The sequence below is a fragment of the Saimiri boliviensis genome, chromosome 3 (genome assembly GCF_048565385.1).
Source record: "Saimiri boliviensis isolate mSaiBol1 chromosome 3, mSaiBol1.pri, whole genome shotgun sequence".
NCBI classification, from domain to species: domain Eukaryota; kingdom Metazoa; phylum Chordata; class Mammalia; order Primates; family Cebidae; genus Saimiri; species Saimiri boliviensis.
This window is the reverse complement of record NC_133451.1, coordinates 70,191,467-70,466,554: the sequence shown is the minus strand read 5'-3', so window position 1 is coordinate 70,466,554 and position 275,088 is coordinate 70,191,467. Positions and strand designations below refer to the sequence as shown.

The following is a 275,088-nucleotide window of genomic DNA, read 5'->3' as shown; positions in this document are numbered from 1 at the left end:
AAAAGCACTGGCCATGGATGAAAATGGCTTTGTGTCCCAGCTTTCCTACTCCTTAGAGATGGTGCCTTGAATACCTTGAATAATTCCCATTTTCTTGAACCTCAGCTTTCTTTCTTTCTTTTTTTTTTTTTTAAGAGACGGGCTTTCACCATCTTGGCCAGGCTGAGTCTTGAACTCCTGACCTCGTGATCCACCCGCCTCGGCCTCCCGAAGTGCTGGGATTACAGGCATGAGCCACCTCACCCGGCCAAGCCTCAGCTTTCTAACCTAGGAAAACAGAAAACCAAACGTAGTTGTGTCTGCTTCATATGTGATGACAGAATACAAATATCTGTGAAAGCAATTAGCTATTTATTTCCAGGCTGTTGGAATTTTTCACCAGGTTGTAACTTCATGAACGGAAAGGAAGGGATCATCCTAATCTCATCCAAGAAGTCTGGTGGAAAGCAGCCCCAAAAGGAAAGAACCTGAGGATAAGGATATGTAAAGCTGATATGAGGCCATACTCCCTGTCCCTATCTAGTCACTATTGCTGGCTCCCTGCCTGGGCTGTTTTCTGTCATTAAGCTGAGCATGGTGGTTCACATCTGGAATCCCAGCACTTTGGGAGACTGAAATGGGAGGATCACTTGAGCCCAGGGGTTCAAGACTAGCCTGGGCAACATAGTGAGACTTTGTCTTTACAAAAAATTTTTAAAAATTAGCTGGGCGTGGTAGCATACACCTGTAGTCCCAGCTACATGGGAGGTGGAGGCAAGAAGATTGCTTGAACCTGAGAGGTTTAAGCTATAGTAAGCCTTGATCATGTCACTGCACTCCAGCCTGGGAAACAGAGCAAAAGCCTGTCTCAAAAAAAAAAAAAAAAAAAAAAAATGTGGTTTGCAGCTGCAAGCTTCCTACTTAGATAAGCCCTGCTTCGCAGAACCTACAATGGAGACAGGAATGCCTCTCCAAGGGAGAGGAACAAGGAAGGTATAACATATCATAGGGTGCCATCTTGAAGTGATGCAGATTTTCCAACCAAGAACTCATTTTAAAATCAGAACCTGGAAGAATGAGATGATTTATATAGCAGATGATTAATCTCTTTCTTTAAGCAATCAGAATAAATTAGTGTGGCATCTCATATATTATCCTTTCTGATTTTCCCATAAAAAAGATAGTCTCAAATTTGAAATCAACATTTTATAATCCATTTACTACATAGATATTTTGTTGCTTTTGTTGTTAATGCTAGAAGCATGCCCTGTGTTTTTGGAAGAGTGTTTATCTATGCAAGCATTGGCCATATTCACAACACAGTCAACTCCCAGATATTGGCATGCCCAGCTTTGGAACTGTGGAAATTATCCACACTTTAGAGACCATCTGAAAGACTACAGCAAGCGGACCAATATTTCCAGCCTGCCAGTTTAGCCCCTCGCAGTTCAACTAGCCTGCAAGAAAGTTAGCCTTCTGCAAACTACCTCTGCAACCTGAGAACACAATGCTCATTTGACTCTGAGGGTTCAAGAGATTCTCCTGCCTCAGCCTCCCAAGGAGCTGGGATTACAGCCATGCACACCACGCCCAGCTAATTTTTGCCATGTTGGCCAGGCTGGTCTTGAACTCCTGACCTCAGGTAATCTGCCCGCCTCAGCCTCCCAAAGTGCTGGGATTACCAGGCGTGAGCCACCGCCCCCAAGCCACGTATATTAAAATTGGAATGTTACACAGAAGTTTAGCATGGCCACCATGCAAGGATGACAGACACATTTGTGAAGTGTTCCTTTTTTTTTTTTTTTTTTTTAAGACGGGGTTTCACCATGTTGGTCAGGCTGGTCTTGAACTCCCGACCTCAGGTGATCCTGATCCTGATCTGCCCGCCTTGGCCTCCAAAGTGCTTGGATTACAGGCGTGAGCCACTACGCCTGCCCCCCAACCTTTTTTTTTTTTTTTTCAGACGGAGTCTCACTGTGTCTCCCAAGCTGAAGTGCAGTAGCTCAATGTTGGCTCACTGCAACCTCTGCCTCCCGGGTTCTTGCAATTCTCCTGCCTCAGCCTCCCAAGTAGCTGGGATTATAGGCGCATGCTGCCACACCCAGCTAATTTTTTGTATTTTGGTAGAGACAGGGTTTTACCATGTTGCCCAGGCTGATCTCAAACTCCTGAGCTCAGGCAATCCACCCACCTCAGCCTCCCAAAGTGCTGGGATTACAGGCGTGAGCCACCAGGCCCAGCCAAAGGGTTCCATATATATATATATTTTAACAACTGGTAATCAATTTATTAAAATAACTGACTTAAGCATCTGCAATGGTGACTTCCACCTCAACTCCTGGCTCAATACTGATGAAAGTAATCTGCTTAACAATCTCAGAAGGACTGTGCAGGTCAATGAGTCGCTTGTGGATTCTCATCTGGAAACGATCCCATGTTTTAGAACCTTCACCACAAGGTGTTTTTCTTGTAGTGATTCTCAAAGTCTTTGTAGGCATTCGAACTGGTCCTTTCACTTTCAGATTCTTTTCCTTTGCTCCTCTGATCAAGTCAGCACACACTACAGGAAAATAAAAAGACCTCTCAGTTTAACAAAAACAATTAAAACCCGCTTATGACCTCCACTTTTGCTAGCTCAGGGTTCCATATTTTTAAGAAAAAGAAAAGTTTGGACATGGTGGCTCACGCCTGTAATTCCTGAACTTTGGGAGACCGAGGTGGGAGGATTGCCTGAGCCCAGGAGTTCTAGACCAGCCTGGGCAACATGGCAAGACACTACCTCTACAGAAGTTTTAAAAATTAGCCAGGCATGGTGGCATGCACCTGTAGTCTCAGCTACTTGGGAGGCTGAGGTGGGAGGATCACTTGAGCCCAGGTCAAGTTTGCAGTGAGCTGTGTTCATGCCACTGCACTCTAGCCTCGGTGACAGAGAAAGACCCTGTCTCAAAGAAGAAGAAGAAGAAGAAAAAGACAAATGGTCAGCAGATTTGCAACCTTAATTCCATCTTGCTATATTACATAACATATTTACAGGTGGTGAGGAATGGGATGTGGACTTTTTTTTTTTTTCCTTGAAACAGTCTTACTCTGTCACCCAGGCTGGAGTGCAGGGGCACCAACTCGGCTCACTGCAACCTCTGCCTCCTGGGTTCAACTGATTCTCCTGCCTCAGCCTCCTGAGTAGCTGGGATTACAGGCTCACACCATCACGCCTGGCTAATCTTTGTATTTTTAGTAGAGATGGGGTTTCACTCCTGGCCTCAAGTGATCTACCCACCTCAGCCTCCCAAAGTGCTGGGATTACAGGCGTGAGCCACTGCACCCAGCAGGTTGTGGACATTTTTGAGGGACCTTTATTCTGTCAACTACAACATTCTTTCAGCCACAGTCACATCTGCTCAGGTTCAAAGAGAGGGAACATAGATTCCACCTCTCAATGAGAGATGTGTCAATGACCTTGTAACAAGAGCATGTGGGATAGGAGATGCTGTGATGACCATCTCTGAAAAATAAAAAAGTATTCTATATTCACAAACATCAAAAATCTGGAAAATGCCATAATATTTTTTATTAACTGCCTGACATATATGGCTATACAACTTTTTGCCAATAATTTTGGCTATACACTCTCTGATCACCTCTTCATATGATAATATAGTATAATTTTATATAGATAACTTTTTTAAATTTAGTTTTTTTAACATGGCTAATTAAATTTTGTTTTTAAAAATTGTTGCTGTTTTAAAATGTTTATTTCCATTTTTTAATTCATTATTAATACCATGGTATATTTTGTGGTTGATACTGGATTTGGGAAAATCTTTACCAAGCTTTTTCTGTGTATGAGCTATAAAAACTTCAGGATACCAGTGAAAACTGACAGACTCATTATTTAGTTTGTCATCTGTTTCCTTATTACAGAAGCATATTTTGAGTTTTATATCATCTTTGTCAACATCAGTATTTTGCATCAACCAGCAAGAAATTTCTATATTTTTATATGATTTTATGATTCCTTCCTCTTATTAGAGTATCAAACAATCCAAGATCTTATCCATTACTTCTACTAAAAATTTCTGTTTTCCCCCTAAGGATGTACTGGTTTTGGAATGATCTGGAAAAACGTGTTATACATAGTTTGCTTCTTGGTATCTGAACAAGAAGCAAATATTGATTTCATCATGCATTTTTATCACTTCTATTTCCTATCTCATTAACTTTTTATGTAAATTTTCTTAGTTCTTTAATAAAAGCACATATAGATAACCAAACAGAGCACCTTTCTTTTATATCCAAACTAGGTTTTTATGATTTCTCAGTTGTTCTATTGGAACAATCGAAAATGTGTTCTTAAATTTTAGTTAAATGATATGTTCTCAACTCAACTTCCCCTTAGTCAGATCCCCAAAATGCTGGTAGACACTCAAGCACCTCTAAATTCAAGTGAAAATGATACAGTGAAATTTGACATAGAGATAGCAGCCTTAACTGATTGTAATTAAAATCACTTATTTCACAAAACTCAAAAATACACATGTGGCTATATCAGTCTGGGTTCCTCAGAGAAACAAAACCAATAGGATATATATAGATAGAGTAATGAACAGCAAAATGATGTTTCAATCAATAACACACCATATATACAACAGTGTTTCCATGATATTACAATATTGTATTTTACTGTAACTTTCATCTGTTTAGACACGTTTAAATACACAAATATTTACTATTGTGTTAGAGTATCTACAGTATTTGGTACAGTAACATGCTGCACAGATTTGTTGCCTAGCAATAACAGGTTATACCATATAGCTTAAGTGTGTAGTAAGCAATACTACCAAAATTTGTGTAAGTATACTCTATGATGTTTATACAATGATAAAATTGCCTAATGATGCATTTCTAAAGACTTAGCTTCATCATTAAGCAATGCACGACAGTATATAGAAGGAGATTTATAATGACGGATTGGGTTATGCAATTATGGAGGCCGAGAAATCCCACAATCTGCTGTCTGCAGGCTGGAGGCCCAAGAAAACAGGTGGTGTTGTTCTAGTCCAAGTCCAAAGGCCTGAGAATCAGGAGCACTGATATCCAAGGCAGGAGAAGATCAATGTCCCAGCTCAAGCAGCAAGGGCGAATTCACCCTTCTCCTCTGCCGTTTTGTTCTATTCAAGCCTTCGGCATAGTGGATAATGCCCTCCCACATCGGTGAAGTGGTCTTCTTTACTAGTCTACTGATCCAAATACCCTACTCTTCTGGGTTGGGTATTTTATTATGAAGTTTAATCACTGATCACCTGCGTGTGTGTGTGTGTGTGTGTGTGTGTCATTTTTTTTTTTTAATTTCACAGACACACCCCAAATAATGTGTTTTACCAGCTACCTGGGCATCACTTAGTTCAGTCAATTTGACATAAAATTAACCATCCCATGAACACTCTGCTAGGGCCCCTCCTGAGAACTTGGAGAGGGTCTGTGCAAGTGAGGGCCTGTGAAGCTAAATTACATTAGCTTTATAATAATCTACATGTAGTAACCAATGAAGTGTCAAGCACCGTATTCAGTGATTTATATGTCCTGACATAATTCTAATGCCTGTAACACACACAAGTGGTACCATCACACAAACACAGAAATAGAGGCCCAGAGAGTTTATGTAACTTGATCCCACAGCTAGACAGTGGTGGAATCAGTGTTCAAAACTAGATTCCAATCTGACTCTAGCATCCACGCTCTTAACCACAATTTTACATAGTGACGTAGTGACTATGTTACATAGAGCAAGCCTATATTCAAGTTGTTTTATTTTCCTTCTTCTCGAATACCAGGAAGAAGATCTATTTGGCTGTGTTTCCTATTAAGTTCACTCAAAATGGCTGCATCAGTAGTTTAGGTTAGTTTAAGCACAGGCAATTTGGATTAAGTATTTTATTATAAAATTTAATCACTGATCACCTTTGTGTGTGTGTGTGTGTGTGTGTGTGTGTGTGTGTGTGTTTCCTTTTTTAATTTTCTTCTTTGATAGAAAGCAAATATACTTTTGGGAAATCTTATCTCTGCCAAACTAATCTGAAAATAAATTGTAAGGACAGATCAGTGTTGCCAGAATCGACTACCCGGACCCTAGAGTTTTGGATTACCATGGGTTTTTTTTGTTTTTTTGTTTTGTTTTTTTGAGACAGAGTTTCGCTCTTGTTGCCCAGGCTGGAGTGCAATGGCGCGATCTTGGCTCACCGCAACCTCCGCCTCCTGGGCTGAGGCAATTCTCCTGCCTCAGCCTCCTGAGTAGCTGGGATTACAGGCACGTGCCACCACGCCCAGCTAATTTTTTGTATTTTTAGTAGAGACGGAGTTTCACTATGTTGACCAGGATGGTCTCGATCTCTTGACCTCGTGATCCACCCGCCTCAGCCTCCCAAAGTGCTGGGATTACAGGCTTGAGCCACCGTGCCTGGCTTACCATGTTTCTTTTAAAAAGTCAGCCAATTGTTTCAACACAGTCCCACCACTCAAATCTCAGGAAAGCCAGCAGGGGAAGAAAAATGAGCCTCTCTTTTCTGCCTGGGGGAGATGTCTAAAGATTTGAGACATCATGTGACTGTGTCATGTATCAGTAGTTTGTAAATGTTTCAAGGCCAGAAAGAAATTGTGCTGTGTTCCTATTTTTCCTGATAAAGACTATTTTGCAGACATGTGGGCTCTTTTCCACCTTATGACAAGGAAGTGTTTTTAAAGTCTTTGTAACAGAGATGGCAATCAGCAAATGCTCTGACAACTCTACCATGATTAGCTCTGCTATTATAGTCTCGGAAGCTGCATACCACCATTCTAAGAGGAAGTCAAGGTCCTCTGATAACTCACTGCTAAAAATAGCAGGTTTGAGGTTTACAGCCTGTACTGGATTATAGGAGGTAGAGATTGTAAGGGGTGGACAAAAAGAGTATATAGAAAAGAAACTTCTTTCGAAAAGTGCCAGAAGTTACCAATTTATTGTGCTTATTGTGTTGTGCAATATTTGTTAAGTTTTTATGATGGGCATAAATAATATACTATCTCAAGACCTTATATTTAAACAGGGCAGAAACATTGACTCATTCTGCATGAAGTTTAGCTTCCGAGAATATTCAGGTTTCTGTAGCCATGTGTCTTACAAATGCAGCATTTAAAAATCCTTGTGGCTTCTTTTGTTCAGTTTAATAAAAGTTGTCTGGGCAGCTGGTCTATTCCAGGCACAGTGGAGGAAACAGGAGATACAAAAAGACTATAGCTTTAGATCCTACCCTCAGAGAGCTCAGAGCCTAATGGGAGAGAACAGAGTTGACAAATCACAATACAGTTACGCAATTTGTGCAACAATAGCAGTGTGTAGAAAGGACAGCAGCAGAGTTGGGAGAGAATAGCTATCTCAGGAGGGAGAGAGAGATTAGGTAAATCGTTACCAGGGAGGAGATTGCTTCCTCTGTGTGACTGTCTTTTCCTTTCAACTCGGAATGTTACATACATTTTTAAGAATGAGCAGCTCTGCACAAGAACAGAGTAACAACATCTGAGCAATTTAAGAGTACATGTGGGTAGAACTTCCACCTTAGGATTTCCTTTTGACACTGTTGCTTCCAGTATATTTGTGAAACCCATTATCTGAACGAAAACTACTTCAAGTTATACTTTTGACTTATTTAGGCTGAGTGAGAATATTGCCATTTTCCTATAAGGACCACTTAGTTTGCTTTATTTATTTATTTAGAGACAGATCTTTCCTCTTGTCGCCCAGGCTGGAGTGCAAGGGCACAGTCTCAGCTCACTGAAACCTCTGCCTCCTAGGTTCAAGTGATTCTCTATCTTCAGCCTTCTGAGTGGCTGGGATTACAGGTGCCCGCCACCATGCCCAGCTAGTTTTTGTATTTTTAGTAGAGACAGCGTTTCGCCTTGTTGACGAGGCTGATCTCAAATTTTTGACCTCAGGTGATCTGCCCACCTCGGCCTCCCAAAGTGCTGGGATTACCAGGCGTGAGCTATTATGCCTGGCCAGGGTACTTATTTTAATCATAAAAGTAATAAAGGCATATTATAGAAAATGTGAAAAAAGAAAAACAAAATCATCTGTAACCAAACAATCTAATACAATTAATGTTAATGTGGTAATGTAAATTCTTCTGGTCTCTTTTCTGATATGTATTTTTTAAATTGTATTGTAAAATACACAAACAAGAGAGTATATATATGTTCAATGTAAAGACCATCAGTAAAGGCTGGGCATGGTAGCTCATGCCTGTAATCCCAGTACTTTGGGGGGCCAAGGAGGGAGGATCACTTGAGGCCAGGAGTTCAAGACCAGCCTGAGCAATACATAGAGCCTTCACCTCTACAAAATTTTTTAAAAATTTGCCAGGCATGGTGGTGCATGCCTGTAATCCTAGCTACTCAGGAGGCTGAGGCAGGAGTTGAAGGCTGTAGTAAGCTATGTCCAGCCACTGCACTCTGGCCTGGACAACAAAGCAGGACTCTCTCTCTAAAAATATAAATAAATACCATCAATAAAACAAGTAATTGTGTATGCACTACCCAAGTTAGTAAACAGACTATAATCTGAAACCTCTAGATGCTCTTCCTGAATCATATCCCCTACCCTTTCTCTCTGAAAGTATCCCTAGTACCAAATATTCAGTTAATCATTTCCTTCCTTTTAAAAATAGATTCTATGTATCCCTAAATAATATATTGTTTAGTTTTTAAACTTTATATAAGTGAAATCACACTGAGTATATTTTCCTGTGACTTTTTTTTCCAACTTTGTTTTTGAGCTTCATCCATGTTTGCCTATAGCCATAGCAATTTTATTGCCATATAATTCCATTGTATAAAAATACTATGGTCTTGCTAGTTGCAATGACTCATGGCCGTAATTCCCGCCCTTTGGAAGTCTGAGGCAGGAGGATCCCTTGGGGCTAGGAGTTCAAGACCAGCCTAGGCAAAATAGTGAGGCCCCCATCTCTAAAAAACTTGTTTTTAACATTTTGTATGCTTCACTGGCAACATTTTATTCATATTCTTAATGTCTTTTAAAAAAATAGCTCACATTTATTTTAATGTTTAATATTGGAAGCGCTTGAGATCTTTTTTGGAAGTTTGGTGATTTTTTTTTTTTTTTTGAGATGGAGTTTCATTCTTGTTACCCAGGCTGGAGTGCAATGGTGCGATCTCGGCTCACGGCAACCTCCGCCTCCTGGGTCCAGGCAATTCTCCTGCCTCAGCCTCCTGAGTAACTGGGATTACAGGCACGTGCCACCATGCCCAGCTAATTTTTTGTATTTTTAGTAGAGACAGGTTTCACCATGTTGCCCAGGATGCTCTCGATCTCTCGACTTCGTGATACACCCGCCTCGGCCTCCCAAAGTGCTGGGATTACAGGTTTGAGCCACCGTGCCCGGCGGTGATGTTTTTATGACAAGAAATATGCCATAGAAACTTAACTCTTGTTTATATCAATTAGCCTATGGTAAAACTCATTTTATTTTACATCATTTCCCTTAAAGTTGAAGTTTCCAAGAATCTATCAATGACATTAAATAAGAACTTATCATATAGCTAAAATATAAACATTAAAACAGAAAAAGGAGGCCAGGCGCGGTGGCTCAAGCCTGTAATCCCAGCACTTTGGGAGACCGAGGCGGGTGGATCACAAGGTTGAGAGATCGAGACCAACCTGGTCAACATGGTGAAACCCCGTCTCTACTAAAAATACGAAAAATTAGCTGGGCATGGTGGCGCGTGCCTATAATCCCAGCTACTCAGGAGGCTGAGGCAGGAGAATTGCCTGAACCCAGGAGGCAGAGGTTGCGGTGAGCCAAGATTGCGCCATTGCACTCCAGCCTGGGTAACAAGAGCGAAATTCCATCTCAAAAAATAAATAAAAATAAAAAAATAAAAAAACAGAAAAAAGAAAATGCATTCCATGTAATCTTTTTTTTTTTTTTTTGCAATCTAAATATGGGTATGCCTATAATTGTCCTTAATAATGAAGATATAAAAGAAAATGAGAGAAAAGAATAACAAACAAGGAGCCAACCAAGATTTCGTTTAAACTTCTAAGTTGATATGATGTGGTACTGATAAGAGTATATATTTTGTATATTTAAAGTGGAGAGTTCTATAAATGTTAATTACATTTACTTGTTCCAGATCTGAGTTCAAGTCCTGGATATAGTTGTTAATTTTCTGTCTCACTGATTTGTCTAATATTAATGTTGAAGTCTCCCACTATTATTATGTGGGAGTCTAAGTCTCTTTATAAGTCTTGTATGTCTGCGTATTCCTATATTGGGTGCGTATATATTTAGGATCTTTAGCTCTTCTTGTTGTTGCATTGATCCTTTTATCATTATATAATGCCCTTCTTTGCTTCTTTTAATCTTTGTTGCTTAATTGTAACTTCTGCTTTTTATTTATTTATTTTAGCTCTCTGTTTGATTGGTAAATCCTTCTCCATCCCTTGTTTTGAGTCTTTGTGTATCCTTGAATGTGAGATATATCCTTGAATGTGAGATGCAGCATACTGATGGGTTTTAGTTTTTTATTCAAATTGCCTGTCTGTCTTTGGATTGGGGGATTTAGTCAATTTAAATTTAGAATTAATAATAATATATGTGAGTATAATACTGCCATTTAATATTAGCTGGCTATTTTGCCCATTAGTTGATGTAAATTCTTCATTATATTGATGCTCTTTTTGGTATTTTTTAGAAAGGCTGATATTGTTTGTTCCTTTCTATGTGTAGTGGTTCTTTCAGAAGCTCTTGCAAAGCAGGCCTGGTGGTGATGAAATCTCTGAGTGCTTGCTTATTCACAAAAAAACTTTATTTTTCCTTCACTTGTGAAGCTTAGTTTGGCTGGATGTGAAATTCTGGGTTGAAAGTTCTTTTCTTTAAGGATGTTGAATATTGGCCCCCACTCTCTTCTGGCTTGTAGGGTTTCTGCTGAGAGATCTGCTGTAAGTCTGATAGGCTTCCCTTTGTGGGTAACCTGACCTTTCTCTCTGGCTGCCCTTAGTATTTTCTCCTTCATTTCAACCCTGGTGAATCTGACGATTATGTGCCTTGGAGTTGCTCTTCTTCAGGAATATCTCTGTGGTGTTCTCTGTATTACCTGGAGTTGAATATTATCCTGCCTTACTAGGTTGGGAAAATTTTCCTGAATAATGTCCTGAAGCATATTTTCCAGCTTGGATTCATTCTCTTTGTCACATTCAGGTACACCTATCAAGCGTAGATTAGGTCTTTTCACATAGTCCCATATTTCTTGGAGACTTTGCTCGTTCCTTTTTATCCTTTTTTCTCTAATCTTGTCTTCTTGTTTTATTTCATTGAGTTGGTCTTCGACCTCTGATATCCTTTCTTCTGCTTGATCAATTCGGCTGTTAAAACTTGTGCATACTTCACGAAGTTCTCATATTGTGTTTTTCAGCTCCATCAATTCATTTATATTCCTCTATAAATTGTGTGTTCTTGTTAACATTTCGTCAAATCTTTTTTCAAAGTTCTTAATTACTTTAGACTGGGTTAAAACAAGTTCTTTTAATTCACAGAAATTTCTCATTATCCACATTTCGAAGCCTGCTTCTGTAATTGGAACACACTCGTTCTCCATCAGGCCTTGTTCCGCTGCTGATGAGGAACTGTGATCCCCTGCTGAGGGAGAGCGTTCTGATCTTGGGCATTCTCAGCCTTTTTTGGCTGTTTTCTTCCCTTTGTTATAAATTTATCCATCTGTGGTCTCTGTATTTACTGTCCTTGTAATTGGGTTTCCGAGGGGACGTCCAACTTATTGATTCTCAGCGCCGAAATCTGAGCAACCCACTGCACCGACTAAATCAGCGGCGTTAAGATTAATGGTGCTTTTCTGACTCTGCACCAAGAACCGTCGCTCCAAGGCACCGGCAAAACCGCCTCGCCGGTCACGAGAGTCGCGCTGGTGACCCGTGGGGCTCCTCCGCTGGGAATCTCCTGGTGCGTGAGCAACAAGAATTCATGGGAAGGTGTGGCGTCCTCTCGTTCTTTGCGCTTTTACTGGGAGCTACAATTTCGAGCTGCTAGTGATCAGCCATCTTCGCATTCCATGTAATCTTAATCAGTTAACTACACAAGTTCTACAGTGGGTAAAAATATGAAGTTATTTTTTTATTTTTGTGTCTTTTTAACATCTGTATAAATATATGAGATACAAGTGTAATTTTGTTACATGCATAGATTGTGTAATGATGAAATCAGGGCTTTTGGGGTATCCATCACCTAAGTAGTAAACGTTGTACCCATTAAATAACTTCTCATTATTCACCCCCTCCCACCCACTCCCCCTCTCCAGTTATGTTGTTAATTTCATTAAACAAAACGGAAGTGGCTGCACCCTGTAAAGCCTGAATAATCTAGATAATTATGAAATCTACATTTCATTTTGTACTACAGACTTTAACTTCACGATAAATACACATATCCAGGACCTCAGCTGTCCAATAGTTAAAAGAGCTTGAGACCTGGAATCAGCACACTTGGCTTTTTGTACTGGCCCTGACATCTGCTAGCTGAGTGACTTCTGAAAGCCCTGCTCCCACATTTGTAAAAATAGGATTATAACTACAGACTATCTCACAAAACTGTCTGGGAAGATTAAGGGAAAGAATGTATGTAAACACAATTAGTAACCCATAAAATGCTAAGCAAATATCAATTATCCTGGGTTCAAATTTCAGCTTTACTATTTCATATCTATATGGCAAGCTGCTTAATTTTTCAAAGCCCATTTCCTTACCTGAAAATGACAGTTTCATAAGGATTAAATGAGACAATACAGAGAGAGAGCTTAAGTGCAATATAGGTTGTGATAAGGCCTGGGTAAGGATAACTAGTATTTCTTATTGTCACTTGTTTGCTTCCAATATTAAGAGAAAACATTGCTTTGAGTTGTTCTTCCAATGATTGTAATAGCTTATTCCAGACTATTCACATAGTCAATAACCCATGCTTGGAAGATACCCGAATTGGATAGCATACAAGCTACAGCAAAGGAGCAGAGCTTTTCTCTGTACAGAGCTAACTGGCCAATATGAAAACTGAACCTTGTCCTTATTAGGTAACTGGATGAACCAACCTAGGCCAAAACTATATAAACAAATTTCACATGCCAAGAATGTTGTTGCCAAGCCCAAGGATCAGCATCAATAGAATCTGATGAATAGGACATTCATACAATGTTTGGATAAGAATTAATATTGCCTGTTTATTTCTTACAAGGGCGTTTCAGTGATGACCTATTTCTTTCTCTTTGCTTTTTTTTTTTTTTTTTTAAGTTTTGTTTTGTTTTGATTTTTTGTTTTTTTTTTTTGTTTTTTTTTTTTTTTTTTTTTGAGATGGAGTCTCGTTCTGTTGCCAGGCTGGAGTGCAGTGGCGTGATCTCGGCTCACTGCAACCTCCACCTACTGGGTTCAAGCTGTTCTTGTGCTTCAGTCTCCCAAGTAGCTGGGATTACAGGCGTGTGCCCCTACACCCAGCTCATTTTTGTATTTTTAGTGGAGACAAGATTTCACCACGTTGGCCAAGACGGTCTCGATCTTCTGGACCTTGTTATCTGCTCACCTCAGCCTGCCAAAGTGCTAGGATTACAGGCGTGAGCCACCGCGCCTGGCCTGCTTTTGTTTTTATGTCACCCTGTCCTTGCAAATCTGTACTCTGTGCCCATTTCTACAACCAGATGGCTTTAGCTGTTGCCACCCAGCTGTCTTTTCCCTTTTTGTTCTGAGAGGTGAACGAAGTGGGTCACCATGGAGGAAAGCTATGTGCTATGTCTCACAGGCTTAATTCAAGTTCCCTCACAGCGCTTGAGGTCAGAAATCTCCAAGCTGTTTATGACCCAAATTCAAATCTGCAAACCTGACAGCTGTGTGGGGTAATTCTGGCTCCAAATTATTCTAACCTTCCTGTGATTCCATTTCAAACAAAATGAAACAAAACAAAAACCTCCAGTGATACTCAACTGAAAAGTATGAAAATTTTTTGGTGAATTATATGTAGCATATTGAGGAATAATAATGTAAATCAAGCAGTTATTGTTTTATTTCCTTATACGTGTATAGTGCTGTATGTTCTCAGAAGCCACTGAATCATGGTAACTTCTGATCTTATCCCAACCAGTTGCACAAGTACTGGGTATCAAACACCTGTTTATTTGTTAATGCAACTGAAGGAACTTGATCATTAGGTTTTAATGACTCTAAAATATACATATATATTCTATTTCAGACCAAATAATCAATTTCCTATTTAAAAGAAACAGTATGATTCATATACTTTGCTTACTGGGTTTTGTGTGTGTGTGTGTGTGTATGTGTGTGTGTCTGTGTGTGTGTGTGTGTGTGTGTGTGTGTGTGTGTGTGTGTTTGAGATGGGGTTTCACTTTGTCACCCAGGCTGGAGTGCCGTGGCATGGTCTCAGTTCACTGCAACCTCCACCTCCTGGGTTCAAGCAATTCTCCTGCCTCAGCCTCCTGCATAGCTGAGATTGCAGGCGCCTGCCACCATGCCCAGCTAATTTTTTGTATTTTTAGTAGAGATGGGGTTTTGCCTTGTTGGCCAGGCTGGTGTCAAGCTCCTGATCTCAGCTGATCCGCCTGCATCACCCTCCCAAAGTGCTGGGATTACAGGCATGAGCTACTGTGCCCGGCCTACTTTGCCTTACTGTTGATAATTCATTGTTTTTATTCTCAGGAAACAATGTAAACTCTGTATGAATACTGTCAGTCGATTTTTGAGTTTTAGGAATTGCATGTGGTGTCAATAAATGACTTAGCATTCTTTTGGGGTGCAAGACAATCAATTAAATGCATGTCCATTGCATCATATCCTAATACAGGACATATAATATTAGCAAACACAGTATACATTAATTATAGACTCCGACCACTCCAACTTTCCCTGGGGAGAGTATTTTCCCCACTGCCCAAAGGTAGCTGGATTTGCTTTGCACAGGGCCAGTGTCCAAATGCAGCTGATGTTCTCTTGGTTATATATCAGCTGCTACTATACCATTTCTGGAAGAGTTTCTAAAACAGCACAAGAATATTGGTGAGGAGAAAAACATTCACTTCACTTAATGAGCAACTATTGTGTGCCAGGTCCCAGAATAGGCACTTGAAAAAAATAAGATACTGCCCCTTTTCCACTCTGGTCAAAAGCCAAGCACATAAATAGGTCATTCAAGAAAAGCATAGTAAATGCTGTGACAGAGCTAAGCACAGAGCCATGGAAATATAGAGGAAGAGCTAGAACCCTCTTTCCTCACTTTCAGACTCACTAATCCAACAGTCTACTAGACGTCATTAACTTCTCAACATGTTAAAAGTAGAACTCAGAAACAGCCCCATCCAAATAACTGCAGCAGATGCTGCAGGTACCCTGCTCAGTTTCTCTCTGGCTTCCAGAGCATATTCCTCCTGCATGTGAGGACAGCCCTCAGCTAGTAATTGAGTGGGTGGATACATAACGCAGCTCTCTCCTTACTCATGTGGGATAACTCAGATGTAGGAGAATTCTGTTGTATGTTCTGCAATGGTCCCATTGAATCTTTACCCATTAAGGACCATTATGGTAAAAATGGGTCAAGTGGATGCCCCTGCAAATTCCTGCCCTTATCAGGATTGCAAACCAAAAGTCATACCTGTCCCTGATGGAACTTCAGAGATTAGCTTCACCATTAAAGATGTGACAAAAAGCAAGGGTAGTGATACCTATCACACCCTCATTCAATTTGCCTATTTAGCCTATACAGAGGATGGAGGGATCCTGGAGAATAATCACGTTATCATAAACTTAATTAGGTGACTCCATTGCAGTTGATATTTAGACATCGTCTCATTTCTGGAACAAATCAAGATCCCCTGGCACTTAGTACGCTGTTATTGACTTAAAAATATTTCTATTTCCATACTAATCTGCAAGGACCACCAGAAACAGTTTGTTTTTACTCGAAGTCCCCTAAGAACTATGCCAACTCTCCCGCGTTCTGCCATAATATGATCAGCAGAGATTGTGATAATCTTGACAGTCCATATAAAATCATACTAATCCACTGCATTGATGCCATTATGTTAATTGGATCTGATCAGGACCTGAACAGGAAGTGGCAAATATTTTAGATGATTTAATAAGACCCTCGTGAACTAGAGAATAGGAAATAAACCCCCATGAAAATTCAGAAGCCCATTACCTAGGTGAAATTCCTGGGGGTCACATGATATGGAACGTCTCAAGATATTGCCACCAAAGTGAAAGATAAGTTGCTGCACTTTACACAGTCCCCGACTAAAGAAAAAAAACACTAGGTAGACCCATTTGGATTTTAGAGGGAATATATCCTATATTAGAGTGAGCTACTTCGATTCCCATTTACAAGTAACCTTATTAAATCAATAAAGCCACCAGTTCTCAGGGGGACCAGAGCAAGTATAGACTGAAGTGTAAACTGCTCTTTTTTTATAACCTAGTAGACACAATGATAGTTGGCATGTCTATGGCAAATAGGATGCTGCATGAAGTCTCTGCCAAACAGCAATTGGAGAACCGTAATGCAGAACTCAGGGTTTTGGAGCCAATCTATGCCTCTTATGAGGATAACCATTCTCCCTTCGAGAAACAGCTCTGGCTCGATACTGCTACAAAATGCCTTACATGTAGCTTGAGTTTTCCATTATGAACTGCATGCCCCTCCTAGCCATAAAGTTGAGTGTGCACAGAAGCAATCTACCACCAAGTGGAAATAGTATAAAAGAGAGCTCAGACACATCGAGGAGACCCAACTATGTTACCTAAGTACATGGGCTTTACTCCTTCAACATCAACTCCTGGCCCTTCTCCTTCAATCCATACCTATGGCCTCATTAGCGAGTGTCTTATTACCAGTTGAATGAGGAGGAAGTTCAGGCTGTATTTACAGATGGTAAGACAGTATTCTGGGGCAAACTGGAGTGGACAGTGCAGTAGCACCGTTCCACTCAGGAGCGTCTCTGGATGGTGGTAATGTAAAATACACCTAAGCCCAGAACTTCAAGTAATACACTTGGTTACCCACTTTGAACTCAGAAATAGCTGTAAGTATGGACTTACTCTGATTCATAAGCAGTTTCTTAGAGTTTGGCTGGATGTTCAGGGACTTGATAAGAATAAGATTTGAATACTGGTAAGAAGAGTTCTGGGAAAGAAGTGTGTGGATACATCTCTCATAATGGGCACAGTATGAAGACACTTATATTTCATGTAAATGCCCTCCAAAAAGCATCTGCTGCAGAGGAAGCTCTCAATAATAAGGTAGAAAGAAGTGTCATATTCTTATATATATTCTTATATATCAATCCCAGCTTCTGTCACCAGCCATCATACAGCTTGCTTAAAGGGTCCGTGTAAAGTAGTCACAGTGTCAAGAATGGAGCTCATTCACAGGCTTAACAACACAGGCTGACCTGGCTACTGTTACTGATGAGTGTTGGCCAACAGCAGAGAATAACAACACTGAGCCCCCAGTATAGCACTATGCCCTAGAAAAACAGCCAGCTACCATGAACAGACTGATGACAGTGGATCCCTGTATTATAGAGGAGGCAGAGATTTGTCCCTACTGGAATAGAATAGACCTGTGTTTTGGATATAAATTTGCTTACCTTGTTTGTGGTGCTTTTGCAAATACAACCATTTGTGGACTTTCACAATGCTTTATTTACCATCGTGGCATTCCAACATTGTTCCCAACCAAATAATTCATTTCACAGCCAAAGAAGTGCAGCAATAGGCTCATTCCCATATTGATCTTACCACAGACCCCCACCACACAGAAGCAGATAGCTTAATTGAATGGTGGAATTGCCTCTTGAACTCTCTTGCAATGCCAGTTAAGGAATGGAGTTCTATTCAATTGAAATATGCTTTGAATCAGCAACCGATAGATGATGCTGTCTCTTCTATAACCAAAATACAATGTTCCAAGAGTCAAGGGGGTAGGGGGAATGGATATCTTCAAATACTCTACCTTGTGACTACTCACAGAAGTTTTGCCTCGCATACTTGCAATTTTCATTTCTGCTGGTTTTTTGGAGGTCTTTGTTCCCAGTGGCAGAATATTTTTGCCGGGAAACACAACGTCTGCACTGAATTGAAAGTTGAGACTGATACCCTTTTAAGCTTTTTTTATTTTTATTTTTTTTGGGGGGAGACAGAATCTTGCTCTGTCATCAGGCAACAGGCTGGAGTGCAGTGGTGCGATCTCAGCTCACAGCAACCTCTGCCTCCCAGTTCAAGCAATTCTCCTGCCTCAGCCTCCCGAGTAGCTGGGACTACAGGCAAGCGCCACCATGGCCAGCTAAGTTTTGTATTTCTTAGTAGAGATGGGGTTTCACCATGTTGGCCAGGATGGTCTTGATCTCTTGAACTCATGATCCACTCGCCTCAGCCTCCCAAAGTGCTGGGATTACAGGTGTGAGCCACTGAGCCCAGCCTTAAGCTTTTTTTTTTTTTTTTTACCATTAGCTAGGCTGATTGCCTCCAAATTACTGAGAAAGAATTGAGTTGCTGCTACACAATGAGGGTACAGAGGACTATGCCTGGGACCAGGGAGAAACTATGTCTGGGATTTTCTGAGGAACCTCTTAGTATTTCCATGTACAATAATGAAATTTAATGTAAAACTACAGCAATTTTAAAATGTTAGGGACAACTGAATATTCATATGCTCCAGTATTGAAAGTTTGGATCACACTACTAAGCAAAGAATTCTAATAAGCCGAGGGGCTACCTGAGGACAAATGAATCATAGAAATTATAAATATCAACTATGGTCTTGCGGTCAGTTATAAAAAAAACTTTGTACATTTTCATCCTTGCTTACTATGTATGTAGTGCGTGTGTGTGCGTGTGTGTGTGTGTGTGCGTGTATCTAGAAAGAGAAAGAAAGAGAAACTATTTCCCTCTCTCTCCTTCTTTCTCTTATTATTTTATACAAGTTTGTCTAGAGGTTAACTGTACAAATTAGTCTTTAGTAGAAGAACATTCAGGTGAGACTGTGACTGAATTTGAGGAGTAACTGACACGCTATGGAGATGGGTGGTATGACTGTATCCCAGAAATTGATTCAATGAATATTAGCACTTTGGTCTTTTCATTTGCGGAGAAGGTAAAAATGTCTTCATTCATATATAGGATAGTCGAATCTTGGGTGGAAACGTGGAGTTCTGATTGCTGGTGGTTAGAAGATTGAATATATATAGTTGGGTAAATATGGATGCTGAATAGCTGAGAGGTAGACTGCAAATGTACCCTTCTGAACTCTGCTTAATAATGCTGATTCAGGAACTCTTCAACCCATATTTCTGCTTTGCCAGCTGGCTTCCTGTTAGGCATTGCTATTAGAGTGTTCTAGAAGGATACTGAAGCCAGGGAGGAGGTGGAAAAGACTAGCAAGTTTTTTCTCTCTCTGCTTTTTATGCCTGTGAGCTTTTCCCTAGCATTATTTCTCCACACTAGTAGACACATTATTTTCTCTCATAGCAGCAGCTTAACTCAGTTTGCAGTTTTTCCTGTACTTGTAGAACCATCCTCATTTTGTCCCACCTCAGAGACAGTAGTGCCAGTTGAGCAGTGTCTCATCTTCCGATACCTGAATTTCAGCTCCATGGAACTGTACTCAAGCTTCTAAGTTTCGGTAATTCCAACGTCTTTATTCCACCAGCCTCAGAGTGGCAGTTGCTTCCTGCAGTTCCTACTTCCAATAATAACTTCGAGTGTTTTCCTTTGTCTTTTTGGTTACCTGGTTAACAACTTTATACCCGGTTAACAATTTCTTCTTTTAAATTCTCTTAGTGTGATTTCTGCCTCCTGATTGGATGCTAACTGATACAGACACCCTCCTAGGATTCCCTCATTGGTTCCCATGCCTTGGTCTAGGTTGGAAATTTCTCTCCTATTATACTACCATTGACAACTTCTAGCACGATTATCACATATCCCTGCTAAACAAAGAACTCTATAATGACAAATAGATTCCTAAATTATTCATCTTGTCATCTCCATTTCCCAGCATAATGCCTAGAAAATAGAGACATTCAATGAATATTTATTGAAAAAAGAAAAGAATGATTCAAGAAGTTTCCCATGGGTAGGGGACAGAGGAGAGAAATAGAGGTAGGCAATAGACCAGTGTTTCACCAACATTTTGGTTTCAGGATTCTTTTGCAGAATGACATACTGGTCTATGTTTAATAAATCATTTTTTCAAAAGCTCTGATTCGTAGCATTTGCTATTTTCTGCTTTGTCAATACATCCCTGTGGCCAATTTCAAGGCACCAATATGACATCATTGAATGCAGAGTTGGAAAGAGATGCACATGACTGGTTCTTGTGCGCGGGGCCAGGCAGCTCCAGCACACCACTGCCTCACCTCTTAAATACCATTGAAGACCTCAAAGAACTTTTAGATTATATAAATTATAAACTTACAGTGTTTAAAATTAGAACTGAGAAATTCTTTAAAATTTTAAAATTAGTTTTATTAAAATAATAATAACCTACTACTTGTTAACACAAATAACTTTTTTTTATAAAACATAACTAACTGTATTTTCCAAGACAAAAAAAAAATAGATGAGAAACGTTGTTTTATACTTTGGTAAATCTCTTTAATATCTGCATTAACATAACACAACTGGGCTAGGTGGGTGGCTCGTCCAGTGCTTTGGGAGGCCAAGGTGGGAGGACTTGAGGCCAGGGGCTCAAGATCAGCTTGGGCAACACAGTGATATCCCTATGTCTACAAAAAAATTATTTTTAATTAGCCAGGCATGGTGGCATGCCCCTGTAGTCCCAACTACTCAGGAGGCTGATGTGGAAGGACAGCTTGAGCCCGGGAGGTCAAGGCTGCAGTGAGCCATGTTCACACCACTGCCCTCCAGCCCAGGTGACAGAGTGAGGCCTTGTCTCAAAAAATGAAAAAAGATAACTGGATTCTCATATCTACTTCTGCATTTATACTGTTGTGATATGTGTTTTTATTTCAATATATGAAGAAAATCTGGCCCCCTACAGATAATGTTAGAAAATGATGGAGTGGCCCTTTTCCTTTTTTTTTTTTTTTTTTTTTTTTTTTGAGACGGAGTTTCGCCCTTGTTAACCAGGCTGGAGTGCAATGGCGCGATCTCGGCTCACCGCAACCTCCGCCTCCTGGGCTCAGGCAATTCTCCTGCCTCAGCCTCCTGAGTAGCTGGGATTACAGGCACGTGCCACCATGCCCAGCTAATTTTTTGTATTTTTAGTAGAGACGGGGTTTCACCATGTTGACCAGGATGGTCTCGATCTCTCGACCTCGTGATCCACCCACCTCGGCCTCCCAAAGTGCTGGGATTACAGGCTTGAGCCACCGCGCCCGGCGCGGAGTGGCCCTTTTCACAAGATGTCACTGAAGGTGAAAAAGGAAGCTCCTGCCCCTCCTAAAGCCAAAGCCAAAGCAAAGGTTTTGAAGGCCAAGACGGCAGTGCTGGGAGGCGTCCACAACCGCAAAAAAAAGATGCGCGCATCACCCTCCTGACAGCCCAAGTCACTGCAACTTCAGAGGCAGTCCAAATATCCCTGGCAGAGCACCCTCGGGAGAAACGAGCTTGACCACTCTGCCATCATCAAGTTCCCACTGACCACTGAGTCCACCCTGGGGAAGCCAGAGGACAACAACACACTTGTGTTCATTGTGAAAGCCAACACGCACCGCCTCAAACAGGCTGTGAAGAAGCTCTGTGACGCTGAGGTGGCCAAAGTCAGTACCCTGATCACGCCCAAGGTCAGGAAGAAGGCGTATATTCAGCTGGCTCCTGACTGCAGTGCAATCGGGATGATTTAGTGGGTAATTGTGGACATTTTTCTTTGACAAATTAAAGCTCAGAAAGTGGTAGTTACTTAAAGGTGAGTTACAATGTGGAATCTGAAACCATACATTAAACTTTTATAACCCTGTTAAAATGAGATCTACTGGTCTACCTTGCACTGCATTTTGAGTGGACCTTTTACTCATGCATTGTTTTACAACATGACTTTACAAAGTCATCTGCAATGTATTGGTTCACTGAGCTGTACAGATCTTCCAAACGTTGATGTACTTCCTTAGATAATATCAAAAATTATATCCACTAGTATCACCGCTGATCTCAACAGTGTTAAAGGTATTGAGAAACTATCAAGCTCATAGTGGTGGGTACAAGTTTTCCAAAATTCTAATTTTCACTCAAATGTTAAAATTGGCAATAAATACTGTATTATTTCAAGTTTTTCCTCCTTGAAGTGACAGGCTCACTTCATGTACTTTTGAGATGATGTCTGCCAAATACTTAAGTCTCAACAGCCAGTTTTTCTGTCAGCCATTCTCCCAAATAAAAATAATATTCCATAAAAGCAGCAGCTAGTTCAGTTTGCATCTCAAATAATTGCAAAAATGCTTTTCCTTGAGACAAATATTGCTTGACTGTATGCAGCAAAGGTGTGTTTTGTAGACTCCCCCCCGCCCCACACCACCACTTTTTTTTTTTTTTGAGACCGAGTTTTGCTCTTGTTGCCCAGGCTGGAGTGTAGTGATGTTAGCTCACTGCAACCTCCGCCTCCCGGGTTCAAACAATTTTCCTGCCTCAGCCTCCTGAGTAGCTGGGATTACAGATGCGTGCCACCATGCCCAGCCAGTTTTTTGTATTTTTAGTAGAGACGGGGCTTCATCATGTTGGCCAGGCTGGTCTCAAACTCCTGACCTCAGGTGATCCATCCACCTCAGCCTCCCCAGACTTCCCATTTTTTTTTACATAGAATATTTTTAAATGTGTAACCAAAGTCAAGATTTATAAAAGCAATAACTTTATGACTCAATCATGGATATTGTCTTTTTTTCTTTCTGCTTAAAAAACCATTTTTTGCCTTAGGTGAGATCACCTGAGGTCAGGAGTTTGAGACCAGCCTGGCCAACGTGTGGAAATCCTGTCTCTACTAAAACTATAAAAAATTAGCCAGGCATGGTGATGCATACCTGTAATCCTAGCTACTTGGGAGGCTGAGGCAGGAGAATCACGTGAACCTGGGAGGTGGAGGTTGCAGTGAGTTAAGTTCACACTGCACTCCAGCCTGGGTGACAGAGCCAGGATCTGTCTTTAAAAAAGGTTTTATTTGGCTTACATTTATTTATTTTTTGATTTGCTCTTCTTATATGACCTTTCTTCTGCTTAGAAATCAAGGATGTTCAGCCAGGCGTGGTGGCTCACACCTGTAATCCTAGCACTTTGGGAGGCCAAAGCAAGCAGATCACAAGGTCAGGAGATGGGGACCATCCTGGCCAACACAGTGAAACCCCATCTCTACTAAAAATACAAAAGTTAGCTAGGCATGGTGGCACATGCCTGTAATCTCAGCTACTTGGGAGGCTGAGGCAGGAGAATTGCTTGAACCAGGGAGTTGGAGGTTGCAGTGAGCCAACATTGTGCCACTGCACTCCAGCCTGGTGACAGAGGGAGACTCCGTCTAAAAAAAAGAAAAGAAAAGAAATCAGGGACATACTTCTTGTGTGCATGAGACAGAGTTTCACTCTGTCATCCAGGTTGGAGTGCAGTGGCATGATTTCAGCTCACTGCGACCTCTGCCTCCTGGGTTCAAGCAATTCTCGTGCCTCAACCTCCTAATCGCTGGGATTACAGGCCCAAGCCACCACACTCGGCTAATTTTTGTTTTTTAGTAGAGACAGGATTTTGCCATGTCAGCCAGGCTGGTCTCGAACTCTTTACCTCAGGTGATCTGCCCACCTCAGCCTCCCAAAGTGCTGGAATTACAGACGTGAGTCACCATGCCTTGCCAAGGACATTTTTAAAATTTTGTTTTTACTGCTACTGCACTAGTGACAAAACACAGTGACTTTTAGTATGGTCTGGTGCCACTTCCTTGAGTTGTACTCAGATGACAGCAATTTTTTTTTTCCTTTTAAGAGACAGGGTCAGTCTCACTGTCTTGAACAGGCTGATCCCAAACTACTGGCCTCCAGTGATCCCCCCACCTCAGCCTCCCAAAGTGCCAGGATTACAGGTGTGAGTCACGATACCTGGCCAATGCCAGCAATTTTAACCACCAATTCTTTACACCATTAGTACAAATGTCAATGAAGTCAAACAGTGAAAGATCATAGCATCTTAGCAATACAGTAAAAATAATTTTGACCCCACAGACTCCAGAAAGGATCTCCCCAGACTCTCATAGACCACTCAAAACTGCTGCACATGACAAATGAAAAAAAATACCAGGCCACAGTGGTCTTCTGAAGAGTTTGCATGTGAGTCAGGACCACATAAATGTGAAAGATTGAACCTTTCTCTCCTCTTCTAGAAAGAGATTTCCCCAGATCACTATGCTGGATACAAAAAGGGAACTAAGAAAGGAAGGGAAGGAAGAAAGGAGGATTTGTTGAACATTGTATTAAACAAGACACTCACGTCGATGGTCCCTGCTGGGGAGGCAGCATCCAGCTGCTACGGTCTACCGTGAGACCACACGGACTCTCCATAGCACCCACCATCCTCATCATCACCTAGCCATGACTTTGGACTGAAGACATCCAATATCACGGCTCAAAGAAACCAGGATACTATGATGACATGAATGCGAGAGCTCTTCTAAAACACATATTATCTAGAGAAATCAGACTCTTTCTCTTCAAAATTTAAAAGAGCAACTATTAAAAAGAACCAGCTAGATGTAGATGACACACAAGCTGAGAGGGGGAAAAACAGAGAAAGAAAATGAGGGTAGTCAGAGCTATGATGGGTCGTGAGCACACAAAAGTTATAATAAGATGAAACTATAAGAAGGAGACATAGCTGCATAGTAGTTCATGTCTGTAATCCCTGGCGACTTGGAAGACCAAGATAATGGCCTGAACCCAGAAGTCTTAAGACCAGTCTGGGCAACATGGCAAAACCTTGTCTCACTAAAAACAACAATAACAACAACAAATACAAAAAAAAGAGAGACACGCAGTGATTAAGAAAGGAAAAACAAATGAGGTAGAGAAAAGAGACTGAATAGAGGGTGGCCAGGATGGACAGAAGCAATAGAGATGGAGACAAAGAGGAACCAATGCACTGTAATTGCGGAGGGCCAGCAAATTTTGCTACTGAACGGCTAGCTAGAAAATTCAGGGCTTACAGGCTGGGCGCCATGGCTCACCTGTAATCCCAGTGCTTTGGGAGGCCAAGGCTGGAGGATGGCTTGAAGTTGAAATCAGGAGTTTGAGACCAGCTAATATACATATATATGTATGTGTGTGTGTGTGTGTGTATACATATACATATATATACACACACACATGCATATACATATATACGTATACATATACATTGAGCTGGGCATAGTGGCATGCACCTGTAGTTCCAGCCACTGAAGAAGCTGAGGTAGGAGGATTGCTTGAGCCCAGGATCGGAGGCTGCATTGAGCTATCATTGGGCCACTGCACTCCAGCCTGGGCAACATTTCCTCAAACAAACAAACAAACAAACAAACAAACAAATAGGGCTTAGAATTGCAATGCCGGGCCTTAGCTTGTAAGGCTATGATACATAACACATTTTGCTTGAGTGAAAGGAAAGGAACATTTCCTTTCACTTTTTGTCTATGTATATCTTCCTAAAAACGCACTATTAAGAAAACAAACAAAAACAACAAAAAACCTGAGTGAGCCTCTCTTCTTGGTATCCAATAGCAGCTAAATCATATTTACTGGGAAAGGCAACCTGCCAGATGTTTTCACATCACTATCTCAGTTTGAAACTGTTATTTTTCAATTTAAGCATATGTACCGATAATGGCTGCAAACATCAGGCTCGATGGGAGATAACAAAGTTGACATGGTTTTTATGTTCCACAATCCATACGGAGGCCACAAGCCCAAGGGAACTGTGCAGCTGGAGAATTTGTTGATTTTTCCTCCTCTTTCAAAAAGAGAAAAGCAATTGAACTGCGTAGCATTAGGGTGGTAAAAGGGAGAAAAGGGCATATCTAGTTGGAAGCCTCTTAGTTACAAAAACCAAATCCAGTAGAATTGAGTGAAGCAAACAAAAAACATTTATGATATGACTGCAGGGGTACCTGATGGAAGCCTAAGGAACATGTGGGCCTCAGAAAGAGTCACGCCCTATTTCCTCTGTGCCTCGCATTTGTGTTTCTCTCTATGTAATCATCACATCTTCTGTCCACGCACCCCAGCTTACTCTGTTTCCTTGCCTGCCTGGCAGAATAAGGCCACATGCAGCTCCCAAGTTTGCAGATTACTGGTCTGTTTCATAGGGAAATGGAATCAATCTCCTTCCTTCTCTTTCTTCATCCTTGCTTCTACTCCTTAATCACCTCAATTCCAGATTTGTAGAGTAAGTGCTCAGATTGGTCCAGCATGTGTCAAATAGTCACTCTTGGTACAATGAACTGCAGCTGGGAGGCAAAGTCAAAGAATACTCAATGGAAATGATGAAGCGGTAGCATGCGGTTTGGGAGGAGTTGGTCTTAGCACCATAGATCATCAGGAGCGGGTAGCTGAGTGGAGAAGGAGGGGTCCTTATTAGTTGGCTGATTCCAAGACATGTCTACTACAAACCACAAACAACTTGTCTTCCCACATTAGGCCAAACAACTCTTAAGTAATCCCAAATAGAAGAGGCTTTCTCTCATGGCCTTGGAAAAAACATTCCAGATCTATCCCTTCGGAAGGCTGGCAGGCAGGCAGGTGGGCAGGCAGGCAAAAAGTTAGCTTGCAGGTGCCTGGTAATAATATCAAAATGTGTTTTGAGAAATCTCTTCCTTTTCAGATCTCTCACTGCCCACTGCTTTATGCTTCTCAGAGCCCACTTTTGTCACCCCACCTAGGCCTGCCATACTCCACACAATACCTCATCTCCCAGACCTGTTCCTTTCCTTTCACTCAAGCAAAATGTGTTATGTATCATAGCCTTTTTCTCCATTAACAACGACTAGAAAAAAAAAAAAAAAAAGCTTGTGTTACAGCTTTATGATATTTTTGACCATTTTGGCCTAATATTTTTGACCATTCTAAAGATAAATGTTTACTAGACATAATTTTTTATTTTCAAGAAGTGGTTGTAATGGTAGCAGCAATCTTGAGCCAACTTAAAAAAAAGATAACATTAAGTCAGGTTGTCAATCCCTATAAAATAAAGCACTTGCCCTTTCCTTCTGCTTCTATTCCAGACTGGCAGTCTTATGTTTTCCAGACCTCCTTGGCAACTACTGTCTCTGTTTTTTCACATTTCAGCCATCATACTGTGTTCTCTGCATAATAAATAACATTATAAACCCGATGTAAGACATGGAAAAATGCACACTGAAGAGTCTGCATTTTTGCAACACCTTCCAGTACTCTAGGCGATGAACAAATTCAATTTTTAACAAGCTCTCTGGGAACTTTCAAAGATAAGAGTTTTCTAAAATTTGCTGTTTGTGTTCCCTTAAGATGCAAATGTACAAACACCCAGTAAGAACTGCTTTTTTAAAAGGAAACATTGATATTTACATGTGCTTTACTATGTATTACCCATACTTTCAACTCCCTTTTCATTGAAGAGGTTTGCAAATAATCCTAGAAACTGACCTACTTTTAAAAAAGAAAGAAACTGACCTACTTAGTCTAAAATTCTGTCTGTAATTATAGTACAGTAACTAAGATGAGATTATAAATCATTTTGTCAGACCCTCCAGCTCACTCTTTCAGCCATAAAATTTATACTCAGAAGATCTTAAGTTTTGAGTTTTCTTTATTCCCCACACAAAAATGTAGTATGTCTTAGTGGTTAGGCTATGGACTCTGTAACCAGACTTCCTAGGTTTAAATCCTTCAGTCAATAGTTGGGAGACTTTGGAAAAGGTGCTTAAGCACTTTGTGCCTCAGTTTCCTCATCTGTAATATGAGGTTGATAATATTAGTTATTTATATGGTTACTGTGAACATTAAATAATACGGCAAAGCTCTTAGAATAGCAGCTGGCCATACTAAGTGTTAGTTATTATTCTGCTAACTTGTAACCTCCATTAATTCTTAATTACTGCCCTGTCTTCAACTTTAAATAAGCAATCATCTCTCTTGCAATTTGGGAGAAAAGGCTATTTAGGAGACGGCTCTAATATTTTGATTTTGTCTCTAATCATTTAATCTAATACATTAACATTTAAGATGAAATTGAATATTTATGCCCTAGCTAAAACAGAGTTAAAGGGGAAAATATGATAGCATGGAAAGAGACCAGCTTATGAGAGTAAAGAGAATGGCCAGGAGGAGCCACCACTAGCAAGAAAATTTGCATTGATGTTCTTTATCACGTAGTCACAAACTCATTTGTTGAAGTGTATGAATAAGGAACACAATAACTGAATCACATAACATAATTTTAGAGCTTTACTAAGTATGGTTGCCTATATTATAAGGCTACCAATTTCCTTCTATATAGTTTTGTTTTTCCTTTTCCTTTTTCTCTCTTTTTTTTTTTTTTGAGAGGGTATCTTGCTCTATTGCCCAGGCTGCAGTCCAATGGCACAATCCTGGCTCACTGCAAACTTCGCCTCCAGGGTTCAGGTGATTCTTCTGCCTCAGCCTCCTGAGTAGCTGGGATTACAGGTGCCCACCACCAAACCCAACTAATTTTTGTATTTTTAGTAGAGACCAAGTTTCACCAGGTTGGCCAGGCCGGTCTCAAACTCCTGACCTCAGGTGACCCACCTGCCTTGGCCTTCCAAAGTGCTGGGATTCCACCTGTATATAGTTTTTATTCTATAAATTTGTAGGGACCATGGGGAGATTTTTTTTGACTAAAATGGCTTTCAATGACCACACAATTGTGGAAAAGTGTTATCACACAATCATTCATGTAATTACATATATATTTACCATCTGTTCTGTATCCATTCCTCTAAGAAATATTAACTAAAAGGTCACACTGCAAAACTAGATTGTTCAAGTACTGGAAGTCCTAGCTAAAGCAACCAGTCAAGAAAAAGAAATAAAGAGTATCCAAATTGAAAAGGAAGAAATCAAATTATCTTTGTTTGCAGAGGATATGATCTTATATTAGAAAAAACCTAGAGACTCCACCAAAAAATTATTAGAACTGATAAATTCAGTAAAGATGCAGGATACACAATCAACAGATAAAAAGCAATAGCATTTTTATATGCCAACAATGAACAATCTGAAAAAGAAATGAAAAAAGTAATCCAATTTATATAACAGCCACATATAAAATTCAATACCTAGGAGTTAAGGAAACAAAGAAGTGAAAGTTCTGTGTAATGAAAACTATAAAGTCATGATGAAATAAATGGGAGAGGACACCACAAAAATGGAAAGATATTCCATTTTCATGGATTAAGAGAATCAATGGTGTTAAAATGTTCATAGTAGCCAAAGAATATATAGAGTGAATGTAGTCCCCATCAAAATACCAATGACATTCTTCACAGAAATAGGTAAAATAATCCTACGATTTATATGGAATCACAAAAATCCCAAAATAGCCAAAGGTATCCTGAGCAAAACAAGTAAAACTGGAGGAATCACATTACCTGACTTCAAACTATACCACAGAGCTATAGTAACCAAAATAGCATGGTACTGGCATAAAAACAGATGCATAGACCAATGGAACAGAATAGGGAACCCGGAAGCAAATCCATATGCCCACAGTGAACTCGTTTTCCACAAAGGTACAAAGAACATAGATTAGGGAAAGGAGAGTCTCCAATAAATGGCGCTGGGGAAACTGGATACCTATATACAGAAGAATAAAACTAGACCCCTATCTCTTGCCATATACAAAATCCAAATCAAACTAGATTCAAGACTTAAATCTAGAACTTTAAACTATGAAACTACTAAGAGAAAACATTGCGGAAACTCTCCAATACATTGGTCTGGGCAAATAGCTCTTGAGTAATACCCCATAAGCATAGGCAACTGAAGCAAAAATGGAAAAACAGTATCACACCAAGTTAAAAAGCTTCTGCACAAAAGTGGAAACAATCAACAAAGTGAAGAGACAACCGGCAGAATGGAAGAAAATATCTGCGAACTACCAATCTGACAAGAGACTAATAACCAGAATATATAAGGAACTCAAACGACTCTATAGGAAAAAAAAAAAACCCAATAATGTTATTTTAAAATGAGCAAAGGATCTGAATAGACATCTCTTGAAAGAAGACATACAAATGGCAAACAGGTACTGTTTGTGAAAAGGTGCTCAACATTACTGATCATCAGATAAAAGGGCTTATATACAAAAGACAGACAATAACAAATGCTAGAGAAGACGTGAAGAAAAGGAAACAAACCCTTGTACACTCTTGGTGGGAATATTAATTAGTACAGTCACTATGAAGTGTGGAGGTTTCTCAAAAAACTAAAAATAGAGCTACCCTATTATCCAGCAATCCCACTGCTAGGTATGTACCCAAAAGAAAGGAAGTCAGGATATCGAAGAGATATTTGTACTTTCATGTTTAGTGCAGCACTGTTCACCACAGTCAAGATTTGGAAGCAACCTACGTGTCCATCAACAGACAAATTAACAAAGAAAATGTGGTACATATACACAATGGAGTACTATTCAGCTATGAAAAATGAGATCCTGTCATTTGCAGCAACATGGTTCAAACTGGAAGTCATTATATTAAGTGAAATAAGCCAGACACAGAAAGACAAATTTTGTATATTCCCACTTATTGGTGAGAGCTAAAAATTATAACAATTGAACTCATGGAGGTAGACAGTAGAAGAACGGTTTCCAGAGGCTGGGAAGGCTTAGTTGGGGGGCGGCGGGGGGGAAGCAGGGATAGTTAACGAGTACAAAAAAATAGAAAGAATGAATAAGACCTAGTATTTGATAGCACAACACAGTGACTATAGTCAATAATAATTTAATCATTCAGTTTAAAATAACTAAAGGTATAATTGGATTGTTTGTAATAAAAAATATAAGCGCTTGAGGGTATGGATACTCCATTTACCATGATGTGATTATGCTGCATTGCATGCCTGTATCAAAGTAGCTCATGTACCACATAAATATATAAACTGACTCTATACCCACTGAAAGTAAAAGTAAAAAAAGTTTTAAAAACTGGATTGCTCAGTCTTTACACGATAAGATAGAGAAGATGTGAGATGGTTCAATCATGTTAAATGTCCTTTAGGTAGTAGTGATACAGAACGGCTGAGCTCCTGGCTAAACCCCACCCTCAAGCCTGGAACCTCTACCCTAAGTGAAAGCATCTGACCCTGATACAGAAGGGCTGGGATCCCAGTTAAACCCCACCCTCAAGCCTGGAACTTCTGCCCTAAGTGAAAGCAGCTGACCCTGATACAGAAGGCCTTGGCTCCCGGCTAAACTCCACCCTCAAGCCTGGAACTTCCGCACTAAGTGAAAGCAGCTGAGCCCATTTCTCCACCCAAATGATCACGTTTTTGGCCCACCCCATCCCCTACCCTGTGCCCATAATACCAGACCAGCTGGTGGGAATAAAAGAAGAAAAGAACAACACAAGCTGCTGACCAGCAGGGATACAAGCTGCTGCGAGGTGAGCAGAGAAGCAGCAACTGAGTGTTAAGAGACTACAGATAAATGCGACTAGCTTCGGATGTTGTGATTTCAGAGGAGAACCCAGCCAGAGACAGCTGGGCTTCAGCAAAAGATAAGTTTCTTCCGGCACCATCCCCATTCCAGCTCCTCTTCCACTGAGAGCCACTTCCACTGCTCAATGAAGTTTTCCACATTCATCATCCTTCAAACAGTTCATGTGACCTGATTCTTTCTGGACGCTGAACAAGAACTCAGGTGTCAGAAAGGACAGGTGCAGGAGGCTGTCACCCTGACCCTTCACTGAGCTGTTAACACTTGGATGTTCATGGACTGCAAGCTGAGTGAAACAAGCCACTCCAGTTCCTGCCCACAAAGGGGGTCAAGGAGATCAAGGAAATATCCTGTCTCAATAGGAAATGTTAGGGTATATTAAAACTTTTACAGACCTGTTACAGATCCTTCCCTAGGCAATATGTCTAGGAGACTTCTCTGTGACTTACAGCAACACTTCTTGGGTTTTGTAGAAGCAGAGCCTGAGGAAGGGGTTCTAGTGTTTGTACTTTGAGCAAACACTCTTTAGAAGAAAATCTGTAAGGAAAGGGAAGAGCAAGATAGAAAAGAGCTGAGCAAGGATATGGTTCCAGGAAAAGTCTGGGGTGGGAGGGAAGAGTGTGGGAGAGTAAAAACAAGTTGGTCCGTGGTCACCCTTGGAGAGGAGAGGGGTATAATGTCTAGGAGTCTCCAGTGAGGTGGGTCCATTCAGCCAAAGACAAGCCTCTGGAGAGTCACAGCCATAAGCTGTTAGCTCAGGCACTTGAGCAGCTGAAGGACGAGTGGCTCAGGCTATAAAGAGATCTGGGTTGGGCAACAATAACGTCTACCACACTGTTGTTCACTGTTCTTCTTTTTAATACATGATAGTAGGAACTTCATCTTGCACATTCTTTGTATTCCCAGTACTTATCACAGTGCCTAACACAGGGTAGTTTGTAATAAATTGTTTCATTTAAATTACACATTGAGAGGTACCTTTCGAGTCTACAAAACAATTTCTTGAAAGAGTCATGTAAATTCAGATTGTATTTTGTACTCTTGCTAAATAATATTGTGATGTTTTCCATCATCCTCTGTGTTACCACCCCAGCTGCTTCTATAATACATTCTTTTCTGCATACCAGCTGTAAAAGGGGAAGAAAACGTGATCTTGTGGTCAAAAGAGTAGCTTAAGAACCCCGAGATCCTAGCCTTAACCTCTCTTATTGGATGCCCAAGTGAAGCCACTGGACCTCTCAAAGGTCCTACAGTGTTGGGAAAGGGGAATAATAAATTCTTACGTGATCTGTTTTACTTCAGAATAGCTACATCTTTTATCCTTTTTAGGTTAAATGTTTTTGGCTGGACCTGGTGGCTCATGCCTGTAATCCCAGCATTTTGGGAGGCCAAAGTGGGTAGATCACCTGAGGTCATGAGTTCTAGACCAGCACAGCCAACATGGTGAAACCCCATCTCTACTAAAAACACAAAAGTAACCAGACATGGTGGTGAGCGACTGTAGTCCCAGCTATTTGGGAGGCTGAGGTAGGAGAATTGCTTGAACCCCCTGGAAGTAGAGGTTTCAGTGAGCTTAGATTACACCACTGCACTCCAGCCTGGGTGACAGAGTGAGACTCTGTCTCAAAAAGAAAGAAAGAAAGAAAGAAAGAAAATAAAAGAAAAAACTTCATTACAGCCTTTACTCTCCTGGACTGAAGCAATCCTCCTGCCTCAGCTTCCTGAGTAGCTAGGAATATAGGCATATGCCACAACATCCAGCTTATTGAAAAAAAAAAAATTTTTTTTTTGACTGGGTACTATGGCTCATGACTGTAATCCCAGCACTTTGGGAGGCCGAGGCCAGTGGATCACCTGAGGTCAGGAGTTCAGGACCAGTCTGACAAACATGGGGAAACCCCATCTCTACTAAAAATACCAAAATTAGCCAGGTGTGGCAGCACATGCCTGTAATCCCAGCTACATGGGAGGCTGAGGCAGGAGAATTGCTTGAACCCAGGAGGCGGAGAACATTCCTGTTGGAGATAGAAGTCTGGAAGTTCTGATGTTTATAGAACACATTTCTGAATCTTAGAATACTAAGATGTTGGGCTTGGCACACTCTGCTGTAGATAGGGAAGAGGAGCGAAGAGAAGCTCATTCTTGCATATCGCCTTAATACGCGTGAACAAATTGGCCTCATCCTGTATAGATATACACAGAGGAAAGACAGAAGGGAACTGAAGTTGGAGTCTCATAAGATTACTACCAAAGTAACTATATTGCTTCAGTGAGAAAGCACGAAGCCCTCTGAATGGCTAACACTGTGGGTTTCATCAAACTTTCTCCTAGACCTGGAGAAACTATGTGGAACCGCTTTCTCTCTGTCTATAATCATCAGGGAGTCATGCATGTCCACAGAGTGGGGAGCTGGATTATGTCCAAGGAGCCCTGTGTTTTGGAGAGAGAGGAATAGGTTGCTTAAAATATTATGGTATATTCAAGGTATGAAATCAGAAAATTGGGGAATAGAGACCAATGAGAAAAGCACAAAGGTCTTTTTGCATAGGACATATAAACCCAAACACTCTTAATGAAATTAATAGCCTAACTAAAACATTTGCTCATCAATTACATACAAATTCAGCTTTGATTTAATGCTTTCATAACCATGAATTATACCAGGTGTTTATTTACCTCATGAATAATCATCTGGCTCCATTAGAGCTGAGGAAGTCTGGATTTGATGGAAAAAGTAAAACAATTTAGAAAGTGAGTTTCTGAAGTTGACTCTGCATGTGTGTTTATATTTGCACTCTGAGTGTAAATAACTACATATACGATGTGGGAGAAAAAGGGGGGGTGGGGGAGGTGGAGATAAATAGGTATGAGATACTCTAGAAGCAAGTAAACAATATTCATAGATCTCTAAAGATAAATCTTCCCTGTTTCCAAAAATTCCCTACATTGTTGTTTATTCTCTCAGGGACTAGCTAGAAATCAAATTCCCCTCTTTAGTTATTAAGGCTCAAAAGATAACATTTATTGGCAAGGATGTGGAGAAAAGGGAACCCTTGAACACTGTTGGCAGGAATGTAAATCAGTACAGCTATTATAGACTCTGGAGGTTCCTCAAGAAACTGAAAATGTGACTACCATATGACTGAGCAGTTCTACTTCTGGGTATATATATGCCAAAAAAATGAAATCGCTATCTTGAAGAGATATCAGTAATCCCATGTTCACTGAAGCATTATTCATAATAGCCAAAACATAGAGTCAACCTAAGTGTCCATCAACAGATGAATGAATATATATATTTATATATGAATGCAAATGAATACATATTGGAATACACACTAGTAGAGTATTTTCCGGCCTTAGCAGAGAAGGGAATGCTGCCATTTGCAACAGCATTAATGAACCTAGAGGACATTCTGCTGAGTGAAGCAAGCAAGTCACAAGAAGATAAATATTGTATGATATCACTGTGAACCCAAAAGTATCTAAGACCCATCTCAATCAATTTAGCAGGTTCATTTTGCCAAGGTTCAGGACATACCTGTGACACAGCCTCAGGAGGTCCTGGGAACAGAAGTCCAAAGTGGTCTGGGTACAGCTTGCTTTTATACATTTTAGGGAGATATGAGACATCAATTAATACATGTAAGACATATATATAATTTTTTTTCTTTTTTTTCCCCACGCCCGGCCGTGTAAGACGGATTTTGGTTCAGTTGGGAAAGTTGGGGCAACTTGAAGGCGGGAGGGGTTCTGAGTCATAGGTTGATAAGAAACAAACTGTTGCATTCTTTTGGGATTTTGATCAGCCTTTCAGTGAAAACACAATTTATATATGAGAGGGGGTAGAGGAATTGTTACTAAAGTCTTGGTCTGGCTCAGTGAATCTGCATTTTTATGTAAACAGAGGAGGCAAATCAGATTTGCATTTATCTCCGGTGAGCAGAGGGATGTCTGCTAGTTCTGTCCTTTCTCTTGCACCTTGTAAATTGAAGATAAGCTATCAATTTACATTGCCAAGGTGAAATTCAACAGAACTGCTTTAGGGTAAGGATCTTGTGGCCCACAGATAATTTCCTTGTGGGCAAATTGTGAGGGAAGTATTTTGCTTTTTGTCTTTGAAGCTATCTTACTTAGTAATAAAATGGGAGGCAGATTTGTTTGATACAGTTCCCAGCTTGACTTTTCCCTCTGGCTTAGTGATAAGTCTGCGATTTATTTTCCTTTCACATCACTTACATGTGGAAGCTAAAAAGTTGAATTTATAGAAATAGAGAGTAGATGAGTGGTTACCAGGGGCTGAGGGGTTGGAAAAACAGGTAAGTGTTGGTCAAAGTGTACAAAGTTTCAGTTGTGCAGGATGAGTAAGTTCTAGAGACCTAATAATGTACAGCATGATGACTATGGTTAATAGTAATATCTTATATACTTAAATTTGCTGAGAATCAATCTTGCAGCCTCAGCCCTAAAATTAAAAAGTAATTATGTAAGCTTATGGATATGTCAATTACTTTGTGGTAACTATTTCACAACATGTATGCATATCAAATTATTACATTGTATGTCTTAAATATCTATACAATTTTGTCAGTTATACCTCAGCAAATTTTGGGGGGAATAAGAGATATTGATGCTCATGATCGAGAACTGCTCCACCATCCTCATTACACAGTGGCAGGGCCAGATGGGGGGGCTCTACTACCCACTCTAAGTGTCCACTGCCCGCTGCCTAGACAGAGCCGATGTATCAAGACAGGGAGGCTGGACATGTTGGCTCAAGCCTGTAATCCAAGCACTTTGGGAGGCCGAGAAAGATCACTTGAGGTCAGGAGTTCGAGACCAGCCTAGCCAACAAGGTGAAACCCAGTTTCTACTGAAAATACAAAAATTAGCCAGGTGTGATGGTGCATGCCTGTGGTCCCAGCTACTTGGGAGCCTGAGGCATGAGAATCGCTTGAACCCAGGAGGGAGAGGCGCAGCGAGCTGAGATTATACTACTGCACTCCAGACTGGGCAACAGAGCGAGATTCCATCTCAATAAATAAACAAATAACAGAAATTTATTTAAAAAAAAAAAAAAAAAGGGCCGGGCGCGGTGGCTCACACCTGTAATCCCAGCACTTTGGGAGGCCGAGGTGGGTGGATCAAGAGGTGAACATCTCTACTAAAAATACAAAAATTAGCTGGGCATGGTGGTGTGTGCCTGTAGTCCCAGCTACTCAGGAGGCTGAGGCAGGAGAATTGCTTGAACCCAGGAGGCAGAGGTTTGCGGTGAGCTGAGATCGTGCCACTGCACTCCAGCCTGGGTAACAAGAGTGAAACTCGTCTCAAAAAAAAAAAAAAAAAAAAAAGAAGACAGGGGAATTGCAATGGTAAAAAAAGTAAATTCATGCAGAGCCAGCTGTGTTGGAGACCGGAGTTTTATTATTACTCAAATCAGTCTCCCTGAGCATTTGGGGATCAGAGTTTTTAAAGATAATTTGGCAGATAGGGGCTTGGGAAGTGGTGAGTGATGATTGGTCAAGCTGGAGATGAAAGCATGGTGGGTAGGGACATGGATGAACCTGGAAACCATCATTCTCAGCAAACTGACACAAGAGCAGAAAATCAAACACCTCATGTTCTCACTCATAGGCGGGTGTTGAACAACGGGAACACATGGACACAGGGAGGGGAGCATCACACACTGGGGTCTGTTGGGGGGAAATAGGGGAGGGACAGTGAGGGGTGGGAGTTGGGGAGAGATAGCATGGGGAGAAATGCCAGATACAGGTGAAGGGGAGGAAGGCAGCAAACCACACTGCCATGTGTGTACCTATGCAACAATCTTGCATGTTCTTCACATGTACCCCCAAACCTAAAATGCAATTAAAAAGAAAAAGAAATCACAGTGGGTTGAAGTTACATTTTCTTTTTCTTTATTTTTATTTTATTTTTTTCAGACGGAGTCTTGCTCTGTCACCCAGGCTGGAGTACAGTGGCACAATCTCGGCTCACTGCAACCTCCACCTCCCAGGTACAAGCAATTCTCCTGCCTCAGCTTCCCAAGTAGCTGGGATTACAGGCACATGACACCACACCTGGCTAATTTTTGTATTTTTTGTAGAGGCAAGTTTCACTATGTTGGCTAGGCTGGTCTCAAACTCCTGATCTCAGGTGATCCCTCAACCTCCCACAGTGCTGAGATTATTACAGGTATGAGCCACTGCACCCAGCTGGTTAGGTTTTCTTAATGTCTTTTGTTCCTGGGTGTGTTGGCAGAACTGGTTGGGCCAGATTACCATCTGGGTGGTGTCAGCTGATCCATCAAATGCTGGGTCTGTGAAATATCTCAAGCACTGATCTTAGGTTTTACAATAGGGGTATTATCCCCAGGAGCAATTTTCAGAGGTTCAGACTCTTGGAGCCAGAGGCTGCATTATCCCTAAACTGTAATTTCTAATGTTGTAGTTAATTTGTTAGTCCTGCAAAGCCAGACTGGTCCCTGGTCAAGAAGGGGGTCTTTTCAGGAAAGGGCTGTTATCAATTTTGTTTTGGAGTCAAACCACGAACTAACTGAATTCCTTCCCAAAGTTAGTTCAACCTACGCCCAGGAATGAACAAGGACAGCTTAAGGATTAGAAGCAAGATAGAGTTGGTTAGGTCTGATTTCTTTCACTGTCATAATTTCCTCAGTTATAATTTTGCAAAGGTGGTTTCACCATCTATCACATCATGGCAGGCCAGATGGTAAACAGATCTGGGAAAAGGAAAGTTGGTTTCTGCTGGCTTCTTCCTTCCCTAGCATGGGAATCTTACCAACTGAAAGACTTAGATCTCTTCCGTGTGACATCCTCGCTTTCCAAACCCTCCTTTCTTAGCCTTTCTAACTTGTCTCAGAGAACTTATACTACTACAGAAAGCCTGGGCTCCCAGCTAAACCCCACCCTTAAGCCTGGAACACAGCAGCCCTAAGTGAAAACAGCTGACCCATTTTTTCCACCTAAATTTTGCCTTTTTGGCCTCCCACACCCTTATCCTGTGCCATAAAAAGACTTTCACTGGCAGAACAACACAGGCTGCTGAGAGTCCAGAGTACAAGCGGCTGTGCAGTGAGCACAGCAACAGCAACTGAGCATGGAGTCTAGGGATAGACGAGGCTAACTTAAGACAGCGCAGCTTCTGGGAAAGATCACCTTCTTCCCACATCATCTCCTTTTCAATTCCCCACCCTGCTGAGAGCCAATTTTATCACCCAATAAAATCCTTCACATACATTACCCTTCAGTCCGTTCCTTTGACCTGATTCTTCCTGGATGCTGGACAAGAACCCAGGTGCCGAGGGGGTAGGGGCTTGGATGCTGCTGCGGGTCCGCACAGAGTCTGCTCCAGCCTTTGTTCCCTTTGGTTCCTGCACTTGCTTGCTTGCACGCTCCCTCTTGTGAGGAGTGGCCAGCAGCTGGCTGAGTGAACTAGCCACTCCAGTTCCATGAAGGAAGTCAAGGTCAAGGGAATTATCCTATCTTATTACTGCTAGGGTTAGTCTTCAGGAATGGGTACAGAGATATTCACAAACAAGCTGAAGACCTTGAGGTCATCACTGCATGGGCGAATGGGTGAAGGAACATGAGAAGGAGTGGGATGATGGTAGAAGCTTACTAACGCTCATCATAAGAGGTTTTCCTTTCTTCCCTGGGCACAAAGGAAGATGCCCTAGCACCTCCCTTGAGGTTAAGCTAGGGCCATGTGATGAGCTCTAGCCCCTGAGCTGGGAGTGCAAGTGATGTGTGTCATTTCCAGCCTATGGCAGATAAGAGCATATGTGAGTTCATCCTCTGCTTCAGTGTCCCTGAAAGCCTGTGTTCCATGTACAGTAGCTGTTAAGATGGAAGCAATCTGTATTCCTCCGTTACCACTTGGAAATAAACTTCCCTGAAAAGCTGTGGTCCCTGTAGCAGACTTCACATGACTTACTTGAGTGAGGTTTTATTTATTTATTTATTGAAACAGAGTTTCACTCTTGTTACCCAGGCTGGAGTGCAATGGCCCGATCTCGGCTCATCACAACCTCTGCCTCCCAGGTTCAAGCAATTCTCCTGCCTCATCCTCCTGAGTAGCTGGGATTACAGGCATGTGCCACCATGCCCAGCTAATTTTGTATTTTTAGTAGAGATGGTGTTTCTCCGTGTTGGTCAGGCTGGTCTCGAATTCCCAAATTCAAGTGATCCGCCTGCCTCGGCCTCCCAAAGTGCTGGGATTGCAGGTGTGAGCCACCACACCCAGCCAGTTGAGTGAGGTTTTAATTTGGTCACTGCTACAACACAGCAGCGCCTCTGCCGACGAATGCAGGGAAGAATACAGAAAGAGATGTGTGGCAGTGCCTAGAGCTGGACTTGCTCTCCTCCACACTTTCCAGAACCACAAAGAAAAGGCCTCCAGAGACCGGGCGTGGTGGCTCACGTCTGTAATCCCAGCACTTTGGGAAGCTGAGGCGGGTGGATCACGAGGTCAAGAGATCGAGACCATCCTGGTCAACATGGTGAAACCCCGTCTCTACTAAAAACACAAAACATTAGCTGGGCATGGTGGCACGTGCCTATAATCCCAGCTACTCAGGAGGCTGAGGCAGGAGAATTGCCTGAACCCAGGAGGCGGAGGTTGCGGTGAGCCGAGATCGCGCCATTGCACTCCAGCCTGGGTAACAAGAGCGAAACTCTGTCTCAAAAAAAAAAAAAAAAAAAAAAAATTTAAGGGCTGGGTGTGTGACTCATGCCTGTAATCCAAGCACTTTGGAGGCCAAGGGGACAGATCACTTGAGGTCGGGAGTTCAAGACCAGCCTGACAAACATGATAAAACCCTGTCTTTAAAAAAAAAAATTTAAGTTAGGAAGAAAGTCTTTGGGTAATTTGTAAAGAAGGCCTCCAAATGATGAATTTGAAAATTCCTCCAAATGTTTCCTCCATTTATAGCAAAACTTATCTGGATAAATCCAAATAAAACAGGATTTATCCAAATAAATCTGAATGGATATGAAATAGAATAAACGACATGAATTCCTAAACTTGATTCACCCAAATGCTGGTTGCTGCTACTTGAAGACACCAGGTCTCCATCTGCTTCACTGGGCAGGTTGATGGTATCAAACACCAGCTTAGTCAAGTTGGTCAGCCCTGGCTTTCTGCTCCTTCACAGTGATGAGCAATGAGACCCAAAACTTCAACAAAACAGGACGGTTCATGTTGATGAAGTGTATTCCCTATAAGCAGCCTGAAATGCCCTTTTGAAGGAGGCAGGATACAAAATAAATAAGATAGTACCTAATAAGTGTTGCTGACTTGTAAAGAATGGGTGGGGTGTGACCATTCTTGTGAATAAACTATGAGAGTTTGCATGCCTTCCACAGACGTTCCTAATATCATCATATTGGGGGTTAGGATTTCAACATATTAATTTGGGAGTGGAGAGACAAAAACACACAAACATTCAGCCTATAACCGTGTAAAGGAATACAAGAAGTGTTTAAAAACATGAATTGAGGCTGGGTTCAGTGGCTTACAACCATAATTCCAGCACTTTGGGAGGCTGAGGTGGGTGGATCACCTGAGATTGAGAGTTTGAGACCAGCCTGGTCAACATGGTGAAACCCCAACTCTACTAAAAATACACAAATTAGCTGGGTGTGGTGGTGGGGAGGGGGGCGGCTGTAATCCCAGCTACTTGGGAGGCTGAGGCATGAGAATCACTTGAACCTGGGAGGCAGAGGTTTCAGTGAGCCGAGATCCCGCCTTTGCACTCCAGCCTGGGTGACAGGGCAATACTCTGTCTCAAAAAACAAACAAACAAAAAACAACCATGATCTAGAAGGTAGATCTGAGGAAATTATATAGAATGCAGCACTGTCAAAGTGATGGAGGATATGAAAGAGGTTAAACAAAATGGAGGATAGAGAGAAAGCTTTCATATATACTTATTCAAAGTTCCGAAGAGGAGAGAGTACAAGTGAGTCAGAAGCAATATTTTAAGAGATAAGATCTGATCATTTTTATGAACCAATGGAAAGATACCAATCAACAGTTAAGAATGATCCATGAATTCCCAATTTACAGCAGGATATGTAAGAAGAAATCCACACACATATCATAGTGAAACCGCAACATTCCATAAAGAAAGAAAATATTTTAAAATCTATTCTTTCAAAGAGTGACAATTAGGCTGATAGCAGACTTCTCAAGAAATGTATGGGCCTGGTGTGGTGGCTCACGCCTATAATCCCAGCACTTTGGGAGGCTGAGGCAGGTTGATCACTCAGGCTCTGGAGTTTGAGACCAGCCCGAACAACATGGTGAGAGCCTGACTTTGCAAAAAAAAAAAAAAAAAAAAAAAAAAATGCAAAAATTAGCCAGGTATGATGGTGCACACCTGTAGTCCCAGGTACTAAAGAGGCTGAGTTGAGAAGATCACTTAAGCCCAGGAGGTCAAGGCTGCAGTGAGCTGAGACTGTGCCACTGAACACTAGCCTGAATGGCAGAGAAAGACTCTTTTCCCCTGACACCCCCAAAAATGTATAAAAGCCCTAAGGCCATAGAATAATATCTGTGAAGATGTCAGCCTAGATTTATATATGTGGCAAAACATGTCATTCAATAATGAGGGTAAAATTAAGACATTCTTAGAAACAAGACAAGGCATGCCGGGCACAGTGGCTCAAGCCTGTAATTCCAGCACTTTTGGAGGCCAAGGCAGGTGGATCATTTGAGGTCAGGAGTTTGAAACCAGCCTGGCCAAGATGTTGAAACATCGTCTCTACTAACACTACAAAAATTAGCTGGGTATGGTGGTGGGTGCCTGTAAACCCAGCTACTTGGAAGGCTGAGGCAGGAGAATTGCTTGAGCCTGAGAGGCAGAGGTTGCAGTGAACAGAGATGGTGTCATTGCACTGCAGCCTGGGTAATGGAGTGAGACTCCAACTCAAAAAAAAAAAAAAAAAAAAAAAGGTGGAAAGAGCTTATCACTAATAAATCTCAATAGAGGACATTGTGAAAAATTGAAAGAGGGAAAGATGAAAGATGAAAAGTCTAAGAAGCAAAAATAAATGATGAGTAAATAAAGTTGGCAAATCTACCAGTGACTATATAAAACAACAACAAATAACTTATTAGGTTAAAAATACCCAAGAAAAATTTTTGCATATATCAGAGCAGGGATAATGAGAATAAACATGTTCCAAAGATCCTCCTATTGTTTAGTAGGAAGTTAAAGATAGTATATAATAAATTTCTAAAGTAAACACTAAAATAATAGAAATGGAAAGGAATGAGAAAAATTGCTCAAATAATCAAAAAGCAGTCATGACAGGAGGAGAAAAACAGATAAAGTATAATACCCAAAAAAGATGGTAGAAATATATTAGTAAGGCTGGGCACGGTGGCTCAAGCCTGTAATCCCAGCACTTTGGGAGGCCGAGGCGGGTGGATCACGAGGTCAAGAGATCGAGACCATCCTGGTCAACATGGTGAAACCCCGTCTCTACGAAAAATACAAAAAAAAATTAGCTGGGCATGGTGGCACGTGCCTGTAATCCCAGCTACTCAGGAGGCTGAGGCATGAGAACTGCCTGAACCCAGGAGGCGGAGGTTGCGGTGAGCCGAGATCGCGCCATTGTACTTCAGCCTGGGTAACAGAAGCAAAACTCCATCTAAAAAAAAAAAAAAAAAATATATATATATATATATATATATTAGTAATCTAGGCTGGGCATGGTGGCTCATGCCTATAATCCTAGCACTTTGGAAGCCTGAGGTAGGTGGATCACCAGAAGTTAAGAGTTTGGGACCAGCCTGGCCAACATGGTGAAACCCTGTCTCTACTATAAATACAAAAATTAGCCAGTGTGGTGGCATGTGCCTGTAATCCCAGCTACTTGGCAGTTTGAGGCAGGAGAATCGCTTGAACCTGGCGGGCAGAGGTAGCAGTGAGCTGAGATCACGCCACTTAACTCAAGCCTGGGTGAAAGAGTAAAACTCTGTCTCAAAAAAAACAGAAACATACTAGTAATCTCAATATACGAATGTAAGCAAATGGACTAAATGCTCCATTTAAAATTTTTTAAACGATTAGACTGGATAACAACAAAACTCAGCCATCAGCTGCCTCCCTGTGTGCTGGCTCTTCTCTGCCCTTCTATCTGGCTTTGTGTCCCACTCTGTACTCTGCCTCACCTCAGCTTCTTTGCTCTTTAACTTCTAGTTGGGTTTGGCCAATAGCAGATGTCGTCAGAAGATCACAGGGTGGGAGGAAAGTGAAGCCGAGGTATTAATTCTTCTAATTTCCCTTCCAGCTGGGCCAGAGCTTTTCAGTGGTTATCTCTATGTAAGACCACACCGCCTGCCAGGGGCGTTTCTCCCAGCAACAGCTTTTGCTAAGTTCCAGTAATACTCTCGCGTCTTTGACCATTCAGGACTACATATATAAAGGCTTTTCCTGGTTACTAATGGCTGGGCATTTCACAATCTTTTACTGGTTCCCTTAATGGCTGTTCACAGCTCTCTATAAAGAATTCCTTCATTAAACTCTTCAATTAACATCTTGTGTGCATTGCTGATATGGTTTGGTTCTGTGTCCCCACCCAAATCTCTTCTTGAATTGTACTCTCATAATTCCCACGTGTTGTAGGAAGGACCCAGCAGGAGATAATTTGAATCATGGGGGCAGTTTCCCCCATACTGTTATGGTAGTGAACAAGTCTCACGAGATCTGATGAGTTTATCAGGGGTTTCCACTTTTGCAACTTTCCTCATTTTCTCTTGGCGCCATCATGTAAGAAGTGCCTTTTGCCTCCTGCCATGATCCTGAGGCCTCCCCAGCTATGTGAAACTGTTAAGTCCAGTTAAGCCTCTTTTTTTCCTAGTACTAGTAATCTCAATAAATGTAATTAGACTGGATAACAAGTCTCGGGTATGTCTTTATCAGCAGCGTAAAAACGGACTAATACAATTGTCTGTTTATTTCCTGCAAGGATCCTAATTCTAATTCTTTTTTTTGAGACGGAGTTTCACTCTCGTTGCCCAGGCTGGAGTGCAATGTTGCGATCTTGGCTCACTGCAACCTGCACCTCCTGGGTTCAAGCAATTCTGCTGCCTCAGCCTACCAAATAGCTGTGATTACAGGCAATTGCTACTAATTTTTTTTTTTTTTTTTTTTTTTTTTTTTTTTGTAGAGACAACGTTTCACCATGTTGGCCAGCCTGGTCTTGAACTCCTGACCTCAGGTGATCCACCTACCTCAGCCTCCCAAAGTGCTGGCTGGGATTACAAGCATAAGCCACTGCACCCATCCCTGATTCGTATAACAAAAGACACACCTAGAGCATAAGGATACTGAAAGGTTGAAAATAAAAGGTTAAAGAATGTCTTATCTTGCAAATACCAACCAAAAGAAAACTGGCATCACTATGTTAAAGTAGACTGTAAGGTTAGAAAAACATATAAGAAATAAGAGACTTTGTAATGATAAAAAAAATTCATCTCACTGATATTATAACATTACCACCAGGCCGGGTGCGGTGGCTCACACCTGTAATTCCAGCACTTTGGGAGCCCAAGGCAGGTGGATCACGAGGTCAAGAGATCGAGACCATCCTTGTCAACATGGTGAAACCCCGTCTCTACTAAAAATACAAAAAATTAGCTGTGCATGGTGGGGCGTGCCTGTAATCCCAGCTACTCGGGAGGCTGAGGCAGGAGAATTGCCTGAACCCAAGAGCCGGAGGTTGCGGTGAGACGAGATCACGCATTGCACTCCAGCCTGGGTAACAAGAGCGAAACTCTGTCTCAAAAACAAAAAAAAAAAAACAAAAACAACAACAACAACAAAAAAAAAACATTACCACCAAAGCCTCTAATGATATCAAGTAAAAAAAAAATAGAGAAAATTAAATCTATCAAACTAATAGAAAGGACAAAAGATAATGATGATCTACAAATATCTAATTTTTAAAGTATACTATACATTTAAATGGCTTTATAACAGGCCATTTATTTTCCCAATTTCATGTTTTATTAGAGTAATACTCCATTTAGTGTGAACCTACCTGCAAATTTATTGGCAGAAAAGAAAGGTAAGTGGAAATGTAGGATGATAAATAACCTTTTCTGCCATAAATATGACTAAGTATTAATACTGTTAACATAGCCACCTAAAATATTAAAATCCAAAAATGTAAATGGCCAAAAATAGTTTATAAAAAAGAAGACAAATTAACAAAAATTTTTTTTTTTTTTTTTTTTTTTTTTTTTTTTTGAGACGGAGTTTCGCTCTTGTTACCCAGGCTGGAGTGCAATGGCGTGATCTCGGCTCACCGCAACCTCTGCCTCCTGGGCTCAGGCAATTCTCCTGCCTCAGCCTCCTAAGTAGCTGGGATTACAGGCATGCGCCACCACGCCCAGCTAGTTTTTTTGTATTTTTAGTAGTGACGGGGTTTCACATGTTGACCAGGATGGTCTCGATCTCTCGACCTCGTGATCCACCCGCCTCGGCCTCCCAAAGTGCTGGGATTACAGGCTTGAGCCACCGCGCCCGGCCAAAAAAAATTTTTTTTTTGAGACGGAGTTTCACCCTTGTTACCCAGGCTGGAGTGCAATGGCGCAATCTCGGCTCACCGCAACCTCTGCCTCCTGGGTTCAGGCGATTCTCCTGCCTCAGCCTCCTGAGTAGCTGGGATTACAGGCACGTGCCACCATGCCCAGCTAATTTTTTGTATTTTTAGTAGAGACAGGGTTTCACCATGTTGACCAGGATGGTCTCTATCTCTTGACCTCGTGATCCACCCGCCTCGGCCTCCCAAAGTGCTGGGATTACAGGCGTGAGCCACCGCGCCCGGCCTTTTTTTTCTTTTTTTTTTTTTTAAGATGGGGTTTCATCATGACGGCCAGGTTGGTCTTGAACTCCTGGCCTCAGGTGATCCACCCACCTCGGCCTCCCAAAGTCCTAGGATTACAGGGGTGAGCCACCACGCCCGGCCAAAAATTCTTTTAAAATTAGATAAAATATTGAATACTGTTTAGAATAAAGTAGACAGTGGTGTTACATTGCTGGCAGGAGTAAAAATTAAGACAGGTTTTTTTGGTTTATAACATTTGATCCAGTAATTCAACTTCTGGGAATCTCTCACAGAACAATCTGAATTAAAGACAAAAGTTCAAGTATAATACAAAAAGGGAATGAGATTGATAATATATTTTTAAAATTAGAAATGCTCTTCTTTCCTTCCCTTGCTCTCTTCTATTTAGTTGTTTACTTCCCAAGTAGTTCAATCCAAAACCCATGAGACTGAGGCTCAGCAAGGTATGTGTCCCCACAGTATGAGTAGGAAACCCATAAGGGACGCCAAAACCTCACTGGGGTGAGAAGAGGGTCCCTGCTGGGGAGTGATTCAGCTAAGGCTGAAGAAAAGTGTGTGTGTGTGTGTGTGTGTGTAAAGAAGTGACTGATATGGTTTGGCTCTCCGTCCCCACCTGAATCTCCTGTCAAATTGTAATCCCCATGTGTCAGGGGATGGGCCTGGTGGGAGGCAATTGGCTCATTTCCCCCTCGCTGTTTACGTGATAGTGAGTTCTCACGAGATCTGATAGTTCAAGAGTGTGGCACTTCCTCGTTCGCTCTCTCTACTGCCACGTTGTGACAAAGGTGTTGCTTGCTTCCTCTTCAACTTCCATGATTGTGGGTTTCCTGAGGCCTCCCAGTCATGCCTCCTGTTAAGCCTGCAGAACTGTGAGTCAATTAAACCTTTTTCCCTCAAAATTACCTAGTCTCAGGTAGTTCTTTAATAGCAGGTGAGAACAGACTACTACTGTGGCCCACAGGAGGTAATCATAGCCCAAGCAGGGTAAAAAAGGAACTTTCAGAGTGAGAGGCTGGTGGCAATTAGGGGAACTGGTTGCATACAAGAGGATTGATCAGTTAAGTACAATCACATGCCACATGATGTTTCTGTTAATGACAGACCACGTACAGGAGAGTAGTCCCATAAGATTATGATACCATATATTTACTGTACATTTTATATGTTTAGATACACAGATACTTACATTGTGTGACAATTGCCTACAGTATTCAGTACAGTAACATGATACATAGGTTTGCAGCCTAGAAGCAACAGGCTACATACAATATAGCCTAGGTGTGCAGTAGGCTAAACCATCAAGATTTGTGTAAGTGCACTCTTTGATGTTCACACAACAATAAAATCGCCTAATAATGCATTTCTCAGGATGTATCCCCATCATAAGGTGAAGCGTGACTGTTGGTTTCTAAACCAACCACTGGGCGCTAGTGGGCTCTTTGCTATTGTTGTGACATTCCTCCCAGGGTTTCTCGCTTTCTGTAACTGTAACTTGTTTCTTTGTCATGAGAAACCTGGCTCACTTATCCTCAATATATTTGCAGTCACGCAATTATTGGAGTGAAGCATCACTGCAATATCACCTTCCAATATTATCACTTATCAGAGTATATTATTTTACTTTCCATCTTTGCTTTCCCCTTTAATTGAACTCTTTAAAGTTCAGAGACTGAATTGTACCCATCTTTGTATTCTCAGCCCTTACGTAGGGCCTGACAAATAAAAGTGTTCAATATTTTCTTCTGGGATGAATACATAGCAATTTTACATATAACAGTTAAATAAAAATTCTTTTTTTTTTAACCCTCCATGAATGCCAAAATAAAAATTCAAAGCACTTCATGAGTGAAAGTGAAAATGAATGGGGCAGACAGTATGGTCTTATAGGCGCTAAAACAAACAAACAAACAAAACTATAGCATTTTAGGAAGGCTTTATTCTATTCTGGAGCCATTCCTTAACTCAAAAAGAGACTTTGATCAGATGACAGGAGAAAAAATTTGCAAGTGCAAAAGGAAAGGGAAAGAACTGAAATAAGTATGTCGTGTTTATGGTTCATTAAAAAACTCTCCCTCTGTGTAATGTAGAGAAAAACATAATCTGAGATAGGACTATATGGGGTGGGAAGCAGTTTGTGGAGCACTTTGGAAGTCAGGTAGAGGAATTTATATAGCATAGAAAAAAGATTAAGAGCATGACTTTTCATTTCAAGCTCAGTTTGCATCCCAGTACTACCAGTAACTAGGTGATTCTGGGAGTTTTCTAAGTGTTCTAAAATTCTTCCAAATGTGTGTATAATTGTATATTTATAGAATTCTTATGATTAAAAAAATCCATATAAAAATTGTATAGCAGCCAACATATGGCAAGTATTCTATGAAAATTAGTTGTTGACATCACAATTCATTGGCGCCACATTCTACAGCTGCATGATATCAGCAATATTCTTGAAAAATTAATTCTCATATAGGACTAGAGGGAGTCTGGAATTTGAAAACAAACTAAGTGACTATTAAAATAATATTGGCCTATGGTTTTAAAAAAAAAGACATTGATGAGAACAGCGAGAAAGAAAAGAAAGAACTCTGATAAATGAGTTTAAGAAAAAAATTATGGAATTCAATAAGCAATTGGAGTGGAGAAGCACAGAAAACAAAGGCATTAAAAAATAACCTCAGCTGGGTGTGGTGGCTCACACCTATAATCCCAGCACTTTGGAAAGCCGAGGCGGGCAGATCATGAGGTCAGGAGATCAAGACCAGCCTGGCTAATACAGTGAAACCCCGTCTCTACTAAAAAAACAAAAAAAACCTAGCTGGCACTCCAGCCAGGGTGACACAGTGAGACTCCATCTCATAATAATCATAATCATAATCATAATCATAAAGTTGGCTGGGCATGGTGACTAACACCTGCAAACGCAGCATTTTGGGAGGCTGAGACAGGAAGATCACCTGAGCTCAGGAGTTCAAGGCTTCAGTGAGCTATGATTAAGTCACTGTACTCAGGTGACAGAGGGAGACTCTGTCTCAGAAAAAACAAAAACAGGGGACACCGCTGGGGGAAGGTGGGTGAGAGAAGCAGAGCCCTTCTGAGCCCTGGCCCCAAGTAACTCCACACCCCCCCGAGCGGCCTAGGAGGTCCCCCTCCCCACTAAGTGCCTCTTTGCATAACACCGGTCCCGCCCCCCTCTTGGACCAGAGGGGCAATGGCGGGTAGGGGAGACACAGCACGACCCAATGGGCCAGTCTCTGGGAATAAGATCTGTCAGTTCGAACTGGTTCTGCTGGGGGACTCTGTGGTGGGCAAAGCCAGCCTTTTTCTCAGCTTCGTCAAGGGACAGTTTCAAGTATCAAGAGAGCACAATCGGAGTGGCCTTCCTCACACAGACTGTTTGCCTGGACGACACAACAGTCAAGTTTGAGATCTGGGACACAGCTGGACAGGAACGGTATCACAGCCTGGCCCCCATGTACTATCGGGGGGCCCAGCCTGCCATCGTGGTCTATGACATCACCAACATAGATACATCTGCAGGGGCCAAGAACTGGGTGAAGGAGCTACAGAGGCAGGCCAGCCCCAACATCATCATTGCACTTGGGGGTAACAAGGCAGACCTGGCCAGCAAGAGAGCCGTGGAATTTCAGGAAGCACAAGCCTATGCAGACCACAATAGTTTGCTGTTTACGGAGACATCAGCAAAGACTGCCATGAGCGTGAATGAAATGTTCATGGCAATAGCTAAGAAGCTTCCCAAGAATGAGCCCCAGAATGCAGCTGGTGCTCCAGGCCAAAACCGAGGTGTGGACCTCCAGGAGAGCAACCCAGCCAGCCCGAGCCAGTGCTGCAGCAACGGAGCCCCCCTTGCATGCCCGCTCCCCTATCTCCTCCGCCTGAATGTTCCTACTGGAATCCACACTCAGGCCACCACTGGTCGGGGGGAGAGGGGAGGGGTCCACAATGATTTCTTCATATAATTTTGATCATAGGCTGGGGTGAGGTATTCCACTTGCACCTTTCTGTACAAATACTAATTCAATTTTAAGTCTTAAGTCGCTTTTTAAATATATACGATCTTCTGCTCTTCTCACTTCCTCCTCTTTCTACTGCTCTCTTACTTTCCCTTGCTGGGAGTAGCCACACGCTCCTGTCCCCTCCCCCCACCCTTGTATATGGGGACATCGGGGTCAGAGCAGCTACTCTTCCTTTCCTTCCTGCAGAACAGCAGACCCAGCAAGAGCATCCACATCCTCACCCTGTTCGGAGTGGTCTTGGGTTTGGGCAGTGGGACAGACCTTGGGAAGCGGCTTGGGAAGGGAGCAGCAGCTCTTCCCTCAGCTGGCTGTCATCAGGCTGCAGCCCCCTCCCTGCCCCCGCCTGCCTGCTGGGGAACCACAGTATTATCATAGTATTATTGTGACAGCCACGAACCCATTGCCCACAACCCCTCCACCCTTGGTCACCCCAACCTCTGGCTCTGAGCCCTGTTCTGACCAAATCACTATGATGAGTATTTGGGGGTGGGTGAATAAGCAGGGAGTGGGAGGGTACGGAACCAACTTTTTCTGTATTTTGTATTGTATGTTTTCTTCAACATGTAACCAATCAGTATCTTGTCAATATAGTCAGCGAATCGACCTCAAAACAAAACAAAACAAAAACAAAAATGAAATTTCAATGTTTTTTTTTTTTTTTTTTTTTGAGACGGAGTTTCACTCTTGTTACCCAGGCTGGAGTGCAATGGCGCAATCTCGGCTCACCGCAACCTCCGCCTCCTGGGTTCAGGCAATTCTCCTGCCTCAGCCTCCTGAGGAGCTGGGATTACAGGCACGCACCACCATGCCCAGCTAATTTTTTGTATTTTGAGTAGAGACGGGGTTTCACCATGTTGACCAGGATGGTCTCGATCTCTTGACCTCGTGATCCACCCGCCTCGGCCTCCCAAAGTGCTGGGATTACAGGCTTGAGCCACCGCGCCCGGCTAATTTCAATGTTTTAAACTCTTGAGCCAAAGAGAATATAGGTACCATTGGAAAAAATACATAATGAAAGACATCTAACTGGGGGGAAGATGACAGGAAGGATGAAGTGTTACTGGATTTGAAGAGACAACTGGAAATCCATGTAAAATATGTAGCATCTGGTCGAAGAGATAAAGGACTGGAGTTTAATTAAATGATGAGGACAGCAAGTACACATTTGAAAAATTTTCTGAATAAAAGTAATAGAGCAGTAAAAACTGATAAACCTTCATTTAAAAAAAATTTGTCATGAGAGCAAACCAAGGTTTGAGACTTCGGCAGCATCCAGAGTTAAGGTATGCAAGAGGGAAGAAGAGCTAATGAGGGAAAGATGTCCTGAGAGGTCGGAGGAAATCAGGGTAGTGCCTGCCATGAACAAGCTGCATCCTGTGCTCTAAGAGATCAAGAAGAGAGAGCAGGCCACTATGTAGACTACTTTTTTTTTTTGAGGCAGCGACTCACTCTGTCACCCAGACTGGAGTGCAGTGGTGCAATCTCGGCTCACTGCCACCTCTGCCTCCCAGGCTCGAGCGATTCTCCTGCCTCGACTTCCCCAGTAGTTGGAATTACAGGTGCCCACCATCAGGCCTGGATAATGTTTGTAGTTTTTAGTAGAGACAGGATTTCCCCATGTTGGTCAGGCTGGTCTCGAACTCCTGACCTCAAGTGATTTGCCTGCCTTGGCCTCCCAAAGTGCTGGGATTACAGGTGTTAGCCACTGCACCTGGCCCTACATAGACTACTTTTAGTGAAGTGATGTTGTACAGTGATTTCAGCAAGGCCTCAACCTTCTATGTAAAAATAAAGAATGAGACAAGGTCATTTGCTGACAGTGAATGGACGAAGATGGAGTTAAATGCCGTCTTGTTGGTGAACCCGACAGAAAAGATATGGAACACTTGAATTTGAACAGATTTTGTACAGAACCATAAGCAAGGATTAGGAAGAATATAATAGATGGTGAATTACCCCAGAACAAGTTATAGTAGCTAACTGGTACTATCCCTAAGCCCAAAGAAGCAAGAGGAGGGAACTGTCACTGGGACTCAAGGAAAGCTTTGAAGACTATAGGATCTGTGGACTTTAGGTAAAGGGACATAGCCAATTTGCAGGAAGCTGACAGCGAGGGAGCTACAGGAATAAATAATCCGACCTCTCTCCTCTCACCATAAAGCCAACAGCTGAACCCATCTGGAAGCTAGAGGGCAAGGGAGCCAGGTTGTAGCAATCTGTATGACCAGAAACTTAGGGCACAGAGCAGGCAGGGACGGGGAATGAATCCAGCGTAAATGCTTAATAAGAGTAGAAAAGCTTTGGCAATGCCACTCTGTGAAAAGGGATGAGGAGCCAAGAGATGAAAAAGAATGCTGAGCTTCATTAGGTCTGGTTGGTGCTAATCAGTACTTTAAAAATAAAGATACTGGCTGGGCGCGGTGGCTCAAGCCTGTAATCCCAGCACTTTGGGAGGCTGAGGCAGGTGGATCACGAGGTCGAAAGATAGAGACCATCCTGGTGAACATGGTGAAACCCCGTCTCTACTAAAAATACAAAAAATTAGCTGGGCATGGTGGAACGTGCCTGTAATCCCAGCTACTCAGGAGGCTGAGGCAGGAGAATTGCCTGAACCCAGGAGGCGGAGGTTGCGGTGAGCCGAGATCGCGCCATTGCACTCCAGCCTGGGTAACAAGAGCGAAACTCCATCTCAAAATAAATAAATAAATAAAATAAAATAAAATAAAATAAAATAAAATAAAAATAAAGATACTCTGTCCAGGCCTGTTGACTCACACCTGCAATCCCAGCATTCTGGGGAGACCAAGGCAGGAGGCTTGCTTGAGCCCAGGAGTTTGAGACCAGCCGTGGCAACATAGTGAGACCCACAAAAAATTTTAAAATTAAATTTTACAAAATTAATTTCTTAATTACAAAAAATTTTTAAAACAAATTTTTCAATTTAAATTGGACACATTTACCAAAAAAATAAAAATTAGCTGGGCATGGTGGTACATGCCTGTAGTCCCAACTGCATGGGAGGCAAAGGTGGGAGGATCAGTTAAGCCTGGGAGCTTGAGGCATCCATGAGCTGGGATCACCCCACTCCACTACAGCATGTAACAGAGTTAGCATACTCAAATACATGCATACATACATACATACATACATACATAAAAATAAAGGTACTTTTTTTTTCCAAGTTGGAGTCTTGCTCTGTTGCCCAGGCTGGAGTGCAATGGCATGATCTTGAATCACTGTAACCTCCACCTCCTGGGTTCAAGCAATTCTCCTGCCTCAGCCTCCAGAGTAGCTGGGACTACAGGTATGTGCCACCACACCTGGCTAATTTTTGTAGTTTTAGTGAAGATGGTGTTATACCATGTAGTCTAGGCTGGTCTCAAACTCCTGACCTCAGGTGATCCACCCACCTTATCCTCCCAAAGTGCTGGGATTACAGGCATGAGCCACCATGCCCAGTCTAAAGGTATTTATTTATATCTGATTACAAGAATGATATATGGTTACTGTAGAAAATTCCAGAAGTATTATAACCAAAGAAAATGTATTTACTTTTTAAAAGCAGCTTTATTCAAATTAATACACAAACAAAAAACCAAATACTGCATGTTTTCACTTAGAAATGGGAGCTAGGCCAGGTGTGGTGACACACACCTGAAATCCCAGCACTTTGGGAGGCCGAGGCGGGATCATGAGGTCAAGAGATTGAGACCATCCTGGCCAACATGGTGAAACCCCATCTCTATTTTTAAAAAATTACAAAAATTAGCTGGGCATGGTGGCATGTGCCTATAGTCCCAGCTACTAGGGAGGCTGAGACAGGAGAATTGCTTGAACCCAGGAGGTAGAAGTTGTAGTAAGCCAAGATCACGCCACTGCACTCCAGGCTGGCAACAGAGCAAGACTCCATTAAAAAAAAAAAAGAAGAAGAAGAAATGGGAGCTAAACGTTGAACACACATGGACATGCATGTGGAACCAATAGGCACTGTGTACTACTGGAGGGTGGAGGAAGTAGGAGTGAGTTTAAAACTACCTATTAGAAGCCAGGTGCGGTGGCTCATGTCTGTAATCCCAGCACTTTGGGAGGCTGAGGTGGGTGGATCGTTTGAACCCAGGAGTTCGAGACCAGCCTAGCCAACATAGTGAAACCCCATATCTACTAAAAATAAAAAAACTAGCCGGGCATAGTGGTGTGCACCTGTAAACCCAGCTACTTGGAAGGCTGAGGCACAAGAATCACTTGAACCTGGGAAGCAGAGTTTGCAGTGAGCCGAGATCACACCGCTGCACTCCAGCCTGGGCCATAGAGCAAGACTCCATCTCAAAAAAATAAAATAAAATAAAATAAAAAACAAAAAACTACTCATTAGATACTATGCTTACTACCAGGGTGACTGGAGTCACACTCCAAACCTCAGCATCATGCAATGTTTCTGTGTAACAAATCTGCACATGACCCCCCTGTATCAAAATAAAAGTTGAAAAATAAATTAAAAAACAAATAATTGTGTCTCATCTTTATTGAGATACAATTCACATATCATACAACTCACCCATTTAAAGCATATAATCCAATGGTTTTTAATATTTCACTGAGTTGGACAACCATCACCACAATCCATTTTAGAGCATTTTCATCACCCAAGAAAGAAACTCCATAACCATTAGCAGTTATTTTCATTTTCTCTCCTTCCCAACCCTTGGTCCAGACAATCACTTATCTACTATTTGTCACTATATTTGACTATTCCATTTGCGTATTCTAGACTTTTTTTTTTTTTTTTTTTGAACAGGATCTTGTTCTGTTGACCAGGCTGGAATGCACTGGTGCAATCTCCACTCACTACAACCTCCACCTCTCAGGTTCAAGTGCTCCTCCCACCTCAGCCTCCTGAGTAGCCGGGACTCCAGGCATGCGCCACCACACCTGAATAATTTTTATATTTTTTGTAGAGATGGTGTTCTGCCATGTTGGCCAGCCTGGTCTCAAATTCCTGGACTCAAGCAATCAGCATGCCTCTCATGGTGCTGGGATTACAGGTGTGAGCCACCATGCTTGGTCTCAACTTTCTAACTGTAACTGTACAACATCTCCCCATTCCCTCCCTCCTCTTAACCACTCAAGCCTCTGGTAACCATCATTTGACTCAGTTCTTCTATAAAATTAGCTCTTTTAGGCTGGGTGCAGTGACTCACGCCTGTAATCCCAGCACTTTGGGAGGCTGAGGCGGGCAGATCACAAGGTCAGGAGTTCAAAACCAACCTGACTAACATGGTGAAACCTTGTCTCTACTAAAAATACAAAAATTAGCTGGGTGTGGTGGTGCACACCTGTAGTCCCAGCTACTCTGGAGACTGAGGCAGTAGAATTGCTGGAACCCGGGAAGCAGAGGTTGCAGTGAGCCAAGATTGTGCCACTGCACTCCAGCCTGGGCAACAGAGCAAGACTCCGTCTCAAAAAAAAAAAAAAAAAAAAATAGCTATTTTAGATTGCACATATGAGTGAGATGATGCAATATTCATCTTTCTGTGCCTGCCTTATTTCACTTAACATGTTTTCCAGGCTCATCCATGCTGTCACAAATGACAGGAGTTTACTCTTCTGTATAAATAAATAATATTCCATGGTGTACGTATACCATATTTTCTTTATCCATTCATCCACTGATGGACAACTAGGTTGATTCCATGCCTTGGCTATTGTGAATAATGCTGAAATAAACATGGGTATGCAGAATGTCTCTTCTATATAATTATTTCCTTTCCTTTGAGTAGATTCCCAGTAGTGGGGTTCCTGGATCAGAGCGTAGTTCTACTTGTACTGTTTCGAAGAACCTCCATACTGTACTCCATAGCAGTTGTCTCCTGGTTTACATTCCCACCAAGAGTCCGTAAGTATTCTCTTTTTTCTATATTCTGGCCAACATTTCTTTTTAAATTCAGGGGTACATGTGCAGACACGTGCAGGTTTGTTACATGGGTACATTGCATATTGCTGAGGTTTGGGTGCCTAATGATCCTGTTGCCCAAGTAGTGAACATAATACCTGACAGGTAGTTGTTCAGCCCATCTTCCCTTCCCTTCCTCCCCACTTTTGGATTCCCCAGTGTTTACTGTTCCCATCTTTGTGTCTGTGTGGACTTAATGTTTAGCTCCCACTTATAAGTGAGAACATGCAGTATTTGGTTTTCTGCTCCTGCATTAATGCACTTAGGATAATAGCCTCCAGCTGCATCCATGTTGCTGCAAACAACATGATTTCATTCTTTTGCATGGTTTTGCCAACACTTTTCTTTTGTCTTTTTGATAATGGCCATGCTAACTAGTGTCAGGTGATATCCCATTGTGGTTTTGATTTTCATTTCCCTGATGATTACTGATGTTCAGCGTTTTTTCATATACTTACTGGCAACTTGTATGTCTTCTGTGTCTTTTGCCCATTTTTTAATAGGGTTGCTTGCTTTTTTTTTTTTTTTTTTTGCTATTGAGTTCCTTGTATATTTTGGATATTAACCCTTTATCAGATATATAGTTTACAAATATTTTCTTCCACTCTGTAAGTTATCTCTTCACTCTGTTGTTTCATTTGTTGTACAGAAGCTTTTTGTTCCATGTAATTCCACCCATCTATTTTTGCTGTTGTTGCCTTTGTTTTGTGGTAACATCCAAAACGTTCTGGCACAGACCAAATTCATGGAGTTTCCTCTTATGTTTTCTTCTAGTAGTTTCATTGTTTCAGACCTTACATATAAGTTACTAATACATGTTGAGTTGATTTTTGTATATAATAGGAGATAAGGGTCTAATTCCATTCTTCTGTGTGTGGATATCGAGTTTTCCCAACACAGTTTTTAAGAGACTATCCTTTCCATTGTGTACTCTTGGTGCCTTGGTTGAAAATCAGTTGGCTATAACTGCATGGATTTACTTCTGGGGTCTCTGTTTTGTCCCATTGGTCTGTATGTCTGTTTTCAGGCTGTTTTGGTTACTATAACTTGGCAGCTTATTTTGAAATCACGAGGTCTGGTGCCTACAGCTTTACTCTTCTTGCTCAAGACCGCTTTAGCTATTTGGTGTCTTTTGTAGTTCTATACAAATTTTAGGATTGTATTTTCTATTTCTGTGAAGAATGTCATTGGTATTTTGATAGGAATTGTACTGAACCTATAGTCTGTTTTGGGTAGTAAAGACTTTTTTTTTTTAGACAGAGTCTCACTTTGTCGCCAGGCACCAGGCTGGAGTGCAATGGCACAATCTTGGCTCACTGCAACCTCTGCCTCCCGGGTTCAGGCAATTCTCTTGCCTCAGCCTCCCGAGTAGCTGGGACTACAGGCGCACGCCACCACGCCCAGCTAATTTTTGTATTTTTAGTAGAGACGGGGTTTCACCATGTTGGCCAGGATGGTCTCGATCTCTTGACCTTGTGATCCGCCCGCCTCGGCCTCCCAAAGTGCTGGGATTACAGGCTTGAGCCACCGCGCCCGGCTAGTAAAGACATTTTAATAATCTTCGTTTTTGCAATCTATGAACACAAGGTATTGTTCCATTTATTTGTGTCTTCAGTTTCTTTGATCAATGCTGTATACTTTTTGGTGTAGAGATCTTTCACCTTCTTGGTTAAATTTATTTATTCCTTTTTTTTTTTTTTTTTTTTTTTTTGAGACGGAGTTTCGATCTTGTTACCCAGGCTGGAGTGCAACAGCGCAATCTCGGCTCACCGCAACCTCCCCCTCCTGGGTTCAAGCAATTCTCCTGCCTCAGCCTCCTGAGTAGCTGGGATTACAGGCATGCACCACCATGCCCAGCTAATTTTTTGTATTTTTAGTAGAGATGGGGTTTCACCATGTTGACCAGGATGGTCTCAATCTCTTGACCTCGTGATCCACCCGCCTCAGCCTCCCAAAGTGCTGGGATTACAGGCTTGAGCCACCGTGCCCAGCAAATTTATTTATTCCTAAGTGTTACATTTCTTTTGTAGCTATTTTGTATGAGGTTACTTTCTTGTTTTTCAGACAGTTTGCTATTGGTGTATAGACACGTACTACCAATGTTTCTATGTTGATTTTGTATCCTGCAATTTTACTGAGTTTGTTTATTTAATAGTTTTTTGGTGGAGTCTTCAGGGTTTTTTCAATATAAAATCATTTCATCTGCAAAGAGAAACAATTTAACTTCTCCAACAAAGAAAATTCAAATCACCAATAACACCACTCTCCAGTGATAATCACTTCTGTTTTTTTTGTTTGTTTGTTTGTTTTGTTTTTGAGACAGAGGTTAGCTCTTGTTACCCAGGCTGGAGTGCAATGGCGCGATCTCGGCTCACCGCAACCTCCCCCTCCTGGGCTCAGGCAATTCTCCTGCCTCAGCCTCCTGAGGAGCTGGGATTACAGGCATGCACCACCATGCCCAGCTAATTTTTTGTATTTTTAGTAGAGACGGGGTTTCACCATGTTGACCAGGATGGTCTCGATCTCTTGACCTCATGATCCACCCGCCTCGGCCTCCCAAAGTGCTGGGATTACAGGCTTGAGCCACCGCGCCCGGCTTTTTTTTTTTTTTTAAATATACTTCCAGCCTTTTTTGTTTCCGTTTTTTTGTCTGTTTGTTTTTTGAGACAGAGTGTCACTCTGTTGGCCAGGCTGGAGTGCAATGGCACAATCTTGGCTCATTGCAACCTTCGCCTTCCAGGTTCAAGCAATTCTTCTGCCTCAGCCTCCCAAGTAGCTGGAATTACAGGTGTGTGCCACCACACCTGGCTAATTTTTCATATTTTTAGTTGAGACGGGGTTTCACCATGTTGGCCAGCCTGGTCTCGAACTCCTGATCTCAGGTAATCCACCCACCTTGGCCTCCCAAAGTGCTGGGATTCCAGCCTTTTTTTACAAGCACAAATAATTTTTTGAAACAAAATGGATTATGTTGCACACACTTGAATTATTTATGATTCTTTGAATACAAGCAACTTCAATCAGATTAACTTTTAAGTATTAACTAATTAATTCAATACCTTACAATGTACAAATAATTTCATAGCATTAAAAAAAAAAAAAAAAAAAAACAGATAAGCTGGCCAGGCTCAGTGGCTCATGCTTGTATTTTCAGCACTTTGGGAGGCTGAGGTGGAAGGATCACTTCTTGAGCTCAGGAGTTTGAGACCTGTCTGGGAAACATGTTGAAACTCCATCTCTACTAAAAATGCAAAAAAAAAAAAAAAAAAAAAAAAAAGCTACTGTTCTCAAGATATGGGGATATAAGGTCACTCCCAAGTCTGGGTCTGTTTAGTAAACATTATCAACTGTTCCCTTAACTGTAAACATCTAGAGGCTATGAATACCTAACTTTCTGGGTATGCAGCCCAGCAAGTCCCAGCCTCATTTTCCTAGCCCTTATTCGAGACAGGGTCGCTCTAGTTTGAACACCTGACAGTGGTGTGCACCTGCAGTCCCATCTACTCAGGAGGCTGAGGTGGGAGGATAGACTGAGCCTGCGAGGTTCAGGCTGCAGTGAGCTACAGTTGTACCACTTCACTCCAGCCTGGGTGACACAGCAAGACATTGCCTTGAGAAAAAAAAAAAAAAAAAGAAAGAAAAAAAAGGAACTCACATTTGGAAATTTTTGTTTGATAGCCTGGAATTTAACTTTACAGTAGGATGGTAAGCTGCACAAATGAACACAACCCCACAGTGTACACAGGTTTATTATGTTTTAAATAGACCATCTGTATATGTGCTCAAGTTTGCAACTAAAATTAATAAGGTCGTGTTACAGCTTTAAAATCCATGCAGGAACGTTTTCAGGAAGCAAAGCGCTATGGTATTATCTAATGGTAGGTTCTGAGGCAGGCCTACAGCTGGGCTGCATTTACTTGGCACGATATGCTTTCTGTGTCCCAAGGATTCTCTTGGGACATACTGACTTACCTGGAGAGGTGAACAAACTCACTGGAGAATGCAGCCTACACCCCAGATGTGCATTTACCTTTACACACAACAGCAGGACAGAGAAGCTGTGCTTGGCATAGGGCCAGGCAAGCCGTTGACAGCAGGTTAAGAAGGAGAACTCTGCAAATAGACCACAGAGTCTCAGGACTGGGTCTACTCACTAGCTTCCTAACATTCTGGCAGAGAGTGGCATTCTTTATAAGGTAAGAAAGAAATTTTCCCTGATTTGGATCTAGAAAGTTTTATGCCTAAAATAAATATGATTCATGTCCTGGGAAAGCTTGGTTCTGATGAACTCTGTGTCCTTGGCTGACTTATACCTCCCTCACCCCTTAAAATCTGACTTCTGATTCAGGGGTGAAAACTCTTAACGTTTATTTTCAAGGTCCAGGAAGACCTGGACCCTCAGAAAGTCACTCAAGAGGAACCAGTCTTTGGGACAGAATTATGCAGCTTATGTCCCAAGTTTGTTTGAGCTCCAATGATCAGAAAAGCATAATTCTATGGTTTTCCCCTTTTTACTCTACCACTGGAAGTCCCCTAACTTTACTTACCAGTATTTCCCTGAAGCTATAAAGCCAAGCTATTTTGTTCCCCTTAAGTCAGGAATGTTTTAATATGTAAATACGAATTCCACAGAGATTTTGCTTGACTAGTATAGTTTTAAGCTGTCAAATTAGTTCAGTGAATTAAGTAAACTTCATTAACTGATTTTTTTTTTTTTTTTTTTTTTTTTTTTGAGACGAAGTGTCGCTCTTGTTACCCAGACTGGAGTGCAATGGCTCAATCTCAACTCACCGCAACCTCCGCCTCCTGGGTTCAGGCAATTCTCATGCCTCAGCCTCCCGAGTAGCTGGGATTACAGGCACGCGCCACCATGCCCAGCTAATTTTTTGCATTTTTAGTAGAGACGGGGTTTCACCATGTTGACCAGGATGGTCTCGATCTCTTGACCTCGTGATCCACCCGCCTCGGCCTCCCAAAGTGCTGGGATTAGAGGCTTGAGCCACCGCGCCCGGCCAACTGATTTCTTTTTAACTAAAAAAATTGTTTATTTGAAACAAAAATCTCCCCAGGCATTGCGTATTTAATCTGGACCCCCTACTTTGACAATTTTACTTTAGAGCAAAATAGTGGGTAACAGCATGTCAATCAGAAGCCTGTTTTTTGTTATAAAATATTGAAAAGTAGTAAGATGTTTGTTTATTGAAAGAACAGCAACACAAACTGAAACAAACCTATACAAAAACAATAGACATCATGAAACAGAAAACGAAAGTCAGTGGGGAGAATCAATATTGACTCAGACTCCTGGCAGTTTCTATCTAGGGCACTCCCTCTGTGTGCCAGGTGCCCTTCACGCGCCATATGTGCCATATATCATCTAATAACATCAGTGAAAAATCATCGCTCACATTCTCTTGGTGCAGAATACGTAGACCTGATTATGGAACCCCTGAGAAGTGGTTTCTGGATGTGTTTTCTGGTGGCGTTTTAATGTTTCAGGCCGACCAAAGGCTCTTGGACACTTGGAACATTTATAGGGTTTCTCTCCAGAGTGGATGCGCTTGTGCTGGTTCAGGTTCTTCCTGTAGGTGAAAACTTTATTGCAGTCTTTACATTCATAGGGCTTCTCCCCTGTGTGGCTCCTCTTGTGACATTTCAAGGAGAACATCCTGGTAAACCGCTTGTAGCAGACGTCACACATGTAGGGCTTCTCACCAGTGTGGATTCGCTGGTGAACTCGGAGGTCTGAGAGCTGCATGAAGTGCTTCCCACAGAGATTACATTGAAAGCGTCTCTCTCCTGTGTGTGATCTCTTGTGGATGACTAGCTTGCCGTAATACTTAAACCTTTTATTGCACACATCACATGCAAGGGGTGACAGTGCCATGGCTTCTTGGCCAACGGGCTGACTGACTGCACCTGCAGGGCCTGGGGAATGAACTGGATTTATCCTAGCTTGCCCCGGGCTGTCTGTGTTGCCCACAAGTGAGGCTCCTCCTTGAGGCCCATCTTGGGAAATGGAGGAAGCATCTGGTTTGCTTCTTTTGGGACCTCTCAGATTCAGAGAGTCTCCTCTGCTCTCGCTGTGAGCTGAAGCTTCTCTCTCCACAATGCAAGCACCAGGTATGTCAGCATCCACATTTTCCACAGAGGCTTTTTTTGGTTCCTTCCCTTCCTTTGCTCTCACCACACCTGTGGGACCCTTTGGAAGCTGAGGCTCTGAAGATGTAAGTCCTGTGTTCTCTTCCCTGTCTACATTCAGATCCTTCTCCAAGATCAGCTTGGGTCTCAGAGCCTTTGGGTCACCTTTTATGACAATAGTCTCTGGCAGCGGGAAGTCCTCTTCCTGCCCCCTGGACAGTGCAGGGATCCTGGGAAAGGTCTGTAGCTCTTGGCTGGCCTGGCCTTCACCTGGAGGCATCTCATTCACAGAGGAGGCGCGCTGGCTGGACACGTCTTTTAGATCATCGCTGACACTGGTGGGGGCTTCGGGCATCTCAACATCTGAGTCCTGCGTAAGATACTCCTTGCCAAGCAAGTTGACCACAGACCATTTCTTGGGTTTCCTGTTATTTCGTAGCAGGTCCTCCAGGTCTTTGCAGCTCTGCACACCGTTCATCATGACTAAGACCTGGAGCTCCTGGGGCATGGAGATCATGAACTGCTCCATCACCAGCATGTCCAGGATCTGCTCTTTGGTGTGTAGGTCAGGCCTCAGCCACAGATGGCACAGCTCAGTGAGTCTCCTCAAAGCCTGGATGGGGTCCAACTCTTCCGGGCAGCTGAACATCCTGAAGTTCACGTGACATGTCTCAGGGTCTCGGTCATGATTTTCAAGTTGAGTTTCCTCAGATGCCACAGACCGTGGCAGCTCTGTCCCAGGGCTGTTGCAGGGTTCTTGCTGACCCCAAGAGGGTGTGCAGTTTGCAGCCATATCTAGTGGAGAATATTTTAATCAGTCTCTAAGGAAGCTCTTCCAGTAGCTGGTGTCTAATTGGGACCTATCTACACAGGACTCCTTTGGTTTTCCTCAGTAATAGAGTCACTGTTTGTTCAGAAGTCTCCTTCCTGCTTTCTGCCTCCAACCTCCCTGCATCTGGGATGCACGCTCCTGATTTTTTTTTCTATTGCAAATTAATATGCGGGTCATCCCTTCAGATATGTGTGTTTTAGGCTGGGCACGGTAGCTCACACCTGTAACCCCAGCACTTTGGGAGGCTGAGGCAGGTGGATCATCTGAGGTCAGGAGTTCAAGACTGGCCTGGTTAAAAGAGTGAAACCCTGTCTCTACTAAAAAACACAAAATTTAGCCATGCGTGGTGGCAGGCACCTGTAATCCCAGCTACTTGGGAGGCTGACGCAGGAGAATCTCTCGAACCTGGGAGGCAGAGGTTGCAGTGAGCCGAGATCATGCTACTGCATTCCAGGCTGGGCGACAGAGCAAGGCTGTCTCAAGGAAAAAAAAAAAAAAAAAAGATACGTGTGTTTTAAACTTTATGCATAGTATCAATCAGTTATGTGATAAAACCATTAAATTGCTCAAAAAAAGCATTCTTAACTCATAAGATTAACCAAGTTTCTTTAAACAAGGCCAGTTTTTTTTTTAATAGATTTGACAAAATGTTTGAATAAAAAAATTAAAAATCACTAAAAATAAACAACAGGAGATTCAATTCACAGCAACCAATTAGAAGAGGCCCAGTTTACCTCAGCCAGCATAAGGAAGTCCCCTCTGTTTTAACCCTGTAAGAAAAGTAACTTTGTAACAAACAATTTGCTTTTTGTTCCTTGTTTCTGCTTTCTTTAGCCTTCTACCTATAAAGCCTACCTCCTACTCTCAGCTAATCAGAACACCTTTCTAATTTTAGAAGGGATGCTGTTCCATTCACCAATCGCTAAATAAAAGCTAATTAGATTTAAATGAATGTCAAAAAATTTTGACATACATATATATGCATGATACAAGTATCACAAGCACTTCATAAAACAGATACAGTAGATGTAATAGAACATAGTAATTGTGGCCGGGTGCTATATTTCACACCTGTAATCCCAGCACTTTGGGAAGCTGAGGCAGGTGGATTACCGAGAGTCAGGAGTTCAAGACCAGCCTGGCCAACATGGCAAAACCCTGTCTCTACTAAAAATACAAAAATTAGCTGGGCATGGTGGTGGACGACGGTAATCCTAGCTATTTGGGAGGCTGAGGCAAGAGAATTGCTTGAACCTGGGAGGCAAAGGTTGCAGTGAGCCAAGATCGTACCATTGTACTACAGCCTGGGCAACATGAATGAAACTCCACCTCAACAAAAAAATAAAAAAATAAAAATATATAGAAATTGCAGTATTTGGAGTAATTTTCTGAACAGTAAGCTCATTATCCTTTTTTCTTAAGTTGCATTTAGTATTCATGTTTATTTCTTATGATATGGAAAAATGACATCCATAGGGCATTTTTTTCTTCCAAATAATGAAAATATCCTGTGAAATATTAGGAAATTTATAACTATCTTTTGAGGTTTCTGATTTTCTTTCTGCTTAGTGGCTTATTTCTAGTTATAAAATAGCTAAATAAAAATAGAACTCTGAGAAATTCCACTACTTACATAAACACTTATAACTTCTGTATACACAATTTACATTTCTTCTTTCACACAGTGATAATTGGAATTCCAAGGAAATATACCCCCCAAAAAAAGAGAATCTATTGTTAAAATCATATTCACTACAGTGATTACTTAGTTTATATCAATATGTGGTATTTAGACTTCCTGGGGCTGTGTGCTAACATGCAGATTCCAGGACCTCACCTCATGAATTCTGTTTTCAGTATGTTGGGTGGAACCAGAAATCTGTATTTTAATAACACTGTCATGTTATTTTTATGCCCAATGAAATTAAAAAGCCACATATTTAAGAGACATTTGTTGTATTTTTCTTTTTTTTATTTGTTGTATTTTTCTCATGAATCAATTTCATACCTAATTTTGCCTCGAATATTTAAAATTTTTTTCTTTAAAAAAATTTCCCAAGCTGTATAAGTTTCAAGTACCACAAAAACCTCAATCTACTTCTGCTACAGGTGAGCTTGTAATTAATATTTTTATATTTCTTTTTTTTTTTTTTTGAGACGGAGTTTCACTCTTGTTACCCAGGCTGGAGTGCAATGGCGTGATCTCGGCTCACCGCAACCTCCACCTCCTGGGTTCAGGCAATTCTCCTGCCTCAGCCTCCTGAGTAGCTGGGATTACAGGCACGTGCCACCATGCCCAGCTAATTTTTTTGTATTTTTAGTAGAGACGGGGTTTCACCATGTTGACCAGGATGGTCTCGATCTCTTGACCTCGTGATCCACCCGCCTCGGCCTCCCAAAGTGCTGGGATTACAGGCTTGAGCCACCGAGCCCGCCCCATTTTTTTTTTTTTTTTTTTTGAGACGGAGTTTCACTCTTGTTACCCAGGCTGGAGTGCAATGGCGCGATCTCGGCTCACCGCCACCTCCGCCTCCTGGGTTCAGGCAATTCTCCTGCCTCAGCCTCCTGAGTAGCTGGGATTACAGGCACGTGCCACCATGCCCAGCTAATTTTTGTATTTTTAGTAGAGACGGGGTTTCACTATGTTGACCAGCGGTCTTGATCTCTTGACCTCGTGATCCACCTGCCTCAGCCTCCCAAAGTGCTGGGATTACAGGCTTGAGCCACCGCGCCCGGCTCCGCCCCATATTTTTGTATTTCTAAATGATACCCACAGATCATGTAATTCAAAGAAACATGATGAAAACCTTGGAAAATTTCCAAAGGGGGATGTGAAGAGGCTACATCTAAAATAATGAGGTCTAAATGCAGCATGTTTCCAGAAGTTGCTACCTGTGCAGAAGGGTCCACAGCCATCAGTTCTCAAGCATGAGTGTATGGAAGAGGTGTCAAGTTACATGGTCACGGGAACAGCTGACCTGTAGTGCCCTTTGGAGAACCACTCCTAGTACAAATTAAGGTATTTGATTAGATGGTATTTTGTAACTGACTAGAAGTTTCTCTCTCATACTATTCCAGTACTGACTGCACTCATCCCAAATTTGGACTGAGGTTAAAAATTAGAAAGAAAAAAAAAACAAAACAAAAAGGCTGGTACAGTGGCTCAGCCTGTGATCCCAGCACTTTCAGAGGCTGAGGCAGGTGGATCACTTGAATCAGGAGTTTGAGACCAACCTGGGCAACATGACGAAAACTGGCTCTACTAAAAATACAAAAATTAGCCAGGCATGGTTGTAAATACCTGTAGTCCCAGCTACTCAGGAGAACTGCTTGAACCTGGGAGGTGAAGGCTGAAGTAATTCAAGATCATGCCACTGCAGTCCAGCCTGGGCCATGGAGCAAGACTGTTAAAAAGAAAAAAAGACAAAAGAGGGCCAGGTGCGGTGGCTCACACCTATAATCCCAGCACTTTGGGAGGCCAAGGCAAGTGGATTGCTTGAGCCCAGTTCAATACCAGCCTGGCCAACATGGTGAAATCCTGTCTACTAAAACCACAAAAATTAGCCAGATATGGTGGTGTGTGCCTGTAGTCCCAGTTACTCGGAAGGCTGAGGCAGGAGAATTGCTGGAATCCAGGAAGGAGGCAGAGGTTGCAGTGAGCCGAGGTGGCACCAATGCACATCAGCCTGGGCGGGCGACAGAGCAAGCCTCTGTCAGACAGAAAGAAAGAAAGAGAGAGAGAAAGGAAAGAAAGAAAAAGAAAAAAAAAAAGAGAGAGAGAGAAATATTGCATATGCACTAGATACATCAACCATCATCTTCCCACCCATGACCTACTCAAAGAGAATCTGTCCTCTACCTGCAATCACAGTGGTCATACTTATCTCAGGTGACCCACAAACAACTGATTCAGGGTGAGCCAATTCTATGTTCTCCTTTGAAAAACTGTTCCTATTGTGCAGAGAAGTTCTCATGTGTAGGTGCATTGGGACAAACATGACACCATGACAAATCAAAGCCTTGCGTCAGAGTTATGGGAGAGCAAACCTCGAGAACCTTGCAAAGATCAGAAAGAATGAGATACATGACAGTTTTCACAAAAAGCATTTTTTAAAAAAGAATGAGATAGAGAAGGAACAAATGGACATACCTAGGGAAGCAGAGATGAGAGATCATCTGATCCTAAAAAGGGTATCTGTTGGATGACTACTTCCTATGCAATAGGATTCTGTATTCCGGAATGAGATTATTAGATATGCCTCTGAATCGCCTGAATAAATACCCTTCCTGGCTGGGCGCAGTGGCTCATGACTGTAATCCCAACACTTTGTGAGGCCCAGGTGGGTGGATCACCTGAGGTTGGGAGTTCGAGATCATCCTGACCTACATGGAGAAACCCCGTCTCTACTAAAAATACAAAATTAGCTGGGTGTGTAGCACATGCTTGTAATTCCAGCTACTTGGGAGGCTGAGGTAGGAGAATCACTTGAACCCAGGAGGCAGAGGTTGTGGTGAGCCGAGATCACACCACTGCACTCCAGCCTGGGCAATAAGAGAGAAACTCCATCTCAATCAATCAATCAATCAATCAATCAATGCCCTTTCTGTCTACACCCAAAGCGTTGTGCTGAGGAAGTTTTGGTTCTTATCAGCAGAGATCTCTAGTTAAGACAATGGTGCACTTATCAGCCACAGGTTTCAGAGTAGTTAAGGAAGGAAGTACACATCCTGTGGAATATGAGGCTGCCTGTGGAATGCAAGTAGAGCACTGAAGCTCAGACAGGCGGCATTAAAGGAACAGGCTGCTGAGGACAAGGCATGCAGCTAGGGTAATGAGATCCCTAAACAAGAAGACTCCCTGTCTACAAAGAGTAAAGTGAAGGGCACTCAAAAGTATTGAGATTTTTAGCTACCTAAGAAAGGGGTACATTCAGCTTCCTAGTCTTACTAGCATTAGTTATATTTTTAATATATTATAGTGTAAATGTACATTCAAGATAAGGTGATGAAAAAGTCAAAATCTGGCTATTTGTGATAGTCAAAACACAGGTTGCATTTTTGGCAGGGACAAATGGCATAGGGATCACAGCATAGAGAGAGATTAGATCAAAACTCTTTTTATTTTTCTGGGGCCGGGCGCGGTGGCTCAAGGCTGTAATCCCGGCACTTTGGGAGGCCGAGGCGGGTGGATCACGAGGTCAAGAGATCGAGACCATCCTGGTCAACATGGTGAAACCCCGTCTCTACTAAAAATACAAAACATTAGCTGGGCATGGTGGCGCGTGCCTGTAACCCCAGCTACTCAGGAGGCTGAGGCAGGAGAATTGCCTGAACCCAGGAGGCGGAGGTTGCGGTGAGCTGAGAGCGCAACATTGCACTCCAGCCTGGGTAACAAGAGCGAAACTCCGTCTCAAAAAAAAAAAACAAAACACTTTTTATTTTTCTTACTGCCTCCATCTACCTGCTCTGAATACTAGTGGGAACTCCGCAAGAATTGAATAGTTGAAGCACCAACTGCTAGTTACTGCCTTTTTTTTTTTGAGACAGAGTTTCGCTCTTTTTGCCCAGGCTGGAGTGCAATGGCGCAATCTCAGCTCAGTGCAACCCCTGACTCCTGGGTTTAACTGATTCTCCTGCCTCAGCTTTCCGAGTAGCTGGGATTACAGGCATGTGCCACCATGCCTGGCTAATTTTGTATTTTTAGTAGAGACACGGTTTCTCCATGTGAGTCATGCTGGTCTCAAACTCCCAAACTCAGGTGATCTGCCCACTTCAGCCTCCCAAAGTGCTGGGATTACAGGCGTAAGCCACTGCACCCAGCCAGTTATTGCCTTTTAAAAATTATTATTATTGTTTTTGAGACAAGGTCTCATTTTGTCACTCAGGCTGGAGTACAGTGGGCGCAATCTTGGCTCACGTAGCCTCAACCTCCTAGGTTCTAGCAATCCTCCCACCTCAGCCTCCCCAGTAGTTTGCTTAGGCTAAGACACATGCCACCACACTTGGCTAATTTTTATATTTTCTGCGGAGATGGGGTTTCACCATGTTGCGCGGGCTGGTCTCAAAATCCTGGGCTCAAGTGATCCACCTGTCTTGGCCTCCCAAAGTGCTCATATTACGGGGCATGAGCCCGGTAATATTTGGATGCCCAGCCTCTAAAAAAATGTTTTTAAGGGATCTAGATGACATTACAGCATGTGGGCCTGGCGCAGTGGTTCATACCGGTAATCCCAGCATTTGGGAGGCTGAGGTGGGTGATCACTTGAGGCCAGGAGTTCAAGAGCAGCCTGGCCAGTATGGCAAAACCTTGTCACTACTAAAAATACAAAAATTAGCTGGGTGTGGTGACACATGCCTGGAATCTCAGCCACTCAGAAGTCTGAGGCAGGAGAATCCCTTGAACCCAGGAGGCAGAGGGTTCAGTGAGCCAAGATTATGCCATTACACTCCAGCCTGGGTGACAGAGTGAGACTCTATAAGTAAGAGAAGAGCACAGAAGATGTTCAGAGAGATAATATGTATATCACTGCAGAGAAACCTAGCTCAAGGGAAACAAACAGAGTCCTGGGAGGTGAGATAGATCCACTAGATCTGAATAGGATCTTAGAATAAAGATGAGAGCTAAAAATACTTAGGAAAAGTCACAGGGCATGGTGGCTCACAGCTATAATCCTAGTACTTTGGGAGGCTGAGGCCAGAGGATTACTTGAGGTCAGGAGTTTGAAATCAGCCTGGGTAACATAGTGAGATCCATCTCTAAAAAAAACCCAAAAAATTAGCCAGGCATGGTAGTACACACCTGCAGTCCCAGCTACTTTGGAGGCTGTGGCAGGAGGATCACTTGAGCCCAGGAGGTCTAGGCTGCCGTAAGCTAAGATCACAGCACTGCAATCCACCCTGGGCGACAGAGTGAGACCTTGTCTCAAAAACAAAACAAAATAAAAACCAAAGTGGGAACCTGCTGTAAAATGAGGTACAATTATAAGCAGAGTAAATGTAAGGGGAAATAGGGAAGATAAACGCAGAAAATAATTGACAAGAGCCAAAGTATATCGGTGATAATAGTGTTTTGAATTTTCCCTTGAGGAAGAAATCATTTGGGGATCTCCAAAAACCTTAAACATAGTAAAACCAAAAGGCTAAGATCCTAGTTTGTCTTAGTCAGTTTGGGCTTCTGTAACAAAATCACCACATAATGGGTAGCTTAAGCAACATTTATTTCTCATAGTTTTGGAGACTGAGAAGTCCAAGATCAAAGCCCAAGCAGATATCTGGTGAGGGTCTTTTCCTGGCTTGTAAATAGGTGCCTTTTGCTGTATGTTCACATGGCTGACAGATCATCTCTGTCACATCTCTTCTTTTAAGTGCACTAATCCCATTCACAAGGGCTCCATCCTCTTGACCTAAGTACCTCCTAAAGTTCCCATCTCCAAATACCATACCATGACACTAGGGATTAGGATTCAACATATGAATTTTGGGGGACACAAATATCCAGTCAATAGCAGAGCTGTCAGAAAAACAGTAGGAGGCATTCAACTCTACTATGTCAGAATAATTTCACACCAAAATATTGGAAAATGGTAGACCTGGCTATGAGATTTGGGCATTTACTTCCTTAGCATCTAGTCTAGTTAAATCCTGAAGAATTGTAAGGCACAAACCTAACCCAACATTGGAATAGATCAAAAATGTCCTCTGAATTACATCCTTAAGACTTCATGGGTAATTTTAATCCAGACATATTTTAATTTTTTTTTTTTTGAGATGGAATCTCAGTCTGTCTCCCAGGCTGAAGTGCAGCAGTGCAATCTTGGCTCCTTGCAACTTCTGCCTCTTGGGTTCAAGCGATTCTCCTGCCTCAGCCTCCTGAGTAGCTGGGATTACAGGCACACACTACCACACCCAGCTAATTTTTGTATTTTTAGTAGAGATGGGGTTTCACCATGTTGGCCAGGCTGGTCTTTAACTCCTGATCTCAGGTGATTTGCCTGCCTTGGCCTTCCAAAGTGTTGAGATTATAGGCGTGAGCCACCATGCCCTGTCAGAAAATTTTAATTGTTACACAAAATATTTTCATAATTGTTCCCAATTTCCCCTTAAAATTGTGATCACTACACAATAGGAATACTGTGTTTGTAACATTATCTCCTGGTTTTGTGGTCAGCTTACTATTTTAATTCAGTCCAAGGCCCTATATTGAGAGTTGGTGCTCAATAAATATTTGTATACTTGTTTATTGAATAAGATAGGGTCACATAACTACAGCTTTTACTAGCTAATGGGGCTTGCAAAAATCATCTGATACTAGCATCTGTCTGAACCATATACTGTATTATGTTGTGTTTATTGAAGAATAATTTATTGCACTCTGGATCTTAAAATAAAGTCCCTATATTTCACTTTGAAAAATGTCTAAAAGAAAAATAAATGGAGACTCTACTGAAAAGGCCTAATGTCACCGACTTGGTGGCAAATACAACATGGAATGATGGTCTGGGGAGGATGCTTCATCCTTAGCAAGGAGGATACTATTCCTCCCTGCCACTTCTCTGTGGGTCCTACTCAGAAAAGAGGCTTGAGAAAAAGGCTATTGAATATTTGTAAGTAGCAGTTCATAAAAACCCAGTTAATGCTGAAGAAACAAGTTGGTGGATCTAACTAAATAAAAAGTTGTTTCTGATAAGAAAAATGAAACTTAGAAAATCAAATAATGAAGACCAATTTCAAATGTTGTCTTCAGGCACAATGCTTTTTCCTTATCTCTTTCTTAACCATCGTAAATGAAGACTCTCTATTTAATAGAATTTTATATTTCTACTTCTCTTTTGACAGAAAATGAATTTCTCTCTTAAAAAGTAAAAGTTACATTTAACATATGAGCTTTGCTGCAGTCTAGAAAGTAGAGCAAATTGGAATAGGATGAGAGAGAGAAAAAGGAGAGAAAGAGGAGAATGCCTTGGAATTCACAGTAGTGAGTAGCGTGTTTGTAACATTATCTCCCGGTTTCATGGTCAGCTTGATTTCTTTGGAATGACCTGAACTGGGCAGGGAACTCACTCTGAATAGTTTTGAGTTAAAGTGTCCAGCACGTTCCAGGGGTTGTTGAAGTCATGTCACATTAAATGTTACCTGACCCAGCACCACAGAAGTTGACGGGAGCATAAGAGCTAAGAACTGCAAGAAAATGTGTTGACATAAAATTTAACACTGCTCTTTGGTTTAAAATGTATATCAAACTTATAAAATTCAACATGTACTATTTGACATTCACATTTTATAAATGCAATTTTAATTCAGTGACTAATGAGAACTTGGCGAATAACTACCTGGGTTTTTGAACAATTTGAAGAGCCAAAATAGTAATATATTTAAAGGCAAAGGCAAATAACAATATGCTATACATAAATATTGGCCAGGCACCATGGCTAATGCCTGTAATCACAGCACTTTGGGAGGCTAAGGCAGGTGGATCACCTGAGGTCAGGAGTTCGAGACCAGCTTGACCAACAAGGTAAAATCCCGTCTCTACTAAAAATACAAAAATTAGCCGGGTGTGGTGGCAGGCGCCTGTAGTCCCAGCTACTTGGGAGGCTGAGACAGGAGAATTGCTTTAACCTGAGAGGCAGAGGAGATACATATATATATCAAGGTGACCCTCTTTAGAAACCTATTAAAGGATTGTAACACCAGCAGAGACAGGATTCCACTTCACTTCACTCCCCCATTACCTAGAATGACAGAGATACTGACCTCAAGGGACTCAAACTGGCATCAGCAATGGGGGACTGTGATGATTTGTAAGTACATTCTCTGAGACAGTGACCCCCTAGCGGCATGCCAAAGTCAGCGCATATCTGAGGAGTGTCAGTAAGACAGGTGTACCAGTGACCAGGCACAGAACAAAGAGATAGAGTTCTCTTCATGGCTGTCAAAAAAATCAAACTGTATTCTGAGACCTGCCAAGGGAAGGAGGAACTTTGAGTGCTGGGAGGATTGGAGAACTGGGGTGCCAGTATTTACACAGGTGGGGCTCAGAGCTAGAAATTCCTCTTGCCGTAATACTAACCTCTGAAGCTGCTGTAGAATATGAGGATATACTATATATTGATTACAGTCAACTTTACTGAATTGTTTAATGTAAATTGACTGGCTCAATACAAAAAAGGTCCTCAAAAAAATCTTTTGAAAAGATTTCCTAATGTTAGCCTTTAACTTCTAACATTAGAGATAACATTATCATTATGATAAAGTATCCTCGCTTTATCGATTTAGGTAATTACATTTTATTTTGGATCTTTTGTTTAAAATATATATCAAATTTATAAAATTCAACATGTACTATTTGAGATTCCCAGTATTATAAATGCAATTTTAATTCAGCGACAATGAGAACTTGGTGAATAACTATCTGGCTTTTTGAACAATTTTAAGAGCCAAAATAGTAATATCTTTAAAGGCAAAGGCAAATAACAATACACTACACAGAAATATAAAAGCAATACTATTACTAACATAGTTTTGTTTTTTCATATGAACAAGGTCCAGTTTCTATAACCTTAACTGCAGCTTTCTACAGTAAAGAATATGGTGTATGTATAATAGTGCATGTGGGAATAGCTGTCAAATGAAGTCTGGTCTATGTTCTACTCAACAATTCTCTGGATGAAAAAAAAATGACTTGTCATTCATATCACCCTTTTAACATTTATTGCCTATTTATATGTTTATTATAAATTCTTTTTTTTTTTTCTTTTGAGACAGAGTCTTGCTCTGTCTCCCAGGCTGGATTGCAGTGGTGCAATCTTGGCTCACTGCAACTTCTGCCTCTTGGGTTCAAGTGATTCTCCTGTCTCAGCCTCCCAAGTAGCTGGGATTACAGGTGAACACCACCCCACCCAGCTATTGTTTGTATTTTTAGTAGAGACAGGTTTTCACCATGTTGGCCTCGAACTCCTGACCTCAGGTGATCCACCTACCTTGGTCTCCCAAAGTGCTGCAATTATAGGCGTGAGCCACTGCACCCAGCCTGTATATTGTAAATTCTTGATAGTGGTTAAGAGGCCAAGTTTCAATGAACCTATACAAATTGATCAGTAGCCCCATCTAAAAGGCATGATGGAGAATGTTTGCTATTTGGGGAGGAGGGAAAGATCTCATAGAATATTGCAGTTTCTGCCACATAAAGATTGGTTCCTCTCACCATATTTCTCCCCCATTATTTTTTTTTCTCTTTATCTTACCTTAACCTCAAGTGTTCAGAAGACACTTTAGATTCTGGACTAGAATAGGCTGAGCATGGTGGCTCATGTCTGTAATCATCCTAGCACTTTGGGAGGCCGAGGCAGGCAGATCACTTGAGGCTAGGAGTTAGAGGCCAGCCTGAGCAACATGAGCAAAACCGCATCTCTACTAAAAATATTTTAAAAATTAGCCAGGTGTGGTGGTTCATGTCTATAGTCTCAGGTGCTCAGGAGGCTAAGGCATGAGAATCACTTAAGCCCAGGAGGCAGAGCTTGCAGTGAGCTGAGACCATGCCATTGCACTCCAGCCTGGCTGACAGAGCGAAACTGTCTCAAAAACAAAACAAAAAGATTCTGGAATAGAACTTATCTCATGCTTTAGAGTAGTGAGTTTGGGAATATGATTAATTTATTTCTTCAAAATGCAAGTCGTCATTAGTACGAGCAAGATTTAAGTCAAAATTAGCTGATCATTTTCTACGTGGGTTAATCCAAAGAGTTATTTAGTGTGGTTAGATACTTGAGTCTTAACTTTCTGCTGTCATACAGTTCAAATAAGTAACCTATTAATAATAGCTTCCAGAACACAATTAAAAGAAGAAAATTCCTTTGGAATGTATTACTTAGAGAATTTACAGAATATCACCCCCAACCCCCGGCAATCTTTCAAGGTAAAATAGGAAAAACTATCTTTCCAAGATGGTTTAATTTTATTAAAGACAAAAAGATGAATAAACTTTCAAAATCTTCTCTGAGAAAACTCCCCAAGTGACTGAAAAGACCCCCTTTTGGCCAACATGACTACAGAGAAACCTTAAAACTACGTTCCCAGGGCCATGACACAATGGGAGGTCCCACTTTTTATAGACTGTCCCTTGCTAACCACCATCAGGCTTCCTTCCCTACACGAAAAACAGAAACCAGCCCTTTCAAAACAATGGCTGCACTGCTGATTTTAACTAACCACCTGATGCTCACCTTCCTTTTTGCAGTTTCCACAAAACAACTGACCAGCATTTCTTCCTGATAAGAGACCACCAACCATGGCGTGGTTCTGGCCAGTCAATAGAGAATGTGCAGTGAAGGTTTTTGTGTCTTTTGCTTCAGCTTCTGACATCAGAGGGCCAGAAATGCCACCCTCGGATCATGCTAACACAGCCATTTTTTGAACATGGGACCCATTGGGAGACTTGAAGCTCGACTTCACATGCACATATTTCTCCTTTCATAAATATGCATGACTCCTCCTACAGCTTAATACGCATATTTAGCCTCCCCACTTAGCATAAAACTCTGTCTTACTCTTCCAACTCTCCAAGTGCGTTTCTGGCTTCTGGCTAGAGGCTACGCTTTTCATCCTGACAGAATGACTGTCTGCAAGCTGGTTCTTTATGAGAAATAAAGCTCTCCTTTCCAAGTTTATGAACCTTGTCATTCTTCAGCTGACACCTCTGTATACTAGGCACAGTGGCTCATGCCTGTAATTTCACTTACTCAGGAGGCTGAAGCAGGAGAATCAATTGAGCCCAGGAATTAGAGGCTGCAGTGAGCTATGACTGCACGCCACCCTGGGCAACAGAGACGAACCCTGTCTCCTAAAAACAAAACAAAACAAAAAACCCCAAATCTTCTCCATGTCAGTGATATATTTGTGTTGCTATATTAGAAAATAAATTAGTTTTTGTAAAATTTTATCCCTTGATGAAAAAATATATGTATATATTTTGAGACAGAGTCTCACTCTGTCACCCAGGCTGGAGTGCAGTGGCACACTCTTGGCTCACTGCAATCCCCACCTCCCAGGTTCAAGCAATTCTCATACCTCAGTCTCCTGAGTAGCTAGAACTACAGGCGTGTACCATTACACTTGGCTAATTTTTGTATTTGTAATAGAGGTGGGGTTGCACCACATTGGCCAGGCTGGTCTCGAATGCCTGACCTCAAGTGATCCTCCCGAACTCAAGTGATCCTCCCATCCCAGCCTCCCAAAGTGCTGGGATTATAGGAGTGAACCATTGCACTTGGCTGAGAAAACAATTTTTATCTGAGGAATACAAATCCTTTTAATTATCAGGCCCAGATAGACATTAAAATGAGATTGCAGTCATGCCTGATTCTTGCCTTCGAGCTGTGTGTTCATTTCTTAAAACTGCTTCCTATTGACACAAGTAGCTATAAATTAACCTATTAATGCTACACCAGATACTACACCAGATACATCCTATAGCTTAACAACATCCAGCCAATTACTAATCAATGTTATTTCTGTGAACCAATGCAAATTTCTGGCACATAATTTTGTATTAGTCTACTCCCTGTCTTGCTTTTTTGCCTTTAAAAATCCACCTTTAACTGCTGTTATTCAGAGTTGGGTATTCAGGGCAACTTGAATCTATGCTCTCAGGCTGCAATCCTCAATCTTTGCCCAAATAAACTCTCTATTTACATTAATTTTGCCTCAGCTTCTTCCTTGTAGGTTGACACCCTTCGTGCTATTTATGAAGCCTTTTTTCAATCACACTAAAGATGGAAATCACAATCTTGTAGGATTATCAGGATGGCATGGGGGTTGGGGATGGGGAGGATACCGAGTAGCACTGATGAACTGAAATTTACTTTTTTAGGAAATTAGCATCTCCCTTGAAGGATTCTGATGTCTTTACTCACAAACAAAATCTACTAATCCAACAGAACCCAGGAAATCACCTAGTGGTTTAATACTCATAAATCATATCATGTCGTTCTTAAGAGAGAATGTTAAGGATAGGATATGTCCATAAAACTAGCTCCTGCCGGGCGCAGTGGCTCACGCCTGTAATCCCAGCACTTCGGGAGGCCGAGGCGGGTGGATCGCGAGGTCAAGAGATCGAGACCATCCTGGTCAACATGGTGAAACCCCGTCTCTACTAAAAATACAAAAAATTAGCTGGGCATGGTGGCGCGTGCCTGTAATCCCAGCTACTCAGGAGGCTGAGGCAGGAGAATTGCCTGAACCCAGGAGGCGGAGGTTGCCGTGAGCCGAGATCACGCCATTGCACTCCAGCCTGGGTAACAAGAGCGAAACTCCGTCTCAAAAAAAAAAAAAAAAAAACAAAAAAACTAGCTCACAATCCTCCTATTCTGTTTTATGCTCTATTATGAGGTCTCAGCTTCCATTTACTCTGCAAGTCCAGTTCTGCTTTTTCTTCTAGCTTATTGGACCTTTTGTTCTACTGGTTTTCTAGATTCTGCTTCCTGTTCTCACCTAATAGGGTTTGTGCACAGATTTATAACCCAGATCACTTTTGGGTGGCCTCATAACACTCTCTAGCCCACTCCCAATTATGTGTTTTCTCCTGATGTTTCAAGTGATCCAAAACAGCTGTCTGGGACCAATGTGACTTTAAACTCTGAGGCTCTGAGAAAAATATTAAGGTTTCCTGTTCTATGTTAGCTACAGAGAGAAATCTCTCCAGCATCAAGGTTTAAATAGCTTTTCTTTTATGCACTCCCTGCAAAGAAATGAAGCTCGAACAATATTTATACCTTTTAAATCTCCTAGTCCAGATGGTCTACAAATTGGGTCCTTTAGTTCTCACCTACATTTCTTTCGTCTTTACTAAATTCACATTGCACTTTGGTAGTAGGGATATCTAAAAGTAAGCCCTGAAATTAGGCCTCAAAGAGAAAGAAAAAGTTAAAGTTAAGAAAGAGACTAGGAGAGAATATACAATAAAGATATACATATATATTTTTGAGGCAGAGTCTTGCTTTGTTGCCCAGGCTGGAGTGCAGTGGCACAATCTCCACTTACTGCATCCTCCACCTCCGGGGTTCAAGCAATTCTCCTGCCTCAGCCTCCCAAGTAGCTGGCATTACAGGCGCCTACCGTCACGCCCGGCTAATTTTACATTTTTAGTAGAGACGTGGTTTTGCCATGTTGGCCATACTGGTTTCGAACTCCTGACCTCAGGCAATCCACCTGCCTTCACCTCCCAAAGTTTTGGGATTACAGGCATGAGTCACCGCACCTGGCCAAAGAAAAATATTTTTGAAATCTAAGGCATCATATTGAGACACATGAAATGGCTAGGTGAGGTGGCTCATACCTATAATCCCAATATTTTGGGGGACCAAAGCAGGAGGATCAGTTGAGGCCAAGAGTTCAAGACCAGCCTGGGCAGCACGGCAAGACCCTGTCTCTACAAAAATTAGCAGGGCATGGTGGCTTGTGCCTGTAGTCCCAGCTACTTGGGATGCTGAGGTGGAAGGATCACTTGAGACCAGGAGGTCAGGTTGCAGTGAGCCAAGATTGTGCCACTGATCCTGCCAGGGTGACAAAGAGAGACCCTGTTCCCCACCAAAAGAGAAAACAGAAATATATGAAATGTATAAAAACAAAGATTAATTACTAAAAATATATGGACCAAAAGTATTGAAAGGAAAAAAACATCCAATTTGTCATTTGTCAAAAAAAGGTTGAAAATCAAGCATGATAGGCAAATACTCCAATATCCATTCCCTAAATAAATCAAACTGTTCTTTAGGACACCCACCTCACCTCATTCCTGCTACCAGTATCAGATGATCAAGGTCAAGTCTCTCAGAGAGTCACTGGTTAATTTTCATAAATCCAACAAAATGGCATTCAAAGCGCTTTGCAATCTGAACTGTAAATTGTCATTGTTGTAGAAGGTAGTAAGACAGTTAATTTTATGTGTGAACTTGTCTGAGCCACAGTGCTCAGATATTTGGTAAAATACCATTCTGGAGTTTCTTCATAGATGTTATTTTTTAATGGATGAGATTAACATTTAACTCAATATAATTTAAGTAAAGCATGTTACCCTCCATAAGAGTAGGTGTCATCCAATCAGTTGAAGATCTTAATAGAAGAAACACTGATTTCCCCTAAGCAAGAAGGAATTCAGCCGGGCGCCGTGGCTCAAGCCTGTAATCCTAGCACTTAGGGAGGCCGAGGCAGGTGGATCACGAGGTCAAAAGATCGAGACCATCCTGGTCAACATGGTGAAACCCCATCTCTACTAAAAATACAAAAAATTAGCTGGGCATGGTGGCACATGTCTGTAATCCCAGCTACTCAGGAGGCTGAGGCGGGAGAATTGCCTGAGCCCAGGAGGTGGAGGTTGCGGTGAGCCGAGATCACGCCATTGCACTCCAGCCTGGGTAACAAGAGTGAAACTCCATCTCAAAAAAAAAAAAAAGAAGAAGAAGGAATTCAGCTAGAAGACTGATTATGGCCTTGAAACTGCCACTCTGTCCTGGGTCTCCAGCCTAGCCTGCAGATCTTGAATTTACCAAGCCTCCACAATTGTGTGAGCCAATTCCTTAAATCTCTCTCTCGCTCTCCCTCTACACACACAAACGCACATGTGCATGCACACACGTACCCTATTGACTATGTTTCTCAGGAGAACCCCAATATAGACATAAAATCAAAGATTCTATAATAAGAAATATGAATTCAGGCCCTGGATCTGCCATCTACTAACTGTATATATTGGAAAAGTTACTTTACTTTGGAAGGCCAAGGTGGGTGTCACCTGAGGTCCAGAGTTCAAGACCAGCCTGGCCAACATGGTGAAACCCTGTCTCTACTAAAAATACAAAATTAGCTGGGAATGGTGGTGCATGCCTGTAATCTCAGCTACTCAGGAGGCTGAGGCAGGAGAATAGCTTGAACCAAGGACATGGAGGTTGCAATGAGCCGAGATCGTGCCACGGCACTCCAGCCTGGGCAACAAAAGCAAGACTCCAAATCAAAAAACAAACCAACAAATAAATTACATGGGAGTAAATGAGGCTGAGTGTGGTTGTGCATACTTGCACAACCCAGCACTTTGGGAGGCTGAGGTGGGAGGACTGCCTGAGGTCAGGAGTTTGAGACTAGCCCGGGCAACATAGTAAGACTCTGTCTCTACAAAAGAAATTAGCTGGGCTCCTGCTTGAGCCCAGGAGTTGAGGCTACAGTGAGCCATGATCACACCTCTGCACTCAGGCCCAGGCAACAGAGCAAGACTCTTGTCTCCAAATAATAATGATAACAAAAGTAATAAAATAAAATGGGAAGAAGTAATCCCTTTAGCTCTTTAGCCAGGTTAGATTGTATTCCATGTAATTCTCTTATTATCTCTATTCCTCTGTTCTTGCTACATCCTTTGCCTGTCATAGCTGTTCTTGTCCACTTAGATAACTGTTACTTTTCTTCCTGTACCTGTGACAGTTTTAAAATCAGCTCCATGAATTCTTTGATACTCTTCAAGTTTAATTCCTCTCCCATTCAGTATAGCCAAGACTTAGTGAGTTGCTTCTAATGAACAGAATATGGCAGCAGTTGCAGCTTCCATCTTGTCTCTCTCTGCCCTCCCCATCATCACTCGTTATATGTGAAGCCAGCTGCTTGATCTTGGACAGCCCTATGGAGAGGCCTAGCAGCAAGGAACTGAAGCTTCTGCCCACAGCCACTGACCTGGGAGGCAGATTCTCCAGCCCCTCCATGATTTCAGCCCCAGTCAACAAGTTCACTGAAATGTTACAGTAGATAGCTTGTCAGACATGGGCAGCGCAGAAGAGGGGCCCCCACACAAGGAATGTCAGGCAACCATAAGGTGATTATTTCTTGTTTTTTTTTCTTGTGTCCCTCCCCACAGCTATTTATTTATTTTTTTGAGACAGAGTCTTGCTCTATTGCCCAGGCTGGAGTGCAGTGACACGATCTTGGTTTACTCCAACCTCTGCCTCCCGGGTTCAAGCAGTTCTCTGCCTCAGGCTTCAGAGTAGCTGGAATTACAGACGCACACCACCACACCTGGCTCATTTTTGTATTTTTAGTAGAAACAGGGTTTCACCATGTTGGTCAGGCTGCTCTCAAATTCCTGACCTTGTGATCCACCCTCCTCAGCCTTCCAAAGTCCTAGGACAGGTGTCCCCAAACTACGGCCCGCGGGCTGCATGGGGCCCCCGCTGCACTTCAGGAAGGGGCACCTCTTTCATTGGTGGTCAGTGAGAGGAGCACAGTATGTGGCGGCCCTCCAACGGTCTGAGGGACAATGAACTGGCCCCCTGTGTAAAAAGTTTGGGGACACCTGTCCTAGGACTACAGGCGTGAGCCACCGCACCTGGCCCAGGTGATTATTTCAACGGTCTCGCTAAAATAATAATTGGTTGCAGCCAGTGCCAGGGAAAGAGTTTCCCAATAAACAAAAACACCAGAAAATGGTGATCATCAGCTTCCCAATAAGATCTCAGGAATTGGGCAAGTGGGCTCAAGCATGCACATTAAGAGGCAAAATGGCAGTTTAACTGATACATGACCTTCTAGAAACATTTGACTGGTAAGGGAAGAACGCCTCATGGGAGCATGCATACACCACCAGTAAACACACTGAGCATGCTCCCCTCTCTAGCTCTAGTAGGCCACTGTGCATGCAGACAGCCCAGCCCCAGAGAAGAATTAGGGAAGAAGGGATCCAAGACCCTGGAAGCATGCCATCATACAAAGCCCTAAGTCAAAAAGTCAAACTGCACACTTCATCTCTCAAGTCGCCCACTTGGGCCTCTTCCAAGTGTACTTCCTTTCATTCCTGTAAAAGATTTTTAATGAACTTTAACTCCTGCTCTAAAACTGTCCTCAGTCTCTCCTTTTGCCTTATGCCCCTCAGTCAAATCCTTTCTTCCAATGAGGCAAGAACTGAGGTTGCTGCATACCTATGTATCTTTGCCACAACTAACCATAACCTCATGAAAGATGCTGAGCCAGAACCGCCCAGCTAAAGCTCCTGAGCCTCAGAAACTGTGCGAGAATATATATTTCTTGTTTTAAGCAGCTATATTTTGAGGTAGTTTGTTACACAGCAAATCATTTAATACCTCACATACTCAAGTCTAACACATAAAGATCTCTTATAATAGTTAAGCTAAAAATGAGTGTTTCTTATGTGTTATACATTGTTCTAAACCTTTTGCAAATAATATCCCATTTAATTTTTATAAAGACTCTAGGAGATATATTCTTACCTCCATTTTACAGATGAGGAAACAGGTCAAGTTACAGAAAGCTGAGTAGGCCGTGCAGGGTGGCTCACGCCTATAATCCCAACATTTTGGGAGGCCAAGGTGGGCGGATCCTTGGAGTCCAAGAGTTTGAGATCAGCCTGGACAATGTGGTGAAACACCATCTTTACCAAAAATATAAAAATTATGTGGGCATGGTCGCACACACCTACAGTCCCAGCTACTACAGAGGCTGAGGTGGGAGGATCAATTGAACCTGGGAGTTCAAGACTGCAGTGAGCTGTGATTGTGCCACTGCATTCCAGCCTGGGTGACAGAGTGAGACCCTCTCAAAAAAAAAAAAAAATACTGAGTAACTTGCCTCAAGGTCACAAGGCTAGCAAATGTTGCTGAATTAAAGAATGAATAATCACGTTTCTTATAAGCAGAACTTTATTTCATTCACTTCAGAATCTCTTTTAGTGCCTAACCCAGTATACAACTGGGACTCAAATATTTGTTAAATCACTATCTCATAATAAAGGCAGCTTAGTTTTTCAAGAATGAAGTCTTAGAAACCCTGATTATGGATTATTATTATTTTTTGAGACGAGTCTCACTCTGTCACCCATGCTAGAGTGCAGTGGTGAGATTTCCATTCACTGCAACTTTCACTTCTCAGACTCAAGTGATCTCCCACCTCAGCCACCTCAACCTCCTGGGTAGCTGGGACCACAGGTGTGCACCACCACACCCAGCTAGTTCTTTGTATTTTTGGCAGAGACTAGGTTTCACCATGTTGCCCAGGTTGGTCTCCAACTCCTGAGCTCAAACAATCCTCCTGCCCTGGCCTCCCAAAGTGCTGGGATTACAGGCATGAGCCACTGTTCCTGACCTGATTGTGGATAATTTAAATTGACTCCCAAAACATAATTCTTTTCCTTTACTGAGAAGAAATAAGTGTTATAGTAAACACATGTGTGAGGAGATTAAAAATAAACTTTGGAGGATTTTTTCCTTTCTCTACACATCTTCCCCCGCAGCGGCTTTGCAAGAGTTAAAGTGTGTTGATAGTCTGGTTACTTAATAAAATTCGTTGTTCCCGATTCTGTTAAATAAAAATTACAGGAGACCACTGTTTTAGACTAAACTCCTGCAATAGGTTCCAACAAACTAGACTGAAAATTAAAGCAGTCACCCATGCTGAAGTTTCATGTCACCAAACTAAGTTGTTAACTGAGAAATCAAGAGAGAGGGGCAACAGCCAATCTCCCAAACAGGCCCGTTTTAATCTACATAATAATAAAGTCCTCCCTGGTTTAGTTGTGTTTTTTTCATATTTATTTATTAAGAGATGCGTTTCTTTACCTTCCCCAGACTGACCTTGAGCTCCTGGACTTGAGGAATCCTCCTGCCTCAGCCTCCCAAATAGCTGGGACTACATTGTGTGCATTCTATCGCGCCCAAGAAAGTTTCCTTTCTTGCAATCCTTAACCCCAAATAACTTGATGTTAACCAATCAGTTATTTTTCCATTGTTCTCTCTGTCCCTGCTTTACAAGGAAAGTGACTTTGAAATAACCAGTTCTTAGCCGGGCGCGGTGGCTCAAGCCTGTAATCCCAGCACTTTGGGAGGCCGAGGCGGGTGGATCACGAGGTCGAGAGATCGAGACCATCCTGGTCAACATGGTGAAACCCCGTCTCTACTGAAAATACAAAAAAATCAGCTGGGCATGGTGGTGCGTGCCTGTAATCCCAACTACTCAGGAGGCTGAGGCAGGAGAATTGCCTGAACCCAGGAGGCGGAGGTTGCGGTGAGCCGAGATCGTGCCATTGCACTCCAGCCTGGGTAACAAGAGCGAAACTCCGTCTCAAAAAAAAAAAAAAAAAAAAAGAAAGAAAAGAAATAACCCAGTTCTTTCTTTGTTTCTGCTTCAGTCCTTCTCTGCCTGTAAAGCCAACCTCTTCTGCTCAGCTCACTGCAACATTTAAATTGTATCTTATGGAACAAATAAAAAGTGTTGCCTGATTCTAGAATTGCAATAAAGCCAGCTGAGGTCTTTAAACGAAATCTGCTGTAACTCTGTCCTTTGACAATTCAAAACAGTTCTAGAAAAGAGTAAAATGATATGTTGTTTTAATGATATATTTTTCTCCCAACTAAAAATAAATAAATAAATAAAATGTGAGAACTAAATCTGACCTTTTTTTTCTCTTGCCCAAATTCCTATGTAAGGGGCCTGAGGAGTCATGCCCTGTAAGCCAGAAAGTCTCATTAAAGGGGTTTTATTTAACACCAGATAACATGGACTGCTTTCCAACCTGACTGGCATAACATCACGACAGATAGAGGAAAATCAAAATATTTTAATCCCAAACATGTTTCTTTGCTATATCTAGAAATAGCCCAGCAAAGCTGTCTCTTATGGGAGAAAATCTATGTTCTCTAGAGAATCCCCTTCCCTTTCCAGACCTTTTTCCTAATCCAGGAGAAAATCAATGGAAATCTGATGATAAACACTTGCAGTCTGTTCTCTCTGAAGCCTGCTGCCTGGAGGCTTCCTCTGCATAATGGGAAACTTGGTGTCCACAACCTTTTATCTCAACCCAAATACTCATTCGACTGATGCTCTTTAGACAGTAATTTAACTCTTTCAACTAACTGCCAATTTGAAAATCCTTGAATTGGCTCTGTGGCGGTTCAGGCTTGCAATCCCAGTACTTCGGGAGGCTGGAGCAACCATGCCCAAGAGTTTGAGACCTGCCTGGCCAACATGGTGAAACCCTGTGGCTACTAAAAAAATATGAAAATTAGCTGGGCATGGTGGCATATGTCTGTAATCCCAGCTACTCAGGAGGCTGAGGCAGGAAAATTGAAAAGCACTTGAGCCTGGGAGGTGGAGGTTGCAGTGAGGCTGTCATCGTGCCCCTGTACTCCAGCCTGGGCGACAGAACGAGACTCTGTCTCAAAAAAAAAAAAAAAAGGAAGAGAAAGAAAGAGAGAGAGAGACAAAGAAAATCCAAAACCCTCCCCCCGCCAGCCTCCCTGTTTCCAGTTGTCCCACCTTTCTGGACAGACCAATATACATCACACATGATAAACTGTCTTGTGGAAACATTATCTAAAAATTTCATTTATGATAAAGGAGACTGGAAGCTTCTGTCATTAAATAGAAATAGCCTTGCCTTCTTTACTTTTTTACTTCTTTACTGCTTACGCAGTATTTCTAGAAATACTTAATGATGGGAAACCACTTTCTGGTCATCAATTTGATTCCCTTCCATTGTCCTAGACGTCTGAAAAGATCTCACTTTACACTATTTTGCATTACAGAACACAGTCTTCATGCTTTTTTTTTTTGAGACAAGGTCTTACTTTGTAGCCAAGGCTGGAGTGCAGTGGTGTGATCTCAGCTCATAGCAACCTCTGCCTCCAGGTCAAGCAACTCTCCTGCCTCATCCTCCAGAGCAGCTGGGATTGCAGGCACATACCACCATGCCTGGCTAACTTTTTGCATTTTTAGTAGAGACAGGGTTTTGCCATGTTGGCTAGGCTGGTCTCAAACTCCTGGCCTTAATCCAACCACCTCAGCCTCCCAAAGTGCTGGGATTACAGGCATAAGCCACCACACCCAGCCACTGTCTTTATTCTGATAGCTGTTTCTCACCTGCTTCCTTACTCTGCTCCTCTGTGATATGAAGTCAAGTATGGTTTAATTTCAAGATTCAATATTATAGTCATGAAATAAAACAAGTCTGAAATCCTTTTCCAGTAAAAATCTACTCTTTAGACACACAAATAACAACTGCACACTATACTTTAAAAAATATTTAAGATTAAATGCAAGCCAAAAATCACCAAAAGGTGACTATTTTTGTCCTAAAATGTAGTGCAAGCCAGAAACCTCCAAGGGAGAGACAGTAAGGAATAGTGATTGAAAGCATTCTATGCTTTGGAGACCGTCAAGCTGGGTTTGAATCCTGGCTGTGCCCCTCTAAGCTATGTGGCCAATATTGGGACTTACTTTACCTCTTTACCTTTGGTAAAACAGGAACAACAAAAATACCTACTATAGAGGAGTGCTGTGGGGATAGACACAAAAGAATGCGATAAAAATGCTTAGTACAATGTTTGGTACATACTGAGTGATAAACATGTATTAGTTATTATTACTCTCTCTCTTTTCTTAATTTAAGAGACAGGGTCTTTCTGTGTTGCCCAGGATGGTGTGAACTCCTGGGCTTAAAGATACTCCCACCTTGGCCTCCCAAAGCAGTGGGATTACAAGCATGAACTACCACATCTAGAAAAGCCATGTAGAATGGTAATCTAACTTTACTATTCAGAATTCCTAAATAGAAATTATTTACCTATACATGGATAATAATTTTTTTTAATATATCTCATTTATTTTCTTGGGGAATTTTATAAACTTTTGATTTTTTACAACTACAATTCATTGTAAAAATGATATTAGTCATTAAGAAAAAAAAATGGCCAGGCAAGGTGGCTCAAGCCTGTAATCCCAGCATTTTGGGAAACCAAGGCAGGTGGACCACCTGAGGTTAAGAATTTGAGAACAGCCTGGCCAACATGGCAAAACTCTGTCTCTACTAAAAATACAAAAATTAGCTGAGCATGGTGGCATATGCCTGTAATCCCAGATACTCAGGAGGCTGAGGCAGAAGAATCTCTTCAAGCCGGGAGGCAAAGGTTGCAGTGAGCTGAGATTATGCCATTGCACTACAGCCTGGGCAACAAGACTCTGTCTCAAAAAAAAAAAAAAAAAAAAAAAGTGAATTAAAGTAAGGTCTGACAAATGAATACTGAAAAGCAAGAATGTCCATCTTGGCTATGCACAGTGCCTCATTCCTGTCATGCAACACTTTGGGAGGCTGAGGCAGGTGGATTGCTTGAGCTCTGGCGTTTGTGATCAGCCTGGGCAACATGATGAAACCCTGTCTCTACAAAAAATACAAAAATTAGCTGGGCATGGTGGTGCACACCTGTAGTCCCAGCTACTCAGAAGGGTGAGGTGGGAGGATCGCTTGAAACCAGGAGGTGGAGGCTGCAGTGAGCTGAGATCACACCACTGCACTCCGGCCTGAGTCACAGGGTGAGACCTTGTCTCAAAAAAAAAAAGAATATCCATACTTTTTGTTCAGACAACTGCAACTAGTTACATACCCACCTATTACTTACTTGCAATTATATTTATAGTATTATAGATTAAATTGTCCTGGCAATCTCATAGGCAGTAAGATAGTCTTAAAAAGGATAAGTATATAATTAAATGGGAGCTCTTAAAGACTCCTGGTAACATTTTAATTGGTTTAATCTTCTGCCTAGAAGCTGGCAATTGGTATTTATAAAAGCTATAAAAACGTAGTATTGTTGGGCCTAGAAATAGCCCCAAAGAGGTTATGAATGACACTAATTGAATTTTTTTTCATTTTTTTGGTAGCAGCTTTATTATTATATAACTCAAACACTATAGAAGTAATCCATTTAAAGTATACAATTCAATGGTTTTTAGTACAGGTTGCATGTCCCTAATAGAAAAATATGAAATGCTTCAAAATCCAAAACTTTTTGAGTGTCAACATGACAAAGGAAATGCTCATTTTGGATTTTCAGACTAGGGATGATCAATTAGTAAGTATATAATGTAATGAAAACATTTCCAAATCTGAAAAAAATCTAAAATTCAAAATATTTGTAGTCTCAAATATTTTAGATAATACTCAACCTGAATATTTAGTGTTGTGCAACCATCAACAGAATCAATCTCAGAACATTTTTCCCATCTCAAAAAGAAGCCTTCAAAAATTAGTTGGGCATGGTGGCATGCTCCTGTGCTTCCAGTTATGCAAGAGGCTGAGGCAGGAGGATTGCTTGATCCTGAAGGTCAAGGCTACAGTGAGCCATCTTCATGCCATTGCACTCCAGCCTGCAGCCTGGGTGACAGAGCAAGACCCTCTCTCCAGAGAAAAAAAAAAAGAAAGAAAAGAAAGGAAAAAAAGAAACTGCAACATCATTTAACTATCATTCCCTAACCCCATGCCTGCCCCTAGCCCTAAGCAACCACTTAATTACTTTCTGTCTCTATATATTCGCCTATCCTGGACATTCATATAAATGGAATCATAAAATATGTGGTATTTTGTGACTGGTTTCTTTCATTTAGCATAATGCTTTCAAAGGTTATGTATGTTATAGCACATATTAGTACTTCCTTTTTATGGCCCAATAAGATTCCATTGTATAGGTTGGGTGTGGTAGCTCATGCCTGTAATCCCAGCACTTTGGAGGGGCTGAGGAGGGAGGATTGCTGGAGACCAGGAGTTTGAGACCAGCCTGGACAACATAGTAAGTCTCAGAGCACTCCAAATTGGGCATGGAGCCAGACCCAGTCTCTAAAAGAAAAAAAAAAAAAAATCCACTGTATATAGATTTATCACATTTGATTTACGCATTCACCAGCTGATGAATATTTAGGTTATTTCATCTTTGGCTATTATGAATAATACTAACATTTGTAAACAAGTTTTTGCATGGACAAATATTTTCATTTCTCTCGGGTATATATCTAGGAGTGGAATTTGCATTATTCTTACTGGAGTGAAAATCACATGCAATTTCATAGTCTAACAATGAAATTATGTTACACTCTCAATAGTGTTATGCAGAAATGCTACACTCTCAAGAGTAACACGCAGAAAAATGGTGACTTTGTTGAATGAAGACCATATAATAGGCTACATGAAGTGAAAAAAAAGTAAAAAAAAAGGATACAACCCACTTGAAATCCTCCTGGGGCTTCCAATGGGACTTTCCATTCCCTCTTCTGTTCTATGGCATCTGTCCCCTGCTTTCACATCCTGCCTCAGTTGTCTGAGGGCCAGTCACACTAGCTTTCAGAGATTTTTAGAATGTCTCAGCTTCGGAGCCTTTTCACATTTCCTCCTCTGCCTGTATCATTCTTTGCCCAGTGGTTTCAAGTCTCATCTTAAATGTCACTTCTTCAGAAAAACGTTCTCTGATACCAGGGAAAAAGCAAGTGTTCCAAAGCAGCCGGCGATTTTCCATCTTAATGGTTTTGATGCTAGAACTGTTTACTTGGTCAAATATTGAGAGCCTTTTATATGCAGGGATACAGTGTGAAAACAAAACATGCAAGATCCCTGCCATCTGCAACCTTATATTCTAGGGAAGGGGATACATGTACAAGTGAATAATAAATGTACTTGGTAATTTTAGATAGTGATAATTAGCTCAGTGGTTATCCTCTGTTTGGAATGCAAACTCCATGAAGACAGGAGCTATATCTGCCTTGGCTACTTCTAGTTTGCTAAAAGTCTGGCCACTAAATAAGCTCAATACATATTTTTTCACTGACAGTTAAAATAGGCATATAAAAGAAATGGGGGAAAAAAACGGGACTTCTATAAATGGTTGAGATCTAGCCCTTCTCTTCGTTTAAATTTTAATTATTTAAAAATATGTAATACCACATATTTTTAGATAATTAACAATTAAAATAGCAAAAAGCTACCATTTGTACTAACAGAATCGCAAATAAAACCCATTTACGTCACCACACACTCATTCAGCCCCTGTTAATAAAACCTATTCTGAAATACTCTGACGTGTTGGTTAAGTGGATAAAATGCCCTTGGCGAGGCTGGGCGCACAGTGGCTCATGCCTGCAATCCCAGCACTTTGGGAGGCCTAGGTGGGTGGATCACGAGGTCAGGAATTCAAGAAAAGCCTCGCCAAGATGGTTGAAACCTCGTCTATACTAAAAATACAAAAATCAGCCAGGAGTAGGGGCAGACGCCTGTAATCCCAGCGACTTGGGAGGCTGAGGCAGAGAACTGCTTGAACCTGGGAGTGGAAGGTTGCAGGGATCCGAGATCGCGCCACCGCACTCCAGGAGGGACGACAGTCTCAAGGAAAAAAAAAAAAAAAAAAAAAAAAAGCCTTTGGCGCATTGCCAAGCAGGTTCCACGCCGTCAGCAGCAAAATTTATGGTTTTCGCTGAGGCTTTAAGTATCCGTGATATGATTCTCTCTAATTTTCCGATTTCTAAAACCCTTCAGAATCTCCCTCCACCCACAGGAGGTGGCGGCGAGAAAAACCGCATTCTATTTGCACGTCAACGGTAAGAAGAGAATACGTTTTGCTAAGTCAACAAATCATGCAAGATCTCCACCCGAGACATCAGTAGCCCAGTGAACCCTTCTAAGAGCCTGGAGATGAGTAGGGCTGGATAGAACCAAGCTACGCTAGGCTGGACCAGAGAAGCCGACCGTGAGAACCCTTCCCCCAAGCGCAGCGCTCGGCCGCTTCTTTCTTCCCCGGGCGCCTGCGCAGCGCACTCTCCGGCCACCGCACGCCTCCTCAGCAGAGCCTGGAGACGCTGACGTCACCGCGCAGACTGCAAGCAACCCTTCGCTCCTTCAAGGAAAATGAGTCCACGCACCTTCGGCTTTTCTTAGCCCCCAGAAAATGTCCTCCCTCCTTCCATCCCAGTGCCAACGACTTCCCCAGCCCGTCTTCTTTTGGCGGGACTTCTCCGTACTTTCGTTGGACCCCAAAGGCGGCGGAGAGGAAGCGAAAGGGTGAAAGACCAATTCGCGTTGTTTACAAGGAGTAGGCGAGTCTAGGAATCGATCCGCGAGGGCGGAGCCGAGGAAGCCGGCACTTTTTCCTCTCTTCCCCTCCCTCCCCAGCCTTCCCCGCGGGCGGACGCGGCAGCGCCTCTGCCTCGCTTTTTCTTATTTTTTCCCCCTTTCCCCTTTCTTTTTTTTTTTTTTTTTCCCCTCCCCCCCTTTCACCATTTCCCCTCTGAGGCGCTTTCCCCGGGCAGGGGCAGAGCCGGTCTCACCCCCCGCCTCTCCCCGGCCCCCGCCGCCCTATGGCGAGAGGGAGCCCCCTCCCCACCCGGGCTCGAGCGGCCGCGGCCTCAGGCCGGGGGTCATCATGGAACTAATTCGCTGACGAACCCAGAGGCCGCAGCCGTGCGTCCCGCTCGAGCGCTAGCGCCCGCGTCCCCCGGCTCGCTTCCGCCTCTTCTCCCTCCTCAGTCGGCTCCGTCGTCCCGCGCGCACCGCCGCCGCGCGTCGAGGAGAATGAGGTGGTAACGGGCCCCCGGATGACCCCACGTCACCATTGTGAGGCCTACAGCTCTGCCGGGGAGGAGGAGGAGGAGGAAGAGGAGGAGAAGGTGAGGGGCGGGGGCGGGGGGCTTGACGCGTCTCCGCGGCCGGCGCCGACGCGCTGGGGCCCCGCCGCTCCCCCCGCGCCACCCGAGTGGAAGCACCCGTGGCTGCGCTCTGCTTGCCGGGGACCCGCCCTCCCGCATCTCCCCCGGAACCTGGGGAACCCGGGGAACCCGGGGCCGCCCTCTTAGTCCTCCCGACCCAAACCGCCCCTGCACCTGCCCAGTTGAAAACGGCCCTACTGTGTTCCCTTTAAGGCCAGTTTTTGTGTTAGCGAGTAACTTTTTTTTTTTTTTTTTTTTTTTTTGTGGCAGCAGCAAATTACCTACTCTGTAGAGGCTCAGGGAGCCTGTGTTTATACACAAAGAAGGGGACACACCCCCACCTTCAGGTTGAACGGTCCTGCGTGGACTCCGGGAAGATGCCTAACTTTGCAAAGCGGAGTCAGTGCCAAGTGAATGGGGTGAACCTCCGGTGCTGGGAAATTCGGGGGAGGGCAACATTACCCAGGGCTTGGGGCGGGTAGGTGGGGTAATCCGAAGGAGGTGAGATTTGAGTTGTACCCAAAAAGCTGGATTAAATACCGGAATTTGAAGGAGGGCAAATGAGCCTCTGATGGAGCTGGGGGTTCCGTTGCAGATGGTTTTGGCAAAAGTTGAGAATTGGGTAGCAGTGGGAGGTGTTTCGGGAGGTAGAATGGACTCAAACTCTGAACTAAAATATTTAGGTTTTATTCTGTCAGTGGGGAGCCACTCTGTTTTGAGCAGCAGAGCATTACAATAATGATGTTAAAAAAACAACACTTGAGGCTTAACTGCCAGGCATTCTCCTAAGTGACTTGCAATTCATTTAATTCTCCCAAGGCTGGTAGTAGGAGCCTCATCTCACGGATGAGGAAAACTGAGACCTACAAGATTAACTTTCTCGTTAGGCAACACGGCTGAAACCCGGTAGCCAGAATTAAGTCTTACTCACTGTGTGGTCTCTGACCTGAAAATGGATTTGTTGAAATAACTGCTTCTAGCTTTTCCAGGTCGTTTGTGGCAGATGAAATAGAAAGGATTGGTCAAACAGATTAAGAAATAATGGATGGACTAGATTTAGATTGGTTAATTTGGGACCAGAGAATCTCAGAGAGTTTGAGCCTCTGTACTAGAAATTTCTTAATACTGATGAAGTATCAAGAAATACACAATCAGCATGTGTTAGGGAAGTTCAGTAAAGTTGATCTGCAGTTACAGATACTGAGTTTATGTGGTAATGTGACATCCTCGTAGGTTAGAATGGGTCTTCCAATGTGTCTTGCTCAAGATTGGAAGCTGAGAGTCTTTATTTTGATTGTGTAATACATTAAAAATGAATATTCATCTTCCTGTGTATGTTTCTTCGTCTTTAAAATGGGCTTTATGGCTGAAATGGGGGTGTCGTGAAAAAACTAGATAAAATGGACTTACTAATAACAATTTCATGAAGCTGTGGGAAGATTACATGAGTTAATATGGCATAGCACTTTGAACAATAGGTGGCCAAGTAGTAAGCACTGCGTGCTTTACTTGGTAAGCTTTTTACAAGTGAAGCTGTTGTTTATTAGGCATAATGCTAAATTCTGGAGATGGATATCAAAGAATTCATAATAGGAAAGGCAAGTCTTCCAATAATCACAAAGCAATTAAATGTGAAAGTAGAATTATGTCCAAGTACAGATGAAGGAAGGCAGGGCACAACTGCACAAATTTAGAGTCTTACTCACAGACTGATGGCAACTTTAGGAAGGGAGGTATGAACTAGAGGACACTTAAAGTTGAAAGAACAAGTTTTTGTACATCGTTGGAGATCAGGAAAGAGCATACACTTGGAATTGCAAGTACCTTAGTTTATTGTTTCTAATGCATGAAGTCAAGGAGGGAATGGTAGAACTTCAGGTGTCTTTTATGGTCACATTAATCCCTCCTTTCAGAATGGGAACTAAGATTCAGCACTCGGCACCAGTACATATTAGTGAAGTTGTTTATATTGTATACCCAGCACTGTGCAGCACTTTTCCTCAGAGCAGCAGGGGGCTGTGTATACATATCTGAAGTAGTTATGCTGTACAATAAGCATTACCTATTGCCTCAGACATTTGGTAAGCGTGGAAAAAGGAGAAGCAGCAGCAGTTGAGCAAATGGGAGGAGAAATGTGAAACTGGTTTAAACTTTTGTGTGTAAAATGCCAACCAAAATACAGTCTTCTGTTATTTCTTGCTTTTCTAAAAAGCATGCAGAATTGGATGTGACCAACAATTAGGCTTACAGTAACAAGATAGAACTATACAGTTTTTTAAAACAGTAGAATTGTATTTTAAATGTTCGCATTTTATTTCTTAGCAGAATTTATTAATCTAACTCAATGTGTTTTACACATTAGAAAATAGGCTTTTGTCAGTAAAAGAAAACTGAAGCCCATGATTTCTGTATCGTAGTATGTCTTACTGGTTTTGTCTTTTGTTCTCTTTATGTAGAACCTACATATGACCCTTTATTGCTAAATACTTCACAAGAATAGTAATATTCTCTTACAGAATCACAGCGAATTTTTCATTTTTGGTAAATTTAGCATTTGATACATTGACTTGTGTAATCTGTCCCAATTATGTCATTTGATCCATTAATGACCTTTACACCATTTATCTCCTTCAATGCAGCATCCAGTTGAGGATCAGGTATTGCAGCTTCTTTTCTATATTTGTGTTTATTTTCTTGAGACAGTCTCCCTCTGTTGTCCAGGCTGTAATTCAGTGGCATGATCTCGGCTCACTACAACCTCCACCTCCTGGGTTCAAGCAGTTCTCCTGCCTCAGCCTACTGAGTAGCTGGGACCACAGGCATGCACTGTTATGCCTGCTCATTTTTGTATTTTTATTGGAGACGGTCTTAACATGTTGGCCAGGCTGGTCTCAAACTCCTGGCCTCAAGTAGCCTACCTTGGCCTCTCAAAGTGCTGGCATTACAGGCATGCGCCACCCCTTGCAGCCAATTTTTCTATGGCCTCATTGAATCTGCAGCATCCCCAAAGATATCCCCCATTGTTTTTGTCTTGCAATTATTTGTATCCTGTTTTAGTTTTATCTTTTTTTTTTTTCTTTCTTTCTTAAGAGATTGAGTCTCACTTTGTTGCCCAGTGAGGTGGTGTAATCATAGCTGACTGCAGCCTCAAGCTCCTCAGCTTATGTAGTCCTCTCACCTGAACCTCCTGAGCAGCTGAGTCAACAAGCAGGCGTGCAACATCATGCTTGGCTAATTAAAAAAATTTTTTTGGTAGAGACAGGGGTCTCGCTCTGTTGTCCAGGCTGGTTTCAGACTCCTGTCCTTGAGTGCTCCTCTCATTTCTGCCTCATGAAGTTCTGGGATCACAGGCAAGCACTCACCATGCCCCACCTTTTGTCCCATTTTTTAAAGTTTAAGGAAATTTTAACTTTTTTGTTGTTGTTAACTTTCTCTAGGGTGAACAAAGAGTGATTCCTTTTTTTTTTTTCTATTGATAATGTATTGCATTGATTTCTGAATCTTGAAACAAGCTTGCATTCCTGGAACAAATCCCAGTTGGTTGTGGTATATGATCCTTTGTTTATATTGCTGGATTCAGTTTGCTAGTATTTTGTTGAGAAATTTTACATTTCAGAAGAAACACCAATCTATAGTTTTCTAGTGATGTCTGTCTGGTCTTGGTAGCAGGGTAATAACTGACTTCAAAGAATAAATTGGGAAGCATTTGTAAAGAATTGCTGTCAGTTCTTCTGAAAATGGTTGGTAGAATTAACCAGTGAAGCCATCTGGGCATGGATTTTTCTTTGACAGTGCTTTAAAAAATTACTATTTAAAAAAATTAAAAAAGAAAAATTACCATTTAAATCTTTTGTTATACAACTACTCAGCTTTCTTCTTTTTTTCTTTTGGAATCATCTCACCAGTGCAGGTTTTTATTTCTTAAGTTTTGGGATTTTTTATTTCTGGAAGCTTGACTAATTCATCTAAATTTTCTTGTTTAGTTGCGTATAGTTGTACATAAAAGTTTTTTTAATAATTTTTATTGTTTTTTTCTTTTTTTTTTTTGAGACGGAGTTTTGCTCTTGTTACCCAGGCTGGAGTGCAATGGTGCGATCTCGGCTCACCGCAACCTCCACCTCCTGGGTTCAGGCAATTCTCCTGCCTCAGCCTCCTGAGTAGCTGGGATTACAGGCATGCGCCACCATGCCCAGCTAATTTTTTTTTTTGTATTTTTAGTAGAGACGGGGTTTCACCATGTTGACCAGGATGATCTCGATCTCTTGACCTCGTGATCCACCCGCCTCGGCCTCCCAAAGTGCAGGGATTACAGGAGTGAGCCACCGCGCCCGGCCTTCTTTTTTTAATATATAATTTTTATTTCTGTAAGCTAGGTAATAATGTCCTGTTTTTATTCCTGATTTTAGTAATTTGTCCTCTGCATTTTCTTGGTCAATGTAGCTGGCTAAAGGTTTGTCTATTTTGATCTTTTCAAAGAATCAGCTTCTGGTTTCATTGACTCTTCACTGCAATTTTTGTACTCTCTACTTCATTAGTTTCCATTCTGATATTTAGTAAATCCTTGCTTCTGTCTTGCTTTTGGAACAATTTACTCTTCTTTTTCCATTATCTTAAAGGTGGAAGATTAGGCTGTTTGAGATACTCTTTTTTTAGTAGAGGCATTTTCAGGAATTATTTCTAAGCACTGCTTCAATTGTATCTGATAAGTTTTGGTATGTTGTCTTCATTTTCTCTCATCTCACAGTATTTTCTGATTTCCCTTGTGACTCTTCTTTGACCAAATACCTTTGTTTTAAAAAAATTTGTTATAATTTAAATATTTGAAAGTCATACTGAGGGCTTTAATTGTAGGCAACTGGAGAACACGAATCCTTTGAACCTAATTTACTCCTTTTCGTGTGTGTGTGTGTGTGTGTGTGTGTGTCTGCCTCTCTCTCTCTCTCTCTTTCTCTCTCTCTCTCTCTCTCTCCCCCCCTTCCCCCCTCTCTCCCCCTCCCTCCCTCTCCCCCTCTCCCTCTCCCTCTCCCTCTTCTTCTCCCTCCCACCCGCCCCCCCATGTCTAAACCTCAGTTGGGATATCTTGTAAAGGCGGGTGGATCCACTTGGTTGTAGCTAATGGCGTGAAAGAATTTCCAAAGTTTTAAGGTTTTAAAGGAGTTTGGAAGAAACCTTAGAACCTATGAAGTCTCATCTTAGAACCTATGAAGTCTAAACCCAAATAGCTGTTTCTTCTAAATATCTCTTGACAAATGGTCATCTAGTCCATTTCTTTTATACAGAGACAGGGTTTCACTATGTCGCCCAGGCTGGTCTTGAACTACTGGGCTCCAGTGATCCTCTACCTTGGCCTCCCAAACTGTTGGGATTACAGGCATGAGCCACTGCATCTAGCCTACATTCCATTTATAATGTTAACATGTCTGCATTAGAAGAAATTATAGTGAGCCTGCTCATCAAATTGTGGAAGATCTGAGAAAAATATCAAGGCAACAAAATTGGAATCTCAGAACATCTCAGCAGTATGCAACAGGGATAGAATATAACAAGATGACCTTTTTTGTTTGTTTGTTTAAGGAATATGTTTAAGTATCTAAACAAGGATGTGTCAAAAAAAAAAGAAAGTACTCAAGCCCTGCATACAATGGGTTGGGGCAGGTAGGGGTAGAGCTGGCTTAACAAGGAACCTGAGATAGTCTCTTAAGAGTTTTTGCTGACCGTAAATTATATCTTAATTGATAGTGAGGTGTGGTCTTTAAAAAAAAAAAAAAAATGTTATGAGGGCCAGAGTGGTGGCTCATGCCTGTAATCCCAGCACTTTGGGAGGCCAAGGTGGGCAGATCACTTGAGGTCAGGACTTCAAGACCAACCTGGCCAACATGGTGAAACCCTGTCTCTACTAAAAATAAAAAAATTAGCCATGTGTGGTGGTGCATGCCTGCAATCTCAGTGACTCAGGAGGCTGAGGGAGGAGAATCACTTGAGCCTAGGAGGTGGAAGTTGCAGTGAGCCGAGATCGTACCACTGCACTTCAGCCTGGGCAACAGAGTGAGACTGTTGTCTCAAAGGCAAAAAAAATAAAAATAAAAATAAAGAAAAAAAAGATTTTAGACTGCATTTATGGTAAAACTAAAGCTAATTTAGAAGGGGCAAAATATTGTGAGGTGCTATCAAAGTTTTCAGCTATGAAAAAGATGAATTGGTGAGCATGATAGCAATGGGAAAGATTGCTTCAAAGATGGGAAAGATTGGTGTGAAAGAGATTAGATTTTGGTGGGTTAAGGTTCTGAACAAGGATGTATCAAAAGAAGGTACCAAAACTCCACACACAGTGGGTTGGGGCAGGTGTGGGTAGAGTTTTGGTTTTGGTTGTATGTTTTTGTTTTGGGCCTCAGTAGTTGAAACTAGAACAATTGGTTGGGTCTCTGTTTTGTCAGTACTGTGGTGTGGACGCATTGAGTAACGAAAAGATGATATGGGCAGATGTGACTGCAAAGGAATTTATTTAGACAGGGTCTCATTCTGTTGCTGGGACTGGAGTGCAGTGACGTGATTTTGGCTTACTGCATCCTCAACCTCCCAGGCTCAAGCCATCCTTTTACCTCAGCTTCCCAAGTAGCTTGGACCACAGGCACACACCACCATGCCTGGCTAATTTTTGTATGTTTTATAGAGATGGAGTTTTATCATGTTGCCGAGGCTGGTGTTGAACTCCTGGATCCACCTCAGCCTTCCAAAGTGCTAGGATTACAGGCAAGAGCCACTGCGCCTGGCCAGGAATTTATAATCTAGTTGGGGAATTAGTGGAAAGCTGCTTTATGACCTCATTAAAGAATCAAGAGTTTTTAAAAGAAATCACCTTTGAGATAGGTCTTTTTGGATTAGTATTAGTTCTTTTTCCTCTCATTTACACTTTGTTGTCTTAGTATGAAAATATTTCATGCTAATTTAAGATTTGCAAAAATGCAGGAGTTTAAAGACGCAAAAATAAAAATCATAATTTAGTTAACCAGAGTTAATCTCTAGCAAGTTGGGAAGCAAGTAGGTAGCTTATGTGAAGTGGTACATAGGAAAGAGGATAGTAGCTGGAGGTGGGATAGAATGGAAATTAAAGAACTGGTTTGCTATTTTTGACTTTTTCAAATTTCTAAATTTAAAAAAAATTGGAACTTTTCACATGTTAATTCTGGATATTTAAAAAAAAATTCTAGAGGGCCGGGCGCGGTGGCTCAAGCCTCTAATCCCAGCACTTTGGGAGGCTGAGGCAGGTGGATCACGAGGTCAAGCGATTGAGACCATCCTGGTCAACATAGTGAAACCCCGTCTCTACTAAAAATACAAAAAATTAGCTGGGCATGGTGGCACGTGCCTGTAATCCCAGCTACTCAGGAGGCTGAGGCAGGAGAATTGCCTGAACCCGGGAGGCGGAGGTTGCGGTGAGCCGAGATCACGCCATTGCACTCCAGCCTGGGTAACAAGAGCGAAACTCCGTCTAAAAAAAAAAAAAAAAAAAAAAATTCTTAGAGGCCACAAATCTGAAGCATGTAATATAGGTACGTAGTTGAGAAAGTCAAATCGTTAGTGAAATTTATAATGAAAAATAGCATTCCTCCAACTCTAGGCTTTTCTCACCCTTTTCTTACTCTGCAGAGGTTAGCCACTCCCAACCCTCTCCTGCTTCTCTTGTTATTTAGGATCACATTTTCAAATAACTTGCCCTACTGCTGTTTTTTTGACATTTCAGTTTGAGATACACGGATTTTCTACTATGAAATGTAAAGATGTGGCTTTTATTTTACCCTTTTCCAATATCCATAGTTATGTCTCCACATCCTCCCAATGTAGTTATATTGAGATCCCTATTCAGTGTGTTTACTAGTATTGTTGTATAAATATTGTGATATATTATTTACTTTCTTAAAATCTTTTTTTTGAAGTTAATTACCTTTTTGCTTAGTTTTCAACAAATCTAGCTAAGCCTATTCACATTCTTTAGCAATTTCTTTTTTTTGAGACCGGGTTTCACTGTGTTGGCCAGGATGGTCTCGATCTCTTGACCTTGTGATCCACTGGCCTCGGCCTCCCAAAGTGCTGGGATTACAGGTGTGAGCCACCACACCTGGCTCTTTAGCAATTTCTTAATCCAATTTTCTACACACAGTCAAACCTCAAGTCTGTAATTTGCTTTTTTTTTTTTGTTTAAACCTGGAAACCAGCATGGTGGCTCACGCCTGTCACCCCAGTGCTTTAGGAGGCCAAGCAGGATTGCTTGAGGCTAGGAGTTCAAGACTAACCTGGGCAACATAGCAAAACTGCATCTCTATCAAAAAAAAAAAAAAGCTTAAAAAAAATTACCTGGACTTGGTGGTGTGCATCTGTAGTCCCAGCTATTTGACAGGCTGAGGCAAGAGGATCACTTGAACCCAGGAGTTTGAGGCTACAGTGAGCCACTTCACTGCACTCTAACCTTGGCAACAGAGTAAGTCTCTGTCTCCAAGTACATACGTGCGTATGTACATAAAACCCAGAGACATTTCTCTTGGACTCTGTTGTTCTGCACTGCTAAACTTGCTATTTAGACATGCTCATTTTAGAGTGCTAGTCATTGTACTGTGTGGTGCTTTCTAGGTTAGAACTGTACAGTAGAACTTTCTGCATTAATAGGAATGTTCCTTTTCTGCACTGTCCGATACAGTATCCACTAGCTACATGTTGTTATTGAAGTAGGCATGTTGTTATTGAAGTAGGGCTATTGTGACTGAAGAAATAATTTTTAAATTTTATTTAGCTCATATTTAAATATCCACGTGTGTAGCTAGTCGTTACTGAATTGGATTTTAAGATTATTTCATGCTGGAGGGGATTGTTTCATACTGAAGAAGCAGGAATGGGTAGGATTTAATGTAATTGATATAGTCTCTTTTTAATGAAGAAAAAAAGTGGCCCTTATCTGATCAGGTTTTTAAGAGGAATGTTTGGAGTAACTACTTTTTTTTTTTTTTTTTTTTTTTTTTTGAGAGAGAGTCTTGCTCCATCGCCAGGCTGGAGTGCAGTGGCGCAATCTCAGCTCACTGCAGCCTCTGCCTCCTGGGTTCAAGCGATTCTTCCACCTCACCCTCCCGAGTAGCTGGGACCACAGGCGTGTGCCATCACATCGGCTTATTTTTTTGTAATTTTAGTAGAGACGGGGTTTCACCATGTTGGCTAGGATGGTCTTGATCTCTTGACCTCGTGATCCACCAGCCTTGGCCTTCCAGAGTGCTGGGATTACTGGTGTGAGCCACCGTGCCTGGCCCTGGAGTAACTACTAAGAATTTCTGGTAAAAAAGCCAGTAACAAAGTTTTGACAGTTTGAAACAGTAATAACATGTTTTGATCAGAGTCCAAAGGTTCTATCCATTACATGGCCTTGTTTTTATTCTCTATAACTGAATTTCAGATTTAAAGTGTGAATGTTTTCAATAACTGATTATTTTGGTATTTTAATATGATTTTTAAAGAGCTATAAAATCCTATAGTGCCTCATAACATTCTTATTTTATGAGTTGCTTAATAAGTACTTTATATAATGCTACACTTACTTTATAACTAGTTTAAAAACATTTGTATTTGATTTTGTAGGTAGCTACATCAAGCTGGGTAAAAGGTAGATCCAAAGGATATCATGAAGTTTCCAGGGCCTTTGGAAAACCAGAGATTGTCTTTCCTGTTGGAAAAGGCAATCTCCAGGGAAGCACAGATGTGGAAGGTGAATGTGCGGAAAATACCTTCAAATCAGGTAATGATTTTTCCCTTAAGAGAGATGAATTTTATTAGAAATAAGCATACTACTGCCATATATAGTAATACCTTCACACTGCATTGGAGGCATGTGTACCATTTAAAAATGTGCTGTATTTGAGAGAGATCTCCGTTTCTTTCTTTCTTTCCTTCTTTAAAATGCTACAAGGTCTCACTCTGTCATCCGGGTTGGAGTGCAGAGGCATGATCTCAGCTCAGTGCAGCCCCCGCCTGCCTCCTGGGCTTAAGCGATCCTCTCACCTAAGCCTCCTGCGTAGCTGGGAATGCAGGCACATACTACCACGCTTGGCTAATTTTTTGTATTTTTGGTAGAGATGGGGTTTCACCATGTTGCCCAGCCTGGTCTGAAAGTCCTGAGCTCAAGCAATCCACCAGCCTTTGCCTCCCAAAGTACTGGGATTACAGGCATGAGCCACCATTTCCAGCCTCTTCTTTTTTAAAAAATCCTGCTTCTACTGTAGCCTTTTCTTTCTGAAACAAGAGTTAACTGTTTTTGTTTTTGTTGACCTGTTTTGTTATCTGAGTTACAGCTTCAGGAAGATCAGTTTGTTCTATTTCCTCATAATATACACTAACAGTGGTAAGCCTTCTTTAGATATATAGTTTATAGTTAGCCACAGAGGCTGAACACCTTCATACCATTGTCTTTAGTCAACAAAAAACCTACTCTTTGGTCAATAGTGGTAACGAGTTCAAGTGAACTATTAAGGTAATACCAATGTTGGAAGCTTTTTAGAAGATAGCCAGCTGGTCTCTTAACTGCTGTTGGCTACGTAGTTTTTCTTTTAGAAATTTTATGTCATATATAGTTATTTTTCACTGTGAAGTTTATTCACTCTGAAAAAAGTTTCAGAATTTTTTCAGATATAAGGTATCTTACACATCTTTTTAGTATCTAACATGGTGCTTGGAAAATAGAATAGTGGTCAGATGTTCTTTAATATGCATGAGTGAATGAATGGCAAATATGTAAGTTCCTCCTGTGTTGTTTTCAGTTATCCTTTGCTCATTGTTTTTTAAAGTGTTTATGTCTTTTTAAATTTAATTCTGATTTTTCCTGCTTATTCTTTGCCACAAGCTAAAGAAATACATTCTTCATTTATTGTTACTTGTCATTACACAAACTGATTAGTTAACCTGAATTAGGAGTGTTTATATATGTGATATCTCGTTTAATATCTCATGTAATCCTTTGAAAAAGCAGGCAGTAGTCCCAGTTTCCTCAAGACTTTAGCTAATAAGTAATAGAATTATAATTTGGGCTGGGTGTGGTGGCTTACGCCTGTAATCCCAGCACTTTGGGAGGCTGAGGTAGGCAGATCACCTGAGGTCAGGCATTCAAGACCAGCCATGATCAACATGGCAAAATCCTGTCTCTACTAAAAATTAGCTGATGTGGTTGGCTCATGCCTGTGATTCCAGCTAAGGCTGAGGCATGAGAATTGCTTGAACCCAGGAGACGGAGGTTATAAATTGAACCTTTAAGCTGGGCGTGGTGGCTCAAGCCTGTAATCCCAGCACTTTGGGAGGCCGAGGCAGGTGGATCACGAGGTCAAGAGATCGAGACCATCCTGGTCAACATGGTGAAACCCCGTCTCTACTAAAAATACAAAAAATTAGCTGGGCATGGTGGCATGTGCCTGTAATCCTAGCTACTCAGGAGGCTGAGGCAGGAGAATTGCCTGAACCCAGGAGGCGGAGGTTGCGGTGAGCCGAGATCACACCATTGCACTCCAGCCTGGGTAACAAGAGCGAAACTACGTCTCTAAATAAATAAATAAATAAATAAACTAATAAAATAATAATTTGAACCTTTTCCTAAGGCAGTCCTCTTTTTTGTTGTTGTTGTTGTCTCATATTTTTGTGTGCGTGTGTGATTTTTAGATTAGTTGGGAATTCAAATCATTTAGCAAATGTCTGTTGAGTATCTGCTGTATTCTAGGCACTATTCTAAGCACTATTCTAAGCATTGGAGATATAAAAGGAGAAAATAAATTCCTGCCCTTATGTTGTCACATTCTACTGAGCCTCAAAGCTTTTTTATAGCTGCTTGTAGGACCATTCTTTTCCTCCTGCTATCTGTTTGAGTCAGCATGTAACCAACAATAATATATTTTTACAACATGGTCTTTGAAGGTGATAGTCTACCTAGATTATAGTATATTGTGCTATATTACCACATAATCTGACCTATTTATTTCTTTTCTTTCTTTTCTTTTTTTTTTTTTTTTTTTTTTTAGGCGTTTTTCTCCTGTTGCCCAGGCTAGAGTGCAATGGCACAATCTTGGCTCACTGTAACTTAGGGTGACCAAGGTCTGGTGGGGATAGGAGAAAAGATAGGAATGGGGTAAGGGCTATAGGCGCTTGAGTTTTAGGGTAAATACAGAATGAGATAAAGGGCTATAGAGGCTTGAGTTGTTTGCCAGAGTAACCCCCAGGGACATTTCTCTATCCTAGTTCTAATTCTTTTGTTTTCTTCTAGGGACTGGCATTTTTTTTTTTTTAACCTCCCTTTCTACTGTTGCTGTAACTTTTCTAATTTTATTTGAAGTGTTGGTGAAAATGGAAAAATAAAATATTTTTAAGCTTTCTCTTATGCCTTTTCCTCCAGTTTTCTTCTGACTTCCCCTGCCTCAACTAAACTGTATTTTGAAGTCAGTCTCTTGTTTAATTTGCATCCCCTATCCCCCAATTTAGGACAGCATGGTCGTGAAAGAATATTATACACCTGTCACTCACCATCTATGTGTTTCTGCCACACTCTGCTTCCCTTACGATAGCACAAAGTATTATAATTTTCTGATTATTTGATTGTGAGTTTCCTTGAGGGGTATGGTTGTGTCATTTTTGTTTACTTGCATATAATAGACTCACAGTAAGCACACAAGTCATTTCTTTATGATTCATTCAGGTACCTTACTGTGTTCTTGGCACTTGCAGAAAATTTCTAGTACTTTCAAGTTCATGATAATTTTGTTACATGAATTTGGGGAAAAAATGGAAACTGGTCAAAGTGGCACATACTTTCAGGTGTTCTCTATTTTGCCAAAGTGCTTTTGATTTACAAAGATAAAATGCTGCCACAAATTGTTTATATACAGATGATTTTCAATAGAATTTTATAACTCTATACGAAATCTTAAAAACAGCTTTTCTAGTCTTTCTCAACTGGAGTTTAGGTTTGCTGCTTCCTACTTTGTTAAAGCCAAAAACAGAAATTTAATTTTTTTTTTTTTTTTTTCTGAAATAGGGTCTCGCTCTGTCACCCAGGCTGGGGTGCAGTGGCTCAGTCACAGATCACTGCAGCCTCTCTTTCCCAGGCTCAAGTGATTGTCCCACCTCAGCCTCCCAAGCAGCTGATACCACAGGCATGCACCACCACGCCTGGCTAATTTTTTTATTTGCGGAGATAAAGTCTCACTGTGTTACCTAAGCTGATTTCAAACTCTTGGGCTCAAGCAATTTTCCCATCTTGGCCTCCTAAAGTACTGGGATTACAGGTGTGGACTATGTCCAGAAATTTAATTTTTTAAAAAATGTTGAACATAACAGTTGCAATGAGATGCTGTGGGAGCATAGGAAGGTACTTAGCCCAACTTGAATTATCAGGAAAAGTATCTGGTGGGGAGTAACATCAAAATAGCTTTCAAGATCTTTCTACATAATAAGGCAGGTGAGATAGAGAAGGGAGTGTGTTCCAGTCAGAAGGAACAATATGAACAAAGGAGCAGTGATGTAAAATAGCATAGCAGGGGCAAAGAAGAATCATAAATAGAAGTTACTATTCTTACAGCATGAAGTTTAAGACAAAGTGATGGAAGATATCTGAGGTTAGAGAAGTTATAGATTTGTATGCCATGCTGGGGAATTGTAATTAATCTTTTAGGTAATGATGTACCTTTTAGAGCTTAAAGGTGAGGATGGTGTGTATTACAAGGAAGAGACTAGCAGCATATGGCATATAATATATATGCAGAATATATATTAATAGCAGTCTGTATTTTACCATGTTGAATCAATCTATTATAAATTCTCTTTAGGATTATTTGTTCAACTACTGAATCCTTCTAATCTTATTTGAGCTGTTCATATGAGAAAAAAAGACAGTTCATCTGATGAAATCAGGAAATACTGTTTTGGGCTTTCTCTCTCTCTCTCATTCTTTATTTTAGAGGAATAGGAGTGAAATGAATTACTTAGGCACAGAACATTTTGTAATACTGTCATGATAATATTACTATTCAGTGCATGTTTGAATTGATTTGAAAAAGTGATGTTAGACTCAGTATTATTTTAGTTAAATTGAGTCTTCTTAAACTATCTTTTGGGTTTTAAAAGAAATTGTTACTAGTTTTGGCTAATGATGGTAACGTTGGCCATGCAGGAATGCTTTTCCTGGCCCTATTGTTAAATATTAGTATATGGTATATGGACCAAACACAGTGGCTCACACCTGTAATCCCAACACTTTGGGATGCCAAGGTGAGAGGATTGCTTGAGCCTGGGAGTTCAAGACTAGTCTGGGTAACATAGTGAGACCTCGTCTCTACAAAAAGTAAAATTAGGCTGGGCACATGACTTACAACTGGAATCCCAGCACTTTGGGAGGCTGAGGCAGGTGGATCACTTGAGGTCAGGAGTTTGGACCAGCCTGGCCAACATGGTAAAACCCCCTCTCTACCAAAAATAAATAATTAACCAGGCGTGGCACAATTCTATAATTCCAGCTACTTGGGAGGCTGAGGCACAGAGAATTGCTTGAACCCAGGAGGTGGAGGTTGCAGTGAGCTGAGATGGAGCCACTGCACTCCAGCCTGGGTGACAGAGCAAGACTCTGTCTCAAAAAAAAAAAAAAAAATACTGTGCATGGTGGCACGTTCCTCTGGTCCTGGCTACTCAGGGCACTGAGGTGGGAGGATCACTTGGGCCTGGGAGGTTGAGGCTGCAGTGTACCATGATTGTGCCATTGTATTCCAGCCTGGGTGACAGAGTAAGATCCTGTCTCAAAAAGTATATATATATATATATATATATATATATGGACTATTGAAGTTCACAGATACTGTCATGATCTCTTTCATGACTAATGGTTACAGTATTTGCAGATTTGTTTTTCTGACATTAGAGAATTGGGTAGTTTAGAGATGGGAAAGGAGAACTAATGTTTGAGTGCCATTTGCATTCTATATATGTGCATTACATAAGTTACGTCATTTAGTTATCACTATATGATTATCTCCATATAACTGTATTCTCTTTTTTTTTTGTATGTTTTGTGATTCTTCTTACAATTATATGTTTCTATTATTGTTTAATGCCAGACACCTTTTTTTTTTTTTTTTTTTTTGAGACGGAGTTTCGCTCTTGTTACCCAGGCTGGAGTGCAATGGCGCAATCTCGGCTCACTGCAACCTCCGCCTCCTGGGTTCAGGCAATTCTCCTGCCTCAGCCTCCTGAGTAGCTGGGATTACAGGCACATGCCACCATGCCCAGCTAATTTTTTGTATTTTTAGTAGAGACGGGGTTTCACCATGTTGACCAGGATGGTCTCGATCTCTCGACCTCGTGATCCACCCACCTCGGCCTCCCAAAGTGCTGGGATTACAGGCTTGAGCCACCGCGCCCGGCCTGCCAGACACCATTTAATGTAATCTGTCATTCAGGGATTTTTTTCTCCCTTACCCCACATTGTATCTCTACCTGAAGGTTGGAGTTAATGGTGTTCTTACTTTCATAGCTACTATAAACCATTGTTCCTTTTATCTCCCTAAAAGCCTCTCCAGTTTCATCAGATTATAACATCAGCTACCTCCCCTGGGAATTTATTTCCTTGTTGATGTGTTTGGCTGGCTTACTTAATATTACTTTTCCTTATTTGTTGTGGCATTTTAGCTGAAAGCTCATCTTGATAGGAATTTAATTTCTCTTGAATGCTTGTCTGTTCATCCAGAAGTCTTATGACTGCCTTTACTTGGTTCTTAGGGATTTTTAGAAGTAGATCTTAAAGTAGCCTACATACAAAATTACAACTAGATCCAGGGAATAACTATTAGTGTTCCACACCATTGTAGGCTTACTATGATTAACTTAGGAAATATAAATCGACTATGATTACAGAATGATAGCCCATTTAAATAACTGAAATCAATAGTAATAAATGAAAGATACCAGGGACAACAGGTGAATTATACATTTAGAGATGATGAAAAAATATTGAACAGGAAATTAATCTGAAGTAGATTACTATTTCAAAAGATTTCCATAAACACAAAACATTATTGTTGTTTTAATTTTCCTACATATTATTTGAATATTCTCCTTATAGCTATTTCAAACGGTTTGAAACTACAGTTTGAAATAGCTATTAAGAGGATACTGGATGTTCCCAACATAAGTGACCAGTTTTGTATTTTTAATGGTGACTCCAAAATTCAAGAGTAAAAGTTTTCTAATCACTATTGCTTTAAAGTGTGTCCCTGCTAAAAATTAAACCTCTACTCAGTAGGCTTACAGCAACAATACAAGAAGTAATGTTTTGTGTTTGTGGAAATCTTTTGAAATAGTAATTTACTTCAGGTTAATTTCCTTTTTAATATTTTTCATCATCTCTAAATGTATAATTCATCTGTTTTCCCCAGTATCTTTCATTTATTATTACTGATTTTAGTTTTTTAAATGGGCTGTCATTCTTTTATAGTTCATTTATATTTCCTAAGGTAAGTTGATGGCTATTTGTTGTGAGAGAAATGCACTATATTTTCTTAATCTTAAGAGTTGGGAAAAAATTCCAGAATTACTATCAGTTAATAATAATGTTACTTAAACTTTAAAATGTTATATTCTCTGAACACCTAAATTTAATTTAACTATGGATATTTGGTGAGATGACATAGTGAAAATTTTAATAAAGAGTAGGAGAACATTGGATATGGATATTAAATGTGGAAACTTTACATAGTTTCATATTCATCTATCTTAAGTCTGAAAGCTTTTGAATAACCTTAACATTTTAGAACATATTTTGTAGTATTTCCTAACCTTTTATGAGAGAGAATTCTAAACATACTCTTGATAATAGCTCAAACATTGTCTTCTGTGTTTAAAATTGTTCCCTTCTAGAATGTTTCTCCATCCCAGAGAGATGAAGTAATTCAATGGCTGGCCAAACTCAAGTACCAATTCAACCTTTACCCAGAAACATTTGCTCTGGCTAGCAGTCTTTTGGACAGGTTTTTAGCTACTGTAAAGGTAAGTGTTTTAAGATAAACATACACATAACCTCATTTGCGTGTAGGTATGCTAAACCAGAGCCTATTAGTAAACATTCTGTAAGGTGGAAAGAATTGGAAAACTTTTCTGGAGAACGATGTTTGTACCCATAAGATGACATGGTGGTGTCTTCTGCTATTGTTTATTTTATTTTTTATTTTTTGAGACAGTTTCACTCTGTTGCCCAGGCTGGATTGTAGTGGTACAATCTTGGCTCACTGCAACCTCTGCCTCCCAGGTTCAAGTGATTTTTATGCCTCAGCCTCCCAAGTAGTTGGGACTGCAGGCATGTGCCACCATGCCCAGCTAATTTTTGTATGTTTAGTAGTGATGAGGTTTTGCCATGTTGGCCAGGCTGGTCTCGAACTCCTGACCTCAAGTGATCTGCCCACCTTGGCCTCCCAAAGTGCTGGGATTACAGGCGTGAGCCACCACACCCAGCCTTCTGCTATTGTTTAAATAGCAGAGGTGTTTCTAATTGTATTCTGTAATTTTCTTTTTCTTACAAGTATTCATCACTTTTTTAGCCTATGAAAGTTTTTATCTCTTTATTTTAGTACAAACCATATAGCATCAGCAGAATATTTAATCATTTTAAACATATTGGTGTACTAGAGGTGGACAAGAAATCAGACTAGAAAAGTGTAAGCCTATTATTGCATGTTTTTCTCGGTCACTATTTATTGAATACCCATACTGTTTGGCTTTCTGAAAAACGTTAAGTGCTTTCTATGGGCATACTTTGAAATATAACAAGATTTCATAAAACAACTTCAGTATATTTTTGTTGAATGGCACCATACAAATAATTAGGTTTTATATTGTCCCCATTGGTATGTCATTGGTTGTGTCAAGTTAGTCATAGTAGGCCCTCAACATATTTAAAGCAGAAAATTAGCATTTATTTAATGGCAAGGCATGAAAGAGTAGCAAAGTATTTAAACTGTAGGCATTAGTTTACATAAGAATATGTAAACTGGGGGAACTGTCAGTTAAATGCTTTATTAGGTATACAAAATAGAAGCCAAAGAATTACGGAGTGTAAGCCTGAATAGCCGCTCAGTTTCAAACTTAAACTCTTTTTTTTTTTTTTTTTTGAGACAGAGTTTCGCTCTTGTTACCCAGGCTGGAGTGCAATGGCTCGATCTTGGCTCACCGTAACCTCCACCTCCTGGGTTCAAGCAATTTTCCTGCCTCAGCCTCCCGAGTAGCTGGGACTACAGGCACTCACCACCATGCCCAGCTAATTTTTGTATTTTTAGTAGAGACGGGGTTTCACCATGTTGACCAGGATGGTCTCGATCTCTTGACCTCGTGATCCACCCGCCTCAGCCTCCTAAAGTGCTGGGATTATAGGCGTGAGCCACCGCACCCGGCTTCAAACTTATACTCTTAAAGAGACTTACTAAACATGACAGGACTCAATAAACAAGAAATCTGAAAAAAAAAAAAAAAAAAAAAAAAAGAGAGATATTTGGCAAAATTCTCTAATTGTTCCAGAAATTTCTCCAACTTTGTATAAAATGTTTAATAAACAGGCCGGGCGCGGTGGCTCAAGCCTGTAATCCCAGCACTTTGGGAGGCCGAGGCGGGTGGATCCCAAGGTCAAGAGATCGAGACCATCCTGGTCAACATGGTGAAACCTCGTCTCTACTAAAAATACAAAAAATTAGCTGGGCATGGTGGCACGTGCCTGTAATCCCAGCTACTCAGGAGGCTGAGGCAGGAGAATTGCCTGAACCCAGGAGGCAGAGGTTGCGGTGAGCCGAGATCGTGCCATTGCACTCCAGCCTGGGTAACAAGAGCGAAACTCCGTCTCAACAAAAAAAAAAAAAAAAAAAAATGTTTAATAAACAGTAGGAATCTCATGATAGCATGATAGAAACTACAACAATGTATGTTCACTAATAATTTTTGAAAAATACACTGTCCAAGGAAGGACACTAACCTTAAACTAATCTTTCTGTGGAACTATCTGTGAAAGGTAGTTTAGATGTGGTAGAGAGGGAGGGATTAGTGATGTGGACTTGTTGCTGAGATAAAAGTAGGCATTTTTCAGATATTCCAGATTGCAGACAATTAGCTTTAAAAAATGTTTTTATACACACAAAATATATTTTTTAATTTTGGGAATATTTATTTAAAAACTTGCAAATCAAGCTTTTTCTGCTGGATAGAAATGACCTTTGGTTAATTGGCTTTGATTGAACTCTGAGCAATAGAATGGATATTATTTTTATAGAATATCATACGGCTAGGATTATAATGTTAAAAGTTAGCTCTGGATGCACTTGATCTTAGTGTAGTTTCCGTTCTTTCATTTTACTTCTCTAAAGCTTTTTAATAAACTTTCTTTCCTGCTCTTAAAAAAAAAGCTCTGATCTAAAAAGCAGTGATGAGTGGCAGTCACATTAATTGAATTCCATAGCATTGTGTGTATACCTGTCTCATCTGCATATCTAGGTTTTTAAAACAGTTGTAAAGAGGTAATAAACTGTTTTTGAAAAATCACTAAAGTTGCTTTTTCCCTCTTCAAAATTTTAGGCTCATCCAAAATACTTGAGTTGTATTGCCATCAGCTGTTTTTTCCTAGCTGCCAAGACTGTTGAGGAAGATGAGGTAATAATTCCTTTCAAGATATGTTTCTTTGGTGAAAATTTCTCTCCATTTGTTAACTTGCTTCTTGTTTGCCAAAACAAAAATTGAAAATGAGTTTCTTTCTGTCCTTTTCTCCCTGTCCCTGTTCCCCTTTGCTTTGGATAGAGAATTCCAGTACTGAAAGTATTGGCAAGAGACAGTTTCTGTGGATGTTCCTCATCTGAAATTTTGAGAATGGAGAGAATTATTCTGGATAAGTTGAATTGGGATCTTCACACAGCCACACCATTGGATTTTCTTCATATTGTAAATATACCTGAAGTCTTTTAGTTTCTTATTTGAGTATGTAGTCTTCAGTAACTTAAGAAGTAGATTTCTACTCATTTATTTAGTCCTCATTTTTAGGGAAAAAAATTATTTATATCCAAGGAAATATGACAAATTAGTATATATGTCATATCACTGAAGCTTAAATCAAAAACTTAGAAATAGGTTAGGGTGGGCATGGTGGCTCACACCTGTAATCCCAGCATTTTGAGAGGCCAGGGCGGGCAGATCACTTGAAGTCAGGAGTTTGAGACCAGCCTGGCTCACATGGTGAAACCCTGTCTGTACTAAAAATACCAAAATTAGCTGGGCATGGTGGCAGGTGCCTGTAATTCCAGCTACTCAGGAGGCTGAGGCAGGAGGAATCACTTGAATCTGGGAGATCATGCTACCGCACTCCAGCCTGGGTGACAGTGAAACTCTGTCTCAAAAACAAAAACAAATTGAATAGGTTACATCAATTTTTATATGTAATTTCCTAGATATTTAAATAAAGTTACAATGATGTTTCTTGTGATTTTTCAGTTCCATGCCATTGCAGTGTCAACTAGGCCTCAGTTACTTTTCAGTTTGCCCAAATTGAGCCCATCTCAACATTTGGCAGTCCTTACCAAGCAACTACTTCACTGTATGGCCTGCAACCAACTTCTGCAATTCAGAGGATCCATGCTTGCTCTAGCCATGGTTAGTCTGGAAATGGAGAAACTCATTCCTGATTGGCTTTCTCTTACAATTGAACTACTTCAGAAAGCACAGGTAGGTGTGTTAGTCTAATTAAATTGTGTTTTTTAAAAGTTTTTCTGTTATCGGAATACATAGATTTACCAAACTAAGACATTTCTAATGTTGTAATGGCAAACCATTCTTAAGAGTAGCCGAGAGTAAAGTATACATTTTAAATTTACAGGCTAGATGTTCTGTGTTTTCCTTATAGAATTAGATAGTATTTTTAAGATTCCTTTTCACCATTTCTCTTAGATTATTTATCTTTAAGAATTCTAAAATGTTAGTAAGATTGTCAATACCATATTGTCCTTTAGTTTTGTGTAAAGAAACTTCCTAGCTACATCTGTAGGTTTTACTATAGTACTACTTCACTTCACTTATTTTAAAACAGATGGCAGCAACAAAAATTGGAGTAAGTTGCTACAAGTGAATAATTTATTGTTGGCTAGTAAGCGAAATATTTATACCAGACTGGCGACAGGTAGAAGCTACTTTTCTGAAAGAGGTTTTGCCCTGGCAGTTCTCTTGTTACCTAAGATTAGTTTGTAACCTGTATCTACAGATTGTTGTAAAATGTATAGGTTGATCAATTATCAACCACCTAAGTAAAATGTAAAGGTTCAGTGGAGAAAATTCTCATTCAAATGGAAAGTTGGTGATAGTGCTCTATGTTAGCAACTACTTTGGGAGAAGGCTTACTGGTTCTATTCATGTCACCAAATAGAACTTACCAAGTTTAGATCTGTTGCAAACCATTTTCCTGCCAGCTGAGTCCATAAAAGACTGATGAACCTACTTTCCCTTTATATGGCTATTTATTCTTATTTAACAGTAGTTATTCTGATTTGTTTTATTGGACTTTACTTAGAAGACTGTTAAATTCTAAGCCTAACATTTTGCAATAAATTAATTGTAGCAAAGGACTACAGTTATTGAGCTAAAAATTCAGAATATTATAAAAAACAATAGTTGAATTTTTGTTAAAAGAAAGTTATAATTGATCTTACAGCAAATATTTTAAGAAGTATGTCTGAAGAAAATGAAGCAAGCAAAAAAATTTTTTTTTAAAAAAGATGTGAGTGCTTCCAAGAATTTTATGCTCTAGTTTGTGAGCAGAGGAGGGCTCAGTCTTTTCATAAAAAAGGTTGATGATCAGAGCAGCATGTTAGCTAGAGATCTGTCTATGTAGTGTAACACAGGCTGCTTTACATTTTCAAGGGATATCTTTTAATTGTCTTAGATTGAAATAACTAATAAGTGCTATAATGAGAATAAATCCTAGGAGGTAGTTGCTATTTAGTGAGAATTTTTAGAAATTATGATAAACCTCATTTAAATGAATGACACAGAAAATTTACTTTGCGCACCATGGAGTGTTAGAAAGAAAAGTTGAATATTAATCACTCACATTAGACTGTGAAGTAGAGGAATAGGGTTAATAGAAAACCTCCTATATTACATTATTTTTATTGGAACAAATGCATCTCTCTTAATGCCTTCTGACTTGGTCTCTGTGCTTATTCTCAAGGTAGTACAGAAAAGATTGCTATAGAAAGTGTTAGTGTCAGAGGACAGATTTTGAAGCATAAATAATAATGTTGTAAATAGCATGTGTATTCTGTAGCTTTCAGATCATGTTCTCCTAGTGAAAAACACTAGAAAACCTCCTGATTCTCCTTAGTAAGTTTTCTGGTGCTAGAGGAAGAATATAGGCACTGAAACTTTTTTTTTCTCCTTAGCTGAAGGAGAATTACAGACCTGGGATTTGACAGAATCTTTGGAGAAATTATTCAACTCCTTTATAGGAAACTGGAGACTTTCTTAGAGACTGCGTAGAGCTACTTAGTAGTGATTTAAAAGAACTAGCACTTTTTTTTTCATACCACACAAACCTTAAAAATTCTAGTTCAGTGGTTTTCATAATTGGTTTTAAAAGTGGAACCCTTTCCCAGTCCTCCTTCCCCCAAGAAAATCTTGTACACACACAAATTCCAGAATACAGAATAGAAAAGTGGAGCTATACTTGTGTTTAAGGGCAGAGCACCACTCAACATGGCCTTTTCCCTTCCATAGCTGGAGATCTACCTATGTAGCATAGGTTTAGATTACATTTTTTAGGTAGTGTTTGGACATAATTTGAAAACCACTATTCCAATCCTTTCATATACCTATATTAATAGTTATATTCCGAAAACATTTATTGAGAAATCTTTGTTTACACACTGGAAATAGTGAATTTTTTTTAAAAAGAGATATGCCCCATGTAGTATTCAAGTTGCAGTGGGGAAGACAGTGAACAAAAGGAAAGTCATAAATTTTGGTAGAGACTTTCAGCAGTTATTTTCTAACACCAACCAATGTGCTGCAAATATGGATGGCTCCCAGTTCTTTTTTTTTTTTTTTTTTTTTGAGACGGAGTTTCGCTCTTACCCACGCTGGAGTGCAATGGCGCGATCTCGGCTCACCGCAACCTCCGCCTCCCGGGTTCAGGCAATTCTCCTGCCTCAGCCTCCTGAGTAGCTGGGATTACAGGCACGTGCCACCATGCCCAGCTAATTTTTTGTGTTTATAGTAGAGACGGGGTTTCACCATGTTGACCAGGATGGTCTCGATCTCTCGACCTTGTGATCCACCCACCTCGGCCTCCCAAAGTGCTGGGATTACAAGCTTGAGCCACCGCGCCCAGCCGGCTCCTAGTTCTTTAGGAATCAATTCTGTTTTTGCTAAGTTTCCTGTGTTCAGGTAAGAATACCAGGTCTTAGGTCTTAGGTCTTTGTGATTAGACCATGACAAGGCCACAATATCAGATACTCTTCCTAGTTTTTTGGTTTTAGTATAGGAAACTCTTGCATCAGATTGATGAGATCATGCCAAAATATTTGTGAAATGATTCCAAGCGGCTTGGTTTGAGGAGAGTCTATCACAGACATACCGTGCTGTGTGCAGGCCAGTATCACTAGTTCTGTCTGAGCCCCCTCTTTGAGACAAAGTGTGGTGCGTGTTCCCAGGTTTGAAAGGCAAACTTCTTTTGTCCCTCTTAACCTCCCACAGCTACACTCCCTTAAGCTCTTGCGCACCTGTTGATCACCATTCTGGGATGGCTAAACGTCTTTCTCTCCTTACCCTTCTATGCTTGTTCTGTTGTGTGGTTGCGCTCATGTCTTCCTCTTTCTGATGCGGCCCACCCTGATAGACTGAGGCTGTTAACTTTGCCTAGATTAGTGTGGTGGTCTTTGTAGTTCCTAGCTGGGCAGTAGTCAAAGAACATGCTCTAGTTTAAAACTAGAGTAGGTACAGCTGTAAAACAACAAAATCATGTCCTTTGCAGCAACATGGATGCAGCTGGAGACCATTATCCTAAGTGAATTAACACAGGAAGAGAAAACCAAATATCACACATTCTCACTTGTAAGTGGGAGCTAAACATGGGGTACACACAGACATAAAGATGGCAATAAGATAATGAGATATTTGTGTTATTATAACACAAATGGAAAAGACCTTAAGATAGTAACTTAAAGATGGCAGTAGAAACTGGCGACTACTTGGGGGAAAAGGAGGGAGGGGAGCAAGGGCTGAAAAACTATTGGGTACTGTGCTCACTGCCTGGCTGACAGGATCACTTATACTCCAGACCTCAGCATTATGCAATATATTCACCTAGGTAATAAACCTGCACATGTACCCCCTGAATTTAAAAGTAGGGGAAAAAAAGCAAATTAAAAACTGGCCGGCCGCGGTGGCTCACGCCTGTAATCCCAGCACTTTGAGAGGCTGAGGAAGGCAGATCGCCTGAAGTTGGGATTTTGAGACTAGCTTGATCAACATGGAGAAGCCCTGTCTTTACTAAAAATACAAAATGAGCCAGGCGTGGTGGCATATGCTTGTAATCCCAGCTACTCTGGAGGCTGAGGCAGGAGAATCATTTGAACCTGGGAGGTGGAGGTTGCAGTGAGCCGAGTTAGTGCCCTTGCACTCCAGCCTGGGCAATGAGCAAAACTGTCTCAGAAGAAAAAAACTAGAGTAGGGAGTTAAAGCAGCAGACCCCATGAGTCTCCTGGTTCTTTCTGAAGATGGCTATGGTCAGACTACTCCAGCTGGTTGTTCTTAGTGCTTTGTGCTGTTCACCAAACCTGGATCCATCTGGACCTACCATTTATGTCATTTATTGTTAAACAATAAATATTCTCTTGACACTTCATAGTTAGAAAGAGTTCATTTTAAGTCCTTCATACTAACTCTGTTAGAGGACTTGTCTGTTGTTGAGAGTTTTGGTAGTTCCAGTATATGTGTTTGTTTTGCTTCTTCCACTGGATCTCAAGAAGGAACAAATTATTTTGGCTTTTTATAGAACAAATTCAGATTGTACTAGATTAGTAGGAATTTATTTTTATGTTATTTTGGACAAAAGACTTACTTGGGACTTGGGTGGAAGGGGAGTTAATATAGATGGTTTTGTTTTGAATAATTTCTAATGGCTTTTCTAGCTCTATCATTTCTTGTCAGTCTTCCACCTCTAAAATATAACTCTCTATTTACTTAGGATTTTCATGCAGAAAGATTATAGTGACATAGTCTTCCTCTTACTTAAATAGATCTTTTTTTAGGATTCTACCATGGTATTGATTCTGCCGTGGCATTTATTAGGCCCAGTGACCAAGGCATTAGAGTATTTGTGGTATTTTTACTTTTCTGGCCAATAAATACCATTCATTTGCTAAAGAACATTTCATTAAATGAGGTACAGTTAGCTGTTTGTATCCGTGGGTTTGGCACCTGAATTCAACCAACTGTGAATTGAAAATATGCAGGAAGAAATTTCACAGTTCCAAAAAACAAACCTTGAATTTGTCACATATGAGTATTACACTGAATCCACACAGATGAAGTGATATGAAGGCATTCTATTAGGTATTACAAATAATCTAGGGATTATTTAAAATATACAGGACCATGTGAGTGGGTTATATGCAAATAGTACACTATTTTATAATAAGAGACTTTAGCATGTTTGGGTTTTGTTACCTGTTGGGGGATCCTAGAACCAATCCCCCATTAGTTACTGTAGGATGACTGTACTTATTTTTTAGAAATAATTTCTATACTGTAGTCCCTTTTTCATTTCCCAGTTTCTTTCATTTCTTTTTTGTAGGCTTTAAAAAATATTGGCAGAAGCTCCATCCTTTCTCTATGCTTTGTTCCAATGTTTTTAGCATATTTCAGCTTGTTCTGCATCCCTGGGATACATGATAAGACCTAGCCTAAATATAAGCTTGATAGTTAGGGACAACCTTAAGTGTTATGTAATTCTTTTTCTTTTAAGGGAGGAAAAAAATTTCTAATACTAGTGTGTCTTACCCATCGTGTGTTATCTAGTGGCTTTCAAACTAGGGGAAAAATTCAGTGAACAAAATCGTAGCTGCTAAAATCTGCCATTTTCTTGTGTATTTCTGACAGTTTCAGTCATTTTGCATTTGTATTATACAATGACTAACATCAGCCTTTTACCATTCTTTCCTCTGGTATTTTTCAGTAACAATGAATGTATTTAGAGATAAAAATAATTTTGTAACCAAGTGTGTTCTTATAGTGCTTTATTTTCTTCTGTTTTCTCTGTGGTGTTGCAAACAGTCATGGTGTGTGCTACAGATTGTATGAGGATGAGTAAGACTTGGTCCAGAAATGTCCAAAATACCCAAAACTGGAAAAAAGTGATCCCTGATAGTTAAATGGTTAAGATAGGCTTCCTGAAGGTTATGGTGTTTAGCCAGGCCTGGAAGAATGGGCAGTACAATTTGAACAGGTAGAAATAAGATGATTAACCATAAAGTGAGAAAGGGGAAGATTTGTGCATTATAAAGAGCAGGACTGTTTTGCTAGTAAGAGTGTAGACCACAAGTTGAGGGTACGCTAGGAAATAAGGCTAGAAAAGAAGGTTGGGGTCTGATTATGGAGGTTCTTACTAAACCAAGGAGTTTAGCTTATTTTTGATAGGCATTGGGGTGCCACTGAAGAGAGTTGGGGAGGAATATATGATGCTAACTAAGGTTATTTTGACAGTGCTGTAATTATAGGGAACATGAGGCAGAAAGACACTTTACTACAGGTAATAATTTGAAGGCCTTCAATGTGCAGTCATTGGGCAGTAAACTTAAGGATCAAAAGATGAATATAATACAATGCCTGCATCTTCGGTCTTGTAGTCTATAATGGAAAGGCTAAATGGTTAAATAGATTATTATAGTGAAATGTGGTAAATATGTTAAAAGAGTTTAGTGTCTATGTTTTGAGATAGAATCTTGCTCTGTCTGTTGGCCTGGCTGGAGTGCAATGGCTTGATCTCAACTCACTGCAACCTCCACCTCCTTGTCTCAAGCCATTCTGATGCCTCAGCCTCCTGAGTAGCTGGGATTACAGGCATGCACCACCACGTCCAGCTAATTTTTTGTGTTTGCAGCAGAGAAGGGGTTTCGCCTTGTTGGCCAGGCAGGTCTTGAACTCCTGGCCTCAAGCAATCACCGCCTTGGCCTGCCAAAGTGCTAGGATTATAGACATGAACCACCACACCTGGCCATAAATATGTTAAAAGGTTGATACAGAAACAGATGACCGTGTTATTTAGGTTGTTCGGGGTGTTGAGGGAGTCAGGGATAACTCCAGAAAGGATTAATAATTGTCCTCAAGGGTAAGGAGGAATTAGCAAAACTCCCAAATTAAAACTTTACCCAAACATTTCATCTTAGTGTTGAGTCTATATTTAATATAAAATACTAAATTTTTCATTTACTGCTTTAAAATTCTTAGCTTCCCTCCTCATCCCTGATTTACAATTTTTTTTTTCTGTCTTCTTAAATTCATAATGAATGTGTTTATCAGTACTTTGGACTCCACTGAAAAAAAATTGGAAGAGGCCAAGAGGGCCTCTTCTGAAGGGCCTTCTAGAAAGGGGGAATAGACTGAAAAAAAAAAAAAAATAAAGCAGACATTGGATATATAGCAGTGAAAAAGAAAGTAGTTTCTGCTCTCATGTAAATGTTCAGCATACTGTTGCAAATACAGAACTCAAGTTCCAAAGATATTTATAGTAGAAATACAGATTTGGACCAAATTTCTAAGATCATGATAATGGATGGGTAGGCCAGATAAATAGATGAGTATGAAGTAGAAGATGTGGGGAGAGAAAAGACTCAGCAGGGACAAAAAGCACAGGGAGGAAAAATGGCCAGCAGAGATAACAGAGCAGCCTATGTTAATGATCAGCTGTGGTGTTTTTTTTTCCCCCTGGCCCAGATGGATAGCTCCCAGTTGATCCATTGTCGGGAGCTTGTGGCACATCACCTTTCTACTCTGCAGTCTTCCCTGCCTCTAAATTCCGTTTATGTCTACCGTCCCCTCAAGCACACCCTGGTAACCTGTGACAAAGGAGTGTTCAGATTACATCCCTCCTCTGTCTCAGGCCCAGACTTCTCCAAGGACAACAGCAAGCCAGAAGTGCCAGTCAGAGGTACAGCAGCCTTTTACCATCATCTCCCAGCTGCCAATGGGTGCATGCAGATCTCTGCTAAACGCAAAGTTGAGGAAATGGAAGTGGATGACTTCTATGATGGAATCAAACGGCTCTATAATGAAGATAATGTTTCAGAAAATGTGGGTTCTGTGTGTGGCACTGATATATCAAGACAGGAGGGACATGCTTCTCCTTGTCCACCTTTGCAGCCTGTTTCTGTCATGTAGTTTCAACAAGAGTTACGTTTGAGTGTAAACTAAGACACTCTGGGAATGAGAACGTGGGAAATGAGGAAAGGCTGTAGAAGGAAATATACCTTAACAGGCTGATTTGGAGTAAGCCAGAAAAAAAAAAAAAAAAAAAAAAAACACCTCTCATTATTTGTGTGGCTAATTATAATTCAACATTATTTAAGCACATAAAGACCAAAAAAAAAAAAAAAATTCCAAAAGATCCACACGTTTTTTTAAACTTAAAAAATCACTTAGTAGTATGTCAGTTGCACTTTTTTTCTGCCATAATGTAACGTAGCTTGCCCTGTCAAAAATTCAGTTAAAATTCATAGCCAGCAAACCTGTTCCCCCTCAGCATCCTGATTTAATCTTCCCATTGCTTTTGCTTGCTTCTCCATCTAATAGTTAGTGACCTTTATGCATGGTGATCTGTATTCTGATTTTCACTGAATAGGAAACCCCAAAATTATTTTTTAGCAATTGAATGAACAAATTATTTTGGTGTGACAGCCATGATTCAAGTTCCAATTAGTTTGAAAAGGGTACTTTGGAATTGTCCCATATTAATAAGAGAGAGCAACAGAAAAAGATCACATATTACCAAACTGACTCATTTCAAATTTTAATTTAAAATTATGGTTTTCATTTTTGTTTACCTTAAAGTGATGCTTAAAAGTTGCATGTAATTCAAACACTTAGATTTGTTGAAAGCATTTTTGATATTTGTATAAAAGATTTGCGATAAAGTTAATACATCCTGGTGCTCACCAAAGAAACATGTATGTAACAACTGAAATTAGATTTTTGTAACTGATTAGTTTTCACTCATTTATAATCAGTATGAGAGACTGTCTAGATGTTGGGGCAGCGCTGTGATTTGAGTCTGTAACATGTCATAACTAAATTAGGTACCCTGGTTTTATGTTAAGCTGTTAGAACTTACTCCCCCTACCTCCCCAGCCTACCTATATCTCTTAATGACTTCTGGATCCTGAGCTCCCTTTGCAGTCTGAAAAAGGTATTGCAGTCAGAACTGTGTACTGATGATAAAAGCCTCTGGTAGCAATAAAAAGTTGTCCTTAACTTTTGTTTCTGTGACTTTTCTTCTGGTTGTGAAGAGGTACAGGTTCTTGATTGGCGAGGCACTACTATTTCAACTAGAGAAAGCAATGGAAAGATTAAGAATATACTTACTGAAAATAAAACATGAAGAAAAGGTGATCTGAATGTAATTGAGGAATATAGGTTTTTAGACATAAGAATTTTTCTTTTTTGGTATTCACTGGTACACTGTGAATCTTCCAAATAGTAAATTCTCTTCTTAATGTGACTGCTTGTGAGGGTAGGCTCAGACCTGTATATTTAAAATATGTCATTTTTAATTTTCAGATTTAGCAGAACAAGAGTATTTTCAGGTCAACATCTGATTTGTAAAAAATTTTTGTGGTAGGGTCGACTACCTGTTTTATGACCTTCAAATCCAATTGAATGGGAAGCATTTACACCCATTGGTACAGGGAGTAGGAGGGAAGATGGCAAAAGATTGCCTTCACAGATGCACATTTAAAAAATTTCTCATTCTGATCTTCATCTGTTTAATTCATCTGAATTGTAGGAGCTCTAAGAAGTTTACAACTGCATATATTCATAGTATCTGTATAATGAATGGGACTTAATTCTTTCTCTTCCTCCTGTTTAACAGATGAGGACACAGTTGGGTTATGTAGAAAACTAGGGATAAAATTGAGTGTAGAGTCAGTATTTTATTTGTAGTCCAGTAGCTGCAAATTGAGCAGAATGTTAGAGGACAATAGGATTTTCATTTTTTGGTCTTAAAGTTTTCAGTATTTAAAAATTGCTGGTAAGTCAGTTTGTAACAGCATTCTTTTCATGGGACACCAAATCAAGTCGCATAGTGGGCTGCTAAGCTCTCATGCCTCAAAGCTTATTTAACCCATCTCTCTGTTCAGTAATAGTACTTTGGAGACCCGGCCCTCAAGAGCACTCTGGCACTCTGTTACACTTTCTCAGCCACCGTTTCAGAGGCTTGAGCCTGTTTGCTCACGACCGACTTTGGGCCCTTAGAGAACTGTGGCTTGTGACAGAAAGCATAGTATTCTTGAACAGTGTAGAAGTTCGCATTAAGAATGTTCCTGGGCTGGGCGTGGTGGCTCACGCCTGTAATCCCAGCACTTTGGGAGGCCGAGGCGGGTGGATCATGAGGTCAAGAGATTGAGACCATCCTGGCCAACATGGTGAAACCCTGTCTCTACTAAAAATACAAAATTTAGCTGGGTGTGGTGGTGTGCTCCAGTAGCCCCAGCTACTCGGGGGCGGGGGGGGGGGGGTGCTGAGGCAGGACAGTTGCTTGAACCTGGGAAGCGAAGGTCGTGGTAAGCCAAGATCACACCACTGCACTCCAGCCTGGTGGGTGGCGATGGAGCGAGACTCTGTCTCCAAAAAAATAAAAAGAATATTCCTGCTGCCCTTTTTATCTGAAATGATTCTCAGCCTGTCCCAAGTTACTTGCGTTAAACTTTGGCATCACATCACAAACTCAAGATCTGGAAACTTGAGCATTATGTCATTATGCATCATAATTGTCTGGTGCCTCCTGGTGGTTAAAAAACCTGTCACTCCATGAAGCCTCTGGAAAAGCAAGGGAATATACTTGATGGGCAGACATGTTCTAGCCCTCGCAGATTACAAGCTAAATATTTTACTTCATTCTCTACGAGATAGATATGCAGTAGTTATATGGAGAACTAGAAGTTTTCTTTACAGGTAGATGATGTATTAGTTTGTGGGGGGAGGGAAAGCTGGGAAGGCAGAGTGCCCCCAAATGTCAGTAAAAGGTCAACTATAGGCCGGGTGCTGTGGCTCCCAGCACTTTGGGAAGCCGAGGAGGGCAGATCACAAGGTCAGGAGTTTAAGACCAGCCTGGCCAATATGGTGAAAAATACTAAAAATACAATTAGCCAGGTGTAGTGGCAGGTGCCTGTAGTCCCAGCTCCTAGGGAGGCTGAGGCAAGAGAATCGCTTGAACCCAGGAGGTAGAGATTGCAGTGAGCCAGGATCACGCCACTGCAATCCAGCCTGGTGACAGACAGAGAGTCCATCTAAAAAAAAGAAAAAGGTCGAATATAACCAGTTGGTAATAAATGTTCCTGACGCTGCCTTTGGCTGTGGAGGAAGGTAGAACGTAGTTCCTCAGCCAAGTTGATGAGAATTAAGATGCTGGTGTTTGTGCCCCCAAGAAGTACTACTTATTTTATCCTTTGTTGTTAGAGCCAACCACTTCTGTGTTCTTCACATAAGTGAATTTTCAAGCTTTTAAATTTACTCCTAGATTTCTTTTTTTCTTTTTTTTTTTTTTAAGAGATGGGTTTCACCATGTTGGCCAGGCTGGTCTTGAACTCCTGACCTCAGGTGATCCACCAGCCTTGGCCTCCCAAAGTGCTGGGATTACAGGTGTGAGCCACCATGTCCAGCCCTACTCCTAGGTTTCCTAAAGCAAGTTACACTTGAGCACTAATGCCCAAAGCAGCACGGTGGCCTTTCACTAGAGAAGAAAATGTGGTTAAGCTATTGATGCACAGCCAATATGATGAGGAGCTTCTTTATACAGTGTGCAGATTTTCAACTGGAAAGTGAAGATACCGTATCACGTTCTCACATCATCCTGGCAGATGCATCCCGTTTACATAGCTAAAACGCTTTTAACCAGATTCAACTTCTAACTCATCCCCAAACTTTACCCTTTCTATTTGATATCGTGAAGTTTTGTCTAATGTATAAATGTTAACTTCTAAAGACTCCAAAACTCTTTGTCTTTAAATTATGTTGAGAATGTCTCCTTTATCTGTTATCAGATGTTACGAGCTTTGGCCACTAGATGGTGCTCCTAGAAAAATACAGCATCTTTTTAAATTTCTGGGAAAAACCAAGTTGTTTTGGGTTTAATGTATGGTAGCAAGCAGTTGAATACTCATCTGGTTGCTAAGCCAACTGTGTTGGCTTAGTTACAAGTTCACATTACTTAAGGTACAGGAGGCCTGTGTGTGTGAGACTGAGGGAACCTTGGCAAGATCAGCCAGGCTTAAGGGGCAGATGGTGTCCGGATACCAAGTTTCAGACCAAGAAAAACCAGAACCAGTCTTACAAATCTCAATTTAGTGAATTTTGTAGCTCTGCAAAAGGGCCTAGAAATACAGTTGAGAAGGCTTGAATATAGCCAAGTCCCCAAACCTTGCTGCTTTCTGTTTGAGTTGGATTTGGCTAATCATTAGGAGAAAAGATGAAGCGCACAGCTTGCATCAAGGAATTAAATCACAAGCTTTCCCTCACCATATTTAGTGGCTTTTATGATGTACTAGTATGTAAGACAAATAGAGACATAATTCTCCCTTGTACCACTTCTTACTTGAAAAGATGTAATAAGGTAACCAAGAATGTCTTATCAGAGAAATCTGAGAACTTGCTTTTTTAGTTCCCAGGAGCTTCTGGAGTTAAGGATGAAATGAGAACCTCATAAATCTTAAAGTATAGCCTTCATAGCAGATCATATGCCAGAACTGTTCACCTTATTGTGATATACAACAATAAGGTAGCAGAAGGGCAGTTTGAAGAGCCCTAGGCCTAGTGAACTGGTCTCTCATTTGTGGAAATAGCTTATTTTGTTAGGCAATAGGACACTCTAGAATGAAGGCCAGCTTTAGGAAAGCAGACACTGAAAAGTGATTGGTGGGGAGCAGAGTCCTTTTTGCTTTTGAGGGTATGATCATCTGTCTTCTGCAAACAGCATAGAAAGGGCTTGCCTTTTCTTTCACCCTCAACATTGCTGCACTTATGAGAGTTATTCAAGTTCAGTTCATAGTATATGGCTAAATCCCCAGTACCTAACGTAGGCCTGGTGCAGTACATACAATAAAGTATTTGGAGAGGGAAGGAGAGGTTGGGGGAAGATGGAAAACACACACACACACACACACACACACACACACACGGGAAGCAAGAACTGCAGCTCTCCAGAGTTCTAAACGCACTGTGCACAGTTAAGCCCAGCTCTTTTGTTTATATAACAGACAGGGTCTAGGTCTGTTGGCCAGGGTAGAGAGCAGTGACATCATCCTACCTCACTGCAGCCTTAAACTCCTGGTTCAAGCAATCCTCCTACCTCAGCCTCCTGAGTAGCTAGGACTATAGACATGCACCAACATACCTGGCTAACTTTAAAAAATTTCTTAGAGATGGAGTCTCGCTGTTTCCTAGACTGGTTTCAAACTCCATGCCTCAAGTGATCTTTCTGCTTCTGCCTTCCAAAGTGCTGGGATTACAGATTTTGAGCCACCACACCGGGCCAAGCCCAGGTCTTTATGGAATGTTATTCTGCTCCCCGTTCCCCACCCTCAAACACACATATTTATTTGTTCTTTTGTGGGACAAGGACCAATAAAATCTTGTAATAGCCTCTGCCTCCCCTGATCTAGGTGCCATAACTTTGGAAGAAACTTCCCACAGTGGACTGAAAGACTGTTCATCTCGCATCCCTACAAGTAACTGATCTGAGGCAGATGTGAAATCTTCTTTTGTACCTCATGAGATGTACCACTGGCAACCAAAAGGTCTCATTTATATATAGCTGCTAATCAGGAATAGCAAGGTAGGAAAGGGAGATAAGTAGATACCCAGGCTCCCAATTAGTCTTCTAAAATTAGCATGTGCAAGCTGGGTACAATAGATGATACTTGTAATCTCAGCATTTTGGGGCAGCTGAGGTGGGAGGAATGCTTGAGGTCAGGAGTTTGAGACCAGCTGGGGCAACATGAGACCCCATCTCTACGAAGAAAATTAGCCAGGCATAGTTGCTGGTGCCTATAGTCCTACCTACTCAAGAGGCTGAGGTGGGAGGATTGCCTGAACCAAAGAGGTCGAGGCTGCAGTGAGCCATGATTGTGCTCGTGGACCTCGGCCTAAGCAACAGAGTGAGATGCCACCAAAGAAAAAAAAAGTTACTACAATCATTCCCTTCACCAGCCCTGGGTATGCCAATTGCTTGCTAGAGACTGAAACACAAAACTAGGTATCTTGGTCTTAAAAATTCAAGCACTAGAAACTCTGAAGTGAGGCACACTGCCATGACTGTCAGTCTCCAGGTGGAAAAAGGTTAAGTCAGTTGTGAAACAAAAGCTTTCAAAGGTGGCTTAAAAAAAAATGGTAATAGTCTTTTGTATGTTATTTATTTATTTATTTATTTATTTATTTTTGAGACAGAGTTGTGCTTTGTCACCCAGGCTGGAGTGCAGTGGGGCAATCTTGCCTCACTGCAACCTCTACCTCCTGTGTTCAAGTGATTCTCCTGCCTATTTTCCCGAGTAGCTGGAATTACAGGCACATGCCACCATGCCTAGCTAATTTGTGTATTTTTAGTAGAGACAGGGTTTCACCATGTTGGTCAGGCTGTTTTCCAAATCCTAGCCTTGAAATCCAACGCCTCAGCCTCCCACAGTGCTGGGATCACAGGCAAGAGCCACTGCACCTGGCCATGTATTAGTTTGTTTGTTAGATACCAGAAATATTTACCCATAATCTGGGCCAACAGCAGGCAAATACAAATAAAAATAACCAAAATAACTAAGAAGGAAGTTTCATTTGATAAGTACTGCTGATGGGGAAAAGAAGTTTGGTCAGTCATTGGGGGTGAGGACCTGTTTCTATCTGTCCGGCTCAGTGCATAACGACTGAGAAAACTGGATCTCTCCTTTATACATGTGCTGGGCTAATGTCAAGGAGACCATCTAGACCATGCTTGTATCAAGGCAGAGTCTGTATCTGAAAAGAACTAATATTTAAGATTAAATGAAGAACAAAAAACTATTTTATTACCAGTGGAAATAGGTTTAGATGCCTCGTTTCTCCTTGCTTCGCTTTTCCACAATCTTGAGATAAGCCAATAATTTTTATTGCTAGGCGCCGGGCGCGGTGGCTCATGCCTGTAATCCTAGCACTTTGGGAGGCCAAGGTGGGTGGATCATCTGAGGTCAGGAGTTCAAGACCAGCCTGGCCATCATGGTGAAAACCCATCTTTAAAAAAAAAAAAAAATTAAAAAAATTTTTTTATTATACCCAAGTAAGGGCTTCACACCCCTTACTTGGTCATCCAGGAGAAAAACTACCAGCTTTATCAACACTGGAGAAAAAGAACTGCCTAGGGTAAAATGCCAGATCAACGGCATTCTATCTTAGGGGAAGAGAAACGGCAAGGCACTTGGCTGGCCAGAGGTGTACATGATCAGGTTCCACTAGCTAACTGGACTGAGGCTAACCTACTGATAATACCCTGTTCCCCCCCCCCCCCGCCGCCCCCATTAAGATGGTTATTATACGTCCTCTATTCTGGGAGCTAAAACAAGAACAAAAAAGGAAATAGCAACAATATAGATTCCTTACTTAAAAAAATACTGCCTAATTTGATTATTAAATATTGCTAAAAAAATTTATAGTCTGATGCAGACTTTGTTTTTAAAATGATAGAATAAAGTTAGAATATCAAAATAGGGAGTTTAAGAACAAAGCTCTTTATACTTGGTGATGACAGTGGTCTCACACAACAGGATCTACATGTTTAACTAGCAAAACTGATGTCGTGCTCTGGCATCAGTTGGTAAGGAGCTGCTATTCCTTTCCCACTCCACTGGTCACACTACTAGCAGATTTCTGTCCTTACAGAGTAAAGTGAAGGGGATGGCTTTTGATGCCGATATTTTGATCATTTAATGGCTCACATGATTCTGACTTTATTACTTTTAGTTGGTTTCTTTCCTAAGTAAAGAAAGCAGCTTGCTAACTTGTTCATCCAATTGCTCTAAATAATCTCTTTCCAGGAATCAAGTGATTCAAGAGGCAGGGACTGTTGCTTCATTATTTCACTGTCTAAAGGAACCGTATGTTACCATTCTTATTCAGAGGAGAACACTACTAAGGATCTTGATTAAACGCAACTCATGCCACCAACAGTATTTTTATGGTCTACCTACTATGGAGCTGAAAAGTAAAGATGGAAATAAGCACATCTATAGACAAGTAATGAAACAGAAAGATAACAAAATATATGTCTGTGCTCTACAATACATATGAATTCAAAAATTGTCCCTTGGCTAGAAAACTGCCCCTAAGAAGTCACTGCTAACTAAAGCAATCTAGTCCTGAATCGGATTCATCACAAACAGGTCAGCATTAGAAATCACAGGCTCACTCAACTGGCAGAAGTATGTGTTTGGTTATAGATGTGATTTTAAGTGATCCAGTCTGAATGCTTTCTCAGCAGGTTTTCTGCAGATGTTGTAGAGAAATTCACCTAGGTAACTCTGAGAAGACAATGTGAATCAGAACCATCATTAATGATGCTGTTATCTGGGAGAAGAGGTATGTACTTCTTTGGGGTTCATTTCCCATGGTCCAAGACATGAGTCCTGGTAAAAAACTGTGGACACAAGGTACAGAGCTTCACAACAAATAAAAAGGCAGGGATGGGCCAGTAAGTTATTTTAAGATATCTTTAAATATAAATTGAACCCCAGAGGCAGAAAAGTCATCTACCCAACACCGGCACATTTTAAACATGATTAGGACTTGTAGGTCAAAACCCCATAACAAAAAAAATGAAGTTTTTGGTTGTTTCCAAGATGAGCAAAGCATATTAAACAGAATCTTGACTTAAACTTCACTCAAGTGAGCTTAAAACTGGCATAATTTTGATACCAAAAGTAAGCCGAATAACCAATACAAAAAACAGAAGTGGAATTTTTCTCCCCCAAAATGTAATCCCAAATCCAAAACAACTTATATATAAGGGATGCAAGTAACAGAAAAAGCCAAATAAAACAACAGTGGTTCCTGAATTTAAAGGAAGGATGCCCACTTCTCTCTCTCTCAAGAGGCAGATGGTCAGCTGAAAAATAAAAACATTGTATCAATAGAACACTCCAAAGAAAAAAAAATTGCAGCCATCTCTGTTCATGCAATATCAAATGTTAAAAAAAAAAAAAAAAAAAAATCCCAAACACCAAAACGACCCATAAAACTAACAAAAGGAAAATGTTGCTCGGATCTTATGACCTGATGGTTCAGGATCCTGATCAGGCTGTTCAGAATGTGGCTCACAGGACAGAAAGGACAGGAGTTACCATGAGATAAAGTTTGTGTGCCCCAGAGGTGGTGGTCCCTTCAGGTTAGGGTACATGCTGTCTTCAGTCGATCAGTCCTTGGATCAGCTTCAAGAACATGATAGTTCTAAGCAAGGAGATCCCAGCACAAGACCTTGGGTCTTGGCTCGAGTTTTCTCGAGCCAATTGTTTCACTCAATTGCCTTTTTTCTTTTTAATTAATATTATTGAATATGACTATTTTTTGGTAGTGATAAGTCACTTCAGTATCCACTATGGGCAGACATTGACAAATACAAACAGCAGTGCAATATTTGACCCAGACTTTAAAAGAACAGGAGGCGATGGTGGAAATGAGGTAACTCTTCCCCAACACGTGTGAACAGACAGCTCCTGCTCTTCTAATGCTCTATGTCCATTAGGAGAGAGTAGGGCTTGTCAACAGGATGATTACATAAAGAAGAAGCTACAGAAGAGAAAAAAGAAAGGTTCAGATTCAAATTTGATTCTTAATGGCTTAAGACAAAAAAAAAAAAAAAAAAAGGAGCTTTTCTACAACAAGCTGTGAAAGAACAGCAGTGTGTCAGTTAACAGGGTGACTTCCTCGAGCTGGCGGGAGGGTGAGCAGCAGCAGGGAAGAGGAGGCCAGTGAAGGTGACGATGCCTCAGCTGGACGCCAAGGTAAACGAATTGTCAGGGTGGACAGGGACAGGAATGGGGGAGAAGGGTGATAACATGATATGTGAAGTACAGGACACCACATGGCAAGTATCTTTGAGAAACTGGTGTAACCCAGATGGCAGCCCTTTGAAGTCCACCACACGAGGCAGGAAAGCATGAGACTCTGTTATTTATCCCTGTTTCTTTTATCCAGTAAGCACGTGTACATATGCAAATCAAGCAGCGACTAAAAGAACTCACAAAAAAGGGCACACAAACAATGTTTGGGTAAAAATATATTTTCCCCCGCTTTATGTCTTGGCACTAGTGATATATGCATAGATTACCTGTCCACCACTCTCCTACCTTAACAGATGTCAAATTACCAAGCATGTTGCTAAGTGATTACTTTCATATTTGAAAAAATGATATGCTTCACATCAATACAATTACTTTAGTTTTTTTAAAAAGACAAATGTCTAACATGCAGCTTACATACATGACAATTCTGCATTAACACTGAAAGTAGATTACACAACAATTTTAGAAAACACATTGGTTATTTCCAAACAGCAAAATGACAAGGATCTACAACTACAGTTTAAGGCATATCAGCATATTTTAAAATTAAGAAACAGACAAAGTTCTAATGCTGTTCACAGCTTTTCAACTTATTTTAAAAATACCCTTCATACCTACATACAAACTAGACTTTGTAGGTCATAAATCCCTCTGAAGAATGAGTCCTGGCAGTGGAACCAGGACTTCTGGAAGCTGAGACTTGACAATTCCAGACACTTGCAAATGGCAAAGCAAAGGGGTGGGAATGGACAGTTTTTGTAGGACCACACAGAGACAGTAGGACGTGGGTTGGTAACAGCTGAAAAACCTCACTCAACAGTCTGTATGTGAAACAGTCATGAAAATCTCAAGAAAGCAAGGAAACCAAGTCTTCATTTGAGGTGCACAAGATGTGGAGAGTGTGTGTTACTGCTGGTGAGTCACAAGGCATAGAAGGAAGATAAGTAATCTGTGCCCAGCATTACATTAAATAATTTCCCTTGTTGAAATGCCCTTTTTGGAGAAAACCTTAACCAATTAATAAAGATCCTAAGTTGGGAAAACAGTTTGAATTGCCAATAAATTCTCATCAGTCCTTTTCCATCACATTCTACAGCACATGTGTTATGGAGCTTTAAAGCTCAGAAGAAGCAAAAAAATGGTCATTGTGTTTGAAGAAAAGATGTGGGGAAGGCCAGCTAGAGTCATATAGGCCCCTCTCCCCCCAAAAAAGAGGCAGCCACTGTCAGCAGTTAGCACCAGGAAGAGACCATTAAGCTAAGATTAAAAAAAAAAATTAAGTGGTCATAAAGGCAGCCTGGCATAAAATTTTTTCTCTTGATTTTCTCTAGTAGAAGGTGGTAATTTCTCATTCTGGCTTTATTTGCATTGCCAGAATCAAGGCCCCTCTGAATTATCCAATGATGCCCATGAGGCTATGTACAGCACAGGCAAGGATTAATAATTTCTTTTCTTTTGTTTTTGGAGACAGGGTCTCACTCCATCACCCAGGTTGGAATGCAGTGGTGTGATCTCAGCTCACTGCTACCTCCACCTCCCAGGTTCAAGCAATTCTCCAGCCACAGTCACCCAAGTAGCTGGGACTACAGGCATGTGCCACTACACTTGGCTAATTTTTGTATTTTTTGTAGAGACAGGGTTTCAATATATTGGCCAGGCTGGTCTAAAACTCCTGGCCTCAAGTGATCCACCCACCTCAGCGTTCCAAAGTGCTGGGATTACAGGCATGAGCCACCATGGTCTGGATTATTAATTTCTGATTTCCAAATTTGGGTCAAGAAGTGGAATTTATGTGGTTTTTGTGAAAAAAATATAAATGTGGCCTTTTAACTAATAGTTGACAAGAAACAACAACAAAGGCTACTCAAACCTCAAACATTACCTCCCTGCCCCCCTTGAAAAGAAAAAATATCCATCCATCCCATTTGCTTTCTCTAATTTTGAAAACTCAGAAAGATCTCAAGTTTCTTACTACCGTACTTACATGCAAAGGTGAAAGCGCATCCAATTAGATTTGAGGGTATCATTTATTCCGTGCAGAGCCAAGGACTACTGTGAAAAAAGGCATAGATACAGAAAGAAAAAAGAAGAGCAGCAATAACAAACTAAACAGGGCTGAGGAGCAGTGGCAGAAAAAAGTTCAGAAGCAACACATTAAAAAAAAAAAAAAAAGCTTCTATTTGTTTCTTTTGACTTTTTATTCCCTGACTCGCCATATGATTTATTTTGCTGTGAAAAATTTAACTCAAAAAAGTCAATCCAGTCAATAATCTTGGAATCAAAAAGTCAGCTGGATGCCTTTCATTGTTAAGCTCATTTTTTAAAAATTTAATGATGCAAGAAACAATGTAAAAGTATACTTTCTGTATAAGGCACAAAAAATGCTCACACAAGCAGTGGTTGGAACAAGCATACAACACAAATATTCAAGCTTTTGTCCGCTGCACAGCCTATGAGCAAATCCAGCCCGTGGTTCACATCAACATGCCAGCTACTACTTGGCTGCTCTACGGCTAGCTTTAGACTAGAATCATTTAGAAAAACAAAAGCAAGAACAAGAATGTTGGTCCAGTAGCTCCTAAACCTGTGAAGACTATGCTGCTGCGTCTAGTTTATAGTTTGTATCTCAGCTTCATTTAGGCTTCAATGAAACTGATTTCCTTACTTTGCCTAATTAAGCATAATCAGCTCCTGGAAGACCCTTCCTTCTTTCCTCTAAGTATGGCCGAGGACAAAGAGAAGGAAAAAGTCTTTGCCGAAATCAAACAGAGACTCGTTAAAATTCAAAAAAGAAAGTGTGTGTCAGGGGAGATGCAGCATATTTTATCATTTTTACTTAACCTATAACTAGTGAGGGCCAGAGGAAAATGCAGAGCAGAAGTGGGTTGATGAGAAATGTTATCCTTTCAAGTAAGAACAGGAGACTACATGTAGAGGGAAAGCTGGGAGGATCTTGTTAGGAGAGGGGAAAAAACAATCACAGAGATGAAAGGATAAGCATCGGAAAGGAACAGTATTGAAAAGACTAAACATGCACTTTTCCATGCAAATTAGGCATGTAGTACAGGTTCTGGGATATGGGTCAGTTCTAATCCCTGATAAGGCAAGGGACTTAGACAAAGAGCAGGTGAAGCTAGCCATGGTGAGGAAAATTCCAGACGATGATTTGAGACTTCAGCTGTTTTATTTCTTCTTCTTTTTTTATTGCCAAATACCGGAAGGAGACTAAGCAAGGAAGCTGGATAGGAAATGTCTACCTTCTTGACTTACGGGTCATGTTGTTTTCCTTCCTATTTCCACCTTAAAATTTGCAAGGTCCCCTCAAATTTGTGCTGCCATTGATACAGTTTATAACAAATTTTCTAAGGGAAGCATTTGTGGACATTTTCTCATGAGTAGTGAAAAATTTTATTAGAAATACAACTATCCTGGAATCAGTCATCAGGTCCTCCCTCTAGGCCCACTGGGAACAAACTGAGGTGTGTTTATGAAAGATTCCTTATTGTTAGTGGTAAGTAGGTTGTAGAAAGCCCAACATCCTTAGCAGAAGATTCTTCTACTAAGCAATGTTGTATGATCCAACCTTTAAGATCCCTGTCTGTGAGAGGATCAAGGATGCACCAGCGAATGTGAACATAATCTGTTTTCTCATACCAGTCTACTCCAAATTGGCCAGGATTTGAAAGCAGGCATTCAGATACAGTTTCAAACCATCAGAGGAGACAGTCTGAACAGACCCACAAGCTCAGGCCAAATAATGTTACTGATTAAAATGAAAATGTCATGCAAGTGTAAAAATAAAATATAATGCTTGCCCACCATTCTGTCTATGTACAAATCGACCTTGGCTTGGGACAAGTGTGGAGAAAAGACAGTGATTTCAGGGACTGTGCACTCATGGAGATGAATAATCAAGGAAATGCAAACTCTTGTCATGGCTATTCAGGTTTTTAGTTCAGCTGCTGAGGCGGTGAGAACTTTTCATGTCAGACGTACAGGTAGCATTTTACCCCACTTTCCTCTGTCCAAAGCGACATACAAGTAACAGGCCTGCTTCGTGCTGCCATTCAGAACAGGCATAAAAAGCAAATCATTTACTTTCCGGAAACACAGTCCAGCTGCACAGCGCTTTTGCAGCTAGTCCTTTGTTCTATCATTTTCTACCACTCAACAACATTCAGCAAAACGAGTTAATAATAGTTATTGGTGTTTGAGGAAGGGTAAAAAAACTAAAATAAAACGAAAGAACACACATGGCAGAGATACGATATTACTGCAAAAGCAGGTGAATGCGGGAACATCCTTGGCTTGCCAGGCTTTATGTGAAGCTTGCACTGCAAGTTAAAAAACAAAACAAAAAAGTTAGAAATAATAATAAATTAAAAAGAAAGGAAAATTAGGAGCGACAGCACCAGCATTCAGTGATGGTGAATGCTCATGCAATGATTATGGAACTGACAGAAATTAAAACCAAAAATTTGAGAGGGCTACTCTACATGACAAGCGAAAGCAAAATTTCATACTGAATTAAAGACATACGGTTAGTTTCCATTTGTATGTAATTTAGAATTCACAAGCGACTTCTTGAAACCACTGCATGTTCTAGTGGAAGGCTTACTGTTTGTTTACTGTTTTGTTTTCTCGAATAACACAAAATCATTATCTATTAGGTTTGGGTGTCCCATTAGTAATGAATAGGGAGCGTCATCTTCCACTTCTGAGCTGCTGAGGGAGTCAGAGAATAAATATACAATAAATGCCTTTGTACAACTGTCTTGAAGAAAGGCTCTAAAGCAGTTTAGGGATTGAAATTACATAGTGAATGGAGGACATGCTATTAATCTAGTTGGGTAGGGGAAGAAAGGACAGTCACTGTAATGGTTATAGCTATAGCAATGTCAGGAGCTTTCCCCCTTTTAGGTACAAAGCAATGCCAAACCCACGGTCCACGTGTCTAATTTTACGAAAGTGTAAAACATGCAACCTTATTCCTTAGCAAGAATCAAAAAGCAATTTTTTTTTTTTTTTTTTAAGATGAGTGGATGGCTGGGTAAACTGTAGTTATTAGATGCCAGGTATGGTTTTACAATGACGAATTTTAGAACCGTCTTTTGGAATAGATATATCTTAACCAGCAAATGCCTGCTGGCAATTGTGCAGACAGTTTTCAGAAAAGAGGAACACTGTCCACTGACCAACTTACCCCTGGGCAGTCTCACCACTGTGGTACAGCCGCAAACAAGGAAAGTGACTTGGTGGCCAGAGATGGCAGAAGGTGGGGTCCAGCTAACGGCAGTGCCAGGGTTAGTTCTACTTTGCCTGTTATCTTAGGAAATGTTATACACTCTCATGCCACTACAGGTCAAGGAGAAGTATAAAGCCTTACCTACGTTAAAAAAGGAGCGTGTCATTAGAGTAGGAAAAAGAGAATTTAAAACTATTAGAAAAACTAAGGCTTTAAGGTGGAAGCATAGCAGGTAAATAAGTAAGCGTCTGCCTTTTCATTTTCTACCTACAGTGAAGCCAGCGCCTAAACAGCAGCTCCTGCAACTGCTCCAGCTCTATGCTGGGAGGCATCTTCACAGCTCTTTGCAGAGTGCTGCTCTGGTTAGCCTGGCTACTGTCTTTCTGTAGTCCCCTCTAACCAAAACTCTCCATTGCCAGTGGCAGTAAGAAATGTAATTTTTGTTTTGTTTTTTTTTTTAACTTTGATAATTCAGGTCTCCACTGGCAATTGCTTTCACTATACAAACGGAAAGTGTGGAAAAGGGTAAGGACCTAGAAATAGTTACATGAAGAATATGTGCCATTGTCAGGTACAAAACCCGGTGACTACTCTGAACCAAATTAAGTAAAATATCCTTCAAAATAAATGAGAATATATAAATAAGCTAAAATAGAATCCACGCAGGCTTCATAGAAACTTTGAAAGCAATATTGGTAAGGCCCCAGGAGAGGAAGAAAATAACCTAACATGTTCAAAAGGGCGAGGAAAAACCTCCCTACACTGGGACATTTGTTACTAAATAAACTTTTTTAAAATGGAGGCACAATAATGATCAGCTCTTGGAATTTTTATTGCTTAAAGGCACGTCTAGTATACACGAAATACTCTTTTAACATTGCTGGTCTTTTAGAAACATTCTTAATTTTAAAACTTGAAACTTTATGCACTTTAGTGCTTCAGGGTGAAAAGAAAAACTTTGGGTTTCCTAAGCTATTAAGTCAGCAGCTTTTTGTCTCATTCATACATATAGATGTATGTGTACACACATACACACACACACACACACACACACACACACGCACGCACACCTATATCCTTGGTTAGTTTGGATCAACAAAGGTACAATGCCAAATGGCTTTCATCTGTCTTCACTGGAAGAGTCACTGTAATCTCTTGAGTCTCTTAATGGGGAACATCACCATTAGTGTCAGATGCTCTCCTGACATGCATAGCTACAAAGGGTTTTCTTAAACTGGATTATAACCTATGCAGTTGCTACTCTCAGAATTAATCCAGCATAACTAAACTTTGGGCCCTTGAATACCTTTGGTCACTTAGATCTGTGCCAACTCCAAATAAAATCACAACCACTTCTATTATTGTTCAGAAAATTTGCCTCCTCCCTTGCTCTGGTGATACATTTCCTGCTATCTCAGAGCTCAGAAAGTTAAAGTTTGTAAAGCATGATTTAAAACTCTCTCAGAGTGTCACTGTAGCAGTTCATTTTTATTTTTACTGCAGGCAACATAATGAGATTCCTTGGGGGTGAGCCTACTGCATGTTCACCAAGCCTAAGCGGACAAGAGCACTGTGCTCCCTCTTCCCTATGACACGTCTCAATGATCATGCAGAGACTTGATCCTATGTACTCTATGTTTAAAGAATGTAATTCTTTATGTGCTTAAGTATCAATGTTTTTGTTTACTTACGGTCAGTTTTTTCCCTAGAACCTTGGCATGTAAGGCAAAAGAGCAAGACTTTCTGAAACAAGTTCTGAGTTGCTTTATATTAAATAGCTGCCCTAAAAGCACCACCCATTAGACAAAGGAGGGCAGCATCTGCATATCTGCCATTGAAATACCACAAAGGTTTTCCTCAGTGGTCTCCTTATCATCATGCTTCCTGTCAAAACTGACAGTTACTGACGTCAAACTAGGCTTTATGATGATTCAAAGGAGAGCTTCAAATCACAGGAGAATGTCAGGGCAGGCCTAAATCTCCCACTAGATTCAGGCAGCTGCTACTAGAGTATCATAGGAAGTGACCAACTCAAGAGCAGAATCTGACCCTTTAGCACATGACGTTAAGACCTTACTTAAAAAGCCTTTTATGAGTGGGTTTAGGTTTGGCTTGAGGGTTGGCAGGGGTGTCAACTGGATAGGCATTTTGATCCCATTTCGCAATAAAACAATTCATCATATTGAATTCAGAGGAAACTAGTGGCCACTAGGAGCTCTTCCAAATGTTTCATTTTGGGAACAAGACTTTCAGTGACTGGCTTGACTTTCATTGACTGGCTGACAAAGTCTTACAACACAGAATAGGAAAATATTTTTAACAATCATGATTTTAGGATTCTCTCTATCAAGAGTCATAAGAATTGGCTTCAGAGGGTGCGGAAGAGAAATCAACCTGTCTTCTTCGAGACTCCTAGTGTTGGTGTGGAAGATGCTACTGGAGACAGCAGGTTCCTGCAGGCCTGATTGCTTGGTCAATGTGGTCAAGTTTTATAAATTAATCTTTGTGTACCTTTAAAAATATTTTAAAACCATCATCTTCCCTGCACTGTAGAGAAAATACTTGCTTTTATCTTTCTGGTAAAAGACCAGTTTCCAGTCTGTAAATGGGAAAAGTAGAGACATGCAAGAGGAATAAATTGTTAGAGGTCCCCCATGTGTGGGGGTGACACCTGCTTACTTTTTCTTATCCTTGTCTTTCTTGGTTTGCTGGGCCCCAGATTGCTGGGCCTGGGACTGTAGTAACTGAGCCGCTGCTTTCTTCTTTTGGAAGTTGTTCACCTCCTCCTCAAGCTCCTTCTTCTTGTCTTCCACTTTCTTCTTTTCTTCTTGGTGTGTCCGCTTTAGAAGATCAAACTTCTCGTGAAGCTGGAGAGAAAAAGACAGGCTTGGTGAACAGAATGAAAATTCTTTTGATGTAAAGTTTTTTGGATCTGTTCAAAAGACAAAGCATGTGTCATGCGGCTGCACTGACTTTAACTACAGATGTAAAGTGCCGTTTTGCTGACTTCCTGGAGGAGCCGGGCCATAATGCTAAAGAGCATCCCTCAGAGTCCTAGACTCCCGTGACACTTGAACTCCTTGGGACCAAAAAGTCCTTTGTTCTGTTGCCCAGGCTGGAGTGCAATGACACAATCTCAGCTCACTGCAACCTCCGTCTCCCAGGTTCAAGTAATTCTCCTGCCTCAGCCTCCCAAGTAGCTGGGATTATGGACATGTGCTACCACACCCAGCTAATTTTTTTAACTTTAGTAGAGATGGGGTTTCATCATACTGGCCAGGCTGGTCTCAGACTCCTGACCTCAAGTGATCTGCCTGCCTCGGCCCGCTAAAGTGCTAAGATTACAGGCGTGACCCACCATGGCCGGCTTCAAAACTTGTCTGACATTAAGATACATAGTTATTTTAAAAGGCATATTGAAGAAGATAAGAAATATTTACAATCCTTTTTTTTTTTTTTTGAGATGGAGTCTTGCTCTGCTACCCAGGCTAGAGTGCAGTGGCACAATCTCGACTCACAGCAATTTCTGCCTCCCAGGTTCAAGCAGTTCTCCTGCCTCAGCCTCCTGAGTAGCTGGGATTACAGGAGTGCACTAACACACCTGGCTAATTTTTGTATTTGTAGTAAAGATGAGGTTTCACCATGTTGGCCAGGCCGGTCTTGAACACCTAACCTTGTGATCCTCCTGTCTTGGCCTCCCAAAGTGCTGGGATTACAGATGTGAGCCACCGCACCTGGCCAAAATCATCTATGATCCTAACAAAAAATTCACCCTAGTGGTAAAAGTGGTTCTTTACCTCTGGTCCTTTTTCAAAATGTATAAAAAAAACATTTACTTAGAGAGAGAGAGAGATGCATTATGTATCTGCTACTTAAATAATGTGTTGGGAAATTTCTGGCCCTGAAGGAAGGAAGGGGAAGAAAGAAAGGAAAGGAAGAAGAAACGAAAGGGAAAGGAAGGAATTCTTACTAGGTAATTCTAGACTTTTTTACCCACTATCCCTTTAGTTCTTAAAGCCAACAGCAAATAAGGCTCAACTTTCTCTGCAGTAAAACCATCTTGGGTGCTTAGCTATTTAAATAGCCTCTAAGTTTCAGCCATTTTTAAGCTGAAATAAATTAAATAAATAAAAACAAGAAAATGAGGAAATTACTTAGGTGACTTCACTTACAAATGTACAGAGATATAGGTCAAACACTTCAGATACTCATTATCTAGCAGCAGAAATAGACATTATGTGCACAAGCACTCATGCACACACACTCAAACACAATGAAATGAGTGTCATAGTACTAATCTATGTTAACTTCTAGGAAGCAGTTAATCTGGCCAGGGGAGGGGGACTAAGGTAAGGTTGGAGCAGGGAGTGTGAGCCCTGTGAGGGGAGAAGCACAGGCACGGACATGGAGTACAAGCTTTCGAGAACAAGTGTCAGATCACTGTCCCCAAGGCAGTGCCAAAGATAGACTAAGATGATAATAGTCCCAGAATCCCAAGTCTCGTGTTTTAAGACTTGTAAACTGAAGAAACACAGAGATACACAGGCCAGGTGATCAGATCTGGAGACCTAAGATCTAGTTTTAGTCTCAATTTTGCTGCTAACTAGGTATGTGACTGTAAAAACAGTTTTATAACCTGTTTATCATCTGTAAGATGGGGTTGAGACTATCCGACTCATTTTTCTGGCCTGGTTTGTAGGTCACTCATGACAAAATGCATGTAGAAAGTACTTGGACCATCATGAAGTCCTCTGAAGTGAGAAGTGTTAAGAAAATCTCTCTCTCACAAATATTTCTTGTAAAGTAGGACAGATGGCTTACCTCTTTCTCTGCCTCTTTAAGTTCAGCTTCTTTCTCCTTCACTCTCATAACAAACATTTGTCTCATTTCTTCTTCTTTCTTCTGCAGTTCTCCCAGGAATTCATTCCTTTTTGCTTCATATGTCTCCTGAAGACTATTCAAAATCCACAAACCAAGGACAGCATCATTAAATTGTATACTAAGAAATTTCAGTTCATGTAATTTCTACCCATCTACTTCCAAAACACAGATAAAGCTCCTGCTTGCCATATTAAAGCACAAGTAGAATGGCATCATTCTGCTTTTAGTTGTGCTGTGGTTGGAAAGACAGATGCATCAAGAACTAGAAATCAGTCAGTAAGCACGACACAGCACTAAAGGCGTGTCTCTGACTAGCCAGGTTTTATCTTACATATATTCATACAGGGAAAGCCTGGGCTGAGGAGGTGGTTTAGAATTTGAGAATATGGAGGAGGCCTGGTATAGGGGAAGAAATGAAAAGGCACTGGGGTCCCACAGATCCGGGTTTGAATTCAGGCTGTACAAACTGACCAGCTGTTCTTAGAAAAGCAAGTTGGCTGGATACAGTGCCTCACGCCTATAATCCCAGCACTTTGGAAGGCCGAGGCAGGTGGATCACAAGGTCAGGAGATTGAGACCATCCTGGCCAACATGGTGAAACCCCGTCTCTACTAAAAATACAAAAATTAGGTGGGCATGGTGGTGCGCGCCTGTAATCCCAGCTACTCGGGAGGCTGAGGCAGGAGAATTGCCTGAACCTGGGAGGCAGAGGTTGCGGTGAGCTGAGATCACGCCACTGTACTCCAGCCTGGTGACAGAGTGAGATTCCACCTCATAAAAGAAAAGAAAGAAAGAAAAGAAAAGCACAACCTCCCTCAGCCTCCAAAGTCTAGACATGGATACAGTGACACTTACCTTTTAGGACTACGACCCTGAGAATGAAATGAGGGGAAGGGAGTAAAACAGCGGATATATAATCAGTGCCCACTAAATGGTACCCTCCCCTCTCATCTTCCTCCAGCCCTCAATGTGGAAAATAGACCCAGCAAGCAAACTAAAGAGACAACGTTATCTCTAAAGGTATTGTAGAAAATTGCTACTTTTCAAGTGAGATTATCAGTTGTAAACAGAACAGGGAGAAGTCTAATTTCTGTTTTCAATTCTATCCTCCTCCTGTCTCGGAAGTTAGAGCCCAATATTCTACATTCAATGTTGCAGCTCAGCTTTATCTCTAAGTCAAAACAAATATATTTACAGAGAAATCACTTTGGTAACACAGCTTAAGAAAATACACCCCCACTGCCACCTCCAAATACACACAGAAACATTTGCTGATATTTTATAACGTGTTATTTCTCTTTCTCTCTCTCTCTCTCTCTCTCTCTCTCTCGTAGTTTCCCTACAACAACTATTGTATAGTAACCCTCTGTAGTATATCTGCCTTTCCCATGGACCAAATTCATCCAAAGTGTAGACTACAAACTGGATAGCAACCCTAGATGACCCCTGGCACCATGCAGACCACCCACGTCACTGATATCCGTCCATTTAGACGGAGAAAAAGGAAATTCAGGTGATAGGAACATACGAGCACGTAGATACAGACATCTATAATGAACCACACAACTAGTTTAGTATTAGAAAACTTATTAGGCCAGGCATAGTGGCTCACGCCTTTAATGCCAGCACTCTGGGAGGCCAAGGCAGGCAGATCCCCTGAGGTCAAGAGTTTGAGACCAGCCTGGCCAATATGGTGAAACCCCATCTCTACTAAAAATACAAAAATTAGCTGGGTGTGGTGGTAGGCACCTGTAATCCTAGCTACTTGGGAGGCTGATGCAGGAGGATCACTTGAACCTGGGAGGTGGAGGTTGCAGTGAGCTGAGACCGTGCCATTGCACTCTGTCCTGGGTGACAGAGACTCTGTCTCAAAAAAAGAAAACATTAATTGGGCTGGTTTATACTTACGTAATTAATATGGCTAATAGTTTATTAAAAATAAGTTCTCAGGCCGGGCGCGGTGGCTCAAGCCTGTAATCCCAGCACTTTGGGAGGCTGAGGCGGGTGGATCACGAGGTCAAGAGATCGAGACCATCCTGGTCAACATGGTGAAACCCCGTCTCTACTAAAAATACAAAAAATTAGCTGGGCATGGTGGCGCGTGCCTGTAATCCCAGCTACTCAGGAGGCTGAGGCAGGAGAATCGCCTGAACCCAGGAGGCGGAGGTTGCGGTGAGCTGAGATCGTGCCATTGCACTCCAGCCTGGGTAACAAGAGCGAAACTCCATCTCAAAAAAAAATAAATAAATAAAAATAAAAATAAGTTCTCTTGCCCTCACCACTGTCAATGGTACCTGTTTATGAACAATGAAAGTTACATTTAGCTTTCATATTATCTTACAAGATAAAAACATGTTTGGCCAATGTTAGTGCTGGCTACTATTAATAGCAATAGTTGGATTTCAAGTTTAAGATCTATAGTAATGGAGATAAGTGTTTTGATAACAGAACTATAAAATAATTCATGAATTTTATTTTGTGTATTAGCTTATAATAAACTAATTATCACTATTATCTGGGTCAGAATTACCAAAGGCAGAGGATGACTTATCCCTCCTATGAAATTTTATAGAAAATGCAATTTTTGTTGATTTTAGGGTAATGAATACATCTCCCTCTTCTTTCTAACAAACAATGGAAACTTTGATGGAATCACTACTCAAAATGTATTCCAGAGACCACCGATTTCAAGAAAGGATCTCCAGAAGACGGGCTCCAAAGTCAAACGATGGAAGGGAAAACGCTGCCCCTACTCTCCTTTCAGGAGATCCACAGTGCATGGATCTCAACCCTGGCTGCACAGCAGGGGCACTGGGCACGTTTTGTTGCATGCACTTTCTTAAATACAGAGTCCCTAAGCTCAGTCCTGGAGAGGCTGATTCAGGATGTCTTGTAAAGCAAAATGGTCTAGTTTTAAACGCTTCCCAGGTGATTTGATATAACGAGTTTGCTAACTACTGCTTGTCTTAAATGCTGAGAAGCCCTTCAGTAAAAGAACCTGTTTAATTTGATTGTCTTAGAGCTCTCCAAATTTGTCTGATCACGGAAACTAAGCAATTTACCGACAGAATGTGCTTTGGGTAATGCTACCCTAAATGCTGAGAATTCACTAAATGACTCTGCCTTATCCAGTCCCAACCACGAGCTATCTTATGCTCCAGTTCCTGGATATGTATTTTGAAAGTATGAATCACAACTCAATTGTGGGTCTTAACCAGTATGTTAAAAAGTTTAAGAGTAGGCATTACTACATGAAATGTGTATACTGGATCATAATAGAAAATGCTTTTTATAGTGAAGCTTGCAGTTTAAGGCTGGAAAGCCTAGTCCCAGAGAAAGCCTAAGGAGCAACAGTGCCATTGACAAGATTAGCTTCAGACATGAGTCTGGAAACAATTTTGACACCCTGGCCAGAGCAGGCAAATGGGCTCAACAAATGCCACTTCCTGTATCATTGTGTCCTAGGATGTGAGCCAGCTTGCCGCCAGCTTTTTTATTTTTTGAGATGGAGTCTCGCTCTGTCACCAGGCTGGAGTGCAGTGGCCCGATTTCAGCTCACTGCAACCTCTGCCTCCCCATTTTTTAAGCGATTCTCCTGCCTCAGCCTCCTGAGTAGCTGGGACTACAAGGCGAGTGCCACCACACCCACCTAATTTTTGTACTTTTAGTAGAGACGGGGTTTCACCTTGTTGGCCAGGATGATCCCGATCTCTTGACCTCGTGATCCACCTGCCTCAGCCTCCTAAAGTGCTGGGATTACAGGCATGAGCCACTGCGCCCCATCCCCGTAAGCCAGCTTTTGAACTCTGATACTGTAAACAATGATCAGGAACATATGAAAGAAGCCATCAAACTTTACCCCAAGAAGTCATACCTGTAATTAGTTACCTATAAATAACTTAGAATAACCACAACATCCACAGAATCATATTCCCAGGCACCTCTGCCAGTCGAGTTGTCCACTAGAGATCCCAGAAACCCTCACTAGTATTTCCAGTCACTGAACACCAGCTCAGAAGGAACTGGCTCTACCTAACTAACTGGCTCATATCCAGTAAAGGTATCCAAAGTGATTCTATCTCTTTATACAAAGCCTAAGGAGCCACTCAGGCAGGCATACATATAATTATTTATTTTTTGAGACAGGCTCCTACTGTCTCACTCAGGCTGGAGTGCAGGAGCAGGATCACAGCTCACCGTGCCCTCAAACTCCTCGGCTCAAGTGCTCTTCCTACTTGAGCTTCTCGAGTAGCTGGGACCTACCACAGGAACGCGCCACCAGGCTCAGCTAATTGTTGTTATTGAGATGAAGCCTCCCTATGTTGCCTGGGCCTGGTTTTAAATTCCTGAGCTCAACCAATCCTCCTACCTCAGCCTCCCAGGTTGAGCCACTGTGCCCATCCCTCAAGTGGTATCTTTTGCAACTTTTAGCCCTTCAAACTTAATTTTTAATTACAGTTATTAACAACATTTTCTAAGTGAGAAATCTGTACCTTTTTTCACAAAGTTTTAGGCTGATTTGAAATTGAGGGTTTTATCTTGTAATTTCCTCTTAACAGCCCTTGGGAGAGGCAGGTTTTGCTTGTGGAAGTGAAGGGAAGAGAGATTAAACACAGACACTTCAGTTCATCCTTCATTCTAGTGACTCACACAGCACGATTCTCTCTCTGTTCTCATCTAAAACCATTTAGCAGAGGGCATGCCAGAGTATGATCATCACTACCCGCATTTGTGGAGCAATACACATGTGAATTCATTTAGTCTTTACAATAACCCAATACGGTAGGCATTACCATCACCTCCCACTTTATAGATGGAGAAACCTGGACACACAGGTCATCTGACCAGGTCACATCACAAAGAAGTGACAGAGCTAGGACTGAGCCCGGGCTGCCTTGCTCAGATCAGAACTCTACCCTCTGCACTGCATGGCTGGTGCACGGAGGCCCAGCCACTCCTACAAACAAATGAGTCTCCTGGGCCTGGACCTTGTTGGCCTCAGAGAAAATGGTGGTAACTGAGTGCCTGGTGTGAGATGAACGGGGGCAAAGCAAGGAGATGGTGGCGGTCTGAGGTGAGAAGGGAGCAGCGTGGGCAGGTATTATTAGGAAAAGCACTGTAGCATCTCAGGAGAAAGGAAGCAGGGAGTGGCTCATGGGAGGCACATGTTATCTCCTCTTCTACCCTGTAATGCCAGCCAGAAAGGGGCTGGGGTCTGGTGGAAGGAGAGGCCTGGGTCCAGGGAAGGCATGAGTGCCCTGGGTGCTGGAAGCATGAGTTTCAAGGCTTCCGGGCATGCGCTGGGCATGCGCAGGGGACAGGTAGGAAAAATGGGTTGGGAAAGAGCAGATGAATGCCTGGCTACATACGTATTCTGTCATGAGACAAAAAAGACACAAGTCTGAATGCAGGCGGGTTTAAAGGCAAACCACGGATGGCTCCACCAGCTTTACTGCCACGGTGTGCTGCCAAGGCTTGAATACAGCAACTCTGTGTACGCCCTGCTCCTTCTTTTGCCTCACACTGTGTAACATACACAGTGGCAGCTGCCTCTTATTAGACTTGGCCTTAGAGGTCACTCTCTGCTTTATAAACATGTACTGTAAACACAGTGGGGCCCAGAGGACTAATGGTGAACAAGGGTGCTAACCGGGAAGGATGAACTTCACTGCCCACCATGCAGAAATGCTGTGCTTTGTGCTTTGAGAATATAATAAAGCCTTAAGCCCTTGACTTACACGCCTCCAAGCTCAGCCTAAATTCACATGGAAGAACCATCTTCCAAGCACATCCAGGAATGGTGACTTTGCAGATGAAATTCTGGAAAATCACTTACATCAACTGTGGCTTCTGCTTTTCCTTAATTCTGTCATCCTCCAAACACAGTCACCTCACTCCATCCTTCCCTCAGTGTGGTCTCAGGTGCACAGGAAGTACTGAGGGCACCCAAAATCCTTCAAAGGGAAAGGCTGCAAGCCCTTTGAAAGGTAGTAGTTTCCAAGAAAAGGAAAATCAAATTCATTTCATATCACTATTTACCAAGACGTGTACTTCAAAGCCAACTTTTGCTACCAGGTGATCTTCCCTAAACCAGGAAGGACATCAGGTGGTCTAAGAGGAGAAACTGTTTCCAGTTGAAATGGAAAACCTGGTCCCAGTTATCAAGATGTTAGAAGGCATTTATTTTTAGAAGGTCTACTTTTTTTTAGGAATTTCTTAATATGAAAATAAGTAAAGGCCTTGGTTTTATACACACACACACACACACACACACACACACACACACACACACATTTTCCCTTTCCATCATCAAAAAGTAAAACTCAGGCCAGTGGAAATGGATCCAAATGGGGAGAGGAGATAGGGATAAAGCATGCTCTCTAAGCATCAGGCAGCCTCAGTGACGTCCCCCACCAATCCTGAAGCCCCTGAAGCAGGAATGCCAAAGTAGTAATCTGGCCCAGCTGCTCTCCCTTGCAGAAGCCCTGCTGGGCCTACCCAGCTCCACCTCCTCTTGGTGGGCAGTTACTCTAGGCTTGCAGGGGATGCCTTAATTAAAATGCCAGCTACACAGACAACTTAGTGAGCTGCATGTCTGTGGCAGCAGGAAATCCTCACCATCCCAGAGAACTAAGGGACCCGGTCAAGATGGTGGAAGGACTTGGTCTTGCCTGTCCTGGTAGGCAGACTTAGGTCACTGGGCCCTTCCTGGTGGTTTAGATAGCTAAGGGCAGCATCGCAGACTCTTCAGATTCCACACATTCCTGAGTTAAAAGAAACACAACTATCCAAAGGCTCTTAACATTTTGAGAAGTAAAACATTTTGAAAGGTAAATGACGTCTAACAAACTCAAGAAACAGTAACATGCATTCTAACTTTTGCAGGCGCTTTACAGGCTCCAAGTTATAATCTTGTCTAGGGGTTGGCAAACTACAGCCTGAGGACCAAATCTGGCCCCCCATCTGTTTTTGTAAATGAAGTTTTACTGGAACACAGCCAGGCCCATTCATTTACGTACGGTCTATGACTGCATTCAAACGACAAGGGCAAAACTGAATCATTGTGACGGAGACCACTCGGCCTGCAGAACCTAAAATATTTACTATCTCACCCATTATAGACAAAAATTTTTTTTGTACTAGATCTGATTATTCCCTGATCTGGCTCAGCTCCTCATGTCACAGATGAAGAAACTCAGGCCCAGATGGGTTAAGGATATGTAACGTAGCAGGACCAAGAATGGAACTCAAACTCCTGACTCCTGGCCCAGTACTCTGTCTGGATTTGAATGAAGGTGAGGGGAAAATGAATTCAATTTTATGGCAGTTCCTTTTGTTCCTTATCTCTTTCCATGAACACAAATACTTAATGTAAAACTGAAGACAGCCTGTCCCACACAGAAACCATTTCATCAGGTTTAGCAACCATAAAGTGGACTTGACTTTGTAAGGACTATTTTCTGGTAAATGCATTTCAAGGTTCAATTAGCTAACGCTGTGTACACAAAAAGGTATCCTACACCTTGCCTCAGAAAGTGACTTTCACATAGTTGGAGATGGTCAGTTTTGCAAGCCCCTAGGGCAGAAATGAGTGATGCAGTGTTAGCTAGAAGTTAACTTCTTGGTCAGAAGCCCCTTGTCTGGGTTCTGCATTGGTTCTCACTGCACACACATGTTCCTGGAACTCAGTAGCACAGTGCCAGGTGACCAGCCCAGGCATTCCTAAACTATCCCTAAAGCAATTACAGGAAAATAAACTCCCTCCTACAGACCCACAGAGACAGAATCTGCTGTGCACAGGCTGCCTCGGGTTGCATAGTCAGCCAGCTTCTAGACATCAGAGTGTGTCGCAGGGCTAGCCATCAAAGAGGAGAAAAACAGGTTTTATTTGTAAAGGCACAGAATCCAGACACACCTCACACCACCTCAATTCAAATCCTCATTAAGAAACCGCTCGGGGGGATGGAGGCAGCAAACCACATTGCCATGTGTGTACCTATGCAACAATTCTGCATGACCTGCACATGTACCCCAGAACCTAAAGAACAATTTTTTTTAAAAAAGAAGCTGCTTGGGCACCGTCTGGACAACCCTCTCCTCGACCAGGAGGTGGTGAACCTGACCTGGCAGCATCACCCCCCACCTGTACCCAGAACCATCCCCACGACTCACCACAGTGTGGGCAACAGCACCCTGGCCCTGCCAACCCTACCCCTACCACTGGCTTCTGACAGGGCCGAACTGAATAGCTGTGACAGAGACCATTTGGCCTGCAGAACCTAAAATATTTGATTCTACATCCACTTTTCCCCTTCGCATTTTGCATCTCCATCCATCAGTGATACAAGAAAATACATAAATCTCCTAAAAGCTAGTCCCTTTCCTACTGATTCTTTGTTGTTAGAATTTTATTGAACCACTGAAAGCTATCAGGAAAGGTGCTTGAAAAAGGAAGAGCCTTAGGAGTTAAAGCTGTTTGGCAAAAATGAATGGGGCAAACTGTAATCAGCAGCCACACCTTTGTAAATGCATCGACCAGGCTCTGTATCTCTGCAATAGAACAGGTAGAAACCTGGACTCAGGACCCAGATGGCAAGAGCTCAACACCACAACATCGTTTACTACCTGGAGGACCATGAGTACTTTGTTTACACTTTCAGTGCTTTAGTTTCCTCATCTATAAAATGTGGATGATAATAAATACACCAACTAGATAAGTTAGTTGAGATCATGCAAATAAAGCAGTTATCGCAATGCTATTAATCTTTACCCACTGTATCCTTCCATCATCACCATCTCAATCCAGGAAGCATTTCTGTGATGTACCAACATGCCATTCTCACCACTGTCTGGGAGACACCTGATTGCCAGGAGCCCTCATACCTGAAGGGTTTGCTGTCAGGGTCAGTGTCCTTGAACCCCATCTCTTCAAGCTTACAGCGCCGGTACAGTTCGTAGTGGCGAGTGTGAGTCTGCTCTCGCAAGTCCTCCATGTTCACCCGGATCAGCATCTCTCGAAGTTTCACAAAATCACAATGGTTTTCATTCTCAACTACAAGAGATGGGGGAAATGGAGGAAGTGGGATCAGCAATGATGTCACTGAAATATCTGGAGTGATGCTTCCAAGATGTTATTACCATCACTCCTGAAATCTCTCGGGTTTCAAGGCCATCTGAAAATCCTTTACTGGATTCACCTTACATTCCTGACGAAGACAAGATTTCTGACAACAGTGACCATAACACTGATGACAACGCTGACTGCCGAGTGCCTGCTCAGCGCAGCGCACGGGGAGGAGCTTGAAAACAAGTATCATCTTTACCCCTCATAATAACTCTGCCAAGTAGATGTCATGACTCTCGCTTTGCAGATGCAGAAGCTTGGTGAGCAAGATGACCTCCCAAAGAGAGGTAGCAGAATCTAGATTCAAATGCCAGAACATCTGGCCCAAAGCCAGATGTATTTGTTCCACTCCATGCTGTCTATCACTATGCAGGGGCACTTTTACATAATTTTATCAACACCACCGAGAAGAAAGGAGTTTTCTTACTGTAAAGAAATTGGTAAGAGTAAGAAAAATTGTATTTTTCCCCAGGGATCTCGAAGGTACTCTTTCTTACTGCCTTTATTTAAAACAGAGGAAAAGGAGGACTGGTACAACTTAAACCAATGAAGAACTTTCTGTGCCATCCTGCTTAATCCACAGCACTAGATGTCCTCCTTGACAGCACAAGGGTAGGTCACAGAGTCCTTGCCCTTCAAAGTGACACACCCGACAAGCTTTCAGGTCAGACTGTGGTCACGTCCCAGAGTGCCAAATATAGATCAAATATTCTCCTAAGTCTCAGGTTTACTAAAGTAACGTTTTATTAGAAGACATTTTTTTCATAGTTGATGGGAGAAAAAAGTACCCTCCTGTTCGCAAGAAACTTTTTGCCACTTTTTAATACTTAGCTGGTGAAATGAGTTCCAAGTCCTAGGGAAGAACTATTTTCCGGTCAGGACTTCATATAAATTTTCTACTCAACCCAGCATCCTTGAGCGGCTACCTCAATGGCTTGGCAGCCACTTCTCTCATTTACCCATCTACCTGATTACCTTTCTTTCTTCCTTACCTCCACAATTGCCACGTGTGCCCCACCACTACCTCCCGCTGCCAGCCCACTGTTGAGGACCTCCCTAAACAAGACGGGAAATGAAGAAGCACGACCATTCATACAGGGGCTAAGTGTGAAGACTCCATCTCCCATGCTGTGCACATACCCTGCACCACACCCCAAGGGTACTGCCTGGCCTTTGCCATCTTGTTACCAATCTTCACCTCTTCGGTGCTGCCAACCACTGCAAATGGGAGATGGACCTGCCAAGCAAAAGGACAGAGAACAGTTACCTTCCCCTGCTCTGACAGACTGGTTTCCACCAGCCTCTACTGTCTTCCTCCTTCTGCAGGCCTCTACTTGGTAGCAAGGGAAAAGGTAGGGAGTGCTGGAACAGGCAGGCTGCAGTTTGCGGGGCGAGTGTCACACAGCCCACCCCCACTTGCAACCAAACACTGAGTACGCAATTCAGAGAAAACTATGAGTCTTTGCAACTACAAAGTAAGCTTTAGACTTGTGCTAGCCGATGCAGTAGCTGCTAACTATATGTGGCTGCTGAGCACTTGAAATAGAGCTTACAGGACCAAGAAACTGAAGGTCTAACTTTTAATTAGTTTGCATCTAAATTTAAAATGGAAGCCATATAAAATATTTTTTCACTAAATACAACTTTATTGTTTTGGTAAAACTGTATTCCACTTTGCTTCAAACTCGAATCTTCTGAAAAAGAAGACCAAGGAAGATGGCAAGGTAGGTGGAAAGATTAAAAGATAAAAGTATCTTTTTGATACTTATTTCATATTGAAAAACCTTAAGGTATGTTAGGAGAAACCTGGGTATGCAAATTTACCTTTTTAGCTGTGAACTGTATAAAATGTAAATACAGATAAAGTGGCCAGGCGCAGTGGCTCACGCCTGTAATCTCAGCACTTTGGGAGGCTGAGGCGGGTGGATCATGAGGTCAAGAGATCGAGACCATCCTGGTCAACATGGTGAAACCCCGTCTCTACTAAAAGTACAAAAAATTAGCTGGGCATGGTGGCACGTGCCTATAATCCCAGCTACTCAGGAGGCTGAGGCAGGAGAATTGCCTGAACCCAGGAGGCGGAGGTTGCGGTGAGCCGAGATCGCGCCATTGCACTCCAGCCTGGGTAACAAGAGCGAAACTCCGTCTCAAAAAAAAAAATTAAAAAAAAAAAAAATACAGATAAAGTATTTTTGGTGAAAATTCAGTCCAAAATGAGATATGCTGTCATTGTGTAAAATACAGATTGGATCTCAAAGACCTACTATTAAAATATCTAAAAATTTTTATATTGATTACATGTTGAAATTTTATTTTGAAAAATATTGGGTTAAGTCCTTAAAATTAATTTCACATTTATTTTTACTTTTTTAAGTGGGCTACTAGAAAAATTTTAAATACTTGTATATCTCACATTATAGTTATATTTGAACAGCACTGCTTTAGGCAGTTGACTGCACAAATGCCAAGTCCGAAATGCACTTTAGCGCAAATTATTGGCTCAAGCTAGCACCCAAGACAACTGACTCTTTCACATCGGTTTATTTCACAATTACGGATGCATTCTGATTGGGAGAGGAAATAATAATCCTATCTTTTTACTAATAACATGTAAGAATAAGATTTGAAATAGCTGCTCCAATAATTATTATTTAGAGTTCCTTGATCCAGTGTTCTTCCACAACAGATACAGTGAGAAAGAAGAGAATGTTTTCAAACCAATTCCTCTCCTACAGAGAACTTGACATCATCGTTGGCTCAGGTTGCCCACGTAGCATTTTGTCAGGTATTCAAGATACTGACATCTGCTAGTTCATCTCATCCTCTGGAAGAAGGAAAGAAAGCACATTCTCTTTCTCAAACAAGTCTGAGTTTCAGACTTGAACACTGTTGTGTCCCCTGAAGTCGAGGAGCAACAGGACCTTTCTGGACGATATTTTGGTGTAATGACCAAGGAAATTTTTCCAGGCAAATGTAACAAAAGGGACTGCCAGCAGAATCTGTTTTCCTCATATTTCTACACATCATGTGAAATTTCATCAGCAACAAGTGTTTGTAATGAAGAGCCTAAAACAAAATGTCTTTTAGGAGCAGGATTAATTTGGAACGTCAGAGATTCAGTTCTATGAATCTGAAAAAGAGAGAAAAAAAGCAAAAAGTCTTGGCCATTTTCTTTCCAATAAGTTTAACACAGATATCGTTCCATGACTATAAAATAATGAAAATTATTTAGGAATATAAAGAAAAATTACATAGCATTCATTCATGATACTTCCTGAATCCCACACTAACATCCCAAATTACAGTTCTACAGCAAAATAAAGGAGTGCCATCTCAGTTTGAGATTTTGACCTCTATAAAAAATTATAGACCTCCCACAGTATCCACAGGGTACTGGTTCTAGGACTGTCCATGGACACTGAAATCTATACGTGCTCAAATCTCTGATATAAAATGGTACAGTATTTGCAAATAACCTATGCACATCCTCCTGTATACTTTAAATCATCTCCAGATTACTTATAGTATCTTAGACAACGTAAATGCTATATAAATAGTTATCATACTATATTTTTAATTTTAAAAATAAAAAATAAAAATAGAACTTATTTTTATTTTTTATTTTTCTTGCTATGTTAACCAGGCTGGTCTTGAGCTCCTGATCTCAAGTTATCCTCCCTCCTCAGCCTCCCAAAGTGCTGGGATTATAGGTGTGAGCCACTCCGCCTGGCCTTTTATTTATTTATTTATTGTATTATTGTTTTTATTGTTGTGTGGTTTTTTAAAATTATTTTTTCCCAAATATCTTTGATCCATGGCTGGTGAAATCGATGGATGCAGAGGGCTGACTGCACGTTGCTCTGCGTGGGTGGTAGTATACAGGGTGAGAGTGTAAGCCTGACAGCCAAAGCCTGGGCGCATATCCTACCTCCACTACTGACACCTGTGCAATCTCAGGTGCTGTCCTGCAGTCTCCCCACGTATGAGGAAGGAATAAAAACAGCACCTACCTATGCAACTCTTGTGAGGATTAAATGGAGAGTCTTCAACAGTGGCTGGTGCATAGTAAAAGCTCCAGAAATGTGAAAAATGTCAGGTGGTATTATTATGACATAGCTCTCAATAACCACAACTAGAGAATTTTAGAGGTGGAAGAGATCTTGCCTCTTATACAGTTCAATCCTGCTTAAGAATTCCTGCTACAGTACTCTTCCAAGTGGATTGAAACAGGGTCTGATGTCTACCAACCACTGACAATGGAAACTCACTGCTTCCCAAGAAGTAAGATGTGTCTTTTATCTCAGTGCCTCTCCTAGTTAAACATTCACTTCGTAATGGGACCAAAACCCCGTTGATCTTCTGCCCATTCATTTTGGTTCTTTTGCACAAGTCTAGTCATTCCCCCTTGTGGCAACCTTCCTATCTCATCATGCCCATTTCCTGGGAAGAACCTGCTTTTCAGATTCTTTCAGGGATTCCAGAGCCTTTACTACTTTGAATTCCAACAATCATCACTGGGCATCCACTATATGCAAAGCATGCGGCTTTCATGGATGTTACGCACTCCCAAAAGAAAAAAAAGATGTGTAGAATCACTGCAACTCACAGCTGACCTACGGGCTGTGAGACACACAAAAGAGGGGCCGGGCACAGTGGCTCCTGCCTATAATTCCAGCACATTGGGAGGCAGAGGCGGAGGTGGGTGAATCATGAGGTCAAGAGATCGAGACCATCCTGGTCAACATGGTGAAACCCCATCTCTACTAAAAAATACAAAATTTAGCTGGGCATGGTGGCGTGCACCTGTAGTCTCAGCTACTTGGGAGGCTGAGGCAGGAGGATTACTTGAACCCAAGAGGTGGAGGTTGCAGTAAGCCAAGATGGCGCCACTGCACTCTAGCCTGGGTAACAAGAGTGAAACTCCGTCTCAAAAAAAAAAAAAAGAGACACACAAAAGAGCAGTGAAACAGACTTGAGCAGGATGGAGACTCGCCAGGAGGGATTAGATGACAAACACACAGACAACCACTGTTGCTTTAACCATTTATCTCCTGACTAGCTCCTCTCTGTGATGTGGAAATTGTATCCTCAACTGCCAGTTACCTAATGATTCAGGAAAGGGTAGGAAAAATAGAAAGCAGGGAAGGACAGGATCCAATCACCAAAACAAAATTGGGACAAGCCGACATATTTCTGCCAAGATTGGTGGAAACAAGCACACATCTATTTCCTTTGAGCTGCTTTTTGTGAATTGGTGCTGGGCTGGCATTTCCTTCTCACAAGATTTGCTGTAGAAATCATAATTGTTCGAGTGGGAAGGAAATCTGAGATCATCTTGTCTAACGCTCCCATTTGACAGATAGAGAAACTGGAGAGCGGGCTGGTTAAACGACTTGAAGTGGTGGCAAAGCTGGACTACACCTGAAGTCATCTGGTTCCTAATCAGTCCAGTGCTCCAGCCACTCTACAAAGCTGCTAGTAAGACAGGCATTCATAAAAGTCACTTGTTCCCATTTGACTTGAGGACTTACGCTCATTGTTGCGTTAATCTCGGCCACTGTTTCCTCATCAGTGGGGAACTGATATATCTGGACCCCATTGCTGACTAGTTCACTCATGATCTTGCTCTTGAATTTGTGCAGCTCGTTCTTGGCAATGGTGTCAGCTTTCGCAATTATTGGGATGATGTTCACCTGTAAAACAGATATGTCCATTTTTACACTATTCCAACGGAAGAAAAACAGACAAGTGAATAAAACAGCAAACAAATAAAATGTGCATAACCTCACCATACAAAACAAAGATGTTTCATGCCTGTATCAAAACATCTCATGTACCCCATAAATATACAAACCTACTATGAACCTCCAATTTTTTTTAAAGTAGAGATGATAAGGAAAATCAGACTTTCCACCTAGGTGAAAAATTAAGACCTGAGATAAACTTTTAGTTGCACACTCAAACACTTTTACTTCCTCCCATGCTGCACTGAAAGTATGCTTGTCATTTCCTCTCCTGTGCTGCCTCATTTTTCTTTACAGAATAAAGGAAGTGTTACTGTTCTATGACAAATAGTGATAACAAAGGAGCCTATTCTTTGAATGACGAAACACTCCTTTTAGACCCTCCCATCTACTTTTGGTTCTTGATTTTTGCACACCCTCACAGTGCAATAACAGAGTTTTTGTTAGAGGAGTGGAGTATTCAGTTCTATGCAGTGCAACAGCCTTTCTTTCTTCTGATGACCTGAAAATTGCTAGGAGAGGAGAACCGAAGTATTAACCAAAACAAAATGGTTTCACCCACTGTAAAATTTTTCAAAATCACACCGACTAATTCTTTTGAAAATCAGCTTCTATCAAATTACTCCTTCATGCCAGAAGAAAACCGCCAAAGGCAAGGCTCACTTTCACAGCATCGGTTCCAAAGAACAGGGGAGAACTCGGAATTTCACATGTGTGGCAGAAAGCCCAGAAAGGATACCCCAGAGCGCAAGTTGGGAACATCCAATGTGGACGTTCTTTTCCTGGCTGCCCACAGCCCTGTGCACAGGACACATCTCTTAAACTCACATTTTAAGATTAACTTCCCCCTACTCCCTGTAGAAAAAGAGGTTTCAATAAGACGTTACTGACATCCGATATATAGAACAATGCTCTCCATGCAGCGCAGGTGAGAGAGAACAGCCTTGGCAAGGAAGCTGTCCTAGCCAGTGAACAGAGAGTCTTTAGGGACGTGGTCAGGTCACATCTGCGTGCCTTCACATCTCCTTTTATCCAAAGGCCAAATTACAAATTCTGATAAACCAGAATGAGATGACATGCTGACAAAAAGACCTATTCTTCAACCTATTCCTCAACCTGCTCCTAAGCTCACCATGCTCGGACTTCCTCCAGCAAGCTGCAGACTAAGAAAAACATCATTGATGGTAGGGGCAATGTTTGGATCAGGACTGGAGGAATAAGAAGCTTCCTGTTGATCTTATTGGCTATCTTCTATACACATTTAGTATTTAATTAATGTCAACACAGACAAAATGGCAGAGATTCACTCCTTCTCGGCCAAACTGATCAGAGGAGATAGAGAAATCAAGCAATTTAGTTTTAAAGCCTCTTTTTCCTCATTGGCAGGAGCTTGAAAGTCTTTTCTGAAATGACCATATATTTGCTTAACCCTTCCCTTTAATTGTATAAATAAAACTTTGATATTATCCTTTTTGGATGCTAGCTAGCTCTCCAACTCGTCAACAATATCACTCCTTTGACAGTTTAACCTGCTTTATGGTTGGTTGTTTGCTTTCATTAGTAGTGCCTGTTTTGCCTTTTTCTTTTCCTTTTTCAATGAACTCTACTTAACATAATCATAGTGTTGGATATTACCCAGCTGTGTCTGCATACTCAGCACCCGGTTAGGAATCCTCCTCACTCTACTTCCTTCAGAATGTCTAGGTGGGGTGGGGGGTTGCCCCTGCTTCCAAGGACACAACAGACCCAGAAGCAGCCCTCACTGCCCCCGATCTTGAGAGAACGTGTTCTCTTTCTGAAAGCATAGTTTCAAGGGCAAGAATTTCCCAGCGCCACGCCCCCCTCCCTTCTCTCTCCATTCGGGAGATTTAATGGTTTATGTTTAAATTTCTCGGGTGTGGGAATAAATTAAGAGTCAATCACTCCAGTGGAAGTCCTAAGGAACTCCTTTCATTGGCCCGGCATCTCAGAGGAGGTGGGGGTTCTTCCCAGGCTAAAAGTCCCCTTCTTCCATACCCCTTCAGACTCCATGTTTGGGTCCCCTTCCACAAACACTCCCTTCATGGACGCAGTCTCTCTCCTGGGTTTCCCCTCTGGGGTCCCCTTCCACACTCTCATGGAAGCCTGTCTTCTCCTCCTAAACTCCATGTCTCTCTATTCCCTAACACTCTCGTGGAAGCTGCTTTCCTCTCCTGGATTCCATCTTTCTGGATTCTCTCATTCAGTGTGAGAATTAGCAGTTTCTCTCTCCTTCTCCTGTTTCTCTCTCTCTTTAAATAAATCACTTTCTACAAACACTTTTGAGTCTGGCATTTACTGTGCACTGTGCCATGGTCGCCTCTCTCATTCTTGAGAGGGCAGGGGGCCAAGAACCTGGAGAAGCGTCCTCTCAGGGGAGCTGAGGGCACCCTGAACCCCAATATCATACTCTCTGAACTATCATGGCTAAGGGCACAGCTCCCAGGGGTTGAATTGCAGAGGAATCAAATGGGATGAAGGAGGGTTTCTATTTATTTTCCGAAGAGTCCTCTAGCTGCAAGGATCCTTCCAGGCCATTAGATTTTTCTGTAAACCACTGTGTCTGTGCATGCTGGAAGCTGAAGGAGTCTGGCTTGGCTTCAGCCTCTCCAGCCATTAAAGGCCAGTTCAGACAGAGGCCTTGGGGACAGGCTGATCTTCTGAGCACTCTCTCACTGTTTTGTCCCTCTGGAGAGAAAGCATCTTTATCAGTGTTGTTGTTTAGACAAAACCATAGTAACAACAGCCAGCAAAGCCCTTTAAAGAGCTTTATCATCTGATAAGACTTTTTTGTGAATGCAAAAGGGGGTTCGAATTTAACAGTAAATACTATCCACGGCTTGGTTTTGTCCTTGTTCTTACTGCCATTTGTTAGATCCTTGTTTCAGAATGTAATTATTATTTTAAAATGGAAAGTCTAATTAATTATATAGTAAGGTGCCAAATTTTATCAAACTTACCAGTGTCTTAGCCCTCATGTGTTGTGAAAAAGAGAAGGTATAAATGTGGCAAGCTCAGGGATCACACTGAAATGAAGACTTTGCTTCACTTGAACATGCATGTGCAATTCAGTTTTAAAATCTAAGAAGCTGGACCATTATCATCACAGAGACAAAAATTTAACCTTTTATTCCATTCTAAACTTTGAATTAAAACCAAACCTCTAGAAACCTTTTAGAGAAAGATTTTTTTTTTTTTAAAGAAAATAAACAAACCTGGAAGTTATATTTCCACCTCCCATTTAAGAATTAAAAATATCTCCTGGAAAGTGACTTGATGCTTTTTTGTTTGTTTGTTTGCTAGTTTTGTTGTATTTTATTTTTGTCTAACAGGCAAGAGGTTTTGAAGTATTTTTCTCATGCTGTTAAACACTGTGTTTCTGTAATCCAGCGGAAAAAAACCACACTGAAAGCAGGGAATAAATTGGGGCATTAGAATAAAGAAGATCTGAAAGGAGAGCAGATGATAACCAGAGTGGCAGCAAGTACCTTACTGTCCAGCTTTTTCATGGTGACCAGATCCAGGGACTTTAGTGAATGTCCAGTAGGGGCAATAAAGTAGAGGCAGGCATGGATCCTTGTGTCATGGTAGTTGAACAGAGATCGTTTAATCTTCAGTTCTTCTTGCAGGTAGGCCTCGAACTGGGCGTCAATATATTCTACTATCGGCTTATAGCTAGAATGCAGAAATAGCATGTTTCTAGTCTCAAACCTCTTTCACAGTTTGGTGTAGACAATCCTCCATTCAACGTCACAATGGCTTCCTCTTTCCTGAAGGCTAAAGCCCAAGTCCTTACCTTGGTGTTCAAGGCATCACCTGATCCCTGAATAGCGCTCCGGGCTCACCCTCCTGTCCCGGCCACATAGAACCATTTGTAGCAGCCCCCACGTGTCAAGCCCTTATTTCCTCTGTGTCTTTGCTCACACTGGCCCCTCTGCTGGGACCTGTCTTCTTCCTACTCTTCTCCTGGCTAACATTCATCCTCTAAAACAGAGCTTGTTTTAGTGGAGCAGGCTGCCACTCCCCCAAGAGGCACCCATGGAAGATACTGCTAAGAGACTGTGGCATTCTTTCCTGCTGGGCCAAAACTGGGCCTCAAAAATCCATCTGAGAAAAGTGACTATGACAGCCTCTCCCTACTGATTGGCATTGGTGCACAAAATGAAACTGGGGTGTGGTTCAGGATATGACACTACCACCTACTGGGAGCTACTCCCTGGTCTTCTGCCCTATTTCTCCAGAGACAGGAGCTCTCTGTGCTCCCGTATCCCTGTGCATGATCCATAACTTCATCTAAGAACTGACGTGCCTAGACTATTATATCTTTAAGATTCCTTCCAACTCAAAATCTTCATGATTTAAAGGTAAATGTTGTAACCCTCTCTTCTCACCAAATAATTCAAATCTGTTTTGGCTAATGATGTGTGATTCTATTAACTGACCATAAATACAATGACTAATAGCATATTGGGAATACACATTCCATAAACCACATGTCCAGAAAGTAAGTAGTATGTCATTGTGGGAAACCCCCTAATTCTTTCTGGTCTCCAAAGGGACTACTCAGAAGTTTGTTTTAGCAACAAAGAGACCGTTCTATTAGGAATACAAAGAGTTAATTCTCCCAAACTTACTGCCTTTCTGAAGATTTAAGTTAAAAACCTTTTAACACCCAAATCCCATACCCATAAGTTAAACTGAAACCCCTGAAAGGGAACCACAAAGAAAATGTAATAAAAATGACAGCAGACATGCTAAGAAAAACAAACATCCCCCAAATAAACAATAACAAAAACTTGTGAGCAAACCTGAAAGCAGTCATAAAAAGCTTTTTGATATTTTTCCTTGGTGATTTTATCACAATCTACTGGTTCAATTTGAGTAGACAAAATCTCTAGAGGCTTTAAAAAAAAAAAAAAGGTAGAATGTACCTCAGCAATAATGAAGTTCCAAATCAGAACAGGCAAAATTCCAATAAAAAGAATGAATGAGCAATAAGATTCTTCTATATTTTCTAATCTTGAAATATAGGCATGTATTACATAATAATAATAATATTTAATGAGATAGTTATAGAGGATGGTGGTTAGAAACATGGATTCGATCCAAACTGCCTAAAACCATAACACAGCTGCACAACTTACTAGCTGCTCAAGGTTTACTTAAGCAAGTCAGTAAACCTCTCTGTGTCTCAATTTCCTCACAGGTAAATTGGGGACAAAAATAGTAGTTCTATCAGAGAGCTACTGTGACAAATAGATGAGCCAATACATGTAATATATGTAAAGGGCTGGCATGTAAAAGTGAAATATAACTATTTCATAATAATATAATAAAATAGAATACTATAGTATAGAAGTATACTATACCATAGAAGCAAGCCTGACTTTTTAGAAACCTTTTTAGAACAAACTAAAAAAGAAAAAAAAAAAAAAAAAAAAGGAACTTTACATTCATCCACTTCTCTGCTGGTATCTGTTCTGCTACTGGGCTCACGCCCAGTAGGGAAGTAGAGCAGGCCACTCCAGTGAGATCCACCCATCCCCTTTGCCCTTTCAGTCTGGGGCTGATCCTTCAGTCTCCTGACACTGAGGTAGGTATTTGGGGATTAGGGCTCTTCCATAGCACCCTCTGAACCCCAAGGGTAAGAGAAGCGCTCACAGCAATTGCCCCCCACCTCCCCAGTGTCTGATTTTTAGCTCTTAGCACCGCCTTCTCTCAGTAGTAGTCCAAATCTGGTTCTGCTTTCTATTAATTTCCCTTCTTGCCTCTGGTTTTGATTCTGATCTTCCAAAGATAATGAGAGGCATGACATCGCTCATTTTGCAGTGAGGAATGCTTTCCACACTAGATTCAAGACATCCTTTGTTCTCTAACAACTCAGACCTCCTTCTGCCTGTTCCTATTAGAGAGTCCTGGCCAATCATTCAATCTCCCTGCCTTTCAATCTGTGTTCCCTCTGGAAAATCACACTCATTCCTGTGTTCCACTCATCATCTATCTGATGACAAGTCGTAAATCTCTACCTCTAACCCAGATCTTTCCTCTGAGCTTCAGACCCATCCACCCAATTGCTTATCCTGTATTTTCAATTGCTCTTCCAACTAAACGTCAAAAACGGATCTATTCATCCTGCCCTCAAACCCACTTTCCCCGTATTCCTCAGCATGGTGAATGGGCCACCACCCACACCACTGGCCAAGTCAGAAACCTGGGATTCAACCTGGAGGAATTCTCTCACCTCACACGCATAATCAGTACAAAATCCCATCTACTTTACCTTCCATACCATTATTAATCAATAAAAAGAAAATATATTCCTAGAGAATAATTTACCAAAATGACTATTCACTATGTCAAAGATTGAATTATGCTGATGAAATAGTTTATTCTTGCTGAGACTCAAGCCAGCCAAGTGGTTTTTTTTTTTTCTTTTTTTTTTTTTTTTTTGAGACGGAGTTTCGCTCTTGTTACCCAGGCTGGAGTGCAATGGCGCGATCTCGGCTCACCGCAACCTCCGCCTCCTGGGCTCAGGCAATTCTCCTGCCTCAGCCTCCTAAGTAGCTGGAATTACAGCCACGCGCCACCACACCCAACTACTTTTTTGTATTTTTAGTAGAGACGGGGTTTCACCATGTTGACCAGGATGGTCTCGATCTATCGACCTCTGATCCACCCGCCTCGGCCTCCCAAAGTGCTGGGATTACAGGCTTGAGCCACCGCGCCCGGCCACGCCAAGTGGTTTTATAGTCCTCATCATCATCCTGTAGATGAGATGAACTGTCTGCCTCTCTCTCCAATACCTTTCCACTCTGCATCTAAAGTCAGAAAGATAGGAAGCTTAATCCCATCTTTGCCTTTTGCTAGCTCCATTCCTACTGACACTTATTTATATTCTTTTTGGCCAATTAAAACCTCCCTGGATTGTAGCCATATCAATCAGTGGAAAGACAGGAGGACAGATCCAATCTAGTCCTTATGTTCTCACATAATTTTCTTAAGGCATGGAGATATTCCTTGTTACATAGCTCTCATTTTTTCTCATATACCTCCAGCCATAAAACACACACACACTAAAATGACAGAGACTAACCCTAAAACCGATGGAAAAACATACTTTAGACAATGTTTTTCATCCATCCAACCTACCTATTGGTCATTCTTGCAAAATGGCCAATGCCATCATTGTGGGACTGACTCTCCACTTTATATATGACCAAACATTTACCATGCTTTTTTCTTATCTTGCTGTCTGTTAGCCAACTTTCCTTATCCCTTGACTACCTCCACGGTAAAGTGTGATTAAACTTAACATTTAAAGGCCAAACAGTCCATCTCACTACTGTTTTATAACTCTGATAAAAATTTGGTGAGGTTAAGATTCTGTCTCAGGGGATTTCAATCATCTCTGCCTTTGAGGGCTGACTATCATTACAGCTAGTGATATGCCATGGTCAGCCCACCTCCCGTCTCCCCAATAGTCTGACCCCCAGTGTGGGTCAGACTATCCTATTTACAGTTGAACAACAAAACTTGGTTTCCCTTCTCCAGACCACTTGCTTTCTCCGCTGAAAAGTACAAACAGCCAAAACAAGGAAGCCCTTAAATAACAAAGAGTGAAATGTGCTTTTAAACATAACAGGAAACCTTACTAGATCTCTCTTCCTGCCTCCTTCTAGCTAGCCTGGTCTGAGGCAGATAATAATGCGGGAATGCTGACATGTCCAAAGCCTACGTAAACAAACTGGGACATTCTTGAATTCTTGCCTCTATGGCAGAAAAGCTGGCCTAATCCCCAACGTAGGTAAAAATCAACATGGGTATAGAGAAATAGCACACCCCTTCCCATACGGTTACATAGTGATGCAGAAATGAATATCCCACTTCCAATTTCTTAAGGGAAGCAGAACCTGTTCAAATAATGATTTGTGAACAAGTCACCTGGCTTCACAGTGAACAGTGTCAACAATACGTTCTGAGGTACAGGGTAACAGAGAGTTTTAAGTGCCATTTAAAGAGGTTATGCAACAGCTTTCAAGAAATTTCAGAGGAAAAAAAATATTTGGTATCTAGGTTAGGTTAATATCACACTTCCTCTCTTCTAAAATCTCCTTGGAAACTATTATTTGACCCAAATGAGTCAGATCATTTCTTAAGGAGGGCTCCAGCTGCAAATATGAGGATATGCACTGTCCTAGCTGTTTGCTGCCGAGCGCTGACCAGGGAGTGAAAACCCACCAGCAGCCCGAGGGAAAGTCCCAGCTCAGGGGAGAGGCAAAAATTGAGTGCCAGCACTGAGGCAACAGCGAGCTGGAAGAGCACAGGGAATCTCAGCAAGAGGCTACACCGAGGATGGCTCTCACTCCTGGGGGGAGGGATCCTGAAAAAGTGCAGTTGCCTTCTTCCAATCAAGGAATGCACAAGCAAGATTTTTCCTAACCCCAGGGAGAAAATTCATACCGGTCTGAGAGGTGGAGAACAGGCCTTGCTCTGAGTATTCTGTGACTGTGCAACGATTGGAACCCCCTGGCTCTCTTCCCAGCCCCCACAATGCACCCGTGTCCCTTTCTTTATGACCAGGGCTTTCTCTTCATTTACTGCCCTTGGCATAACAAACAGCCTTCAGGCAGGGGCCTCTCCATCATTCCTTGCCATTGCAGTCATATATTAAGAGCAACTGCTCAGCTGCAGTGCCAGAGCCGAACTTGTCCCCTGCCCCAACACAATGTACAGATAGTCTATTTTGGCCAGATGCAAAGTAAAATCTTTCTCACTCTATCTGACAATTGTTCCTATTATCACATGACGATGTCTACTGAAGAGCATTTGAAGTGCTCTATAGATAAAATAAAGAGCTTGGTGCTCAGCTAACGAATGAATTAAACATTTCTCTATCATTACTGTGGTGCTCCTATTTATATCAGGAATAGTTAAAATGTATCTAGGCAAAATACATTTCTAGAAGCCCCATTCTACAATCACCTTTGGGCCTGGGACAGTTTTATTTTAACTTTCTCAAACTTTTTTTGAGAATGAATGTACTATTTAAAATAGTCATAAGACATCTGAGGTTGAGACTGATAAACAGAATTGGTGCTCTTGAGAAGGAATGTGAACAAAATCTTGACACTAAGACTAATGTGGCTTATATGCCAGGAAATTTTAAGAATTAGAAACTTCCCTCAGATAAGGACAAACAGCAACTCATGGTAAAGACCCAAACTTACTTGGCTTTATAAATGGGGTACATTATAAAAACTCAGTGTACTGTTTTATCATCATATAGCAAGCAAAGGTGAAGGCATTTGGTTACCTGGGGCAGATTTGGTGGAGCTTCTAGAGACCTCCCCTCTAGTGTCCTGGCTCCCCAAGCAGTATGAAGTGGTTGATGGCTGGAGTTTCTGCTAAAACTGTTCTGTGGAGTAGCTGAGTGTTTCTCTATTGCTTTTCCTGGTAGGAAAGCCCCAAACTTGGTTTCATGGCCTTTCTGGAAAAATGCTGTAAGCTAATTTAGTTCCTCTAATAAATCCCTTTTCTGCTCCTACTAGCTGGGATCAATCAATTTTGATACCTGATTCTGACCTCAAGGAAGAACATTCTCAGAAAAATTCTCAGAGGATAATAATGTCACATCTTTTAGGCAATAGAGGACCAAGCCCCACAACTAAAGAACTCCCAAAACATTTGGCCTTCAAATTTACCAGGAATGGATCCTACTATCTCCTTATTCATTTATGTCCCCACAAAATCCCAAGATGTACCTGTCATCTTTATTTATCTGGTCTCCAAATCCCACGGTGTCAACGATGGTTAACTTCAGCCGTACATTGCTTTCCTGAAGCTCGTAACTTCTTGCTTTTAACCGGACACCTGGTTCATTGTGAGTAGCTGGGTCACTTTCAAATTTGGTGTTGAACAAAGTGTCCATTAATGTGGATTTGCCAATGCCTGTCTCACCTACACAACCACAAAAGAAAAGTCAGAGAATGTGTCAATGTCTCTCAAATATCACTTCAATTCCTCAGTATGTTTTTCATTAGTCATGATTATAAAGTTAAAAAAATATGTATCACCAGAAATGCTACTGTGAAGAGACAGTTCTTTCTACGTGTCACCTATGGAATATTTTCCTAAAAATGCCTCAATGAATTTCAGAAACTATTTAGCAGAGAGGATCTTAAGTTTACAGATCAAGAGATTCTTCTTTACCTCTGGATAAAAAAACAGTACTTGCAGGCTGGGCATGGTGGCTCACACCTGTAATCCCAGCACTTTGGGAGGCAAAGGCAGGTGGATCACGAGGTCAGGAGATCAAGACCATCTTGGCAAACATGGTGAAACCCTGTCTCTAATAAAAATACAAAAATTAAACAGGTGTGGTGGCATGCGCCTATAGTCCCAGCTACTCAGGAGGCTGAGGCAGGAGAATCGCTTGAATCCAGGAGGTGGAGGTTGTAGTGAACCAATATTGCACCACTACACTCCAGCCTGGGTGACAGAGTGAGACTCCACCTCCATAAAAAAAAAAGAAAGAAAAGAAAAGAAAAGGAAAATAGTATTATAAGTTTGCCTGTGCTCAATTTGTAGCTTACAAGAACATGAACTTTATCTCTTTCTCTCCTAAATGTTACAAGTATAAAACCATATTACTTAAGAGATGAAAGATTATACTGTTGAATTTCTGTTGCTTGAAACAAGTGATTCCATTTACATTGAATTACCTAAAAGATCAGTTAATTCAACATGAATATGAAACCATGTCATAGAAAAGAATTACATTATTCAAAATAACACTCTTGATGACAATAATAACTAACGTCACTCAGTGCTCACTTTGTGCCGGGCCCTGTGGCAAGAGCTTCTAGTGCATTATCTCCTTTATTTATTTATTAATTTATTTTTGAGACAGAGTCTCGCTCTGTCACCCAGGCTAGAGTTCAGTGGTGAGATCTCAGCTCACTGCAACCTCTGCCTCCCAGATTCAAGCAATTCTCCTGCCTTAGCCTCCCAAGAAGCTGGGATTACAGGCACCTGCCACCACGCCTGGCTAATTTTTGTATTTTTAGTAGAAACGGGGTTTTGCCATGTTAGCCAAGCTGGTCTCGAACTCCTGACCTCAAAGGATCCACCTGCCTCGGTTCCCAAAAGAGCTGGGATTACAGGCATTAGCCACCTTGCCCAGCCACATTACCTCATTTAAACCCTACTACTACTCCCATGACATAGGCCCTACCGTTTCCTCCATGTTCAAGATGGGACACTAGGCTTAGATAAGATTTACTAGGAACTTGCCTAAAGTCATTGCTAAGTGGTGAAACCAGGGTTCTAACCCAAGTCTATATGTGGTTCCAACACCGGCACTCAACCAACACAACAGCCTGACTTTACCATTACAGAGAAAACTGACTGCCCAACATTTTCCAGTTATGGTTATGTTAATCCCTCTATATTGTTTTTTATTCTTCTTTATCCAGCTGGAGTCAAGATGCCAAACATGTTAGTTTTTCCAGCTTCATTCAGAGTGATAGTTTTTCCAGCTTCAGAGTGAAGTCTGTGACAATGAAAGTAAATGTTAAATGATCTGAAACAATAGCCTTATTTACACCGATAATTGTTATTTACACTGATAATTCAAGTCAATAAGTGTTTACTGAGGCCTCATATGTGCAAAGCAGAGTGGCAGGTATCTAGAGCCACTATACCAATCACCTGGTGACACGCAAATGTGGAGCTATGAAGAACTGCAGCCCGACCCTCAAAATAACAGTAGGCAAAATTCTATCTTAATTCCAATTCTTATCTTGAGTCAAAGACAGCTGGCAATGAGAAAAAACTCAGCCTTATGTTTGTGGTGGTGGTGATTGAGCATATGATGATGGAGAAAAGGAAGTAGAAATCCAGAAACATTAGCCCTAGGGATGCCTTTTTTCTTTCTTAATCTGGAAAATTTCTCAGTTAGATTTCTAGCTCAATTTAAACTTGCCAATATAGAACAGACCTTTCAACAACTCCTAATCCCGATGTGTCCCTAGGAGCATCCCCTCCTCTAAGGATTTCCGTGATGACTTTCAGGATGATGGTGTTCTATGGAGAAGAGAAAAGCTCTGGGCAACCTTCTCACTGTAATGACAAAATCTACTTACTAGTTACAAATTCCATATTGTGTACTCACTGCTTTCCAACACAATGCAAAAGTGAAGGAGGATGAAGTTTTTCTGGATTTGAGCTTCCTCTGATTAGAAAATCCTTATATGGCTTGCCTCTAACGATGATGATTCACTTACAGGATAAAAGCTGGTCAAGTACAGTCACCTTACTCTTTAACCTTTCCTGTTATACTCCGAACATCTAAGATTACAGAATTTCCTCTTTAGTCAGCCTTCATTCAGTCAGTATTTTTTCAGTGCCTACTATGTACAAGTTCTGTGCCAAGTTCTGGGAATTCAAGGAACGACCCTGATGTGGTGTTCTCCCACATCTTAGAATCTGGTCTAGAACATGACCGAGTAATACCACTCAGGCTCTACCTTTTTATTATGGGAACAACATTCTGTTTGCCATAATCACTTTCCTCTTATAAGCAAGACCATCCTTTACACCCATGACCCTGCTAGGTGACCATAGACAACTAGACCCTGGCTAGGTCGCTGACCTAAACGTAACCACAGAAGCCCAAGCATTTCGTTATGAGCTGGGGCTCCACATTGGAGAGTGGCCTGTCTATCTAATCACAGTTTTTCTCTTTGGGCATTTGAACGAGATACATGTAATCCCCACACAGGGTGATGGCATGACAAAGAAACAATGTGCACAGAGAGGTAAGCAAGCAGAAGCCATGAGGCAGTAAAGGCTATAAGTAAACAGAAGCCATGCTGCAGACAGAATGTAGGCTGGGAATACAGGAGACAGAGCAGATAGATTGGGTATAGTATTAGAAATCCATTATGAAATTCATGCTTCGGTGCTCACTGTGCGACAAGCATAGGTGCAGTGATGAAGTAATGAATCAAAACAGACAATCGATACTGTTTGCATTCTGTAACATCCTGAATGTCATTCCAGATCTCTATGCGGTCTGCCCGTGCAGCAGTTGAGACTGTTTCCTGCCTTTACTTTGCTGAATAGTCTTACCAAAAAAAAACCCTCCATAAAGGTAATATAAAACCAGTCTCTGCTCCCTAACCTGAAAGAGTGTAATAAGTTCACACTCATCTTTCATGGCTTAACAAATTAACTTTGAGCAAAACAAAGTTACTGTGTAGTGGATACTGAAATAAAACTGAGTTCTCACTGGTAGTCAATACTGAAGGTACTTGGAGTCATTTTAAGTACATGCTGCAAGTGTAACATTCTCAAGCAGGGCCAACTTCTTTTCAGGATTTACCTACTTTTAGAACACAAAAGGCACAAAAGCCGATCTGCCTATAAAAATTTCTCCTTTATGGGAAAGGCTCTGTCAGTAGAAAGTGACCTACTTAACTTTCATCTCCTTCCCTAAGAATAGCAATAAAGACTTCAATTACACGGCAAGGATGCTAGGTTACCTGGACAGGACTGAAATTATCATCTCATTTTACTAGGTTAAAAATTACTTAAGCACCCATGTGAATCAGGAACACCATACTTTTTTTTAAAGGCATGGTAATTTTAATTATCATTTACATTAAGGTAGAAATTACAAACAATTAGCATACCAGGCCCTACTTATAGCAGAAGGTTAATCAATGGGTTGAAAAAAACCACTGTTCTCTAAACTTCGGTGTGCTTTGCTTTCCATTTCTATGCTCTGTGCTTTTAAGAGCTGTAATTAGACAAGGCAACTCCAGCAGCAGTGTGATTCACCAAAAGCAGTTCAGCAAGAAATGACAACTTTTGGAATAAAAGGAACTCTAGAAGATTTTAACAGACAGGGTCTCACTGTGTTCCCCAGGCTGATCTCAGACTCCTGAGCTCAAGCAATTCTCCCACCTTAGCCTCCTGAAGCACTGGGATTAGTTTTTGAGGCTTATCTCAAACCTTTGTAAGCAGGATCTCATCTACACTTTTGAGGACCCATAAGACAAAAATTTCTTTCTGACTAACTAAAAGCCTACTAGGCATAGGTTCCAATTCAAACCCAACAACCATAACTGTATTTTCAGAAAAATCAATGACTAACATTAAAGTATTTCAAAAGTCCCTAGCAGAGTATGTGGCACAAAAGAGACATTTATTAAAAGTTAATTGAGGGCTGGGCATGGTGGCTCATGCCTGTAATACCAGCACTTTGGGAGGCTGAGGAAGACAGATCATCTGAGGTCAGGAGTTCGAGACTGGCCTGGGCAACATGGTGAAACCCATCTCCACTAAAAATACAAAAATTAGGCATGATGGCAGGCACCTGTAGTCCCAGCTACTCAGAAGGCTGAGGCAGGAGAATCATTTGAACCTGGGAGGTGGAGGCTGCAGTGAGCGGGGAGATTGCATCACTGCACTCAAGCCTGGGTGACAGAGTGAGACTCCATCTCAAAAAAAAAAAAAAAATAGTTAATTGACAAAAATGATCACGGTGGTAATTTACACAGAGATCTGCTACTGTGGTAGATTTTTTCAGAGTCTGTTGTTTAGTCTATCATAAATTCATCTGCCTCAACACTCTTATTGTTAGAGTAATTAGAGACTTGATTGAGTGCTTTCTGGGGCTTCTGTTTTTCCTTGTACTGCCAATGCTAGTGAACCTGAGGCCCACATCACAGGGGAAAGCAGTCCTACCTTTTCGATTCTGTTCTCAGGCTTATTTAACCCACGAGATCTAAGGTGAACAAGGTGGGGGCAGGGACAGAAGGACCATATTATTAATTAGAAGGTAACTGTAGATTGAACAAATTGTTGATCTGTCATTCTGCATCTTTTACTCTAATTGCCAAGACTGACTACTTGGGTAAGTAATTGTGCATGGGGATCTGCCTGCCTTCCCTAAATACTCTAGATTTTACTCTTGGATGGAATCAGAGAATCAGAAACCTACATATCTAAGATGTGTTGTTATTGTTCCTCATAGAATCACCTTTGATGAAACATACTCTGTCATAAGATGAGCCAGTGTTTGACGCCTGGCATTTCATTAAACAATTGCACTGACTTAGAGGATGCCCAGGAACCCAGACCACTACATCTACCAAATCTCTTTTCTGAAAATCCATGGAGAAATTTTTCCATGTAAAACTGTGTTTCATCTGGAGCAATCATTTTGTTTTTACTTTATAGATACTATAAATCTGTCATATATTAAACTTTTTACTTGTGTTTAGCATATAACACATACTCAATATCTATTAAATGAATGAGTGAATTAATAAATTTTCTCCATGCTCTGACCACTAAACTGAAAGAAAAATGTAATGCTGCGTCAATTAATTGCTATAGGCAGGCCTGATGGCGGGCTTTGAGTTCTGACTCTATCCCTGGCTTCACCTTTATTTTCTGGGGTTAATTTCATCTTCATTCATTTTACCCTGTAACCCATTTACATCCTTTCCTGGAAAGACAAGTGGGATAAAAATGTTTAAGATTTGATTGTAAAATTCCACAAAACTGTTGACACTATAGCCTTGGCTAAAATGGCCTTCAACTTACCTGTTTTCAATCAATTCCTGTTCTCTCATCCCCTCAAAACAATTAAGGTTGAATTGCGGAAAAATTTTCTATTTCAAAATGTATTATTAATTTACTTTGACTCTACTATCAAACTGGCTCTTCTTCAGAAGCAGAGATGTTACAGTGTCTTATTCACCTTTGTATGTTCACAAGGAACGGATAGACAGCTGGATCAATGTTGATCAGGTTTTTTCATAGAGTTCATATCATTTTGGAAAATGGATGAGAAAGACATACATATTTAAAATTATGGAAAAGGGCTAAATGCTAACTTAGATCTAATTTAGATTCTCTGGAGAAATACAGTATGGGTAAAACATGAAAGGCTTTATTTAAACTAAAATGTAGCTTGACTTTTTTCTGGTCCCGGTGACAGAAGCAGGATGACGAAGGGAACGTCATCGTTTGGGAAGCATCGCAATAAGACGCACATGCTGTGCCACCGCTGTGGCTCTAAGGCCGACCACCTTCAGAAGTCGACCTGCAGCAAATGTGGCTACCCTGCCAAGCATAAGAGGGAAAGTATAACTGGAATGCCAAGGCTAAAAGGCGAAATGCCACCGGAACTGGTTGAATGAGGTACCTAAAAATTGTATATCACAGATTCAGGCATGGATTCCGTGAAGGAACGACACCTAAACCCAAGAGGGCAGCTGCTGCAGCATCCAGTTCATCTTAAGAATTTCACCGATTAGTCACACAATAAATGTTCTGCTTTTAAAAATATAAATAAATACATAAATAGAAAAAATAAAATGTAGCTTGGGGGTGATTTGGGTGTGTTGTGGCAAAACACAGAGTAGGGAAATGATGAACTCCTCGGTCTTCTTTTATCTCATTTAGCATCAGAATTCTCTTCCCAGTGAAATGAAAACTATTCTTCCTCTATTACATTTTTTCCCAGGACCAAGACAGATGGGTTCTAGCAGCAGACATTTAATTCAGTATCTCTGAAACTAGACAAAGCTCATTCCAGGACCATTTTCTGCCCCGGTTTCTTTCCTCTGCTTTCTTTCAACCTACAGTCTCATGCCACAAAACAAAATTACAATTCTGAGATCTTTTTGGTAAAAATTTTCCTTACTGGGATCATAACTATTTTTCATCCTTAATTCCCTCCCATATTTTATCACAAGAACATAAATTCATGCTATAAATATCACTCATGTGCATACTGTACAAAAAATACAAATGGGCAGTAAGAGGAAAGGAGTAAGTAAGGAGGAAAAATTACCATGGATGCTCTTAAGTTAAATATAACACCTACTCCTCTATGTGGCTGTCCAAATATTTTGACCTACTTTTTATAGACTCTTTAAAAATAGATGGACCATTGATTGACAGTAAGTTTTTTCTTATACAGATATTATGCCATAAAATATCTGTGGCAAAAGGATTTGATATTCAACTCTCGGAGGAAGATATTTAATGCTGATACTCCTATCTCCCAAAGAGCTCATGCTGGCCCCAACCAAAGGGCTGCAAAGGGTTATGGAAAAAGACCTGGAGCGTTAGATATACTGACAACGAAGCGTATCCAGGACTTCCTGTGGAGTGAAGAAAAAGAAAATGCACAAGATGAACAGCATGATCTCATTTGTGTAAAAGCAAAACAAAAAGAACACCTACGTAACTGTGAGAAAGCTGTTTTCACGTGTCTCTCTCCCAAGCTCAATCTCCTTTCTGTCCCTGTCTTCTTGCCTATGGGGAACCTTGTGTGTTTTGGAGTGAACAGACCCCATCTTCCCCCGAGGCTGAGTGCGTGCCTGAGTCCTGGACAATCAGTGAAATCCTCACTGTTGGGTGAGACGTGTCAGGAATGCCGTGTTCCTTCCCCTGAGGTTGCTCGGTTGGTGATGCTGACAGAGCCAGGCTGCTGTCATGAGAAAATGCCTGAATGTGAAGCAAGCAGGATCAAGAACCAGAGACAGAGGCCTGATGGGGCTCTTGGAACCCCTGGAGCCAGCTGCTTTTAATTACTCAATTCACGATATTACCTCTTCAGTGTGTGTTGGAGGGTCGGGGAGAATCTTAGTTGCATTTAAGCTGGATTCCTGCAATTCTCTGTGGAAATTTTCCGAACACAAGAATACTAGGAGGGTGAGGCAACATGATTGCCTTTGAGAAGGGATGGAAGGAGCCAGGAGCCAAGGAATGCAGGCAACCTCCAGAAGGTGGAGAAGGCACACACTCTCCTTAAAGGTTCCAGGAAGGAATGCAGCCCTGGGGACCCATACTGGACTCCTACCTACAGAACTGTAAGCCACCAAAAGCAATTTCCTAATATAGAAGGATGTCGAAAGCCTCTAGAAAGATCCCACAGTGTTATCTCCGTGAAATGGAAATGGGGGTGGGAGATGAAAGGGAAGCATTTTATAACATTTTAAACAACAAACGCATATTATGTTCATTAGTTTGAAAAACTAATTTTAAACATGTTTAAAAATAGAACCTGAAGAAACATCTAAGAATCACAGGTATTGGAACCTACCCAGGGGACTCCAAATAGGGCTGTTTTAGACATCTAACACGGCAGTATCGATTTGGCTTCTGAGGAATTCAGTATCCAGACTGTCCTATTTAACACAAGCGGCCAGCCCCTGAGCCAGCACACCCACTGCACACCACATACCCAATTAAACCAGGATCCCACCGGAAGGCTTTCCCCTACTGTCCTCTGCAGAAGCCAGGACAGAACTCTCAGCTATGTTCTTAAAGCTGATTTTGGAGACACGGTTGGGGAGGCACAGAAGAGAAGCCAGAATAGTAACTGGCCTGGTATTACAACTTAGCATACTTTTCAATAGAAAACCAACAAATTGCCAACAAATTGCTATGCTAATGAAGAATTGCTCTGCTCTGCCATGAACATTTATCGTGAGAGAAAGGACAACCCATTCATACCACTCTGTAGAACTAGCTGCCATTCGGGAGATCTCCTGCTGAATTTTAAAAGGCTTCATGTAGGGAAAAGGGGGAAAGCCTGAGATGAAAGTTGGCTGCTGTGGTCATGTTTCTCTCCAGTCCTTCTCTTATCCAGTGCTTAAGATATAATGCCAGGGAGCAAGTTGGTCTAGCGTGCCTGCCAATTGTGGCTTTCTCCTAATGAATGCCCAGTGCAGAGGCTACATGCAGTAGAGTCATCAAGAAGTTCAAGAAGTTTTTTAAAAGGAAAAATATCTGCACTCCCCCTAACTTCCATAAATGACAAATAAGTAAATGGTGGTTCTCACATCGAACACACACCTTTTCTAAATTCTGTTCGCTTTACTTGGACAAGAAAAGTAAGTCTGACACATTCTGCCAAGCTGAGGGAAAAGATGGTCCACTGGGCTACATACAGAATTCTTTGGTCTGTCTCAAAGTGATGTCTCATAGGAATATGCCCAGAGGACAATGCCAACACAATGCACCCCAAACCACTTCACTGCTGTTTAACCTGCCATTCATCAGGCGTGATGGGGAGAGAGAAGAATGGCAGTTATCTGGTCCACACACATTTCTCCTTCAAACTAACAGAAGATTTATATTTTGATTTTCTTTATCCCCCTTCTTTTCTACCTTTCTCTTCTTGGTTCAAAAAAAAAAAAAAATAATAAGGCATACCAAAAATTAGCCAGGCATGTTGGTGGATTCCTGTAATCCCAGCTACTCGAGGATGAGGCAGGAGAATTGCTTGAACCTGGGAGGCAGAGGTTGCAGTGAGCCAAGATCACCCTGCTGCACTCCAGCCTGGGAAACAGGGCAAGACTCCTTCTCAAAACAAACAAACAAAAAAGGATATGGCTAGAGGGGTAAAGAAAAATACCAAGGCAGAGGCCTAGTCCAGAGTAAAATGTTTAAGGGATCTTTACAATATTGTACTGATCAGTTGTTTGACTGTGTGACAGAAATACTAATAGTAATTTGAGTAACGTGACAAAACGTACAATGCATTTGCCTAAATACAGCTCTCAGTCTTTATGACCTGTGACATGCATAAGACAGATATTTTGCCTTGCTCTACTGATGAAAAAAAGAGAATGAGTCATTCTGATTTCACTGAAGCATGTCTCTCCGACAGTCACCTGTCAATATCTAAGGATCACACTTCTTGCTGTGCAGGTGATGAATAACTTACCAACACAAAGGATGTTGAAACAGAATCCTTGAGAAGTAGACTTGTTGACCAGCTGGTCAGGGAGGCTGTCAAATCCCACATGGCCAGACAAAGACAAGTTTCGAAGCTCTTCATTCTGGAATTTCAGAGGAGAAAGATCTGGGTGTCTATGAAACATGCCACTTGGATATCACATATCACAAACATTAACATTCTCTCTTCTTCTTCCCTTGACATGCAAGGAAAAAGGAGACCCCCACAGCTGCCCTGGCTTCTACACAGCTGAGGGCACTAACAACTCCAAAGCCGTGCTCTTCCTGCAAAATTACAGTCTCCCAAAGCACACCATCTCCCTGGGTATCTCATTCCTTGTTACAAGTGTACTGGCCCAGAGAAATTTGAGTTTCTAGAGGTGACAATTTCAGCTATTCATTAAGTGACAAACACACACACACACACACACACACACACACACACACACCCTCCAGCCATCCTGATCACGTTCATTGCTCAAGAAAAACTTTCAACTTACTGTCAACTCATAGTGAAATAATACTTAACACTCTTCCAGATACATAAAAGAGCTTAGAAAAGCTCGCAGTGGAAGATACACACTCCTTACAATTATGACAATGCTCTACCCACCATAAATGCAACATATTTACAACTTCTCAGCACATAAGCTCGGTTTCCTCTCCTCCATTAGTTTTATGGATTTCTTCAGTCTTCTTCCCCCTCTCCACCCTGTAGCTCCTAGCACAGGCTCTCTAACTGCTGGGCTTTTGCAAAGTTTATTGATTGAGACTAGGGTAAGGGAGTTACACACTTAAAAATCATACAGGATATGGTTGGAAGTGAAAATAAAATCATTGGGTGATTTATCCTGTTATATAAAATGGTACTGACTGCCCCCACAACTTTGAATGCATCTCATGGGTACTGGAGATAATCTGTGAAATTTTTCCTCAAGATGCAGAAATCAGCTACAGTCCCTGAGTTATAATATCATGGTTACAGTTTGTAATTTCAGAAATTAGATACTGAAAGTCTTCTCCTTGAAGCAGGACTCCTGGTGTTCTGGCTGTGTTGTCAATGAACTTCATATTCAAAATATTGGAGTCCAGATGAGAAAATGATCCTCAAAGCTCCATTTTTATTTTCATTTTTGTTTTGGAGACAAGGTTGCACTGTCACTCAGGCTGGAGTGCAGTGGCGTGATCATTTCTCACTGCAGCCTCAAACTCCTGGTCTCAAGTGATCCTTCCAGCTTCAGCCTCTCAAGTAGCTGTGACTACAGGCATGCGCCACCACACCCAGCTTCAAAGTTCCATTTTATTAAAAAAAGAAGAAAAGGCTGGGCGTGGTGGCTCACGCCTATAATTCCAGCACTTTGGGAGGCCAAGGCGGGAGGATCATGAGGTCAGGAGTTTGAGACCAGCCTGACCAACATGGTGAAAGTCCATCTCTATTAAAAACACAAAAATTAGCCAGGCATGGTGGCAAGCACCTATAATCCCAGCTACTCAGGAGGCTGAGGCAGGAGAATTGCTTGAACTCAGGAGGTAAAGGTTGCAGTGAGCCAAGATTATGCCACTGTACTCCAGCCTGGATACCAGAGCGAGACTCTGTCTCAAAGAAAAAAAAAAAAAAAAAAGGCTTTGCACAGGATCACTTAGTCAATGTTTCAAAAGACTAGTTTTCACTATCCTATTTTTACCATAATCTAGAGGGTAATTTCTTTTAAAAAGCAAGGACTAAAACTCCATTTCATGTGTCTCTGCTCACCATATAGGCACAGAAATGTAACTCCAGAAATGGACTTTATGGTTTGAAAAATAATAAAATGTCTATAAAGTCCATATCAACTCTAAAATTCTAATTCTGTGAAATAAGACTAAAAGCCACCACACTGCCTGAATATCATGGTGGCAGCTGCAGTTTGAGGTCAATGGGACAGACAACAGATGTCTAGTCTATGAATAGTTTCCTTGAAACCTGCCAACAGTGAATATGAGACTCAAGAGTAGGCACTTATCCGTGAACAGGATGGCATGGTAGGCAGCTCACCAAACAGCTTTGAGGGCAGGCCCCCGTGGGCAGCAGTCCTTGTAGCTGGGCAAGCCTTCCAACAATACTGTACTTCTTCCAGCCCCAATTCTCATACCTGCCCCTTCCTCTTTAGATACCTCAAAGGTTCAGACAGCAGGTATTTTTAGGGCGTTTACCACATCCGCCAAGACTGGGGGAGGAGGGTTTGAAATGAGTCCTGGGTTATTTTTAGAACTCTTTCCATCAAGCTGTGCAGTAGCTGTTGTATCAGACTAGGAGAAGCCATGGTTCTCCCCACCATAAATGCAACGTATTTAAAACTTCTCAGCACATGAGCTGCTTTCCTCTCCTCCATTAGTTTTATGGATTTCTTGAGTCTTCTTCCTCCTCTCCGCCCTGCAGCACCTAGCACCCTTCTGTTGCGTCACTGACTTCATCCGTCCGTGAGCGGCATGAAAGAGACAGGCAGGGCAGAGCCACCCTCCTACATTCCTTCTCTCCTCTGCCACAGTATTTTTTTTTTTATTTCAGGGGAAGAGGAGAATGGTTTATTGCTCTGGATTCTGGATCGCTGGGTTTTTAGATACCAGCCATCCACCTATAAACCAATCCTGGGAAAGAATCAGAGTTAGTAATTATAGTTCTCATCCCAGAACCAAAAGCTCAGCATCTCATATTCTCACCATTTCCAAAACACGAGAAGCCACCCACACACCCACTAAGTATTTTTATACCCATTGAAAACCACATACAAAATGAAGGGTTATAAAACAGTTTGGTCTTGACATTTTTGAAATTTAAAGTTATATCTTTAGAGTGTGTCTTCTAACACTGTAATATAGAATATGTAAATTTTAGAATTCAGTTTTTACATTTCATAATTTGAGCCTAATTCTCTGCCCAGCACTAAAGGGAACCTGAGAGTCACTGCCCATCAGCATGTGATGAGGGAAAGGGTAAAAGAAGTTCCTTCTCTGGTTTACGAACAGGCTTAGAACTGGAGAGAACGGTACTGGAGGACGTGCCGGGGCCGCTCTCAGCACCTCAGCCAGTGCCTCCAGCGCAGCAGCTGAACCGCATTCCTCCTGTCCCGCATTTTATGGCCCTTGCCTTAGCTGCCACACGCCAAGGATTGTGGGGTCTTTTTTGAGTGTCCAGGCCCAGTCTCAGGGAACTGCATATACTCCCATGTCATTAACAGTAACACATCTGGAAATGGCTCACTGAATTTCCTCTAATACTAAACTCTGCTTAGCATCCAGTTCTGAATTTCTGTTAGAGGGATAGTTCTCTTGGGTTGTCCTATCTGTACCTCAAACATGATGTTCATGAAACTGAAATCATATTCCTCTACCCCAAACTCACCCCTTCTCCAGAGTGCTCTATTTCTGTTAATAGTACTTACCCATAGACCACCTCCCCTCCCACCATCAACTCTGAAGTCTTATCAATACTACATCCTCCACATTTCTATTCCTACTAATTCAACAGCCTCCCGACTGGCCTCCCTGACTTGGATCTCGCCCTCTCTAATACTCCTCCCTCCACCTTGCTGTCAAAGGGATCTCGGTACTTACAGGTCCCCAATCCAAACTCCTTGGCCTGCCATTTCAGGTCCCCATAGGCTAACTCCAAATCTCCATTCCTACTGAATCTCTCACTTCTCCCTCCAGGGAGCAACTTACACTGCTGTTAAATTAAATGACCACTGTTCTTGGGATAAACTCAGTTTTCTGCCCATCAGAATTTACTCACATTATTTCCTCATAGCCAATGTTTACATATCCAAATCTTCCAGATCCCAATAAAATTCTACGTCCATCATGGTCTTTATTATGAAATCTTGGAGAAAATTTCACTAAACATTCTCCTGACCAATAAAAGGAAAATACCGATTGAAAAGCAGCTCAAGCTATTTGGAGTTCCATAAAGATCATAACAGCGAACATTTATCGACCATTTCCAATGCTCCAGAAAAGCCCTAATTTCTCTCTCTTAACAATTCCATAAATTAGTTCTTATTACCCGAACTCAATTTATAAATGAGGCACCATTTAGTAACTTGACCAAGGTTTCGCAACTAGTAAAGTCAAGGTGCTGAAATTTGAACCCAGGAAGTCAGGTTCCTGAGTTCTCGAACACAGTCATTGCTATCTCAGGATGATTTGTCAAGTTCCCAGGTAGCCCCAGACAGTACAATGATCTCAGCTGTTACATACATCCAATACATTAAAATAAAAGGAAAAAAAAATACTCTCTAAAACCATGATCCTTTGGCAACTATAAGAGGTGGAAATTGAGCATTAGAACTGGCAAAGTAGCTCCAAGTATATTTTCACTGATCCTGGCAACGCCAAGGCCAGACTTTGATTTTTGCAGCAATGGCACATGAAACCTGTAATATAATGCTTAATTTTAACCTTTTTTGAAAAGAAAGGGCCAACACAGAACCACTAAGTAACTAACTATAAGACCTTCATTGATTTAGCCCTCCATTTGCTAATCTACCTAGTGAGGATTTGTAATTAGATAATTTCTACAGCCCACTCCATCTTGAAATGGATTCTGACTAACCTTCATGGTATAAAATAAACTTGCTTTTCACTTGACATTTTCATTTTTCTCTTTTTAGAACATCTTCTCTTAGCTACAATTATTTGTTCATTCAAAAATACCCACTGCTCAGAGCACTAAGAAAGCTAAAATCTGTTATTTTTGTTATTCACTGATGAACACTGCTGTTCCTGCCCTTGAGAGGTTTTACAATGTAGTAGTAGAGCTAGGACAGACGTAAATGTAGTACTACAGAGGATAAACGTCATCAATACCATGGCCTCAACTATAGGAAGGCATGGAGGAGAAGTAGCTTTTGGCTAGAGAAATTCAGAGGGTACCTTTTATGAAGGCTAAAGTTCCCCAAATCTACCAGTGAAACAAAAGTCCAGCTTGCAGAACCCTTCTGGATAAATGTTATCTAGGCCCAAAAGGTCACTTTATTATGAATATATACCTGAAGTTTATAACTGGTAGTTTTTTAGAACATTCCCAGCTGACTTTATTTTTGAGATAATTATAAAACAAATTATGTAAGAATGTATGCTACCACCTACATTCTAAGAGCTGCTGTAAAATATTTTCTACGATTCCAAATCTTGCCTCACCAGAGAAGGGCAGCAAAAGGCTCAGAGTCAGACAGACATGGGTTTGAATCCCAGCTTTGCTTTCTACTTGCTTTAGTCTCTGTTCTGCCATCAATAAAAACATGAAGAGGTTCTAGGCACTCTCCTACATACCTCCTTGGCAGGGTAATCGGGGGAGTTAAGCAGATACAGATGACAGGGCCTAGCAGTTCATAGGTCTTCTGAAACTTGGACTTCCTTTCCCTACATTAACTGAGAGGAAGAGGCAACCAACATTTATAAATCTGAAATTAATGAGGAGGTATATCTATTACTGCTGCTAGGTATTCCAGGAGAAGCTGCTGGTCAGCAAAGTTCTTGGACATACGAAGAAGGTAAAATCACAATAAAAGTGAACAGAAAGAAATTAGAAAAGAGAATGACGATTCTAGCACAACGAAAATCCATTCCTAAAGAGAAAACTCATTTACAAAGCTGGAGGAAGAGCCACAGAATCACATTCCTGTTTGCAGATTCAGCAGTTAGCAGAATCCACATCCTCCTCAGCTGGGAAGCATTCCGGATTCCCCATCACTTTTGCTTCTGCAGCATGTGCCACTTTGCGATGAAGAAACATTGAGACACATGCGGTAGGTGATTTTGTTCTTGTGTGAACATCCTAGAGCAGTGGTCTCCAACCTTCGTAGCACCAGGGGCCAGTTTGTGGAAGATAATTTTTCCATGGACGGGGTTGGGGTGGGGGTTGATTTGGGGGTGAAACTGCTCCACCTCAGATCCTTAGGCATAAGATTCTCACAAGGAACACACAACCTAGACCCTTCTCATGCACAGTTCATAACAGGGCTCAGACTCCTATAAGAATTTAATGGCTGAAGCTGATCTGACAGGAGGCAGAACTCAGGCAGTACTGCTCACTAGCCCATCACTTGCCTCCTGCTGGGAGGCCCCAGTTCCGGACAGACCACAGACCGGCAGCCTAGGGGCTGGGCTTCCCATCCTACAGTGTACTTACACAAACCTACATGGTATCGCCTACCACACCCTTAGAATATATGGAATAGCCTATTGCTCCTTGGCTATAAACCTGCACAGAATGTTACTGTACTGAGTACTGTAGGCAACTGTAACACAACAGTAAATGTTTGTGTATCTAAACATATCTAAACATAGAAATGGTACAGTAAAAGTACAGTTTTCTAATCTTACAGAACCACTGTTGTATATGTGGTCCATTGTTGAGAGTTTATGAAGCAGTATATGACTGTATTTTAATCCAGCCCAGGGGCTACTGAAATTAATAAGCTGGGTGTGCCCAGATGGATTCTATTCACCACACTTAAACTGAAGTGATATCCCCTTACTTTAAAAACTGAAGTTTTTCAGTAGATGTGGTTAGGTAACCCATAGCCTCTGATCTTTATCAGCAGGCGGAAGCAAGAGAGCATGTTACCAAGGTGACGTTTTAAGTGTTTAATTCAAACAAATTAAAATTACATTTCCATTTGAAAGCAATATTTAATTTTTACCTTTAAAATCAGGTATTACAATTTAAGTTTAGGAAGATTTTTCTCTTTTTTTAATTTAAGAGATAACATTTATGAATTCAGGTTGAGAGTTGGAGATTTTTATTAACAAGACATGGTGATTACATTTTTCTCAAAGCCTCAGATAATGGATAAATAAAGTATATTGATCCAAGTCACTTAATCCTTGGGCTTATGGTACGTCCTCTGTAAAGGGAGAAGATTTAACCAAATGGCTTCTAAACAAAGTCTCTGGTTCATTGCTTTTTTTTTCTAATTCTAAGGTTTCTTGAGTCTGGATGTCAGAGATGCATAAATCCAATTCTGTCATTTTGCTTAAGGAAAGCCAACACACAGAGTGAAAAATTCCTGGTAGCATATTTGTTTTCACCAGATTAAGACAGCTCAATTTTTTACTGACCCATGAAAGGGAGTTTCTATCAGTTATTCAGGGAAACTCCAAACCACATGGAAATCCATGTGCATAACCTCTGTCTTTACCACCTCAACTTTTCATTTCTGCTTAACTACAATATATATGAATTAGCTAAGAAAAAAGGCTATGTGCCCAGTCTTTATAAATGCCCTGCTTAAAAGCAATTTCTTTTTGTTTGGCTATATCTGCAGTCATCCACAAGATTTTTGAAAAGTGGATTTATATCCTCAAAGTAAAACTGAGTGCAGTTTTAGGGCACCTAGGGCTGGGTGCAATGGCTCACGCCTGTAATCCCAGCTACTTGGGAGGCTGAGGCAGGAGGATTGCTTGAGCTCAGGAGTTGGAGGCTGCAATGAGCCAGGATTGCACCACTTCACTCCAGCCAGGGTGACAGAGTGATATACTTTGTCTCAAAAACGAAAAACAAACAAAAAACCTAGGAAGTAATTTCTCCATATAACTCGGTCATTTGTTCACAAAAACAAAAGTAAATTTTTATTCATGCTTTAATTCATTCAGCAAACATTTATCAAGTACCAATGTGGGTAGAACACTGTTAAATGCTAAGGACACCACGATGAAAAAACAAAGCCTCCACAACTCATGGGGCCCACAGTGTGATGAGGCACACAGATGTCAATCAAATAGTCACAAATGCAAAATAATCAAGCTATCCAAAGGACAAGATGCTGTGCAACCTTATAACTCATGTGGTTACTCAGTCTTCGAGTAAATTCACCAGCCTATAGTATATAAAAATATGTATTAGTCCAAAGCACTGTTGGATATTAGTTTAATAGGTAGCTCCTATGTACAGCTGATGTGCAGGTTTCATGTATTCAGATGAAGACAAAGAGTCTTTCTGAGCGGTACTGCCTGACGGGAGAAGGTAGAAATGATCAGGACTCAGGTTTCAAGGGAACAGATGTCCAATTTTAAAGAGAGCTGAGATGAAACCATGGGGCAGCAGAGGGTAGAGGCGACGTGTACAGTACACTCCTTCGAGCTCCTTGAGAAAAGAACAAATGAATTATTCTTTTCTCCTTTAAGAATACCCACTTGGAAAAGAGAAGAGGTACATACCCCTTCTTCGTCTTAGGTCATGTCTTTTTCTGAGGTCCTATTTCAGTTGTTTAGATGCCACTGAGCCGAAGAGAGGAAAAGAGAAGAACATGCTGTTTCTCACATAAACTCCCTGATTGACCACCAGCCACCTCCCAGTATTTGGAGACATTCTGGCCTCGCGAACTGCCCTCAAAGTACGTTTTACCCAAGAATCCTGATTAATCATTTCTGTAGACACACACTCTTATCTGACTTTTCTTATTCTCTTTTAAAGAAAATAAGTTAGTGGGAAGATGGGAAACGCCCTTAGTTCTCATACAAAAGGGAAAACACTGGAATGAAAGTTTCGACCCAAACCACAGTTACAAAGCCTGCATCGGGATGTTTTCAAAGCATTGCTGGGGTAACTTTCATAATATAAAATGTCTGGACCATCTCATTACCAATGAGGACTGCATTCTTTAAAGATGATTTGAACAACATTTGCTACTCTGCTTGTCATCTATACCATGAAATCCCAAGCCTAGGGCCAAGAAAACCCCCAAGGAAATTGTCTCACACAAGCAACAGAAGAGAGAGCGCCAGGCAGAAGTGGGGAACTGTTAGAAGAAAAACCATATGGTAATGTAAGGAAAGAACAACTTCTCAGTGCAGCCCAGCTGGACGCTGGGACTAAGGAAGAGCATCCAGGGGCCAGCCCCTAGGTCACAAAGCCAAGTAGGTGAGCTCTGAATGCCAAACCCAGGGAGCCACCCCGGAAAACACACCACATAACCAAAAAAGCACTCGATTAATACCGAACAATTGTCCCAATTCCGAGTGCTATCTTTAAGAACTTTCTCCAAAAGACTCCCAGTAGAGGAACACATTTTGCTTTTCCAGATCCTTGCAAAATTAATGCCACATAGGGGTTTTCTCTGGGGCTGATAAGATTTTAGGGAAATGTTACCTTTTAATTCTTTTGTGTCTGTAACGTGAATTATTATAAAAGAAAAAAACCTATTTTTATAATAGAAAATACATAAGATTTAAAAAATCCAGGAACATCAATAACAATAATACTAAATTAGTAAAGATATTTTTTGAGGCGGTAAGCCCACAGTATTTATTGTAGCTAATAGGTAGGTTAATAGGGTAAAATAGGAGAGCTTAATTTTTCTCATAGTAGAACCAAGTCATGCTGAAAGTGACAGGAGGAATCGGAAAAGTGGGAAAGCGTAGTGGAAGGTGCCCGGCATATGCAGTCAGGACAAGAGCACTTCTGGTCACAGTTTAGCTGTGTCACTTAGGGTACTGTCATTTAACTTTGCCTCAGTTGTACCAGCTTTCAGATACATTATCTCACAGGGCTGTTGTAAGAATTAATTAACATATTTCTCTTTCCTCAGCTCACTTTTCCACTTTTCTGATTCCTCCTGTCACTTTCAACATGACTTACTTCTACCACTAGAAAAATGAAGTTTTTAGGCCCACTTTGCAGATAAGAGCTCACATCGGTTGAGGATGAAGCCGAATCTAAAAGGCCTGGAAAGTTCTCGTTCTTCCACCTGGGCCTCCAGCCCCTTTTCTGTCTCTACATCCTACCTTCAGATAAAATGGTAACTGCCCACATTCACTCTGAGATCTGGCAGGTTTGCCTGGGACTAGAGTTTCACTTCATTCCATCAGAAATTAGATTTGTCACATGCCGATTAGGAAAAACTCTGTTTTTGAAAAACTCTGTTGAAAAGCAGTCCCCAGAAACAAATATCTGATGTGAACAGAGCCACAGAGGCCGCTCACAACCCCAGAGCGGGAAGAGAGGAGTCACTAGCAAAACAGCATTTCAGCAAACCACCACCTAGTGTGACAATCCAAAAACTGTACGAACCGGGAGCACTTTTTTCTTAGAGACAGAATGTTTTTCTAAAAGTCTGTGTAAATTCTTGAGAAGTTAAATCTAACTGGATGCCAAGAATTAACAACAACAAAAAAGGCATTTTCTTAAATTTCCAAAGACCAGTCTCTCTATGAGCCCAAGTGACTAATGCCTGTAACAGCCGAACATTACAAAGTGCTGACCAGCAGAAAGTCTGTTTGGGAATGACAAGGTCCACGTGTGCATTCCAGGGACGCTTACAGATTCTGCAGTACTCCAAGGAAGACAGGGTGGGAGGGAAGCAACGTGACAAATAGGCAAGAAGTATTTATAAAGGCACGACCCGATTAGAAACAGATGCTGCAGCTGTTCTTTCGCACCGGCCCACATCACAGAGATGATGAGAAGCCCTTCACCCAGCAGCCACCTAGGAATGCTAACGAGCAGAGCAAGCCGGGAGGTGGGGGAGAAGCAAGCCGGGAGGTAGGGGAGAAGTCACTTCAAAACCCTCTTCCTGTCTCCTGTCTAGTGGGTCCCAAATAACCTGGTTCCATTTAAGACATATCACTTCTCTTGCAGAGCATAAAATCACCACGTGTCCCACAGTTGTTTATTTGAGTCATTTTTGTCCCTCCCACCCTGTCTTTGTCCTATGGAATACCTTCAAAACAATGATGAATAGGCGGTCAAACAGAATCAAGAGGCTCAAAGTAGTTGGAAGTTTTTTACTCAATGTTTTATGTCCTGTGCTACTCAGATTCACGCATCTATTCCTCAGTATTTCCTGTTTGAGAAATACTGTGTCTCAGTTCATCTATTTCTATTCACTGAATGCATTCATCAGCAAATAATGAAATATAGATGGGACGCTTCCTTCCCGATGCCACCATTTCTATCACCGGATATAAATTAGCCACTTCCTTTCTGAAAGACACCATTTATTTCTGTCCCTTTCTGAAAAGGCAGGGGATTTTCAGTTACAGTAATGATCGTATGATGGTAGTCTCTGAGAGAGAAGAAAAAAAATATCCAATCCAGTTCTAACCAAGTCATGAACAAAAGCGCCAGAGCTGTTTCCTCCAGTCACAATCTGGCTGCTTACTCCTCCTAAAGCATGTTCAGTTCCTAATCCAGGCAGACCTAGAACATCTGAGTCCAGTAGTACATTTCCAGCACCTGAAAATTGAGGCATTATGCCAAAAATGACCGACGCCCAATTAACATCTGGTCTTGCTCTACAAATACTACTAAACAATTACGGCCAAGATCCTCAAGTCTTCCTAAGATTTCTACTGTGTCTTAATCTCAGCCCTGAATGAAATGCTATCAGGATGGAACAGATCTTGTTTACAGGATGGAATAGAACTTGTGGGGCATGTGCTAGTTTCCTACTGCCATATAACAAATTATCACAACTTATAGTGGCTTCAAACAACATCCATTTATTAGCAGTCAGTTCCATAGGTCACAAGTCTGGGCGTCGTGTAGCTGGACTTTCTCCTGGGTTATCACAAGCTGGACTTTCTGCCTGGGTTATCACAAGGCTGAAATCAAGGTGTGGGCCAAGCTAAGGAGGGTCTCCTCTCAAGACTCTGGGGAAACACCCTCTTTCAAGCTCATTCCAGATGTGAGCAGATTCAATTCCTTGCAGCTGTAGGACTGAGGGCCTTCTATCCTTATTCATTGTCATAGGCTGTGCTCTGCCCCGAAAGCTCACTGACAGTTCCAAGCCACGAGGTCACCTGTCTTCAGAGTCAGCAATGAAAATGCTCCCTTGTGTCCCTCTCACATTTCAAATATCCTTCTTCAGGAAGAGGCTGTTCCCTTTAAATGGACTGCTTAATGAGATAAGGTCCACCCAGGTCAATCTCCCTTTCTAAACAACAGCTGTGCCATTATAACATAACCTACCTGTGGGAGTGACAGTCACAAATTCAGGTGATTAGGCAGAGCGTGTACAGCAGGGGGCTGGGATCTTGGGGCCATTTTAGGATTCTGCCTACCAAAGTATACATTATTACAAGATCCGTACTTCTCCTGTGTAAATTTAGGATAAGACATAATAATGAATGTTCGAATTTCCCCAGCTCAAAAAACAAAAAAACGCACAACTGTCTCCAGGAGAAAAAGGCAGATATAGGTAAAAGGCAGTTATAGGTAAACTAGATCCCTCAACCTTTACACTGATAAGGGCAGCTAACCACAACAAGCTAGAGTCCCTTTGCCTTTGGAGGAAGTCGTCCAATAATGAAAGTAAACTACAAATATTTAGGTGTTGTGTTTGTAACAAGAATTCTAGGAACTGCAAAAAATTCTTATGGAATTTAAGTCTTATCAGGGACATAAGTCATTGAGTAAAACAGAAGATGATTTTAAAATGTTTCATGATGAAATATACTACAAAGGTTACAGGGTTAGACAATGGAGATGAAAGTGGACCAGAGCAAAAACGTAAAACTTTCTTAAAAGGGGTCAGTTTTGCCCTTGGTCATGGTAAGATGAAATAAAATCTGAGCCAGGCACGGTGGCTCACGCCTGTAATCCCAGCACTTTGGAAGGCTGAAGAAGGTGATCACTTGAGTACAGGAGTTCCAGATCAGCCTGGTAAATATGGCGAAACCCCATCTCCACTAAAAATACAAAAATTAGCCAAGCAGGGTGGCACCTACCTGTAATCCCAGCTATTCAGGAGGCTGAGGTGGGAGAATTGCTTCAACCCGGGAGGTGGAGGTTACAGCGAGCTGAGATCGTACCACTACACTCCAGCCTGGGCAACAGCAGGACTCCATCTCAATTAAGGGAAAAAAAAAGGGGGCGGTGGCTCATGCCTGTAATTTTTTTCTTAATTAAGAAAAAAAAAATTATAGGCATGGTGGCTCATGCCTGTAATCCAAACACTTTGGGAGGCCAAGGCAGGCGGATCAAGAGGTCGAGAGATTGAGACCATCCTGGCCAACATGGTGAAACCCTGTCTCTACTAAAAATACAAAAAAATTAGCTGAGTGTGGTGGTGCGTGCCTGTAGTCCCAGCTACTCCGGAGGCTGAGGCAGGAGAATTGCTTGAACCCGGGAGGCAGAGGTTGCAGTGAGCCAAGGTCGCGCCACTGCACTCCAGCCTGGAGCCTGGTGACGAAGTGAGACTCTGTCTTAAAAAAAAAAAAAAAGATTTGAATAGTTTCAGAAAAGGAATGGAGATGGAGATGGAGGAGAGAAAGAAGTATAATCTATCAAGGAAGGCAGCAGGAAAATGAAAGAGGCCCAAAGGGCATGAAAATCAATGAACTAGAAAAGCTAAAGGAAAACTAAGAGTAGAGGATGTAAGACTTTAAAACTGATTCTTTTTCAGTTTACTGGAAATATTCCCTAAAGGGAAGCATTATGCCCAAAATCTGTTACTGAGTATTGGAGTGTCATGTGGGGGAGAGATCTAGAAACAATCACTGAGCAGCCACGTCATGAAAGAATTTTCTGTTTCCTACTCCCTAGTGTACTTACAAACATATCTTCCCACCAGACCAGCAGACCAAGCGATCGTAAGTATAGAATTGCCTCAGCCAAAGTTTTAAACCAGATTACTAGCCGGGACAACCATCCAAATGATAAGCTATTTGATGTAAACTTCCTTCGGAGCATTAAAAAGAAAAAAAAAAAGTGCATCTCTTGTAGAGAAGCTAATAAATGGACTCCATTTGTTATGGCTACAATTTCAGCCATTCTAATCAAGCTAAATCTTTCTTATTCCTTCCTTACTCTGTTCTCCTTCTCAAAAAATAGGACCAATTAACCCCTAAAAAATAAATACTCCCACTAGCAGAGACAACTTTCTGCCTTACCGAAAGTTAACTGCACATTGTGAAAGCATCCATCTAGGAGTAAGAGAAAGTTGGTTAGAGTTTTTCTCACACATAGTTGTGCTTAGGAAAGCAGGCCCAAGAGGCTGTATTACAATTTTCCTCTTGTCTCAAAGTTATCCTATTGATAGGTGATTTTATATGCTGGATTTCTTGCGTTAAACAAACCTTTTCACGTGCTGCTGCTCACAAGAATGTTCCCACAGTCCTCTCCACTCCCTTCATTGTCCACTAAAAATGTCTCTTAAAGAGGCATGCTCATTATCATTATTATCATGTTGGTATGTCTGAATAATCAAGTAGGGCCCAAGTAGAACACTGGGAAAATGCGACTGCACACAACGATCTGTTATACACCCCATCAGCTCTCAAAAAGAGATGATAAAATATGTGCAACAGCAGAGGTTTCATTTTCACTCACGTTGTTACCACAAAGCACAAAAGGTTTGGGTCAGCAGCCCAGACTTCTCACCAAGATGGGGTCCAGTTCCACATCAATGCTCCTAGATCAATATATTAAGAGTTACGGGATATGTGAATGAGAATATGTTTCTGACAGTCTTGATAGCATGATTACTGGGAAGCGTTAAGCTAAAATCAAAACTTGAAAAATTATAGCTTGGCAAGAGATCCTTGCTGTAATCCATGCGATCTGCAGGAAGGAAAAACCGAAAAAGTTAAATGAGACTGAGGGTAAAAAAAAGACCAGAATTAGCAAAGTCTTAGGCACTGATCCAGGTGGCTGCCATTAAACACTCCCAAAGCCTAATGGTCAATTTGAATAATTATTATTCACATAGATAAAGTGAATGGCAGGCTAAGGGAAATAAGTGATGCTTACATAAGCAAAAACAGGAACTACTTTCCCATTTGAATTTGAGAAAAATCCAAGCCTCAAATCCCTTCCCACATAGAGAGGGTCAGACCATGTATCTCACTGTAATCATGGCTACACAGAGTTAAACCTCTTTTGCCACAACTACACCAAATGTACACACTTAGGTTGCTTATTACCGGGAGTGGGTTTAGCGCAGTGTGGCAGCTGCAGCCAGCGATATAAGGAAACAAGGCTTGGCAGCAATCCCCCAGGATTCCTTCTCAGTTCCACTTCCTATCCACCCTTTAGCCCAGATATTAATAATTCAGAAGACAGTGTGACAGCCACAACTCACATGCATGAACACTAATCACTGTAAAACCAGATGTGTTTGGACAGACAAACCTGTGAGGCTTTAATCCCCATGGAGAACAGAGCACCAATAAATTCACCTCATACTTCACCTCATACTCTGGGATCAAGGTGGAAAAGTAGATCAATACCTTTTCAACGTATCAGTTTAAAGTTGCTAGAAGTACCTATATGATGAAGGTGAAAATACCCAGAAAAGGAAAAAAAGGTAAAAGTCTCTACCACTATTTTATCCATAGAATAAAAAAATAAAAAGAGGGGTCTGCCATTTCCCTTGATCAATCAATCAAAAAACAATTTTATCAAACATTTATGAAGATAACACAATACTAAATATGGTTTAGCAAAAACAAACAAGGCGCTCCAATCCAAGGCCACCATGCTTGGTCTACCCTTCAAGCTTCTCAATATGTCTCTCCTTCCACCACAACTATCAGGAAAATAATGTTTATTGGGTGCTTGTTTGCTCTTTTTTTTTTTTTTGAGATGGAGTTTCTCTCACTCTCCCAGGCTGGAATGCAGTCGCCCAATCTCAGCTTATTGCAACCTCTGCTTCCCAGGTTTAAGTGATTCTCCAGCCGCAGCCTCCCAAGTAGCTGGGATTACAGGCACCCACTACCATACGTGGCTAATTTTTGTATTTTTTAGTAGAGATGGGGTTTCGCCATGTTGGCTAGGCTAGTCTTGAACTCCTGAACTCCACACCCAGCCCTTTGTTTGCCCTTTAAAAAACCTTCCCATTTAATCCTTATAACTTGTGAAGTAGATATTATTAGCTCCATTTTACAGAGGAGAAAACTAAAAGTTCAATTCATGGCAGAACCAGCATTCAAACCAGTTTTTCCAGATTCCAAGTCAACCACCGCCCATACCCTAAACTGGACAACTCTTTGCAAAACAAAGCACACCAACCTCCACACACAGCATGCCTCCACCTTCAACGTCACTTGTCAAATCCTACTCATCCTCAAAGTTCCAGGCAAAATGCCACCTTCACTAAGCCTTCCCTGGCTCCCTGAATTAGATACCATTGCTTTTTATTTTATAAAGGTCCGCTGTATATGGGTCCTTGGTCACATCTTGCATCTAGCAGTACACTTTCAGGACCACAAAAGAATGTCTGTTTTCTTACTTTGAACTTTATATGCCACAACATCACAAGTAGCCAGGGCCGTATGTTTAGGATGAATGAATGTAACTTAGTGCAACATAGTTCTCACAAAGTCTATATAACCTGACTTCCCCAACCAAAAACAACTGCCATGGAGCAGCAGCGCAGCGAGAGAGAGTCACGGGAGGGAGCATTCATCATGGGCTGGAATGCCCATGGTATGTTTGATGGAAGAAGTGAAGTTTAAGAGGGCCCTTGGAAAATGGAGAGAAGAGATGTCAACGCACCAGCCAAATGCTTCAGTATGAACCCTTCTCAACATGTAGCCACAATCAACTGTGGGGAGGGAGAGACACAGTAGTGCAGAGGTCAAACGCTGTACGTGTGTTTGCTCTCAGGAAATAACTATTCTGCTAAAGTTCACAAGTATAAAGCTCTTATTTTATATATATATATGGCAGGCACTAGCTGGGTACTTTACATAGGTCTCATTGACTTCTCACGATCGCCTCTGAGGTGTGTGCCATTATTATTTCCATTTTACAGTGGAGGTCAATGAAGCTTTAAGAGATTAAGTTGCTCAGGGTCATGCAGCAAGTAAGTGGTAGGGCCAGGAGTCAAAGTCAAGTGGGCTGCCTCCAAAGCTCAGGCCACTACTTTAGTAGAGCCTGGGGGCCTAGGAAAGTTACCTCTGGTCAACCTTTTATAAACCAGAGAGTGATGCGTGTGTTGGCCATCAAGGGACGTGCACGGCCCATCCAAGCACATCACACTACAGAAGTCACCAACTTTCAAGGTGAGAAATAGCTGGAGAGGTAGGTTGTCAGGGTGCACAGGCCCTACTCCACCAAGTAAGAGCACACAAGGAAAGCAACGTGGGAACCACAGGAAGTGGAAACAGCAGGAAACAAGAGAAGGAAGAATCCAAGAAGAGACCTCCACCAACAACTGCTGGAGTGGATGTCTTATATCTCTCACAGAAAAGAAGCAGAGCAAGTCTAACCCAGAGAGTGCAGGTTAAGGTCAGGCAGCCTACAGCAATCACTCTCTCTCACACTCATCTAAGAGCAAGGGTTATCAAGTCTCCCTCCTTAATCTTCTCTGGCACAGCTATAAGAAACAGTTACAGAGAAAAATCAATCACAGCTTACATAGAAGATGTAAAGAAAAACAAAAAATGATGCAGTTAACAGTCCTGACGGACTAAAACCACATGACTAACATACCAGATATTCCTACCACTTCCTCCTTAGCTTCTTATGGACCACTGAGGAGCAAACACACATATCCTTGTATTACCAGAAACAAACAAAAAACCACCTTTAGTAGTATGGGCTAAAGAAGAAATCTTTTCTATATCTCTACCTACTGTGTGCAAGGAACTAGTAAGCCATTTTATCAACTTAATTATCCTAAAAAAAAAGACCAACCTTTTGGGATAAAAGGACATCTCCAGATTCACTCCTTCATCCTTTTTAGAGAAGGTTAAAATTGCTCATTACCCAGATATTAAAATTAGACTAATAAAAAAATATCGATTTACTGATGAAACTCCATTATCCACTTCTGAGCTTATATTTAAAAATAAGTCTTTTACAACTAGCAATATTTTTGCTCTCAGGGAAACTAATATTCATTATTTTAAAGTCTACCCTGAGCTAGGCATTAATTGGTAATTTCACTTATGTTGTTTCACTTAATAAATACAATATTTAAGGCTGGGCGCGGTGGCTCAAGCCTGTAATCCCAGCACTTTGGGAGGCCGAGGTGGGTGGATCACGAGGTCGAGAGATCGAGACCATCCTGGTCAACATAGTGAAACCCCGTCTCTACTAAAAATACAAAAAACTAGCTGGGCATGGTGGCGTGTGCCTGTAATCCCAGCTACTCAGGAGGCTGAGGCAGGAGAATTGCCTGAGCCCAGGAGGCGGAGGTTGCGGTGAGCCAAGATCGCGCCATTGCACTCCAGCCTGGGTAACAAGAGCGAAACTCCGTCTCAAAAAATAAATAAAATAAAATAAAATAAAATAAATACAATATTTATTTAGACCCCCATTTCTGAAGGCATTTTAATTACACTCAGATTCCTTTACATGCACTTCTCTGCAACTCGCAATTTGGAACAAATGTTCAACCACTAACCACCATGGCACCAACATAAAATACCTGTTTTGCTGATTTCCTAACAATCCGTGAGGTAATTACAAATAGTTTACTCAGGCCCTTGGAAACCATATTCAGATGTCATCTACTTAAGCAATCATATTTCTGTAAGTGTAACAAAGGGTAGAGCATTCTAAAATCAAACTATAAAAAATTCAAAGTCACATATTATTTACTGCTATATTCTCTCTCTCCAGCTTTTTACTATGGTTTAAATGTCTCTCCTACCAAAAATGCTTTCTTCAGAACACTATCCTCTTCTTTCTCTGCCTCATTCCATATTATATTGTGTAGCTGGCCTTATCTACCTTAAGGCAAATAAGCACATACACATAAAAAACTACTTTAACCATTATATTCCATAGCTAAACATCCGCCAAGGCTTCCAATCCTATTCCAGCTAGGCTGGCTGTAAGTGACTGATTTTCAGTGTGATTATCTATAACATAGATGGGTGGAGAAGTGGCACTGAGGAAAGGTACATAAACAAACATTAGTTGTTAAATTATGGGATTCTAACATTTGCAATGAGGTAAAAGATTAAAGGTTGCCAGAGCCTATGTCAGAGTAGGTTATCAGACTTCAAATAAAACCTCACTAGAGGTACTGGGTCATCAGAACAAAAGTCTAAAATGCTGACGCCAAACAAGAAGATATAACAGAGTGGGATGGCTCCCAACCTAAGTCAAATAGCGGGTTACCCTTTCCAAGAAGTGCAACTTTATGTTTGTTTAGATACCACAAAATCAGCCTATTTTCTATCGGAAAGCAGAACAACCAACTAGTCCTTAAGGGCCAGGATCAATGTGACATAGAAGGCTTAAAACGGTGGAAAGTCATTGTCACCTGACATTTAGACACCAAAAAATCTCATCACTCCAGCCCCATAGTTGAGCTTGTGAGTCTCCAATTCTGTATATTCATGCCACAATTAGGGATCACAAGCCTTAGATCTAATGTTAACACAGGTACAGGAAGTGAAAAATAAATCTGATGGGTGAGCCAGGTATCAAAAGGAATATTTTTTAAAATCGGACCTCTAAAGATGCAAGAGATACAGGCCAGGCGTGTAATCCCAGCTCACGCCTGTAATCCCAGCACTTTGGGAAGCTGAGGCAGGCAGATCACCTGAGGTTGGGTATTCGAGACCAGCCTGACCAACATGGAGAAACCCTGTCTCTACTAAAAATACAAAATTAGCCTGGTATGATGGTGTATGCCTATAATCCCAGCTACTCAGGAGGCTAAGGCAGGAAAATCGCTTAAACACGGGAGGTGGAGGTTGTAGTGAGCTGAGATCGCGCCACTGCACTTCAGCCTGGGAAACAAGAGTGAAACTCCATCTCAAAAAAAGAAAGAAAGAAAGAAAGACACAAGAGATACACACCAAATAAGCAGAAAATGTTGAATACAAAATATTGTATTCATTGTTTCTCAAGTACTAAAAACCAGAGGTTTCTTTAAGTATATAAGTGGATACCTCATTATCTTTTACAACATGTCCTTACCGTGTAAAGAAAATAGAACAAACGCTCACATACCCAACACCCAGCCCAAAAAACAACACATTACCAAAAGCTTTGAAGCCCCAGAGTACCCTGTGAGATGGCATCGCTCTCCCTCTGTACTGGAGGTAAACACTATCCTGAATTTGCCTTAAATCCTTTTCTTGTTTTCCTTTATAGTGTTACCTTACACAATACTATCAGGACACAGTCACTAAAAGTCCTGACTTCAAAATAACCAAAGTTATTCTTCGTTCTCCAATTCAGAACTCACTTCTAAGACAAGACTGAAGATAGAAGATACAGAGGGCAGAAGAGTTACTTTAAAGAAAGTGGTTCTCAAAATTTGGTAAGAGGATCCGTGGGGGCCTCCCCAAGAACCTTTTAGGGGAATACAAGTTCCTCCTTTTCAAACCACATCTATGTGAGGTTGGCTCTTCATGTAATTAACCAAAAGAATACATTGCATCAGACTGAATGAAATACAGATCTGATGACCCAGCTGTCTATTAAGTCAGACATTAAAGAGATTTGTCAGACATTAAAGACATTAAAGTGAAACAGTGCATCTCAGCTCACTAATTTTCTGACTTGAAAAATGTAGTTATTTTTCATAAAACAATGTTATTTATGTTAACATGTATAAGTTTATATCATTTTAATTGAATTAATAAGTAAATATATTTAAAACTTGAAGCAATAATAATAGAAGTAGATAGAAGTTGCAACAAAAACCTGTGGGAATGGCTTTGGGAAGTACTTCATTTTTGTAGAAAGTATACCAATTAACCAAAAATGCTCCAAGCAGAAACACTTTGGGATGGTAGAGAAAGTTTTCCAACCATCTTCTATGTTGTCTGTAAGGCCTTAGTTACTCTTTAGTCTAGAGATACACACACAAAAGGCACCAACAGTAACCTAAGCTGTGTTCCATAAGCCTTTAAAAAGGACTTACATTGTTTTTTTTTTTTGTTTTTTTCTGAGAGAGAGTCTTGCTTTGTCACCCAGGCTAGAGTGAAATGGCATGAACTCTGCTCACTGCAACCTCCATGTCCTGGGTTCAAGGAATTCTCATGGCTCAGCCTTCTGAGTGGCTGGGATTATAGGCATGTGTCACCATGCCTGGCTAATTTTTGTATTTTTAGTAGAGATGGGGTTTTGCCAGTTTGGCCAGACTGGTGTTGAACTCCTGGCCTCAAGTGATCTATCTGCCTCAGCCTCCCAAAGTGTTGGGATTTCAGGCGTGAGCCACCACACCCGACCAAGCACTCAAATTTCTTACAAATGGTGGCTCAACATAAAATATCCAACTGCATTGAGGACCTAAGATAAACTTGATTTGTTCCATCTGCAGCCCAGCTCCAACGGCAAGATTCTTTTTACTATAAATTAACCAATGTCCAGGGTCCTAAACACAAGATCAGTAACTAGAAGGGCAGTTTGGGTTTTCTCCACTGGGCAGTGGCAAGTGACTGAAGAATTTGCCTACAAATGACCTATCTAGAATACCTGGTTCTACTGTCCTTGGATTAGCAGTGTGGGCAAGTATCAGGGGATTTGGCTGTAGTTCTGAGCCTATGGGTCTTAAGCAGGTCACGCACTCTCCTGGGTCTTGGCTTCTTTTTCTATAAAATAAAAGGTTAGATGAGATTGTTTCTTTGTAAGTCCCTCCTGCTCTAACACTCTATGAAATGTCTAGCGACAAAAACTTGAAGTGGTTTTCACTTTGCCTCCCTAGCATCCGGTACAGGGATTGGCAGAGTGTTAAGGCTCAACATGAGTCACCAACTTTTACGCAGCAACCAGTACCGTGGCAAAGGGGGTAATCTTAAGAAGGAAAGAGGTCAACAGGAAAAGGAATTGGGAAGTCAACACAGGACATCTGGGATGTTTTTATCCCAATTTCAGCTGCTAGTGGGTAGAACTCATGAACACCATCTATACGAGAGGGGAGAGAACCCAATTCTTTAGGCTCAAATTAGGGGACAACATGTGAGTGATCAAAAGATTGCTGGAAAAGCACAGATCCAAAGCCAGAAGCCGTATTCTGGGGCTCAAATAAAGCCTACTTCTCTACAGACCACAAAATGCCCTGACTTATGAGGAATGGCAAAAGTGATATCAAATCACCAAAACTATTAGGGATAAGAATACAAAATGTCAGTGAAGTGTATTGAAATAGTACCAGGACCACCACTCCGAAAATAGTGGATTACTGCTTTACATCTCTAAAACTAGCTAACATTCAGAAGGTATTATTGACATGCCAGGCACTGGTCTAAGGTGCATAAAATGTATTAAAGTGTACATTCTCACAGATGTGGAAACGAAGTCACAGAGACACAAAGAAATTCACTCAAGGTCTCAGAGCAAGTAAGTAACATGGCCCGGATTTTAACCCACTTATAACACTATGAAATTATACCTGTGAATCACTTCAGAATATTTCCAAATAAACAGGTTTTGGTTTCTGTGCTGTTTGCTTAATTTGTGTCACACAAAAACCAGGAGACAAATTTTCATCAAAATGGAAGGTTGTGTTTGGGAAGGTCTGAGGAAATCCATGCTGAGCTGCGTGGAGAGCTGAAAGGCTGATGAAGAGCCCTGGGAGAGGACCCTCCTCTGGGCATGAGTGGCTGAGCTGGCTCCCTCGTCCTGCGCTGTGCGGATGCTCCACACACACATATGCTGTATCATGCACACACGCGCTGCAAGCCACAGCCAGTCCCCTCGCACCACAGTGCCAAGTGCGTTTCTCTGGACCTGACTGACTGAAGGGGTGCTGTGGAACAAGGCTGGGGCTGGGAAAGAGAGGCAAACCCCTGTTTCGCCCTGGCAGGTAGCAGCACAGTGAGTGTAGAAAAGCAGGGATCCCAGGAGAGATGGCACTTTGGCTTTTTTCCTCCCCACAGGTTTTTTTTTTTTTTTTTTTTTTGAGACAGAGTCTCACTTTGTCGCCGGCTGCCAGGCTGGAGTTCAGTGGCACAATCTCGGCTCACTGCAACATCCGCCTCCCAGGTTCAAGCAATTCTCCTGCCTCAGCCTCCTGAGTAGCTGGAACTACAGGTGCACGCCACCATGCCCAGCTAATTTTTGTATTTTTAGTAGAGATGAAGTTTCATCACGTTGGCCAGGATGGTCTCGATCTCTTGACCTCGTGATCCACCCGCCTCGGCCTCCCAAAGTGCTCGGATTACAGGTTTGAGCCACCGCGCCCGGCCCCCATAGGGTTTAAATGATAAAGTCCTAGAGAAACTTTAAGAGCAACTAACTCTCCCAGGGCATGCCAACAATACTTGATTCAAAGCAGAACAGGCCCCATCACTGACTTCAACTACTCACCTCTCGGTTTCTTCTCATCTACTTTCTATTTCTTAAAATGTGTTAACAATCACATTTGGGCAGCTGTGAGATAAGAAAGAATTGACTTCAATCCTGGCACCATTTACTTGCCAGTTGTGGACTTTGGGAGAATTAATTAGCCTTTCTGAGCCTGTTTTCTCATCTGTAAAATGACATAATTACGGCATCTACTCAAAAGACTGTTGACGGAATGAGATCATGTATAAGAAGTGTTTAGACACAGTGCCTTGCAGAGTGATTGCCCAGTGTTATTACTTATTATTGTCTTGATAAGAAAATTTAAATCTATAAATCAGAAAATAACCCAGTGAAAGGAGTATTAAAATGGGATATCTCCCCACAAACAGCAAACATTAACAACCTTAGTTAACGACCCTATCACTAACTTAAGGGTTCCCTTGCTTGTTTTTCATCTAGCTCAGTTTGTACTCAACTGCTAATTACAAGTTAGGGGTTAATTATCTCATAAACATTTCTTCAAATCACAGAGCATTAATTGCCTGTCCCAACTAAAAAGGCTGGATTCCTAAGTGTTCTTCCTTTTCATGCCTTGGGTTCCAAGATCTTTGCTTTGAGTTGCTTCTAATTTACTAGTTCAGAACCTCTCCCATTGAGTGAATGAACTGTGTTTCTTAACAGTTGCTATGTTCTTGCCCCCTCTAAACCACCAAGCAAAAGACAAAATAGTAGTTACATATAATTAAGTGAATTTCAGTGAAGAATGAACTAGATTTCTAAAACAAGACACCAAAAGTACAAACCAAAGAGAAAAGATGACACAGTTAGAACTTCTGTATAACAAGACACCAAAAACAAAACTATAGATACATGACTGGCTAGGAGAAGATATTTGCATATACAATAAAGGATGAACCTCAACAAGATAAATAGCCCAATTGGTGGGGTCGGGGGTGGGTAGTGGAGAAAGGTAAGGATGTGAATACGTTATTTGTAGAGAAATAAACATAAATGGCCAATAACCATATAAAAAGATATCCACCCTCACTAACTCAGGTTAGTTGGGGATCATAATGACCTGGAGCTTACCATATCTTGTGGAGCCACTGGCCATCTTTAGTTAATAAGTACTTTTTAAAAAATAACTTACATCCTCATATTTTAAAAGGTCTGTTTTTAAGAAGACCATGCAGAGCTGTATGGGGCATTTGTGACATCCACGTGGCATTTTATACCTAGACCTTCACCATGTTCTTTAAAGATGAACAGTGTATCAATGAATAGCTCCAAAGTTGTTTTAATTTTAAACTGGTTTCCTTTTTGCTGCTTTCTCAAGTGAATACAACCCTTCTAAGAAGTTCATAAAGTCTTGGCATCTTCATAAGTGTTGTTTTTAAAACAAGATTCAAAGGTCACAACTAAAAAGTACTTAGCTAAAGCAACCTCCTCAATATTCTGTTCCACAATATGTAGAAAGATTTAAATGTTAAAAATCAGTGTTTGCTTTCACCAATATACATTGCAGACATGTCTGCATGAAGTCCATGTGTATTTTTTAAACTTAGTACTCAAATCTCAATATTTTAGGTGATAGGCTCAAAGAAAAAAAAAAGCCTCTCCATAATTAATACTAAAAATAAAGCAGCATGGACTAGTGTGATAAACACTGGTTGGGAGTCAGAAGTAAAGACTCCAGCTCTGCCACACTTTAGGGGAATGGCTTTGGGGTAAGTTATTTCTGAGCTTCTATCTTTACTTGTAAAATGTATGTAATATTAACATCTCACAGGTTTGGTATATTAATATATCACAGATTTCTGGTGATTTCAACTGAGATAATATGTAAGCACCTAATATAATCCTTCCCACATGCAATTCCATAGTAGAAAATATTTAAAATGTTATCCTCTATCAATTCAATGTCAATTCTGCTAGGCATTTATATAAGACATACACATAGATAACATATATAAACTTCTAAAATGTAAATACTTATTCTTCCTATGATTCCTGTTTCCCCACTTCCACAGGACAAAGATATCTAATGAATAACCACCTCTCACATTATTATTTCTAGAACTTTCATCAAGCATATTGGTAGTTTTCTGGAAGCTAGTAATGAAAATGAAAATGCTGAAAGAAACTCACTAATTTCCATACAAAACAGCTTCAGGAGTCATTGCTATATATATAATTTCAATTACTAAGAAAAATAAGCCCAGGGGAAGATCCTGAATATAGCATCAAAGAGAACTACCTAGACCATTTGCAGCACCACCAGTCACTGCAGTATTTTCTGATTGTTAGGAGTAAATTATATTACACTCTGTCCAAAACAACTGGTATGGTCTGAGCAACCCAGGGTTCAGAAAATTGGACTGAGACTAGAAAACAGGTGAAATGAAAATTAAAATCTTAAGCCAATTCATTCCATGTCTTCATTTCTCAGCCCTTCAAAGCCTCCTGTTGTCAGATGCTCAACCACTAAATACTGATAACTATAAGAATTCCTGAGGCTGGGCGTGTGTGGTGGCTCATCCCTATAATCCAAGTACTTTGGAGGCCAACGCGGGCAGATCACCTGAGGTCAGGAGTTCAGGACCTGCCTGACCAACATGGTGAAACCCTGCCTAAAAAAAAAAAAAAAAAAAAAAAAAAAAAAATTCCTGGAGAAAATTTAGGAGATTGTTAAATTCTTTCTTCTGCAATCTCCTTCCAGGATGTTTTGCCACAGTAATGTTTTCTGACTAAGTATTTCTCTCTAGCAAGAAACCTGAGCCTGTAAGTGCACAATTACTTTTGAAGTATTTACTGAATAACTTCCTTTGTGCTAGCCACTACTCTATGTTGTGTTTAAGATACAAAAATTAATAAGGCGTGAAAACTGTTATGGTACAACACGGTATCTGCAGATGACAGAAGCCTAAGGTAAGTGGGAATTCAGAAAACAACTCTGCCTGGTTGAGTCCTGAAGGATGACTAGGTAGAGAGACTGGAAATGGGCCAAAGAGAAAGGCATTTAGTTGAAATGCAGAAGCAGAGAGGTAAAGGAAGGGGACATAGACAGAGCCCAGGAGGGAGCCTAATGGAGCCTGTAGGAAGAGAGGCATGAAGTCTCGGAAGGGCATGCATGCCATGCTGGGAGCTGAGCTGTTATTTATTCTAAAGGGAACAGAAGGATGGAAGAGCATTTTTGCAGAAATAAGAGAGAAAAAAATAGATTGAGTCTCTCCGATACCTTTTTTCTTTTGGAAAACCCAACAAAAGGGCCCTTTAGAACTACAGTGCATAAATAACTATTATGAAATGCTTTTTACGAACTGAAGTAAAGCATTTGAATTTTTAACTAATAGTCAGAAAAGAGCTAGAAATGTCAGAGGTGAATTTTTAACTAACCCTCTGGTTTAAAGTAGTAGAGAAAAATCCCATTACTATGTTGCTGTTTGTGATGGCTCCTTGGTTGTGTTTATTCAGCTGTGATACACGCTAATCTTTATGAACCATGAAGTTGGTCGAATTTACCCTACTCCTATCAAATGGATTGTGTGAATTTCTTTTTTCTAATTTCTTAAGAAAAATTAGCATGGATACATTTATTATTCCTTTGATGCCCAAAGTCAAAGATTTAAATCATCTGGAGCCTGAAATATGATTCAGAGTTCCCAACATTTTCTCAAATTTCTCTGTAACTTTCAAAGTGAGGTTCAAATGGCTCATATTTTATACTTACTTTTGTAATATCCAAAATGCTAAAATGCCACTTCTTTTAAAAATTGGTTTGGCCAAACAAATATTCAGTGGATTCAATTTAGAAAACCAGCAAAATAAAAGGTCTAAAGTTCAATACTGCTCTCTGTAAGCTCATTCACCCTGTCTCCCAAATCAGAATTATGATATAATAATAGTAAGGCAATGTTTTCAAGAGTCCCAGATCCTCAATGCAAGTTGTAATATTAAGAACTACATATGAAACTATTGTGCTCTTGACCAAGATTGAGCATGAAAAGCACTTCCACTGCCAGCTTACTTCTGTTGGTCTGAAAAATTAGAGACAAGTCCAGCATCTGACTTTAGCTCGGGAGTCTTTCTTCAAGGCAAGAAGACTATGTTTCAGGCCAAACATAACATGTGGGAAGAAGACTATTCCACATGTACACATGGAACCTTTAACTTGCAATTCAGCATTCCTCAGTAAAAATGCTCCAGCATAAGAGTATTTGAGAAGAATAAATTGAGAGAGGTGGAATATTCAATGATCATGTAAGACGCCATGGATTTCTTTAAGAATAGGAAGATACCTCAATACTCTTTATTACCATTTTGTTCAAGCTACCATCTTGAATCACATGAAGCTACCATTTTTGTAGTTGAGAAATGGCTGGATATCAACTTTCATGTGGTTCAACCCACCATTAGGACATTCTGCAAAATTAAGAGCAATTTTGCCACACTTTCTTCTTTTACTGTTAATGATCTCACTGGCTTTTTGCTTCTTAAAAAGGTTATAAAAGAATAGGCTTCTGAAGAGTCTCAAAACTCATACAAAACAACATTAATCTTATCAATAAAAATGTTCCAATAATTAGAAAGACAGGCTAAATTCACCTTTTAAAAAGATGTTTCTAAACAGTGTGCTTATAAAACATGTGCCTTTTTTTTTGGTTTTCTAAGACTCTAATTGTCACTAATAGTTTCTGGAAAATGCATTTTTGTGTAGGCAGGAAGAAGAGAGAAAAAGAAAGGAGGATGCTGAGTTTCAGCTGTACAGGGAAAGATTAACAAGAAATTTAAGCCTCAACTTAAGTCCTTAGGCCTCAATAAGGATTAATGGGAAACTTAAGCCTCAATTCCCCAGGCCTCAGTTTCCTCATCTTAAAGGAAGGTCCTTCATTAGGTGATCTTTGAAGGCCCTTCTGGCTCTAGCACTAATAATGTGTTGGAATTTGCTAACAGACTTTATTCTATCTACATCCACTTGCATTCTGTATCATCCCACTGCCAAATTCATAAATAATTTCATGGCCTGTAGGAACAGCCACTAACTGTCATTGGAACTCAATCAAAAATAGAAAATCCAACCCCATTCACTATATATAGCACGTTTTTGCGGAGCCACATTTGCCTGGCTACCACGCACTCTAGAATCCCTCCCACTCCCTCAGCTGTGGGCCTGCTCATACCACATGTCAACTTTCGGTTCTCCCAGTTTGCTCCATTATGGCTAGACCGGTGCTGGAGAGATCCTCTTACAGAAACAATTCAAAAGTTTTGATGTTGTCTTCAACCAATCTATACGTGTTAATATCAGAGTTCAAGCACTTGCTTTGCTTGTATTTTAAAAGCAGGCACATTTTCCACACACATAGAAAAAAGCTTAAATTGTTCAAATGTTAAATCGTTCTAAAAGGCACACCAAAAATCCTATTAATGGTTCCTTTATTCAAATACAAGAAATCAGATCGCAAATTGGCAGACTCAACCTACAAACGTGTTTATGTGACCCACACCGTATTTTTAAAACATTTAGCTGCCAACATTATCAGACGTGGAAATTTCACATCAAATTCCAAATGTCCATCTTCCTTTGAAAAACTGAAGACTGCAGAAGCAGCAGGCCTCCATTTCCTAGTCAGAGCCAAGAGGTGGCACATGTTTTTCCAGCAGTTTAACTAAAGAAGTGAGTTGCCTTTTTGGTACTTTTTCTCCCTCAAATAAATGAGCTAAATAATGAAGCTCATCCACAGATGCCTTACACATTTGCCTCCCTTATTATCATTTTACCATGCCATGAATAATTCAAACAGAACCTAATTGGAGTTTACCAAAACTGTATATATATCACTGGTCATTAACTAAAGAGAAAGCTAGGTATATTTCTATTATTAATGTCATAGCTATATCATGTTAAGCACTTCTTTTTTTCTTTTTTCTTTTTTTTTTTTTTGTGATGGAGCTCACTCTGTCACCCAAGTTGCAGTAAAGTGCTATATTCTCGGCTCACTGAAACCTCTGCCTCCTGGGCTCAAGCAATTCTTGTGCCTCAGCCTCCCAAGTAGCTGGGATTACAGGCACAAGCCACCATGCCTGGCTAATTTTTGTATTTTTAGTAGAGACAGTGTTTTGCCACACTGGCTAGGCTGGTCTTGAACTCCTGACCTCAAGTAATCTACCTGCCTCGGCCTCCCAAACTGCTGGAATTACAGGCCAGGTTAAGTATTTTTCTCACTACAATAAATTATAAGCATTAATTGAGATCTAGATTACATAATTTTTTGAGACAGGGTCTCCCTCTGTCACCCAGGCTGGAGTACAGTGGCGTAATCTCAGCTCACTGCAACCTGAAACTCCCAGACTCAAGCGATCCTCCCACCTCAGCCACCAGAGTAGCTGGTACAACAGGTGAGCACCACCACCCAGCTAATTCTTGTATCCTTTTGTAGAGTGGGGTTTCACCATGTTGCTTCAGCTGGTCTCAAAGTCCTGGGCTCAAGTGATCTATCTGCCTTGGCCTCCCAAAGTGCTGGGAATTACACGTGTGAGCCACCATGCCTGATTACATGAATTTTTAATTTTCTTTTTCAGGATATATTATTGTTAGATTTAAATTTGGTCTGTTATAAAATCATTGCAAAATCTCTAAACTTTATACATTTAAAAAAAATCAGCTATACTCATCTGGTGGCCTCTTTGCTGAAAATAGTTGCTGTATTTGTCTAATCAGGTCACTGTCATTTTAAAAGCCTTAATATAGTTTCCTGTCTCTATCCTGCATGGAAAACACAGGGTAACTGATTTGACCAAATAACTTCCTAAATCATCTTCTTAGCCCTACTGTGGACTCAACTGTCTCTTGCCAAGTGGAGAAAAGACTCATTTCATTTGCAAAACTAGCATAAATCTTGAGTTGCGGTAACATTAAAATGTAGGGCGCTAACCAACTACTTACTCTCTCTACTCACCGTGGAATAAAGCAAACTGGATTAAACTGCAACACAGATGATGGGATGAAAAACAGACTTACCCTCTCTCCTAGGAACACGGCTAACAAAAGCCTAAGGGAACACAAAGGGCAGACTCTACTAAAGACAGAACCATGTAGAAGAAATGGCATCCTCTTATAGCTGAAGGCTTGCAGTTGTTCATCAGAATGTTGGTGAAAATTTCAACATAGCTCTTTTTCTAAAGCACATTATCTTTTTCTATCAATAGACAGCTGAGCCAAGCCCTGAGAGCATTTCTGATGATATAAGATCCTTTTACCATCACAAAACCATTCCCTTTAAATCCTAAGATCCCATGTATATATAGGGCTCCAAATTTAGAATATACATATTCTGCACTCTATCATGAGAGAAAATCATTATTCACTCCTAAATTAAACCACAAAAGCATAGCAACAATTCTTGCTTTATGTTGTGAAAAAAACCTGCACTTTTAAATATCATTGGTGCAAGCATTATTTCCTTCAATGTGTCTGTTCATGTAACTAAAATGTGCTTGCCACACAAGTTTCTTTCAGAAACAGAAAAATAAAGAAAAAGTATTTCCTTTAAAAAATTAAATATTATATAGGCAATAATATATAATATTATAGCACCAGTAATAAGCATACATTCTAAGCCTAAATTTTGAAATGGAGTCTCGCTCTGTTGCCCAGGTCAAAGTGCAGTGGTATGATTTTGGCTCACTGCAGCCTCTGCCTCCCAGGTTCAAGTGTTCTCCAGCCTCAGCCTCCCAAGTAGCCTGAACTGCAGGTGCACACCACGATGCCCAGCTAATTTTTGTATTTTTAGTAGAGATGGGGTTTTACCATGTTGGCCAGGCTGGTCTTGAACTCCTGACCTCAGGTGATCTGCCAGCCTCAGCCTCCCAAAGTGTTGGGATCACAGGCGTGAGGCACCACACCCCGCCTGATAAATGTCCTTTACACTACTAATGACAAAAATGTTTCCCTCTAACAAGGGTATCTACAATGCCGACCAAGCAGACTTAGGCATAATATCTCTGCTCTCAAAGAGGTCATAAGAATCTATCATTCTAAAAGCTAGGTAAGAATGACTTATCAATGCCAAGTTTTAACTCAGTGGGTCAGTCGTTCTGGCAAGTATGGTAAATGACAGGAAGCACTGGGCCACTTGATATGAGCTCAAATCAAGTCACTTCTCTCTGGAGCTAAGCTTTCTGAGGAGATGAGACTAAAATGATCCTCAGCTTTCTTTTGACCTTTTAAACGTCCCATGACTCTACAGCACTACTGGCATTCAATAAAGCTCAATGATAAATATTGCACAGAAATAATGTTTTAAGTGTTTTAAATTATGCATAAACCCAAAGTTCAAGATAAGCACAGGTAAGTGAGGGCTGGCACAGTAACTTCCATCTGAATTCAAACTTGGATTTTTTAATGATGATGATGATGGTGATGAAACATCTCATGAATAAAGAGTATCGCCTATCTGTAAACTCATGACTTCATCTTTGTCAAATCATAACTTTTACCATCCATATACTTCATCTTTTCTTTTTAAATCACAGATATATTTGAAGATCCTCGAGTATCTCCTCCTGATGCCTTTCACTGCCCCTCCATCCTCCGGTCAACAGCTTGGCAAAAGGAGATCAGACAGTAACTGAAATTCACTTCAAAGTAATTTGGGAGAAGTGAGGGAATAGGTTAGAGAGGGGAGGGAGGAGGCTAGAGAGAATAGTAAACAGATGATATAAGATTGGCCATGAATTTAAATGGGAGGGGGAGATGCAAAAAAAAAAAAAAAAAAAAAAAGGCCAGGAATTGATAACTGGGCTGGGTGATGGGACGAAAGGGTTCATTATACCATTCTCTCTACTTCTGTATATGTTTGGTATCTTCATTAATCAACAAAAGTTTTTCTTAGAAAAAAGAGAAAGATCAGACTATGACTACTTCTGCACTGTATTTCTAGGCTGCCCTATACAATATGATAGCCACTTGCCACATGTGGCTGTTTAAGTGTAAGTTAATTAAAATTAAACAAAATAAAAATTTTAGTTGTACAGCTAACCCAGCCACATTTCAAGTGTTTAAAAGCCGTATTTGACTGGTGTGGTGGCTGCTATGCAATAGTAGAATATGTTCCATCATCATGAAAGTTCTATGTGACAGCAGTGTTCTGCAGCCTCGAGTGGTATTTCCACATGGCAGAAGAGGATGGAAACAACAGTCAGAGAAGACTTGGCCTTAAGATCATCAGTGTTTACTTTGGGGAAGTCTGAGTCTTGATCCATCAAAAAGGAGGTGAAGGTGTTGGGTCAAGAATAATATCCAGGGCTGGGCGCGGTGGCTCATGCCTGTAATCCCAGCACTTTGGGAGGCCGAGGCGGGTGGATCACGAGGTCAAGAGATCGAGACCATCCTGGTCAACATGGTGAAACCCCGTCTCTACTAAAAACACAAAAAATTAGCTGGGCATGGTGGTGCGTGCCTGTAATCCCAGCTACTCAGGAGGCTGAGGCAGGAGAATTGCCTGAACCCAGGAGGCGGAGGTTGTGGTGAGCCGAGATCGCGCCATTGCACTCCAGCCTGGGTAACAAGAGCGAAACTCCATCAAAAAAAAAAAAAAAGAAAAAGAAAAAGAATAATATCCAACCAACGCACCTCAAAAAGTTGTTGCGAAGATCAACTTTTACCACTGAAATGCAATCACAGGAAAATACGTGGAATTGCACAATTTCAATTAGGAAACCACAGCAGTGTGTGCAATGGGTTTAGTGCCAAAACCAATGTGCAAGTGAAAACATTCCAGAAGTATATTTAAAGACAAAAAAAAAAAAAACCCAAACCCTGAAATCACACATTTCAACCTCAAATTTGTTAAGTTTTCTCCTCCCACTCCCTTTATTTTGGAATAGAAAAACAACCTTCTACTTGCATTTTTAACACATAATTTTTTCATGGTTGGGATTAAAAATTAAATCAAATTGCTGATGGAAGATTAGCAAAGGATAGCTGGAATGCACCACATGGGCCAAAAAGCCAATGCACCTGAATAAATGCAAAGACCCAGGAACCAAGTGGTCCCAGCTTTTCTCTACACATAATGAGAGAATTTCTCCTTCCCAGACAGATTGAATACATCTTTGAGTTATCCATTATCTGGTGTGGGGTGTGTGTGTGTCTGTATGTGCACCTTAAATAAATAATTTAAGAGATCACTAAAATAACTTTGCCTTTCCAAAATGAAATTATTTTGCTTCCAAAATCATATTTCCCCTTATTCTAGACTAACATATGAGAAACTGATTAAACAGGCAACATTTCTAATGTCCTTTTATCTCTAAAGCTGATATCAGAAAACACACACACACACACACACACAAAACTGATAACCAGTTACATCAGGGTGCAAAAGGAATTAAATATAGGTAATGCCAAGTGAGATATGTGCACCTCAACACAGGGCAAACCAGTAATTCTCCTCAGCCTTTCTTCCTGTTTTCCCACGTGAGGATAATTCCACACAAACAGTGATCCTCGACCAGGGGGCACACATGTTATAATATAGGAGAGTTTTGTTAAATACAACTCCCTTAATCTAAGACTATTAGAAGCAAGAGTCGGACATTGTATCTTAAAAGGCATTTAAAGATTGAGATTTTTTTAAACACTAGTTATAGCCGAAACATTTAAATTTACCTTAAAATATCTAAACATACATTCATTCACCAATTTTTTGACAAAAGGTCAAGGCTTTTTTATCATAATAGATCACAGTAATTTCAATAAGGCTGTCTTTCCAGCACAAACCCACAGGCGTCAACTGTAATTTCCAGTTTGTTTATTTAATGTAGAGACAGAATTTAAAAGTGTTTTCAATGCAATCTGAATGCAGGCTCTTTTTAGATTCTTATATTTTTTCTCCACCTTTTTGTAATTATCTTACATATATTTAATTCACAGCAGCTTTATTTCAGCAAAATTTTTACCTTTACTAAAACTTTCCAAAGCATCTCATTTAGAAGCAATTCCATTTTTGCCCTCATATTTCATAGATTCACAAACCATTAAATTAAATTAGGCAATCATGATGATTACAACTAGTGTAAGTAGGTTTGAAAACAAACAACTGCCCCAGTAAGCATACAACTCTGTTGGCAGGTGCAGAAATGCACGTGCAGCTCTAAATAGAATACAGACAGTACAGACAGTTCCCACTTAGGATGGTTCAACTTATGATTTTGACTTTCCAATGGCACAAAAGTGATACGCATTCAGTAAAAACCATACTTCCAGTACCCATACGACTATTCTATTTTTCATTTTCCATACAGTATTTGGTAAATTATCTGAGAGAGTCAACACTTTATTATAAAACAGGCTTGTGTTAAATGATTCTGTACAATTGTAGGCTAATGTAAGTGTTCTACACATTTAAGCAGGCTAGGATAAGCTCTGATGTTCAGTAAGTGAGGTGTATTAAATGCGTTTTAAACTTAGATTTTCAGTATAATGTGTTTATCAGGACATAACCCCACTGTAAGCTGAGGAGCATCTGTACTAGTCTACTAGTCAAAACCATGTGGAATGCTGTGGGCTGTCAGAATGTTTTGCAGCGGAAATAGAGGGCACAAATTAATGTCAGTGAGCCTGAAAACATTCCATCAGGATTCTAATAAAACTTCCCAATTCCCTTTGGTGTGTCTTTTTTATCCTTGCCTTAAACTAAAAAAATAAATTTTTTGAAAGATAGCCTGGGAAGAAAAAAAGCTGGAAGTTACCTTTGAAGGGTCCTCGAATCACATTATAAAATGGAAAGAGAGGGGAAACAAAATGGGCCTTATTCTTTCTGAATGCTAAGCCAAGTTCCTCATGTTTACTAAGGAAAAGCACTGGGCTGAATACTGTTTAAAAGAGTCTGACAAGATCCTCCCAGTCATGGAGGCTGAGCATGATCCTAGTCTCAGCCTTCCCCCGCCAGCTACACTGTAGGCTTTCCAACAATGTAAAGCACAGGGCAAGAAACACAGAAGGTCCTCAAATATCCAGCTGGTTGATGTTGCACCATCACAAACGATTTGAGAGCAGAGGTGGGAATGACGTCCTGAAAACTGGCCCCTGAATTTAAACCTTCCGAGAGTTTGAACCTTAGTGACGAGGAGATCCATTTTCCAAAGACAAATTTTGGTTCTGGTTTTTTGGTGGGAGAATAGAAGGATATGGTTTTGACATCATCACTCATGCATGGTGTTGGCTGGAGCTCAATATTTTTTGACTTAATGAACAGGAAATAGGAAAAGCCACTGAGGAATAAAAATGTAAGTTCTTCAAGAAAGAGGGAATTTAGCAATATTCAGCAGTATCCCCAACTCTCCAATATCCTTATATAAATCCCATTACACAAAGTCAATGAAAGTCTTCATCACCCCCAGCTTTGACTGGGTTATAAAATCCAATTTAGACTTGGTTTTTTTCACATAGATTAAATGTCAGCTTTGGAGCAGCAGCTAGTGGTGGCAAATTAATGATTAGTAATTTTGATACCTGAGACCTCATCTTAATTATCTGCCTTGATTTCATAAAATATCTTGGAATTTCAGTTTCTGAAGGAGGAAATTCGATTACCAACAACTAAAAGACTAAATTCTTTAGAGGGCTCAGAGAGAAAACTGTGCTTTGACTTCAGACAATCCGACATTCCCTAGTAGTTAAGAAGTTGACTAAGGATTGGAAAAGGCTTTGAAAACAAAGAGGCATGTAACAGATAAACAATCAAATTATTCTATCAGGCCACCAAAGTACTACCGTAGTCTCAGACTGCCTACCTATGTAAGTCAAACCAAACACCTCGAAGAATGAAAGCAAAGGTGACAAATGTGAGGAGAATCTGAAAATGAACCAGCTTGCTTTATACAGTTTCCACGACATTCTTAGAAACTGCCTCTGGGCTAGGCTTACACAAAGTGCAGTGATTATTTGAACAATTCTCTTAAAAACTCTTGGGGTACATTTAAAAATAACTAAAAGAGCATAATTAGATTGTTGGAAACAAAAAAGATAAATGTTTGCGGTGATGGACACCCCATTTACCCTGATGTGATTATTACACATGCATGCCTGCATCAAAATATCTATTGTAACCAATAAATACATACACCTACTATGGGCCCACAAAAATAAAAAATTTAAAATAAATAAAATAATCACTCTTAGGGAAATACTTAGGTTAATTCCTATCCTTAAAACTGTTCAATATTAGCTAATTAAAGTTGTTTCTTATTACCCCATTTTTCTAATCTATACAGACAGTATAAGCCCAAAACTTTCTGATATTTTTTCCAAACAGTTTTAAGCTTTGTCCTAAGTTCACAGTTCATGTACCAAAACCATAATTTCCCCCATTCACGGTCCTAGAACACAAAAATGCAATTGACTTGAAATGAGTAAATTAAAACAATGATAGAACAAAGTAGACACTACAGATTCAGAAGCAAGCAGTGGCACCCTGAGAGATTGTAAGAGTCGACTGAGGAGCCATGTAGACCTCACCACCTTCTATGCTCCATCAATCATGGAGGCTGCCCCCCCGGGATGGCAACTTCTTTGGACATCCAGATGTGCACATAGGTCTGTATAGCTAAGCAGAACCCAGGTGGTGATGGCAGAGAAGCCTGAAACAGAAAGTGGAGGTGTGAGGTCTATACCTACTGGAGGTTGACACAGCAACAGCCAGGCAGACACAAGTCTTAGCCAACAGGTCTTTTCCAATTTATCTGAAGGGTGAATTTTCACTTACTGAGTCAAATGTTTATTGATGGGGGGGGCGGGTTCACGACATATAGTCTTTCCCCTTAAGTCTGCCTACATGGACTAAAAATACATTAATGTGGCCAAGGGTTAGCAAAACACATTGCTTACGGTAGGTAACAAAGTTTTTTGTTTGTTTTTTGTTTTGTAAGTTCACAGTTATGTTTGACAGTTACTTTTTTAAAAAGGTAACTTAAGGAAAGGTGCAGTGGGGGACTCCAGAGCACTATGTGGATGACACATAATTATTGCCAGCAATTCAAATAAATAAAAATCACCAAAATTTTGGTGATTTGTGGGTGGAGGCATCATGGAGGGTATGCTTGATCTGTGCCTCTAAGGTGTGCTCTGATTAGAAAATGGGAAGCCTGGATGGTTCAGGGGTGCAAGAGAAGGGGCAATTGCTCAGCTCCTACTGGGGTGGGGTGGGGTGGCAGTTCTGGTTTGAGCCTGGTCTTCAGTATAAAACCATTATTATTTCAGCACCATTTCCCTGAGATAACTTTTGTTGAGGATGAATGTTCCAGGGAGCAGTGTAAGCACTATGTGCCTACTAACTGGTTTAATCTGTAACTCTTTGAGGGAAGAACTGTTACAGTTTTACAGATGAGAAAAGTAACTTGCCTAAGGACACAAAGCTTGCTAAGTGGTAAAACTGATACTCTAGAACCAGAGCAGCCTGGCTGCAGAGTCCACATTCTTCACCCAAATGCTACACACTATGGCCTCTCAGTAGAGACAAAAACAGAACAAGAGAAAGAAGGATGCCATCTGATTCATCTGCATTTAGGGACAGACGGCTGGGAAAGGTCCAAAGGGCCAAGGTCCCAAGGGAAATCATTCTGTCAAGCAGCTGGACGTCCTAATGGCCTCAACCATTTCCCAGAGAGTACAGTTCCATGGCTGAGGCCACCAGAGAGCAGCACAGAAGGCCTTTCAGAAGGTTACTAGCCATCACTTAACTTGATGGTGCCATCCCTGGAAGCTCATCACCAGTGAGTAGGAGCAATCACACTCTGCCTTCAATTCACTGTGGCTGCCTATCTCTTCACACACACACACTCACACACACACACACTCTCTCTCTCTCTCACACACACACACACACATACACACACACACACACACACACACACACACACACACACACACACCACACTCTACTACGCCCAGCTAGAATCATAGCAGGTCAAACAGAGGGAGAAAAATCCTTACAGACAGGGATACAATTTTAAAAATAAAGACTCGGCTTCATAGTAGATTCCTTAACTAGGAATCTAGCCAACTGTTATTATTCAAAATATTCACTGCCCTCCCTAGAGGAAGATTTACTTCCCCAGCCCATGGCCCTGAAGCCTAGCCAAGAGTCTTTCAGAGCCACCCTTTGCAGAAGGATTCTCTATCCTTATCCTTTTGAATTTAGGAATGACCATTTACTTTGGCCAATACAATCTGCATAAAAGTGACCCATCTAAGAGCTTGAGAAGCCAGCTCAGGGTTCAGCATGTCTCTTTGTCCTCTGCCACCAGGCTGTCAATGCCCAAATAGAGGACACTCCCTCAGCCTGGGTCCTGGAGGCAATGCAGCATGCAGCAGACTTCAGCGGATGGAACAGACAAGAACCCTGCATGAGAAATAAACCCTTGCTATGTAAGCCACCCAAACGAGAGGCCAATTTGTTACTGCAAAATAATTTAGCCTAACTGACTGAATCAGATGAGAGGTCTTCTGTATGCTTGTTGGTCTAAGAGCCTTTGGTTCCAAAGCCTAGCTCTCCCACAAAATCTCTGCACCAGATTAACTGACAACTTCTTCCTGCCTCATTTTCCTTCTCTATGTTACTTCTCAAGTATTTTGTGAGTATGAAGTGAGAACTGTCTTGACAGTAATTTGAATAGAATAAATTTTAAAATCAAGAAGCTGAACAAGCTTCCTGTGCATAGAAGTTTTTGGCCAAGCCTTTTGCCCCGCCAACAGCAGGTTGGAGTAAATTTAATGAGAACCTTAATGAGATTCACAAAATGTATACCGGTATGAAGAGAGTACTCAAGGAGATTAGATGAATGAAAACAGCATGAAATCTTAAGGAAACCCTGGTTTTTAACAGGCATTTCTCCTGTTCTCATAAAATCCAATGAGTTTTTAATTTCCTTTCAGATAACACCGATTGCCACTTGAAGTCTAAGGTGGAAGAAGTACTACTATCTTCCCCCTAGCCGCACCACACTCTTCAGGATTCAGTTGCTCAGGTCTAAGAAAATAATAACTTCTAGTTCCGTATCCTGAGGAAAGGCTGAATGCACAAAACTAGGCAGAGGAAGATCCAGCAGTGTCACTGTCATATGTTGTCACTGGACCCTCCTTCTCTGTGTCCTCTATCAGTCTTCGTTTCCTCTATTCTTTACGGGCTCCATTTGGGCATGAAAGGAATTAACTCCCCTGATCTTTTCTCACGTCTCCTACTGAATCCTGAAGAATTAGTTTTTCCTGCAGATTTTCCTCGTCTTCCTTCAATCAACTTCAAGGATCTGAGATATCTTAAGTTGTGGGCAAAGGGTGGATGGAATATAAACCATTCAAAGAGCCACACAGAAAATGCATGCCTATAAGAATGCACCACACAATTTAGTTTCTATCACATCCTCAGCCTCCTGTCTGTCCACTCTCCCTACCCGACCCTAACACTGACGTACCAGCTACATTGGATTGCTTTAAGAGTCTCTCCCCTCACTTCCAGAGAGTTTGGCACATGCTGTTCCCTGGGCTTGGAACACTTCCACAGCCACCTCCCCATCTTCTTTTCCTTGCTAAATCCTATTGCTTACTCAGCCTTTAGAGCGATTTCATGAGAGCAGCAAGGACTGCACTCAAGTAGTCACCATCATAATTTCAGCACCTGTATACAGAAGGTACACAAGAAATGTCTGGTAAAACAATGGGTTGAAAAGCCAAGAAAGGGTACTGATGTCTTAGGTAGTTCAGGATGTTGTTGTTTTTCAATTTCTAACTTATCTTATTACTGTGCTTCCACTTCTGTAAGAGAAATACTAAAAAAGAAAAAAAAAATCAGTTCTTCACAAAGGAATGCTACTTATCAAAAACTACTGCAAACGAGCAGGTAAACTTTAGTGTTATGCTATATATATTTTCATTTCCTTTTGCACAATAAAAATGCAAAAAAATAAATCACATACAGACAAGAACAAAGCTCCTACTTGTCAGATACCAAAGATGTTCCTTTTAGAATATGGTCTCTTTCCTACCTCTCCACCTCAGCCTGCCTCTCTCTCAATGTTTCACACTCCATCCCACCTAGTCTCAGTTCAGCAGGTGGGCAGAATGTGTCCACACAACTGGACTTCCTGTGCCATTTGCCTTGAGCGACGTGCTCACACTCACTGGCATCAATCCTAAAAAAAGGTGGCTCTAGTGCCTTGGCTTTGTCATATCAGGGAACAGACTCTTGATTTTCATCTCAGGCCAGGCCTCAGACAATGTGAATTTTATTTTAGATTGCCCAGCAAATTCCTTTTAGAAGTCTGTATCACCTTAGCCCAAATATTGTTTTTATGTTCAACAGCAGCTGCACTCATGGGCTGCCAGCAGGCATGAGTGGGTCAGGGGAAGTATCGTTTAGTTGGGAGTTTTCTGTCAATCCAGATTTAAAAAGGGGAAGGGGGAGGGTATCAATTATATTGCAAAGTATATCTCCTTGGGAAAAAGGAAAGAAGCTTTCGATCTGTTGGGTTTCATATAAATAATGGCTCAGCTTTGCTGACCCCATTTGAGACAGGTCTAGCTAAGACTATGAAAGATGGATCCCAATAAAACAATAAAATCCAAATGCAGCATCTAACCCCAACCAAGTTTAGAGTCCTATAAAGAGAAACACAGGCACAGGAAACTCTGTGGCCTGCTCTACAGTCTAAATAAGATGATCATGATCAGCGTGACATCATCATTGTGTAGAGTATAAACACTTGGTCTTTTGGCAATCAATCAAGTAGGCCATCCAAATCAAGGAAACAGCAGAGTCCTACAATCATTTGTTCCTTTCACAGACATAGGATGGCTCATGCCCAAACACTAAGCATCCATTTCCTTCATTCTAACAGTATTCAAATGGTCACACAGGACTCATTCAGGCACACAGTTTGGTTTCTAGGTAGCAGTTTATACATGATGGGTTTGCTCAAAAAAAGTGACGAAACAGACCAATCATCTAAGAGCTGTTATATCAAGATTGTGGGAAATGGGTAGTTTTGTTCTTTTAATCAATTCCTTGGCTTTACTTTTCACTGTAATGTAGACACATAATTTTTAAAGAAGATAATTTAAAAGATAAAATTAATCTACAGCTTTAAAAATATTTAAAAAAGAGAGATTATTGTACCTCAGACACTTCTTGCATTGCTTAATAATCGCTTATAGAGCCTCAGTGTGTATAAAAGAGTTCTAATTTCTGAAAACCAACCTGAGAAGACAGCCCCTTTATTGTTTAGGTGCCTCCCCCTCCCCAGAACCTTTCTTGGCTCCATTCATGCTTCTCCAGGAACACTAACCACAGCCATCCACCTGGGGCCACATCTTCGAGTTGCAAAAATGGCAATTTTATAACTTGAGAAAATAACATTTTATTGGCAGTACTCCTCCCCTTCCCACACTCCCTGCCCTTGAAGATGGACCTCGTCTTTGGGAATCACCTATAATTATTTCCAGACAGATATGATCTTTCACCTGAATCATATTTGCTGAGTCAGCAATAGGCATATAATTCCTTCTCTCCCAAATGATTTAAACATTTACATTGAAGTTGGTCACTTTAATACACCAAATCTCTCAAATAATAAAACTCCAGGTAAGCAGAAAATGTCTTGTCCACTGCTATATCCCCAACACCTAGAACGGTACCTGACACATAGCAGGTGCTTAATAAATTGTGTTAAATGAGCAACTGGAAACTTGGTTTTCCATTTCCTTCAGCTCAACAGATAAAAGAGCAATGAAGTACATTTACTGAAGGATATCATAGGGAAATCTGCACCACCAGAAAAGTTTAAACACATACTTTTTGTTTGGTATAAAGTAAGAAGTATTTCTGCACTGGGGAGCAGGCTAACCCAAGTGACCTCTAAAGTTCCTTTCAACTCCTAGAATCTATAAACTGATGACCACCACAGCTTAAGACAGTCAATCAGCTACGTAAGCCTGATTCCCAAGTAGAGTAAATTGCCATGCTCTGTTTAAAATAAAGATAATAGCTGTCCCCGGACTTGGACGCAAAAATACTAATTCATCCAAAATGCAGTCACATCCCTTGGGGGTAAAATGTTCCTGCTAATCATCAGTTACACTAGGCAAACAGCAGATGTGCTTCAGGGTCCTTAGACCTAAGCCCAAAAACCATCAGTGGGGAAACGGAGAAGCCAGGGATCAAAATTAAAGCTGAAATAAACAGTATCACACTAAATCGTAGCTTTTGTTTTGCAGTCAACAATAAATCCACTTAAACATATCTGAATTTAGCCTCGATGTTTGAATTGGTTTGTAACAGAATATAACCATTTCATAAGACAGAAAATAGTGCATTTGACATGTAAGCATTTTTTTCCCACTAAAATATATTTACCTGGGATATCACACTCAGATGTTCCCGTTCAAAAATATCAAAAATTCCGGGTAAGTTATTCAGATTACATTTTTCTTCAGTCTGGAGGGGAGAGGTAGTCAGTTTATAGGGAAAGGAGATATGCCCCTGTTGTCCTAAATAACTTTTTTTTTAAACGTCTAATTAAAGGAGTAATTAGGGAAACTCCACTCACACATAAATCAACTCTGGAGTGGTTCTTTTCCCTCAGCGCACCTTCCTTTCTTTTGGGAAAATCACAGAATACCTAAAGAAATGGGGGAGGCAGAGAACGCTAAAGACGCAGTGTCGATTCCATGGAGCTGTGTCTGAAGCATCTTCCCCATTCACTGACTTTGTTTTAAAGCCATAACTGCAGAGACCAGACTTAAAAGACAGTAACCCAATGAACAAAGTTAAAGGATTCAACAGTTCTCTGTGAAACCTGATCACACATTTTCTGTAGACTTTTCAACTTTATAGTCAATTCCTGACTACCCATACGTTCGGTTCCCAAAAGAAAAGCCTCTGTCTTTGGACTGTAAGTAACTTAATTTTAATTCCAGTGACAACAGGGAGTGCGCAGAAAGAAGGCACTCCTTCTGTACACATAAACTTAAAAAAAAAAAACTCCCCTATTATCTGAAGAGGGAGGTCTAACATAAGAATTCTGTGGGATTAAGCTCACATATGGTTGGCCGACTTGGTGTTGGATATGATTATGGCCACACAACCAAACCTTAAATCCACATATTGTTTCCATTTAATTGACATATATTAACTAATTTGTAGAAAACGTGCAGCTGATTGTTTTTTCCACCTCCTCCATCCCTCAAGAATGCACCAGCAACAATAGGTATTACTGAAAAAGACGCACACCCCCACAGAATATTTGCATTCCTAAATGCTTGTCAATGTATCTAAAGAAGGTATTACTATTATTTTAGTTGTCTGAATCAGTGCCTTGGTAATAAGCATAATGGGGAGCACAGGGGAGAGCAATTTAACCGGATAAACTGGAGATCTAAAGACCTCAATTTTCTCACCAAAAATAAAAGGACTAACCCAGAGACTAGGCCAATTCCCTCAGTAACAATAATCTACGTGTGATCACTAATTATCAAGAGCACAATTTATGTGCGAGAGGAGATCAGAATTCTTAAAAGAGCATGTCATTAAATCGTAGAGTTGAAAAGGCCTAAAAGACAGTTAAGATTCGATACTACCACTGTGTTTTCTGACTGCCGAAAACGTCTCTGAAAGCACCGAGGGAAGCTCTGCCACCAAATCGAATTAGAATCAGCAAAGGGACCCTTGAACTTCTCTCGAGGTGACAGGGTGCAAAAGGTAAGAGGGTAGAGTGCAAAAGGCGCATATCTAGAGAGGAGTTAGGCGGGGAGAGTGGGAAGAGCCGAGAGCCTGAGAGCACAGCCTTGCATTTCTGGGGTTTCGGAGCTTTCAGTAAGTATATCAGTAAGTCTTTCCTCTGTAAATACAAAATCTCCGGAGCCACCACCTGCAGCTGCACAGTTGTGGGAAAGGGAAGAAAGAGGACGTGGTAGACGGGGAAGGACCTCGCCCGAAGCTCCCCCAAAGCCAGTAAGGCGAGAGTGGACTGTGAACACCGAGGAAGAAAAGGGGAAAGGGAAAACAGGACTCCGCCTTTCCCACCCAGCTTGGCTCCTTTCAATTAAAAGCAAAGGCCGCCGCCGCCCCTTCCTCCGCCTTTCACACGAGGATGCGGAGCGGCCACTGAACCGCACCCTCGGAGTCCCGCTCCCCTCCGGGCTGACCCCGAAGCGCGGACCGAATCTTGTACCCCAGTAGGCGCGGCGCCCTGGTTCACACACTCGGGGCAAGGGTATACCCTCCTTCCCACTCTCCTCCCTCCCGCCGTGGGGCACTCGATTCTTCACGCACCCGCCCACCCTTCCTCTTCCTCGCGTCCCCGCCTCCTCGGACAGCCGCCCCCGGCCTTTTAGCCGCAGAACATTTCAGTCCTTCCACCCACACCACAAGGGAGCCTCTAGAAAACTTTGTGTGTGTTATCCGGGGCTTTGTCCACATCCTGGGCAGGGCCCACTCACCCGGGTGGATGCCCGAGGCTGTCCGCGATCTCACAATGCGCTGGGGAGGCCACCACGGAAATCCTACCCCTCTGACCCGCTTCTACTGCCGTGCCACACGCAGCGCTTCAGCTTGCAATTCCCATGCCCTGAGCGCCCCTCGGCGAGGGGGAGTCGGGAGGAAAGCCCCGAACCCGGCGCCCTTCTGGCTGTCACGAGGGAAGAAGTGCGCGGGCAGAGGGAGGAGGCTGAGACACGCCGCGCCTCAAAGAATCCTTTTAAAGGGAACAGAGGAGAGGGGTCCTTTTTCTTTCGCATCCCCAGAAGCGGGGCGCTACGAGGCGATCCACTGTTGCATCACGTAGCTGAGCCCCTGGGTTACTCGCCCCGACCCCAGACGCGCGCCCAAATTCATGCACACACCCACAGTCGCCGCCGCCGCCGCGGGGCCGAGCCCCCGCCTGGCTCCCCCGTGGTCCCCACCGCACCAGCCCCAGAGCAGAGACCACCCGGCTCCAGCAGGCGAGCGAGGCGAGGCCCCAGCACTCACAGACGGTCTCCCCACGGCCACGGCCATCGCGGCTGCGGCACCGGCTCTGGCTGCGCCCGGGTGCTCTCCGCTGACTCCAGCTGCTGCTGGCGCTCGGGATCCGACTCGCCTCCCTCGCGCCTCCCTCGCGGCTGCGCTCTGCTCGCCCGACTCCCGCTCTCAGCCAGCGGCATCTGCTCCCCCCACGCCGCCGCCCCTCCCGCTTTATTAGAGCAACATGGCCACCCGCCTGGAAGGGACCATTCGCTTCCCCAGGAAGGGGTGTGAGCCTGCGCGCCATGCCGCGGTGGTGGGCGGGAGGATGGTGGGCGGGCTCCGAGCCTGGCCGCGCCGCAGGGCTCACCCTCCCGCCCCCATACGACCCTCTCCGATGGCCGCCACCCCCGGCTCCAGCAGGTGCTGGCATTCGAGTAAAAGCCTGGGCGCGAGCTCCCAGCCCCGGGGCCCGCCACGCGCTCAGCCAAGCCGGCGGCTACAGCGGCCGCTGGGAGAAGGACTGGCGGCTGGAGGAAGACTGGTCGCAGAGACAGCACCGGGCGGAAAGTTAACCCGGGTCTAGCACGCCCCACTCGGAGGAGCCGGCCTGGAGGGGGCTGCGGACCGCCTGGCGGAGCGGTGGGCAGCGATGTGCGGCCGGGCGGCCCCACGCCCCTTCGAGGGAAGAGTTGCCCCTCCACAAGTCTTTCCCTCCCACGCGGGGGCCCGCCCGGCCGCACCTCGGTCGCCCACCGCTCCCGCTGAGAAGAGAGACTCAAGGACAGGCAGCTGGAAGCTGTCAGTGTGGTACGGGGTCGAACAGGGGATCGCATTGGAGAGGAAGTGGCCGTAGTAGTCGCTGCTGCCTGTGGGTGACCCAACCGCCGCCTGCTTGAGACGCAGAAAAAACGCCTCTGCTGAAGAATTAAGGCAGCCATTGGTTGCTAGAGCGTGGGGACCAAGGCGTTCCCCGGGTGTCACTAGAGTGGTCATACGTGGGGGATCAGCCAACTTCATTCGGCTGGCGACAGACCCGGTGACCCCGAGGTGTGCGCGCTAGGGCTGAGGCTGGAGGGCGCGTCGACGGCGCCAGGCGAGTGACTGGAATGGGTACGACGCTGGGCGCGTGGGACTGGAGACTCCGTCGCCGTGGAGAATAATTTTTCCAGCAAATGTTTGGATATTCCTGCATGTCTGAGTGGCCGGCGGAATGGCGGGGTCCAGTGCGTGCGGGCTGGTGGCAAGGTGTGCCAGGTGAGCTGTGGATCCCAGAGGCCCCTCGTGGGCGGGAGAGGGGGCCCACGGCAACAAGGTGACAGGACAGCGACGGACAGGGTGGGGAATCAGCTAGGTGGAAGCACAGGGAAAGTGTGGTGAGTAGGGGAAGGGACAACGCCCTCAGGGACAGCCTGGCCTCCTGAATTAGGGAAAAGACAAACCGCGTCTTTAGACTGGGGCGCCTCAGAGTCTGACCTAAATCTTCAAACACCCAGATCCCCCGGGGGCCTTGAGTCTCCCCATCCCCCTGGCCCCGCCTCAGGTGGGCCTCAAGACTCCTACACCCGCTCAGCCTTGGCCTAAGGGTGAGTCGTCTCCAGTCGGGCTGCGGTGGAACTGATGCTGGGTTGCTCTGGTAGGTGGGCCAGGGGCTCGGCCACCCCGACTGAATTCCACTGGAAGGACAGCCGTGGAACCGCCAGAAAAGAGTCTGGCCATGAAAAAAAGGTGAGGGGCGCCGACACAGAGCCTGTTTGTTCAGTGTGTGGGCGGACTCAGACGTGCAGAGCACCAGCCTCCTCAGTTTTAGACAATTTCTGCCTTCTAGACTCCAAATCTTTTGAAGTTAGGGACCATCATTTTATGCCAAACATACAGTAGGCGCTCAATAAGCGCTGAATTAAGATTTCACATAGATGGGCCGGGCGCGGTGGCTCATGCCTGTAATCCCAGCACTTTGGGAGGCTGAGGCAGGCCAACATGGTGAAACCTCATCTCTAGGAAAAATAACAAAAATTAGCCAGGCATGGTGGCGCTTGCCTGAGTCCCAGCTACTATGGAGGCTGAGGTGGGAGAATCGCTTGAACCCGGGAGGCGAAGGTTGCAGTGAGCCAAGATTGCACCACTGCACTCCAGCCTGGGTGACAGAGTGAGACAACCCTGTCTCAAAAAAATATATAATAATAAGATTACACACAGATGGGTGCTGTGCAAAGAGAGGGAGAAGACAAATGCAAATACTTCCGCAGCTCTGATACGTGGACATTTTGTTCTTTCTCCATAAGGGGGATCAAACAGCAGCCGCACTGCCCATGGACCAGAGGCCTCAGGTAAGGCCTGGGAAAAGAGGGCTCCACACACTGCCAACCGGATATAAGGGCAATTGCAAAGGAACTGTGTGTTATATTGACCAGAACAGACTGTAGAATTTATTAAATTTTTATTTTTTACTTATTTTGTGAATGTGCATGCTGTAAACTCATCTGCTTAGATTATAAGAATATGAATGCCCTACCTTGGTGGGTAGGTTAGTTTATTCTAATCAGCAAAACTTAATGTTACATATTCCATCATCTCATTTGGGATGTGAGGAAGCTATGGGGAGGGCGGGTGTTCTGGCATTGCTAGAATGTAGGGGCCTTAGAGAGAGAGCGGTAGAATGGGGAGAAGAACCTGGCACTTCAGCTACAGATGATCACTTCTTAGCTCTGTTGTATTCAGTAAATTAAACTTTTTTCATCTCATTTTTTTTTTTCTATTGTAAAACAGGTAGTAACAGTGAGTCCTGGTGGAGGACACGTTCTGTTAGGCAGATCCACTCTCCATCCTGTTGTCTGTCCTTTGGAGCCCTGATTCAATGGACTTTCTTTCCCACTAGCTTCCAGTTGAGTTAAGGCAATGGGAAGCAACAGCGATGGAACAGAGGACAGAGTACTGTTCTTTATCCCCTGCCTTACTATGGCACCATGGCAGGCTGGCTGCCTCCCTCAACCAAAGGATGCAGCCAGTATCCTTCCCTAGGGTGACCCAGGGTAAACCTCTATGGTTTCCCTTCATTTTGCACACACCTTTGCAAATAGTCTTTTTATTAAACTCTACTCATATTATCTAATAGGGATGTAACATCTCGTTCCTTCACAGAATTGTTTTGAGAGTTAACTGAGAAAACACTGTATTATTATTATTATTAGAATGACCTATAATTTATGTCCAAACTGAGAAACTTTTGAGATTGAAAAAGTAATGCAGGGTCTATTCCCTTTTTAATTGAACGCCAATTTATTTGGAGAGCTCTTCCAATGAATGTTCCAATTGAGTAAAAAGTAAATGCCTCTTTAAAAAGAGGTTCCAGGCTGGGTGTGGGGGTTCACGCCCTATAATCTCAGCACTTTGGAAAGCCAAGGTGGGCGGATCACCTGAGGTCAGGAGTTCGAGATCAGCCTGGACAACATGGTGAAACCCCATTTCTACTAAAAGTACAAAAATTAGTGGGATGTCTGGCGCATGCCTGTAATCCCAACTGCTCAGGAGGCCAAGGCAGAAGAATCACTTGAACCCACAAGGTGGAAGTTGCAGTGAGCTGAGATCACACCACTACACTTCAACCTGGGTTACAAAGCCTGACTCCATTTCAAAAATTAAAAATTTTTTTAAAAAAAACCTTGTTGGCTGTAATGGCATGGTATAGTCCCAGCTACTCAAGAGGCTGAGACGGGAAGATCACTTGAAGCCAGGAGTTTAAGGCTGTAGTGTGTTAACGACTGAGCCTGTGAACAGCCACTGCACTCCAACCTGGGCAACATAGCAAGATCTCGTGCCCCAAAAAATTAATTTCTAATAAGAGGCTCCTGAAGAGACTTTCCATCATACCCTTGGTTTCATCACGATATAACTATGTGATCAGCATACATTTCGGTGGGGACAAACCACATCCAAACCATTGCAGCTGGTGGAAATGTAAAATGTACAAGCACCTTGGAAAACAGATTGGCAGTTTCTTATACAGTTAAACATATATTTACCATATGACTCTACAATTACACTAAAAAAGAATTATACCACAGAAATAATGAATCCACAAAAAATATTCATAGCAGCTTAATGCATAGTAGTCAAAAAATGAAATGACCCAAGAGTTCAGCAACAGGTTAATGGATACAGAAATTGTGGTACCTTTGTTTACATAATTGAGGACTACTTTCCTATAAAATAAACCATGAAAATAAAGATAAGTTTATCAAAATATATGTAAGATCGGTACATTTTCATAGCCAAAAAATGTAGTTAAATCTCAAATACATTATTGTAGTGAAAGAAGTCAGACCCCCAAATTATAAATGGTATGATTCAACTTACATGAAATTCTAAAAACACAAAACCATAGTTATAGAAAGCAAAACAGTGGTGCCTTGTGGTGTCAGATAAGGAGACTGACTTGAAAAGAGCACAAGAGGGACTTTTGGAGTGATAAAAATGTTCTGTATTATGGTTATAGTGATGATTATATGAGTGAATGAATTTGTCAAAATTCATTTGTACACTTAAAATGGGTATGTATTGTATACAACCTATAAATCAATAAAAAAAATCTTAAATTGCTCTACCAATATTGTTTTTGTTATATCAAAACCTGCAAGAGTGGACCTCTTTCTTTAGAAGTTATCACATGCTATCAAACTTTTGCTTGGATTTGTTGAATGCTTATTCTGTGTCAGGCGCCATGCAAAGTATTTTGTATGCAACTCTCATTTAATCATCACAACAATCCTCTGATATTTCTCCGTTTTATGATGAGACTGAAGCACAGAGACAACAAGAGTATTACCCACTTTGGGAGGTCCAGGCAGGAGGATGGCTTGAGGCCAGGTATTTGAGACCAGCCTGGACAACATAGCAAGGACCCAATTCTACAAAAAACAAAACAAAATTATCCACATTATCCAATGTCTAATTAGCACTGTGATATTAACAAGTGGTAGAGCTAGGATTCAAGCATAAGTTTGCTACAGTCCACCACCCACATTTCTCATCAACATGCTATGTTGCCTCCTTAGCACTCTTTTCTTTCTTAATGTAGCTCTTGGCATTTCACTCACAAAGTCTAAGAGAATTACCTCCATTGTTAAAACACTAAAAATCATAAAGTCTAGCATTTGAAGGAGAATTTAGTTGTGAAAAGACAGCTGACCAAGGAGACCCAACTTTGTTCTTACTGAATATGTGTTTAGCCCAATCTGGTACATAGGAGGCACTGTTGGTGGTGGTGGTGTTTTATTATTTTACCTACCCCTAGGATTCTATTCTGTCTGCTACCACTACTATATTGGCACCCAAGGTCTGCTGATCTCCTTTAATGCTCTGGCCTTGGTCCATAGAAAGACTCTTCCTTATTTTCCCGTTAGCAAAACTGAAATTGCTGGAACTTAAAAAACAAACAAACAAACAAAAAACCTTAATGCTCTGCTAGGAGTACAAAAGGCAAACAAGAAAATGCATAATTAGGATAAAAGCCATCTGGCTTACAAAATATATGTTTCTGAATTTAGCATTTATTCATTAAACATTTACTAATAGTGTCCTATGGGGAAAAAAGGCAATGTGTAAGACAACATGTATGCTGCACTACCACTTCTGTAAATAGGGGAGAGAAAGACAAAGTCATCTAAATGAACATGCATCTTCAGAAGGATGCACAGGAGATTGGGAATAGCGTTTGCCTTTGTGAAGGAGCACGTGGGACAGTGTGGGTCAAGGTGATGAACATTGTGAGTGTCTCAACCACAACCATTTTACACAAATGCATTTGGAAAATGGACTTTTTATCCCGGGATGGCTCTGGTTGTTACAAGTATGATTCCTTTCCCCTGACAGTGATTTGTTAAAGAACGGATAGATATGCGACCCAATTCTGTCCAGTGAAATGAGAGGAAAGCAGAGGAGAGGTTTGCTGGATGCTTCTAGAATTTGCTTTCTCACTCTAAGGAGAAATTCACAGAAAGTTAATTTTTGTCTCTCCTGTTGGACACAAATAAGGAAGGATGAAGCCCAGCTGTTTCCATTTTACAACTATGAAATAAATTAGCCTTAGGCTGAAGCCCAGGCGGTAGAGAGCAGAGTAGAAACACAGGAAGAATCTGTGTTCTTGATAATACTGTGAAGCTGCTAAATTGACTAACTCTGAACCTGATCTCTCATCTCTGGTAAGCGAATGAATACATTTCCCTACCACTCAGGTGTCAGGTTTCTGTTACTTGCTGCTGAAAACAATTAGTGCAGATGGAGACTTGCTTTTCTCCTTTTATGTTTCTGTATCTTCCTTTTTAAATTATGTGCATGTATACCTATTTTCAAAAGATTTTAAGAATTTATGTGGGCCAAGCGCGGTGGCTCATGCCTGGAATCCCAGCACTTTGGGACGCTGCGGCAGGCAGATCACAAGGTCAGGTAATAGAGACCATACTGGCCAACATGGTGAAAACCCATCTCTACTAAAACATAAAAATTAGCCGGGCATGGTGGCACGCGCCTGTAGTCCCAGCTGCTCAGGAGGCTGAGGCAGGGGAATCACTTGAACCCCGGAGGTGGAGGTTGTAGTGAGCCAAGATCACACCACTGTACTCTAGTCGGGTGACAGTGAGAGACTCCGTCTCAAAAAAAACACAAGAGTTTCATGTTCCACGTATTGGGAAAATAGAGACTATTTAAGAAAAATCCCCTTTAATCTGTAGGGGTTTTTCTCAAGATATGCTTTCTTAAGAAACTTGCTTCTTTCTCATCAGTGATCTCAAACATCACAAACTCCTTCAGGAAGATGTAGATTTACTCTTTAAAATGAATACGGGTTGAACTATATGAAATTGCCATTTTTATACCAAATATTGGTAATTTCACAATATAAATCACTATCATTGTGTTCAGGTAGAAGAAATTCACGTTACAACCATGGGCAGCAGTCCTCCCTGCCAGTGCTCTTGGCCACTGAACTTTTCCCTTGGTCTTTCCCCAATTGCAGTTTATTTTAATCCTTTTTACCTCTAGATTGCAGAGAATGGATGGAGAAAGACAGGAACGCTGCAGGTCAGATTGCTATACATTCATGCTGTCTAATCCTGTTTTTTTCTCTCTATTACCTGTCATTTCCTCTATTTGCTATTTCATGCTTCCTGCTTCCAGAGAAAACTAAATCTTCCCACCAGGGATACCCTTATGCCGCATCGTATACAAACTGCACCTCTGTCTCTAACTCTCAGCATCCCTCCTCTTTCCCAAAGATGCTGTCCCATACCCTACCCTCTCAATTGTCTGATGTTGGAGCAGCAGATAAAGGAAATAAAAAACACTAATATATCATAATGTAGAGTATTCGTTAGCTATTGATACATGACAAATTACCCCCAAATTGTAGTGGCTTAAAACAATAACCAGTGATTATCTCAGTTTCTGTGGGTCAGGAAATCAGAAGTGGCTTACCTAGGTGGTTCTGGCTCAGGGTTGATGGCATGGCAGTCATGATGCTGGCTAAGGCTGCAGTCATCTGAAAGTGTGGAAGGGGCTAAAGCTCTGATTCCAAGATGGCTCACTCACATTCATGGCAAGTTGGCACTGGATGTTGGTGACAGATTCCAGTTGTTCGCCATGCAGTTTTCACCAGAAGGCTAAGTGAGTGTCCTTATGACATGGCAGCTGACTTTCCCAAAACAAGTGATCCAAGACACAGCAAAGAGTAAGGTAGAAAACACAAGATCTTTCATGAGCTCACCCTAGAAAATCATACTGTATCATTTCTACAATATCCTATTGGTTATCATATTAGCGCTATTCAATGCAGGAGGTGACTGGGGTGGGGTGTGTGAATACCAGAAGGCAAGATCAGTAGAAACTATCATGGAAGCTGGCCATCACAGATAGTTATTATTATCTCCATTTTACATATGAGAAAACTGATGCTCATTGGGTCTGTAACACATGTCAAAATCACACATCAACAAAGCAGTGGTAGAGGCTGATCTGAATCTTAAACCCATACACTTGCTACTGTCATCCTGCCTCTGGTGTGGAGGGTACTATCCTGGAATGACTTCGAATTGTTATGTCACTGTAAACTATTATTTAGTTCTTTTCCCTAACCATATTTTATAATTTTTCATTTTTCTTACAAGGTTGTGCATATGATAGACATTCAGTAAACAGTTATTTCTACCCAATAAGTTAACTTAGAAAAATGGAAGGGTTGACACCCTTATAAAGGTTTGACGTGGCTACTGTTGTCCCATGATATTCTAGTTTCAGTAGGAGCAAATCCATGATAATAATAATTAAGGGAGCTAGAAGGATAACTGGACATGAATCAGATTGGCCCTAGCAGGAGAGCTGGGTAGAAAAAAAGAGGCCAATTTCACCAATCCTTTTTAGGGTTAACCCCAAATTGGATCCCAAACTGGATCTGATCACCTTTCTCTCTGATTCTTCTCATTGTCATCCTCCTCAATCAGATGAAATTTCCTAATAGAAAGGGGTTGAATTTAAATGTATTATCAATTCATTCTTTGGTCCTATGCAATAACAGGGTCCACATTGGTATCTGGATTTAAATATTATTTCTTTTAATTTAATATTTAGATAAATCATATATAATATAGGCACAGTTTATTTATACAAATCTTAGAGTCTTTCATAAGCCAATCTCAGAGAAAAACACATTAATATACTGGTGTATTTTCTTCTCACACAAAACACTGAATATTTTTATGTAATTAAGATAGTGCTAAAAATAGAACTTTATCCTTTTTTACAACTTAACATTTTTACATTATTGAAAATCCTTCAAGAACATTACTTGATTCATTGATTATTTCTGATTACAAAGACCTCTTTGCAAAGAATTTGGAAATGTCTGAGAAATATAATGAGAAAAATAAAAATCACTCATAAACTCACCATTCAGATAGCAACTACCAATATTTTTGTATATTCACTTCTAGATTTTTTGTATGTGTACTTATATATATAGAGATGTATTTGAAAAAACAAAAGTGGTAGGTTGTTTTATGATTACCTGTTTACTTAAAAATATATCAGAACATCTTTCTGTATTAATGCATACAAGCCTTCATTACATTTTTAATGACTGTTACTACCCATAATATCTAGATTATTTCTACATTTTATTTTTATAAATAACTCTGTGGCCAATGACCTAGCACATACATCTTTCACTGCTTGTTTATTTCCTTAGAATAAATTCCTGGAAATGGGATTGGTGGATGTCACAGGAATTAGAGATAAATCTTCATTTTTTGGCTCCTTCCCCCTAAGTTTCCTCAGTACTTCATAATAATTCCCTCTACATTTTGGGAGTGTTATAGAAATTCTTTCTATGTGTGTGAATTGCTATGTGTGAAGATTATAAAGTAGAAATGTATCTATTAGGGTCTTTTTATTGTTATTGTTTTGTTTTGGAGTTAAGTGACAGACATAGATACTGGCTAAAGCCAGTAAAAAAGATATTCATTACAGGTATCTGAGAAGCTTACATAGGAAGAGCTGAACAATCAGGCCACAGACAGAAGAACCACCCCTTCAGGTATTACCAAAAGCAGGAGTCAGCTTTATTTCCCAGCTTACTGACCCTCTGTGGCAAAGCCTGGTTGGCCTGGCTTGGATTGTGTACCCACCTTCTGGCTAGTGAGTGTGTGTGTGCACCTTGACTGATCCCACCAAAATCCCAAGGCACAAGCATACTTAATTTCCAAAAGGGATAAGAGTCTTAGCTCAGGCTACCATAACAAAATACCATAAACTGGTGGCTTATAGACAACAGAAATTTATTTGTCACAGTTCCAGAGGCTGGAAGTTTGAGATCAAGGTACCAGTATGGTTGGGCTCTGGTAAGGGTCCTCTTCCAGGCTGTAGACTGCCAACTTCTCCATGTATGTTCCCATGGCTGAAAGAGGGATAGCTAGCTCTCTGGCCTCTTATAAGGGCTCCAATCTCGTGACCTAATCATGCCCCAAAGGCCTCACCTCGAAATATCATCACATTGAAATTAGCATTTAAATATATGAATTTGAGAGGGAGAGGTCACTAGCATTCAGCCCACTGCAATAGGCAAAAGCCATCGTGAGTACTATCAGGATGCTAGTTGTATTATTAGGTTGGTGCAAAAGTAATTGTGGTTATGCCATTAATTTTGTACCAACTTAATAGAATATGTATATAAAATAAGGTTGTAAATTGTCTGTAAGCTGATTTAAATGATGACAGAGAAGACATTTGGTAAATGTTTCAATATTAAAGCATAAGTTGGGCTCAGATAAGGCTCGGAGGGAAATTATCTTTAAAACTAAGTAAAAGTCTTCTGTTAAAACAGGGGGCCCAGAATCAGTTACCTGCTATATGGTTCCATGGAGAAGATGTGGAGGATAGGATCCCCACCTGGGTAAAAGACTAGCAGCTAAAATAAACAGATAGCTCAAATTTCCAGCTGCCAAGGTTCTATGTTAATGCTACAGTGAATCAAAACCCTGAGCAAGCCAGTCCAGGATGGTAGTTCAGAGAACTCTCCACTTGGTATTTCACAAAGGATAGCTTCCCTGCCATCCATTCATTTATAACTACCTTCATCTGCCATCCTTAGAACTCCTTCTTTCATTGCCGTGCAAGAGCCATATTCTCTTCTTCCTTTTCTCCCCCTAGCTTTCATGTTTTAGAGTCCAGTGGATAGCAGGAGAGCTCTCTAACAAGCCAAGTTGCAGGTCGGGTTCTCTAGAAGCTAATGCAAAAATGGAGTTTGGGGTACAAAATATTAGGCATCAAACCTGTGAAAGGAAGGGCTGGGCAGAGAGAAAACATGAACCATGATGCAGACCCAATAAAGCTTGAACCAACCCAATGGGAGCAAATATTGCCCATCAGTTGTCCCCTTGTAGCAGAAATGGCCACATCATTGCACCTTGGCTCAGTCACTGGATGTGGGCTACTTCTGAAAGCTGTGACTTGGTGAGGGGCATCTCTCTACAGTTGAGGCAGACATTGTAAAAGCTGACAGCTGAGACTGTGCTCACTGCACTCCCAGCAAGTGGGTAGTAAGTTCTACTTTGAAGGGGATTTATACTGCAGATATCTGTTTTCTATAAGCCACAGGTCCTTTTTATATTTTTTTCTCTTTCAAAGCTTTTTAAAAATTGACTATCTTTTTTTTTTTTTTTCTTTGAAATGGAGTCTCACTCTGTCTCCCAGGCTGGAGTACAGTGGTAGGATCTCAGCTCACTGCAACCTCTGTCTCCCAGGTTCAAGCGATTCTCCTGTCTCAGCCTCCCTAGTAGTTGGTATTACAGGCGTGTGCCACCACACCTGGCTGGTTTTTCTATTTTTAGTAGAAACAGGGTTTTACCATGTTGGCCAGGTTGGTCTTGAACCCCTGACCTCAGGTGATCCACCCAGCTCAGCCTCCCAAAGTGCTTTGATTACAGGCGTGAGCCACTGTGCCTGTCCTAAAATTGACTATCATTTTAAATAACTTTTTATACTTAAAAATTTTAGATTTGGCTGGGCGCGGTGGCTCAAGCCTGTAATCCCAGCACTTTGGGAGGCCGAGGCGGGTGGATCACGAAGTCGAGAGATCGAGACCATCCTGGTCAACATGGTGAAACCCTGTCTCTACTAAAAATACAAAAAGTTAGCTGGGCATGGTGGTACGTGCCTGTAATCCCAGATACTCAGGAGGCTGAGGCAGGAGAATTGCCTGAACCCAGGAGGCGGAGGTTGCGGTGAGCCGAGATCGCGCCATTGCACTCCAGCCTGGGTAACAAGAGCGAAACTCCGTCTCAAAAAAAAAAAAAAAATTTAGATTTACAGAAAAGTTTTAAAGATGGTATGTACAGTTTTCATATAACCTATACTCCATTTTCCCTATTATTAACATTTAAGTTAGTATGGTACATTTATTACAATTAATGAACCAATGTTGATATATTATTATTAACCAATAACTATTGAGATTTCCTTCATTTTTAGCCTAATGTCCTTTTCCATTTCTAGGATGCCATATACAGGGGAGCCTGTAATGTTTAGTTGTCATGCCTCCTTGGGCCCCTCCTGGCCGAGACAGCTTCTCAGGTTTTCTTTGCTTTTGATGCCCTTGAGAGCTTTGAAGAGTACTGGTCAGGTATTTCGTGAATGTGTCTCACTTTGGATTTGTCTGATGTTTCCTCATAATTAGACTAAGTTTATGGGTGTGTGGTAGGAAGATCACAGAGGCAATGTGACATTGTCACCACATCATATCCAGGGTATATGCTATCAACATGACTCATCACTGTGGATGTTAACTTTGATGACCTGGCTCAACTAATGTGTGTCAGGTTTCTCCCCTGTAAAGTTTACTCATTTCCATACAGTGCTCCCTGGAAGAAGTCACAACGAGCAGCCCACACTAAATGAATGGGAATTGTGCTCCACCTTTTTGAAAGTGGAGCATATGTAAAAATTAACTGGTATTCTCCTGAATCATGGGAGATTTGTCCATTCTTCCCACTTATTTATTAAGAACTGTTCAATCATTTATTTATATCAGTATAGACTCATAGATATTTATTTTCTGCTTTGGGCTATGATCCAATACCACTTTACTTATTTTGTTGCTCAAATTGTTCCACCTTTGGCCCTTGGAAGCTCTTTCAGTTGGTGCTGTCATCCCTTTGACATACCCCCATCACTGTGGGTTTGCTTGTTCACTTGTTTTAAGCACTTGATTACTTTCTAGCACCGCAAAATGCTCCAGGTTTATTCTGTACATCCCCTGTCTCAGTCCTGCCATTTCTCTCAGGCTCTCTAGTTACTTTTATTGAAGATTGGTATTAGAAACCAAGATCTGGGCACTAAGTGTGCTCATTGCTACAGGGATGTGGTTGAGGCCTTCTAGGCCTTCTCAGTTGTCAGAGGAAGAAAATATATGTGTATACCAACCTGCGTATAAGCATTTATCTATAAATATTTCTACATACATCAACCTTTCATATCTGTGGGTTCCACATGTGTTGATTCAACCAAGCACGGATCAAAAATATTCAAAAGGAAGTTGAGCACAGTGACTCATGCCTGTAATCCCAGCACTTTGGAAGGCAGAGGCAGAAGGATCCCTTGAGCTCGAGTTTGAGGCCAGCCTGGGCAATACAGCATGACCTCTTCTCTACAAACACTTTTTTTTTTAATTAGCTGGGTACAGTGGTACATGTCTGTCATTCTAGGTACTTGGAAGGTTGAGGTGAGGGAATTGCTTGAACCCAAACAGTTGAGGCTGCAGTGAGCCATAATCATGCCACTGCACCCCAGCCTAGTCAACAGAGTGATATCCTATCTCAAAACAAACAGAAAAAGAAAGAGAGAGAGAGAAAGAAAGAAGAAAGAGAGAAAGAAAGACAAAGAAAATGTTCAGAAAGAATAAAAAGAATTATGTGTCTGTGCAGAACATGTAGACATTTTTCTCGTCGTTATTCCCTAAACAATACAGTATGACAATTATTTACATAGCATTTACATTGTGTTATGTATTATAAGTAATTCGGGATGACTTAAAGTATACAGAAGGATGTGCATGAGTTATATGCAAATACTATGCCATTTTATATCAGGGACTTGAGCATCTGTGAATTTTCATATCCTTGGGATGGGGCAGGGGTTCAGGAACCAATCCCCTCTGGATATCCAGGGATGGCTCTATTAGCATTTGTATCTGTAAGTTCACACTGATGTTCCCAGCTCAAATCCATTACCACATAGATCAATCTAGCCTTCCTGTCTGTAACCTCTGAGTCCAATAGTGAGAAACCTGGCTCTCACTATCCACCATTCATTTTCTTAATTCTTCAGTTTTAGTATGCATGTATAGTAGTTTCAGAATTGTTAACATATACCCAATGAGAAACGACTTTATCAGTTAGGGCACAGTATCTATATACTCTTCATTATGTACAGGTTTTTTGCCTTTAATGCACAGACCACATTCATTTCCAAAGTTACTTAGCTTAGCACCCTTTCCTCCCATCCCTTTCAGTGAAGTTATTTCATATAATTGTAAGATAGTAGATTCTTTTGTCATAGTCTGTATTCCATCCCGTGATCCCCAACTCCCTACTTTATTTTGAATTTGCATACATTGAAGTTGACTCTTTGTGGTCTAAAGTTCTATGAGTTTTGACAAATGTATCATGCCATAATCCATTACTTATATTATCCATTATGGTATATACAGAGCAGTTTTATGATCCTAAAAAAATCCCCCATATTACTATTCAATCCTCCCTAAGCCCCTTGCAATCACTGATCTTCTTACAGATTCTGTAGTGTTGCATTCTCCAGGATGTCATAGAAATGGAATTATACATTATGAAACCTTTAAAACTGGCTTCTTTCACATAGCAATATGCACCACATTTACCTTTTATCCTTCAATATCTAGCTTAGGATAGAAACATTGCTTCATAGAAAATTTTCAGAAGTTATTCTAAGAGATAGGGTCTTACTCTATTGCCCAGGCTGGAGTATCCACTAGCATGATCATAGCTCACTCCAACCTCAAACTTCTGGACTCAAGAGATCCTCCTGCCTCAGTCTCCTGAGTAGCTAGGAACACAGGATGTGCTATTTATTTATTTATTTATTTAATAGAGAATGAGGTCTTGCTATGTTACTAGGCTGGCCCCAAACTCCTGGCCTCAAACAATCCTTCCATCTCTACCTCCCCAAGTGCAGCTTGGTTAGGCAAAGCATTGGGATTACAGGCATGAGCCACTGTGCCCAGCCAAGAAATTTTAATTAGCCTATGATTTATTTTTTTTCAAACCAATACATTACATAGGAACATATGCACATTTTAAAGCTTTTGATACATATTGCTGTTTTACAGAAAGGCCTCTGCCCTCTTGGCAGCACTGGAATTTTTTTTTTTTTTTTTTGAGACAGAGTTTCGGTCTTGTTACCCAGGCTGGAGTGCAATGGCGCGATCTCAGCTCACCGCAACCTCCGCCTCCTGGGTTCAGGCAATTCTCCTGCCTCAGCCTCCTGAGTAGCTGGGATTACAGGCATGTGCCACCATGCCCAGCTAATTTTTTGTATTTTTAGTAGAGACGGGGTTTCACCATATTGACCAGGATGGTCTCAATCTCTTGACCTCGTGATCCACCCGTCTTGGCCTCCCAAAGTGCTGGGATTACAGGCGTGAGCCACCGCGCTCGGCCCACTGGATATAATTTTTAAAAATCTTTGCCATTTCACAGTAAAAAATAATAGTTTATAATTTTTAAATTTTAAATTTATTTGACAGTTAGTGATAATTTTTATTATTATTTATTTTTTTGAGACAGCGTCTTGCTCTATCACCCAGGCTGGAGTGCAGTGGCGCAATCTCGGCTCACTTCAACCTCCGCCTCCCAGGTACAAGCGATTCTCCTGCCTCAGCCTCCTGAGAAGCTGGGACCACAGGCATGTGCCACAATGCCCAGCTAATTTTTGTATTTTTAGTAGAGGTGGGGTTTCAGTATGTTGGCCAGGCTGGTCTTGTACTCCTGACCTCATCATCCGCCCACCTTGGCCTTCCAAAGTGCAGGGATTACGGGCGTGAGCCACCGCACCTGGGCGTGATTAAACTTTTAAAATGCTTACTGGCCATTTTTTTTTCTCTTTCTTTGTAAATTTCTTGTTGATATTATTTGCCTATTGTTTCCATAGGGAGTATTTAACTTTTTTCTTGAGCAATAGACATTTTTATGCATGAAAAATGTCAACTGTAACTCTAGATAAATAAAATTATCTTCATGGCTGCAAAATTGCCCATCATATAAGGGCATCAAAACTTAATGAATTATTATTACCTAGTTACTTAATATTACATTGACTCTAATTTTATTTTTCATTTTTCTTCTTTTTTCTCTCTCCTTCCTCCCTCTCCCCCTTCCTTTCCTCTTTTCTTTCTTCTTTCCCCCTTTTCATTCTTCCCACCTGCTATTACAAATAACACAATAAACATTTTTACACATATACGTCTAAATTTCTTTTCTTTTCTTTCTTTCTTTCTTTCTTTTTTTTTTTTTTTTTTTTTTTGAGACAGAATCCTGCTCTGTCACCCAGGTTGGAGTTTAGTGGTGTGATCTCGGCTCATTGCAGCCTCCACCTACTGAGTCTCCAGTGATTCATTTGCTTCAGCCTCCTGAGTGGCTGGGACAACAGGCACGTGCTACCAGGCCTGACTAATTTTTGTGTATTTTTAGTGGAGATGGGGTTTCACCATGTTGGCCAGGCTGCTCTCAAACTCCTGACCTCAAGAGATCCACCCACCTTGGCCTCCAAAAATGCTGAGATTATAGGCATGAGCCACTGAGCCTGGCCATTCTAATCATTTTTTTAAAAGTTTCCTGAAAGTGATATTACTGAATCAAAGGTAGAAATATTTTAACACTCTTGACACATTTCCAGAGTTTCCAGAAAGAAACAACAATATTTTGTTCCACCACCAATATATTGGAGTTCCAAGGTCACCACACTTTCTTCAAGAAAAATAATTCCTTTTGCATGTACCTAGCACCATCAGGAGATGCTTTTCTGGCTTGGGAGCAAGATGAGGAGTGAAGGCCATGTCCATAAATAACAAAATGCTAGCGTGGTCTTTTCTGTTAGCATGTGCAGTTAAGAAGGGATAGTATTGACATACCCACCACTGCTTGCTGCAAGATTCATTCTGCTCCGTTTCATCATTTTCAAAGATCTTTCAGATAAGTATGTGCTTACACATGGAATTTCTTACAAGCCAAGAATGCATTTTAAACAAGTAGTGACATATTACCAAACAACAACATAATTTTTAAATGCATTTGCCTAGAAAAGATATAGATTAAGAAATGATTAAAGTAATTCAATCCCGACACTGAAGAAAATACAAACTATATAATATTCTCCTTTTAGAATTATCATGTTAGATAATCTCAAATAAATGACCCATTCATGACTGAGCAATTGTAGAATCACTGAGCAGTAGTCAATGATACACAAGTTGTCTTTGTTTTCTTTTTCTTTTTCTTTTTGACAGAATCTCACTCATTGGGCTAGAGTACACTGGCCTGATCTTGGCTCACTGCAACCTCTGCCTCCCAGGTCAAATGATTCTCATACCTTAGCCACCCGAGTAGCTGGGATTACAGGCATGTGCCACCACGACTGGCTGATTTTTTTCGTAATTCTTAGTAGAAATGGGGTTTCACCATGTTGTCCAGGCTGTTCTTGAGCTCCTGACCTCCAATGATCCACCTGCCTCAGCCTCCCAAAGTGCTGGGACTGCAGGTGTGTGCCACTGTGCCCAGCACAGGTTGAATCTTATATATTACTAATACTCTTCTACTTATTTCTTCCATAAATAGCACTCAATTAATGTTTCAGATAGAATTATGACTTCAGTATGAAACAATAAAAAGAAGAAGGGAGAAACTTCAAAATAAAACACAAAATTTTAATCATACCTAAAGTTTCCTCACTTACAAAATTTTCTTTGCATCTGATATACCTGAAAACATTATGGAATATGCTTTAGCAGGATGCAAGCATCACTTAACTATAGAAACACAACCTAAACATTGCTTAGAACCACGAAATTGTTTCATTTGTCAGAAACAATAATCATATTTTGTTGGGGCCTTATTATAGGACCTAGTAAGTGCTTTATGTTCTCAATTAATCATCATAGCAATTGTCAAATGGGGTTTCCGAAAGGCAAAACCCAAGAAAGAAATTGTATACAAGTAGTTTATTTGGGAGGTGATCCCAGGAAGCACCGTGATGTAGTGGGAAATGTGAGACAGGGGAGGGAGAAATTAATTCACCAACACAGAGTAGTAATGAGCAGATTACTACTGTGTACATCTGGGCCTCAATCCTGCTGAGGACCCGCTGAGGAACTATGTGAACTGTGCCTCTGAATTGTCCCATTGAGGGACAATTCAGAAAGAATTTCTGAATTTTTGTCAAAAGAAAATTTCTGTCTTTTACTGGTGGAGGGTTTCACCTGAGGGCATTACATCTTTGGTTTTTCTGGGCTGTACAAGTTCCTGTGACACCTGAAAAAGCCCAAGGGCAGAGGAGGAGGTTACCACAGATGCAGCGCTGATCCGATGACAGGGCATGGAGCTGTCCCCTGCAGCCACAACGGGGCGAGGGGCTCTGCAGCAGGACATCAACGGTGTCTGCTCTCCTATTATTCACCCTGTTTTAAAGTCAAATAAACTAGAATTCAGAAAAATTTCCTGCAAAGGTTACAACGAAGTAAATAGCAGAACTGGAGATCCATCTGGTGTGACTACAATCCCGTGCTCATACAACCATTAAAACATATTAATGTTGTAGGCATCTCTGAAGGTTATGGAGTGAATCACAGACATCTGGAGCTGGGAAGTGCATTAGGGATTCTTGAGTTCGTTCCCTAGGATAGGAAACTGAAATCCAGAAATGTTACACTAACTTGTAAGACTGAGATCACAGAGCTAGATGGTTTCACAGCAGGGCATAGAATCAAACCCCAAAACTTCCATAGCATACTCCTTCAACTGCAACACACAGCCCTTTGTATAAGTATGTTTAACCCATTAAGAAAATAAAAGATGGCCGGGCACGGTGGCTCACACCTGTAATCCCAGCACTTTGGGAGGCCGAGGCGGGTGGATCACTAGGTCAAGAGATCGAGACCATCCTGGTCAACATGGTGAAATCCCGTCTCTACTAAAAATACAAAAAATTAGCTGGGCATGGTGGCACGTGCCTGTAATCCCAGCTACTCAGGAGGCTGAGGCAGGAGAATTGCCTGAACCCAGGAGGCGGAGGTTGCATGAGGCAAGATCGCGCCATTGCACTCCAGCCTGGGTAACAAGAGCGAAACTCTGTCTCAAAAAAAAAAAAAAAAAAGAAAAGAAAAAAGAAAAGAAAAGAAAAGAAAAGAAAATGAAAGATACAGCCGGGCGCAGTGGCTCACGCCTATAATCCCAGCACTTTGGGAGGCCGAGATAGGTGGATCACAAGGGCAGGAGATTGAGACCATCCTTGCTAACACAGTGAAACCCTGTCTCTACTAAAAATACAAAAAATTAGCTGGGCGTAGTGGCGCCTACCTGTAATACCAGGTACTTGGGAGGCTGAGGCAGGAGCATCACTTGAACCTGGGGGCGGAGGTTGCAGTGAGCCGAGATCGCACCGCCACTGCACTCCAGCCTGGGCAACAGAATGAGGCTCTGTCTCAAAACAAAACAAACAAACAAACAAAAAACAAAAAAACAAAATAAACAAAAAAGAAAGGATACATATTTATTTTATTATGAATGTAATATATGTTACATTTTGAAAATTAAAGTTACAGAATGGCCTTGTTTCTTATAAATAATGTCATAAGGCCTATGCCTCATGGAATCTGGAAGATTGTTACATATTTGATTCTCTTCTTGCTGCCAAATACTTTCTTCTATGAAGTCATCCCCTAAATAAAAGTCTTACAGCTTAAATTAAATTAGCAATTAAAAATGAATGAACTACTTATTGTTATAGTCTCTAGGAACCACTTTGGATGAATTAAAGTGTTATTCAGTTAGCCAGCTAAAAATTTCCTGCATACTGTTATTCATGTTCACAGCTTCCTGAAGGTGTTATGAACAGAGATTCCTGTCATTTAAAAATATTAAGCAGGTGACATTAGATGTTTTCTATACCACAAAAGGCAGTCTATAAAGACCTACCCTAAGACTATACTTGCAGTCTTTTAAAATGGAAAAAAAAAATTATGCAGTTTTTACCATGATTTAATGAACTAATTCAATGAAGTACAGTAAATATTCTCATTTGAAATAACACTAAAAACACTGCTTTCACCAGTTGCATCTAGGAGTGAAATAAATCTTTTATTACAAATTTAACTTGTAAATTAATGTTATATGTGGGAATTCTGACCTAGTAAGATCAAAGTCACAATTTTCTAAATGATATTATTCCTCAGAAGGAAGACCCTATATCCACACACATTGACTAGCTCATTTCTTTGTTATTTTTGCAGCTGCTAAAAAAAAAAAGCTATTTATACTCATTTTACAAATATCTAGGTTATACATGCCACATGAATTACTTTGAGTTTCATTCTTGTCCAAATCTAAAAGTATGGTCTGTGTTTTCCCTACTCATTGCCCTAAACATCAGGGAATAATATCTTTTATTCCCATCTTCTTGAAATGATGTAATTTTTTCCATAATAGACTGTTTCTCATTCCTTTTAAGTCTTGAGTATTTCTGCCACTGTGTATGAGAATTTCTAAGAATGTCCTTCTTTCTATCTGGAGTGGAGGGTAAAAAAAGGAGGAGGCCAAAGGAAGGTGCAGAGAAAGTATGGAAATAATGAACTCTTTCAAAAGAATCAATGTAATAAAAATATCTGTGGAAGGAAATATAATGTGTCACATTCATACCAGCATTCACACTTACTCAGATAGCAGCAGCTGCTTGTTTCAAGATCCTTGCAAACTTTCTCCTGATGGAGATATATCTGCCATATGGTAAAAGAGAGCCTTCAGACAGACTTGCCCTCAAATAATTTTGGGTAAATGGGCCTCATTATCTTTGATAAAGTTACTAAGAAGAGAAAGTGTCTTTTGAAAAGTATGCCAAGAAAACATTTGTATAGTCTAGTACAACTCAACTAAAAATGTTAATTTTTTTTTTTTTTTTTTTTTTTTTGAGATGGAGTTTCACTCTGTTGCCAGGCTGGAGTGCAGTGGCATGATCTTAGCTGACTGCAACCTCCACCTCCTGGGTTCAAGCGATTCTCCTGCTGCAGCCTCCCAAGTAGCTGGGACATTTTTATCTCTCATTTGAAGAAATGCCTCAAAGTAGCACAACTGCTACCCTCTATCTATATTCAAGGACTAGTGTTTCTGTACTGAGTACTTTCCTGCAGTGTCTCAAATGTTTTAGATAATGACCCACTTTGCAAATGCGAAGTACTTTTCCTATACACTCTCACAATTCTCAAATACTAACGGGATGTCCAACAGTTCCATTCAATTCTGAAACTAACTACCCAGAGGTAGTGCAGATTCTGGAGGTTAAAGGACTCAATCTCACAAGACTGCCCCAACTTCACATGCCAGATGCAGTTCCAGGGGTCACCCACACATCTTCCCAACTGGCTTGGCTACAAATTCAGGGATTCTCACAACTTCCCTCCAGGTTTGATAATCTGTTAGAATGATTCACAGAACTCAGGAAAGTGCTATACTTACAAGTACCATGTTATTATAAAAGAAACAGCTCAAAAACAACCAAACGGGAGAGATGCAAAGGGCAAGGTCTGGGGGAGAGGAGGTGGCAGCCTCGGTCCCATGGAGTGGGGTGTGTCATGTCCCCAATCCCTGCTTCTATTGTCTGTTTACCAACCAGGAAGTTCTTTGAACCTCCTTAGAGTTTTCTTCAAGGTTTCATTAGGTAACCATGATGAGTAAATCACTGACCATTGATTGATTAAGGCATTGTGATTGGTCTCAATCTCTAGCCCCTCTACACTCCCCAGATATGGAAGAATGGGACTGAAAGCTTCAACCCTCTAATCATGTACCAGGTCTTCCTGACATAACCAGCCCTTCCCTTGAAACTATGTAAAAGTCTATCTTGACTCACCTCCTTAGCATAAATTCAGGTACAAAAAAACCTCCCATCCCTCCAGAAATTCCAAAGGTTTTAGAAGGAACCAAAGAGAAAGATCAAGTGTACAGTCATAAGTCACTTGTTCTCAAGGGGAAACACTAGCAGTATAGTAGTAGTACAGTCACACATTGCTTAACAACAGGGACAATTCTGAGAAATGCGTTGTTAGACAATTTTGTCATTGTGTGAACATCACAGAGCATGGTGTATTTACACAAACCTAGATGGTATGTATAGCCTACTAAATACTTAAGCTATGTGGTATAGCCTGTTGCTCCTAGGTTATAAACCTGTATAGCATGTGACTGTACTGATTACTGCAGGTGACTGTAGCACAATGGTAAATATTTGTGTATCTACATATATCTAGCCATAGAAAAGGTATAATAAAACACTCTGTCAAAGATAAATGGCACATCTGTACAGGGCACTTACCATAAATGGAGCTTGCAGGACAGGAAGTTGCTCTGAGTGAGTTAGTGAGTGAGTGGTGAGTGAATGTGAAGGCCCAGGACATTACTGTATACTGTTATCTATGGTAGACTTTATAAATGCTATACCCTAGGCTATATTACATTTATTTTTAAATTTTTCTTTCTTCAATAATAAATTAACCTTACTTACTGTAACTTTTTTACTTTATAAACTTTTAAATTTAAAAAAACTTTTTGACTCATAACACTTTGCTTAAAATACAAATTATACAACTGTACAAATATCTTTTTCTTTATATTCTTATTCTATAAATTTTTCTATTACATTTTTTTTAACTTTTTAAATGTTTTTGTTAAAAACTAAGACAGAAACACACATATTAGCCTAGGCCTACACAGGGTCAGAATGATCAGTGTCTCTGTCTTCCACCTCCACGTCTCATCCCACTGGAAGTTCTCAGTGGTAATAACATGCATGGAGCTGTTATCTCCTATGATAACCATGCATTCTTCTGGAATATCTCTTGAAAGACCTGACGGAGGCCATTTACAGTAAACATTTTTTACATGTAAGTAGAAGAAATGTACTCTAAAATAATGCTAACATTATAGTATAATAAATACATAATCCAGTAACTGATTATTATCATTACCAATAACAGGTATATGTACTATACATGATTGTATGTGCTAGACTTTTATACAACTCACAGCACAGGCTTTTTTTTTTTTTTTTTTTTTTTTTTTTTTTTGAGACGGAGTTTCGCTTTTGTTACCCAGGCTGGAGTGCAATGGCGCGATCTCGGCTCACCGCAACCTCCGCCTCCCGGGTTCAAGCAGTTCTCCTGCCTCAGCCTCCTGAGTAGCTGGGATTACAGGCACGCGCCACCATGCCCAGCTAATTTTTTGTATTTTTAGTAGAGACGGGGTTTCACCATGTTGACCAGGATGGTCTCGATCTCTTGACCTCGTGATCCACCCGCCTCGGCCTCCCAAAGTGCTGTGATTACAGGCTTGAGCCACCGCGCCCGGCCTTTTTTTTTTTTGTTAACTCCAGCATCATCAGAAACACATGAGTAACAAGTTGTGCTATAACATTACAACAGCTACAACATTACTAAGCCATAGCAAAACCCCACTAAGGGGCTGGGCACAGTGACACGTGCCTGTAATCCCAGCACTTTGGAGGCCAAGGCAGGTGGATCGCTTGAGATCAGGAGTTCAAGACTAGCCTGGCCAACATGGTGAAACCCCATCTCTACTAAAAATACAAAAATTAGCTGGGCGTGGTGGTGTGTGCCTGTAATCCCAGCTACTTGGGGGGTTGAGGCAGGAGAATAGTTTGAACTCGGAAGGCAGAGATTACAGCAATCCAAGATAGCGCCACTGCCCTCCAGCCTGTGTGACAGTCTAAAAACAAACAAACAAACAAACACACCCCACTAAGGCTCAGTATATTAGCTGGTTATAGTGGGAGAAGTCATCATGATTAGCAGTATCTTTATAATTGTTTTTCCCCTTATTTCCTTGCATAATTTTATATGTTTGCTTTGATAATGCATATAACATTAGAAGAGCAGTACAAGTGTGTAATTTAACGTTCAGGCATGCTGATTTTTTTTTTTTTTTTTTTCTGAGACAGGGTCTCACTCTGTCACCCAGGCAGAGTGCAGCATTGTGACCACAGCTTACTACAGCCTCAAACTCCTGGCTCAAGTGGTCCTCCCATCTCAGCCTCTTGAGTAGCTGGACCCACAGATGTGAGACATGTGTGACTAATTCTTAAATGTTAACTTTTTGTAGAGATGAGGTCTTCCTATGTTGTCCAGGCTGGTCTCAAACTCCTGGGCTTAAACAATCTTCTTTCCTCAGCCTCCCAAAGTGCTGGAATTACAGGGATGAGCTGCCATGTCTGGCCCATACCGCATTTTATTGAGCTTTGCTTTATTGCACTTCACAGATATTGCATATTCCACAAATTGAAGGTTTTTGGCAGGCAACCATGCATTGAACAAGTCTATTGGTGCTATTTTTCCAATAGCTTGTGCTCATTTGTGTCTCTATGTTGCATTTTGGTAATTCTCACAATTTCTCAAACGTTTTCATTATTATTATATCTTTAGTTGTGATGTTATCAGTGATCTTTGGGTTTTTTTGTTTTGTTTTGACAGAGTCTTACTCTGCTGACCAGCCTGGAGTGCAGTGGTGTGACCTCAGCCAACTGGAACCTCTGCCTTTCAGGTTCAAGTGATTCTCGTGCCTCAGCCTCCTGAGTAGTTGGGATTACAGGTGTTTGCCACCACACCCGGCTAATTTTGGTATTTTTAGTGGAGATGGGGTTTCACCATGTTGGCCAGGCTGGTCTCAAACTCCTGACCTCAGGTGATCTACCTGCCTCAGCCTCCCAAAGTGCTGGGAATACAGGCATGAGTCACTGCGCCTGGCCCAGTGATCTTTGATGTTACTGTCGTAATTATCTTAGGGTACCACAAACCACACCCTTATAGGATGGTGAAATTGATCAGTGTTGTGAGTGTTCTGACCAGCTGTTCCTCCATCTCTCTTTCTCTTCTCAGATCTCCCTATTCTGTGAGATACAACAGTATTAAAATCAGGCCATATAATAACCCTACAGTAGCCTCTGAGTGTTCCAGAGAAAGGAAGAGTCTCATGTCTCATTTTAAATCAAAAGCTAGAAATGATTAAGCTTAGTGGGAAAGGCATGTAGAAAGCTAAGATACAGTGGATCATGCCTGTAACCTCAGCACTTTGGGAGGTTGATGTGGCAGGACTGCTTGAAGCCGGGAGTTCAAGACCAGCCTGAGCAACAAAGTGAGACCTCGTCTCTGTAAAAAAAATAAAACATTAGCTGGGGGTAGTGGCACATGCCTACAATCCCAGCTACTCAGGAGGCCAATGTGGGAGGATTCCTTGAGCCCAGGAGTTTGAGGCTGTAATGAGCTATCTATGATAGTGCCACTGCACTTCAGCCTGGGTGACAGAGAGAAACCTTGTCTGTAAGAAGCAAGAAAGAAAGGGGGGAGAGGAGAGAGAGAAAGCAAGAGCGAGAGCGAGAGAGAGACAGAGACAGAGACAGAGAGAGAGAGACAGAGAGAGTGAGCGCAAGCCAAGCTGACAGCTGGGCCTCTTGTGTCAAACAGCCAAGTTGTGAATGTAAATGAAGAGTCCTTGAAGAAAATTCAAAGTGCTACTCTAGAGAACACACAAATGATAAGAAAGACAAACAATCTTATTGCTGATAAGGAAAGGTTTTAATGGTCTAGATAGAAGATAAAAGCAGCCATAACATTTCCTTAAGTCAAAGCCTAATCCACAACACAGCCCTAACTCTATTCAATTACATGAAGACTGAGAGAAGTAAGGAAGCTGCAGAAGAAAAGTCTGAAGCTAACAGAGGTTGGTTTATGAGACTGAAGCAAAGAAGTTGTCTTCATAACATGCAAGTGTAAGGTGAAACATCAAGTGCTGATACAGAAGCTGTAGCAGGTTATCCAGAAGATCTACTTTAGATCATTGAAGGTGGCGACATAAAAAATCTAATTTTTTTAATGTAGACGAAACAGCCTTCTGTTGGAAGAAGATGCCATCTAGGACTTTCATAGCTAGAGAGGAATCAATGTCTGGCTTCAAAGCTTCAAAGAACAAGCTGATTCTTGTTAGGGGCTAACATAGCTGGTGATTTGAAGTTGAAGCCAATGTTCATTTACCATCTGAAAAATCCTAGGGCCCTTAGAAATATGCTAACTCTGTCTGTCCTCTATAAACAGAACAACAAAGCCGAGACGACAGCACATCTGTTTACAGCATGCTTTACTGAATATTTTGAGCCCCCCGTTGAGACTTACCACTTGGGAAAAAAAGATTCCTTTTAAAATATGACTATTAATTGACAGTGGACCCGGTCACCCAAGAGCTCTAATGGAGATATACAAGGAGATTAATGTTGTTTTCCTGCTTATTAACACAATATCTATTGCACAGCCCATGGATCCAGGAGTAATTTTGACTTTAAAGTTTTATTATTTAAGAAATAAATTTCATGACCCAAAGTTGTGGTTCACATCCCAGTACTCTGGAAGGCCATGATGGGCAGATCACTTGAGCTCAGGAGTTCAAGACCAGCCTGGGCAACATGGTGAAACCTTGTCTCTACAAAAAATAAAAAATTATCCAGGTGTGATGACACGCACCTGTAGTCCCAGCTACTCAGGAGGCTGAGGTGGGATGATGGCTTGACCCCAAGAGGTAGAAGTTATAATGAGCCAAGATTGCACCACTGCACTCCAGCCTAGGCAATAGAGCCAGATCCGGAAGAGAGAGAGAGAGGAGAGAGAGAGAGAGAGAGAGAGAGAGAGAGAGAAGGAAAGAAGGAAAGAAGGAAGGAAGGAAGGAAAAGAAGGAAGGGAGGGAGAAAGGGAGGTAGGAAGGGAGAAAGGGAGGTAGGGAGGGAAGGAGGGAGGGAGGAAGGGAGGGAGGGAGGAGGAAGAAGGCAGGCAGAAGTCTATAGCTGCCATAGATAGTGATTCTTCTGATGGATCTGGGCAGAGTAAACTGAAAACCTGTGGAAATAATTCATCATTCTAGATGTCATTAAGAACATTTGTGGTTCATAGGAGGAAGTCAAAATAGCAACATGACCAGGAGTTTGGAAGAAGTTGATTCCAACCCTCATGGATGACTCTGAGAAGTTGAAGGCTTTAGTGAAGGAAGTAACTGCATATGTGATAAAATAGCAATATAACCAGAAGTAGAGCCTGAAAATGTGACTAAATTGTTGCAATCTCATGATAAAAGCTGACCAGATGAGGAGTTTTTTTCTTATAGATGAGCAAAGAAAGTGGTTTCTTGACATGGAATCTTCTCCTGATGAAGATGCTGTGAACACTGGTGAAATGACAACAAAGGATCTAGGATATTACATGAACTTAGTTGATAAAGCAGTGGTAGACTTTGAGAGGATCAACTCCAATTCTGAAACACATTCTACTCTGGGTAAAATGCTACCAAACAGCATCACATACTACAGAGAAATCTTTCATGAAAGGAAGAGTCAGTCAATGTGGCTAACTTCACTGCTGTCTTATTTTAAGAAATTCCCACAGCCACCTCAGCCTTCAGCAACCACCACCTTGATCAGTCAGCAGCCTTCAGCACTGAGGAAAGAATCTCCACCAGCAAAAAGATCTTGACTCTCTGAAAGCTCACATTATCATTAGCATCTTTTTAGCAAGCATTATTTAGTTAAGATACATACTTTTTTTTAGACATAATACTATCACACGCCTAATAGACTACAGTATACTGTAAACATAACATTTATAAGCACTGGAAAACTAAAATATTTGTGGACTTGCTTATTGCAATGTCCTGGAACTGAACCTGCAATATCTCTGAGGCATGCCTGTAAATAAATTGCCCTCAACAACTTGGCACTCCTTAAGCCTGTTACGCATTTTCCATAACTTTGTCCTTTTTTTTTTTTTTTTGAGACAGAGGCTCACTCTGTCGCCTACGCTGGAGTGCAGTGGCACGATCTCGGCTCAGTGCAACCTCTGCCTCCTGGGTTCAAGCAGTTCTCCCTGCTTCAGCCTCCCAAGTAGCTGGGGTTACAGGCGCCCACCACCATGCCCAGCTAATTTTTGTATTTTTACTAGAGATGGGGTTTTGCCATGTTGGCTAGGCTGGTCTCAAACTCCTAACCTCAGGTGATCCCGCCCACCTTAGCCTTCCAAAGTGCTGGGATTACAGGCTTGAGCCACCACACCTGGCCAACTTTGTGCTTTTGTTGCTATTTTTCTCTCAGTCTGGTTTCTCTTCTCCATTTGGCAGAATCCTAAAATAGTTCAAGCCTTCCCCAACATCCAGAGGAACCAATAATCACTCTCCTCACTCTTCCTTTAGAACATACCTCTATTATGGCACCTCTGCCCTTGGGTTATACTTGTCTTATTAATGTCTCTTCTAGTAGATTACAAGTTTCTAGAGGGCAAGGATCACTTTTAGTCATCATTTTATCCCTGATGCCATGCAGTCACAAGTAGTGGGCATACAATAAGTGTTCATTGAATTTAATCATCTCAGAACATTTAATGCTCTAAGCTTCAAACAGGTATTGTGATGGTTAATACTGAGTGTCAACTTGATTGGATTGAAAGATGCAAAGTATTAATCCTGGGTGTGTCTGTGAGGGTGTTGCCAAAGGAGATTAACATTTGAGTCAGTGGGCTGGGAAAGGCAGACCAACCCTTAACCTGGTGGGCACCATCTAATCAGCTTCCAGCAAATATAAAGCAGGCAGAAAACATGAAAATGCGAGACTGGCCTAGTCTCCCAGCCTGCATCATTCTTCCATGCTAAATGCTTCCTGCCCTTGAACATCGGACTTCCAAGTTCTTCAGTTTTGAGACTTGGACTGGCTCTCCTTTCTCCTTAAGCTTGCAGACGGCCTATTGTGGGACTTTGTAATTGTATAAGTTAATACTTAATAAACTCCCCTTTATATATTTCCTATTAGTTCTGTCCTTTCAGAGAACCCTGACTAATCCCTGCCTAATATAAGTGTGATATATATCTCATATATAAGTAGAAACAGAGGGCTATGGCTTTAACATAAGATTCTTCATTTCACATACAGCATTTTATAAACATGATTCTCAAGGTATGGTCCATAGATCCTCCTGACAGACTGTACATTAATTTCAACAAATGCATGTCTTTACTCATACATGTGAACAATGTGTGATTCCACAGACCTTCCTTTTTTCACGTAGCTAAGGGGTATTTATTAGTAAGTTACTGAAATTTGATCTATATATACTACAATTGACACACATTTTAGAATTCTAATTTCACACTCTACTAAAAAGTCTGGCAGCCAGAAAAATGCCTGGCAATTGCACATATGCTGATAGTTGGATTTTCTCCAAATTTCAGAAGGCCACTTTCTGATCATGCATCATCATCATCATTGTCACTGTTATACTGAGGTAATGTAGGTTCTTAGTTCAGTTCTTCTTGCTTATTTATTATAAGTTACAGTCACTTTAGTTTTATCATTATTAATTTATTCTAGGTTTTGTTAATTTGTTGCTATCTGGGAAGCATAGGTTACAGAAAGGGGTTCCAGAGGCAGTGTCTCCCATGTACAATCTAGGTAAACTCAGGTTAGTTATTTAATTTTTCTAAGCCTCAGTTTTCTCATCTCAAAATGGGGTGGGGGTAAGAGTACTTATTTTATTGGTTTGATGGGAAATCACTGAGTTAATGCATGTAAAATGCTTTATAGGACAGTACTTGGCATATAGTAAGGGCTCAATAAATGTTACTTGTTGCAATACATATTTGCATCAAAGGCACTGTGGCTTATAAACAGGCAGACCTGTATGCATTGTGGTTTATAGGGGGGGTCACAGGGAAAGTATTATTAGTAAATGAGAATAAAGTAAGACAGCTGAGAAGGTGCCTGGCACATAGTATATGGTTAGATTTGTTAGAATTTGGTTCAGCTAAGAGTGACAGAAGCCAAATAGTGCCTTACTAAAATAGAAGTTTGTTTCACACCTAACCAGGGACAGCCCAAAGTTGTTATGACTGCAATAATCATATATCCAGATTAATCCCATCTTGTTGTTTCACTGTTTCTCAAAGTGGAGGTTTCTTTTTTTTTTCATAATCTAGATGACTGTTCCGGCACCAGCCATCATATCTGCATTCCAGCTAGTGGTAGGGGTTAAGGGGGAAGAAAGGTGAAAAAAAGGGCACAACCTTTCTCTTCAGGGATTCCTGTGACAAGTTGCACAAAACATTTCTGCTTACATTCCATTGGCCAGAACTTAATCGCACTGCCACATCTGGCTGCAAAGGGAGACTAGGGCAAAAAAAATTTTATTTTGGATAGACATATGGCCAACTAAAAAATGAGGAGTTTATTATTACAGAACTGAGTTTATCAGCTGGAGCACTATTGGCTTTTTGGACAGGACAAATCTTTATTGAATCAAACTGTCTTGCACATTTCAGGACATTTACAACTCCAGGTCCAAAATACTATCTAAATGCCAGTAGCACCCTCCCAGCCATCGTATCACTACAATTGCTCCTACACATTTACAGTTATCCTTAAGGGGTGGTGCCAGCCTTAACTTTTAGGCTTCTGTGACAGACATCTATTCTTGTCTGCCTGGTATATCACTTTTCCAGGGAAACTCCTTCCCACAGCCATGTGTTAGAGGGCCATCTTCTTAGGCAACCCTTCTCTAGCTACAGAGATGAGAAAACAGGTCTGCATTGGACCCCGGCCAAGTGAAGTAAAATCCTTTCCCAGGTTTTAAAAAGTTGAACCTAGGGGAGAGTTGTAGTTCCTTCGTAAGTGGAGATATAAAATCTGGTGCTCTTGAATACACTACTGGTGGGAATGTAAATTGGTGCTACTAATATGGAAAACAGTATGGCAACTCTGCAAAAGGTTAAATATAGAGATACCAAATGACACAGCAACTCTACTCCCAGGTGTATAACCAAGAGAAATGAAAACATGTTTACGCAAAAACTTCTACACGAATGCTCCTAGTAGCATTATTCATTATAGCCAAAAAGTGAAATAGCCCATCAATCTACTGATAGATTAATGGATAAACCAAATATGGTATATCTACACAATGGAATATTATTTGGCGATAAAAAGAAATGAACTACTGACCCACACTACAACATAGTTGAAACTCGAAGAAAACATGAAGGAAGCCAATCACAAATGACCACATAGTTTGTGACTCCCATTTATATGTAATGTACAGAATAGGCAAATTCATAGGGAAAGAAAGTAGATTACTAGCAGCTGGGGGTAGGGAGAAATGGTGAATGACTCCTGCAGGTTGAGTATCCCTATATAAAATGCTTGGGACCAGAAGTGTTTCAAATTTCGCTTTTTTTAAAAAATATTGAAATATTTGCATATATGTAATACAATATCTTAAGGATGGAACCCAAGTCTAAACACAAATTTCATGTATGTTTCTTATATACATAGCCTGAAAGTAATTTTATATAACATTTTAAATAATTTTGTGCATGCAACAAAGTTTTCACTGTGACTGTCACATGAATGTCACTTGTGTATGAGGTCTATGCTCAAAAGCTTTTGATTTTGGATTTTGGATTTTTGGATTAGGAATGCTCAACTTCTAATGGGTGGAAGGTCTGGTTCTCTTTCAATAACCTGTAGCTATATCTCTCCCAGCCTGGTATTATTTAGTCTTAAAAAAGTTTCATCTTCTTGCTTAAATTTAAATAAGATACATACATATATATACATATATATATATATATATATATATATATATACACACACACACATAGCGAGAGAGATTGATGGCCTGTTTCACTTTTTTATATATATATTCATTATATTTAATATAATATTGAACATGAATATTATATGGCTATAATCAATATATAAAATGAATATATATTACACATAGATTTAATTATATATTAAACATGTATACATTTAAAAATATATATAGCATACTTGTATATATATGTTTAATGTATATATTAAATATATGTGCAAGTCATAGTCCAATATGTTACATGCACAAAATTATTGAAAATATTATACAAAATTACTTTCAGGCTATGTGATAAGAAACATAAATGAAATGTGTCTATATAAATATCAGCAGTCATTGCTGCATAACAATGATTCAGTCAGCAATAGACTGCATATACAATGGTGGTCCCATGAACTTATAATGGAGCTGAAAAATTTCTATCACACATATACTTATGTTGTGTTACTATTTCTGTCTTACTATTCAGTGTGGTAACATGCTATACAGGTTTGCAGCCTAGGAGCAAGAAGCTATACCACATAGCCTAGGTGTGTAGTAAGCGATACCATCTGGGTTTGTGTAAATACACTCCATGAAGTTTGTACAACAAACTCTCCTGACACGTTTCTGAGAGCATAACCCTGTTATGGAACACATGACTACACATGCTTAAGGAGGAGCTTATCGTTAAAAACGGATCATGCACATTTCTATTTTAAATGGTATTTTCCATAATTTAAAGTTCGTGGAACAATTCTTGTCAGATGTCATTAGACAGTTATTGTTTTTTTGTTTGTTTTTTTTTTTTTGAGACGGAGTTTTCGCTCTTGTTACCCAGGCTGGAGAGCAATGGTGCAATCTCAGCTCACTGCAACCTCCGCCTCCTGGGTTCAGGCAATTCTCCTGCCTCAGCCTCCTGAGTAGCTGGGATTACAGGCACACACCACCATGCCCAGCTAATTTTTTGTATCTTTAGTAGAGACAGGGTTTCACCATGTTGACCAGGATGGTCTTCATCTCTCGACCTCGTGATCCACCCGCCTCGGCCTCCCAAAGTGCTGGGATTACAGGCTTGAGCCACTGAGCCCGGCGACAGTTATTGTTTTAAGTTTAATATTGCTGAAGGCACATACTAGGTGTATGTGCTAATCCCTTGGGCTTACAGTATTGTTGGTTTGGGCGTAGAGCTCAGCATTATCTTTAATCTATGGTTTCTTTGTAAGAAATGATTTCAGTATATATTATAACTTTGTTGTTATTTGTATGCTTGTTAAGTGGATTTACAGATTATCTAGTTGTGGTTTTTTTTTTTTTTTTTTTTTTTTTTTTTTTTTTTTGAGACGGAGTTTCGCTCTTGTTACCCAGGCTGGAGTGCAATGGCGTGATCTCGGCTCACTGCAACCTCTGCCTCCTGGGTTCAGGCAATTCTCCTGCCTCAGCCTCCTGAGTAGCTGGGATTACAGGCACGCGCCACCATGCCCAGCTAATTTTTTGTATCTTTAGTAGAGACGGGGTTTCACCATGTTGACCAGGATGGTCTCAATCTCTTGACCTGGTGATCCACCCGCCTCAGCCTCCCAAAGTGCTGGGATTACAGGCGTGAGCCACCGTGCCCGGCCAGATTATCTAGTTTTAACTAAATTAATCTTCATCAAGAAGGCAAATGATTCATGAATAAGAAGAAAAACTAGCTTGTAGCTTGCTATGGTCTGAATGTTTGTATCCCCCCAAAATTCACATGCTAAAACCTAATCACCAATGGGATGGAATTAGGAGGCCATGGGGGCAGAGCCCTCATAAATGGGATTTATGCACTCAGAGAACCCAGAGAACTGCCTTGCCCCTTCTACCATGTGAGGACACAGCTAAAATATACCATCTATGAACCAGAAAATGGGTCCTCACCAGTCATTGAATCTGCTGGCATTTTAATATTGGATTTTCCAGTCTCCAGAGCTGTGAGAGTTCAATTTTCATTGTTTTGAAGCTGCCCAATATATGATCTTTTCTTATAGCGGCCAAGATGAATTAAGACAAATCTACATCTTGAAGATCGTGATCCTGTAAACAATGAAGAACCATTCCAAACTTGTTTTAAGGGTTTGTTTGTTGTTTTAGCAAGAAAGTAATATAATCTGATCTGGCTTTTAGGATTGTAAGATGAGCAGTATGATAGAGGACGGACTGGAGTTGGAGAAGACTGAAGGCAGCCAGTTTGATGAGGAGGCTATGGCAATAGTCCAGGTGAAAGATACAAGAGCCCCAAATATGGTAGTGGCCAAGGGAGTGGATTTGAGACAAAGTTCAGAAGACAGAGTTGGCAGGGCAGGTGAGGTAAATGCTTGGGATAAATTCACATGGTGTGGCTGAACACCTGTGAGCTCTGTAATATAGGAAGAGTGACTTGGTAGAATGGAAAGATAATAAGGGCTAGTCTGGACATGCTGATTTAGGGCCAAGAGAGACCCAGTAAGAGGCTGGAAATGTGAGACTAAAGCATGGTAGAAAGGCCCAGGTGGAACTATGTTCAATTAAAACAATATTTGATGGCTGGGCGCGGTGGCTCAAGCCTATAATCCCAGCACTTTGGGAGGCCGAGGCAGGTGGATCATGAGGTCAAGAGATCGAGACCATCCTGGTCAACAAGGTGAAACCCCATCTCTACTAAGAATACAAAAAAATTAGCTGGGCATGGTGGTGCATGCCTGTAATCCCAGCTACTCGGGAGGCTGAGGCAGGAGAATTGCCTGAACCCAGGAGGCGGAGGTTGCAGTGAGCCCAGATCACACCATTGCACTCCAGCCCGGGTAACAAGAGTGAAACTTCATCTCAAAAAAACAAAACAAAACAAAACAATATTTGATGTGATTTCTCCCAAGGAGAGGATGTATTTGAAAGCGGGATCCCTTCTATCACTTCTTGGTTTAAAACTCTGTTGGCCTCCTGTGATCTCAAAGATGAAATGTCTTAATTTGATACTCAAAATCCTCCCCAGTCTATTACCAACCTATTATTCAGTCATTTATTCAACCCATCAGCCTTTCTAGAGAGCCTGGATGTGCCACAGCGAGTGTTAGGGACACAGAGATAAATAAGTGGTCGGTTTCTGCCCTGGAAGAGGTGTCTAGCAGGGGAGAGAAGCAACACAACAGACGATTAGGTTTCAGTAAAATAAGGACAGTAATAAGGACTACCACATGAGGCTGTAGCAAGAATTAATGAGTTCATACACATAAAGCCCTTAAAACAGTGTTGAATATGCAACAGCTATTATTATTATTATTATTATTATTATTATTATTATTATTATTATTATAGGAGGAGCATGTACTGAGACTGGGGCATGGGGCAAGGATGGCTCCCTTGATTTGGTGACAGCTGAGCTGAATCTTGAAGAAAATTTAATGTAGCTAGAGTCAAGGGAAAAGGGGAGGGGTTGGAGAAGGACATTCCTGAACTTCTTTCAGTTTTCTTGTATAGTGAGTTGAATGATGGCCCCCAAAAGATGTGTCCATGTCCAAATCCCTTGAACCATGAATGCTATCTGTGAAAAGGTAAAGGCTTGCAGATATAATTAAATGAAGGATCTTATCTGTAGTTTATCTTTAACTCAGGAGAAGAGAAGAAGGCCACATGAAGATGGAGCCAGAGACTGGAGTGATGTGGTCATAAGCCCAGGAAGCTGAGGCATGAAGACAGGTATCAGACACTGAAAGAGGAAAAGGATTCTCTCTTGGGGCCTCCAGATGGAAAACAGCCCTGCCAACACTTTCATTTCCAATGTCTGGACTCCAGAGCTGTGACAAAATAAATTCCCGTTATTTTGAGGAACACAGTTTGTGATGTTGCATTACAGCAGCCCCAGGAAACAAATACATTTTGTTATTCCAAGTCCTCTTCACGACAAAGTCTTTGCTAGTGGTGAACCAAACACAGTCCCACCGTCGTGAGCCCCTGTTCCAGATGAGAGGCCAACACAGTTCACCCACTGGCCATCTCTACTTAACCTCTAATGGACATCTCAAACCTAACTTTCTCTCAATGGAAACGCCTGGCGGTACCTGGAGATAAAAAGCTGACCTAGCCAAAGAGTTCAGCAAAGACCTCTGGGAGGAGGTGACATCTGGACATCTGCATAGAATAACGAGGCTGGGTTAAGGCAGTGACTGAAGGAGGCACTCTTTTGGGGTTTTGCTTTTCTTTTGTTTTGTGTACGAAGGAAAGAATAGCTAGGAGAGATAGGGAAGGAAGAGGATAAAGATATACAGTAAAGAGGTAACAGAAGAAGTCGGGACCTGCAACTGAGGGACAGAAGTGAAGAAGGCTAAGGTGAGAAGGCAGAACAGGGTTCGGGGTCTTTGAAGTGAAACAGGTACAGAGCTGGGACTAAGTGATGCTCACTCCAGACTGAAACCATCTGGGTTCGAATCTTGCCTCTGCCACTTACGTATTCATTACAAAATAGGAGGAGATTACATTATCTGGACCTTGGTCTCTGCAACTGTAAAATAAAAATAATAATAGATCCTACCTTGTAGGATGTTGTTAGGAGGATTAAGTATATTAACACCTGTAAAGCACTTGGTTTCATGTCTGGCACTGCATATGCAATAAATACCATTATTACTGTTAACATTATCAAAAGAAGCAGCAAGTTTAGAATCAGAATGTGAGCACTGGAAAGGATTTCAGGATCAACTAGTCTAATTCCTCCATTGTACAAATGAAGAGACTGAGGCCCAGAGAGGTTTGAAATTTGCCAAATTTAAGGATATAAGAGCAGAGCCAAGATGAGATAAATTGCGTGAAAGTCTGCTTTTTCTAGGTGAACTACACATATATATTTGGGAATCATAAGAATATAAGTGGCGATTGAATCTGAGGAAATAGAGTTACTGAGGAAGAACACAAGAATTAGCACAGAATGTTGAAAGAATGGTGGCCAGGTGTGGTGGCTCATGCCTGTAATCCCAGCACTTTGGGAGGCCAAGGCGGGTGGATCACAAGGTCAGAAGATCGAGACCATCCTGGCTAACATGGTGAAACCTCGTCCCTACTAAAAATACAAAAAATGAGCCGGGCATGGTGGCACACACCTGTAGTCCCAGCTACTTGGCTGAGGCAGGAGAATTGCTTGAACTCAGGAGGCAGAGGTTGCGGTGAGCAGAGATCATGCCACTGCACTCCAGCCTGGGTGACAGAGTGAGACTCCATCTCAAAAAAGAAAGAAAGAAAGAAAAAGAAAGGGAGAGAGGAAGGGAGGAAGGGAGGGAGGGAAGGAGGGAGGGAGGGAAGGAGGGAGGGAGGGAGGGAGGGAGGATGGAAATAGTAGATTTGGAGTCAACCTGATTTGAATATCCCAATGTGATGGTATTAGGAGGTGGTGCCTTTCTGAGGTAATTGGATCATGAGGGTGGAGTCCCCATGAGTGGTATTAGTGCCCTTATAAGGGACTGAAGAGGCCAGAGTGTTCCCTTCCACAAGCTGAAAACCCACATAGAAGATACTATTTATGAGCTAGAAGGTAGGTCCTCAGCAGACACCAAGTCTGCTACAAACTTGATCTTGGACTTCCCAGTTTCTAGAAATGTGAGAAACAAATTTCTATTGCTTAAAAGTCACCCAGTTTATGATATTTTGTTATAGCAGCCTGAATAGGCTAAGACATCATTCAACTTTGAAACTTGGTTTTCCCATATGTAAAATCAGAATACACATAGAAAACCTGCTGATGTGTTTAAAAAAATTTAAACCCATATATTCAAAAGTTGGCAATGAAGGGAGACTTTCCACAAGAGGGAGGAGAGAAAAGTCTCTTACTCTAGACCCTAAAATTAACCTTATTCTTGGGGTGTAAGGTTACTCACACTAATGTCTGCTGGAGCCACAATCAGCAAACTGGCTTTAGGGAGACAAAGCATGGATTTTACAGTTTCTCTCATTGCCATAGTATGGTTGAGACAGCTTACAATATTTAAGCAAAATACTACTAAAGATACTATGCAATAGAGATTTTGACAGAAGGCAAAGAATAAGCTCATCAGAACATCCTACAATCTCATGTTGGAGTTGGACACAGGACTTTTTTCTTCTCTTTCTAGATTTCCTCCATAGATACATTCATCTAATCCCATGGCTTTAAGATACCATCTCAAGGCCAAAGACTCAAATGTATGCATCTAGCTCTGACCTACTCCTGAGCTCCAGACCAATGGCTTGCTCTAGATCATTACTTAGATGTCTAACGGTCAAATATAACCTTTCCAAAATGAGATGCTTGACTTCCTGCTCCCAAACCAGTTCTTCCTGCAACATTCTCAATCTTTATAAACTTACATCCAATTGATATAGTTTGAATCTCTGTCCCCACCCAAATCTCAGGTTGAATTGTAATCTCTAGTGATGGCGATGGGGCCCCATGAAAGGTGATTGGATCACAGGGTGGATCTCTCATGGCTTAGTGCTGTCTTCGTGGCAGTGAAAAAGTTCTCATGAGATCTGGTCATTTAAAGGTATGTGGCACCCCCCTCACTCACTCTCTCTCTCTCTCTCTCTCTCTCTCTTGCTCCTGGTTTTGCCAAGTGAGGTGCCTGCTCCCCCTTAGCCTTCCACCGTGATAGGAAGCTTTCCGGGGGCTCCCTAGAAGCCAAGCAGTTGCGAGCACCATGCTTCCTGTAAAGCCTACAGAACAGTGAGCTGATTAAACTTCTTTTCCTTATAAATTATCCAGTTTCAGGTATTTCTTTAGAGCAATGTAAGAATGGCCTAAGAAATCAATCCATCAGCAAACTCTCTTAGTTCTACTCTGAAACATTTTGCAAATCTCAATCTTTCTCCACATCTGATGTCTTAATATTCCAAGCCACTGCCGTCTCTTACCTCACCTTCTGCAGTAGTCTCTCAGACGGATTTTCTGTTTCTACTTTAATATCCCCCACAGTCTACCCTCCACACAGCAGCCAGATGGTCTGTTTGCTACATAAATTATGTGTCACTGTCTTGGTTATAAACTCCCAATGGCTTCCTATCACACTTAGATTGAAACCCCAACCCCATTAGACCCTGCAAGACCCAGATCCTGCTCACCGTCTGACCTCACCCCACACTTCCCTTGCTCATGAGGCTCCAGATTCAAGGCTGGGTTGCTTTCTGTTCCTCAAACACACCAAGCTCCTTTCTTTTCTATATCTATCTGTATCTATCTATCTATCTATCTATCTATCTATCTATCTATCTGTCTGTCTATCTATCTATCTAATGTATCTATTTTTATCGCAAGAATCAGAGGAAAAACCATGCTCATTTCTGATGTAACCTCAGCTGTTCCCTCTGTCTGGAAGGCTCATTCCATCCTGCTCCCCCCTCCCCATCTTCACATGGCTACATTCTTATTGTTGTGGTCTCTGCTCATTGTTTTTTTCTAACAGAGGCCTTCCGTGCCCGTCCTTGCTAGAGTAGCTCTCTAGTCAGCCTCTATTGTATCAGCTAGATTTTGCATTTGAGCACTTATTGCTACCAATATTTCCCTGTTTATTTTCTATCTATTGTCTGTTTCTTTCTCACTAGAATATAAACTGAGAGCAGCGATTTTATCTGTTTGGTTTACCACTGTGTTCCCAGCCTTAGAAAATACATATATCTGGTGGGCCCTCAATAAACATTTGATGAATAAATAAATAAAGGTTCAAATAAGAGAAGGGAAGTAAATGCAGGAAGCACTATATCATTAGATTGGCCCATAAATTAGGATCCCCAACTTCAGCTTATAGTTCATCATGAAATACATTTTCCTTGCTATGTCAGGGTGCCTAGACTTGTGGAAATCCAGACCTGAACAATGGAGGGTGAGGATGGAGGCTGGACAAACCCCCTGGTTTTCTCTCCTGCATTTCCACATCCTACCTTCACTATGGTTTCACCTGATGTGTTAGTCCATTTTGCATTGTTATAAAGGAATACCTGAGACTGGTATTTTATAAAGTAAAGAGGTTCATTTGGTTCATGGTTCTGCAGGCTATGTAAGACACATGGTGCCTGCATCTGCTCGGCTTCTGGTGAGGCCTCAGGAGCCTTTACTCATGGTAGAAGTCCATGTGTAAAAGGGAGCCACATGGTGAGAAAGGGAGCGAGAGAGAGGGGAGGTGATGCCAGTTCTTTTTAACAATCATTTCTGATGTGAAGCAGTAGAGCAAGAACTTTCTCATTAGCATGAAAAAGGCACCAAGCCATTCATTAGGAATCTACCCCTTTGACTCACACGCCTCCCAGAGGCCCCATCTCCAACATTGGGGATCAAATTTCAACATTCGATTTTGAGGGGACAAACATCCAACTGATATCACCTGGGCATCTACCCACTGACCTGGATGATTAACATTAGGCAGTTCCGCCTTCTTGTGTGGTGATATCACTCCACATCCATAGTAGAGGTTTGGATGGAAGGCAAAGAATAAGGTCATCACAACATCCTACAAGAAATACAGACTTATTAATAGCAAGGAGCGCTGCTTTCTGCAAGATAATTGAGTCAGTTTATTCAGGCTGCTTTAACATAATACTATAGACTTGGTGGCTTAAACAACAAATATTTATCCCTCATAGTTCTGGAGGCTGGAAGGACAAGATCAAGATGTTGACAGATTTGGTGTCTAGGGATGGCCCACTTCTTGGCCCACAGATAGCTGTCTTCTCATGGTGCCTTCACATGGCAGAAAAGGGTGGGGGAACTCTTTGGGTTCTCTTTTATAAGGGTACAAATCCTATTCATAAGGGCTCCGCCTTCTAAAGCTAATTAATTCCCAAAAGCCCCATCCCCTGATACCATCACATTGGGGTTAGGATGTCAACATGTGAATTTAGAGGATCACAAGCATTTCATCCACAAGAGTAATGATCTCTGTTCTACACACTTCCCATACTTATTCTGAAGATCTGATAAAGAAGTGTGGTTTGGAACATGACCCACATGTGTAAATCACTACATTAGTACACTGTTTGCTTCTCATCATTATGTGTTGATGAGGAGCAGAGCAAGTACTCCTGGAAGAATGCCATCAGTGTTCCTCATGTGACAGGACTAAGGGACTTAGACAATTTTTGTTGTCCTCTCCAACCTAGATAACTCAGTAACTCAGTATCCCCGTATAAGATTCATTCAACACCTGAGCTCACCATTCTACAATATCATCATATCCAATATGCCTCTCGCCTCCACTATGCTTCATTCATGTGGCCATACTCTGAACCTTGTCATCACCCCCAAACTATTCCACTTTGGAAACCCTCAAGCACCAAGACCTGGGAATAATTGACTTTCTGCCCACAATGTCCTAACCCTTGTGCTCTCATATTTACTTACTCCCTTTGAACCTGCTTTCCAACCCCACAGAGACTTCCTCAAACCTTTCCTCCCTCTTAGCCCCCTTCTGAGCTGACTTCCTTCATTATCCATCCACACCACTTCCTTCTTCCAAAATCTCAATTTTCATGCCCCCACCTGCCAACCCTCAACCCTGGAACAGTCTAGTGCCTGCGTTTTCGGCTTCTAAACACCCACGGTACTGTGCCCTCATGGAGAAAACCACACAGTACTGTGGTCTGGTGACACCATAAACTTGCAAAATAAGTTGGTTCCTTTGGCCAAATGGCAATCCTATATGTCTCTCCCGATTGCCCTAACTGATACATGAACCTTATTCATGCTTCTTTCTCTCTGTTACATATTCATACTCTGGCATCCTTTTCTATATCATCAGGAAAATGATCTTCATGCATAGAACCCCTCAGCTTTCTGTGCTCCCTGTGCAAATAAAATGTATATCTACAGCTATGGCCGAGATTAATTGCTGTCAACCAGAATCTGCTCCTCCCTTCCTCCTAGGCACACAGCTCTGCTACATTTCTCAGCCTTTTTGCAGTTAGGTGTTACCATGTGATGAAATTTTTTGCCAATGGAATTTGGGCATTAGTGTTATCTACCACTTCCGTGCTTGGTCTATAAAATGTCCCACATGCATATCACCATGATCTTTCCCCTTCTGGCAAGCTGTCTGATGATACAAAATACATGTGTTAAAGATGGTAGAGCTGCCATCAGCTTTGTTCCTGAAATAACTGCATGGGAAGTAGCTGCCTGTCTTTAAAAACTGCCTCAAAAATGATGTAAGTGAGAAATAAGCTTTGTTTTTGAGTCATTATGAATTAGGGTTTATTTTTATAGCAGGTTAGCCTATGCTAATGAATGCAATAGCCATTTTTCCTCTCCCAATTCTTAATGGGAAAAATGGCTCTCCCCTGTCCTGTCCCAGGGAATCCCTCTGCCTGAACTCTGGACTCTAGCCCCACCCCAAGCCCTGTTTCATCAATTATTTACTCTCTCCTCCAGGTCTCAACTTATCCTCTCCTGGCTCTTTTCTGCCTGCACAGAGACAGGCTCATATCTCTTCTAACAACTATTCCCAAAAAATCTTACATTGCATGATCTGATAGTCTCCTTGTCTAGAATTATCTCTTCTCCTTCCTTTTAAGGTCAAGGCTTTTTCATCCCACTCTCTACTCCCTCACTCTGTGACCTAGTCTCTGTCCCCACCACTGTTCTGAAACTGCTCCAGATTGGGTCCCAGTGACCTAACAGAAGATGGTCATATTTCACATCTTATCTAACTTGGCATCTTGGCATAGAAAGCTGTTTCTCCCTCCTCCTGCCTTGGTACTCCTGTGACACTGAGCTCAGCGGTGCTTCTCTTCCTTCCTAGCTGCTCCTTCTAAGTCTCCCTGACAGATTTCTTTTCCTCTCTCTCTTTGGTAAATGTGGATTCACCCTCTACCCTCTTTTCTTCTGACTGTGTATATATCTCTTTCTAAACAATTTTGTTGGGCCAGGCGCGGTGGCTCAAGCCTGTAATCCCAGCACTTTGGGAGGCCAAGGCGGGTGGATCACGAGGTCAAGAGATGGAGACCATCCTGGTCAACATGGTGAAACCCCGTCTCTACTAAAAATACAAAAAAATTAGCTGGGCATGGTGGCGCGTGCCTGTAATCCCAGCTACTCAGGAGGCTGAGGCAGGAGAATTGCCTGAACCCACGAGGCAGAGGTTGCAGTGAGCCGAGATCGCGCCATTGCACTCCAGCCTGGGTAACAAGAGCGAAACTCCGTCTCAAAAAAAACAATTTTGTTATTGCCTGTGGTTTAAATGACCATTCTTTATAGATGCTAATGCCACACATCCTGGAGCCTCCAACCTATATTACCAACTGCCTTCTAGATATTTCTATCTTTATGGCCCATAGGCACCTCAAACTTTATATGTCCAAACTGAATCGGTCATCTTTCCCATTCCCAGCAATTACTGCCTTTATATTTTCTATTGAGGCAGATGGTAACAACTGTCCATGGGTAACAGTCATCCACTAACCCTCTGAGCTGACTTCCTTCACATCAATTCATGCCACTACCCTCTTACACAAGCTTAATTTGTATGCCCTGACCTGCCAACCCTCAACCCTTCAACAGTCCAGTGCCTGTCTTCCCTGTTTCTAACCTCCCAGGGCATACTCTGTCCAAGTGGAGAAAATCACACAGTGGTTTGGTCGGGGGCATTATATCCAGGCACTCAGGATAGACACATGGGAGCAAGCCAACCTGTTCTCTCATCCCCAGAGTACTCTGCCTCCAAATCCTGCTACATGTATCTGCTGAACACCTCTCCAATACATTTGTTTGTCTCCCTTTCTTGGCCACTGTTGAGCTCAGACCTTTATCATCATATTCTTAGATAGTCTCAAGCAACTTCTGGACTATTCTTCCTGTGGACAACCTCACCTTCCTCCTCTAGTCTCACGATTTGATATTGTCTCTTTCACTGTTGATATTCATTTATGGGACTTTTTTCCCTTAATGTCTTTTTTGAACTAAAAAGTAATATTCTCATTGTAAATAGTCAAATAGTTTATCAGGCTATTAAAAAAAAATTAAAGTCACACCATAGACAGCTCTTAAATCTTATCACCAAATACATATACACGTCTTTTTTTTTTTTTTTTCTAAAAATGGGATCTTATTACACACACCATTTCTTCTATGCTGTATTGTATTTTAGGAGGAACTTTTTTTTTTCACATTTCAACATCTCTAAAATCACAATGTGTCATACAATCAATGGTTCTTAGGTTTGGTTACATACAGCATTGTTCTACAATGTATCTTTTTACTTATTAATATTGGCCATGATTCCAAACCAACACTTAACCTCCAGGAGATCTTTCTAAAGTACAAATCTGGTCAGGTTGCTACCCTTGGGAAAATTCTTCCAAGCCACCCCTGCCCCCAAAGCCCTTCATCTTCTGATTCCCATCTTTTTCCCTTTGTAGCACATCTACACACGTCCTCTTCCTTAAAGCCAAACAGGCCAAGCAGATCTACTGGCAGTTCATTCCCCAAATAGCTATGCTTATGCTAAGCCACATCTCTTTGCCTTTGCATCGATGTTTTTTCTGCCTTAATGCTTATTCTCACCTTTTCTACTCAAAGTTAGCTCTTACTGGAGAATTGTCCTGATCCCCCAAGCTGAGCCTGAGTTCTGCCTTTAGGCACCTCCCCTCAACTTCTCCAGTATGTGGTGCATGTCTCTGTTAAATCACTTAGCACACAGGTTCATGCCATTTATCTTGTTGCTCCTACTAAATAGAGAGACATAGCAAGTTCTCAAGCACACTTTCTTCTTTATTCCCATTCCCAACAGTGTCGGGGTAATGTAGAAGCTTCATAAAGATTTTTGGAAATAACAAACTGTACATGCAGGAGGCAGGAAAATGCTCCCTGAGATAACATAAAGAGCTTTCTAATTAACCATCCCTTTACCCTGGGACAAGAGAGAGAAAGAGGAGAGGGTCTTGACGCCAAATTCCCTGGGAATCCAGAAATCTAAAGGAATCAGATTCTTTTTATTTTTGTTCCCTCCAGTCCAATTAATTCCACCCTCAACTAAAAATAATCTGGTTTCAACAACCATACGCTTTATAATCTCCTCTCACCTGGCCTTCCACTTCCTTTCTCTCTAGTCTTTTTAAGTCCTTTAAGTCAAAACTTCAGTCAATATTATGGCTGTCTTTTGCAGCAAGCCCCTTATTTTGTAACCAAATGTTTTTAAAAGTACCAAAGAGGGATGCTTTCCACTTGCCATTCTAAAATGCCTACTTGAGTCTTCCATTCCGTCTTCCTCCTGCCTTAGGTATGGACTCACCTCACTCAGTCCCAGCAAGACTCTATACCAGCAAATAAATTCAAAAGAAAACTGAAGTTTAATACAAAATCTTTATTTTAATAACTATCCTATAGGCTTGATGTTATGTAGAGACATCAGTGGAAACCATTATCCCTCTCTCAACCCCGTATTGGGTTTGAATCCTAGAAAATGCCAAAAATGGACAAAAATGTTTCCAGTTCTTTTTTTCTGACCTAGATAATTTAAAGGCAAGGATTCATTCATGGAAAAGTACCAGGGTACTTTTGGGGATTTAAAAATCAAGCTCAGTTAATGTAGTCTGTAGGGCAGTCACTAAGATTGGTCCATGCTAAAACATGTCTTTGTCAACAGTTGCAGGGCCAACACACATACTTTCAATACTCTCTCTTGGCAAAAAGAATAGAAACTATGAATAATCAGAAATAGAAGAGCAAAAGGGAAAGTGGGAAGATGAGGGGAGTGCAAGAAAAAAGAGTAACAACAAATGACAGAGAGAAAATGGACGCTTTTGAATGGGAAGTACAGTGGACACGAGAAGATCTGAGAGGCAGACATATTTCCTGCCAGTGGAGGCTGAAGGTAAACAAAGATGTCTTGTAACAGAAAGAAATGAGAAGGTCAAGCTAAAGAAAAGAATGAGAGAGGGCTTGTAACTAAAACAGGAAAAGAGATAATGACAGTGAAAACTATCTCAGGCATGTCTACAGGACTGATAAGGAAAAGACATCCAGGGTCTCATCTCCAAGACGAAAGTGTCAACATGTGGAGAGAGAAAAAGGAAGACGGATCCCAGCTGTTATGGCGCAAAGGTCTGTTAAAGACAGCTCTCGTCTGCATTTTGAACCTGTGGAGGGAATCTTACATTCTGAACGTAAGGACTTCACCAAGCCAACCCAAAACACTGTACAAACCTCTGCTGTTCACAAATTTTAGAGTAAATAAAAGCAAACTAATGTTACACATCAAATACCTTAACTGGTGAGACATAATTTCTAGTTCATTTTGGCTGCTGGGAGCAAGAAGCTATCAAAGTGTTTTTGTTTGTTTGTTTTTTCCAGCACCTTAATGTGAGACAAGTATGAAGGAAAAAGGCCCAAACCAACACTGGCCAGTAGTAATTTTCAGAGTGATTTCTCTTTTCGGTCTAGACTTGGATTGGACCCCTTGGAAGGGGCGCCGGAGAAGCGGCCCAGTAAGTATTTCTATCTTAAGACAAATTTAGTTTGGATGCAAAGTGAGTTTTGCGGACCTCAAAACAGCCTTGAGAAATCTGAAATACTCCTCTACAGCGTTCATAAAGGAAAGAGAACTCAGATTGCCTATTAACTTGCACCTCCTCCTCCTCCCCCATCGGCTTCAGCCTGAACTCATCAAAGCACCAGGAGGACAGGAACGGACTTTCCATCGCTTTTGTTTCCTGCGTGGCGGAGACTCAGAGGAACGGCCGGTCGCCTACCTGCCTTCCACTTCCCTGGCCGGGAGCGGCCGCGCGTCTCGCAGAGCGATTCGCTGCCGGCTGGGTTCGCCGCCAACCTCACCTACCCGCTGGCTCTCCTGCCCGACTCTTCTGGGATGGGTGGCGGGGGGTGGGGGAGACCTCGGAGGGCGGAGTGACACGCGGAGGCGGGCCGGGCCCTTCCCTCTCCGCCCCCCCCACCCCGAGCCAGGGAGGAGGCGCCGCCAGGGCGCAGGTGAAACCGACTCGGCCCTATCCCGGGAACTTTCGCTGCGGTGACTGGTTGCGAGAGGCTAGCGTCGCGCAGGGGGGGGGAGCCTGGGAGCCGCCCTCTCTCTCCCAGACTGCCCGCGAGGACTCAGCCCAGGGGCCACCGAAGGGGACCCACAGCCCTCCTGGCGCGCTCACCGGCTGCGGGAAGCGCTGGCCTCCGCCGCTGATGGGGGCGCTTGGTGCCGCCCCGGGCGCAGGTGACATTCGCCCGGCCAGGGTTTTCTCTGGCAGGGGAGATTCCCCGGAGGGCGAGACGCAGACACCCCGGGGACGGAGGACAAGGCAGCGATGGCCCAAGAACTGAGCCAGGAGGCACTACTGGACTTTCTGTGCCAGGCTGGGGGCCGCGTGACCAATGCTGCCTTGCTGAGCCACTTCAAGAGCTTTCTCCGAGACCCCGACTTGCCCCCCAACCAGCACCAGCAGCGCCGCGAGCTCTTTAAGGGCTTCGTCAACTCGGTCGCCGCAGTGCGCCAGGACCCCGACGGCACCAAGTACGTGGTGCTCAAGAGGAGGTACAGGGACCTTTTGGGGGAGGAGCGGCTGCAGCGACCCCGCGATCCGCCCGCAACCGCACCCAGTGCAGGGGGAGCTGCGCCCTGCTCCCCGAGAGGGGCGCGCCGAGGGGAGCCTTCCCAGCAGCAGCCCAGGCGGCGGCGGCGCGAGAAGGAGCCGGAGGAGGAGCCAGCAGGTGCAGCAGCCGGAGCCGCTGACGCGGGTTGCAATGGACTCCCAGCCAGCGGCGCCTGCGGGGCTCCCGGGAAGGGCGGCGGATCGAAGGGCAGCCCTGGACAGAGGGCGCCGGTGCCCGCAGCTGCAGCGGCAGGGGCCCAGGCGGGAGCGAGGTGCGCGGCGGCGGAGGCGCAGGGCCTCTGCTGCTGGGAATGCCTCCAAAACAGGCTGGCGGGGCTCCCGGGAGAGCTCAGCGCACTCCCCGACTCCGCCACCGCGGAGGAGAAGCCGGCGCGGGCTCTGCCAGCCCTGGAGGGCCGCGGGGCTTCCAGGGAGCGGGAAGAAGGCGCGTTGGTTAAGCCTGCGCCAGTGCCTGCAACACCTACCTCTCCTCCGGCCACAGTCGAGGCTGCGACGAACCGGGCTTCTCTGCCTGCTCTCCTGCCCTGCCCCGCTTCCCGCGGAGACCAGCCGGAGCTGCTGACCCCCAGTTCCCTGCATTATTCGACCATGCAGCAACAGCAGCAGCGCACTCGAGAGTGGGTGGCCAGGCACCCGCAGGTGCCTGAGGCCCGTGATCAGGGCCCTACCCGCTTCTGGTCGGTGCTGCCAGACAACTTCCTTCAGCTGTCCTTGGAGCCTGGCTCCACGGAGCCTAACTCAGAGCCTCCAGATCCCCGTCTTTTTTCACACCCTCTCTTTCCTGTTGCTCCAGATGAATCCTCGGAATCCTGGCCGGGAAACCCTTCACTGACTGTCTTTCGCAGCATTCGTTGTCAGCTGTCCCTCCAAGATCTAGATGACTTTGTAGACCAGGAGAGTCATGGCAGTGAGGAGAGCAGCAGCGGGCCGAAAGAGTCCCCGGGGGCTTCTGAAGAAGGGCTGCAGGTTGTTTTGGGAACCCCAGATCAGGGGAGGCTCAGGAATCCAGCTGGGGGCCTCTCTGTATCTCAGAAGGAGGGCAGCCCCAGCCGGAGCCCTCAAGGCCTCAGAAACAGAAAGGATGGTCACCCCTTTCAGCAGGTCCCTGCCGGGGCTAATGGCCTGGCAGGCCACCCCCTGGAGCCTTTGCCTTGGCCAGCTCCTAGGTTCAGGAGGTCCCTCAGAAGGAGCTCTCTGGCAGGAAGAGCCAAATTGTCTTCCTCTGATGAAGAGTACCTTGATGAGAGCTTGCTGAGAAGAAGTCGGCGCCCACCTCGATCCAGAAAGCCCTCCAAAGCAGGAACAGTGCCCAATCCAAGGGTAGATGCAGCGTTATCACCGAAACTTGCAGAGGTTAAGCCTGCTGAGGCTGAGTGGGATTGGCGACACAGCTTGTGGGCTCCTAGTGGGGAGGGGCCTGCAGCCTTGGCCCCCCACAGAACTTCTGAGCACAAATCACCCCTGGTTCCCCTAGATGCCAGGGAGCACGAGTGGATTGTGAAGCTTGCCAGTGGCTCCTGGATTCAGGTGTGGACTTTGTTCTGGGAGGAACCTCAACTGGCCTTGCACAAAGACTTTTTGACTGGGTACACCGCCTTGCACTGGATAGCCAAACATGGTGACCTCAGGGCCCTTCAGGACTTGGTCTCTGGAGCAAAGAAGGCAGGGATTGTCCTTGATGTAAATGTAAGGTCCAGTTGTGGGTATACCCCACTGCATCTTGCAGCCATTCATGGCCACCAGGGAGTTATCAAATTGCTAGTGCAAAGGTTGGCTTCTCGAGTGAATGTCAGGGACAGCAGTGGGAAGAAGCCATGGCAGTACCTAACCAGTAATACCTCTGGGGAAATATGGCAGCTATTGGGAGCCCCGAGGGGCAAGCCCATTTTCCCCGTCTATTCCTTAGTTGGAAGTTCTTCCCCCACCAGAAAGGCCAAGAGCAGGGAAATATCTAGAAATGTCACCCGAAAGACTTCCTTCGCTGCACTACTCAAAAGTCAGCACAGCAAGTGGAAATTGGCCAACCAGTATGAGAAATTCCCCAGTCCAAGGGAAAGAGAAGAGTATAGTGACTGAGGTAGGTCTCTCTGTCCAACATGCAGGCAGCATACCCTCGCCCTACTCGGTGAAAGAATTCCAGGGGAATATAAAAGCTGGTGAGAGTTGGTAAAGAGGATGGTCAAGGGAAATGGCGTTGACCTCATTGGATCTTATATCACCACATCCTGAACCTTAGGAGGATCATCCAAACTTTTTGAAAGCTGAAGTACTTGAACTAGAGAGACCTAGACGAGGGGTAGATCCAGGTGCTCAAAATCCAGGAGGCATTCTTCCTCTTCCCTTGCCACCATGGATTTGGGCATAGTAAGTCACATTGTTTCCTTGAAGCAGCAGTACCTGGCCTTGGCTAGAGAGGGAACAGATGTCGAACAGAGAGGCAATTCTAGGAATTGACGAAGCACATACAAAATCCTCTCTGGCTAGGAGCTCTCTGGCTTCTGTTCATTTGGAGAATAAATCTTGGCTGACAGTGGGAAGCACCAGGTTTGAAATCAGATGGCTTTATTTTTCATTCTTTTGGCATTGAAATCAGTGAAATAAAATTATTACTGGAGCGTAAAGTTTGATTTGAGAGATTCCCCAGCTCTGTTCCCAAGTCTTCTTTTGAATGCCATGCATGGTGGTTAATGGGTAAAATGATTAATGCCTCCTTTGGGTCTTCTCACTGATCAGAGAAGCAGTTGGGTGAGATCCAGTTATGACTTGGACTCCATTCCCAAGAGAACTGTCATTCAGGCCCTGCTTTTTTGTATCAACCCAAAGGGAACTTTCCAAATGTAAAAACCATGTGGCTCATTTGCATAGTGACTGAAACCATCTTTCATGGAAACTCCCTGTGTAACAAACAGAATTATCATTACTAGTTTTCAGTAGGTTTGAATGGCCAACATTTGTACTCAGAAAAAGAGAGAAATGATTTCACTCTGGGGAAACAGTAAGGATTAAGAGAATGCATCCTCACCAGGACTTTCTAAGCTGCTAAATGTAATTTTATTTGCACTAAACTTGTTGCCAATTAAGATTAAATATTAGCCTTTAAGTATTGTATATCAGGAAGCATTCCTTTTTAATTGCTTTTGAAGGGACTGATTACTTGTGAGTTCATGGAATGAGAGAATGGCTAGTCTATAAATGTCAGTAGAACATTAAGATTTCAGAATAAGTTCAAAGGGGGCTGAAAAATTACATGTCCAAGTGGAAATTGTTAATTTTTTATGGGAATGTTTTCATATGATGTGGCAATGATACTGTATTTTAAGTCTTTTTGTGTTTCTTCTGGTTATTTTCCCTCATTAAAAGATCAATAGATCTTTATAATTTATTGTACTTATGCTGATTACTGTTAGTTTTCTTCTTTACAAAATTGTGTCTCAGTGAGTGCCAAATATTATTGTTTCTTTGATTTTTTACTTTATAATTTTGCTGAAATAAAAACATCTTTTCTTCTAGAAAAATAAGCATAATAAGTAAATAAAAGAGCTTTCCCCCCAAAAGACCTATTTAAGAGATGAAACTTTGTCAAATCAAAGCAAGAAAATGGGCAACCACAGATGGGACATAGTTTAAAGAAATAAAAATTTAAAAGAATACAAGATAAACATCTATGCAAATACTCTGGTAAACTAGTAAAATTTGTAAACCACCAGTAAGCTAGTGATATTTCAAGGAAAAGATGTAAACTTTCTAAAAAATCCAATGAATGTTTTTACTTTATCATATTGTTATCACTACATCAATTTATTCAACAGATGTGTTTTGTGTAGTGCTGTGGAACTTATAAAAATGAGTAGGAGATAAACTCTCCCATCTTGAAGCTTAAAATCTAACAACATTTATAATTGATTGCTTTATACCCTTTTAAAAATTATTATTATTATTATTTTGAGATGGAGTCTTACTCTGTTGCCCAGGCTGGAATGCAGTGGTGTGATCTTGGCTCACTGTAACCTTCACCTCCCAGGTTCAAGGGATTCTACTGTCTCAGCCTCCCATGTAGCTGAGATTACAGGCAACCACCACCATGGCTAATTTTTGTATTTTGTATTTTTAGTAAAGATGGTTTTTCACCATGTTGGTCAGGCTGGTCTCGAGCTCCTGACCTCAAGTGATAAGTACATTGAATGTTTCAGTATTTGCAAAGTGCTGGGATTACAGGCGTGAGCCACCATGCGTGGCCAGTATCCTATCTTGCTCCCATGATGTCTTTTAAAGGTGAATTATATAAAAAAATAAGCTTGTAAAATGAGGCAAAGAGAAAAAAGAAGGATGGTACCAGGAATGAGGACAAACAGCAGCAATGCAAGAAAAAAAATTTCAAAGTGTCCTAAGTACAAAATATGTGCTCTGGGGAGAGCACTTATTTCGAGAGAGAGAGAAAGAAAAATAGAAAGGGAAAGAGAAAGAAAGAGAGATCCTTTTGGGTTGGTAAAATCAGGGAGGGCTTCATAAAGGCCACGAATCCTTGAATTGGATGATACTGACTTTCCCAAGAAACCAGCTGTGTTCGTTCTACCACATTCTTGACTTGTGCTTCAGTGTGTGATTTACATAGCACTAGTGTTGGCTGATTGTTGACTGGTTAGAACACAATCCTAAGTCTCAAGTTGATTCTTATGATGAATCATCATGCTGCCTCTGACCAACTCTTTTACATGGTCAATATGTGATGTTGGGAGGAGTCGGGGAGAAGAGGGTGTTAGAGAGCAGATTAAAACACAGATCTGATCCTGACACTCTCTTGCTCATTTTGTAAAGCCCAGGCCAGGAGCGCTGCCAGAACTAGCGTACTTTCCCAGCTTTTTGCCAGCCACTCCCTGCCGTGAACCCCAAACTGAAGCTTCATCAGATCCATTCGGATGCTAGTGGCCCTAACCTCTGTTTCTGTCTTGTGCTGAATTTCTTCTACTTAGAAAATCATTTTTTTCTATTTTCCTAGTAATCTTATTCCTCAAAGGACAGATCAAATATCACAGCCTATATGAAGATTCCAGGACAAACACCTCCAAGCCAGAAGCTGTATAGCTCCTTCGTCAGAATTTTCCTAATGCTATGTACATACCTCATTTATAATTTTTGCCACGTAGTATTTAGGTACATTGTATGTCTCAATATTCTTGAATATTTTGAACATCTGGAGATTAGTGAATATGTTTTCAATTCATCTAGATTTCCTAGATATTTATGGAGCATCTACTATGTGATAAAGACATAATTCCTGCCTTCAAGAGCTCATAGTCTACTGGGGAAGGAGATATGAGAGTTGGGTCACTGAAAATGGCTTCTAGCACAGTGAGGTAGGGGCACAGATGTGTGTCAAGACTCTGAGAATACAAAGAAGGGGACATTTATGAAGCATTTTCTATGTGCCAGTCTCTCTGTTTATGCTGAAAATACAACATTTAGTAGAATATACTTATTTCCTGCTCCGTTGGTGCTTTTCTGGATTGGGGAAGTCAGGAGGCAAAAAGGAAGTTACATGAGTTTTGAAGGGTGAAGTGGAGAAAAGAGTTTTGGAAGAATATCCCAGAAGAGGGAAGGGACATGACCAAAACCACAGAGTGGTCTGGGGGACACTGAGCCACACAGTATGGCAGAAGTGAGGCCGGGCAGAAAGAGATGAAGACGGAAAGGTCATTTAAGACTAGGTTGAAAAAAGGATCTTTTTTTTTTTTTTTTTTTTTTTTTTCTTTTTTTTGAGACGGAGTTTCACTCTTGTTACCCAGGCTGGAGTGCAATGGCGTGATCTCGGCTCACCACAACCTCCGCCTCCTGGGTTCAGGCAATTCTCCTGCCTCAGCCTCCTGAGTAGCTGGGATTACAGGCATGCACCACCCTGCCCAGCTGATTTTTTGTATTTTTAGTAGAGACGGGGTTTCACCATATTGACCAGGATGGTCTCCATCTCTTGACCTCGTGATCCACCCACCTTGGCCTCCCAAAGTGCTGGGATTACAGGTGTGAACCACCGTGCCCGGCCGAAAGAAGGGTCTTTTTGACCTCTGAAAATACAGGCATTTTCTAGGAAGCCAGGGATTGTAAAAACTCCTCCTAGAAAAACATAGTGTTATTCCAAATCCAGATGTTTTCCTGAAGTCTTAATTTGAAGACCCCCCAAAAAAACAAAGTATTAGATTAAATGTGCTTAATTTTATAGTTTCTCTGTCAAATTTTTCTTAGATCTTCTGTGTTGTTAATGCTTATTTGCTAGCAAATCGTTGTAGGCACCAAAGTAATTTAACCAAATGGCAATTTCATTTTAAAGGCAAACATTAGACATTGATTAGAAATTGTTGATAAGCTTAGCTCAACTCTTTTTTTTTGTTGTTTCAGCCGTTGTGTGAAAGCTTGTATGTAAGATTCCTTTATTCCTGTATCTTCTCAATGGTTTCTTTCTTGTATTTGCCCTTTTTCTTTCCTATTTGGTGAGATTTTGCTTTCTGTTTAAGGATCTTTTTATGGTCTTTGTCCACTTTTAGCCTAGTGATAACCACTTTGCTGGGGTGAATGCCTGCATGGACAGTTGTACCATTAGCCTTTCGCTGCTGCACCTGTTCAGTGTAGATGACATATTTCTTCCTGTAAACCTGGACTACGTTGCCAATTTGCCGACCTTTATGATGTCCTTGCACAAGCTGAACTTCATCATCCTTTTGGATGGTCACGGATCAAACATCGTACTTCTGTCTAAGTTCTTTGGAAAGAGGGGAAGACATAATCTTCCTGCAAATGTGGGAAAGTGCATTGAAATGCCTTTTGCAGTTCTTGCTTTGGTCGGAAGTCACAAAAGTGTTGAATTTCACTTTGGCCACTCTCGCTTCAGTGATGGCTGCAAAAGGTGCTCTACAATTTTTGTTGTAGTCCTAAAGTAGTGAATTTTCATGTAATAAATATACTGTAAATATGAAGTACATATACTGTAATCTTGTTTTATGCTAGTAAAATTGCCTGTAGTTCAGACCGTCTCTGCTGATGCCTATCAGTATAGGCACCGCGAGATCATCAGCCAGGACAACTTTGCCAAGGTGAATGAATTTCACCAAGCACCTTCTCACTGGGACCCAGGTGGCTGTGACCATCCCAAACGGGCAGCAGAACTCCTCCTGCCCCGAGAGTCTATTCCATGGGGTGACCCCAAAGTCATCAAGCTCTTTGGCCACCACAGACACTCTGTTCTTAGCCATAGAGTATGCCAGCAGAGCAGAGCTGGTCTACTACATCCTAGAGCTGGGTTACAGGAAGGCAGAAGAGGCCTGAAGCAAGTTTTAGCAGCTAGTATCAGCCCTCTAGTACCAGCAACAGAAGGGGGATACCCACAGGGACCTGAAGCCTAAGAACTTCCTTGTGGCCCATCACGACATAAAAATAACAGACTTTGGACTTCATACCAGGTTCACTGTATGCCAGAAGTTGGGCACCTTCGGTGGGAGTCCCTCTTATGTGATCCGGAACTCTTCTGTGGCCAAACATATGATGGGCCCCCATGGATGTGTGCAGGTGGAAAGTCATTCTTCACACCATGGTAACCAAGGCCTGCCATTTGTAGGGCAGACCTTTGTGGCGATGAGGAAGCTGATACTGTGTGAACAATTATACAAGA

General features: G+C 41.5%; 4 protein-coding genes, 1 long non-coding RNA gene, 1 other non-coding gene and 3 pseudogenes across 18 annotated transcripts; 5 read left to right on the top strand and 4 right to left on the bottom strand.

Annotated features, from left to right (window-relative positions):
• Positions 1–1,666: 1,666 nt before the first annotated feature.
• LOC120363764 (U6 spliceosomal RNA) lies at positions 1,667–1,777 on the top strand. The gene has a single exon (XR_005579211.1). It is a non-coding gene; the product is annotated as a U6 spliceosomal RNA (small nuclear RNA).
• A 45,600-nt stretch (positions 1,778–47,377) lies between these two features.
• LOC104650746 (ras-related protein Rab-5C pseudogene) lies at positions 47,378–50,561 on the top strand (annotated as a pseudogene).
• Positions 50,562–61,360: 10,799 nt separating this feature from the next.
• On the bottom strand, positions 61,361–91,410 carry LOC101032809 (zinc finger and SCAN domain-containing protein 5C-like). Its single transcript, XM_003924142.4, has 2 exons — positions 91,262–91,410; positions 61,361–63,504 (listed from the first exon to the last, which is right to left on the bottom strand). The coding sequence occupies exon 2, from the start codon at positions 63,500–63,502 to the stop codon at positions 61,973–61,975; it is 1,530 nt and encodes a 509-aa protein (XP_003924191.1). The 5' UTR covers positions 63,503–63,504; positions 91,262–91,410; the 3' UTR covers positions 61,361–61,972.
• A 109-nt stretch (positions 91,411–91,519) lies between these two features.
• On the top strand, positions 91,520–143,544 carry CCNI (cyclin I). Of its 3 annotated transcripts, XR_012516862.1 has the most exons (8): positions 91,520–92,005; positions 101,663–101,819; positions 108,962–109,090; positions 111,656–111,730; positions 111,875–112,015; positions 112,562–112,792; positions 120,053–128,926; positions 143,131–143,544. XR_012516862.1 is itself a non-coding variant. In XM_074396320.1 (7 exons), the coding sequence occupies exons 2-7, from the start codon at positions 101,706–101,708 to the stop codon at positions 120,494–120,496; spliced, it is 1,134 nt and encodes a 377-aa protein (XP_074252421.1). In that variant the 5' UTR covers positions 94,684–94,701; positions 101,663–101,705; the 3' UTR covers positions 120,497–120,669. The 3 variants fall into 3 exon arrangements, 2 of the variants coding, with proteins under 2 accessions (XP_039324157.1, XP_074252421.1); XM_074396320.1 differs by lacking the exons at positions 91,520–92,005; positions 143,131–143,544 and adding an exon at positions 94,684–94,701 and having other exon boundaries at positions 120,053–120,669; XM_039468223.2 differs by lacking the exons at positions 101,663–101,819; positions 143,131–143,544 and having other exon boundaries at positions 120,053–120,669.
• Positions 120,481–220,694, bottom strand: SEPTIN11 (septin 11). 9 transcript variants are annotated; one of them, XM_074396313.1, is made up of 11 exons: positions 220,388–220,694; positions 175,176–175,313; positions 165,181–165,376; positions 158,908–159,094; positions 155,189–155,350; positions 150,798–150,894; positions 149,417–149,585; positions 140,474–140,606; positions 138,332–138,519; positions 132,392–132,459; positions 120,481–129,452 (listed from the first exon to the last, which is right to left on the bottom strand). In XM_074396313.1, the coding sequence occupies exons 1-10, from the start codon at positions 220,665–220,667 to the stop codon at positions 132,435–132,437; spliced, it is 1,575 nt and encodes a 524-aa protein (XP_074252414.1). In that variant the 5' UTR covers positions 220,668–220,694; the 3' UTR covers positions 120,481–129,452; positions 132,392–132,434. The 9 variants fall into 9 exon arrangements, with proteins under 9 accessions (XP_074252414.1, XP_074252419.1, XP_074252415.1 ...); XM_074396314.1 differs by lacking the exon at positions 120,481–129,452 and adding an exon at positions 129,466–130,132; XM_074396318.1 differs by lacking the exon at positions 132,392–132,459.
• On the top strand, positions 171,439–171,762 carry LOC120363596 (large ribosomal subunit protein eL37 pseudogene; annotated as a pseudogene).
• Positions 220,649–270,809, top strand: SOWAHB (sosondowah ankyrin repeat domain family member B). The gene is made up of 4 exons (XM_003923928.4): positions 220,649–221,617; positions 222,646–222,690; positions 255,479–256,193; positions 265,460–270,809. Exon 4 carries the CDS (start codon positions 267,126–267,128, stop codon positions 269,505–269,507), a length of 2,382 nt encoding a protein of 793 aa, XP_003923977.2. The 5' UTR covers positions 220,649–221,617; positions 222,646–222,690; positions 255,479–256,193; positions 265,460–267,125; the 3' UTR covers positions 269,508–270,809.
• LOC120363672 (uncharacterized) lies at positions 222,735–239,625 on the bottom strand. 3 transcript variants are annotated; one of them, XR_012516864.1, is made up of 4 exons: positions 239,506–239,625; positions 230,978–238,607; positions 227,831–228,043; positions 222,735–225,267 (listed from the first exon to the last, which is right to left on the bottom strand). It is a non-coding gene; the product is annotated as an uncharacterized LOC120363672 (long non-coding RNA). The 3 variants fall into 3 exon arrangements; XR_012516865.1 differs by having other exon boundaries at positions 227,831–231,131; positions 238,495–238,607; XR_012516863.1 differs by having other exon boundaries at positions 227,831–238,607.
• A 3,044-nt stretch (positions 270,810–273,853) lies between the features above and the next one.
• LOC141583842 (large ribosomal subunit protein uL24 pseudogene) lies at positions 273,854–274,841 on the bottom strand (annotated as a pseudogene).
• Positions 274,842–275,088: the final 247 nt, after the last annotated feature.

Bases quoted from the DNA above. Each gene is read 5' to 3' on its own strand.
- LOC101032809 (XM_003924142.4), bottom strand. From the start codon at position 63,502: ATGGCTGCAAACTGCACACCCTCTTGGGGTCAGCAAGAACCCTGCAAC.
- CCNI (XM_074396320.1), top strand. From the start codon at position 101,706: ATGAAGTTTCCAGGGCCTTTGGAAAACCAGAGATTGTCTTTCCTGTTG. The intron at 101,820-108,961 runs GTAATGATTTTT...GTTCCCTTCTAG, and splicing joins GGAAAATACCTTCAAATCAG to AATGTTTCTCCATCCCAGAG. The intron at 112,016-112,561 runs GTAAATATACCT...GTGATTTTTCAG, and splicing joins CATTGGATTTTCTTCATATT to TTCCATGCCATTGCAGTGTC.
- SEPTIN11 (XM_074396313.1), bottom strand. From the start codon at position 220,667: ATGGCGCGCAGGCTCACACCCCTTCCTGGGGAAGCGAATGGTCCCTTC. The intron at 159,095-165,180 runs GTACATCTTGGG...TCTGCATTCTAG, and splicing joins CAGATAAATAAAGATGACAG to CTATAAGCCGATAGTAGAAT. The intron at 155,351-158,907 runs GTACTTGCTGCC...TCTGTTTTACAG, and splicing joins TGAAAAAGCTGGACAGTAAG to GTGAACATCATCCCAATAAT.
- SOWAHB (XM_003923928.4), top strand. From the start codon at position 267,126: ATGGCCCAAGAACTGAGCCAGGAGGCACTACTGGACTTTCTGTGCCAG.